This window comes from Somniosus microcephalus, chromosome 22 (assembly GCF_052327205.1).
Source record: "Somniosus microcephalus isolate GS21.2 chromosome 22, FLI_Smic_1.0, whole genome shotgun sequence".
Taxonomy (NCBI): domain Eukaryota; kingdom Metazoa; phylum Chordata; class Chondrichthyes; order Squaliformes; family Somniosidae; genus Somniosus; species Somniosus microcephalus.
Genome location: NC_141008.1, coordinates 62,229,922 through 62,518,279, shown reverse-complemented (window position 1 = coordinate 62,518,279; position 288,358 = coordinate 62,229,922). Strand labels below are relative to the sequence as shown.

The following is a 288,358-nucleotide window of genomic DNA, read 5'->3' as shown; positions in this document are numbered from 1 at the left end:
CCAGCATATCAATAACAAGCCCACTCGGAGTTTTGAAATAGGACAACCGGTGTTAGCCAGGGACTATAAAAACGAGAAATGGCAACCTGGAACAATTCGGGCCAGACAAGGACCCCTGATGTACACGGTAGATGTTGGTGAAAACGTAATGCGACGTCATGCTGACCAACTGGTGGGATCGAGAACAAGGGTCGAACCCATGGTTACGACAGAGACAACCGTGGAGGAAGTTAGTGAACCTGAAGCATCTACCTCAGAAGTGAATGTACCTGATGATGATGTCCAATCCATAAGAGATCAACTAGATGAGTCACCCCAGCAACGAGAATCAGAGACCCCTGAAAGGCGTTATCCAACTCGGATCAGGAGGCCTCCTCAGAGACTGAATCTTTGAACTGTTTTGCATGAAGTTGTATATATATATATATATGTTATTATGTTATGTTAAATGGGGATATACACTGTTAAGCTAAAAAGGGAGGATTGTGGTGTATGTAACCTGTTCCACCTTAAGAGAACTACCTTAAGAGATGTACTACTTTCTCTTGGCTGCTGTATACTGTAATACCGGTGGTGACCACACCGGTATATAAACGTTGTGTCGTGATTTGCTGGGCAGTTCAGCCCTGACCTCCGAATAGTAAAGACCTGTTAAAGTTATTCTTGTTGTCTGTGTCCAGTGATTTATAATAAGCATAACTGGGACACACAGACTCAACAATACCTCTATGAAATAACCTGTCAGACATCTTTTTTCCAGGATAAAAAAAACCCCAAGTTTCTCCAGTATTTCCTCATAACCAGGGTTGATGGCCATCTGGAAAATCTTAACTGAGAACCCTGTTAGTGGGGATCATTTTCTCTGCACTGCCTCCAACACTTGATGGCTCTCCTCTTTCTTGGCGACCTGAACTGGATGCAGTGTTCAAGTGTGGCCGGATGAGAGGTCTATAAGGTTTGATCATTGCCTCCTCTGGCTTACGTTCTACAGTTTTGGCTGTGTAGTTCAACATACTTTGGTGATTGCTGCTCTGAATTGGTTGGATATGTTTACATTGGAGACCCAAGGTCATTTGCAGCTTCATCCTAAGCCAATTCAGCACCATTCATGGAGTATGCGTGCCATCTTTTTTTTTCTTCCGACGTCTAGCACTTTACATTTGCCTGGGTTAAATTTCATCTGACATTGTTTTGCCCACTTTTCCAACTCATCCTGTAATTTTTAAGCTGGCCCTTCCAATTCCACGACTCCACTTAATTTGGTATCATCTACAAACTTGACCAATTTTCATTGAGTTTCTGAATCCAAGTCACTTATGTAAAATTGGAAACAATAGTGGTTCCAGCAATGAGCCCTGAGGCACCTCACTCAGTAGTTCCCCCGCCCCCCCACCCCCCCAACACTGGCAGCACTCCTCTAACAAGTACTTACGCCCCGATTCTAACCTAACCCACCTGGCAGGACACTGCTGGGATCAGAGCGCCGCCCATTTTACACCACACCCAATTTCATTTTCCACAACTTCAATGGAAAATCAGGCGGGGTGTAAAACAGGCGGCTGATCCAATCCCGTCGGTGTCTCGCTGGGCGGATTCGGTTAAAGTGATCCCCCTTATTGTTTCCTGCCCTTCGGTCAGCTTCTTATCCATTCCCAGGATTTACCCTGGATCCCCACAGCTTTGAGTTTTTTTTTTATTCGCTTATGGGATGTGGGCGTCGCTGGCAAGGCCAGCATTTATTGCCCATCCCTAATTGCCCTCGAGAAGGTGGTGGTGAGCAGCCTTCTTGAACCGCTGCAGTCCGTGTGAAGGTGAAGGTGCTCCCACAGTGCTGTTAGGGAGGGAGTTCCAGGATTTTCACCCAGCGACGATAAAGGATCAGCGATATACTTCCAAGTCAGGATGGTGTGTGACTTGGAGGTGTTCCCATGCACCTGCTGCACTTGTCCTTCTAGGTGGGAGATGCTGCCGAAGAAGCCTTGGCGAGTTGCTGCAGTGCATCTTGTGGACGGTACACACTGCAGCCACGGTATGCCGGTGGTGGAGGGAGTGAATGTTTAAGGTGGTGGATGGGGTGCCAATCAAACGGGCTGCTTTGTCCTGGATGGTGTCGAGCTTCTTGAGTGTTGTTGCAGCTGCACTCATCCAGGCAAGTGGAGAGTATTCCATCACACTCCGTACTTGTGCATTGTAGATGGTGGAAAGGCTTTGGGGAGTCAGGAGGTGAGACACTCGCCGCAGAATACCTAGCCTCTGACCTGCTCTTGTTGCCACAGTAGGTATGTGGCTGGTCCAGTTAAGTTTCTGGTTAATGGTAACTCCCCAGGATGTTGATGGTGGGGGATTCGAAGATGGTAATGCTGTTGAATGTCAAGGGGCGGTGGTTAGACTCTCACTTGTTGGAGATGGTCATTGCCTGGCACTTCTGTGGTGCGAATGTTACCTGCCACTTATCAGCCTAAGCTTGAACGTCGTCCAGGTCTTGTTGCATGCGGGCATAGACTGCTCCATTATCTGAGGAGTTGTGAATGGCACTGAACACTGTGCAGTCATTAGCAAACATCCCCATTTCTGACCTTGTGTTGGAGGGAAGCTGAAGATGGTTGGGCCTAGGACACTGCCCTGAGGAACTCCTGCAGTGACGTCCTGGTGCTGTGATGATTGACCTTCAATCACCACAACCATCTTCCTTTGTGCTAGTTATGACTCCAGCCAGTGGAGCATTTTCCCCGATTCCCATTGACTTCAGTTTTACTAGGGCTCCTTGATGCCACACTCGGTCAAATGCTGCCTTGAGGTCAAGGGCAGTCACTCTCACCTCACCTCTGGAATTCAGCTCCTTTGTCCATGTTTGGACCAAGGCTGTAATGAGGTCGGGAGCCGAGTGGTCTTGGCGGAACACAAACTGGACATCAGTGAGGAGGTTATTGGTGAGTAAGTGCCGCTTGATAACACTGTCGATGACACCTTCCGTCACTTTGCTGATGATTGAGAGTAGACTGATAGGGCGATAATTGGCCAGGTTGGATTTGTCCTGCCTTTTGTGGACAGGACATACCTGGGCAGTTTTCCACATTGTCGGATAGATGCCAGTGTTGTAGCTATACTGGAACAGCTTGGCTAGAGGCGCGGCTAGTTCTGGAGCACAAGTCTTCAGCACGATAGCCGGGATGTTGTCGGGACCCATAGCCTTTGCTGTATCCAGTGCGCTCAGCTGTTTCTTGATATCACGTGGAGTGAATCGAATTGGCTGAAGACTGGCTTCTGTGATGATGGCGATCTCGGGAGTAGGCCGCTATGGATCATCCACTCGGCACTTCTGGTTGAAGATGGTTGCAAAAGCTTCAGCCTTGTCTTTTGCACTCACGTGCTGGGTTCCACGATCATTGAGGATGGGGATATTCATGGTGCCTCCTCCTCCCGTTAGTTGTTTAATGGTCCACCACCATTCACGACTGGATGTGGCAGGACTGCAGAGCTTTGATCTAATCCATTGATTGTGGGATCGCTTAGCCCTGTCTATAGCATGCTGCTTCCGCTTTTTAGCATGCATGTAGTCCTGTGTTGCAGCTTCCCCAGGTTGGCACCTCATTTTTAGGTACGCCTCGTGCTGCTCCTGGCATGCTCTTCTACACTCCTTATTGAACCAGCGACGTCCTGGTGCTGTAATGATTGACCTTCAATCACCACAACCATCTTCCTTTGTGCTAGTTATGACTCCAGCCGGGCCATGAGGTTACAGATTGTGGTGGAATACAATTTTGCTGCTGCTGATGGCCCACAGCGCCACATAGATGCCCAGTTTTGAGCTGCTAGATCTGTTCTGAATCTATCCCATTTAGCATGGTGGTAGTGCCACACAACACGATGGAGGGTGTCCTCAGTGTGAAGACGGGACTTCATCTCCACAATGTGCGCTGGTCACTGCTACCAATGCTGTCATGGACAGATGCATCTGCGACAGGTAGATTGGTGAGGACGAGGTCAAGTAGGTTTTTCCCCTCGTGTTGGTTCTCTCACCACCTGTCGCAGGCCCAGATTGGCAGTTATGTCCTTCAGGACTCGGCCAGCTCGGTCAGTAGTGGCGCTACCGAGCTAATCTTGGTGATGGACATTGAAGTCCCCCACCCAGAGTACATTCTGTGCCCTTGCTACTCTCAGTGCTTCTTCCAAGTGCTGTTCAATGTGGAGGAGTACTGATGCTGAACTGGAGATGAACTAATAGCCTTCCGTGATCATTGATAATCACTAAGGGAGTGAAATTACACTGCGTGATATTAAGACGAGGGTAATAAATGTATTCGTATGAAATTCCTTTTTCTACTGTTTTAATTTTAAACTCCATTAAAATAGCAGATGGAGAGATTTCAAACCAGCACATTAAGACATTTTATTACTAACATTTTACAATTTTGAACCCGAGACTCCCAAAAATACTGGCAGTGAGTTTTGTACAATTTGTGCAGAAACGTCGTTAAAAATGGTCAGAAAACTATGATTTGGAAACCCTTCTTAAGAGCTTTTTCTGAATTCTACCCCATTAACAGTATTGCCAAGATGAGACCCTCAGGAACAGTGACATAGTCTGCAAACCAATCAAGATGAAAATGAAAGGTTCTCTCTAAGGTATGCTGGTAGGTTTGAACGTTCATGTGCTTCAATTATTAATGCTATTAATTTGTGCTTTATCTGAACAAGTGTTAAATATTACATTTACATTAATCTGTTGAACTCTTACAGTGTATACCATTTCAACAGTTTAATAAACGTACGAGAGCATAGGCCTTACACAAAACATCCGTAAGACAAAGGTCCTCTACCAACCTGCCCCCACCACATAGTACTGCCCCCCCGATTATCAAAATCCACAACAAGGCCTTGGACAACGTGGACCACTTTCCATACCTTGGGAGCCTACTGTCAACAAGGGCAGACATCGACGACGAAGTCCAACACCGCCTTCAGTGTGCCAGTGCAGCCTTCGGTCGCCTGAGGAAGAGAGTGTTTGAAGTCCAGGACCTCAAACCCGGCACCAAGCTCATGGTCTACAGAGCAGCAGTAATACCTGCCCTGCTGTATGCCTCAGAGACATGGACCATGTACAGCAGGCACCTCAAAGCACTGGAGAGGTACCACCAATGCTGCCTCCGCAAGATCCTGCAAATCCATTGGCAGGATAGGCGCACCAACGTCAGTGTTCTTGCTCAGGCCAACATCCCCAGCATCAAAGCTTTGACCACGCTCAATCAGCTCCAATGGACGGGTCACATTGTCCGCATGCCCGATACGAGACTCCCAAAACAAGCACTCTACTCGGAGCTCCGGCACAGCAAGAGAGCCCCAGGTGGGCAGAGGAAATGCTTCAAGGACACCCTCAAAGCCTCCTTGAAAAAGTGTAACATCCCTACCAACACCTGGGAATCCCTGGCCCAACACCACACAAAGTGGAGGAGAAGCATCCGGGAAGGCACCGAACACCGAGTCTCTTCGCCGGGAGCAGGCGGAAGCCAAGCGCAAACAGCGCAAGGAGCGCACGTCAACCCAAGCACCCCACCCTCCCGCCCCTTCAACCACCGTCTGCCCCATCTGTGACAGAGACTGTAGGTCCTGCAATGGACTCAGCAGTCACCCGAGAACTCATTTTTAGTGTGGAAGCAAGTCATCCTCGGTTTCGAGGGACTGCCTAAGAAGAAGAAATGTTTCTGCATTTCCTAAGATAAAATGCAAATTTTCTTTTCTCGACATCATTTGGAAAAGTAAATTGGGTCATTAAAACATTGAAATCTGCTATTAATTATGTCAGCAATGTTACAATTATAGCTGAAAAGGCAGAGCAGCCCATTTCAAACCATGATACAACAATCTTCCTCATTTGAGTCTTTATCAGAAAACCATCAGTGTCCAGTTAAAGGTTACAAAATGTGGGATTAGGTTCCATTTTTGGGTAGATTCTTTTCTGGACCTGGGCTGGAAATCAGCCCAGAAAGGTGAGATGAGAGTCTCTCCTCTCTGAAGCTTGTTGTGAATGAGTTTGGGAAATCTCATCCTGTTCCAAGTGGTAGCAAGAGCACAGCAAAAAAGAACTATGTCCCGAATCGGAATTAAATTGGCAATTTAATGGTTCAGCGAACTCGCAAGGATAGCTGGTATAAGAAGTGAAAAATCCACACGGGTGCAGTCTGAGGTGCTCCGCTGAGTGGAGATTAAAGCTAAGGAATTGCAGATGGAACGTTAACCAGTTTCCACCTGGCCAGATGCAACACATGGTAAAGCACTCCTCCAATATCATAAGAGTTAGAGAGAAAGTTCGAATTATAAAAGACAAAAGGGCCCGTGAGGATGCAGAAGGGAACGTAGTCAAATGCTAAATTAACATTTTGCAGAGGTACTCTATAGTAATCTGGGATGTTATGATTAAGGTTATCCACCAGGTGGTGCTGTAGCCAATGCTGCTACTAAGGTCAGAGGTTTGCTTCCTGTTAAGGTCACAGGTTTGCTTCCTGTATAGGTCAGCAAGGTGGAATGCCAAGATGCTGATGCAGGCTGTCTGTAAATGTGTTTCCCAGTTGTTAATAAAGTACTCGTGTTAATTCTACAACATCGCCTCTTTGAGTCCTTGTTCCACTTAATGGATTTATCACATACTCACTAAAAGAGAATGCGTGGACACGTTAAAGGAGCTGAAGACAAACAAATCTCCTGGGTTTGATAGCAGATATCCAGTGGAATTGAGGGAGACCAAGGACAAAACTTGAGTGGAATTGGTTAACACCACTCAACCGCTTCCTGTCGCAAAGCATTCCATGCTCCAACAACTTTCTGCATGATGAAATTTCACCTAACCTTTATTCTCACTCTTTTACTTTAGATTGATGTCTCCTCATCACCAACTCCCCCAACCAGAGGAAATAGCCTCTCCCTATTCACTCCAATAGGCGTACCACAAAAACCCAAAAGAGCCATTGGTATCAGTGGAACTCCACACATGCGCACAAGCAACTTTCAGGGCATTCTAGGGAAACTCAAACCAAAAGTGCTCATGGCTAAAACACACTGATTTATGAGGCGGATTTATGAGGCTTTCCACTGACAAGCCTTCCGAAATTTTAGCTCCCTTTGTATAACTTCATTGGTGAGTAATGATGGGGAAATGTACTTCTTTCCTGGCATCATTACGAGCATTGATAAATTATTATAATTCATTTCCAAAATGGAGGTTTCGTAAAATATTAATGACCTTAAAAGTCAAGCAACAACTGTGTTTTAATTGGACTTCTGCAAATAACAATCTGTTTCTTTAAACAGAGGGTTGATAACTCTGTGCTCGCAAGTGAGTTTCATGATGTTGGGGAGCGGCTGGGGAATCTATACGTACATACTGTATTGATTTCTATGTGGGTTCAATGACGACACATTGATGAAAGAGAATGTCTTTTTATCTAAAGTTTGTTCAACTAAGTTAACAGCATTACAGGAGATGCCATCTTAGAGATCCATCCAAAACGAAACTAAAACTAAACTCTCTCACATGCCCTCTGCTGGTAAGGCATAAATAATCAAACAGGCAAATATGCTGGTAAGGCATCATAATCAAACAGGCAAATACCATCACTATTTGCTGATATCATTACACATACTGTCTGAATTCATTTTGTGTCGGAAAAAAAGGCTTCTGTCACATCAACCTAAGCTAAGTTTGAACCCAGGTCTTGGAGTTGATAGGACAGAATTCCAATCCACCCAAAGATTTAATTTCTGTATCCAAACTCCACATGAATGTTGCGTTGACTCAGAGTACAGACAGACTTCATCTTGTTTAGCACAGAGTGTGCTGGCTTCCGATATATTACACATTCAGGACTAAAACAGAACATGTAACAATATTAGACCAAGAAGAATATTATTTAAGGTTGAGTTCAAAGGCTGTTTTTTTTTTGCATTCCTTCTCTTGGCACAGCAAAGAAAATACAATCAATTGGTTGAGTTGATGGTTCATTAAGCCCACGTATTACTTGGCTCTTGAGGAGGAGTTGGCACAAGGTGTCATTAATTTAACGTGAAAGCAAACCAATTTTTGGAACAATGCCAATGCTGTGTGGCACAACCCATAAATCTAACGTTTTATTCTCAGTTGAGGTTATATTTATTTTTTCAATATCACGCTTTACTGCACATACCAGACTTCTTAATATATTCCTCTGAAGGCAATACTTTTAAATGGATATTTCTACCTAAAGAGCCTTGAGCGTGACTCGGTCCAGGGGACATTTACTATCACAGTTTTTTTCCCTCGTAAATCCAAATTTTACATTAAAATGTCTGCCAATGAACTTTGCACACTGCATGAACCATTTTCTTGGTCAGCTATTGGAACACAGTCGACAGGTAGGCCAGCAACAATGCCCCCCCACCCAACCCCATCCAAACAATGCAGTTCTCAGTTGACCAACACAGTTGCAGTCCTGTACTACTCCCCTGAAAAAGGGGAAACCTGAAAGCTGGCTTGCAGAGCATATATCAGCCCAAACCCGTGACCTCTACCACCTAGAAGGACAAGGGCAGCAGGCGCATGGAAACACCACCACCTCCAAGTTCCCCTCCAAGTCACACACCATCCTGACGTTCCTTCATCATCACTGGGTCATAATTCTGGAACTCCCTACCTAACAGCACTGTGGGAGTACCTTCACCACACGGACTGCAGCAGTTCAAGAAAGGGGCTCACCACTAAGAGGGCGCAAATCAACTAGCACCTGGGCACGGCGCCACTAACGCCTCCCATGAAATTCAGCAGGAGGTTAGCGGCGGCGCTAACCGTTAGCACCACATGGCGCTGCGCCACCGGCGATGACGTCATCGCCGTGCGCAGTGCCCCGGCTGTAATATTGGGTGGCGCCCCCCGAATTACTGCCAGATGCTATGTCCGCTGGGGTCAGGGGGGCCTACCTGCGGCCGGGGCGGCACTAGTTAAAGGGGAGGTGGCGGGCGACCATTTTTGTTGCTGGCCGCCTGCCAGCACCTGCCCCCACTGCTGTTCCCGGCCCCCGTGAAGCCCCCCCCCGTGGAGAGCAGGCTGCTCTCTGTGAGCTCGGCACTCCTCTTGAGGGGAGGAAGGTCTGCAGTACCGTGTCACGGCACCGCGATATTGGCTCGCTGTGCCTCAAGAGGGACGCGGAGCGCTTCCAGTAGTGCCTCTCCTCCCTCTCGGGGTGCTACCTGGGAAAATCGGCCGCGGGGGCTCTAACTTTTTCGGGGCACTAAAATTAGTGACTGGCAAAGGTAGCGCCCCCTTCCAATTTTTACCCCCATTACTTTTATCACCCTCTGTGTGAAAAGAATTTCCTGATGTCAGTCTTAAATTTACCTTTTGCTAGTTTGAACCTATGTCCTGTGGTCCTCCTCTCACAAATTCATTTAAAAGTAGTCAACCTTTTCCTTATCATTTACATACCTCTATAATATCACCTCTTAGATGTTGCCTTTTCAGGCTGAAAAGTCCAAGTCTTTCCTCATAACTCAGTATCCCTAACACTAGGGATCAGCCACATGACACATCTCTGTATTGCCTTTAGCACTTGAATATCTTCCATGTGTCTCAGAGACCAGAGCTGGTCACAGTATTCAAGCTGTAGTTTGACCAAAGTGCTGTACAGTTTGATCACAACTTCCTGTGACTTATATTTCACTGCTTTGGCCAATATGTAGATACACATAGACGTTACAGCACGGAAAACAGGCCATTCCGCCCAACCAATCAGTGTCATTCACCCTCCACACAAGCAAATAGTCTTAATCACATTTACGTCCTCTGCTCCCATATCCCTTTATTCCCTTTTCCTTTATCCAGCTATCCAATCTAATCTTGAATGTTGACGTTGTTTCTGCCTCAACCAGTAACCTTGAAGGTGAATTCCACAGCCTCACAACTCTCTGTGTCAAGATGTTTCTCTTGTTCTCTGCTCCAAGTCCCTCACATTTAATCGTGTATCTGTGGCCCCTCTTTCTTGACCCCTCAACTACTGGAAACAGTCTGCTTCTGTCTGCTCTGTTCCATCCTTTCATACGCTGCTATCATATTGTTCCGTAGTCTTTCATTTGTCCGTCATCATCTTGCTGATCTCGCTATTGTTGTGGAGCTGTTCCCAGGTACTGTTGGCAGATAAATTGCAGCTGCTAAGTGTGTTAATAAAATTGAATCATTATTTTACGATGGAGAGTGAAACCACTCGATGTAGCAGCCAGCAGATGAGAATATTTTTGTAAATGTATTTTTAAATTTGCTTTTTAAAAACTTAGTTATATATGATATATAAAGTACACAAGCTGGGTAACAGATGGTGAATGATAAACAGCACACAGGTGATGGCAGGCCTACAACTCATTGGCAACCCTGGTCACTGTTACTCAATACTGTATTTGCCACACACCATCACTGCCCGGTGTGTATACTCTACAAGGTTCATGTACTGAATCTGTACATAAACACCCAAGACAATAAATTTCAAGCACTTAGAAAGAAACATTCAGTCAAAGTCATTGAGCGTGAGAGAAAAAATGAAATATTGCCTGTACAATGGGAAGTTAAGTGAGCCAGGATTCCACGGAAACTGGGGCACATCAGAAATTGTAACAGACTGGATTAGTTCTTCCCTTCTTCTCTTCCTGCCGTGTATCTATGGAGCTGTTTATTTCCAATGTACTCGCTCCTTTTATCCATACATTCAAGATTAATTCTGACTACTGTGTGCCAGCTTGGCTTAGTTGGAAGAACTCCTGCCTCTGCGATAAAAGGTTCAAGACACACTCCAGGTCCTGACCGTTTAACTTGGGCTGGCATTTCAGTGCAATACTGAGGGAGTGCTGCATTGTCGTAGATGCTGTCTTTCAGTTGAGGTGTGAAATCAAGGCCTTATGTTGCCAATTTAGTTGGATTCAGTAAAAGATCCCATGGCATTATTCAAAGAAGAGCAGGGGGTTCTCCCAATTTTCTGGCCAGCATTCCTCCCTCAACCAGTACCACCAAAAAAGGTTAACTTCATTCATATCAACTGCTTTTTGTGGGAATTTGATGTGCACAGATTAGCTGCTGGGTATGTCTACATCACAACAGTGACTTCAAAAGTAATTCATTGGCTATGAAGCCTTTGGGGCATCCTGGATTCCGCCAAGACCACTCGGCTCCCGACCTCATTACAGCCTTGGTCCAAACATGGACAAAGGAGCTGAATTCCAGAGGTGAGGTGAGAGTGACGGCCCTTTACATCAAGGCAGCATTTGACCGAGTCTGGCATCAAGGAGCCTTAGTAAAACTGAAGTCAATGGGAATCGGAGGGAAAATGCTCCAATGGCTGGAGTCATACCTAGCACAAAGGAAGATGGTTGTAGTAGTTGAAGGTCAATCATCACAGCTCCAGGACATCACTGCAGGAGTTCCTCAGGGCAGTGTCCTAGGCCCAACCATCTTCAGCTGCTTCACCAATGACCTTCCCTCCAACATAAGGTCAGAAATGGGGATGTTCGCTGATGACTGCACAGTGTTCAGTGCCATTCACAACTCCTCAGATAATGAAGCAGTCTATGCCCGTATGCAACAAGAACTGGATGATGTTCAAGCTTGGGCTGCTAAGTGGCAAGTAACATCGCGCCACACAAGGGCTAGGCAATGACTATCTCCAACAAGCGAGAGTCTAACCACCTCCCCTTGACATTCAACAGCATTACCATCACCGAATCCCCCACCATCAACATCCTGGGGTGGGGTCACCATTGACCAGAAACGTAACTGGACCAGCCACATAAATAATGTGGCAACAAGAGCAGGTCAGAGGCTAGAGCAAGTATTCTGCGACGAGTGTCTCACCTCCTGACTCCCCAAAGCGTTTCCACCATCTATAAGGCACAAGCAAGGAGTGTGATGGAACACTCTCCACTTGCCTGGATGAGTGCAGCTGCAACAACACTCAAGAAGCTCGACACCATCCAGGACAAAGCAGCCTGCTTGATTGGCACCCCATCCACCACCTTATTCATTCACTCCCTCCACCACTGGCGTACCATGGCTGCAGTGTGTACCATCTACAAGATGCACTGCAGCAACTTGCCAAGGCTTCTTCGACAGCACCTCCCAAACCCGCGACCTCTTCCACCTAGAAGGACAAGGGCAGCAGGCGCATGGGAACACCACCACCTCCACGTTCCCCTCCAAGTCACACACCATCCTGACTTAGAAGTATATCGCCAATCCTTCATAGTCGTTGGGTCAAAATCCTGGAACTCCTTACCTAACAGCACTGTGGGAGTACCTTCACCACACGGACTGCAGCAGATCAAGAAGGTGGCTCACCACCACCTTCTCAAGGGCAATTAGGGATGGGCAATAAATGCTGGCCTTGCCAGCGACGCCCACATCCCATAAATAAATTAAAAAATAAACAAATAAGGCGCTAAATAAATGCAGGTCGTTTCTTTTATCTTCCTTCCAAGACATCACACCTCCACATCTCCATGATCTCTTCCTGCATCTCTGCACGCACTCCTTGGGTACTCCAACCCTACCCTAGTGCTCATTCCCTGATCAATCAGTTGGTAGCACACTTGCCTCTGAGTCAGAAGGTTGTGGGTTCAAGTCCCACTCCAGGGACTTGAGGACATAAATCTAGGCCTGACACTCCAGTGCAATGCTGAGGGAGTGCTGCACTGTCGGAGGTGCCGTCCTTCGGATGAGACGTTAAGCCGAGGCCCAGTCTGCTCTCTCAGGTGGACGTAAAAGATCCCATGGCACTATTTCGAAGACGAGTAGGGCAGTTATCCTCAGTGTCTTGGCCAATATTTATCCCTCAATCAACATAACAAAAACAGATTATCTGGTCAATATCACACTGCTGTTTGTGGGAGCTTGCTGTGTGCAAATTGGCTGCTGCGTTTCCCACATTACAACAGTGACTACACTCCAAAAGTACTTCATTGGCTGTAAAGCGCTTTGAGACATCTGGTGGTTGTGAAAGGCGCTATAGAAATGTAAGTCTTTTCTTATCACTGATGGCCACTCCTTCAGCCATCTCACCCCTGTCCTCTGCAGCCCCCCTCCCCTCAGCATCTTCATTTGGTCATTTCCCTCCCTGCCTTCAGGAACCTCTGTGAAACCCTGCTTTTCAACCTTGCTTTTGTCCCGTCTGGACAGGTCCTCTTTTTGTGCCTCTCCCCCACTTGGTGTCTGCTTACGATCCATCACCCTGAGAACCCCTGTGGAGAGTCACCCCCCTTTGTATGCAGTAATCCCGACAGAAATGGAAGTTGTTACGCAGTCGTGCTGGTGCAGCACACCCACTGCATTTCCTCATAACAATCACTGCACTTCAAAACAAATTGAAGTTCTTTGAGATATTTCAGCGCGATAGGGTGGTATAAAAATTTAAGAGTTATATTTATCATTTATTTACCTTTGGCTTATCCAGACTCTCTCACATTTGCAGAATACTTAGGCAACAAACTCGAAACAACTCCTCACGGGGCCTGTCAAGTGACAGCTTGAAGACAAACAACCTTTCGGGCTTTTATGCAATTTGTTAATGAGATCATTTGTGCCCTCAGGGATCTGGAACTTTGAAGCAATAAACTGCTACTCAGGCACTATATCGTGAAGACAAAACCATTTTACAGCAGCTCAGAGATCTTTCATCTTTTATTGGTTGCCCTGAGGAGCGCTGATCAATGTCATTCAGACCGGCACGAACCTTAAAGATTTTCTTCTGTTTGTTAGAGATTCTCTGTACTGCTTTCACACTTCAAAAGGTTATAAGGCAGGCATCTATAGGACCTGATGTCTATTGTTAACAAGATGTCGACTCTAAATTCAGCCTATATAATTGCTACTTGTAAAATACAGATTAATTATCTTAGGAACTTCTCTGAGAATCATTATGTTCTTTAAATGTTGGACTGACTTCAAACAACTAAAGTCTCGTTATTTGAAACCCTTTTTGACAAATTATCTACTCCCCTACAATTAATCGTGGGCAAGGAAGAAATTTAGTATTCCCCTTGACTGGTTCCCCCTACTTAACCCAGGGGTGCCAAGACCAATTGCAGTGCTCCTATCGCTGCCCCATCTGAGATCAGTTAACTCATCACAGACCATAGATCAAGCTTGCACCTTTCTGATCTGTAGGCTTATCACTGAATAAATTCAGGGCAACCCTGACTGCTTTCAAAAGGCACCTGTAACAGCATTCAGCTTGCTGCGTCTCGGCAAGAATTTATTATGTATGATTGGCATTGTTCTTCATTAAAAAAAAATCTTGCCAACTGTTATCCTGCCCCAGTTCCCCTCCTGAAGGATTCCTTGCTCGGGTTGTGGTTGCTCAGGTAACAATCACCTCACTGTGTGTCTTCCAAGTGGCCATTATTTATGTGTAAGGCTGGGCAGTGAATGTTGGCAGACTATTCGGGGTGGAAATTCGGAAGCATCCATTTTTGGACACCTTACCCGCAGAGTACTAACAGCTCACGCTCAAATGTGGAGGTCCGAGGAGCCCCAGATTCTAGGCCTCGAATCCTTATTATTTATAACAACAGAAGACGTTATCATTTAGATGGCGCTGCGGTAAGAGCCCGCACAGGTTAGTGCACCGATTTTCAGGTAAGTGATTGGGGTTGGATTGCGGAGGGGGTCTGGTGAAGGAACAGCTGGGCCTCCGAGTCTGATCGGAGGGCTGTCGGGGGTCGAGTAGGTGGATCGCGGGGGTCTGGAGTTTTGTTGAGGGGTCAGGAGTACTATCGGGGCCAGGGCTGGTGGGGAGATTGGAGGAGCCTGGAGTCGGAGTCTGAGATCTTGGAACCGGGAGCGGCGGTGATTATGGTAAGTACTTACCTTTACTTTACTTACATGGTGCTTAGCGTTGGTTTTCCTGGGGGCAATCAGCACTGGCGCTGGCTGCCTCAGGCACAAACCAAAGTTGCAGCAGGGACCAGAAGCAGGATGTTAGGGCCCTTATTTGCATATGCAAATGAACAAACGGGGCGCTACGGAGCCGAATTTCTTGCCCACTGCAAAATATTCAGACTATTGGGCAGAGATTTTCTGTTCCTGCGCCTCAGGGTATTGGATCACCGGGGCACAATGGATACAGGAAAATCGGGCTGGGTGGAGGAAGGCACGCACACGAGGGGTCTCACCCTAATTTTCTGCCCAGTTAATAACTGGAAAATTGGGCCAGCCCTCTTACAGGCCTGGGTTCAACCCTTCCCAATTTTCCTGTGCTCGGGCATTCCAGTCTCCCCAGGCATGGGGACAGGAAGTTCTGACCCCATAACATCAGTTTAAAAGAGAATTGGTTAAGAATTTGAAGATAAAAGTATACCTAGGATACTTAGAAAGGCCAGGGAAGTGGGATTAGAGTAGATGCGGGCGATCTTCAATTGCGGTCCCCCCATTTCGCACATGAAAAGTGGGTGGGCAGAGGAGGCAAAATGGGGTGGGGGGAGGGAGTCGCGGCTTCCCATTGGACGCCCAAGGCCAATTTTCAAGTGGGCATGTAAATGGGTGCACAGCACACCCCCTCCTATTCAAGGCTGAAGGCTGTTTAAATATGCAAATCGGGGTCTTAGGGCATTGTAGGACTCTGATTGCAAGTTTGAAGCACAAATGGGCACGGCTTGCACCTCGCATGTTCCACCCATTTGTACTGGGCAGTCAGCGGCTTAACCAAGCATGCCTTGAAGGGGCCCGCTGGTGGCTGCTCCAGTGAAGGGCACTAAACCTCTTCTCCCTTTCACCTTTGTGGGGCCAGGAGGAGCAGGATTGACCTGTCAGTTCCCCAACCTCCCACAACCGGCGAGTTGGGAGCGGAGTGCCTGGTTGGCAGCTCACCAGCTCACCAGCTGCGTACAAATGAGGCCACACCCAGAAAATGGTTCAGGCCTCCTGTTGCCGGCTTTGCCCTCTCCGCCATCTTCACGCCAGTTTTGGGCGAAAGTTGAAAATTCCTCCTGCTCTTGCCAGTGTGGAGCTAACACCAGCAAAGGAATAATGGGCCGAATGGCCTCCTGCTGTCCTTTAGTTGCTGTGATTGATTGTGATTCATTCATTTTATTAAATTATAAAACAGCTTAATTTCCTACCTTAGAAATTAAGATGTTTTATAATTTAATAAAAATGAATTATTCATAATCAATCACAGCAACTACAGGACAGCTAGTTCAGTACATTAAGGCTGCAGTGAATATTTTTTTTTGAATGGGGAAATTGTCGTCCCACTGGGGAGATAAGCAAATCAAGTCTGTTGCTAACGGTGACCGAGCAAGCCAACACGGCGATGATGCGTCAACACAGGAATTTCCACAGGAAGGTTACAATGTTTAAATACAAATAAAGTTATTGACAACACTACTTGTAGAACTGTGACCAGCTTGTTCACGCCAGTGTGTTCTGGCTTGTAAAATAGAGCACAGAAGGAGGTCATTCGGCCCATCGTGTCTGTGCCGACTCCTTGAAGGAGCTATCCAATTAGAACCACTCCCCTACTGTTTTCCTATAGCCCTGCAAATGTTTTCCTTTTTCAGTATTTCTCCGATTCCCTTTTGAAAGTTACGACTGAATCTGCTTCCACCGCCCTCTTGGGCAGTGCCTTCCAGATCACAACAACTCGCTGCGTAACAAAAATTCTCATCTCCCCTCTCTTCCTTTTGCCGATTATCTTAAACCTGTGCCCCCTGGTAACCGACTTTCCTGCCGGTGGAAACATTCCCATTTGGCGATGCAAATTTAAACTGTAACTGATGATTGTGCAAAAAATAAGATCCCGCTGAGGGGGGGGATGGCATTTGGAGGATGGATCAGCGTTTAGTTCTCTGTCTCAGATAAATCTGTGGAACACACCGAGCTGCCAGGCATGGTTACGCTGTACGTTGGATACTACGTTGGGTTATCCTACATGTGTAGCTCAGTGTCAGATTATCCTGTGCTGTAGCAGTGTGTGGCACTTCTCCTGATGGTGTCCCTCAATCCCTTCCTATTGTATATAAATCGATTTATCCTTTGCTTTATCAAAACTTTCATAATCTACCATCCAGTGCCGTGCAGTGCAATGATCATTTACAGTACATTCCAAATTCCTTTGCACTATTATTATTGGCAATTCTTTTAACTCATTTTAAGGCCATGCCTGTATAATATTTTACGCGGGATATAGATATCATCAACTTTAACTTAAAACAATGAAGGCTGGGCAAATTGATCCATTTAAAGGGTCGTGGCCAAATGCATTCATAAGGAAAAAACAAAGGATCTTTTAACTTATTTTTCTCATATCAATCTGCTAGCCTTCATGTGCTTTCTCTTTTAATAGCCATGATGTGGAGATGCCGGTGTTGGACTGGGTGGATAAATGTGAGAAGTCGCACAACACCAGGTTATAGTCCAACAGCTTTATTTGAAATCACAAGCTTTCGGAGCGCTGCTCCTTCGTCACCTGACGAAGGAGCAGCGCTCCGAAAGCTTGTGATTTCAAATAAAGCTGTTGGACTATAACCTGGTGTTGTGCGACTTCTCACATTTCTCTTTTAAGATACTAATGAGGAACACAAGTTACTCTGAGGGAAGTTTTAGTGTTTCCCTGATAGTGAGGTTTCCCATCCCCCCCTTCTCCAACATTGCGAATGTATCTATCCCGTGTGCTACACAGATTATAAATGCTTGAGCTGAAGTCATAGCTTTCCATGGTTCCCTTGTATTCAAAGGTTGCTAAGGTTATCTGACTCTACAATGATCACAGTAACAGTCACTGTTAATAAAGATGTCTCAGTTCAGTCTGTGTACCTTCAAATACTGCAGAAGGCAGTCAACAATCAGCCCTTTTTTTATAGGCCGTCACTTTGTAAAACCTCGGAAGAGCGTGCGTGCAGCATTTTAATAATAAAGCACAGCGGGGCAAGATGGCGGCAGCCGGAATGGACATTTAAATTTTTGTAGCAATAAAATCATTTTTTGTAGTTTCAAAAATATGCTGTAGATTGAAAATAGTGTTACAGGCCGGAATTTTTCCTACCTGGGTGGGTCCGGTGCAGCCGGTGTCCGTGGCGGGTCGCGACCCCGCTGCTGGCTCCATCCCACTGTTGAAAATGAACTTACCTTAATGGGGCCTATTCAGCCCGTCCAGCGCGTTACCCGGCCCAATGAGATGGAGCGGGTCTGGTGACGTCATTCATGACGCGTTTTCAGCCAGGATCCTTAAAGGGACCATGGCCACATTACATTTGACGTTTAATCTAACATCGCGCTGTCAGTGCACTACAGCATTGGAGTGCTGCAAACACTGACAATGACTGCACAGAGGCAGAGGGCTGCACCCAGGTTCTCCCATGACTCCCTCCATATGCTTATGGAGGGAGTCAGAGCATGCAGGGAGGTCCTCTTCCCTTCCGATGGGCGGAAGAGACTTCCCCAGGAGACCAAGACAGCCTGGTTGCAGATTGCAGAGGAGGGCACAAGCAGGGATGTCATCAGGAGGACCTGGGTGCAGTGGCGCAAACCTTTCAATGATCTCATTAGATCAGGAAACGTTAGTACAAAGCCACACTCAACCTCATCCTACTATACCTCTTATCACATCCCCATCACTCTGCCTTCCCTACCCTACTCCTGCATATCCTTACTCACACCAATATACCTTGCACCTCCACCCATCCCTCTCTATCTACATTATCACCTCCCCATCTCACGAGCCACTCCTCATGCCCATCCTCATCTTAGTGCAATCATACCAACTAACAACATCCAATGTTTATGTAAAGTTTCTGTCAATGTAGTGTCAAACATAAAAATCTTTATTTTCAACACTTTGCGTTCTTGGACAGATTTGTGTGCACCTTTGGAAGCGGCTTACTGAGTTGCAGTGAATGGTGAGACATAACGGTACCCCCCACAATGGTGATGAGTGTGAAAGGAATGGCTTGGTCATTGTAGGGATGCTCTATGGTGTTGGTGTGGGGTGGTGCCAACCTGGCACAACATGTGGCAGCCAGGGTGTACAGTGTCAAGTGAAGTAAATCTGGCCATGGTGAGGCCATCCCTGGTGTCCCGGGCAGCAATGTGGTCGGGTGCTGATGATTTAGATAGACACTGGATAGAGAGTTTATTCCAAACACTTGCAACCTGCATAAAGCTCAATCTGTCCTGTGCAGCACCAGTTGATGGCGGAGAAGGTTGGTGTTGTTGTTGGTGCTGTTGGTGTGCCTGGTGCTGCTGGTGTTGAGGCTGGTCATGGTGGGATTCTGAGGACCAAGGTGAGATAGTTTCAAGGGCACCAATGCTGATGTAGTAAATGACAGGTGAACTTGAGATGACAGAAGCAATCTGTCAATGGTGAGAGAGGTTGTTCCAATAAGGTGACACTGGGTCGCCTGCCGCTGCCGGTCGGGTCGGCTCCACGATAACAGACGCGCCTGGGGGGAAAGGCGTGTGGGAGCGAAATGACAGTGGGTTCCCAACCCGCTGTAAAATATAACAACTTTCTCACCTGACCCGCCACAGAGTGCGCCCCCTACCACCCTGGAAAATTCTGGCCGCAGTCTATAACCGCCATTGGGGTGGTCATATGAGGAGAGGTTGAGTAGATTGGGACTCTACTCATTGGAGTTCAGAAGAATGAGAGGCGATCTTATTGAAACATATAAGATTGTGAAGGGGCTTGATCGGGTGGATGCGGTGAGGATGTTCCCAATGATGGGTGAAACTAGAACTAGGGGGCATAATCTTAAAATAAGGGGCTGCTCATTCAAAACTGAGATGAGGAGAAACTTCTTCACTCAGAGGGTGGTAGGTTTGTGGAATTTGCTGCCCCAGAAAGCTGTGGAAGCTACATCATTAAATATATTTAAAACAGAAATAGATAGTTTCCTAGAAGTAAAGGGAATTAAGGGTTACGGGGAGCGGGCAGGAAATTGGACATGAGTCTAGGTTCGGAATGGTCATGGCCCTGTGGGTAGTGGAGTGGGCCCAGGGGCTGTGTAGCCTTGTTCTGCTCCTACTGTGTTCTAATTCTGTGTTAGATTTCAGGAGATGGTTTTATTCCTGTTCCTGGCTGGGGTGGAGATCGCCTTTACAGAAGGTAAGTACTGTAGAAAATATAGGGACAGAGTGATCTCCTGGAAGAATTTCGATCGCCTAGATGGGTCGGAGAGGAATTTCCCAGATTTTTTTCTCCCAAATTGGCCATTGGGTCTTTATCTGGTTTTTCGCCTCTCCCGGGAGATCACATGGGTTCGGGTGGATGCAGAGTGATAGAAGATTTGAGGTTAGGATCAGATCAGCCATGATCTTATTGAATGGTGGAGCAGGCTCGAGGGGCCGATTGGCCTACTCCTGCTCCTATTTCTTATGTTCAGAAACTTCAACAGCCCCTCCAACTAATAACTGACTCCACCGCAGATTAAAAATTACCGAGGAAAGCGAGCCTAAAACAGTGTGAAATAAAGGTTCACAGAAGGAGCTTGTGTTTGATGGTGCTCTGTTTCATATTCCAGATTGAGATTTGTAAAACATTGCCCCTTTACTCCAAGCTTTCCTGTGCCCCCACACACAGGGATATTCTTTTCCTGTGTTGAATGATGTGGTTGATGCTAATGATTTTTCAGTATTAATCATTTCTGTACAACATTTATATTTAAGTTATTAACCAACAGCCTCAGACACCTAAAATTCAACAGGACCAAGACCGTAGTCAGTTTAAAAGTGCACTGCCTTTATGGAAAAATATATTGGCCCAGAATTTGCAGTCCTGATGATGGCGAACTGGCAGCGTTCGCTGTCATTTCACCTTTGAAGCTGATCGCAACTTCAGGATTTAATGCATGTGCAGCCTAACACGGAAATCCTGAAGTTTTTTTTATATACGCTCTGGAGTTTAGAAGAATGAGAGGTGATCTCATTGAAACATACAATATTCTGATGGTGTGTGACTTGGAGGGGAACTTGGAGGTGGCGGTGTTCCCATGCGCCTGCAGGTGGAAGAGGTCGCGGGTTTGGGAGGTGCTGCCGAAGAAGCCTTGGCGAGTTGCTGCAGTGCATCTTGTCGATGGTACACACTGCAGCCACAGTACGCCGGTGGTGGAGGGAGTGAATGTTTAAGGTGGTGGATGGGGTGCCAATCAAGTGGGCTGCTTTGTCCTGGATGGTGCTGCAGTCTGTCATTCACTGCTCCTCCACAGGCTGCGCTGTAACTCAACTGTATCCTGTACCACTGTATTTGCTGAGCAGCGGCACAGGAAATCTGGCAGTATATTAGACCCAATGTTCCCTCTAAGCTGCGCGGCCGGGCAGTGATGGGAAAGGGTCCGCGCAGGCCGCTCACCAGCTTTTCCACTGTATGTACCATGCATGCGCAGAAATGTAAAGGGACCGCGCAATAAAAGAAACAGGCCGCGCATGGGACAAGTTCCCTAGGGAGACGGTGGAAGCAGCTAGTGTTGACTCATTCAAATGCAAATTAAATAGATTTCTTTCAGAAAAGAATATTTTGGGGATATAGTTTTGGTCTCCTTATCTGAGGAAGGATATACTTGCCTTAGAAGCGATGCAGCAAAGGTTCACTAGATTGATTCCTGGGATGAGAGGGCTGTCCTATGAGGGGAGATTGTGTAGAATGGGCCGATACTCTCTGGAGTTTAGAAGAATGAGAGGTGATCTCATTGAAACATACAAGATTCTGAGGGGGATTGACAGGGTAGATGCTGAGAGGTTGTTTCCCATAGCTGGAGAGTCTAGAACAAGGGAGCACAGTCTCAGGATAAGGAGTCGGCCATTTAAGACTGAGATGAGGAGGAATTTCTTCACTCAGAGGGTTGTGAATCTTTGGAATTCTCTACCCCAGTGGGCTGTGGATGCTGAATCGTTGAGTATATTCAAGGCTGAGATAGATAGATGTTTGGACTCTGGGGGAATCAAGGGATATGGGGATCGGGCGGGAAAGTGGAGTTGAGATCGAAGATCAGCCATGATCTTATTGAATGGCGGAGCAGGCTCGAGGGGCATATGGCCTATTCTTGCTCCGAATTCATATGTTCTTATGGATACAGTATATAGTAATTTGAGACATGATATATGGTAAGCATGGCATGCTTGGGTGGAACTTTAGACCTATGGTTCCCAAAGCTTTCCACCACTGGAAGTTTCGCTCACCTCATGTCTGGGTCTGTTGCAGACTAGTTGATAGAATTTCATTGCCATAATTAGTCAACAACTCCATTATTGTTGTATCATGTGACTACCAGGATGGTAGAAGCCAAAATAGATGGACCGTGATCATTTTTCATCTAGTAATTCCCATGTTCCTATGTACCCAACATAAAGAAAGAAAGAATTTGCATTTATATAGCTCCTTTCAGGTCCACGGGATGTGCCAAAGTGCTTTACAGCCAATGAAATGCTTTTGAAGTGTAGTCACTGTTGTAAATAGGACGTCATGCTTAAATTCTACAGTGCTCTATGGGACCACACTGAGAGTTCTGTGTCCAGTCCTGGCTACTGAGACAAAAAGGAGACACCAGATGTGTCAACTCTCACCAATTTTCCATGAGCCGCACGAATTTGATGCCCATTTCACGCTCACTTAAATGTGGATTAAACTCTCAGAAAAGCTTGCGGGGCACCGTCGCACCAACACTACGATACACGCCTTGCACTGCGTAGTACGGCAGTATTTCACCGTAACACCTGCCATGATAGCGAGGGGCTGAGCCTTTGAGATGACTGACAGGCAGTCAGCCACTCAGAAGGTAAAGTGCAGTAAACTATTGTTTTCTAGACAAATTCGGCAGCCAATTTATGTAAAGCAACGTCCTACAAACAGCGATGAGATGAATGACCTGTTAATCTGTTTTTTTTTTAGTGGCGGAATAAAATTTGGCCAGGGCACCAGGAGAATTCCCCTGAATGCTGCACTTTTAAAATGGAATGAAAATTCTGCTTCCCCCTCGCCAATCTCTGATTGCTAGGCTATCAGCCTGCCCTGGCCTTTGCAATCATGTTGTTCAACTTGAGTGGGTGCAGAATTAGAGGACATGTGTGTAAAATTAACAAGCCTTGGGAAAGACGTGAGATTAGAAGCAATTTTGTTTTTTCTCTGCTCTGTAGCAGATATCTGGAGCAGGCTCCGAACTGAAGCATTTAATGCTGTGCTGATTAATGCCTTTAAAAGAACTGGATAATAATGAGATTGGCAATAATACTGGGGGTGGGGGGAGGTTTGTAAAGATTAGTAAAGATAGCGATGATTGAATATCATGACGGTTTCTGAGCTGTAGGGAGCATGAGCCAAGGAAGGCAGCTAGCCAAGGATGAATAACATAGGACGGAAGGTTGGGTAAATATTGTATTTGATTTGCAGAGACGAGGAGAAAGTTTGCAGAACTTTTCCGTTTTTGATAGAGTGGATTGTGCATGGCCTGTGGATGAATGAAGCCTGAGGCACCATTGATTGGCCTTTCCTTTTCCATGCTTTCTGATGATCTAAAAATTGCACTTCAAACTCGCTTTCAATCAATGAGGTAAGTGATTCTGTCGAAAGCCAAAAAGATACTTCTCTCACAGCCATCTGGGCAATCTGCACATGCCATTAACATTAAACCTTGCAGAAAGATGCTTTTAATCTCTTCTGAAAGTCTCTTTGTCTGAAACAGGAGCCGAGTCACCAAAGTGGCATTTACTTTGTTGCATCATCTTTCACATCACCACACACAGCTTCAGAAATCGTGTCCGCAGATGCTAATCTTTGACAGTTTGTTTTGTATCCCTGTGTCTTGTCTCGGTCGGTGTAAACGGGTGTGCAGAATTAAATATTGACTTTGGGCTCCATCCTTTGACTAAAAGTGGATACTGCAACTTGTGTTCAAAATTGCAAATTGTAAGCAGGACATTGTTATTGCTCTGTCAGAGGCCCTTAACAGTCCTGAACACTCCATCAAGGGTCACTGTTTAAAAATAAGGGGTCGCCCATTTAAGACAGAGATGAGGAGAAATTTTTTCTCACAGAGGGTCGTGAGTCTTTGGAACTCTCTTCCTCAGAGGGCGGTGGAAGCAGAGTCTTTGAATATTTTTAAGGCAGAGGTAGATAAGATTCTTGGTAAGCAAGGGGGTGAAAGGTTATTGGGGGTAGGCGGGATTGTGGAGTAATCAGATCAGCCATGATCTTATTGAATGGCGGAGCAGGCTCGAGGGGCTGAGTGGCCCACTCCTGCTCCTAATTCGTATTACTATTAATTCTTTCAATTACATGCCCAGCTTCGCTGCCCAGTGGAGCGCTAACAGTGAAACATAAAAATACACGTTTGTGAACTATTAGGTGATTGCTACCAGAGTGTTGCAGACTTAAAGGCCACCTGAGATTCTTAGGTAGTTATTTCCCATGGAATAAGTAAAATGGCTTAATTTTTTTTCCAGGTATAAGGGTATAAATATATGATGGTGTCTGAGGGAAAACCCATGGTACTATATATTTTTTGAAGTGTCTTTTTCTCTCCCACTTTCTTCCCACCCCCCTAGAGCGTTGGCTCCTCGTAGGTGTATGGTTCCAAAAGACAGGTTGTCCCCAAAATTCCACAGGGCCTTTTAAACTGGTGCTGTATCCCTGAGCTGAGATTCCTGCCAGGTTCCTTTTGCAGATGCTGTCCAGTACTGACCCCGCTGTAACTTCCAGGGCCGGCTCATTTCAATGTCCATTGGCGGTTCAGTAGTGCAAATCCCGTGCCATGTGGGAGTAGAGCACTGGCTTGGAAAATGAGAGTGAAATTTTTGTTTTAATCGCTGAAGAGTGCGGCGAGAGGCTGGGGGAGCAGTAGGTAAGTAGGAAAATGTGTTTTATACACCTTGGGGGGGTGGCCAGGAGGCAAGTTGCTGCCTCTCAGGGCTTTCAGGATCAGATCGCTGCCTAGACCAGCCAGACTGCTGGTCATCGGGGACACAGAACTGTGGTTGAAGGAATGACGATGATGCTGCACCGAACCTGATGAGGCTGCTGATTCTCAGGACAGCAGCACTCGCTGCCACACACTCCTTTCCTCCATCCTGCAATGCTCATCCTCCACCTCCAATAAAATTGCATTACCCCCATTGGGAATCCCATAGCTGGCAATCAGAACCTCTTGCCCCCTGTTTGGGACAAACCTTTCTCCAGAGTCTCAGACGCCCTCAGGCTGTCAGAGGCAAGTCCAAAGGCAGGTACCAGGCCAAAAAAAAAACATTGCTTCTGTAAATCTGGCAATCTCCCTTGAAAGTTTCTTCAGGCTCCAAAGTAAAGCACATCCACCAGTATCCACTGATACTGGCAACAGATATACTACCTTCATCGTCACCGGGTCAAAATCCTGGAACTCCCTCCCTAACAGCACTGTGGGAGTACCTTCACCACACGGACTGCCGCCATTCAAGAAGGCGGCTCACCGCCACCTTCTCAACGGAAATTACGGATGGGCAATAAATGCTGGCCTTGCCAGCGACGCTCACATCCCATAAGCCAAAAAAAACTACTTTATTTTGTTCTAAGTTTCCCACTAGCCAAAAAACCTGGGTGTCAGGAGTGTCCATGTTTTTGCCTTCGGGAACCACATAGGTGTGTTCCATTATAACAACAGAAGATGCTGGAAATACTCAGCAGGCCAGGCAGCATCCGTGGAGAGAGAAACAGAGTTAACGTTTCAGGTCTGGGGCCCTTCATCAGAACTGGAAAAAGCTGGAGATGTAACAGATATTAAGCAGGTGCAGAGACAGGGGGGGGGTGGTTAGGAGGGGAGGAAGGAATTGAAAGAACATACTGTGAAAATGTTGCACATGGGAATGGCAAAATAATACAGCATGAAAAATGGGGGCAGGGATTATTATCTGAAATTGTTGAACTCGATATTGAGTCCAGAAGGCTGTAAAGTGCCCAATCGAAAGATGAGGTGCTGTTCCTCGAGCTTACGTTGAGCTTCATTAGAACAATGTAATAGGCTGAGGACAGAGAGATCAGAGTGGGAGTGAAGCGGTGAATTAAAGTGACAGGCGACCGGAAGCTCAGGCTCACCCTTACGGACTGAACGGAGGTGTTCCGCAAAGCGGTCGCCCAATCTGCATTTGGTCTCCCAATGTAGAGGAGACCGCATCGTGAGCAGCAAATACAGTATATTAAATTGCAAGAAGTACAAGTAAATCGCTGTTTCACCTGGAAGGGGTGTTTGGGGCCCTGGACAGTGGGAAGGGAGGAGGTAAAAGGGCATGTGTTGCATCTCCTGCGCTTGCACGGGAAGGTGCCAGGTGAAGGAGAAGGGCTGGTGGGGGTGATTGAGGAGTGGACCAGGGTTTCACGGAGGGAGCGGTCCCTTCGGAATGCTGAAAGGGGAGGTGAGGGGAAGATGTGTTTGGTGGTGGGATCACGTTGGAGGTGGCGGAAATGGCGGAGGATGATCCGTTGAATGTGAAGGCTGGTGAGGTGAAAGGTGAGGACAAGGGGAACCCTGTCGTGGTTCTGGGAGGGAGGGGCAGGGGTGAGAGCAGAAGTGCAGGAGATAGAATGGACACGGTCAAGGGCCGTGTCAACCACAGTAGAGGGGAATCCTCGGTTGAGGAAAAAGGAAGATGTGTTCCATGTAGCTTTAGGGGCTATTAGTAAAGTTTAAATCCATTTTCTTAAGTCTTAAATTGCCCATATTAACTGACCTTGGTGTTCTAATTTAGGATTTATCTACCAATAAGGCAACATCAGTAAAAACAGCCCGTTCCAAACCTCCAGGCCTACAAAATTCAAACAAGACACACCACTGAGTAAGGGCCAGATTGCCAGGGTTCGGGGACCACCTGGGTTACAGGTTGGCTACCCCAGGCTTAAAATACTCTGAGGTTTTTGCCTCCATCATTCTATCTGCAATTCCATTCCCACTTGTGTAGCCAACCAGGAACTGTCCTGCTGGAACCTCCACATCTTCCAAAAGACAGGTAGGCGATGCTGAATTTGCTGAAAATTTACAATGTGTATCGTGCTGAACAGGAGCCAAGTCTCCCTTTTTTCATTTCAGTGCTCCAGTCTTCCATTTGCGACTGTAATGTCTAAGGACCAGGATTGTGAATTCTGTGGAAGAGAATGTGGCTTGTTGCATTGAACTATATTCTTGAAGGAAAATCAGGTCTGCATTTACCTGGGCAGCACGGTGGCATAGTGGTTAGCACTGTTGCCTCACAGCGCCAGAGACCCGGGTTCGAATCCGGCCTCGGGCGACTGTCTGTGTGGAGTTTGCACATTCTCCCCGTGTTTGCGTGGGTTTCCTCCGGGTGCTCCGGTTTCCTCCCACAGTCCAAAAATGTGCGAGTTAGGTTGATTGGCTATGATAAATTGACCCTTAGTGTTAGGGGGATTAAATACGTGGGGTTACGGGGATAGGGTGGGATATGTGTTGGTGTAGGGATTACGGGGATCGGGTGGGATATGTGTCGGTGCAGGCTCGATGGGCCGAAATGGCCTCTATCTGCACTGTGGGGTTTCTGTGATTCTTAACGTAATATAACTAGCCAATAAAGTAGCAGTGTACTGTAACCTAATCTAAATACTTAACAGTCAGGATAGAAAGAGAAGTGTCTAGGTCACAGACAAGTCTAAGCAAGGCTGTATGTTTTGAGTCAGGAAAAACGGGTTCATCAATTTTGAAGTGCTCACAAGCTGCAAGGTCTCCCCACAGGTGCAAGATGCAAACCCACAAACTAAGAGAAAATCCCAATAAAGGTAAATTCATGGTAACTTCCTGATGCAATTTGTTCCCAAGTCTCTTACGCTGTTAGTAATGGCACAGTCGGTCCTGTTATATGTACGTCTAAGTAATGTTGAAGTACTCAGGAGAAAACAATACTATTTTCTGGCACTGAAGTTGGCACCACACCTCAAGCCAGTTTCTGTTGATTCATTGCCGATGATGAGATGCAAAGTCCCAGCAAACAGAAAATCAGGTAAAGGTGTTTGATGCCACACCTTACAAGACCCACAGGCAGGTGATGCTGAAAATTTACACTGGGTATCGTGCTCGAATGCTGTGTTCTAATGTTGCTGAATTCAATCTCCCTTTATTGCTCCAAATTACACAGCTCCACCCAGACTGTTGACTTGCCAACATCACACCTTAGACCTTGGGATCCCTGCCACTAAACAGACTACACGGTCGTTGTTTGCCTCAGTTCAGAAACCTGTTAGAAATGTGCTTCTTTTGATGAATTTCAAATGCTTGTTCTTGGTTGATCCCCCACCCCTCCCCCTCCACCACACCAATTTTCTCAGCAGCTGTTTTTCAATTCTTTTAAGCTGCAACTTTGTGTCAGCTGTGGCTCAGTGGGTAGCACCCTCGCCTTGTTAACCCCTCGCTTCTGTGAGGAGGATCTACCCCTAACTTGGGAGATCAGGGGTCACTGCTTTAGGAGACTAAACACGCCGGTCAGTCTATCACTTTCTCAGTAATACACAAAGTCAGAAACTGTAAAAGAAGTAAAGTTTTATTACGGTACCTGGACTTCACTCTGAGAAACCCTTTGTGTCTACACACAAGTATGCCTCCCAAAGAGTGAGCCCCGAGACTCACGGGGCTACAATATTTATACATTTTCATAAATTGCAAGTCATGTGAAAACAGAAAACTAGGCGATCACGCGCTCCACGAGTCACTTGTTTTTTTACAGAGTTTTGCTTAAGTTTCACATTTAACTTTCAACAAATAGTGACCATGAGACTGCTACAGTTATCTTATGTCTCCTTGAGTGTGGTTAGGGAGTAGAACATGCTGCTCCTTCTGTTCCTTCTTATCTACTTCTACTGCATTCCCATAGTCCTGCATCAGTTTTTTTTACATTTAAACTTTTAACCCATGTCAACTAGTCCATCATGCCTTGCAAGGCATTTGTAAGGCAATATGTGATTTGCTTAGCTTATCAGCCTCTGAGTCAGAATGTTGTGGGTTCAAGTCCCACTCCAGAGACTTGAGCACAAAAAGCTAGGCTGACACTCCAGTGCAGTGCTGAGGGAGTGCTGCACTGTCGGAGGTGCTGTCTTTCGGATACTCTCTCAGGTGGACATAAAAGATCCCACGCCACTATTTTGAAGAAGAGCAGTGGAGTTATCCCCGGTGTCTTGGCCAATATTAATCCCTCAATCAACATCACTAAAACAGATTATCTGGTCATTATCAAATTGCAGTTTGTGGGAGCTTGCTGTGTGCAATTTGGCTGCTGTGTTTCCCACATTACAACAGTGACTACACTTTAAAAAGTACTTCATGGGCTGTAAAGCGCTTTGGGATATCCTGAGGTCATGAAAGGTGCTATATAAATGCAAGTCTTTTCTTTCAAAACACTGCACCTCATTATGCCTGGCGGAGTCTGCTCTTGCAACTGATTAATCACTTCTGTGATAGATCAACTTTTATTTTAATACTGATCCAATTATGCTAAAATGCGTTAGAATTAATTTAGCGGGAGCTGGACTGTTTCAGTACAACTCTTTGCCGCAGGTACAATTACAGTGGGCACGGATTCATTTTCATTCATGCTTTTTAACGTGGTCAGATTGCAGATGAAGTGCTAAAGCAATAAATGGTTAATCTATCACTGCCGTTGAATTACAATAGCAGACCCGGCCACAAATAAAGAGGAATACTTTAAAGGTGGTGATCTCTGAAGGCGCTTTAATATTTAAGGACGGTAGGCAATGAGAGATGCGTAGGTCTCCCACTGTCAGCTGCACTCCATAGTACCGATGTCTCAAGACCTGGGAAACCAAAAGCATCACATAGAAACATAGAAGATAGGAGCAGGAGTAGGCCATTCGGCCCCTCGAGCCTGTTCCACCATTTAATGAGATCATGGCTGATCATCCAAATTCAGTACCCTGTCCCTGCTTTCTCCCCATATCCCTTGATCCCTTTAGCCTTAAAAAATATATCTAACTCCTTCTTGAATATATTTAATAAGTTGGCCTCAACTGCCTTCTGTGGTAGAGAATTCCACAGGTTCACCACTCTCTGGGTGAAGAAATTCCTCCTCATCTCAGTCCTAAATGGCTTACCCCTTATCCTTAGACTGTGAGCCCTGGTTCTGGACTCCCCGCCATAAGGAACATCCTTCCTGCATCTAGTCTGTCTAGTCCTGTTAGAATTTTATAAGTTTCATTGAGATCCCTTCTCATTCTTCTAAACTCTAGCGAATATAAGCCTAATCACAGAATCACAGAAACCCCACAGTGCAGATAGAGGCCATTTCGGCCCATCGAGCCTGCACCGACACATATCCCACCCGATCCCCATAACCCCTACACCAACACATAGCCCACCCTATCCCCGTAACCCCACGTATTTAATCCCCCTAACACTAAGGTCAATTTATCATAGCCAATCAACCTAACCCGCACATCTTTGGACTGTGGGAGGAAACCGGAGCACCCGGAGAAAACCCACGCAAACACGGGGAGAATGTGCAAACTCCACACAGTCACCCGAGGCCGGATTCGAACCCGGGTCTCTGGCGCTGTGAGGCAACAGTGCTAACCACTATGCCACCGACCCAATCTCTCTTCATTTGTCATTCCTGCCATCCCAGGTATCAGTCTGGTGAATCTTCGCTGCACTCCCTCCATGGCAAGAACATCCTTCCTCAGATAAGGCGACCAAAACTGCACACAATACTCAAGGTGTGGTCTCACCAAGGCCCTGTACAACTGCAGCAAGACATCCTTGCTCCTGTACTCGAATCCTCGCTATGAAGGCTAACATAACATTTGCCTTCTTAACCGCCTGCTGCACCTGCACACTTACCTTCAGCGACTGGTGCACAAGGGCACCCAGGTCTCGTTGCACTTCCCCTTTTCCCAATCTACTGCCGATCCAGAAAATGTGAGTCCATGAATGGATCGTTGGACTAAGTGAGGCAGTTTTAGGAAAGTAAACATGGGGAGCCATTCCCCAACCCCCATATCTGGGTTGCTAGAGCTACTGGGGCCTTCATATTATACCACAGAGCCCAACACATCAGGCTTTTGAACTGTCATAGCAAAAAAGGGGCGCGTCACACATGACGATCATTCTTCCTAAAGAGGTATAGTAAAGAAACGCAATAGAAAAAAATCGCCTTGCAGTTGCTGAGGTATTACATTTACTGGGAACAATGTGGTGGTAGACGTCTGGCTCCAAGAAAGAGAGGCACCACCAGAACCAAGAAATAAAACCACTACTGGCTGCTCGTCAGATGCATATCACGTGAAACAAGGCACTGCTTGTTTAAATATAATAGTTGTATAGCCTTCCATAACAAGACAGAAGTACAAAGCTACAGTTTTCACATTCAATTCAGTTCAATCCATTTCAATTAGATTAAATTAGAGTTGTTAGGCATTTTTGGTAACTTTTGAGGCAATACAATTTAACCCACACTAAAGTAAGAAATGTTTATTTGTTTCTCTTCTCTCTAAAACTCTGTGCATGTCTTTTTTTAATGGATAACAGTTAATTGGAATCAGAGGTTTTTGAAAGCAAGGCTTGCATTTAGTGGCGCTTCATCACGTCTCTCAGAAACATCTCAAACCACTTCACTTACAATTATAGATTTTGAAGAGCGGTGACTGTTGTTGGCTCGGCAACAGTCACATTTATTGTCAGCGGTAAGCATGTCACATAAGTCGGTTGCGAGTAAAGGCAGACTCAAAAAAAAAAGAAAATAATTCATAATATTGCTCCTGAGCTTCAAGGTTTTGTTCAATAGAATTAGGTACGTGCACCCCTGAAAGCCGACACTGTATCATATAAAAGGGACTATGATCCGAACCCCACCCGTCCGATTATAAACTCATTTAAAAATGTTGAGTCACACGGTGAGGCAGATAACATCAACCTGAAAACAGAATGGCATTTTCTGATTTAAGATGATCAGTTCAAGGGACTGGCTGGCACAGTGGGTTACCACATACGCACACTATAGGCACTTTTACATTTAACGCTTCTATAGTTTACATAGAAACATAGAAACATAGAAGATAGGAGCAGGAGTAGGCCATTCGGCCCTTCGAGCCTGCTCCGCCATTCAATGAGATCATGGCTGATCATCCAAATTCAGTACCCTGTCCCTGCCTTCTCCCCATATCCCTCGATCCCTTTAGCCTCAAGAAATATATCCAACTCTTTCTTGAATATATTTGATGGACTGGCCTCCACCGCCCTCTGTGGCAGAGAATTCCACAGGTTCACCACTCTCTGGGTGAAGAAATTCCTCCTCATTTCAGTCCTAAATGGCTTACCCCTTATCCTTAGACTATGACCCCTGGTTCTGGACTCCCCGGCCCTCATAAACATCCTTCCTGCATCTAGTCTGTCCAGGCCTGACAGAATTTTATAGGTTTCGATGAGATCCCCTCTCAATCTTCTAAACTCCAGTGAGTATAATCCCAATCGACACAATCTCTCCTCATACGTCATTCCTGCCATCCCAGGTATCAGCCTGGTGAATCTTCGCTGCACTCCTTCCATGGCAAGAACGTCCTTCCTCAGGTAAGGCGACCAAAACTGCACACAATACTCAAGGTGCGGTCTCACCAAGGCCCTGTACAACTGTAACAAGACATCCTTGTTCCTGTACTCGAACCCTCTTGCTACGAAGGCCAACATACCATTTGCCTTCTTAACCGCCTGCTGCACCTGCATGCTTACCTTCAGCGACTGGTGCACAAGAACACCCAGGTCTCTTTGCACTTCCCCTTCTCCCAATCTATTGCCATTCAAATAATAATCTGCCTTCCTGTTTTTGCCACCAAAGTGGATAACCTCACATTTATCCACATTATAGTGCATTTGCCATGTTTCTGCCCAATCACCCAAACTGTCCAGATCGTACTGGAGTTTCACGACATCCTCCTCACAGCTTACCCTCCCACCCAGCTTTGTGTCGTCTGCAAATTTGGAGATATTACATCCAATTCCCTCGTCCAGATCATTAATATATATTGTGAACAGCTGGGGTCCTAGGACCGATCCTTGCGGTACCCCACTAGTCACTGCCTGCCACTCGGAAAACGATCCGTTTATTCCAACTCTTTGCTTTCTGTCCGCCAACCAGTTCTCTATCCAAGTCAATACCTTGCCCCCAATCCCATGTGCCTTAATTTTGCACGCTAATCTCTTGTGTGGGACCTTATCGAAAGCCTTCTGACCTGGACAGCCACTGTCAGCGCTGCTTGCCCTGGAAACGAGCTGCAGGTCAGCTTGCTGTGGCTCAACTCCATCACGTTCCTCCTGGTGCATTGTAGGCTTCGAATACGTTGTTCATTGGACAAGTCCAGGTAAGTCTACCTTTCCTTATACAGGAAACTCTTTGGTATCCGGCACCGACGGGACCGGGATGGTGCCAGTTGATTAAAAATTCCGGATGACGGAGAGGGTTATCTACCGAGGCTATTTTTAACAAACAAAAATAAAAAAATCAAGAAATGTGCAGTATACAGTAATTGGGTACTCACCTACAGAATGTTGTGTTAATTGGATGGTGGAAGATGCTTGATTAAGTACAGTACTGCCAGTTGAGGGTAATCCATAACTATTTAATTACTTAACAGTAAAACAACACTTATACATGTATACAGTACTGTAGTTGACTCTACACTTATTCCAAGTCCTTTTGCTTAGACCAACTTTTGGGAATTCCATAATGCAAGATGGGGGAGATAATTCACGATAAAGATGGAGAGACACACAGAAAAATGACAGATCAGAAGAGACTACCGGCAGCGCGGGAGACAGACAGAAAAATGGCGGATCGGAAGAGACTACCGGCAGCACGGGAGACAGACAGAAAAATGGCGGATTGGAAGAGACTACCGGCAGCGCGGGAGACAGACAGAAAAATGGCGATCGGAAGAGACTACCGGCAGCGCGGGAGACAGACAGAAAAATGGCGGATTGGAAGAGACTACCGGCAGCGCGGGAGACACACTGAAAAATGGCGGATCGGAAGAGACTACTGGCAGCGCGGGAGAGTCAGACTCCTGTTATTGAGGTGTTCGGACTTCCGACAGCGCCAAGAAGCCGAATAGTGGCAGTTTGGAGAACTACCCCCACTGACTAACTCGGTCACTGCGGGAGACTCGGACTCGGCAACATTTCTGGTTACTGAGGTGTTGTTTTCGGAGTATGAATTTTGCCGGTTAATAGAGAATTCCAGATATTTAGGTGCTGTTTAAACGAGAGTTTCCTGTATATGCAATTGGGAGGGTAACGGTGGGTGGGTACTGTCCTTCTATGATGTAACATGAAATGCCTGCTATTCCTGCACTGTGTCAGTCTTAGCTCAGTTGGGAGAACTCTTGCATCTGAGTCAGAAGGTCATGGGTTCAATCTTACGCCACAGACTTGAGCACGTAATCTTCGATGACACTCCAGTGCAGTATTGAGGGAGTGCTGCACTGTTGGAGATGCCGTCTTTTGGATGAGACGTTAAACCGAGGCCCCGTCTACTCTCGCAGGTGTACATAAAAGATCCCATGGCACTATTTCGCAGAAGAGCAGGGGACTTCAGTATGTGTCTTGTCCAATATTTATCCCTCAACCAACATCACTAAAAGAGATTATCTGGTCATTTATCTCATTGCTGTTTGGGGAACCTTCCTCTGTGCAAATTGGCTGCCGCGTTTCCTACATTACAACAGTGCTGTGACTACAATTCGAAAGTACTGTGACATCTTGGAATGTCCTAAGGTCATGAAAGGCGCTATATAAATGCAAGTTCTTTCTTTCTCTCTTCCTCCTTTTTCCAAATCACTGAGATAAATAGGGAACACCAACTGAGCCCAGGTGTAGCTCTTTAGCAAAAAACCAGCCCTCCAAAACCTCTTCAGCCATAGAGTTAGCCCAAAATAAAATGAAAAATAAAAAGACCAGCAAAATATCAGAAACCACAATTTGAAAGCTCACCTGAAACTTGCAGGCTGTCCCTTCAAATTACTTTGGGCTAAAAATTGAGCAGCGCCCCAATTGAGGCGCTAACTTCGCCGGGGCGCTAAACCTGGAAAAATTAGCGCCCCCGTGCCGGAAATTCAGCGGTTGCGCCCCAAGAGGGAGGTGGGGCGCTACTGGAAGCGCCCCGCCTCCCTCTTGGGGCGCTGCGAGTGAATATCGTGGCGCTACGTGCCGCAGCGCCATACGCTGTGGCATGTCGCGCCGCAGTATTGCAGGCCTTCCTCCCCTTCTTAAAGGGGAGGGGCCTTGTGCAGCGTGACCTGGGGCCCAGCTGGGCCCCCGGGGATCGAGAATGCAGGCAAAAGAGCCCGGCACCCAAGAGAAGTGCCGGGCTCTTGGAGCGCAGCCGGCACTCCGCGGGGGGGGGGGGGGGGCGGGTCAGGAGGCCGGGGACGGGATCGCAGGCAGGTGCTGGCAGGCGGCCAGCAACAAAAATGGCCGCCCCGCACCTCGCCTTTAAATTGCGCTTCCCCGGCCGCAGGTACACCCCCCTGACCCTGTCGGACATAGCGTCCGGCGGTAAATCAGGGGGGGCTCCCGAAGGGCGTGAGCAGGGCGCTGCGCACACCAATGACATCATCGCCAGCGGCGCAGCGCCGCAGGGCGCTACCGGTTAGCACCACCACTAACCTCCCGCTGAATTTTTGCGGGAGGCGTGTGCAGTGCTGCGCCCGGGCGCTGGTTGGTTTGTGCCACACTTAGCGCCCTCGTAAGGTGCTAATGGGTGGTGCAACCTACTGAATTTTTCCCTCTTAGTGTGTAAGGGCACAGTCGAGCAATCCTGGGCACCCAATCAATATGGGGGAAAGTAAGAACCTGTGTACTCCTAGCATTGCATCAGCACCTAAACAACATCACTTCAGTGTATTAATCATATTAAAACGAAGCTCCTGCCTACTTCTGGTGGGAGGTTCCTGCAACATTCACCTTGTCCACCAGAAGTTTGCATCAAGTGCAGTGTGAGTGGAGGCCCAGCGTAAAGCATGTCCACCCACACTTACACTCCACAACACTGCAATTGTGCACGTTGTGTGCATGTTATAGAAACTGAGTTAAACAAAATATTTTTGTTAAATTATCATAAATGTGCTAGCTTTACATAAGGCTGCACAATTAGTGTGAAGTATTAAGTACCAAATGTTGGCACTTTGAAATTTGAGATATCAGAATTTTGAAATCTTAGACATGCTTAAAATGTATAACCGAACCTCAATAAACTAAAAAAAAGGTTAAAAAAAAATAAACAATGGAAAATTTTACACTTGTGAAAAACAACACTATGGTTAATGCTCCACTGGGAGTCTGTGATTTACTCTCAGGAGGTTACATAGCAACTCCAATATAGGGTAAGCATTAAAACCTAGCAATGCTTTACTGTAAATGTGTAATAAAAATTAACAAGCTGGGTTTGTGCCAGCCTCTAGTAAAGTCCATCTCGGCTTCTCTCACTTTTTCTCTCTCAGTTCCTCAGCACTCTCTTTGCAGTTCCATCGGTGGCTCACTTGGGAAGTTTAATGCCTAGTGTGGAACTGGGCCTGAAAGACCGGGAAGATCCTGGTCTTGGTTGAGTTACTGAGCCAGAGTGGGGATATGGATGCTGCAGTTGGCCTCGATGCCCTGATCTATGGAGGCGACAAATCAACCAGAGTTTCCCCCCCCCGTGATACCAGTCCAGTAATTCCTGCTGGGATATGAGCGGCGTGTGTGCGGCGTGAACTCTGGGCGAGGACAGAATCGGGCTCGACTATGTTGCCTCCCCATGCTCAAATAGCTTAATGGTGCTCATTGTCTCACTGGTGACCTGGGCGAGGTACCAGAGGGTGCCCCGCTCCTGTGGAACTGTACCTCAGTGCACATTAGCTCCTTGAATAGAGAAGGGGAGCAAACTGAAAGGGAGAGGAAGTTCTCTCTTTCTCTTTTCATGGGACTACTATTCTGAATCTTTACCTCCTTGCAAATGTGACTTCAATCTTACCCCTTCACTGCTATCATATTATATGCCAAAAATGAAGCGTTGGTTTTACACAGAATGAACTGCAGTTGCTATTTTGACGTTGCATCGAAGGTTGGTGCCAACATTTCTGAAGTACCTTTTCCTCTTTGTAGAGAATTAGTGACTGAGAGCTGCCAAAATAAACCGCAGGCCTTTATTTGCATTGCCTCCATGGGAGGTGCAGTTAAGTTAATTATTTATTTAAAGTGGCACCTTCGCCGTGATCCTGCAAGGTGCTTTACTCTATATACCTGCACAGACACGTACAGTTACACAGGCAGAGATAGGATGGGAAAAGTGTATTTTTTAAATTCCATTTTTAAGATATTTTAGTTTTCCTTCCCCCTTTATGGTTTCCCTCTTTCAGTGGTGCCATGTTCATAGAATCACAGATTTTTACGGCACAGAAGGAGGCCATTTGGCCCATCGTGTCTGTGCCGGCTGAAAAAGAGCCATCCAGCCTAATCCCACGTTCCAGCTCTTGGTCCGTAGCCCTGTAGCTTCTTCGATACTGGCCCTGTTTATTTGTTTTTTTTTTAATTGCAGTTTGAATTTACAAAAATGTCCCTGCAGTTTAGCGGCTTTCTTCTCCTGAAAGCCCTGACTGGTGGTACAGTTTGACAGGTGTCAAGCCGCTCTGCGGTGCCTCAGCCAGGTGGAGGCGGCCTTGGCCGTGAGTGCAGCAGGTTCATTCAGGTACGGAGGCGGGGCACGGCAGCTGTGCCCCTTCTTTTCCTCACCTGGCACTCATGCCCATTCCCGCAGGGAATAGTGATCAGGAGTAGGATCCCACTTGACTTTCTCCTCCCTAACCTGGGGCACTTTGGCTAATTGCAATGCAGCCCCAACTGAGATCAGCTGCTCACCACACAAAAGAAATTGAACCTGGGACCTCTTTTAATCTGCTTTGCTCAACAACACACAAAGGAGTGCATTCATTCCCTAAACTATCGGGGAAGCAGTGACAACTTCCTTTTAAGTTCCTATTTACTCAAAATGATTACAGATACAGTAGAGCCAATATGTCCCTCGTGCATTATCCTTTAAAAAAAAATCGTTCCTGGGTTGTGGGCGTCGCTGGCAAGGCCAGCATTTATTGCCCATCGCTAATTGCCCTTGAGAAGGTGGTGGTGAGCTGCCTTCTTGAACCGCTGCAGTCCCTCTGTGGTGAAGGTGCTCCCAACAGTGCTGTTAGGGAAAATGTGGCTTATGTGAGACAGAGAACAGCAGATAGGACAGGCCTTTACAAAATCAAATTGCAAGGCCTTTTAACACAGGTTTTTGTGCATTTTGCTATCCCACACTTATGCAAATAAAGTTATAGTACTGCAGCAAAAGTGAAGCAAGAATACACATTGTAACATGGTCCTGTCTTTAAAATAATACTTCTTTATGATTTTATCTTCCTGTTCTCAAACCAAATATGGGCACGTAAGATTGCACAAGTGATCTGAATTCAAAACGGCTATTGTAACCACGAGCTGCAGAAAATCATGTGCTACTGAACAAACATCATCTTGATAACCCCCATAGCCACTGAATTCCACACTGAAGTAAAATGATCAATAAGGTGGTCCCTCCCAGGTGGCACAGTGGGCTCACATATTGGCCCTGAATTTGCGGTCTGAGGCTTCCCGCGGGGAAATACCTCCGATCCGCAAATAAAATCCGTGGTGGTCCGGGAGGTACGGAGACTCGCCGTCCTTGGGCTCTCCAGGTACCCACGGGAAGAGGCCCATATATCCCAAGGGGCGCAGGCAGTTCGCAAGCCCAACGAATGACAGACGGGAATCCCCATTCATGCTTATGGAGGTTCCCCCATATGTATGAATGGGAATACCCCATAAAATACCTCTACACTTCAAATAAATATTTTTTTATCACAGTTTTAAAATTAATTAAAATGGCATTTCAGTAAATATTTAAAACAAAAATTTAATTTTTTGAAAAATAAATTTACATGTTTTAAAGGGGCTAAAAATAAACTTAGCTTATTTCACAGGTTTTTAAATGTATAAATTATTGATAACATTTTATTTTTCTGTTTTTTAAAACTCTTACACTGGTAAAAGCAGGCCTGCTTTTACCAGGTGTAAGAATTTCAGGGGCATTCGCTGGGCAGAAGTTGGGCAAGTAGCGCAACTCTTCGCCCGCGGAGGCCCTTTTCCCGTGGATGCGGATCGTCTGTCAAGATTGACAGATCGCAAGTTCCGGGTTTTAGCGCATGCGCAGCGCATGCCTAAACCCAGAACTTGTGCGGCCCTCAAGGGCGTGTACACACCTCGTACGCACCCGCAGGGGCCGCAAATTACGGCCCATTATCCTTTCACCTCTGGGTTCTTGACTTGATTCCAGCCCATTTTTTAAAAATTAGTTCATGGGATGTGGGCATCGCTGGCAAGGCCAGCATTTATTGCCCATCCGTAATTGCCCTTGAGAAGGTGGTGGTGAGCCGCCTTCTTGAACCGCTGCAGTCCGTGTGGTGAAGGTACTCCCACAGTGCTGTTAGGGAGGGAGTTCCAGGATTTTGACCCAGCCACGATGAATCAACGGCGATATATTTCCAAGTCAGGGTGGTGTGTAACTTGGGTGGGAATTTGCAGGTGATGGTGTTCCTATGCGCCTGCTGCCCTTGTCCTTCTAGGTGGTAGAGGTCGCGGGTTTGGGAGGTGCTGCTGAAGAAGTCTTGGCGAGTTGCTGCAGTGCATCTTGTAGATGGTACACACTGCAGCCACGGTACGCCGGTGGTGGAGGGAGTGAATATTTAAGATGGTGGATGGGGAGCCAATCAAGCGGGCTGCTTTGTCCTGGATGGTGTCGAGCTTCTTGAGTGTTGGAGCATATTGATGGGGTGAGGTCTCCTCTCTAATGGATGTTTTTCACCATGATTCTTTCTGAGGTGCGGCTGCTTCTTCCACAAGGCTCAGCGGTTACTCTTCGCGTGGGAACTTAGGCAGTGAGTGCCTCAGTAGGCTATTGGACCAAGGAGCATCAGGGTCGAGCCCAATCCTGGCCTCATTCTGTGACCCTACATGGACACCTGAAGCTGGGTGATGATCAGGAACGGTGGCTCTAGCTGATTCTTGATCTCCCTGACCAAGGTTTACTGGGTCAATTTAGTTACATATAAACACAGATAGATGCTTCTACATGTAGCTCTTCGATCACATGGGGCGCATTCCTTCATTTTAGATGCCGTGGCACGAATAATAGAAATTTGGATTCACTCCCTTCACCACCGGCGTACCGTGGCTGCAGTGTGTACCATCTACAAGATGCACTGCAGCAACTCGCCAAGGCTTCTACCACAGAAGACAGTTGAGGCCAATTCATTAAATATATTCAAGAAGGAGTCAGATATATTTCTTAAGGCTAAAGGGATCCAGGGATATGGGAAGAAAGCAGGGACAGGCTACTGAATTTGGATGATCAGCCATGGTCACATTGAATGGCAGAGCAGGCTCGAGGGGCCGAATGGCCTACTCCTGCTCCTATCTTCTATGTTTCTATGTTTTTTAACGGCAGCCAGAGCAGCTTGTGTCTGTTGCTAGCCACTGAAATCCCCCCTCTGACGCTAATGATAGCAGCAAAATACCAAAGAATCAGCAGGGAGGCTGCCTTGCACCTCTTAAGTATCTTAACGGCCATTAATAATGTGTTTAAGATGCCCAAAGTAGCTGTAGCAGCTGTCAGGAGTGGAGGGTTTCAACATTCTAATGGGAGAAAAGTGTAGCAGGAAAGTAGTTCAGCCAACGGCCACTGCCACCTTGCACCACTGCCACCTTGCACCACTGCCACCTTGGACCACTGCCACCTTGCACCACTGCCACCTTGCACGCTGTCGCTGGGGTGTGCGTAGTGTACCTCCGTCCCGTGTGATCCAGTGGAATCGTTGTGTAGGTCACGGAAACACCTGCTTGATGAGCAGCCTGGTTTTTGGCATGGGGCTCGTTGCATCACCTCGCTGCCCTGTTGGTTGTCATGGCAACCGGGATCATTAAACAACGTCGAAGGGGGCAGCCAGAACACCCAAGGTAGAAATCCATCTCGCTTGGCATCGCCATGAAACAAGGGCTGAGATGTTCAACCAACGCAATTCTGTGGATACCTCAATTAACAAGGAGGATAGTCCCAGTGACGTTGCAGAGTATCTGCCCACTGAGTGGGTGATATCCTTTTTTCTATTTCTGTAGGGCCTGAAAGAGCCCAAATGGACGAGTCCGTGTAATTAACGATGCTCTGAAGTCTTGGGAATCTGGTCATTTAAAAAAAAAGCCTTGCTGCCTGGATATCCACTGCTGAGTCTCGGTGCCAAAGTACATGAACTAGAGCTCAGGACGTTCTGGATCGAGCACTGTACCAAAGAATGGTTCGATCTCCTGCTGAGTTCTGAGACACAAACATTTCAGGGTTGTGGCGACTTTAAAAACCGCAGGAAGAGCTGTGCTGCTCTTGGACTGAACCTTCCAGTTCAGCTCACACAAAATGGCACAGCTCAGTGAATATCTCCCTGGAAAGCTTGCAGGCAGTGTTTGCAGTCATAATCAGGCAGTTAGAACAACATAAGAAACAGGAGCAGGAGTAGGCCAATCGGCCCCTCTAGCCTGCTCCGCCATTCAATAAGATCATGGCTGATCCAATCATGGCCTCAACACCACTTTCCCGCTCTCTCCCCATACCCCTTGACCCCTTGTAGTTCAAATATCTGTCAATCTCCGCCTTGAATATATTCACTGACTCCGCCTCCACAGCTCTCTGGGGAAGAGAATTCCAAAGATTCACGACCCTCTGAGAAGAAATTCCTCCTCATCTCCGTCTTAAATGGGCGACCCCTTATTCTGAAATTAGCTTTACGTTGTTACCCACGTTCCTGTTGGTGCCTGATATGAAGTACGCACTTTCTTCCTGTACAGACACACCCCTCAGCTAATTCAGGAAAACTCGGGTGTAGATTAGCAATATGAGAGAATGAGTTACCTACTGTGAGTGTCTTAACTTGTAAATGGAGAGACATAATGTAGACAAGTATGTATTTTAGCTTCTGTGGGACAAATTGTGTGCTTGTATGTCATAGAACACTATTATTTTTGAATTTGAATTATTGCTAAGCATTTGTCTGGTGACCCATCCGCAAGTTTCAAAAGCAGTCTTTATATTAGGTGAAATTACTAAGAATCTATACCTTAGCAATAACTCAGTCAAGAAGCTGCATTCCTCAGTATAACGCGTTATTTTGTTACCTTGTCACATATTCCTTCCTTGTTACATTTAATTGCTGGTCCATCAAGTGAAACTGCTAACTATAAGTCTGTCGTTGATTCTATACACTCAGCATGGTTTGATCCACCCAACTTACAGAGACCTTAATTAAAAAGATAATATCTTACACAGATGTTCTGTCTTTGCAATTATCTAAGTGCTTACAGTTCTCTCAAGCTTGAAATCAACACACACTGACATGTTCCCAATTAACATATCCCATTAAGCAGATGATTACTTCAACTTGAAAACCTACTGGTGCTGTAGGGGTCAGCCTCACTTCAAACATTCAGTGGCCACCGTCTTAGAATTAACAACAGAAAACGCTGGAAAAACTCAGCAGGCCAGGGCAGCATCCGTGGAGAGAGAAACAGTCAACGTTTCAGGTCGATGACCTTTCTGACAGTTAAAAGTCAATGTTACTGCACTATTAAATCACTCCCAAGTCAATAGCAGATGTCCGAGAGCCACAACTCCGATCCCTTGCCCCTCTCTGGCCACAGTCTTCCCAATAGGTACGGTCCTGAATCCCAGCAGGTAACAGCAGCGGGTGGGGGATGGAAGCTGTAGCGTGGAACAGGTTACTTTAATCTTAGAGAGATTGAATGCGGAGCAGAGTCGTGGCAGTTAGCGCATACAGTGCAGTCCAGGAGTGCAGCGCCGTCCTGATGATAAGAGGAATCCAGGAATTCAAATGTGAGCAGTCCCGGCCATTGAAAAAGAGCACAGGGAAAAGGCAGGCAGGGGGAAGAACAATGTGCTTTGTACAGGTAGCTTGAACTTGTAGATTGAGTTAAAGTCCACCCACTATTATTGGGCTGTCCGGTGGTCGTGAAAGGCGCTGACATGAATCAGTCATTCATGAAAGAAAGACTTATGAAATAATACTGAACGGCCTGCGGGCGGCGCTGTCCAGGGAGAGTATAAATACTCGGGCACGGGCCCAGCTTGCACAGGAACTAGTGAAGGACACAACTAGACCTCCATGTTGTAAAACAGTTGATTAAAGCTTTGTTTAACACTTAGACCAAGTGCCTAGTAGTTTTCTTACGTCAGGCGCTATATAAATGCAAGTCTTTCTTCTTTCTTATTAGGAGTGGGGGGGCTTAAGCACTAAAGAATAGGAGACTAGGGAGGAAAAGAGAAAGACATGGCCATGTATGGACTTGCAAAGAAGAGGAACTGGGTCATGAGCTGCCAGCTTGGGAGCCATCTTCCAACAACAGCATGTGGCATGTGTGTGTGTTACCACTGAGGTCAAGTATAAGTTATGTTGCTCTGATACATCTCTTGCTAAGACAATGCTGAAGACTGCCAGTACTAAATTCTGCTAAAAAAAGTTAGCTTTTTGCATTATGAATGGTTATATTGTCAGAACCAGCATGTGACTAACAACATGACTGAAATTTACTACATCTGATGACATCCAACCTGCTCTTAGCATGGCATGATTGAATTTGAATTTCCCATATAATATCGGCATTCTAGTTGCGGACCTAACAATGTCTGAACATCATATACAGTCACAAGTCGTGATCTCTCACGGAGACTCTGAACCGAGGCAGGACTTGGCCAGGAATGCTTCATCATTTTTCCATTACTTACAATGAAATGTAGTAACAAATTTACAAATATCATGACTATGTACTGTGCTGATCAGATACCCTCAGTATCGTGCACTGCTTAACTGCACTGGAAATTAAAGCAAAATAAATGCTGGATATACACGGCTGGTCCATCAACGCCTGAACAGAGAAAGAAAATCTCCTCGATGCTGCCCGACCTGCTGAGTGTTTCCAGCATTTTCTGTTGTTTCAGATTTCCAGCATCCGCAGTATTTTGCTATTGTAAGAAAATAGGTTACCGTTTCAAGTAGAAATCTGTCATCAGAACTAATAAGGATCTCTACCCAAAATGTTATCCTATATTTTCCCTGTTCAGATGCTAATGGACCAGCTGCATGTGTATTTCCAGTAGGGACACCTATTTTTCAAATTTGGATCATTTACAATTCTTTTCCTTTTGAGTACCTTGCTACATGTTCCATGTCTGATGGGGTAGAAACTTTCATACCTCCTGTTGCTGCACATTTTAAAATTTCACCCTCGTGGTTTTTGAAAATGATTCACTTGTTCTATGAGTCAGTGTATCAGTATTTTAGCTGATGTTGAGCCACATGAACAGGGATACTCCCACAAATGGGAACATTGTGAAATATGTTCCATGGTGAACAGCCTGCCGACACTCACTATCAAGGCTCACACATAAAGTATAGCCTCTGACATTTGATTAATCTGATATCCAAATAACAATAAATGAGTTAAAAGCTTCAAGTTTTTATTTTTGTAGGTAATAAGTTATGATCGAGCACGTGAATTGACGCAGGGCCTCCCGGGTACATTGGGTTTCCCGCACTTTTACCCGAGCCAATCATAAAAAAGGCATTAAAGGTGCAGACAGGACATTGAAGAGATAGCCCAATATTTGCAGATTTCAGTTCCTTCAGCTCATCGGCATTATTAGTTCACGTGCATTCTGATTGACACCTCAGTTGTGAGCTGTAATGCATTTGACCTCACAGATAATGCATTTTGAGTAGCACAGACTTGCCATTGTGCTAAAAAAAACTAAAAATTAACTCTCATTTGACACACTCGGTGTGCTAAGAAGCAATTAACCTCACCATGCGATCTAAAATTCTGAACAGTAGCAATGTCACCGCCTAGTGGCGCATATTATGTATTACACCTAGCTAAAGAATCACAGAATCACAGAAACCCCACAGTGCAGATAGAGGCCATTTCGGCCCATCGAGCCTGCACCGACACATATCCCACCCGATCCCCGTAACCCCTACACCAACACATATCCCACCCTATCCCCGTAACCCCATGTATTTAATCCCCCTAACAATAAGGGTCAATTTATCATAGCCAATCAACCTAACCCGCACATCTTTGGACTGTGGGAGGAAACCGGAGCACCCGGAGGAAACCCACGCAAACACGGGGAGAATGTGCAAACTCCACACAGACAAGCGCCCGAGGCCGGATTCGAACCCGGGTCCCTGGCGCTGTGAGGCAACAGTTTTGAGGTTAGCCTATTTTTCTCTTTCAGATGCATACTGGATTTCTAGCATTTTTTTTTGCTTTTAACTCGTTTATTGTTATTTGGATATAAGATTAATCAAATGTCAGAGGCTATACTTTATGTGTGAGCCTTGATAGTGAGTGTCGGCAGGCTGTTCACCATGGAACATATTGCAAGCAAGCAGAACCCTGGCCTTAGCCAAGGTCCACGTGCATGTACTTCCAACAGGGGTCACTGGAACAGGAGCCTTGGGCGATTTCCCCCTAGATTGTAGTCTAGTGTCAGCCATGGCTCAGTGGGTAGCACTCTCACCTCTGAGTTAGGAGGTTGTGGGTTCATAGTCCTGAGACCTGAACACAAAAATCTAGGCTGACACTCCAGTGCAGAGGCAGTGCTGCACTTTTGGAGGTGCCGTCTTTTGGATGAGATGTTAAACCAAGGTCTTGTCTACTCTCTGAGGTAAAAGTAAAAGATCCACTATTTTGAAGAAGAGCAGGGGAGTTATCCCCAGTGTCCTGGCCAATATGTATCTCTCAATCAACATTACAAAAACAGATTATCTGGTCATGATCACATTGCTGTTTGTGGGAGCTTGCTGTGCGCAAATTGGCTGCCGCACTTCCTACATTACTACAGTGACTGCACTTCAAAAGTACTTCATTGGCTGTAAAGCGCTTTGTGATGTCGTGAAAGGCGCTATATAAATGTAAGTCATTCTTTCTAGCAGCCCTATTGTCATACTCACTGAGATCAACTAACTCAGCCATAACCAGGAATCGAACCTGCAGTGATTCTCCTGGTCTGTAAGGTTCAGCTACTCACGGGATACGCTGGCCCCTGCAAAGGTAGACATAGAGAGAAGACAACTGTGTAGGAGGGTGTGGTGGTAAGAGGCATTGGTGACCATTCAGCTACTGACAGGCACGCCCGCTGACTGCTGAGGACTCTGAGTTGGGACAAATCCCACCTCAAGATTTGAGTTGCGTCTGGGCTAATTTTGAAGTTTGCAAGGATTTGATTTTAAAGTGTATGTCAGGTTCAGCCATATTATCAGCCAAAGTCAATGTACATTTAAACACTAAATAAAAGCACCCCATCCCCCGTAGCTAAGAGACATTCACTGAGCCACAATGTAGTTCTGAGCCGTACAGATCAAAAGGTCCCAAATCCAATCCAGAGTCTGTGTTGAGTTAGCTAGTCTCAGCTAGAGTGGCAGTGGGAATATTACAATTGATCTCACTGGCCCTGGGTTGGGTTGGAGCACAGAGATAAATCATACAGGGCACATGCAGGGTAAGGACAGGATTGGGTAGTCGTGGCATCTCCACCCATCAATTAGCTGCCAAAATTCACTGTCTAGGCTCACATATGAAGAACTAGCTGGGGGGGCCCGGCGTTGCCAGAGCAGTTTAGAGGGCCGCGCGGTTGACGGCCGCCCGCTGCCGCTCCCCCACTCTGTGTCTCGGGCCGAGCGGTTGTGAGGCCCGGCCCGAGTGACCCCAACTCACCTCCTGCTCCGGCAGGCCGACGCAGCTGCCCCGCTCGCTGTTGAGGAAAAGCAGGGGGAAAAATGGCGGCGATGTTTCGGCAGGCTGCAGGATTAGGTCCCGCCCGTGACGCACCGATTGGTCAACCATCAGGTCACTGAACTGTAGGATTGGTCAACCATCACGTCACTCAATGCTAATGAGCGGTAGGATTGGTCAACCGCTAATGAGCGGATTTTTGAATGTTTTTTGTATACTGTCCGAACAATTTTTGTCTGACCAAAAAGTAAATACGCCTATGACACTCCCCTGATCATCAGCTTTCTTTTGATATAACATATGTGTAGGTACGCTCTATAACTTTTGAGTGTATAGCGGACAGACAGACATACAGACATATAAGACAGAGACATACAGACAGACATACAGACAAACCAACTGCTTTATTATATACTAGCTGAAGTGCCCGGCGGTGCCGAGGCTTTTTCGAGGGCATGTTGTTGTTGGAAGAGAGAGAGAGAGAGAGCGACTGGGGGAGGGAGGAGGTAGGGAGGAGGGAGGGGGGAGGGAGGGGAGGGAGGAGGGAGGAGGGAGGGAGGAGGGAGGGGGGAGGGTGGGGGGGCGGGAAGGGTGGGGGGAAGGGAAGGGAGGGCGGGGGGGAAGGGAAGGGAGGGCGGGGGGAAGGGAGGGAAGGGAAGGGGGGGAAGGGGAGGGTGAGGGGGGAAGGGAAGGGGGAAGGGGAGGGTGAGGGGGAGGAAGGGGGAGGGGGGAAGGGAAGGGGGAGAGGTGGGGGGGGAAGGGGGGGAGAGGTGGGGGGGAAGGGGGGGAGCGGGGGGAGGGAGGGGAGGGTGGGGGGGGAAGGGGGGGAGCGGGGGGGGAGGGAGGGGGGATGGAGGGGAGGGAGGGCGGCCCCCCCTGAGGGTCGCGCCCCCCCCGAGGGTCGCGGCCCCCCCCTGTGGGTCGCGCCCCCCCCCCGAGGGTCGCGGCCCCCGCAGAGGGTCGCGGCCCCCCCCCCGAGGTGAAGACCGCTGATTGCGGCTGTGCGAGACGGCCGGGGGGCCGGTTGCCAGGGTGACGCTTGGTGCCCCCCCCCCGAGGGTCGCGGCCCCCCCTTGGGTCGCGCCCCCCCCCTTGGGTCGCGGCCCCCGCAGAGGGTTGCTGCCCCCCCGAGGGTCGCCCCCCCCCCCCGAGGTGAAGACCGCCGATTGCGGCTGTACGAGACGGCCGGGGGGCCGGTTGCCAGGGTGACGCTTGACGTTCAGCAAGCCCCGCCCCCCGGCCGAGCCAGAGAGAGACGCCGCGTCTCAGCTCCTGCTGCGCGCACACCCTAGCGGCGCTGGGCTGAGGCTCGGCTCTCCAGCCTTCGAGTGGGGCCGGGAGGTGCCTAGCTCGGGCGTGGGTGCGAAGGAGAAGCCGAGGCTTCGAGGCCTACCTGGAAAAACGGGGAAAGGTTGGAATATTAATGAGATTAGATAAGTTAATTCGTTTCTAAATCATTTAAAAAAAAAACAATATGTGTTTTAAAAGCAGCGTTTTTTTTAAAGACGCAGAAAGCGGGAAAAAGAAAGGAAAAGTTTGGAATCAAGATGGCGGCGACTCACCTCGGTTCAGAACGATAAGGCCCACCCACACACGCACCGATTGGCCCGGCGGCACACACCAGCAACCCGGCGTACGATTGGTCGAGCTCGAGGTCACTCTGTCGCTAATGAGCGGATAATGAGATGCTAATGAGTGGAATGTTGAAGGTTTTTCGGATACCGCGGGCGCGATTTTAGCCCGGCCGAAACGTAAATACGCTTAAAACCGTCTCGGAAGCGTAAGCTTTCTTTGGAGGTAACGCGCGCGTAGGTACGCCCTGTAACTTTCGAGCGCATAGCCCGACAGACGCACAGGCGATGACAGACAGAATGACAGACAGAATGACAGACAGACAGACAGACAGATGTACCGATTTATATATATAGAAGATATATAATAGATAGAAGATAGATAGATGGTTACTTGGGTGAGTACTGGAAGGATGTAACTGTCTATGGAATTAAATCCCACTTAAAATCAGCATGCCACTCCCACTACTGCCATACTGAGGGAGTGCTGCACTGTCGGAGGTGCCATCTTTCGGGTGAGACGCTAAACCAAGGCCCCGTCTGCTCTCACAGGTGGATGTAAAAGATCCCATGACATTATTTCTAAGAAGTGCAGGGGAGTTATCCCCGGTGTCCTGGCCAATATTTATCCCTCAATCAACATCAATAAAACAGGTTATCCGGTCATTATCACATAGCTGTTTGTGGGAGCTTGCTGTGCGCAAACTGGCTGCCGCGTTACCCACATTACAACAGTGACTACACTTCAAAAAGTACTTCATTGGCTGTAAAGCGCTTTGGGACATCCGGTGGCCGTGAAAGGCGCTATATAAATGCAAGTCTTTCTTTCTTTATGGCACTCCCACTACATGGCACTCCCAATCTTCCAGCTCTTGACTTTAATGACTGTAAAATCAGGAGCAGCATGAATTGGGAATGCTGACTTCCATGACTGCTTTTCTGATCTGTGCTCCCGGTGGAGTGAGCTCCACGCTGGCAGCAGTCTCGCAATTTCCGGGCTATAGAATTTCAAACACAACATTTACTCTTGCGTTTAACGACATCAAAGGGACCCCCCTCAATGTGCGATTGACACAAGGGGTCCGCCGAAAGATCATCGACCTGAACTTCCTCTCGCCACAGCTACTGCCTGACCTGCTGGGTGTTTCCGGCGTGTTCTGTTTCGAGTTCAGAGTTCCAGTATCTGTAGTATTTTTGCTATTTACTCCCTCGATATAGTTGCTGTCTTGCAACACAACCCCTTGCCCGTGTGCTGTCGAATATCAAATTTCACTCATCTGGAGTGAGACCCACTTATTTGGTTTCAGAACATCACTACTTCAATTTAAAATCCAATACTTTTCTATGGGGTTTCCAACTGGTCCACGATCTCACGTTATCCTGTTTTATACAATTGTGTGTGTGTATAAAATATTAACAGTGATCAGCATTGGCTTCTCTGCGTTCAAGTTAGGAGTAAGCTAGTTTTGTGACATTTACCAAACACGCTATTAAATTTACTGCAATATAAACCTCAGTGCAGGGTTGGGTTGCAATAAAATAGGCTTTCAATAGCGGAACAATCTGCGGTGCTCCACCCCAAACCGCTAACCTGGCCGGACAGTGCTCCGCGGTGTGGCACTGTATGGAATACACATGGACGATTTCACCCACGCCGATTGAACGCGTTGCAAAATCGCTGCAGCAAATACCATTTGTGGGTTGGTCCTTTTCCACCAACAGGGGATCAGCCTTGCTTGCACGGAGAGAGAGGCGTTTCCAGCGCCACCGAATTGAAAGTGCTGCTGTTGCTTCTTTCCCCCACCCCCCCCCGCCCTCTCCGCGCACAAGCCCCAGCCATGATCGCCCAGAGCCACCCCGTCCTGACTATCCTGCTCTTCGCCTTGAGTTTCAAGGCGCTGCGAGTCTTCCTGCGGGCGCGGAGTTTCTCTCTCCCCCCGAAACATGTCGAGGAGAACAAGACCAAGTCTTGGAGATGGACCAACCTCAGCGTCTCTCTGGTGCACTCAGCCATCACAGGACCGTGGGCTTTGTTGTGGTACGTTGCACTGTGTACCTTCACTTACAGGCAGAAGCGTCGCCGACCAGCACCTGGTTCAGTATACTGGGTTGGGGGAAATCTAATCGCAGCGTTTTTCCAATACTTGGGTTGTCGGCACAACCCGAGTTTAAAATCGGAGTCACTTGATGATGTGTTACTAGTATCTGTAAGTAACCCTGTTAGATGCCTTTTTGATGAGAGCATTGTTCCCTATCCAGTGTTACATCCAAACTATACTTTTTTTTAACCAGTAATGGAGCTTTACTGATGATTTTATTTTGTCATTTGGTGGTTTAATGAATGCAGGAACTGGACAAACTGGTTTGAGAAGGTTGAGTTCCCCTGTGCAATATGGTAAACCCTACCTTAAAATGGAATCCTGATGAGCTGAAAGTTATTTTCATTGGGGTTACCTTGGTGTTATCAAAATATTGTTGTTTTAAGCAGGTTCAACCCTGTACTCTACAACGTAGGTTCGACCCCTGTACTCTACAACGTAGGTTCGACCCCTGTACTCTATAACGTAGGTTCGACTCCTGTACTCTACAACGTAGGTTCGACCCCTGTACTCTATCACGTAGGTTCGACCCCTGTACTCTACAACGTAGGTTCGACCCCTGTACTCTATAACGTAGGTTCGACTCCTGTACTCTACAACGTAGGTTCGACCCATGTACTCTATAACGTAGGTTCGACTCCTGTACTCTACAACGTAGGTTCGACCCCTGTACTCTATAACGTAGGTTCGACCCCTGTACTCTACAACGTAGGTTCGACCCCTGTACTCTATAACGTAGGTTCGACTCCTGTACTCTACAACGTAGGTTCGACCCCTGTACTCTATAACGTAGGTTCGACCCCTGTACTCTACAACGTAGGTTCGACCCCTGTACTCTACAATTTAGGTTCGACCTCTGTACTCTACAACGTAGGTTCAACCCTGTACTCTACAACGTAGGTTCGACCCCTGTACTCTACAACATAGGTTCGACCCTGTATTCTATAACATAGGTTCGACCCCTGTACTCTACAACGTAGGTTCGACCCCTGTACTCTACAACGTAGGTTCGACCCCTGTACTCTACAACGCAGGTTCAACCCTGTACTCTACAACGTAGGTTCGACCCCTGTACTCTACAACGTAGGTTCGACCCCTGTACTCTACAACGTAGGTTCGACCCCTGTACTCTATAACGTAGGTTCGACCCCTGTACTCTACAACGTAGGTTCGACCCCTGTACTCTACAACGTAGGTTTGACCCCTGCACTCTACAACGTAGGTTCGACCCCTGCACTCTACAACGTAGGTTCGACCCCTGTACTCTACAACGTAGGTTCGACTCCTGTACTCTACAACGCAGGTTCAACCCTGTACTCTACAACGCAGGTTCAACCCTGTATTCTACAACGTAGGTTCGACCCCTGTACTCTACAACGTAGGTTCGACTCCTGTACTCTACAACGTAGGTTCGACTCCTGTATGCTACAACATAGGTTCAACCCGGCACACTACAGCGTAGGTTTTCAAACTGGGGCCCACAGATCGTAAGGGGTCCGCAAGGCGCGCCGAGCAGTGTCAGTGGGGGAAGTAGATTTCTGTCGGGCTGTCGTCAGATTTCAGAATTATTGTTCTTTTTATTTTATCATTCTTTTGCACGAGATTATTAGCAAAACTGAAAGTGCAAGGAATTGGAGGCAACCTTGTGACATGTATTGGTAATTGGTTGAGATGTAGGAGACAGAAAATAGGAATCAAGGGAACGTTCTCTGATTGGCGGATGTGACAAGTGATGTTTCCCAGGGATCTGTAGTGGGCCTTCATTATATATATTGATGACTTGGATGAAAGAAGAGTCGTATATCCAAGTTTGCAGATGACACTAAGTGTGGAAGCACAGTAAGTTGTGTAATTGTAAACTCACCATCGACTTCCCAACCCCTTCATGCCCACTGCGATCATGGAGCTGCCCAGGAAATAGGCAGTCAGGGCTCCTGACGGAATCAGGCAAGACCCTCATTACTGTGTAAAAATCGAGGTCCGATGTTGTACAATAAGACCCTACAGCAATTTTAAAGTTAAACCGCGCAGCACGTCAGTCCCGCCCAACCACTGTGCGGAAAGCAGCCAAGCCATAAAGGGATCGCTGGAGGCTGCTTGGAAAACAGCTAGCATGCAGGTGAGTGGCGGTTTCTGGGGGTGGCAGGACCGTGAATGTTCTTCCCATGCCCCCGCAAAAATCCCCCTGACCGCTGCCGGACTTTCCACTAATCCCACTCCGCTCCACCCCCCCCCGCCCCCCCGCCCCGATCACTTTAAGTGTCCTTTGCCGACTTGGCTCCAGAAATGGGACGCTGGATTCCGCCCCCCCCCCCCCCCCCCGACCCCTGATCTATGAGTTGCCTATCGGCACTCGTTTAGTGCTGGCAGCTCACCGATTTTATTGTGAAGAGGCCCGGCAGTAAAAATGATTCGGACCTCCAGCGAGCTTCATCAGTCACCGCTCACTGCCTGCCCCGATCTGCGCTCCACACCAAAATCCACCCGGTGAAGTCATGTCATAATGTCTCAATGTCACTACAAACATAACGGGAGAGTTTGTGTATGGTGATGTCGTGACACAATTGCCAAAATGCATGCAGCAGTGCATTTACTGGCCCCAATGAAAAATGGGTGGTCTTCGCTCTGAGTTTACAAAATTCTGATGGATTTAACTTTGATATGTAGGAGAAAAGACCTGCATTTATATAGCGCCTTTCACGACCTTAGGATGTCCCAAAGCGCTTTACAAACAATTAAGGCCTTTTGAAGTGTAGTCACTGTTGTAATGTAGGAAATGCAGCAGCCAATTTGTGCACAGCAAGCTCCCACAAACAGCAATGTGATAATGACCAGGTGATCTGTTTTTTGTTATGTTGATTGAGGGATACATATTGGCCAGGACACTGGGGATAACTCCCCTGCTCTTCTTCGAAGTAGTGCCACGGGATCTTTTAAGTCCACCTGAGAGGGCAGACGGGGCCTCGGTTTAACATCTCATCCGAAAGACGGCACCTCCGACAGTGCAGCGCTCCCTCAGCACTGCACCGGAGTGTCAGCCTGGATTTTTGTGCTCAAGTCTCTGGAGTGGGACTTGAAGTGGAGGCTGCACTATGGGAGCCAGTGGTCAAAGAGCAGCATAAAAATACCTTGAGGATCTGCACAGCTTGAATCTGGCACAGAGTAAAGTGCCACCGGAACCTCAGCAAAGCACCCTGTACTATGCCAGTGACGTAAGAAAACTACTAGGCACTTGGTCTAAGCGTTAAACAAAGCTTTAATCAACTGTTTTACAACATGGAGGTCTAGTTGTGTCCTTCACTAGTTCCTGTTAAGAATGTCCTGCGCAAGCTGGGCCCGTGCCCAAGTATTTATACTCTCCCTGGACAGCGCCACCCGCAGGCCGCTCAGTTGATTCATGTCAGCCAGTGAGAATTTTTTCTGATTTTTAAATAATGTGTCATTTTGTGCTTTAACAACCATGCCCACTGGGAAAGGGACTGAAGTTGTCAAGCTTCATCTAGAAATCTTACATGGAACAACGAGAGGAGACTTTTCAACCTATCAGCTTAAACTTTGGATTTTAGATACTGATCTTACATTATTTATTTAAAGTATAATTTAAATAAAATAGTCGCACCAAATCTGAATGATCTTAGCTGTCAGTATTGGCTCAACGGTAGCATTCTCGCCTCTAAGTCAGAAAGTCATGGTTCAAGCCCCACTCCAGAATCTTGAGCACATAATCCAGACTGACACATTAGTGTAGTACCGAGGGAGTGCTGCGCTGTTAAATGCGGTCTTTCGAATGAGACATTAAACCAAGGGCCTCTCAGGTGGATGTGAAAGGCCCTGTGGCACTATTCGAAGAAGAGCAATGGAGTTCCCCTTGTGTCCTGGCCAATACTTATCCCTCAATCCACGCCACTGAAACAGATTATCTTGTCATTTATCTCACTGTTGCTTGTGGGATCTTGCTGTGTGCACATTGGCTGCCGTGTTTTCCTACATTACAACAGTAACTACATTTCTAAAGTACTTCATTGGCTGTGAAACACTTTGGGTCATCCTGAGGATGTGAAAGGTGCTTTCTTTACATAAACACAGTGAAGAGTCTTCCAAGGCATGTTACTATGGCAGCAACAGACCTAGTAATAACAGCTGAAAAAGAGTCAAAAGGGCCAGAACAAGCAGGACCAGTAAAATTAGGAGCCTCACAGTATGCAAAATATGCACTCAAATCCAACATTGTTTTTCCAGTTACTTTATATCAGTAATGTTGGAAAGCTCAGTGTTAGCCAGGGTGTCACTGGGCGTTGCAGGCATCAGTGTTGATCAAAAGAACCAAATGCCTTACATTACATTACATTGTTTTTTGAAAATCGCATCACATAAAGGAGCAATCTGAGTACAGGTAGACTATCCTTTATCCGAAAACCTCGGGACCAGCCGTGTTTCGGATTTCGGAAGGTGGGTCGACGGGGGTCCGCGGGGGTCGGCGGGGGGTCGGGGCCGGCGGGTCGGCGCGGGGGTCCGCGGGGGTCGTGCGCACGACTTACGCAGCGTAAGTCGGTCGGGGTCCGCGGGGGTCGGCGCCGGCGGGGGGGGTCGTGCGCACGACTTACGCTGATGCTCAGCGTAAGTCGGCGGGGGTCGGGGTCCGCGGGGGGGTTGGCGGGGGTCGGGGCCGGCGGGGGTCCGCGGGGGGTCGTGCGCACGACTTACGCTGAACGAAGAAACCTTTGGTTTTTAGAGGGTTTCGGTTTTCGGAAGTTCGGATAAAGGGTAGTCTACCTGTACCAGCAATGAGAATCCGTATATGCTTTCCTTTAGAACTAGGTGACGTAAGAAAACTACTAGGCACTTGGTCTAAGCGTTAAACAAAGCTTTAATCAACTGTTTTACAACATGGAGGTCTAGTTGTGTCCTTCACTAGTTCCTGTTAAGAATGTCCTGCGCAAGCTGGGCCCGTGCCCGAGTATTTATACTCTCCCTGGACAGCGCCACCGCAGGCTGCTCAGTATTATTTCATAAGTCTTTCTTTCATGAATGACTGATTCATGTCACTAGGCAAAAGCTTTATCCAGTTATGTGAACAGCAGGTGTCTGAATGAATATGTTCAGGCAGATGGCCAAAAGAGTCAGAATTGTAATTTTGAAAACAACAGTTATACAATGGCTAGAAATAATATATAAACTGTAGTTGCTGGTAAGTCTAAGAAGATTCTTTAGCATTTCATACCACAAACTCAAAGGACAATAAAATGCCACTCAGGGTCATACCACTATTTCCTTGTAAGGGCCCTCTGTCCCAAAAATAGAAACAATGAGAGTACCAGGACTTTTTCCCAACCCATTGTAATGAATACATTTACAATGTTGTTTTATTCAGTGAAAGAGCAATTCTTCCCCCAGATTGTCACCACTCACATCCTCGCAAGTTCTTGGAGTTCATTTTTAAAAAACTGTTTCCATCCATATAGTCTTTTAAAATTATCTTCTTGCGAGTGGTTAAGTGGAGCCAATTGATTTCAGGATAGATATAGAAAATGAAGGCCATTCAGTTAATCTTAGAACATAAGAAATAGGAGCAGGAGTAGGCCATTTGGCCCTTTGAGCCAGCTCGGCCACTCAATAAGATCATGGCTGATCTTCTACCTCAACTCCACCTTCCCGCACTAGCTCATCTATCTATGTTTCTATATTTTAGTTAAAGGTATCAAGGGATATGGAAGAAAGGCGGGTAAATGGAGTTGAGATACCATATCAGCAATGATCTAAGGGCATGGCAGAACAGGCTGACTGGCCTACTCCTGTTCCTAGAGCATTTCCTAAATGGTGAAAGATTGGGGAATGCAGATGCTCAAAGGGACCTGGGTGTCCTTGTACATGAGTCACTGAAAGTGAATGTGCAGGTGCAGCAAGCCATTAGGAAGGCAAATGGTATGCTGGCCTTCATTACAAGAGGATTTAAGTACAGGAGTAAAGAAGTCTTACTGCAATTATATAGGGCCTTGGTGAGACCACACCTGGAGTACTGTGTACAATTTTGGTCTCCTTACCCAAGGAAGGATATACTTGCCATAGAAGGAGTGCAACAAAGGTTCACGAGATTGATTCCTGGGATGGCGGGACTGTCGTATGAAAAGAGATTGAGTAAACTAGGCCTGTATTCTCTTGAATTCAGAAGAACAAGAGGGGATCTCATTGAAGCATACAAAATTATTACAGGGCTTGATAGGGCGGATGCTGGGAGAATGTTTCCCTTGGCTGGGGTGTCTAGAACCAGGGGGCCACAGCCTCAGGATAAAGGGTAGGCCATTCAGGACTGAGATGAGAAGAAATTTCTTCACAGAGGGTGGTGAATCTTTGGAATTCTCTACCCCAGAGGGCTGTGGAGGCTCAGTCATTGGGTATATTCAAAACAGAAGTCGATAGATTTCTGACTAGTAAGGGCATCAAAGGATATGGCAATAGGGCCGATGAATAGAGTTGCGGCAGAAGATCAACCATGATCTCATTGAATGGCAGAGCAGGCTCGAAGGGCCGAATGGCCTACTCCTGCTCCTATTTCTTATGTTCTATGTTCCTGAAAATCCACAGTCCCCCCACCACAGCACTGGACAGTTTCTTAAAACCAAGTCCGGGTTTTATCTCCACTATCCTACCCAGACGTCCAATCCACACGTTGATCATTCTTCGTGTGAAGAAGAATTTACTTGGAGCAGCCCTAATTTGCCTTGACTTGTTCTACTGTCACAGTTTAATTTGAAGTAGTGTTTGAGATTGACCTTTTCTATACCATTTACAATCTGAAATACCTCTACGAGGTCGCCTCTCAGTTGTCTCCTTTCAAGAATGAAAAACCAAAGTTTCTCCAGTCTTTTAACTCAGTCCTTCGGTGCTTGGAATCAGACTTCCAGGCTGGACTGTCTCAGAGATGTTAACCTTTAAGCAGCCTCTCCAAAATCTGCCTGGGGTTAGGTGACAACTGAGGGTCCCAGTATTGTCCAGGGTTACAGCCGCTGAATGGGTCCAGGGAGCAAAGCACCACCCCCCCCCCCCAATACACTCTTGAATTTTAAGCATTTTTGGAGGCAAAAGAATTGCATTCCTTACAAGATAATGCTGTTTTCTTTTGGATGTGGTAACGTTTATAGAAACTATTGCGAGTCAGTTTAAAGATCACAAAGTGTGAGGCAGATTGGAAATCCACTTAAACGTGTGAAGTTGTGTTTATTAGCAAGTGTCATGCAGCAGAATAGGTTACATTTTTAAAGCAAAATGAGTGAGCGTGGGTGAAATTTGAAAGGTCTGTAAATGGGATACAGGTAGACTATCCTTTATCCGAACTTCCGAAAACCTCTAAAAACCGAAAGTTTTTTCGTTCAGCGTAAGTCGTGCGCACGACATGACCAGAGTGGCGCACGACTTACGCTGAGCAGGGCAGAGGGTCACAGAGTTCCCTCTTGGGTAGGAGATTGCAGGCCGAGCCGGGCAGTATGAAGGAGGTACCGGGAGAGTGAACCCAACAATACAGCGGCCCGTCCGATATTCTTTTCTCCCCCCGACCCGACCCGAACCGCGGCCCGTCCGATATTCTTTTCTCCCCCCCCCTCCCGGCCCGAACCGCGGCCCGTCCGATATTCTTTTCTCCCACCCGACCCCCCCTGACACCCCCCGACCTGAACCGCGGCCCGTCCGATATTCTTTTCTCCCCCCCCCCACCCGACCCCCGACCTGATTTGCGGGCCAGCTTAGTAGGAGTCAGCCGATATCCGGCTTTCCAGAGAAGCAGGAAGGGGAATTAGACACGGAACAGTCGCAAGAGGTAGCCTGAACTTTTAAAATTTATATTAAATACAAATTTCCCAGTCTTATAATAATACCTTCTGAAATCCGAAAAATTCCGAAAACCGAAACTCAGCTGGTCCCAAGGCTTTCGGATAAGGGATAGTGTACCTGTAGTAAATTTTGCTCATAATGTCAACACTCCAGCAACAGCGTCATGATTTTAAGAAATACATAAAACATTTTTTTCCAATATATTCATGACATCACCGAGTGATTAACTCTTGATAAATTGGCACTTCACACATTTACCAAACACCAGACAAGCTCTTTTCAAAGCATTACTCAAAACATATGCAGGCCTGCTCCACTGTTCCAAGATTCTTATAAACCCTTGTCAGGTATAAAATGTTAATATTTCCGTACCTGAATCCCCAACACTAAACCCTTCACTTGGTCCAATGATGCCAACTCTTTCAACCCAGCTTCGGGCTGCCTGTGAGATTTTAATAAATGCCTCTCATGTTCATCTGATTCTCAACCAGAGAGATGTAAATCAATCAAACTTTACTTTAGACAGAAGCAAAGTACTGCGGAAGCTGGAAATCTGAACTAAAAACAGACAATGCTGGAAACACTCAGCAGGTCAGGCAGCATCTGTGGAGAGAGAAACAGAGTTAACGTTTCAGGTCGATGACCCTTTGTCAGAACTGGAAAAAGTTAGAGATGTAACAGATTTTAAGCAGGTGCCGGGGCAGGGAGAGGGAGGAGGGGAGGAAAGAACAAAAGGGAAGGTCTGCGATAGGGTGGAAGGCAGGAGAGATTAAATGACAAAAGGGATGACGGTGCTTGGCGAAAGGAGATGGTAATGGGACAACTAAAGAAACAAAAGATGGGTCTAGAGGAGGTGTAAATGGGAATAGCAGAATCATTGGCAACAGCTGCCGTCCGAAAGAATGGGGACAGAGGTTTACTTTATGAGTGGCTGACTGCCTATTAGTCATCTCAGTTATCATCTATCAGTTATACTGAAATACGAACACGGTGAGGCAAGCTGCCGTACTACGCAGTGCAAGATGGGTAACGCAGTGTTGATGCGGCGGCGCCCTGAAAGCTTTTCCATGAGTTTAAAGCACATTTAAGTGAAGCCGAGAGATGAACATCTAATCAGTGGGCCTCACGGAAAATTGGTGAGAATTGGCATGTCTGGTGTGTCCTTTGTGTGTTAGTAGCCAGGACTGGACACAGAACTCAAAGTGTAGACTCTTCAGAGCACTGCAGAATTTAAGCATAAGTTCCTCTGACTTTTATTCTATTGTTTGGGTTGTATAGCTCAGCGTCTTATTTGCATTGTTGATTGCTGCTCCACAGTGGTTGGACATGTTGAGTGTCCTGAAGAGAGCGACTCTTCCGACGCCCTCCACCACTTTAACAGTTTCCAGTTTCCTGGCCCCAACCATCTCGTTTTCATTATGGACGTCCAATCCTTCTACACCTCCATCCCCCACCAGGATGGCCTGAAGGCGCTCCACTTCTTCCTTGAACAGAGGCCCAACTAGTCCCCATCCACCACCACTCTCTTCCGCCTGGCTGAACTTGTTCTCACATTGAACAACTTCTCCTTTGACTCCACTCACTTCGTCCAAATTAAAGGTGTTGCTATGGGAACCCGCATGTGTCCTTGCTATGCCTGCCTTTTCGTGGGATATGTGGAACATTCTTTGTTCCAGTCCCACTCAGGTCCCCTCCCTCACCTCTTTTTCTGGTACATTGGTGACTGTATCAGTGCCGTTTCCTGCTCTCGCCCTGAACTAGAAAATTTCATTCACTTTTGCTTCCAATTACCACCCTTCCCTCACCTTCACATGGTCCATCTCCGACTCTTCCCTTTCCTTCCTCGACTTCTCTGTCTCCATCTCTGGGGATAGGCCATTGACAAACATTCACTACAAGTCCACTGACTCCCACAGTTGCCTGGACTACACTTCCTCCCACCCCGCTTCCTGTGAGGACTCTATTCCATTCTCCCAGTTTCTCCGTCTCTGCCGCATCTGCTCTGACGATGCCACCTTCCATACTAGTGCTTCCGACATGTCTTCCTTTTCCTCAACCGAGGATTCCCCTCTACGGTTGACATGGCCCTAGACCGTGTCCCTTCTATTCCCCGCACTTCGGCTCTCACCCCTTCCCCTCCCTCCCAGAACCACGATAGGGTTCCCCTTGTCCTCACCTTTCACCCCACCAGCCTCCACATTCACCGGATCATCCTCCGCCATTTTCACCACCTCCAGCGTGATCCCACCACCAAACGCATCTTCCCCTCACCTCCCCTTTCAGCATTCCGAAGGGACCGCTCCCTCCGCGACACCCTGGTCCACTCCTCTATCATTCCCAACACCCCTTCCCCTTCGCCTGGCACCTTCCCGTGCAAGCGCAGGAGATGCAACACATGCCATTTTACCTCCTCCCTTCCCACTGTCCAGGGCCCCAAACACTCCTTCCAGGTCAAACAGCGATTTACTTGTACTTCTTGCAATTTAGTATACTGTATTCGCTGCTCACGATGTGGTCTCCTCTACACTGGGGAGACCAAACGCAGATTGGGTGACCGCTTTGCGGAACACCTCCGTTCAGTCTGTAAGGGCGACCCCAAGCTTCCAGTCACCTGTCACTTTAATTCTCCGCTCCACTTCCACTCTGACCTTTCCGTCCTCGGCCTCCTGCACTGTTCCAATGAAGCTGAATGTAAGCTCGAGGAACAGCACCTCATCTTTCGATTAGGCACTTTACAGCCTTCTGCACTCAACATTGAGTTCAACAATTTCAGACCATAACCTCGGCCCATATCTTTTTTTCCCCATTTTTTTTCTCTCTCTCGCAGATGGCAGCTGTCGATCATTCTGCCATTGCCATTTACACTTCATCTAGAGTCATCTTTTGTTTCTTAACTTATCCCATTACCATCTCCGTTTGCTTTGCACCATCATCCCTTTAGTCTCTATCTCTCCGTCCTTCCACCCTATCACAGACCTTCCCTTTTGTTCTTTCCTCCCCTCCCCCCTTTCCCTGCCCCTACACTTGCTTAAAAACCTGTTCCATCTCCAACTTTTTCCAGTTCTGACGAAGGGTCATCAACCTGAAACGTTAACTCGGTTTCTGGCTCCACAGGTGCTGCCTGACCTGCTGAGTATTTCCAACATTTTCTATTTTTATTTATTATTAAAGAAACAAAAGATGAGTCTAGAGGAGGTGTAAATGGGAATAGCAGGATCATCAACAACAGCTGCCGACTGAAAAAATGGGGACAGAAGTTTACTTTATGAGTGGCTGACTGCCTATTAGTCATCTCAAAGGCTCAGCCCCTCTCAATCATGGCAGGTTATGCTGAAATACGAACACGTTGAGGCAAGCTGCCGTACTACACAGTGCAAGACGGGTAATGCAGTGTTGATGCGACGGTGCCCTGAAAGCTTTTCCATGAGTTTAAAGCACATTTAAGCGAAGCCAAGAGATGAACATCTAATCCGTGCGCCTCATGGAAAATTGGTGAGAGTTGGCATGTCTGGTGTGTCCTTTGTGTGTTAGTAGCCAGGACTGGACACAGAACTCAAAAGTGTAGACCCATCAGAACACTGCAAAATTTCAGCATTACTTCCTCTGACTTTTATTCTATTGTTTGGGTTGTATAGCTCAGTGTCTTATTAGCATTGTTGATTGCTGCTCCACAGTGGTTGGACATGTAGGGCTGGATTTTCATTGAGGAGTCGGGTAGGAGGCAGGACTACAACTTTTGGGGTTGTAGTCCCGCCTCCATTGAGTTGTGGCCAACCCACGTGATTTTGACTTGATTGACCTTGTTGAGCCCGCCCAGCGGGCTCAGCAGGCCAAATAAGGGCCACCCGGCAACAGGTGACGTCACAGATTGACATTTCATCTGTCAAGACCTTTTGACAGATGAAATATCAGCGTTTGACAGCTCTTTGAAGCTGTCAAATAGTGACAATCTATATTCTAAGTTAATTCCTTCCTCTCAGGATGATTTAGAGATCTCCCCGGAACAGAAAGCTGAATGCTGCAATTTTTGACAGTTCGCAGCCATTCTGCTTTCTGTGCCGATGAGATGAGGGACTCTCGAGACCTGAAGGAAGGAAGGCTGTAAAGGTAAGTAAAGGTATGTAAAACTTCTTTAAACACTTTACACACACCAAACACACTTACCTCTGCACTCATGCACCCATCACTCACCTGAACACCGGACATCGCGACCCCTCCAAGCCCTTCATCCCGACGGTCCGCCTCCTCTAACTTGGCGTGGTTTGGAGCCGTCGGGAATCCCACACTTCAATATTAAAAATAGGGATTAGGCTAAAAACTGCCTGTTAACTACCTGTTAACAGGCAGGTAATTGGCACTAATCCCCTTCCTGCCTCGGGGAGGCGGGTCCCAGTGCGGGGCGGGTACCCGCCTCCTTTGAAACTGGCATGGAGGCGGGTTGGGGGCGGGGTGGTTTCGTGTCCCCCGATTTTGGGATTTTAACCCTCCACACGCCTCCAATCCTGCCTCCACGGCCCGATGAAAATCCTGCCTGTTGAGTGTCAAGACAACTGATGTCCCTAGATCTCTGTCAACTTGACCCTTAGCTATTTTGACACCACTTATCGCTTACTTATGATGCTTACATTTCTATCTAGGTGCAATACTTTATATTTGTCCATATTAAGTTTCATCTGCTACTGTTCCACCCACTTACATATTTAATCTAATTCACTTTGTAGTTCCCTGGCTGCTTCCTCAGCTTTAACTCTACTCTCCCCAGTTTGGTGTCAACTGAAAATCTGAGCAGGATGAATTAAAATTCTGAACTAAGGGGTCCCAGCATTGATATATGGGGCATTCCGCTCAGCATTTCCCTCCTCACTGATATCACTCCACTAACAAGTACTGTACCTTCAATTTTCCTACCTTTCAGCCACTTACTTATCCATTCCCAGGTTTTACCTTGAAAAACCACCCCATTAGGCTTCAGTCCTTGCAATTGCTGTGGAACTTTGTCAAAGGTTTTTGAAAGTATTAATACACACAGCTACTTGGGATTATCACTTCCTCAAAAAGAATCCAGAAAATGATTAGGGAGAATCATCTTCTTCTGAATCTATTTTGACTGTTGTTTACTCCATTATTGTCCTCAAGTTTACTTCCAGTAATTGATTCCATTATTTTACAAAGTATAAAGTTACAAAGTATTTACAGCACAGAAACAGGCCTATGCTGGTGTTTATGCTCCACATGAGCCTCCTCCCACCCCTCTTCATCTAATCCCATTAACATATCCTATTCCTTTTTCCCTCATGGGTTTATCTAGCTTTCCCTTGAAGCCGCTATACTATTTGCCTCAACTACTCCCTGTGGTAGCGAGTTCCACATTTTAACCACTCTCTGGGTAAAGAAGATTCTCCTGAATTCCCTATTGGATTTATTAGTGACTATCTAATATTTATGGCCCCTAGTTCTGGTCTCACCCGCAAGTAGAAACATCTTCTGTACGTCTACCCTATCGAACCCTTTCATAATCTTGAAGATCTCTATCAGGTCACCCCTCAGATACTGTTCCCTCTAAGGTGTGCACCTGCGCACACGCTCCAGAGCTTGCGTGCACTTCAAATGAAAAGCCGCGCAGAGAACTGGACAGTAGCTGGAGCGGGAGAGGGGCCCAATACACAACGGCCCCGGGAATCCAGACAGACTCGTCTGTAAGTCTTGTGATCTCAGAGCCGATTGCAATTGCAGCACTTGAAGTGTGTGTTCCGATGGTCGATGGGTTGCTGTGTAACGCCGGAAGGGGTTTGGATTTTCTTCCTTGACCTTTCAGCTGGACAGTGGGAGAATCCCCCGCACTCTGATTCTTTGCCTTTCAGCCTTCAGCTCCGGCTCATGGGATACTGGGGCATGCGCAGTACCCAGTTGGGCCATGCTTTCATCGGTTCTGTGCAGAGGTCAGGGGATGTGTTGGTGGCAGGTGGGGGGGAACATCTAGGATCGGAGGGGGGAGAGAGAGAGACTGGGGGGGGAAGAGAGAGACGGGGGGGGGAAGAGAGAGACGGGGGGGGAAGAGAGAGACTGGGGGTGAGAGAGACTGGGGGTGAGAGAGACTGGGGGGAGAGAGAGACTTGGGGGGAGAGACGGGGGGGTGGGAGAGAGAGACGGGGGAGAGAGAGATGGGGGGGAGAGACTGGGGGGTGGGAGAGAGAGACTGGGGGGAGAGAGAGACGGGGGGAAGAGACTGGGGGGGTGGGAGGGAGAGACGGGGGGGTGGGAGAGAGAGACGGGGGAGAGAGAGACGGGGGGGAGAGACTGGGGGGTGGGAGAGAGAGACTGGGGGGAGAGAGAGACGGGGGGAGAGACTGGGGGGGTGGGAGAGAGAGACGGGGGGTGGGAGAGAGAGACTGGGGGGGTGGGAGAGAGAGACTGGGGGGGTGGGAGAGAGAGACTGGGGGGGTGGGAGAGAGAGACTGGGGGGGTGGGAGAGAGAGACTGGGGGGGTGGGAGAGAGAGACTGGGGGGGGTGGGAGAGAGAGACGGGGGGGTGGGAGAGAGAGACGGGGGGGTGGGAGAGAGAGACGGGGGGTGGGAGAGAGACTGGGGGGTGGGAGAGAGAGACTGGGGGTGGGAGAGAGAGACTGGGGGTGGGAGAGAGAGACTGGGGGTGGGAGAGAGAGACTGGGGGTGGGAGAGAGAGATGGGGAGAGAGAAATTGGAGAGAGAGAAATTGGAGAGAGAGATTGGAGGGAGAGAGAGAGAGAGAGACTGGGGAAGACAGAGAGAGACTGGGAGAGAGAGACTGGGTGGGAGAGAGAGAGAGACGGGGAGAGAGAGAGACGGGGGAGAGAGAGACGGGGGGAGAGAGAGACGGGGGGAGAGAGAGACGGGGGAGAGAGAGACGGGGGGAGAGAGAGACGGGGAGCAGAGATAGAGAGAGAGCGAGACGGGGGGAGAGAGAGCGAGACGGGGAGAGAGAGAGAGACGGGGGAGAGAGAGAGAGAGATGAGGAGAGAAAGGGGAATGGAGGGAGAGAGGGGGACGGAGGGAGAGAGAGGGAGATGGAAGGAACAACACAGGTGGAGGTGCAGCACATGTACAATGGCCGCTGGAAGGAGGCTAAAGCAAACTAGTTTTAGGCCCCCGGTGAAACAAAAATGATAATTTTTTTTTAAATTCAGAAAATTGTTTAAAGCCGGAAAAAAATATGGGAAAGTGATGTTGAATGTCCCGCAGTAAGTTCCAGTTAAATATTGCCAGGTGTTGTCCTGTTTTTGAAAGAGTCTATCAGGGTTATTTGCATCATGTTATGAGAGAGGGGAAAAAGTTTGTGCCCCTGTTTATACCTCAGAGTCTGTGAGAGACGAAGGGAACAGCAGCAGAAAAAAATGGAAACAACTTCTCCAAAACTGATCCCAATTCATTGCCAAGGCTGCGGATAGATAACCTCACCACCATCTTAGGAAGTTTAACCACTTTATTCACCTTCTTATTTGAGCTCCATTTGGAATTGATTATTTTTTGTTGTATGTTTAATGACAGTTGAAGAGGGAAAGATAAACTTAGAGCAACTTTTCTGTCAAAGCTGCAACAAAGTCCAAAGATGTGCGGGTTAGGTTGATTTGGCTATGATAAATTGACCCTTAGTGTTAGGGGATTAAATACGTGGGGTTACGGGGATAGGGTGGGATATGTGTCGGTGCAGGCTCGATGGGCCGAAATGGCCTCTATCTGCACTGTGGGGATTCTGTGTGATTCTGTGTGTGAAGACATGAAAGAATTTAAAGGTTTTTAATGAACTTTTCACACAAAATGAGTGTTAAAACACCCCCCCCCCCCCCCCCCCCAAGTTTCAAATATGATTTTGGAAGAAACAGAAACAGAAATCAATTTTCTCCTCATCTAAAAAGTTTCAACCAGGTCTTGAAGTCCAAATGCTTTTAAAGAGGTTCTGAAATGCTTAAAACATTTAAAAATTGAAATTTCTCGATATTTGATTTTGAATGATCGACTGAAGTTGTGTGTGTACCTTTAAGAGAATAACTGGTCTCAGACTGCAGTACCGGCAGTGACCACACCTGTATAAAAGGCGCTAGCAAGCCTCTGTAGTTTCAGTTTCCCAATTGACTCCATTCAGTAAAGATTTGTTTAAATCAACTCCTGCTGTCCGTGTCTCAATTATACACGGACATAATACTGGCGACGAGCAGATACGAACTTACCTACAGTCTGCACCACCTCCTGGGACCCATTCCTGAAGCGAAGTGAGCAGAGGTCGAGGCCAGAAGGAAGAAAGAAGCAGTAGAAACGGGCGTCGACCGTGGGCATCCGCCCCTGAGTTAGCGGAGTTGAAGATTGCTGGAGAAGCTGTCGAAAGCGGGGCCTGGTTCCTGTCGACGGTGCTTCAGCTAATCGGGCTGGTGGCAGGTAGTACACTGATCCTTCCTGGGCTGCGGCGGTCGCGAACTCGAGCGGGTGGCTTGCAACGGGGCCGAGCAGCGTTGTCGGGAAGAGGAGAGAGAGAGGGTGGAGCACACAGGGCGCGGCCGGTGCTACGAAGCCGGGCTGCGTACAGACCCGAGAAGAGGGAGGCAAGAGTCCCACAGGGTTGTTCCACGATGGGAAAATAATAAAAAAAAAGAAATATTAAACGCGCAGGAAACCGCGAGGAGCTGCAGGTTGCAACAGAAACCGCAGAAAGCAGCGCTAGCAACAGCGGGGAAAAAGGCAAAGCGCGGGAGGCGCCATCTTAATCAGCAGGGAAGAAGGAAAAGCGCGGGAGGCGCCATTTTGTTAAATCAGGGAAGAAGGCAAAGCGCGGGAGGCGCCATTTTAGATTTTCAAGATGCCGAAGACTGGCTGTATCACTGCCTTTGATAATACAATAGAGGACTGGACCACGTATGTGGAAAGAGTCGAGGTATATTGGGAGGCAAACGAAATAGCCGATGAGAAAAAGGCATCGGTATTGCTAAACTTAATGGGCGCTAGAATGTACGGCCTATTGCGGGACCTGATTACTCCAGCCAAACCGAAGGCGAAGAGTTTTAACGAAATTGTTGCTGTCCTACAAGAACACCTAAACCCTGCACCGCTGTTGATAGCAGAAAGATTTAAATTCCACAGGAGAACTCAGCATAAAGATGAGAGCAATGCTGAGTACCTTACGGAACTACGCAAGCTATCAAAGCACTGCCAGTTCGGAGCAGGACTGGCAGATACCCTACGGGACAAATTTGTCTGTGGACTCCTGAGTGAAGGAACACAGAAGAAGTTACTCTCAGAGAAAGAGCTGACGCTAGATAAGGCTTTCAGCGTGGCAGTATCGTACGAAGCAGCAGCCAGGGGAGCTGCGGAAATACAACAAAAGCCACAGGAATACGGCACCCACGAAATGACACGGGGATTTGCAAAATGTTATCGCTGCGGCAGAACTAACCATGACCAGAAGGACTGCTGGTCCAAGGACAAAATATGCAGGCAATGCGGAAAGATGGTACACATTGCACGAGTTTGCAGGTCTGGGAAGAAGACCAGCGACAACAAAAAGGCTACTAAGGAACCGTACAAGAAAGTACAAAAGATGACGGACAGTAGTTCCGAAGACCAGATGAGCGATAGTGAATCCGGGAACAAGAGACTAAGTTGTCTCAAACTTCACAACCTAATCGCAAAAGAGGATCACCGAACCATTTGGGTCACCCTCACGATAGCAGGGTCCCAAGTTAAAATGGAATTGGATACAGGATCAGCGCTAACCGTCATGAATCGATGAGACTACGAGCGGCTATTCTCACACATACCCTTGAGAGAGACATCCATCGTCTTGACGACGTATATGGGGCAAAAAGTATACCCCAGAGGAAAAATAAGGGTGCCTGTCGAATACAACGGCAAGAAAATACGGAAATTGTATCTCTACATACTGCAAAATGGTGGACCACCGTTATTGGGACGTGAATGGATCAGGAAGATAAGCTTAGATTGGCACTCCATTCATGCAATGACGGTGGATGGTAAAAAAGATGAAGACGTCACTCCTGGACGATTGTCAACAATCTTAGCTAACGCCAAAGAGGTATTTCAACAAGAACTGGGCACTCTTCAAGGCGTAACCGCCTTGATAAAAATAGAAGAGAATGCAATTCCCAAGTTTTTCAAAGCAAGACCGGTACCATATGCGATTCGCCCAGCCGTCGAGGCAGAGCTGGAGAATCTGGAGAAGGCAGGCGTGTTGTCTAAGGTCGACTGGAGCGAGTGGGCGACACCCATCGTTCCTGTCATGAAGAAAACGTTAAGCAATAAGTCTGAGGAGCCAAGGAAGGTTCGCATCTGTGGGGACTTCAAGGTGACGGTGAACCCAGTCCTTCACACAGTACAATATCCTCTTCCAAGGATAGAAGACATCTTCGCCTCACTATCTGGAGGGAAGCGTTTTACAAAAATTGACCTAGCACAAGCATATTTGCAGATGGAGGTTGAAGAATCCTCTAGGAAGTATCTCACGATAAACACTCACAAAGGTCTTTACCAGTATCATCAATTGGTATTCGGAGTAGCATCGGCTCCGGCGATATGGCAAAGAGCGATGGAACAAGTCCTGCAAGGGATTCCGGGGACACAGTGTTACTTGGACGACATCCTTGTGACAGGTGAAGATGACAGTGAACACCTTAACAACCTAGAACAGGTGCTCACTAGACTACGGGAACATGGGCTACGAGCCAACCACCCCAAGTGCGAGTTTTTTAAGAAACAGATATCGTATTGTGGCCACGTGATTGATGAAGAGGGGTTACATAAGTCCCCTGACAAAATTGAAGCGGTTGTTAAGGCCCCAGCGTCTGAAAATGTGTCGCAACTGAGGTCATTCCTCGGATTGGTGAATTACTACCATAAGTTTTTGCCGAATTTGTCCACAATTCTGCACCCACTGAACGCCCTACTACGAATGGGAGTAGCATGGAAATGGAGCAATGACTGTAAGCGGGCCTTTCAGAAGAGTAAGGACTTAATCACTTCAAGAGAAGTATTGGCTCACTACAACCCAGCACTGCCGATCAGACTGGCGTGTGATGCATCTCCCTACGGCATTGGGGCGGTACTGTCACATAAATTCCTTGATGGTTTAGAGAGGCCGATAGCTTTTGCGTTACGCTCGTTAACTTCTGCCGAGCGTAACTACGCCCAGATTGACAGAGAGGCCCTCAGCCTAGTGTGGGGGGTGAAGAAGTTCAATCACTACCTGCACGGTCAAAAATTTACTCTACTAACCGATCATCAACCTCTTGTCTCCATTTTCAACCCTCAGAAGGGCGTACCGATAATGACAGCGCAACGGCTGCAGAGGTGGTCCCTTTTCCTAGGGGCACACCAATATGACATCGAGTACAAAGGAACTAAACAGCATGGGAATGCTGATGGATTGTCGCGCCTACCGTTGCCGACGGTGGAAGAAGACCTTGCAGTGGATCCAATGGAGATATTCCACTCGACCATAGTCGAATGTCTCCCTGTGACGAATGCAAACATAGAAAAGGAAACACGAAATGACCCGACACTATCCCGGGTCTATGATTTAACGGTGAAGGGATGGCCAGCACATGGCGAACCACTGCTGCCAGCATTCTCGCCGAGAAGAGAACAGCTGTCAGTGTGCAGAGGAACCTTGATGTGTGGATCCAGAGTAATAATTCCACCTAAGTTGACGGATAGAGTGCTCAATGAGCTTCATGAGGGTCATCTGGGTGGGGTAAAAATGAAGAACTTAGCCAGAGCGTTTGTGTGGTGGCCGGGAATCGATAGAGAAATCGAAGAGATGACCAAGAGCTGTGCAGGATGCCAGAAGGTCAAAAACGCCCCACCACAAGCTCCTCTACATCCATGGGAGTGGCCCTCATCTCCATGGCAAAGGGTGCACATTGATTTTGCTGGTCCCTTCATGGACTCGATGTTTTTAATTGCGGAGGATGCACATTCAAAGTGGCCAGAGGTAATAAAAATGTCCTCAACCACCACGGAAAAAACTATCACAGTTTTACGAACCATATTCGCCAGGAATGGGCTGCCTGAACAGATTTGCTCTGACAATGGACCACAGTTTGTGTCTGAAGAGTTCCGGAGGTTCTTAAAGAACAATGGTGTTAAGCATTACACATCTGCCCCATATCATCCAGCCACTAATGGATTGGCCAAGAGGTTTGTTCAAACATTCAAGAAGGCTATCAAGGCAATGTGTAATGAAGATATACCCCTACAACACAAGGTGGACAACTTCTTGTTTGCCTACCGGAATGCAACACATGCGGTTACCAACCAAACTCCAGCCATGATGTTCTTCAATCGAAGACTACGATGCCGCTTGGATTTGGTTAAGCCAAACGTCCGAAGAGATGTGGAGAACAGGCAGTTTCAGAATATGAATGAAAGGCCGACCAGGAGTTTTAAGATAGGTCAACCAGTTTTGGCCCGGGACTACCGCACTGAGAAATGGCAGCCAGGAACGATTTGTACACGGCAAGGACCTCTCATGTATACCGTGGACGTTGGAGAGAGCATTGTAAGATGCCATGCTGACCAGATTCTAGAGTCACTGGAAAACGTCAGCTCCACACCACGATCTGATACACCTGGCAATGAAATCGATGTACCAGTTGCAGCTACTGCAGAATCGGTGATATTGGAAGCAGATGAACCAAACAACGACATTGATCCCGACTCAACCTTGCCAGAAGAACCTGATACCCCAAAGAGGCGTTATCCAGACAGAATCAGGAAGCCTCCTCAAAGACTGAACTTATAATTGCTTAAACTCAACCAATGTATCTAGCAACCGTAATCGTGATTGTAATTAGTTATCATTTAGTTGTTAAATGAATGTTATGTACTGTTCATCTAAAAGGGAAGGAATTGTTGTGTATGTACCTTTAAGAGAATAACTGGTCTCAGACTGCAGTACCGGCAGTGACCACCCCTGTATAAAAGGCGCTAGCAAGCCTCTGTGGTTTCAGTTTCCCGATTGACTCCATTCAGTAAAGACTTGTTTAAATCAACTCCTGCTGTCCGTGTCTCAATTATACACGGACATAATAGAAGTGAGTAACTTTACAAAAACATGCAACCATGCTGTTGAGGCGGGGGAGGGCAGAGAGGATTTGTAGGAGTTACATATTACTTTTTATTGACTTAAAAAAAATATTATTGAGGAAGAGAATCAAAAAAGGGGAAAAACACAAACCATTTTATTTTGTCTGTCGTTCTATAGTCCTAACAAGTCCCAGGAATAATGTAAATATAGATTTCCTCTTAAAAGTTTAGTGGAGTGTTAATAGAAACACGAGTTATGTAATGATGTGTAAAAATTGCAGGAAGCTACTTTAGAAGAATCTACTGTTTGTTAATTGAGAAAGACACAGAAAATACTTCGATTAAACTGACAATGTACAATTTTGATTTGGTATAAATCTTTGAAATAGGAGATTAAAAATTGAGAGTACAATGAAGTTTGTTTCCCACTATTTAATTAGGAAGTACCTAAAATAATTCAACCTTTTTCGTGATAAGAGCAGGGATTAATGTTGTGGAGAATGTTTGAGAGAAAACATTAGAAGCAAAATTCTTAAATTAACATATTTACATCAACATATTAGTAAACATTTCCAAGTCAGTCTGATTGGTCCTCCTGTCCAGGAAGAAAGATGAATGTTTATTTCTGTTAAATCGTAGCTTTTTCTGCTTTTTGTTTTTAATTCGGTGACAGAAATTGTATATGTGTTTTTCTGCACTTGTGAATAAGTGTTGCATATCTGACTTGTTACATGGGGGGTGTGCTGGTTCAGGAAGACCACGTTTATTAATGGAAGTGATTGAAGTTGGAAATACAGATAACTGTTTTTGTTCAATTCTTTTTAATACAGGTACTGTGAACTAAAGCACTTTATATTTGTTGGTTGTCTGGTTACATTGTGATTAATAATATTCTAATGACTGATGTGGACGTACAGCACGTCAGCGCCATAGGAAAGCCACTGCTCCTGCTGCTTGTGCAGCCACTGCTATAGTGACGTGAGGGATGGGCTAATATGTTGAAAATTTTAAAATTAATACAAATTGCACAAATAGATATGCCTCTTTCAGCTCACCTTGGGCTTTTGGATTGTTTGTCGATGCATAACCGTGTAACCGAGTGACGTTTCGGAAGTGTTAATATATTATGCAGTTTTTTCATATCCCAGTCATTTCTGACAAGTAATTTTTTACTAAATAGAGTTTGTACATGACAAACTAAAAGCTTTTAATTAATTCTACCGGGAACAAACTTGCAGAATGGGCATGTAAATGACAAATGAATTTCAATACCCTGTATAGACAAGTGTGAGGTGGTGCATTTTGGTAGGAGGAATAAGGAGACGACCTACTCCTTGGAAAATAAGAGTCTAAATAGGGTAGAGGTGCAAAGGGATCGAGGGGTATAGATTCACAAATCATTAAAAGTAGCAACGCAGGTTAAAAAAGCAATAAAAGTGCAAATAAAGCACTGGGGCTGATTTCTAGAGGAATAGAATTCAAAAGCAAAGAAGTTATGTTAAACTTGCACAGAACCTTGTCTGGTTGTTTCATGATTTGAGACAGTGGGGTGGCAATATGGCCTTACAGTATATATGTTTTTAAGTTGTTGCTGTTGTAAAAGTAGTTGTTGTTTTAAAATTTGCTCACGGACAGAAAGGTCGCGCTCAAAGGAGTTTGTGGCCCGCTCAGTACAAAAAAAATTAGAGGTAACATTCCCTCAGACTTCTGTTTCCTAGGGAAAAGGGCCCCAGCCTGTTCAGTCTTATAGGTATCATTCTAGTAAATCTTTTTTGTACCTTCTCCAGTGCCGCTATATCCTTTTTATAATATGGAGACCAGAACTGTTCACAGTACATCCAAGTGTGGTCTGACCAAGGTTCTGTACAAGTTTAACATAACTTCTCTGCTTTTCAATTCTAACCCTCTGGAAGTAAATCCCAGTGCTTTGTTTGCTTTGTTTATGGCCTTATTTTACCTGATACTGATGTGAAACTGATGCATTTGTAATTGCCCGTCTAATACAGGGCTCCGGGTATTTTAGATCATCTGTACTGTTCCTACTTCTCCACTTCCTCCTCCCCTCCCCTCCCCACCCCACCCACTGCCCTTGTGCTGATGTAAGGATTGGAGTCACAATGCTAACTAGCTTTCTCTTCTCATGGTATTTTTCCACAAAGTCCTGTAATACTTCCATGTTTGATACGGATAGAGAAAGCCTGAGTGTGTGAAAACACAAATATGCTGAAAAATCTTGCAATTCTCTGAATTTAGATAGAAATTTGGAACCTGACCTAATTTGGATTTGCAGGAACCCGATTCTTTAAATAAAATTGAGAATAAGTGTGTGTAGGTCACGGATAGTAAAATACATGTTGATCAACATTGCAGTGTGTTAGAGGCAGTTGTACATGGAGCCTCCACACAGTGCAGAGAACATCAAGAAACATGATGCAGAAAAAGAGAAGCGAATAAGCTTTTGGTGACATACGCTGGAAAATTACCCGTGAAAATGTGTACCCTAGTGACTATAGTAGTGGACTAGCTACTGAATGTTGCTCACAACCCAAAAACAAATAATAGAAAAGAGCTTGCAAATAATTCTTTGTAAAGCATGACCCTATAAAAAGAATGCTGTGATTACTTGCATGAACATCTTTTGAGGCCTTCTGCGCAAGCGTGCGGTATCCTGGAGCCGCGCGTGTGCACCCTATCCCCTTCTGCGCATGCACACTGTTTACCGAAGCTGCACGTGCGCAGTACCCAACAGTTGTGGCCTGCACTGTGAACGATGCTTTCCACAGCTCCGTAAGGAGAAGGTCACTGGATCCGTTGGTGCCGGGGTGGGGGGAACAGAGCGGGGAGAGAAAGGATGAGGGGGAGAGAGAGAGGAGGAGGGGGAGAGAGGAGGAGGGAGAGAGAGAGAGGAGGAGGGGAGAGAGAGACAGGAGGGGGAGAGAGTGAGGAGGGGGAGAGAGAGAGAGAGAGGAGGGGGAGAGAGGAGGAGGGGGAGAGAGGAGGAGGAGGAGACGGGAAATCGGAGGGGGGAGAGAGAGTGGATCGGAGGTGGAGAGAGGAGAGAGGATCGGAGGGGAGGGGAGAGGATGTCAAGAACTCGAGAGGGGGGTAAAGAGCACGGAGAGCACAGTGGGGATGGGGGAAGAATGTGATCCAGGTCTAAGGGGAGGGGGATGAGAGCGAGAACGTGATCCAGATAGTGAGACGGATCACATTCTTCCAACCTCATCCCCTTTACACGCGCACCACATTCTCCCTCTCCTCCTCCTAGACCTGGTTGATTTCTCAGAAAGCTCGGTGCGTGTGTGGCAAGTAACATCATTGGACTGGAAAAAATCCGGAAGTCATGACACTGTCATTATTTGCTTCATACCCAATAAACCAGTTAACAATCCGTAACCCACACACAATGCCCCAACTATGGGGGGGGCGGGGGGGGGGGGTGGTAGGGGAAGAAGTTCAGGAACTTGTTGGGGGGGGGGGGAAAGGTCAGGAACCCAGAGGGGGTGGGGAAGGAACTTGGGCAGGGGGAGAAGGCCAGGAACTTGGGTAGGGGGAGAAGGTCAGGAACTCGGGCAGGGGGAGAAGGTCAGGAACTCGGGCAGGGGGAGAAGGTCAGGAACTCGGGCAGGGGGAGAAGGTCAGGAACTCGGGCAGGGGGAGAAGGTCAGGAACTCGGGCAGAGGGAGAAGGTCAAGAACGCGGGGGAGAGGTCAGGAACTCGGGGTGGGGGGAGGTCAAGAACTCGGAGTGGGGGGAGGTCAGGAACTCGGAGTGGGGGGAGGTCAGGAACTCGGCATGGGGGGAGGTCAGGAACTCGGAGTGGGGGGAGGGCAGGAACTCGGGGTGGGGGGAGGTCAGGAACTTGGGGGGGGAGAAGCTCAGGAACTCGGGGGGGGGGGGAGAAGCTCAGGACTCTGGGGGGGTGGTGTGGGGGCGGTGGGAGGAAGTTTAGGAACTTGTTGGGGGACGGGAGCAGGTCTTAACCCACGAGCGTGAGCCCTGTCTATTCCAAATGAGCTCTGTTCTGTCTGGAGCCTGGCAGTCAGAATTGCTCGAATTACACTTTGCAAAGAGCTTGACTACTTAGGCAGGCAGGATCTAATTACACATTCCAGATAAACTGCTGGGTGTGTTTTGTCCTCCAAGGTGACCAATCAGAAATCTGGTGTTGGAAGTAAATGCGACCTAAAAGGAAGCTGTCTGCAGTAAATATCACTGCCTATTAATACAGGAGGTGTAGTTAATAAGCAAGCGCAGTCAGGTTAACTTAGCCAGCTCTGGAGCCCTGCACTGCACAGTGTGGTACAACTTGGTTTCTGTAAAACATAATTCAACAGTATAACATGTCTCTTTTCTTTCTCTTTTGCAGCGTATACAACTCCCCTGAAATGTTAACTGAAATTTTAACATTCCAAAGTTCGTTTTCGTACTTGCTCGTCTGTGTTTCCACAGGTGAGAATCTCAGTCATAAAGAATGTCATAGGCAGTATGAAAAATAATGGCTTTGTTCCACAGCTGGCTGCTCGTTCAAAGCTTGAGACTGTAACGTGCAGCACAGACAGTTCTCCCAGCTAGCAATGGATGGCCCCCTCTGTAATAGTTTTGTGATTTGTCAGTATTGTAGTAGCAATGGTCATAGTGATTTGCCGATAATATTAGTGTGGTAATTGTCAAATGTTTGCATTATTGTACAATGAAACAATTTTACTACAAAATTAAGAATTCATTACAATTGATGCTGCCCTGTTGCGATGGGGTCATAAAGTTAATTAAGCTTTCAATTTTATATTGGAAAATTATTGTTTTAAACTGGATATTAGTGGCGTTCTTCCTCTTGTCTTGCAGTTGTAACGCTGCTCTGGCCAGATTCCTTCATGAAAGTCACACTAAATTATAGGTTTGGCACCATGCAGCAAATACCAAACCTAACCACAGAAGAATAACAGAAACTCCTCCCTATGCACTGTTGCGGGTGTCTCTTTTTGTATTCAGTGTGACTCTTCGCGGAGCTTATTCGAATGGGTTTTAAATGGACAGTACGGTCCACAAAAGCAGGTTTCAATTTTAGCACTGTCCTAATTGGATTCAGGGAGAGGCTTCAGGTGTCTCCTCTCCTTTATCCATCCCCCTCATCCCAGCTCCAGACACGTAAACCCAGTTTTTCCATGTGTCTATAAGTCTGCTGCCAGGATAAGGTCAGTGGATTTCATAGTATAAATGCTGGAAGACAGTACATGGAGGCTGAACTGCCAGGGTCCAAACTAAAATAATGGCAGTATAAAAAAGGCTATTAAAAGAAATCTGCGTGATATGCTTTCTGGAGAGCACTTTGAAATGGAATAGAATTTGGGGATTGGGATAAAGTGTGTTTGGTATACTGTCCTTTTACACCTGTTGAATTAAAAAAATATATAAATTACCTGGAACAAACTGGGTAAGTAGACACTGGAGGTAAATGTGCGATCCTGCCCTCCCAGTGGGAAGTCGGGCTCATAGGTTTGCATTTTGGCGAATCGGGGGTACAACGTTCCTGCCTTAGCTCCAACCTTCACTCCTTGAAAGCACGGCTCCCTGCTGGTAACGTGGGACCCCAGAAGTTGCCTTACTATTCCAAGTACTTAACCCTGACCTAAAGGCCCTTTCAAAATCCTTATCATGCATGAAAGCGTCTCGTCTTTGTGCTTTCACAGAATCACAGAATCACAGAAACCTCACAGTGCAGAGAGGCCATTTCGGCCCATCGAGCCTGCACCGACACATATCCCACCCGATCCCTGTAACCCCTACACCAACACATATCCCACCCTATCCCTGTAACCCCACGTATTTAATCTCCCTAACACTAAGGGTCAATTTATCATAGCCAATCAACCTAACCCGCACATCTTTGGACTGTGGGAGGAAACCGGAGCACCCGGAGAAAACCCACGCAAACACGGGGAGAATGTGCAAACTCCACACAGACAGTCGCCCGAGTTCGGATTCGAACCCGGGTCTCTGGCGCTGTGAGGCAACAGTGCTAACCACTATGCCACCGTGCTGCTATTTTTGACCAGATTTTGTCTGGCTCGTACAGGGGTACTTTAAAACTGTTTTCTAATGTCTCTTGAATATTCTCCAAATGCATGAAGAACAATAGTTCTTAATACAACATTGCAGCATTTCAAGAAAAGGCCCACAACCACCTTTTCAAGGCAACTAGGAATGGATATAAATGCAGCTTGGCAGGGTCGCCCACATCCAGAGAATCAACACAAAAAACTATCCAGGATCGATCTAGTTTAAAACAAGAAACACTTTTTCGTATCCGCAAAGCCACTCAGAAGTGTAAACCAAGCTCAGTGATCTGCCTATGTACAAATGTATCCTTTTGTCATAACCACAAACAATGGTGAACATGTGAAAGCAGATAATGTAGAAACATTTAAGGGAGAATTAGATAGATACCAGGGGAAGCAGGTGTTTGAGGGGAGTTTGTTTTTGGGACTGGCCAGGTGGCCTGCAGTGTCCTTTAGATCCTGTACTTTCCTACGTTCTGATTAGTAGAAGGATTTTAAAACCATTCTTTTCACCCCCCAAGGGAGTTTGGGATCCAAATTAGGTATGGCTTATGTGCTGATATACAAATACAAATTTATCCAGGCATCACGAACAAAATTTACCTTTTAACTGCTGTTTTTGAAAATTATTTTATGAAAATGAATAGCCGGATGATACTATCAGATCTCATTTGCTGTTTAAAACTTGATGCTATGGAGGCTTCCTCTTTGAATTTGTGGGTAATGAGCTGTTACACCTCAACATCTTGTGACAGACTGGCTACACTATTATAAATTCAAGATGAACACATTTGAGGCAAGCACTAATACATCAGTAGCACATTTAAGTATAAAGTACTCCCCCACGCATCTGTGACAGATTTCGGTGTTAGACTGACCGTGTTACCAGAATCGTCTATTGAACAGCTGCTTTGCAGAGCCATTCATCGTAAGCCATCAGTTTCAGTGCAGCCTTAGCTTATGACATAGGGCACCACCATGCAGCTTATCCTCAAGCCATCAGTGGGTTTTGTGGCACTTTAAAAAAAAAAAAAAAAGTGGATTAGGATTTATTGTTTTATTTTTTTTTATCTGTTCCTAGAAGTTCACAGTATAACTCACAAGAGCAGGCTAAAAACACGAATTAAGTGGTGCCCGTTAAGATAGTGTGATATGCGCACTCCTAATGGCCGAGGGATGATGCTACTGCCCAATATATGACAAAAGCAGACAGACCAGAAGATCACAGGTTTAATCCCCAGTCTGTTAAGGTTAGCTGATCTCAGCCAGGGTAGAAGCTGGGTCAAAACACTTAGTCTTCACATCCCTGGCTAGATTGCGGGATGCCTGGCGATAATCACTGTCTAGGCCAGGGTGTACTCATTTACAGCTCCCACTAATTCCTGTTCCTACCCATTAGTGTGCCAGTTCCCATTGCTCCCTGTCCCTCCCCATCAGTGCACCTGTGCCTGTTGCTCTTTTTCCCCAGAATGCCATCCACACTACTTCCTCTCTATCACAGTGCCATCTCCCACTACATTCTCCCCATCACAGGGCCAGCTCCCACTACATTCTCTCTATCACAGTGCCATCTCCCACTACATTCTCTCCATCACAGGGCCATCTCCCACTACATTCTCCCCATCACAGGGCCATCTCCCACTACTTCCCCTCCATCACAGTGCCAGCTCCCACTACATTCTCTCCATTACAGTGCCACCCGCATTACTTCCTCTCTGTCACAGTGCCAACTCCCACTACATGATATAATTGGGATTATGGAGACATGGCTCCAGGGTGACCAAGGCTGGGAATTCAACATCCAGGGGTATTCAATATTCAGGAAAGACAGGCAAAAAGGAAAAGGTGGGGTAGCATTACTGGTTAAAGAGGAGATTTACACAATAGTAAGGAAGGATATTAGCTCTGATGATGTGGAATTTGTATGGGTACAGCTGAGAAATACCAAGGGGCAGAAAACGTTAGTGGGATTTATATACAGACCCCCAAACAGTAATGGGATGGCATTAAACGGGAAATTAGAGACGCGTGCAATAAGGGCACAGCAGTTATCATGGGTGACTTTAATCTACATATAGATTGGGCTAACCAAATTAGTAACTGTGGAGGAAGAATTCCTAGAGTGTATACGGGATGGTTTCCTGGACCAATATGCCGAGGAACCAACTAGAGATCAGGCCATCTTAGACAGGGTATTATGTAATGAGAAAGGATTAATTAGCAGTCTTGTTATGCAAGACCCCTTGGGGAGGAGCGATCATAATGTGATAGAATTCTTCATTAAGATGGAGATTGAAGTAGTTGACTCAGAGACTCGGGTCCTGAATTTAAATAAAGGAAACTACGATGGTCTGAGGCGCGAGTTGGGTAGGATTGATTGGGGAATGTCACTCAAAAGGTTGACAGTGAATAGGCAATGGCAAACATTCAAAGACTGCATGGATGAACTACAGAATTTGTTCATCCCTGTTTGGCATAAAAATAAAACAAAAAAGGTGACTCAACCATGGCTAACAAGGGAAATTAGGGACCGCATAAGATCCAAGGAGAGGACATATAAATTGGCCAGAAAAAGCAGCAAACCTGAGGATTGGGAGCAGTTTAGGATTCAGCAAAGGAGGACAAAGGGATTAATTAAGAGGGGGAAAATAGAGTATGAGAGTAAGCTTGCCGGGAACATAAAAACTGACTGTAAAAGCTTCTATAGATATGTGAAGAGAAAAAGATTGGTGAAGTCAAGCGTAGGTCCCTTGCAGTCAGAATCAGGAGAATTTATAATGGCGAACAAAGAAATGACAGACCAATTAAATACATACTTTGGTTCTGTCTTCACAAAGGATGACACAAATAACCTCCCAGAGATGTCGGAGAACATAGGGTCTAATGAGAGGGAGGAACTGAATGAAATCAGTATTTGTAGGGAAATGGTGTTAGGGAAATTGACAGGATTGAAGGCCGATAAATCCCCAGGGCCTGATAATCTACATCCTAGGGTACTTAAGGAAGTGGCCTGAGAAATAGTAGATGCATTGCTGGTTATCTTCCAAAATTCTATAGACTCTGGAACAGTCCCCATGGATTGGAGGGTAGCTAATGTAACCCCACTATTTAAAAAAGGTGGTAGAGAGAAAACGGGAAATTATAGACTGGTAAGCCTGACATCGGTAGTGGGGAAGATGCTAGAGTCCATTATAAAAGATGTGCTAGCAGAGCACTTGGAAAACAGTGACAGGATCAGACAAAGTCAACATGGATTTACAAAAGGTAAATCATGACTAATCTACTGGAATTTTTTGAGGATGTAACTGGTAGAATAGATAAAGGAGAACCAGTGGATGTGATGTATTTGCAATTTCAGAAGGGCTTTCGGTAAGGTCCCGTATAAGAGATTAGCGTACAAAGTTAAAGCACATGGGATTGGGGGTAAGGTACTGACTTGGATAGAGAACTGGTTGGCAGACAGGAAGCAAAGAGTTGGAATAAACAGGTCTTTTTCCGAGTGGCAGGCAGTGACTAGTGGGGTACTGCAGGGATCGGTGCTAGGACCCCAGTTATTCACAATATATATTAATGATCTAGACGAGGGAACTAGATGTAATATCTCCAAGTTTGCAGACGACACAAAGCTGGGTGGGCGTGTGTGCTGTGAGGACGATGCAGAGAAACTCCAGTATGATTTGGACAGGTTGGGTGATTATACTGCATCTGCCATGCATCTGCCCAATGTGGATAAATGCGAAGCTATCCACTTTGGTGGCAAAAACAGGAAGGCAGATTATTATCTGAATGGCAATAAATTGGGAAAAGGGGAAGTGCAACGAGACCTGGGTGTCCTTGTGCACCAGTCGCTGAAGGTAAGCATGAGGGTGCAGCAGGCGGTTAAGAAGGCAAATGGTATGTTGGCCTTCATAGCGAGAGGATTCGAGTACAGGAGCAAGGATGTCTTGCTGCAGTTGTACAGTGCCGTGGTGAGACCACACCTTGAGTATTGTGTGCAGTTTTGGTCACCTTATCTGAGGAAGAATGTTCTACCCATGGAGGGAGTGCAGCGAAGATTCACCAGACTGATACCTGGGATGGCAGGAATGATGTATGAAGAGAGATTGGGCTTGTATTCACTAGAGTTTAGAAGAATGAGAGGGGATCTCATTGAAACTTATAAAATTCTAACAGGACTAGACAGACTAGATGCAGGAAGGATGTTCCCAATGGCAGGGGAGTCCAGAACCAGGGGTCACAGTCTAAGGATAAGGGGTAAGCCATTTAGGACTGAGATGAGGAAGAATTTCTTCACCCAGAGAGTGGTGAACCTGTGGAATTCTCTACCACAGAAGGCAGTTGAGGCCAGTTCATTAAATATATTCAAGAAGGAGTTAGCTATATTTCTTAAGGCTAAAGGGATCAAGGGATATGGGGAGAAAGCAGGGACAGGGAACTGAATTTGGATGATCAGCCATGATCTCATCAAATGGCGGAACAGGCTCGAGGGTCCGAATGGCCTACTCCTGCTCCTATCTTCTATGTTTCTATTCTCTCCATCACAGTGCCATCTCCCACTACTTCCCCTCCATCATAGTGCCATCTTACCACCTACCGCCCTCCCTCAGCTGATGAATCAGCACTCCTCCATGTTGAACACCACTTGGAAGAAGCACTGAGAGTAGCAAGGGCACAGAATGTACTCTGGGTAGAGGACTTCAATGTCCATCACCAAGATTGGCTTGGTAGCACCACTGACCGAGCTGGCCGAGTCCTGAAGCACATAGCTGCCAGACTGGGCCTGCAGCAGGTGGTGAGAGAACCAACACAAGGGGAAAAACCTACTTGAGCTCGTCCTCACCAATCTACCTGTCGCAGATGCATCTGTCCATGACAGCATTGGTAGCAGTGACCGCCGCACAGTCATTGTGGAGACCAAGTCCCATCTTCACACTGAGGACACCCTCCATCATGTTGTGTGGCACTACCACCGTGCTAAATGGGATAGATTCAGAACAGATCTAGCAGCTCAAAACTGGGCATCCATGATGCACTGTGGGCCATCAGCAGCAGCAGAATTGTATTCCACCACAATCTGTAACCTCATGGCCCGGCATATTCCTCACTCTACCATTACCATCAAGCGAGGGAACCAACCCTGGTTCAATAAGGATTGTAGAAGAGCATGCCAGGAGCAGCACCAGGCGTACCTAAAAATGAGGTGCCAACCTGGGGAAGCTACAATACAGGACTACATGGATGCTAAACAGAGGAAACAGCGTGCTATAGACAGAGCTAAGTGATCCCACAATCAACAGATCAGATCAAAACTCTGCAGTCCTGCCACATCCAGTCATGAATGGTGGTGGACCATTAAACAACTAAAGGGAGGAGGAGGCTCCATGAATAGCCCCCTACTGCATGAATATCCCCCTACTCAATGTTCCAGTACAGCTACAACACTGGCATCTATCCGACAATGTGGAAAACTGACCAGATATGTCCTATCCACAAAGAGCAGGACAAATCCAATCCGTCCATTTATCGCCCCATCAGTCTACTCTCAATCATCAGCAAAGTGAAGGAAGGTGTCGTCGACAGTGCTATGAAGCGGCACTTACTCACCAATAACCTGCTCACCAATGTTCAGTTTGGATTCCGCCAGGACCACTCGGCTCCAGACCTCATTATAGCCTTGGTCCAAACACGGACAAAAGAGCTGAATTCCAGAGGCAAGGTGAGAGTGGCTGCCCTTGTCATCAAGACAGCATTTGACCGAGTGCGGCACCAACAAGCTCGAGTAAAACTGAAGTCAATGGGAATCGGGGGTAAACTCTCCACTGGCTGGAGTCATACCTAGCACAAAGGAAGATGGTTGTGGTTGTTGGAGGTCAATCATCACAGCCCAAGGACATCGCTGCAGGAGTTCCTCAGAGAAGTGTCCTGGGCCCAACCATCTTTAGCTGCTTCATCAATGACCTTCCCTCCATCATAAGATCAGAAGTGGGGATGTTCGCTGATGACTGCACAGTGTTCAGTGCCATTCGCAACTCCTCAGATAATGAAGCAGTCCATGCCCGCATGCAGCAAGACCTGGACGACATTCAGGCTTGGGCTGATAAGTGGCAAGTAACATTTGCGCCACACAAGTGCTAGGCAATGACTATCTCCAACAAGCGAGAGTCTAACCACCTCCCCTTGACATTCAATGGCATTACCATCGACGAATCCCCCAGCATCAACATCCTGGGGGTCACCATTGACCAGAAACTTAATTGGACCAGCCACATAAATACTGTGGCTACAAGAACAGGTCAGAGGATGGGTATTCTGCGTCGAGTGTATCACCTCCTCACTCCCCAAAGCCATTTCACATCTACAAAGCACAAGTCAGGAGTGTGATGGAATACTCTCCACTTGCCTGGATGAGTGCAGCTCCAACAACACTCAAGAAGCTCGACACTATCCAGGACACAGCAGCCCGCTTGATTGGCACCCCATCCACCACCTTAAACACTCATCCCTCCACCACCGGCGTACCGTGGCTGCAGTGTGTACCATCTACAAGATGTACTGCAGCAACTCGTCAAGACTTCTTCGAAAGCACCTCCCAAACCCATGACCTCTACCACCTAGAAGGACAAGGGCAGCAGGCGCATGGGAACATCATCACCTCCAAGTTCCCCTCCAAGTTACACACCATCCTGACTTGGAAGTATATCGCCAATCCTTCATCGTTGCTGGGTCAAAATCCTGGAACTCCCTCCGTAACAGCACTGTGGGAGTACCTTCACCACACGGACTGCAGCGGTTCAAGAAGGCGGCTCACCACCACCTTCTCAAGAGCAATTAGCGATGCGCAATAAATGCTGGCCTTGCCAGCGATGCCCACATCCCATGAACGAATAAAAAAAACTTCCTCTCTTATCACAGTGCCAGCTGCCACTACTTGCTCTCAGTTGGAGTGATGTCATCACTGCGGTCTACATCCCACCACACGCTAATGCCAAACTAGCACTGAAGGACCTCTACAGGGCCATCAGCGAACAACAAACTGCGCACCCAGACGGAGCTTTTATCGTCGCGGGGGACTTCAATCACACAAACCTAAAAACTGTACTACCGAAATTCCACCAGAATGTCTCCTGCCCCACAAGAGGGGAGAACACACTGGATCAAGTCTACACGAGCATTGTAGACGCTTACAAGGCCATTCCCTGCCCCCACCTTGGGAAGTCTGACCACCTCTCCCTGTTTCTAGCCCCGGCATACAAACCGCTCCTCAAAAGAGAGAGAACATCAATGAGAGCAGTGAAAGTATGGCCAGAGGGGGCAGTATCGGAGCTTCAGGATTGCTTCGAACGCACTGATTGGGGCATGTTTGCCCACAATGACATCGAGGAATACGCATCCACAGTGCTATTCTACATCAACAGCTGCGTCGAGGTCGTCACGACCCACAAAAATATCAGGTCATACCCCAACCAGAAACCCTGGATGAACGGAGAGGTCCGCTCACTGTTGAAAGCACGCGACGCAGCATTTAAATCTGGCGACGCGGCGGCTTACAGAGCAGCTAGGACCAACCTAAAAAAGGGTATCAGGACTGCCAAATGGAAACAGACACTGCGGATAGAGGATCACTTCCGCAACAACTCGGACCCCCGGCGCATGTGGCAAGGCATCCAGGCCATCACTGACTACAAGGGCAAAAACACCAGTCCCCCGGTCAGCGACGCCTCCCTTCCGGAGGAGCTTAACAACTTCTACGCTCGCTTCGACAGGGACAACAAGGAGCCGGCTACCAAAGCCTTGCCACCCCCGGAAGACCAGGTGCTCACTCTGTCGACCTCCGACGTAAGGGGCGCTTTACGCAGAGTGAACACACGAAAGGCTACTGGACCGGATAGCATCCCTGGACGGGTACTCAAGGAATGTGCTGATCAGCTGGCTGATGTCTTCACCGCCATCTTCAACCTGTCATTGGCCCAGGCAGTAGTCCCTACATGCTTCAAGACCGCCACCATCATTCCTGTGCCTAAACAAGCGGCTGTGACGTGTCTGAATGACTATCGACCTGTCGCACTCACACCCATCATAATGAAGTGTTTCGAGAGACTGGTCTTAGCCCACATCAAAGCCAGTGTTCCTGCCTCCCTTGACCAACACCAGTTTGCCTATCGGGCAAACAGATCAACGGAGGATGCAATCACTACTGCTCTACACTCAGCACTGAATCACCTAGATGGTAAGGAGACCTACATCAGAATGTTGTTTATAGACTACAGCTCAGCATTCAACACTATCGTCCCCAACAAACTGGCCACCAAACTCCAAACTCTTGGCCTGAACACTTCCCTCTGCAACTGGACCCTGGACTTCCTAACAAACAGACCCCAGTCTGTCAAATTAGGCAACCACACCTCCCCCCCCCCCTGACCCTGAACACGGGGGCCCCACATGGATGTGTGCTGAGCCCCCTCCTCTACTCCCTCTTCACCCACGACTGTGTGGCTGTGAATGGCTCCAACACCATCATCAAGTTTGCAGATGACACCACAGTAGTAGGCCAGATCACCAACAACGATGAGTCAGCCTACAGGGAGGAGGTCCAGCATCTCGTGAAGTGGTGCGCCGACAACAACCTGGCCCTTAACACCAAGAAAACAAAGGAAATAATCGTGGACTTCAGGAAGTCCAAAGGCGGAAGTCACATCCCCATCCACATCAATGGGGCGGAGGTGGAAAGGGTGGCCAGCTTTAAGTTCCTCGGAGTCCACATCACGGAAGACCTCTCCTGGTCCCTCAACACCTCCTCTCTGGTGAAGAAGGCCCAGCAGCGCCTATATTTCTTGAGGAGGCTGAAGGGATGTAATCTGTCACCCCCGATCCTCTCTAACTTCTACCGCTGCACTATAGAGAGCATCCTGACAAACTGTATCACGGTATGGTACGGCGGCTGTAGCTCCCATGACCGGAAAGCCCTGCAGCGGGTAGTCAAAACTGCCCAACGCATCACCGGCACCCGGCTACCGACCATAGAACATATATATCAGAAACGCTGCCTACGGAGGGCACGGACCATCATCAAAGACCCTACCCACCCCAGCCACAGTCTGTTCGCCCTCCTACCATCTGGAAGACGCTACAGATGCATTCGCACCCGTACGACCAGATTTAGGAACAGCTTCTTTCCCAGGGCTGTCATCCTACTGAACTCCACAAATAAACACTAAAGCCTGCACATCTGCCGATGCACTTTATTATGGTCATAATATATGCAAATGTATGTTGAAATGTTTAAGTGTCCTAATCCAAATTGTACACTCTCGGGAGCCGCAAGCCTACATTTCGTTGTACTGCACTTGTGCACTAACAATGACAATAAAAGTTGATTTGATTTGATTTAAATCTTAGGCAATCCTGCATAAATTCAAAAATGCTTTGTTGAAATAAAATTCTGTAGAAGTTGGTCAGAAGGGGAAATATGCAGAAATGGACTAGGAAAAATAGTGGAAGGAAAGATTGAGTAATTATATAAAACTATGCCTTTTCTCTGGAAGAAAGCAAAAACAAATTTTGATAAGAATGAGTGGAAAGAAAGCTAGTAACAAAAGGAAATGCAGCAGCACAAACAGCTTGCTTTCTGTGCTTTCAGACGAAAGTAAATAATTTACTTTATGCTTGAGCATAGAGTGCAACAAAATGGCATGACGACACAAATAAGAAATTTAACAAACAAATTATGAGAGTGATTAACTTGCTGTGATAATAATGCCCATTAGAGGCATAGACCAGGACACCTGAAAATAATGGCTATTATTTTACAGATGAGGTAATGAATACTCCTTCAAACTTAAATGTAACAATTTCACTTCCATTTGTTCTCCTTTCTTACTGTAGGAGTACATTTTATAATAATATCTATTGAATGTAGCTGCAATAATTATTTTTTTAAATGACATGTCCCTTTTGAGCAATATAATTGGCTAACTGTAATCATGTGCCCTTTTCAATTGTGTCGCTTTCTGGGAATTTCATTCGGCAATAGTGGTCATGTGACCTCGTGAATGCTGGTAATGTTTTAAAGCAATCTTATTGGCCCGTAGTAATCATGTGACTTCACTGTTTCATCACTTTCTGGCTATTTTATTGACTGCTGGTAAGCACCTAACCAATTGTTGCATGTTTGGTACAGAGATATGGAGCAATGCTGGTGAAGGCAGAATAAGTGGGGCAGAGATTTGGTGGGTTTCTGTTTAGACATCAATTGGTTTTGTGCTCTGTGATTGGTCAATAAGAATAATGTGTCACTGGTTTATGGTAATGGCCGCTCATTGAAATCAGGTAACCATGTGACCGGAGTGGGCCTTTGGCGTAGCGGTAGCATCCCCGTCGCTGGGCCAGAAGGCGTAGGGTTTCGAACTCCGCTCCAGACAGTCCCGGCAAGTGGAGTCGGAGCTCCGGCTCTAAATTCTGGGTTGACATCCAGCGGGATACTTGCGTCCGTGGGTGTGGGTGGCCCCCCCCCCTCGTGTGGGTTGTGGGAGCCCGTAAAACCCTCCCGCCATAGGACTAACCACCCTAATGGCTGGTACGAAGATGGTTACGGTCACGGAAGGAGCGTTAATCGCGGCCAGAAATCCTTCCACCACTTCATACAGTTCCCCAAAGGGAACAGTATGAAGACACGTACGACGACCATGTGACCATTACAATGAATGACCTCACAAAGACAAGTAACAGTGCCAACTCCCACTACTTTCTCTCCATCACAGTGCCATCTCCCACTAACATCATGGAACAGTTTCAGCTGATCTTTCTTGGTGTACATATAAAAATCCCTTCAAATTTTGTTACTAGGGTCATAGAATGGCAGGAAATATCTATAATGTATACAGTAAATATGCTTCAAAAAATCTTTTCGTGCAAGATCAACTGAATCAAATAGTGATGTTATGGATGAACTGGAGTTGCATTCCGTGGTGTTGGAAAATTTTCAGCCAGGCTTTATTTCTTGGAAATTGTCTGCTCTTCAGTTTCCTCAGTCTGTTGGCAATCGGAAACATTCATGCTGCAATAAACACTCGCCCAGGTTCCGCCAGCGGCATGGAACCTTGTTGCTGGCCTGGGCGGGACAGAATATGAGGCTTCCCACTTTACACGCCTGATTCACAACATGCCCGATTTTCAGATGCATGATTTTGAGCAGAGTCAGTGCTGCAGACAAGCACTTTGATACACAAATCGAACCTCACTCTGAATATCACTGCTGGTGCACACATCACATGTAAAGGTTCCCTTGGTACTATTTTAAAAAAAGAGCAAGGAGTTCTCGATGTCCTGGACAACATTCCTCCCTCAACTAACATCACCAAAAACAGATAATCTGGTCATTCAGCTATTGACCAGAAACATAACTGGACCAGCCGTGTAAATACTGTAGCTACAAGAGCAGGTCAGAGGCTGGGTATTCTGTGGTGAGTGTCTCACCTCCTCACTCCCCAAAGCCTTTCCACCATCTACAAGGACAAGTCAGGAGTGTGATGGAATACTCTCCACTTGCCTGGATGAGTACAGCTCCAACAACACTCAAGAAGCTCGACACCATCCAGGACAAAGCAGCCCACTTGTTTGGCACCCCATCCACCACCTTAAACATTCACTCCCTTCACCACCAGCGCACCGTGGCTGCAGTGTGTACAATCTACAAGGTGCACTGCAGCAACTCGCCAAGACTTCTTCAACAGCACTTCCCAAAACCATGACCTCTACCACCAGAGGGACAAGGGTGGCAGGCGCACAGGAACACCATCACCTCCAAGTTCTCCTTCAAATCACGCACCATGCTGACTTGGAGATATATCACTGTTCCTTCATCGTCGCTGGGTCAAAATCCTGGAACTCCCTCCCTAACAGCACTGTGGGAGTACCTTCACCACATGGACTGCAGCGATTCCAGAAGGCGGCTCACCACCACCATCTCAAGGGGCAACTAGGGATGGGCAATAAATGCTGGCCTTGCCAGCGACGTCCACATCCCAGGAAAGAACTTTTTAAAAATTGCTGTTTGTGGGACCTTGATGTCTGCAAATTGGCTGCTGTGTTTGCCTACAGAACAGCAGTGACTACACTTTAAAAAAAATCATCATTACTGAAAAACATTTGGACTTCCTGAGGACATAATAATAACATGCTACAGGTAGACTATCCTTTATCCGAACTTCCGAAAACCTCTAAAAACCGAAAGTTTTTTTGTTCAGCGTAAGTCGTGCGCACGACATGACCAGAGTGGCGCACGACTTACGCTGAGCAGGGCAGAGTGTCACAGAGTTCCCTCCTGGGTAGGAGATTGCAGGCCGAGCCGGGCAGTGTGAAGGAGGTAACGGGAGAGTGAACCCAACATTACAGCGGCCCGTCCGATATTCTTTTCTCCACCCCCCGCCGACCCCCACCCTGACCCCCCCGCCGACCCCGACAAATTTCCCAATACCTTCTGAAATCCGAAAAATTCCGAAAACCGAAACTCAGCTGGTCCCAAGGCTTTCGGATAAGGGATAGTGTACCTGTATACAAATGCAAGTTCTTTCTTTATAACAGTATTTGGATCCTGAATAGTAAAAATCAAGGAGCAGCCCTGAATCCCAAATGCACAAATAAAATACATTGGCTGCATCATTCAGCAAACTGGTGAGGATCAACTATTACTGTTACTGAAGTTTGATGGGGTTTTCCCCTCTGATTTGGGTCCTTCTCCCTCTTTTTCTAGAAGGCTGTGAATCATGCACAAATGGCGATTCCTCTTATACCCCCCCACCCCCGTACAGTGAGCATTGGCAGATTATTCAACCACAAGAGCCAAGGCAATCCTGTCTTCACAGACGTGGGCTCCCAGCGAAGTCACTGGGCAGCAATAAGGAACTTGTTTGCAACCCTGGCCATTTCCTGCACCCCCTTCCCCTCCTCAAGCAGCATTGAGGCCAGCTGTAGAAAACTGCGCTGGCACCCTGGCCGAGATCAGCTAACTCAGCACAGGTTCAAGCCTGGGGCTCCCTGGTCTTATGATCACACCAGGTGGTGAACGTACTCGCTGAACCAGCGGGTGGGAAACATGTTTTTTCCCCCCCCTATTTTCTTAAACGGTTCAGTTTGCACATGATCCAACTATTTGAATAAATATATTGCAGCTCTAGTCCTCTGTGGCTTTTAAATAATAGATTAATAGCTTTTTGAACTGTTCCTTCCAGGCTATTTCATCCAAGATGTGGCTGATATTATCATGAATGGCCAGTCTAGAGCATCATGGGAGTTCCTGTTGCACCATGTGTTGGTAATTATACCATGTAACTTATATACTACATAGCAATTCACATCAGCTTTTAAGTTAACATTTGTATGTTTTGAAGTAAATTATGTTGGAAGAGTAAATCAGTTCTGTGAAAGCTCTAATACTAGGTTTTAGTCTGCATTAACTACCTCTCTCTTGTGTACTCATGCTCAACATTGAGAAAGCATCAGTTGTTATAGCAACTGACAGGTTATCTACTAATGCAACACAGGGGCTAATTTTATGAGTCATACTGCCAATGGGGAGCCTTGCCTGCTAAAAGCACATATCCAAAATCCGGGAGTGCGTTGCACACAGTTTTTCAACCGTGCATTTTAGCGCCTCACCTCACAACATGGTTTCTGTCCCTTTATCTTCCTGCACCACCTCTCTCTGCTCGTGTGTCTCTTTCTCTCTCGGCCCCCCTCCCTGCTTTAATTGGATGTCTCCCTCCCCCTCAACAATTTCTCTGTTTGCACCATCCCAACAACAGAGCATTGGTCCCCTCTCTCTTCTTGAACCCCCCCCACTCAATATGGTCTTTCTCCTTTGTCCCTCCCTTTTTTAATCCTCTTTCTTGCTCTTCTGTTTTATCTTTCGATCATTTCTTTCTGAAACACGTTTACCTGCTATTTGCTGCAGTGTCTGCACTGCTGCTTGGGAAAGGGGGGCAACTGGTGGAGGAGGTGAGCGGACGGCAGTAGAAAAACAGGACAGAAAAATCAGGAGGGTGCAGTCCATGTAAAAAAAAAGCTCAGAGAAATTGGGAGGGAGCCTACCAATTTCCTACAGTTGCAGTTTTTTTTTCCTTTTTATTAAAATCATTGGGTGGGCGGGGGAATGCTCCTTGAAATTGTAGTCACAATCCAGCAGACTGACCCATGGGCATGCTCAGAGGACATGGGCGTGTGGTGGCTCCTCGGAGTTCCTGCCAAACCTGTCAGGGTGCATTGTGTTGCTCGTGGCGGGGTGGGGGGGGGGGGGGGGAGGGGCAGGGGGAGTGTACATTTTATGTGAATGTTTTATGTGCCTGTTACATGATAATTTTACTTTTAGGTTGTTTATATTGTTGCGCATGAGGAACTCTAGTAGATTTTTTTTGCTGAAACGTGATTGGGGACAAATTTGAAATCTGAAAGACTGGTTATGCGTACAGGAAACTTTGGTTTATCTGGAGAGTAACTGTCCGGAATGCTCGAGCCACCGGCAAAAATCAGGAGCCGTTTCGTTAGGTTTTTTTTCTTTTCGTTGCTTTTTTTTCACAAGTCAGGCTCTGCAAGGTCTCGCTGAAGCTGTTGCTAAGCTACAGAGACACTTGCAAGGTACGGCCGACTGTTTAGAAGCACAGGGTTTGTTGCCAGATACGGAGCTCAAAATCTCCGTATGTTTCAACATTAGCGCTGGTTTGTCCGGCAGTTTTGATGGGACGGCAACAGCTCGGTCCCGTCGGTGCCGGATAGCACAAAGTTTCCTGTATTATGATTGATGAATAATTACAGTAGGAAATAGAAAGGAAAAAAACACCAGACTTAAACGCTTAACTAATAAGCAGGAAAAAGAAATAAACCAATGGCTCAATGGTCATGACATAGAGAAAAGACTGGATATATACACATGGCAGACAGAAAGAAAATTATTATAAAAGATTAAAATATTGCAATTGAAAGAATCTTTCGTGCTCAAAAATTCAGTACTCTCCGTCATATGACTTACAAAACAGTATTATGAATGTTTGCTGCAATAAAAGGTTTGGATATGTGTCTGAAGTTTATTTTTAGGCTTTGGCTGGTTAAGTTGCTGACAATCTGTCATGTAAATTTTAACATTAGTATGTAGGTTAATCATAAGATCACTGCAGACTGGAATGTTGCAGACCAGTCAGGCTGCAGATAAATTTACATAATGGCAATCAGCCCTCAGCAAGACATTGAAGAAATCGCTAGAGAACAGTAAAACCATTTTGCTTCATGTACTGAAGATGAATGAAAAGGCTATTTAGTACATACGCCCTTGTGATATTAGTGGAATCGTGAACAATACTATTTCTGTTATCATCTAAAAGAGCAGGAGGCTAATCTAAATGCAGCAAGATATAATGACATTGAGGGCGAAATAAATAAACCGATGCCAACGTTTAGCCCTTGAAATGAAGCTGTGCAAATATTAGAGTCCAAATGCCTGGGATCATTGTTTTTCATTTTGTACACCTACTGGTGAGCCGTTCCCACTGAGCGCACACCTCAGGGATTCTGGCACGGGCTGTGCATGATTCTTCAACCATATTTTAAATGATCAGAAAATTGGGCGCGGCTTGCACTGGAATTTCGGACATGTGCTCTCAAAGGGCAAAGCTCCCCACCAGGAGCACAACGTTGGAAAAATCGCCCTTTAATGCATTAATACCGTACACTTTATTCTGCCCTTCCTGCTTTCAAAAAAAAATTAAATATCTGCCGATTCCTCCCTCCCACTCAGTGCCTATTTTTTTCCTCCTCTCCACTGTATTGTGCTCCGGGGGCATCTTTCTGACATAAGGAATGCTTCAGCCATGCAAGTTGTTGAACTTCTTTAAGCATTAATCTGTTTAAAATTAACAGGCTCGCAGCTCTGTTCAATTAGCAGATAAAGGAATTTAATACCAACGCATTGAGCTAATATTTACACTGCATTATTTCAAGGTCTTAGGGCAGAATTTTGCAGGGGTCAGCGGGCGCGATTAGTGGCAGGTCGGGACCCCACTGTCAACCCACCGCCACGCGCCTTTCCCAAATGTCGGGTCTGCCAGCGCTGAGCAGACCCGATATGCAGCAGTGGGGGAGGCAATTGAAATCATTAGTGGCTTGTTTACAGCCACTTAACAATGCTTTTTTTCCCAGCTTTTTGATTTTTGACAGGTTGCCCACCAGTTTCCCGCTGTGCCTAGACCTCGTCAGTGACACTGAGGCGGGAGGTCAGTGGCCATTGTTTCAGCTGATGAGTTGACAGCTTCAAATGTCAAGTCAAAGCTCCCAGCTGAATCAGCTATCTTCCCTTAGCCACTAGCTTCTCTAAACTGTATTTCCACTACAGATTCAGAATGCTGCAACTCTTTACACAAGTCTCCATATCATTACCTCTCCCATCATTGACAGATCGCTTCTGTCATCGCTATTTCACCTGCCATCTATTCCATCAGTGCTCTTGAAACTACCTCACCTTGGTCCTCAGAATCCCAGCACGATCAGCCCCAACACCAGCAGCACCAGGCACACCAGCAGCACCAACAACAACACCAACCTTCTCCACAATCAACTGATGCTTAACAGGACACAGGGTATTAGCACCCGACCACATTGCTGCCCGGGAGGCCAGGGATGGTCTCACCATGGCCAGATTTACTTCATTTGATGCTCTACGCTTGACACTGTACACCCTGGCTGCCGCATGATGCGCCAGGTTGGCACCACCCCACACCAACACCATAAAGCATCCCTACAATGTCCAAGCCATTCCTTTCGCTCTCATCAGCATTGCGGAGGGTACTGTTATGTCTCACCATTCACTGCAAATCATTAAGCCACTTCCAAAGGTATGATTGCACTAGGATGAGGGTGAGTGTGAGGGGTGGCTAGTGAGATGGGGAAGTGATAATGTAGACAGCGGGCTGGAGCCGGCAGCGAGTCCGGGACCCGCCACCGACATCGCCCACCAGGGGCCCGCCGAGGTTGGTAAAATCCAGCCCTTAGTTTTTTTTAAAGTGAAAAATATTAAAGCCCTTGCTATTTTTCCAATTATTATGGCAGATCATTGGAGAGGACTAGAAATTACATACAATTAAAAAGTGAGTTTACAAAGAGGAGTAATGCAACTAGCGACTGGTAGGATGGGTTCTTGTTCGGAAAGAGGTGCAATATCTCTAAAACGCAAATAACGTGCTCACATTGTTATTGTATTTTAATTATACGTTGCGGTTTCTGGTGGAGACATGCCTCCAGCTAGTTCAACAAAATGTGGGATGACGATCATCAAAGGGCCAGAGACATCTGTAGTTAATTTGTGCATTATACATCAATTAACCTTAGATGGCTCCGGGTCTTTGCTGACTGTTTTGTTTAATTATTGTGGTGATGTAATAAAACAAAACAGGTTTATTCTACGTGCTTGCCTGGCTGAGTGTAGTGTGATTTTAAAGCGCAATCGGTTTGCTCCATGTGTGTGCTTACTACGTGCAGCAAGCCTGGATGTAATTAAAATGCAATCATTTAGGATTATGCTTTGAGAAATAGAATTTGTAACATGCTGCAAACAGGAATAAAGATGTTAACGGTTGGTGTCCTTCACTGGTATCAAAACTGTCTTGTCATATTAAAAGTTCTTCTCTTCCACTCTTCATCCTAATTAACATCAAGTAGCAAGCCCTAATTAACATCAAGTAGCAAGCATAGCAATTAGCTGCTGATCTGGACTGATGAAGCCTGCTTGCTGAGGGTATTAAGGGAGCCAAGGCGGGTGGATGGAGTTAGGATACAGATCAGCCATGATCTCATTGAATGGCGGAACAGGCTCGAGGTGCTGAATGGCCCGCTCCTGTTCCTATGCTCCAATGTCCCAGTCTGAAATGGATTAACAGGGGCCATTTAAATGCCTTCTGTAGGGACAATTTTCCAAGTTTGCACTATTAACAGGCAGCCTCATCTGCTGGCTGCGCATGTTGGGAGATCGCATCTACGTCGAACCCAATCTTCAGTCCGCTCATTTAACTTAATTGAGTGACATTGTAGAGACACAAACGTTTGAAGGACCAAGACCATTATTTAATCATTCTTTAACCCAATTGGTGTAAAGTTCTTATTTGAACTTTTTTTAGGGTTCATTATATTCTGAGATTGAGTAAAAAAAAAGGAATATATCTTTATAAGGTTTAAAATTTCATATGTAGCTGCTCAGAGTTTCAATCCCTTCATGGCCAAGCCTCTGTCTATTGCCGAGACCTCTTCCAGCCCTACAACACCAGCCCCCCCCCCCACACCCCACCCATCTAATTCTAGTCGTCTGACTCTGGCCTCTTGTGCAGTACACCCCCCCCCCCCATGGTGGCCATGCCTTCAGACACCTTAGCCCCACATTCTGCAATGCTCTCCCTAAACCCCTACGTCTTGCCAGCTCCCTCTCCTTTTTTAAAACCTCCCTTAAAATGCACTTCTTTGACCATAAGCTTCTGGTCATCCTTCCTGTTATTTCCTCTTTAGCTAGGTGTCTGTTTAATTTATTACGCCTCTGTGAAAGGCCTTGGGACATTTTTCTATGTTAAAGCAGTGCTGTCCATTACGTTAGTCACTAGCCACATGTGGCTAACTGGAAGACCATATTGCATTTCACATTAGTAAATTAAAAATGAGTCATTGTCGTTGGGCATGTAATCTCAATACTCATATTCCCACTGTGTACACGTGTTCTTTCAACTTTTTGTGCATTTGTTGGTAAAATGGTAAGATTTACTCACAGAAATCAGGTTATGCGAGTGTTTTTGATAATTGTGAGCGTTTTACTTCCTTGGTTATGGGATGGTGGTAGATGTTTGTTACATAAATGTACACAAGTGAAGCACATTTACCTGTACTGTGTGGGTGTATGAAAAGCATTTATTAAAATTAGTGCAGCCGTACCTGGAGCTGTGGCTAATCAGCAATTTCTATTGGACAATACTATGTTAAAGGTGCTATATAAATGCAAGTTGTTGTTGCAGTCTAGATCTGACCAGTTGCTTAATTGTTATAGTGTCAGAATCAGATTGTTAAGGAAGCATCTTTAAATTACCAAACTCAGACAAAACTTTGGGGTATATTTTCCAAAAGCTACTGTACAAACAGGTATACACTTGCACTTAAATCTTATGAAGCCGTTGTATACTTCATTTTAAAGTCCATCAGTAATTCTGTATTGCTTGAAAGAGTAAGCGGGGGTGAAATTGTTCTTCAGCGGCAGAACAAAGTGGGCGATAGCAAATTGGCAGACTGTTTTAAACGCCGCTCAATTTTCTTTTCCATTAAAGTCAACCTAGATAATGAAAATAGATCCCACTGGCACCTTCGTGGGAAACAAACATGGTGAAATGGGATACTTTTGGCTCTCATAACACAAAAGCATCTGTTCCACTGTTTTATTGTTGTAACTGAGGATATCCAGACTCTTAAAGAGTAGATGGAGGATATGTAGAGTTCCACAGAGGATATACAGGCTCCACAGAGGAAATGTCAAATATATAAAGCTCTAAGAGATTGTACGGCTCCACAGCGTAAATGGAGGATATATACGATTCTACAGAGGATATACAGGCTCCAGAGAGCAACTGTAGGATATGTAAGTTTCCACGGATGACACACTGGTTCCATAGACTAAATGTAGGATATATTCGGTTCCACAGAAGATATGCAGCTTCACAGAGAAAATGGAGAATATACAGATTTCCACAGAGGATATACAGACGTCACAGAACAAATGAAGTATAAGAAGTTTCCATGATTGAGCCCCAAGCATGAACATTCAAAAAAATAATGTTAATGAGGTTAAAAAAAAGTTAATTGCATGCCTTTGGGTACTTCACACTATTTAATCGTAGAGTTGCTGCTTCCTTTAATTGACGTGTGCATGTCAAGACACGCTGTTAAAAACAAAAAGCCCATTTGGCAAAAAAAAGTATCTAAAAACGAACTCACAGATTACAAATCGTTAGTATTGCTAATACATATTTCTCGACAAAATTTGGATCAATCCATGGTATGAGCCATAATTATGTACATTAACAAGGACTGGTCCTAAACACGTACATAGTACAAATCGAAATACCTGACAATTTTGCTAATGAGAGTGCATTGAAGGAGGCAGCGTAAAAATAGAGAACATAAACAGCAGGGCACTTCAAATGCTACACAGCCTGCAGCGTTTAACTAAAGTGAATTGTGTTCCTGTGGAGCCCAGCTGCATGACTTAGCTGAGGCTGCACAGATGAATAGGACAGTGGTACAGAACTGTACTGTCTGTGGTACTATAGCTTTAAATTGTTGATGGTAGTGTCACACTGTCTCCATTGTTCAGCCTCGAGTGAACCCAAGTTACTCCATTGTCAGACCACCTCACTGCAGCAGACCCCCGCTACTAGACAGCGCTTTAATTGGCAAATTCATTTAAAAGGCAACTGTTTAGTTCCGATTTTTCCAATGTACTGTACAACTATAATCTGACTTTGTTAGCTAAAATTGCACGCTCTCCATCTTTTGTGGTGTTACAATTTGATTGATAATGTCTTGACAATGAGGGAAACAATGGATGCTAAATGAAAATACGTCACAAATGAAAATGGTAAAATGTGCAATAAAACTAAGAATGCACTGTGGGTCAGCATCTAAAAAAAAGATAATTTAGTCTTTGACTGGGCTTTACATCAGAAGTCATCTTACTAATGAAGGGCCGCACCCAAACTTTCAGATGCTGACTGATTTGCAACACATTTCCTTCACTTTTGGTGGAAAAGAGATGCCGAGACAGCAAGAGGATCAACGAGAAGGAGGATGGTAGATAGGGGAATCAAACCATAGTGATCTTGGACTCCTGTAAAGTTTAGATTACTTATAAGTCATTAAGGGAGTTTAAAAAAAAATGAAATATTACATGGTTCACTGCATTTCTCCCTGGCAATTATTTTAAAGCTTGATATTTCAAGGCTGGAAAAATAGTAAAGACATCCTTAATTCATTTTATTCATTAAAATAATCCTCAACAACTAATGGGACCACAGTTGTGTGCTACTGGACGAGCAGCCCAGGGGTCATGAGTTCAAATGACACCACAGAAAATTGTGAAATTGAATTAAATAATCTGGTCGTGACCATGAAAGCTGCTGGAATTTCATAATAACCCAACTGGTGTCCTTCAGGGAAGAGGACCTGCCACCAATGTTCCTTCTTCTAAGCTGCACAGTGGCGCAGCTCTCTGCTGGTCCCGCACAGCCCGGGATCGGCTTTTTCGATGTTAAAAAGCAGTGAATGGGCCGCACAGCGACTTAAAGGGGCCACGCATCCCCCCAAAATTAGGGGGAACACTGCCTGCCACCCCCTATCTGGTCAGGTCTACACGTGACCAATGTTCCCCCTAAGGTGAGCGGACGAGCGGCCACGCACCGATCGTGAGGTCCCGCGCAGACTGCTCACCTGCTGCTACCGCTGGAAGAGGTAGCACGCGTGCGCAGAAAGGGCCCGCACAGGGAAAAAATCATTAGAGGGAACATTGCACACGACTCCAGTCCCACACTATGTGGTTGAGTCTTAATGCCCTCAGGGCAATAAATGCTGCCTTGCCAGTGTCTCCCACATTCCAAGAACAAATTTTAAAAAACACAGCATCCTTTTAATACTAGATGTTTTTAAGTCCCCTAATTATAGACTGGGTTCAAATGCCTCCATCATGTGGGGATCTATCGGGAAGATAGCACATCTCTAACAAAGTGCACCAGGCTTTCTGTCCATTTAAATGAATAGATAGAAAATTGGGTGAGCTGCAATAGGATCATGTATTCCAGTGTGATTTCATTTATGGGCTCCACCCATGCGATGCTTTATGTCCAAGTGCTAAAGAGCAAAAATCGTCTCCAATATCTTAAGTATTTTTGCCTTTAAAATCTAAATTAAGTTTTTAAAAAGCCCCCAAATGACAAACAAACATTCAAACCCAGTCTATCATTAACCTCTCCCCCCACAAAAGCAGGGACCAGAACAATGTGAGAGCAGGTACAGTAGTGGAAATCCATGGGAGAATGGGAAGAGCAGCCAGAAGTCATGGGAAGAGCAGCCAGACTTTGTGGCATAGCCGGGTGAGCATCACGAAGCTGCTCAAGAGCAATAAGCAGCCACGGGAGAGCAAGGAGAGCCTTGAGCATCCAGGGGAGAACTGGAAATGCCGACCCATCACAAAGAGCTGGAGTCCCAGACTGCTGCACCGCTGGTTCTGAAAGAACAAAGGTGACGCGAAAGTCTTCCCTCCCCCCACCCCACTCTGCTGATGGCAAGATTCCCTAGGGGTGGCAAAACAGTTACTGCAGCATGAGCTGGCTTGGTGCACCCCAAGGGGAAAAAAAACAGTATATATTTGTGTACAGTGTGCCTACACCTGTGTTGCTTTCAGATTTCTGATTTTTTGTTTTAAAATCACTGTTCTTCACGTTTTCCCCTGAAGGCTTTGGCTTTTGCTAGGGTGTTGTTCCACACCAGCAGCTCGCTCAGTTTTGTTTGTGGGCCGAGTTGGTAGGCCATTTAATGTCGGGTGCAGCAGAGACAAGGCCAGTCTTGTTCCCGCGTGACTGCTCGACTGCCATCAAGTTGTGAATGAGTCAAAATTTCCTGCAACTGAACATTGGGCAAACTGAAGCCACCTTTTTTTTTTGACCACTGCCATAAACTCCACTCCTTTGCCACTAGCTCTACCCCTCTACTTATCCACATGCTCATGCTGAACTGGGCTTTGGGTTCTATTTGAACCAGCATTGAGCTTAAATCCCACATCTTACCCATCACCAGGACTGCTTACTTTCCCTTCCAAAATATGACCCGGATTTTGCGGTGGTAATGACGGTGAAACGGTCAGCGTTCGTCGTCATTACCCCTCTGAAACTGACCGTAACTTCAGGAGTTGGCGCGTGCGCAGAAATCCTGAAGTTGTGGTCAGTCATTCCCTGCTCCGCCACAGGCTGCGCTGTGGAACTCCTCATAGCCGGCAAACAGTGAAAGCACTTGAACTGGTGAAAACGTCCCCTTTTCCGCTCTAATATCGTTGTTAAACACACCATAAAAAGTTAAGCCTTACTAAAATAGGTGTAACTGGGGTTTTAACACGCCATAAAAAGTTAAGCCTTAATAAAATAGGTGTAACTGGGGTTTTAACTGCTGAACAACCGTTCTAGCCCTGAAAAATTAATTTTATATTTGTGGAATATCATATTTCCCCATTATGATAAAAATGACTAGATTTTTTAAATAATAAAACTTTTTTTAAAAAGTTTATTATTTCAGTTTCTACCCATGTGTATGTCCCAATCTTTATTTTGCTTTCTGTGAGTGATAATCAGTGCTTTTTATTTCCTGGTTTGCTGTCTGTGAGAATTCTTCAATCTGATTGACTGCTTAGATAGCTTGATGTCGCTGAGGATCCCCTTTTCACAGTGCTATAATCAAATTAAGGTCGAGAAACCTAACGCTTTCGCCACAGAGATCTTTGAGGTCAGCGGCGATCGCCGTCACTTCGCCGCTGACTGCAAATTCCGTGCCGTGATGTTACCATTCTGACCTCATGCCTGTCACCGCTGAAACCCTTATCCAGTCTCGATTTGATTTCTGCAATATCTTTCTTGTTGGCCTCCCAACCCTCCATAAACTTATTCAAAGCTATGTCCATATGCAGTTCCACACTCCGACTCGCTCATCAGCTTATTCCCCTTGCTGATGTACACTGGCTGCCCAACTCCAACGTATTGAATTTAAAATCCTTTTCCGCATTTTCAAATGCCTCCTAGGTTTTTCCACACTGTAGCTTATACCTTCAGACTTGTGTCTCCTCCTGTGCCTTCCACTTTAGCCTTCTATGCATCTCCCCCCCCCCCCCATTGTCTCACCTTCGCTAAACCCTTCTGTCTCTCTGTTTCTCTCTCCACCTTTTCAAAACTTTCCCAAAATCCATCTTTTCAACCAAGTTTCAATTCTCTCCCAACTTCCCCACTTCGGCTCAGCGTCCACTCCTTCATTTCTTTTGTCTATTCCAGAATTCTCACCCCCATCCCCGATAAAACACCCTACGATATTGGAAGTTGTTGATATCTGCACACTTGCATTTTGTAGCAGAGGTCAATGGATAATTCTGATCAGCGGGATCCCTAGCTGATCTTTCTCTTCCCTAACCCAGACACAGTAAGGGCAATTTGCAATGACCCAACTACCATCTCCCAGCCAAAAACAGCTAACTCAGCACAGATATGGAATGGAGCCTGGGATTTCCTGATTTGTATGATTTAGTGTTACAACGAGTGACCTCTTTAGTCAGCACGTGTTCACAGAAATCACAGAAACCCCACAGTGCAGATAGAGGCCATTTCAAGCCATCGAGCCTGCACCGACACATATCCCACCCGATCCCCGTAACCCCTACACCAACACATATCCCACCCTATCCCCGTAACCCCACGTATTTAATCCCCCTAACACTAAGGGTCAATTTATCATAGCCAATCATCCTAACCCGCACATCTTTGGACTGTGGGAGGAAACCGGAGCACCCGGAGGGAACCCACGCAAACACGGGGAGAATGTGCAAACTCCACACAGACAGTCACCCGAGGCCGAATTCGAACCCGGGTCCCTGGCGCTGTGAGGCAACAGTGCTAACCACTATGCCACCGTGCTACCGTGTTGGAACAGCCAGCACAGTTCTCTCAGAAAACACTGCTGGACAAAGCTTGCACTGCAGTTAATGTGTTACCTGTTGCACCACAAATATTTAGAATGTGACACTTGAGCATTTGCCTCATTTACCTGAAGGCACTGACTCTTGTTGGGGCTCATCTCTACAGGCACTGCTCATCCTCCAGTATCTCACCCAAGCAGCCAATATTCATATATGAACCTAGACAGTCAATGTTTGCAGGCTATTTGGTTGAGACATGCATCATAGCCAAGTCCACTGTCCTCACTCAATATCCACACATGGGCACTTTCAGTAGAGGTCTCTGGTTAATCTTCTTCCTTCTTAGGCAGTCCCTTGCTTCCACATTAAAAATGAGTTCTCAGGCGACTGATGAGTCCAGTACGGGACCTACAGTCTCTGTCACAGGTGGGGCAGACGGTGGTTGAAGGGGCGGGTGGGTGGGGTGCTTGGGTTGACGTGCGCTCCTTGCGCTGCTTCCGCTTGGCTTCCGCTTGCTCCCGGCGAAGAGGCTCGAGGTGTTCGGCGCCTTCCCAGATGCTTTTCCTCTACTTTGTGCGGTCTTGGACCAGGGATTCCCAGGTGTCGGTGGGGATGTTGCACTTCTTCAAGGAGGCTTCGAGGGTGTCCTTGAAGCGTTTCCTCTGCCCACCTGGGGCTCTCTTGCCGTGTCGGAGCTCCGAGTAGAGCGCTTGTTTTGGGAGTCTCGTATCGGGCATGCGGACGATGTGGCCCGTCCATCGGAGCTGATCGAGTGTGGTCAAAGCTTCGATGCTGGGGATGTTGGCCTGCGCGATTGATCAGATGCAGGAACCCTAACTGCTTTTTGCCATCCTAACCGTGGTTGGGGTGGGGGTGGGGGTGGGGGTGGGGGGGGGGCAATTGTAGCACCCCTGCTGCCGTTCTGGCTAAGATCAGCAAACTCATTGCCGATCTGAGATCAAACCTGGCACCTACATGGTGGAGCTATCTCAACCATTATACAAACAATGGTAAAAATAAAACTGGACGTAGCACCAGTTGCAATCTGCAAAGTGATTCCACTGTCTCCTTCGATGTAAACAAACCAATGAAGAGTCTTGCAGGAACCTCTGAAGACTTTTACGCTGAAGAAAAAGTGGAAGTGTTTGAATTTTTTCACATGTTACTACATACAAAGCACACCTAATGTTTCAGGTTAATTTCCAACACAGAATAATCAGCATAATAGGAGTCTCACCCACTCAGAGCACATACTGGGAAATATCGTGCGCCCTTAATGATTTTTCGTCCATTAATTTCCTAGGAGCGCAGAATCGTGGAATTTATCCTTGTGTGTGAAAATAACTTTGACTTCCAGTCCAGTGAAATTTTTTGCACGTACTTAATGGTTGTAAATTACATTTCAGTAAGGCATTATGGTGGATGGGTGAAATTTTCAGTGTCCACTTGAACTGTGAAAACAGCCAGTAGTACAATTAAAATTTATATATATGTAATGATTTTTCAAATTTGGGTTGCATCCAGACAGTCTACTCCTGATGACTCACTTTTTGTGCTAAAATGTTTAAATTATACATTAATCTGAATTAAATAATGCAAATAACACAACAAAGTGGCAATTTAGAGCTAAAAAAAATGGATTAGTCAGATAATTTGAATTAAGCAACTTTGAATTAAGAAGAGTAGAAACTATTTTGTTATATACACTACCGGAATAAATTCCTAATGTTGGTAATGATGAGGCTAATTTGAGGTGTTGAAGAAGCATATCAAAAACATTATTTGCTTAAGTCCAATTATCTCTATAGCTTATGTTATAATAACATAAATAACATCAACAACAACTTGCATTTATATAGCACCTTTAATGTGGTAAAATGTCCCAAGGCGCCTCACAGGAGGGTTATCAAACAAAATTTGACACCAAGCCACATAAGGAGATATTAGGGCAGACTTGGTCAACGAGGTAGGTTTTAAGGAGCGTCTTAGAGGAGAGAGAGAGGCGGAGAGGTTTAGGGAGGTAATATATAAGCAAGACTGTTAAGCGCACATTTTCCTCTAATGTACACCTGGATTTCAGGCAGTGCAAAATGGTGTTCCTCTATGTGAAAAGTTATCATAACCCATGATGTTATTATGAGTTTATAATTGTGGAGATATAGGGGGAAAAATTCAGTTGTTTTGCGCCTCCCGTTAAGAGGGTGCTAACGGGACGCAAAGCAACTACACTCGGGCACGGCACCGACTCCCGCGAAGTTCAGCGGGAGCTTAGCAGCAGCAATAGCCGTTAGCACTCTGCGGCGCTGCCCTCATCGCCGTGCGCAGCGCCCCGCTCAAGATCTTTGGTAGCGCCCCCTGCCGGACGCTATGTCCAACGGGGTCAGGGGGGGGTCCTACCTGCGGCCGGGGCGGCGCTAATTAAAGGCGAGGTGCCGGGCGGCCATTTTTGTTGCTGGCCGCCTGCCAGCACCTGCCCCCGTTGCCGTCCCCAGCCTCCTCTGCAGCCCCCCCACGGAGTGCCGGCTGCGCTCCGTGAGCCCAGCACTTCTCGAGTGCCGGGCTCTTTTGCCGGCACTCTGATCCCTGGTGGCCCAGCTGGGCCCCGGGTCGCGCTGTGCAAGGCCCTTCCCCTTTAAGAAGGGGAGGAAGGCCTGCAGTACCATGGCACATAGCGCCGCAATATTCCCTCGCAGCGCCCCAAGAGGGAGGCAGCGCCCCGCTTTCCTCTTAGGGTGCTACCGATGAATTTTGGCTGCTGAGGCGCTAATTCGGCGAAGTTAGCGGTGCGACTCAATTTTTCCCCCCATAATATTTTAATTAAAGCGACACAACAATTGACATAAAACTAGCCAGGATTGGTCTGAATGTATGGGATTAAAGCATCTCGCAATGAGAAGCCAACTGCTGTCATCTAACAAGATGCTCTTTCTCCCCAGGTAATTTCCACTTTCCTCTATATAGTGCTGACCCATCGTTATGTCGCTGGTGCTGCTGTTGCATTGTTTGTTGAGGTAAACAGTATTTTTCTCCATGCCCGACTGCTCCTAAAATTGGCGAATGCACAGACCTCTCAGCTGTACCACTACAACAAGTACATCAATATCTTCACCTACATTGTTTTTCGACTGTCTGCTCAGTTTTACCTCACTTGGTTCATGATGAAGAATTTAAATGTCCTCCCGCACGCAGGCTACATCAGTCTGTCCTTGAATGTGATGAACATCATGATCTTGATTTACTTCTATCGTCTGATCCGTGCGGATTTCCTCAGGAAGCCGAAGATGCACTGCTTACAGAATGGAAACAATAACACAAAGTTTGTGGATGATTAAAAGACTCGTGCATTTGAAACCAATGGTTTGAAACAAAAACAGAATCACTGAATTAATTTAAGGCTGGGCTAAATACTTGGAGCAGAATAACTTGCATTTTAACACTGCTGTCTGTCCAAGATTGCGTTTCTAATGTAATATATGTAATGGGATGACTCTTATGGCTACTACAGAAAGAAAGAAAAAAGTAACACAGCCAGTGTGACTACTCACAATCTATTATTCTTTATTAGCCAAAATGGCTAGATTGAGTAGGACAAGAATTGTAAACGAAATAATTAATTCAATTTGTAATTGTAGAGGTAAGAACTGTGTAAATGTTTTCTTATAACTTATGATAACACAGGAATTAAAAGAGTGTAATAATACAATTAAAGAGGCCGGATAGAGCTCCCCCGAAAGCTAAGCACATTTATCCTGTGAATGGATGAGCAATATAGATGAGGAAGGTTCATGCTTGGCATCCAGCCTGCACTAAATCAGCAGATCCCCGCTGTGATAGTGTTGGGGGAGCTACAGCGAAGTCAGCAGATCCCCGCTGTGACAGTGTTGGGGGAGCTACAGTTGGTCTCAGTGCCCCTGGGTTAGGCAGGTGAAAATGAACTTAGGTCCCTGCCTCTGATATACTATCCAGTAATCTCTGCTGGAAGTGCAGGTGTGTGGGTGTCAGGTGTAGGGCAGGATCTGGCTTAGCTGTGATGTCCCCTGTGGTGAATAATCTGCCTGTATTTTCTGCAGTTGTGGAGTTCTGGCATGCATGCCGTTGGCGAGGTAGAGGCCTGTCACGAGACCCTCACCAAATTTCCAGAGTCGGGCTATTCTGCATAATTTTGGTAGGCCTCTGCCAGGGAGTCTGCCTGGAGCAGATGTGGAGAAAGGGTGCAACAGGTCATGGAAGCCTGCCACAGTGTAGTGTTGTCGGCAGCCTCTGTGCTACCTTAAGAAGTTTTTAAAAATTTGTAAACTTAAAAACATCTTCGCCTATGCAACCAATTGAGCTGCTTTTGACTGCACAGACCTTCCAGCCATTTAACATTGAAACAGTCCCTCTGCCATCCACTGCAATGCCAGCTGCAGAGACAAATAGGCATCCCTTGATCCTAGGGTTGCTGACACTGCAACTGATGGGAAATCCATTGTATGATGTGTTCCTATCTATTTGCAGGTAATAATAATTACTATAGGCCTAAGGGGTCTTCTGGCAAAATATGCCAGAAGCAGCAGGGGCGAGTTGGCGGAGCAGCTCCTTAAGAGGTTTACGCCTCATTCTACTGCAGTTAGGCAAGATCCCAATGTAATTCCAGCAGAAACGTACATAAATTATTGCTACTTGGAGGCATCAGAGGGCTTTTGACATGTTCACATTATATAATGCCAAAAAATGAATCTTTTATTATGTTACAATAGTTGCTCTCCTTGTGCAGATGGCTTCATAGCATCATATTTGCATAACTGCATTCATACAATTAAAACTTACCGTTAAAATTGATGCAAAACTAATTTATGTACAGGAAACTTTCGATTAACCGGCCCCTAAATAACCGGAACACTCTATCCACCGGCAAAATTCAGGAGTCGGTTCAGGTAACTTTTTTTACTTTTATTACTTTTTTTTACTCCATTTGTTGCTGTGCAAGGGTGTAGCTGAAGCTGTTGCTAAGCTACAGAGACGCTTGCAACTTGTGCCAATTGTTTTGAAGCTGGGGTTTGTTGCTTTATACGGAGCTCTGAGCTCTGTATCTTTTACTATAGCGTTCGGTTATCCGGAATTGTTGATGAACCGGCACCACGTCGGTCCCGTCCGTGCCGGATACCAGAAAGTTTCCTATATCTACATTTTACTTACAGTATAAACAGAAATTGCAGTGGAGAGCAGTAGGATACTTAATGTATTTACAGTATATATTAATTTGACAACATCACAGCTCATATGTAAAAAGGTTACAATCCACTATCTACACAAAATGGAATCAGCAGTTATGTGTAACCCTCCATGCTGATGTCTTTAAAGGCATTTTCTGCTATCTTGCAAGGAGATTGAGGAGGTAGTGCACTATTTGTAATACGTTAGCATTACCTGTTAACATATCAACACCTCTGATTCAGTAAAGTGCAATATCATAGCAGAAATACAATTCCACTGAACTGTTTCAATATAACTATGTTTTGGAAGAAGTAAAACAGGCAGAAAGAATTTATATTTTGCACTTTTTAAGTTGTCCAATTATATTTATTCTAAGTTTCAGTGGGATTGCATTTCACCCGCCTGCTTTTGCTGCTCCAAAACTTGCTAAACAGGAAATTCTATCTTGCAAGCCAAACATTGCCTAAAGACATGTGGCCACCAATGAATGTCAGATGGGTAAAGCAAACACAAATGTAAGGCGAGGGATCAGCATTAACTCTCGCTGGTGTGATTTGTAGCACTCTTGGAATAACTCAAAGACAAAGTGGTAACCTGGGAGCTTTATCTTGGTCAAACAGCCACTCCACCACTATCTATCTATCATCTGGCTGTTTTAGTTCATGCATTCCAGAACTCTTGTGAATTACTCCCACTCGCATTTCTTTTTCTAACTTTTATCAATATTAACTGCGAGGCATTCTATCATCTGTCACTATAGCACGCTCTCCCAAATGTCAATGTGCAAGCTCTGCATAATTATGGGAACTGCGTCATTTTTAAATATTTCATAACCTCCCTAATTTTGTAAAATTAAATGAAACATTGCAGATTGCTGCATAATGTTATTTTACTAATAATACTTTTTCAGAACTGTCCAACCACAGCACAGTGTTCCTCTCCGATGAGGAATGAGATTTGAGTCTCCATAGTTTTCTATAGCTTAGCCAACAGGCGGCAATATCCCAAGGTTATAAGTGGACAGATTCAGTTCTCTTCTGTGGCGGTGTATCACACTGATTGACTTGTTAAAGGACTGATGCAACTCATTGCACGTGTCACAGGTTAGAATGACAAGGTGAGAGATCAATATTTATGAGATCTCAAAGTAACCTAGCTATTATAACAGTGTGCTTTGTTGCTTATGATTTCCTCATTAACATGAAGGTAAATCACGCAAAAACTTCTACTAATAACACTGCATTCACTACACTAAGCTTATTGTGTTCCCCAAAAAAAATTAAAGAATTGGTCCGGTATATTATAAAACCAAGTATGAATTAGATGAGTTACTCCATGGGTGACACTTGCTATCCTTAACAGGATATTGTATATCTGATGAGAATCTACTGTGTTACAGTTAAATCTAGTTTGCTAGTGTGGGGTAAATTTAACTATATATCCCTTTTAATCCAACTGGGATGATGGGAGATATTGGGGTATTAAGGATCTGCCTGTACCAGTGAAATGTATGTTTTCATTAAAGTCTTTGGTGCTGCTAATAGTATTTGTTGCCTTCTATAAACAGAGACAATAAAATGTAGAATTTTCTATGTTTTTCAGAATCTTTGACAAATAAAATTACATTCTGTAAACTTCAATGCGTTATGTTTTCACAAGAGACCATCTTAAAAATGAACAATGTTGGCTGGAACTGTAAATATTTTATTTTATGTATTTATCAGCATGAAATAACTCATTCCATATTAACGCTGTAGGCATTAGGAATATATGTGCTCACAGTTTATTGTTTTGTCCGAAATCCACTGTCTGAAGGATTTGCATTTACATCAGGATTACTACAGGAAACTTTCGATTAACCGGCCCCTAAATAACCGGAACGCTCTATCCACCGGCAAAATTCAGGAGTCGGTTCAGGTAACATTTTTTACTTTTATTACTTTTTTTACTCCATTTGTTGCTGTGCAAGGGTGTAGCTGAAGCTGTTGCTAAGCTACAGAGACGCTTGCAACTTGTGCCGATTGTTTTGAAGACAGGGTTTGTTGCTTTATACGGAGCTCTGAGCTCTGTATCTTTTACTATAGTGTTCGGTTATCCGGAATTGTTGATGAACCGGCACCACGTCGGTCCCGTCCGTGCCGAATACCAGAAAGTTTCCTGTATTATAAAAAAAGGTGTTCACCGGCCCTCCTTGTTTTAGAATCCTAAAGCAGCACATAACTCACTGGTCCAAAGTTTTATACTTAACTCAGAAATTCTGTATTAAAATGTGGTCCAATGGCATCCCAGTGCAGTATTTCGGGTTACTCCTGGACAGTAAGAGGATTTTTTACCAGTCTCAGCTTACTTGTAGGGACCACGGGTGGGTGATTCTCCAGTCAAACACACTTTCTAGTGCATCAGACAAGGGATGGTATTGAGAATATCCACAGATATTTCTGTAATCTACCCTCCTAGTAGTGGAGGACTGTGTGTTTGTGTGGCGCGCCACTCCTATCCTGAAAGAACTGAATCAAGCTAGGGTACAATTCCATGGGGTCAGATGCTCTCTGGTACCTTACTCACTCAGTCAGTCTTCATGTATGAGTCTAGATACTGATGCCTAGATTTTTCTGATCAGAGTTATTTTGATAACAATAGTAATCCCACAACCAGTGTCAAAATGATGCTGGTGAAAAATCTGGACTCAAGCGTTGGAAGACTACCTGACCATTTGGGGCACCATATTCCGACATCCCATGAACATCCTTTCTACTTGAGTATTGGATAGGGATTTGGGATGAGAAACCAGCTTGACTCTTGCCTTCCCTAGTTCAGGAGTACTGAGGTCAGTTGTAGTGCCCCAACCTCCATCCTGTCAGAGATCAGCTAACACAGCACAGACCTGGATCTAATCTAACGCCTTCCAGATACATTTTTTTGTAAAAGAAAACTTGTACAATTCTATGTTTTGCTAGATTTTGTGAACATTTGTGGAATTTGTGCAGGTGTCATACCTTGAACCGTGATAACAATGGAGCGTGGAGAAAATAGATCCAGTAAGTTCTTCTGTCAAGAACTCTTAGCATGCGTTCACAGTTTAAAGTTGAAGGAGTCAAAAGTAAATAAGAAACTTTGATTTTTATTAGTAAGAGGATGAGAAAAATTTGGTATAGATTACCAGCATGGGTGGTGGAACAGAAAACTGTGGCAGGTTTTTTAAAATGGACTGGATGAAGTTCTGGGCTGCATGAAATCCTGGACTGGATGAATTCAGGGCTATTCAGTAAATCCGTGTCATAAATTTCTATGATTGAAAGAGTCTAGAATCACAGTAAAGAGCCCAAGGAGAGGTTTGGAAGGATAAGATAGCTAGATGGACCATTGCTCTTCTCCCTGCCCACACTAAGTTATTTTCTTTATCCCAACAGTGACACAGTGGATGCATTTATTTGTAAAATAACACTGAAACTCCCCGGCTATAGATGAAACGGCACTGCTCTGGTTACCATTTTCTTTGGCACCTGATTTTAACAAACTGGGCCACAAGTATAAAACCTGAACTTAATGCAATTAAGAACCATGACTAAGGACCGCATATATTTTTTTAAAGCCCCCAAACCTATTGTATATGAACTTACTGCAACACATACACCACCTAGTGAAATTATTCAGTACAACACAGATACACTGCGCTGTCTACATTTTAGTCTTATTATTAGGATGTCAAAAATGCATACTGACCTGATAACTGAGTAGAATCACTTTATCGTGCTCTGTCTTACAACTCAATCTTTGATATAAATGCCATCTTTTGCTTTCTCAAAGTTCAGATATATCGATATACTGAATTTCTATTAACAGAAAAAAATGTAAGTTAAAAATGCCAAGTTTTTTTAGACATCAATTGTCATTCCTTGTTACTCTATAATGTTAGCTATAAATTCCTATCAAAGTCTTATTTCCCCAGATTACATTTGCACACGCTTATAGCTGATAATAAAAAAATAAACATCAGTATGTTGTAATATCTATCCCACTGCAACAAGTCTAAAGTGATAACAATGCTCAGCAGTTTACAGCCTGAATTTGTTTTCTTATGATTACTGATTTGAAAAATAATTATAATATTTTTTATTCTAATTGAACATTGGCCAAATTGTTATGAGCTGAGTGGGAGTTCCTAATCTCACAAAACTGTTGCATGTTTTCATTGGGTTTGCTGTGGCTCAGTTGGTAACACCCTTGCCTCTGAGTCAGTAGGTTGTGGGTTCATAGTCCCACTCCAGCCACTTGAGCATAAAAATCTAGGCTGACACGCCAGTGCAGTACTGAGGGAGTGCTGCACTGTCGGAGGTGCCGTCTTTTGGATGAGACGTTAAACCGAGGCCCCGTCTGCCCTCTCAGGTGGATGTAAAAGATCCCATTGGCACTATTTCGAAGAAGAGCAGGGGAGTTATCCCCGGTGTCCTGGCCAATATTTATTCCTCAATCAACATTAAAAAAAATATTATCTGGTCATTATCACATTGCTGTTTGTGGGAGCTTGCTGTGCTCAAATCGGCCGCTGCGTTTCATTTCCTACATTACAACCTCAAAAAAGAAAGGATGTGGAGATGCCAATGTTGGACTGGGGTGGACAAATGTGAGAAGTCACACAACACCAGGTTATAGTCCAGCAGCTTTATTTGAAATCACAAGCTTGTGTGACTTGTCAAAAAAGTCACCTTTACGCGACCACCGGATGTCCCAAAGCGCTTCTTCATTGGCTGTAAAGCGCTTTGGGACGTCCGGTGGTCGCGTAAAGGCGCTGTGCATATGCAAGTTCTTTCTTTTAAGATCTGAAAATACTGCTGCATTTCTCCTTTTTCACCGGCCTGAACCAAGGCCCGTGGGCGCAAGGTGAGGCGGCGCCTTCCTCCTCCCGGCCAGCGGGGGTGCTGCGGGCGGTAGCCTGAAGCGAGCACGTGACCCGACCGGTTGCGGACGCATGCGGCGGATTCGAAGACACGCGCCTCTGATCGCGGGCCTGAGGCCTGAGATTCCTGGGCCGCCTAACTCGTTTAATCTCCACACAAACAGGCTACAATCTTAAAACCAAAACCCCGTCTGCGTGGAGAATAGATCTCTCTACTTCTCCCCTCCCTCTTAAATCGCCTCTTTTTTTACTGTTTTACTCAGCCCTTTCTCGCCTGGGGTTGCCATGGCGACTCTCACCTGGGCCCGGCTCTTGGCCCTTCTGATCTTTACCCGTTGTTGCATTGGGGCCAAACTGAACGTCCCCAAGGTACTGCTGCCTTACTCGGCAACCGTGAAGGTGAATTTTACCCTGGAGGCCGACGAAGGATGTTACGCATGGTGGGTGAGCTTTACTTCCATACCTCGAATTGGTTCCAGAATTGCTTTTTTCAGAGGGGGATGTTACCTTCGTGCAAGCTCTTTATGGTTTGAGCTGGAGTACAGGAGGGGGGGAGGGGGCGACCTGGTGCACTCGGCGTCATTGTGCAAACATTCCTAAACGCTTCTTTGTGCAGGCATAGTTCTTTTAAGCAAAGCCTTCTGTACAGGAATCAATGGAAATTCGGGTATTTTGCATCCATTTTGATTATAAAACATTTGAAATTCTCCTGACTACAAAAGGACGAACATGCTATTAGTTTGGCATAGCCCCTTGCAACTCAGCATTTGCGGGTGTTGTCCAATATTTTCAAAGACACTGCTTAGAAACATTTTTTTGGAGGTTAGGTTTTTGCAAGCACAACTGTTCGAGGTTGTGGAGATGCATTAGAACTTTGATTGATTGTTTTCAAAGAGTTGAGATATTGAAATAAATTACAGACTGACCAAAATAAGTATCTCACAGGTGGCACGGGCCTGGTGTTGAACTTGGACAGTTTGTAAGTGTGATTACTTGATTCTAACACAGAAACTTACAAATCTTATATCATTATTTTCAAATTGTATTTTTAAACACATTTCTACCAGGAGTAAAAAGAGGAAATGGTAGAAATGCACAAGTTCATCAACATCTGTAGAGAGAAGTATATAGGGTTAAATGCAATTCTAGTAAAGACACCCAAAACATCAACCTGTCTTTTCTCATCCCAGGTACTGACTTTGTTTTTTATTTTAGTTTCCAGCATTTGCAGGGAGCCTCACCTTGCTCCAGACTTGGGTTGGCTCCAGAGTTTGCATTTACATTATAATTTTACAGTTGCTGCAAATGCAAAACTACTTTGCATGCACATTAAACTTTAAGTGTAAATGTTGTCTTAAGACAAAAAAATTACAATTCCTTCTCTGCTTTGTGTACTAAAATTGGAAAGGGACATAAAGAAATAGTACAATTGGTCTCTTAAAATAATCAAATGTTTTTCTGACAGATTACACATGTTTAATTTGTTTGTCTTGTTTGGGACCAATTTTCCATAGAAAGCTGTTGTGCTCCCATCACTGCATCTACGTGCCTCTTGAATGATTTTTGAGCTTTTGCCTCGTAAAAGACTATTCTCGGTATTAATCACCCTAGGTGAAGAAGTGCTTCCTGACATCAGATCTGAGCTTGCCTTTTATCAATGTAATACCTTGTCCTGCAGTCATGGTTTAACTTGAAACATTGCTACAGTTTAACCTTTTTCTGCTCAATTTATTATAAGAATCATTATAAAGTTAGTTTTTATCACCATTTTAAAATCTTAGGTTTTTTCCATTTTTTAGTGTTTAAAACCAGTGGGGGAAAAGCCAGGTAAGTTCAGAGAAAATCAGTTTTAGAAGGAGTGTTTATTTTGAATATTGCTAAAATACAAGAAAACCAGCAAGGGCTTAAAACTAAATGATCATCTGCAATTACTTAATTGGACAACGCCTTTATGGGACTCACCATCAAGCTCTCACTTAACACTCAGATGAATCTATTGTTGTGGCTGCAGCCACTTACCTGCCACAATGATGATATACAATTTGTGAGTGATTATGCACAGGGCAAGAGTTGGGTTCTTGTTTTTAGCAAACAGTGTGTTGGTGTGGGATCTGAGTCAGTCTTTGATTGATGATCTGTCATTAGGAGAGTATCAGTGTGGTAATTGTATCAGTGCACTGTTTTTCTTGATCCATAGGAATGAAAGACTACAGTATAAAGAATATAGTCCTCACAGCAATAATGAAAGATGGTCCAGGTCTATCGCAGCTATATTATTTTTAAAAATCCAAATTGCACAGCCTTCATTTTTTTTTCCCCTGCAGAAAACTAGATCCACAGATTTGTGCTCATTGCATCCATGATGCTAGCACAGCATATACAGCACACAATGTAGATGGGATGCACACGCATCTTTGGATTACATTTTTGGTAAGAAAACAATGAGAAATTTTAGGTCTTTTCCCTCAAATTTGGGAACAAATTGGTATTTATCAACTCATCCAAAAAAAGGGGAACTTATCAGTGGAAATCAGTAAAACCTGACTTTAATGATCCCTATCCATGTACAGGAAACTCTTTGGTATCCGGCACCGACGGGACTGGCGTGTTGCCGATCAAAAATTCCGGATGACGGAGAGGGTTATCTACTGAGGCTATTTTTAACAAAGAAAAATAAAAAAATCAAGAAATGTGCAGTGTACAGTAATTGGGTGCTCACCTACAGAATGTTGTGTTAAATGGATGGTGGAAGATGCTCGATTAAGTACAGTACTGCCAGTTGAGGGTAATGCAATGCAATGACTACCAGCAGCGTGGGAGACACACAGTACCCCTGTAAAATGGCGGATCAGAAGAGACTACCGGCAGCGCGGGAGAGTCAGACTCCTGTTACAGGGGGATTGAGGTGTTCCGACTTCCGACAGCGCCAAGAAGCTGAGTAGTGGCAGTTGGGAGAACTACCCCCCACTGACTAACTCGGCCACCACGGGAGACTCGGACTCGGCAACATTGCCGGTTATTGAGGTGTTGTTTTCGGAGTGAGAATTTTGCCGGTTAATAGAGAATTCCGGATATTTAGGTGCTGTTTAAACAAGAGTTTCCTGTAGCATTTTATATGCCTCTATTATGTCCCCTTTCATTCAGCTATTTTCAAAGCTGAAGATCCTAGTTTTCTATCTAGCCCCTAACATCCAGAACCTTTTACTTTGGGTGTCGCTGGCAAGGCTGTTATTTATTGCCCATCCCTAGTTGCCCTGAACTGAACGGCTTGCCAGGCCAATTCATAGTGCAGTTAGGAGTCAACCACATTGGTATGGGACTGGAGTCATGTGTAGGTCAGACCAGGTAGGAGTGGCAGGTTTCCTTCCCTAAAGAACATTACTGGGTTTTTATGACAATGGGATAGCTTCATTGTCACTTTTACTGGTATCAGCTTTTTCTTTCCAGCTTGTTTTAAACTGAATTCAAATTCTTAAACTGCCATGGTGGGACTTGAACTCTCCTTCTCTGGATTATTAGTCCAGGCCTCTGGTGTACTAGTTCAGTAAAATAACTATTACACTATTGTGCCCATGAGTAAGATAAGAAACTCAGTGGTTTGCAATCTCAATGCGATGTTTGTGATACTGAGTATATGTATATGATGAAACCATGCCACCATTTTACACAGCCTGCAGTTATAGCTCCATCACCACTTACAAGAAAAATGTCACATTTTGTAGCCATTTTATGTTAATTTGTAATCTATAGTTTTATATCTTAGTCTTAGCGATTAAGTTGTGTGTGCTCCTCAATTTTGGGGTTGTTAACAAGATCCAAACAAAATTTTCTAAGTCAGTAAATTATACATATTTTAATGCTTTGAAGCACTTTTTTGTTTTAGATTGAGAGTATTACATACCTGAAAGTGATTGGGGCAGAATTTGCGGTTAATATGACGGCATACTCTCAGAGCTATATCCTGAACTTGTGATCTGTCAAGTTCCAACTTGACAGATCATACGATCCTACAATTAAATCCTAATTGTTGGCGCAGAGTTTGGCTAATTGCCCGTCAACTAACTGTCCAGCAATTACGCATGAAAATTTTACAGCTTGTGCGAACAGGCGCAGCAGCAGCCTGTTTGCACAGCATAAGGAGACACCCATCAATAAAAACTTTCATCTGATGCTTTTTTTCTTTAAATATATAAAAAGAATTTAAATCCAGACTGGGTAGAGAGAGAGAGACTTCAGGGAATTGACAGTTTTGCAAATTAAAAAAAAATCAACCTTACACTTCCCTCACTGTACCTTCAGGTCACCTTTCATAGTACAAAATGCATAAAAACTTTTATCAACATTAGCTGCTATATTCTCCCTAGAAAAATATCACAGTATCTAGTGGGGGAGAATGAGAGACCTTCTGTTTCCTGACTGGAGCACCACCCCACGTGATCCCCGGTACGCTTACGCACACGGTGTGCCCCTGGGATCTGTGGGCCACTACGCTCCGCTCAACTCCGCAGCGTCTGACAACACCCTTTCATTTGGGGCTTCGCAACAGGTAAGTGCGCATTCGGTTCGGATGCCAGCGGCGTAACCTTAATGACGCTGCCGACTGCAAAATCTGGACCGTAATATTTTTTTTGGCTAATACATGAGCTGGAAAGAACATATTATGTATAGGCTGAATTATATTACATATATGAGGGGTATAGACCTAACAGTGAGTGGCTGCAAAAAACATAGGGAAGGCTGTTTGGGGAAAAAAGAAAAAAGTCAGCTTGGGAAGAAGCAGGAAAGCCTGAGCTATGTGGAAAGTGAAGGGTACTAATATTTGCCCATGGGCAGAACCTAAGAAGAGTTATTGAGCAACACTGAGCCTGGGAAATAACAGTAAGAATGGTTACTTGAGGCAGTTCGAGAAGTGTGCCATACACTTTTAAAGTATGATGCCCTACATATGCTTTTGATTTTATGCCCTATTGATCAATGCATGCTTTTAATTATGTCGTTCGATATGGTTAAATCCTCAGTATAGAATCATAGGACGTTACAGCACAGAAGGAGGCCATGTCGAGCCCTTGCCGGCTCTCTGCAAGAGCACTTCAGCTAGTCCCACTCCCCCACACTTTCCCCGTAGCCCTGCAATTTTTTTTTCTTCAGGTACTTATCCATTTCCCTTTTGAAAGCCACGATTGAATCTGCCTCTACCACCCTTTCAGGCAGTACATTCCAGATCATAACCACTTGCTGCAGAAAAAAGTTTGTCCTCCTGTCACCTTCAGTTCTTCTGACAATTTGCAACAAACATATATTCCTCTCTGGCATAAAAACCCAAAAGGAAAAGTGATCCAACCATGGCTAACAAAAGAAATTAATACTAGTATTAAGTCAAAAGAGGAAGCTTATACAGTTGCCAGAAAAAGCAGTCAGCCAGAGGATTGGGATCTTTTTAGAAATCAGCAAAGGGGGAACCAAGAAATTGATAAAGAAATGGAAAATGGAATATGAGCACAAACTGGCGAAAAATATAGAAACGGATTGTAAAAGCTTCTATAGGTATGTGAAAAGGAAAAGACTGGCAAAGGTAAATGTAGGGCCTTTACAGTCCGAGATGGGAGAATTTATAATAGGGAATGAGGAAATGGCAGAGAAATTAAATAAATACTTTGTTTCTGTCTTCATGGAGGAAGACACAAAAAACCTCCCAGAAATACGAGAAAACCAAGGGTGTGTTGAGAATGAAGAACTTAAAGAAATTATTATTAGTAAAAAAAACAGTACTAGTGAAATTAATGGGACTAAAAGTCGATAAATCCCAAGGACCGGATGACCTACATCCAAAGCTTTTGAAAGAGGTGGCCATTGGGATAGTGGACGCATTGGTTGTCATCTTCCAAAATTCTATAGATTCTGGAATGGTTCCTGCAGATTGGAGGATAACAAATGTAATCCTGCTATTTAAGAAAGGAGGGAGAGAGAAAACGGGGAACTACAGACCTGTTAGCCTCACATCAGTAGTTGGGAAAATGCTGGAATCTATTATAAGGGATGCAATAACTGGGCACTTAGAAACTAACAGTAAGATTGGGCAGAGTCAACATGGATTTATGAAAGGGAAATCCTGTTTAACAAACCTGTTGGAGTTCTTTGAGGATGTAACTAGTGGAGTAGACAAAGGGGAACCGGTAGATGTGGTGTATCTGGATTTTCAGAAGGCCTTCGATAAGGTCCCATACAAGAGGTTGGTGAACAAAATTAGAGCACATGGAATTGGGGGTAATATACTAGCATGGATGAAGAATTGGTTAACGGACAGAAAACAAAGAGTAGGGATAAATGGGTCTTTTTCAGGATGGCAGGCTGTGACTAGTGGGGTACTACAAGGATCGGTGCTTGGGCCCCAGCTATTCACAATCTATATCAATGATTTGGATGAGGGGACTAAGTGTAACATTTCCAAATTTGCTGATGATACAAAGCTAGGTGGCAGTGTCAGTTGCGAAGAGGATGTGAAGAGGCTTCAAGGGGATCTCGACAGGCTCAGTGAGTGGGCAAGAACATGGCAGATGGAATATAATGTGGATAAATGTGAAGTTATCCACTTTGGTAGAAAAAAACAGAGGCAGAGTATTTCCTAAATTGTGAAAGATTGGGGAATGCAGATGCTCAAAGGAACCTGGGTGTCCTTGTACATGAGTCACTGAAAGTGAATGTGCAGGAGCAGTAAGCCATTAGGAGGGCAAATGGTATGCTGGCCTTCTTTACTCCTGTACTCAAATCCTCTTGTAATGAAGTCTTACTGCAATTATATAGGGCCTTGGTGAGACCACACCTGGAGTACTGTGTACAATTTTGGTCTCCTTACCTAAGGAAAGATATACTTGCCATGGAGGGAGTGCAACAGAGGTTCACGAGATTGATTCCTGGTATGGCGGGACTGTCATATGAGAAGAGATTAAGTAAACTAGGCCTGTATTCTCTTGAAGCATACAAAATTATTACAGGGTTTGATAGGGTGGATGCTGGGAGAATGTTTCCCTTGGCTGGGGAGTCTAGAACCAGGGGCCACAGCCTCAGGATAAAGGGTAGGCCATTCAGGACTGAGATGAGAAGACATTTCTTCACACAGAGGGTGGTGAATCTTTGGAATTCTCTACCCCAGAGGGCTGTGGAGGCTCAGTCATTGGGTATATTCAAAACAGAAGTCGATAGATTTCTGACTAGTAAGGGCATCAAGGGATATGGCGATAGGGCCGGTGAATGGAGTTGAGGCAGAAGATCAGCCATGATCTCACTGAATGGCGGAGCAGGCTCGAAGGGCCGAATGGCCTACTCCTGCTCCTATTTCTTATGTTCTTATAATCACCTTAAATCTGAGTTCTCTGGAACTTGACAGATCACAAGTTCGGTATTTAGCGGTATGACAGTGTCCTATGGACATACTTTTTAGATACGGAGGGGTTTAAACTTAGGCCAAATGCAGCTATGCGTAATTAACAGGTTCGAGGTTCTTACTCCCTGTGGGGACAGGAGCAGGGACTGCAGGGAGGATGAGCAACCTGGCCACAGCACCGTGGAACAGGGGGCCATTCAAGAGGGGGGAGTAAATAGAAATGTTGTAGTGGTAGGGGATAGTATTATTAGGGGGATAGATAGAGTTCTCTGCAGCCGAGAGCGAGAGTCCCGAAGGCTGTGTTGCCAACCCGGTGCCAGGGTTAAGGACATCTCCTCTGGGCTGGAAAGAAACTTGCAGTGGGAGGGGGTGGATCCAGTTGTCGTGGTTCATGTTGGTACAAACGATGTAGATAGGACTAGGAAGCCGGTTCTGTTAAAGGAGTATGAGCAGCTAGGGGTCAAATTAAAAAACAGAACCTCAAGGGTAATAATCTCTGGATTATTACCTGAGCCACGAGCGAATTTGGCTAGGACAAATAAAATTAGAGAGTTAAATGCGTGGCTCAAAGACTGGCGTGGGAGAAATGGGTTTTGCTTCCTGGGACACTGGCACCAGTACTGGGGCAGGAGGGAGCTGCTCCATTGGGACGGGCTTCACTTGGCCAGTGTTGGGACTAGAGTCCTGGCGGATCATATAACTAGGGCTGTAGAGAGGGCTTTAAGGGGGAGGTGCCTAGAGAGCAAATAATAAAAATGACAACAGAGAAGGTCATAGACTTAGGTAGCAGTGGGGAAATTAAAAACCAGAGTGTGTCAGGAAGGGGCAGAAGGTATAGAGTAAAAGGTAAAGTAATAAAAAGGGCAAAAGCAGGAACTAAGTGTCACAAAACATATTTGAAAGTTCTCTATCTGAATGCATGTAGCATTCGTAACAAAATAGACGAGTTAATGGCACAAATAACTACATATGGGTATGATCTTGTGGCCATTACAGAAACATGGCTGCAGGGTGACAATGCCTGGGAATTAAACATACCAGGTTATTTAACGATCAGGAAGGACAGGCAGGAAGGAAGGGGAGGTGGGGTGGCTATGTTAATAAAGGAAGGAATCACTGTAATACAGAGAAATGATATTGGGTCAAAAGATCAGGATAATGAAACAGTTTGGGTGGAGGTAAGGAATAATAAGGGGGAAAAAACTCCAGTGGGCGTAGTCTATAGGCCTCCGAACAGTTGCAACTCTGTTGGACGGAGTATCAATCAGGAAATAGTTGAGGCTTGTAATAAGGGAACATCTATAATTATGGGGGATTTTAACTATCATATTAATTGGACAAATCAAATTGGGCAGGGCTGCCTTGAGGATGAGTTCATTGAGTGTATTAGGGATGGGTTTCTTGAGCAGTATGTAACTGAACCGACCAGGGGGCAAGCAACCTTAGATCTGGTCCTGTGTAATGAGACAGGATTAATTAAAAATGTCCTAGTAAAGGATCCCCTTGGAATGAGTGACCATAACATGGTTGAATTCCATATTCAATTAGAGGGTGAGAAGGTTGGATCTCAAGCAAGAGTGCTAAGCTTGAATAAAGGAGACTATGAAGGTATGAGAGTGGAATTGAGTAGAGTGGATTGGGAAAATAGATTAAAGGGTAAGACGATACATGATCAGTGGTGTACATTTAAGGAGTTATTTTACAACTTCCAAAAAATATATATTCCACTGAGAAGAAAAGGGTGTAAAAGAAAAGACAGCCATCCGTGGCTAAGTAAAGAAATTAAGGATAGTATTCGACTAAAAACAAGGGCATATAAGGTAGCCAAATCTAGTGGGAGGATAGAGGATTGGGAAAACTTTAAAAGACAGCAAAAAATAACAAAAAGATTGATTAAGAAAGGGAAGATAGATTATGAAAGTAAATTAGCAAAAAATATAAAAACAGATAGTAAGAGTTTTTATAGTTATATAAAAAGAAAAAGGGTGGCTAAAGTAAATGTTGGTCCCTTAGAGGATGAGACCGGGAAATTAATGGTGGGAAATATGGAGATGGCAAAAACACTGAATGAATATTTTGTATCAGTCTTTACAGTAGAGGACACTAAGAATATCCCAACACTGGACAAACAGGGGGCTATAGGGGGGGGAGGAGCTAAACACGATCAAAATCACTAAGGAAGTGGTACTCGGTAAAATAATGGGACTCAAGGCGGATAAATCACCTGGACCTGATGGCTTACATCCTAGGGTCTTGAGGGAAGTGGCGGTAGGGATTGTGGATGCATTGGTAATAATTTTCCAAAACTCCCTGGACTCAGCAAAGGTCCCGGCAGACTGGAAAACTGCTAATGTAACACCCTTATTTAAAAAGGGCAGTAGACAGAAGGCTGGAAACTATAGAGCCTAACATCTGTGGTAGGTAAAATTTTGGAGTCCATTATTAAGGAGACAGTAACAGGACATTTGGATAATCATAATTTAATAGGACAAAGCCAGCATGGTTTTATGAAGGGGAAGTCATGTTTGACAAATTTGCTGGAGTTCTTTGAGGAAGTAACATATATGGTGGATAAAGGGGAACCAGTGGACGTAGTGTATTTAGACTTCCAAAAGGCATTTGACAAGGTGCCACACAAAAGATTATTGCTTAAGATAAAAAATCGTGGGATTGGGGGTAACATTCTGGCATGGATAGAGGATTGGCTATCTAATAGAAGGCAGAGAGTTGGGATAAATGCTTCATTCTCAGACTGGCAATCCGTAACTAGTGGTGTTCCGCAGGGATCAGTGCTGGGTCCCCAACTCTTTACAATCTATATTAACGATTTGGAGGAGGGGACCGAGTGTAACATATTAAAGTTTGCAGATGATACCAAGATGGGAGGGAAAGTAGTGAGTGAGGAGGACATAAAAAACCTGCAAGGGAACATAGACAGGCTAAGTAAGTGGGCAGAGATTTGGCAAATGGAATACAATACTGGAAAGTGTGAGGTTATGCACTTTGGCAGGAAAAATCGTAGAGCAAGTTATTATCTTAATGGCAAGAAACTGGAAAGTACTGAAGTACACTGGTGCACGAAACTCAAAAGGTTAGTATGCAGGTGCAGCAAGTGATTAAGAAGGCCAATGGAATGTTGGCTTTCATTGCTAGGGGGATAGAATATAAAAATAGGGAGGTATTGCTTCAGTTGTACAAGGTATTGGTGAGACCGCACCTGGAATACTGCATACAGTTTTGGTGTCCATACTTAAGAAAAGACATACTTGCTCTCGAGTCAGTACAAAGAAGGTTCACTCGGTTAATCCCGGGGATGAGGGGATGGACATATGAGGAGAGGTTGAGTAGATTGGGACTCTACTCATTGGAGTTCAGAAGAATGAGAGGCGATCTTACTGAAACATATAAGATTGTGAAGGGGTTGGATCGGGTGGATGCGGGGAGGATGTTCCCGATGATGGGTGAAACTAGAACTAGGGGGCATAATCTTAGAATAAGGGGCTGCTCTTTCAAAACTGAGATGAGGAGGAACTACTTCACTCAGGGTGGTAGGTCCATGGAATATGCTGCCCCAAAAAGCTGTAGAAGCTACATCATTACATAAATTTAAAACAGAAAGACAGTTTCCTAGAAGTAAAGGGAATTAAGGGTTACGGGGAGCGGGCAGGAATTTGGACATGAGTCTAGGTTCGGATCGGACATGGCCCTGTGGGTAGCGGAGCAGGCCCAGGGGCCGTGTAGCCTGATCCTGCTGCTATTTCGTGTGTTTAATTCTGTTAGATTCAGGAGATGGTTCTGTGATAGTAGATTGGCGGTTAGGATCAGATCAGCCATGATCTTATTGAATGGCGGAGCAGGCGCGAGGGGCCGATTGGCCTACTCCTGCTCCTATTTCTTATGTTCTAAAATTAGGAGAATAAACTGTTAAAATTAAAATAACAAAAATGTTAAAGTCTTACAACAGAATTAACTTAAAATCGTTGCACTTTTATCTAAGAGATACGTTCCCCGTAACCCTTAATTCCCTTTACTTCTAGGAAACTGTCTCTCTGTTTTAAATTTATGTAATGATGTAGCTTCTACAGCTTTTTGGGGCAGCATAATCCATGGACCTACCACCCTCTGAGTGAAGTAGTTCCTCCTCATCTCAGTTTTGAAAGAGCAGCCCCTTATTCTAAGACTATTGACTAGAAAAGTAGGTCCAGATAACTACTGTCTTGGTGTTAAAGTACTGTCGGGGTGCTTATTAAAAGATTAAATTCTTGTCATTAAAATTTAAAGTGTAGCATTTGCTCTAATTTAAATGATATGATAAATTCTGAATTTGGGCTAAAGTTCACATTGTCTGATTTAAAAACTGCAACTCAATCATCAGGCCTTGCACTTGACACATTTGGTATAATGACTGCAGCTAAGTAATTATAATGTAGTAGTAGTAGTGATAGACCTACATAGTTCTTTTCCATGCTACAGGTTTTCAACACGACCAGATGTAGCAACTATTGAACCTGTATATCAGAATGATACCGAATGTTCCAATACAGCGCTGATATCTGTTCGCTCAACTCAGCCTACTCGTCTCACCAGCATAATTATAGCTGAGGAAACAGGTACATATAATATGATTTATTTCGATTCATTTATAGGACTGGCATGAATTTGAAAATACAACTGGGAAGACTGTAATGCAGTGTTTAGTATTTGAAGGAATGGGCTTTTGAAATCCCCCAAGTCATATATCTGAATACCAGCAGATGTTTCAATATAGTTGGTGAAATACCAGTTGTCTGCTCTGTGTACGCTATTGGCTATTTTTAAGCCTTTGATTTAACAGGTACTATATGTATTGGAGAAGATGAGAAATGACACTAACAAATAATGGGATTCCTGGCAGTGATCGTGCAAACCTTTCCCTTTTTCTTTGGCTTTTAAAGTAGATAGATATTGGTTCACAGAATCACAGACTCTGTGAGTGCTTATTATTTTAGGGAGTAGAGTCAAACTCAGACAACTTTATGTTCTCAAAAAAGTGTTTTTGGTGCTAAACAGTACCTGAATTTTTTTGTGCCTCTGAAATTGTGACTGGTATTTCTGAATGAAACTAGGCATGCATTTCATAGTCTGTCGGTACATGTTAGAGCGTCAATACAATGCCACAGGTTTTCACCTGCAATTTCCCACTAAGGGCCATATTTGAAAAGGAGCTTTTCATAGATTTTTATGAGCTTTCTGTGTGCAAATTGGCTGCTGCGTTTCCTACATTACAGCAGTGACTACACTTCAAAATTACTTAATTGGCTGTAAATCACTTTGGGACTTCCTGAGGTTGTGAAAGGCGCTATATAAAAGCAAGTCTTTTTTTCTTTTACATTGCCAGTAAAATTTGAAGCTCAATTTAAACCATGCTCTCCAGCAATGTTCCCGCTAATTTTTTTGGGTGCGCGGCCCCTTTTGCTATTAGAAAGCTATTGAGCAGCCTGCGCGGGGCCTGCAGATCGCTGCGCAGTTTAACGGGAACATTGCTCTCCTTGTGGACCGAGAGGAGCAGGAGTGCTTCCTCTGCCTCCCCAAATTCCCCCACTATCAGCCTGCCCCTCCCTGGTCTTGGGACACAATTCTGCGCCCCACCCCCCAGTGGATCGCGACTCAGCCCTGGGGTTGGAGATCCGACCTCCCCAGGGTCGTGACTCAGCCCCGGGGTCGGGGACTGGAACGCCGCCACCCCCCACGGCTTGGAAACCACCCGCACCCCGCCTCACCATCCTGCCTGTGGTGTCCTGGTCCACGTTCCCCCGCACGACTGAAAGCCAGCCTGTCAATCGGGCTGACTTCCAGGCGGGAAACCCGCCCTTTATGTTAAAACTCCCACAGCGTGCCAGGAAACCCGAACTTGCGGGTGGAGATGGAGAAAGTGATCAACTGGTACAGTAACCAGCTGGTTACAATTTTTTCCTTGCGGCAATGCTCCATCTCACCCTCCGCAAGCTCCCCACTGGAGTGGAGCTGATTTACAGAACAAACGGGAAACTGTTCAACCTCCATCGCCTCCAGTCCAGATCCAAGGTCGTCCCATCCTCTGTCGTCGAATTACAGTATGCAGACGATGCTTGCGTCTGCGCTCACTCGGAGGTCGAACTCTAAACCATCGTTAACACCTTCACCGAAGCATACTAGAGCGTAGGCCTTGCACTAAACATCCGTAAGACAAAGGTCCTCTACCAACCTGCCCCTGCCACACCGTACTGCCCCCCGATTATCAAAATCCACAAGGCCTTGGACAACGTGGACCACTTTCCATACTTCGGGAGCCTACTGTCAACAAGGGCAAATGTTGATGACGAAGTCCAACACCGCCTTCAGTGTGCCAGTGCAGCCTTCAGTCGCCTGAGGAAGAGTGTTTGAAGACCAGGACCTCAAACCCGGCACCAAGCTCATGGTCTACAGAGCAGCAGTGATACCCGCCCTCCTGTATGCCTCAGACATGGACCATGTACAGCAGGCACCTCAAAGCACTGGAGAGATGCCACCAATGCTGCCTCCACAAGATCCTGCAAATCCATTGGCAGGATAGGTGCACCAGTGTCGGTGTTCTCGCTCAGTCCAACATCCCCAGCATCAAAGCTTTGACCACGCTCAATCCGCTCCGATGGACGGGCCACATCATCCGCATACCCGATATGAGACTCACAAAACAAGCGCTCTACTCGGAGCTCCGACACGGCAAGAGAGCCCCAGGTGGGCAGAGGAAATGCTTCAAGGACACCCTCAAAGCCTCCTTGAAAAGTGCAACATCCCCACCGATACCTGGGAATCCCTGGCCCAAGACCGTACAAAGTGGAGGAGAAGCATCCAGGAAGGCGCCGAACACCTCAAGTCTCTTCGCCGGGAGCAAGCGGAAGCCAAGCGCAAACAGTGGAAGGAGCGTACATTAACCCAAGCACCCCACCCACCCGTCCCTTCAACCACCGTCTGCCCCACCTGTGACCGAGACTGTAGGTCCCACATTGGACTCATCAGTCACCTGAGAACTCACTTTTAATGTGGAAGCAAGTCATCCTCGGTTCTGAGGGACTGCCTAAGAAGAGAAGAAGACAATGTGCTCTGCTCATAGCCACTGTTTAAAATTAAACTCTGAATTCAAGTGACAGTGAACAATGCGCATGTTGGCTACTGTGCTAACTGGTAGTTTCTTTCATTTTCGGGCAACCAGGAAAGGCAGAGCACTAGCATTTTAAACAGGATCCTGAAGTGCTGATGAAATGAAAGAAAACAGCTGAAGATTAAGGGGGTAATTTTGAACTTCACTGCTTGAGCAGTAATCTGTCCGAGTGGACCGTCTGCCTGTTGTGGAACCTGCCCAATTTTCAGATCAATGGAACGAAAATTGAGCAGTTTCTATAAAGGGTGGCGATTCACTCTGCCAGGTTACTGCCCCTATAACGTCCAGCACAGTAATGTGTGGGACTTGGGATTAGTACTTAAACATGGAAAAAAAATCTTCTGCATAACCAAGGACTGTTTTCTAAATATTTCCAGTTTTGCTGTATTCCCAGTACATGAGCATTTCAGTTATAAATCTAGAATTTTGAGAATAACAAACTGCTACATTTTCTTTTTGTAATAAACTTGACTATAAGAAGTGCATTTTTTTTAAACAAGCAGTATGTTCCTATAGGACAGGAGAAATGCCAAGTGATTTTTTTGCTTCTGCGGTTTGTAATCTGTAAATGGACTATAGTGTGTAGCCCAAATCAACTAGATATCCTAAAAGACCAATACAAAGTGTCAACTTTTGTAAAATAGTTGTACTGTACAGTATTGTTGATTTAACCTTTATGGTCTATTTCTGAAAGCTGGGTGATACTGTACTTTGAAATCCTCCTGGTTCATTAAACTCACTAATGCTAGGGCAAACCTGGAGCTCTGTACTGGCCTTATTTTTTAGCCTTTACCTGTGTAATTTTCTGCATGTTTTCATGACTGACTTTTTTTCTCAAGGCTTTAAAAATCTGATTTCCATGAACATATTTTCAGATGGCAGCACTGTTTAGAATACTGGTGCTAATAAATAGTCCATTACCAATTTCTACCACTGTCTCACCCCTGCTTATACATGTCTGCTGTTTTGTAAAACTAACACCCAGAGGAACATATGGGCCTAAGTGAAATACAGATCACAGCTGCGACATTGTTGGGCTGGTGCTTGCCACAATGGGGGAAGGTCACATTATTGGGGACAGTCATTGTGGGTCATTCTCGCATGTCCCATAGTCAGTAGTCACAGAGCAGCCTTGGTGGAGCAGCAAGTCTTTGTACCATCTTGGTCCCAGCTGGTGTGTGATGATGCTAGGAGGCAAAGGGAAGTGAAGAATAATATTTCTTTTCACATATAGATTAAAATTATGGAACACATACAGTTGGATTTTGATATGGAATGATTTTTTTAAATAGTGAAAGTCACTGTATTTTTTCAATGTAATGCTTAAAGAATTATCTTGGGGAATGATTGAAAATGGTCTGCAAAGCAATAATGCATTTTCTTTTTGTTTCAGTGACCGGGCAAGTGTTGCGCTGTGATGTAATGGTTGATATTATAAATCAAATTGAAATTGTATCGACAACACGGGAGCTGTATGTGGATGACTCTCTCTTAAAATTAACAGTCAGAGCCTTGGATGAAGAAGGTATGAACTGTACTTCGTAATACTCCGTAGATATGCATGTGTCACATCTGCAAGTAGGTACTTTTTTTTGTTTTATTTTAAATTCCCACATCTGATTGATGTGGAGAGCATGAAATGGACTTTCTGCTGACTTTGGACTGTAATTCTTACTAGTTCTTGTTGAGTTTTTCCTCTCTTTGAACTAATTTTCTCTCCTCCTCCTCTACCGAGGAGGATTCCACCCTGGGGTATAGTTTGACCTATGCCAAGTACCCTCCAGTATTTTCCCAAAGTGGCAATTCTTCATGTGTGAGTCAAGAAGTTGAACGTTGGCTGACTACACTAGACATCACAACAAATCTCAATCCCATTTTCACCTGCTATTCACACACCCGCATTTCCAGCAGAAGTCGCTGAATCACAAGTAGGAGTGAGAAATCTGGTCGATTTATTTATTTTCCCCCTTCTGTAATCTAGGGAGGCTGAGGCCAGTTGTAGTGCTCCTACTGCCACCCTGGCTAAGACCAGCTAATTTAGAAGAGGCTCAGGATTGAACCAAGTACTTTCCTGGTCTATGGCTCATGGAGCCTACAGCACAGAAACAAACCATGGAGCCTACAGCACAGAAACAAACCATGGAGCCTACAGCACAGAAACAAACCATGGAGCCTACAGCACAGAAACAAACCATGGAGCCTACAGCACAGAACCAAACCATGGAGCCTACAGCACAGAACCAAACCATGGAGCCTACAGCACAGAAACAAACCATGGAGCCTACAGCACAGAACCAAACCATGGAGCCTACAGCACAGAAACAAACCATGGAGCCTACAGCACAGAAACAAACCATGGAGCCTACAGCACAGAACCAAACCATGGAGCCTACAGCACAGAACCAAACCATGGAGCCTACAGCACAGAAACAAACCATGGAGCCTACAGCACAGAAACAAACCATGGAGCCTACAGCACAGAACCAAACCATTCGGCCCAACTGGTCTATGCCGGCGTTTATGTTGCACACGAGCCTTCTCCCACCCCTCTTCATCTAACCCTATCAGCATATTCTTCTATTTCTTTCTCCCTCATATGCTTACCCAGCTTCCCCTTATTTTCTTTTGAGCATCTCTGCTAACTATAGTGGCACTAAACCTAGCAGTTTTTTACGAGCAAATATTGCGATAGTGTTTACTATGTAATGAGGTTTCACTGCACTTTTTTTTGCAGGCATTGCTTTGATTTCTGCTGCCTGTGAATTTTGTGATCACTATCACTTCTGTAGTAATTGTACCTTTATTCTCCAGTGATAGTAATGTAATGGAGTTATCCTGCCTTTTTTTAAGGCAATACTTTTAGCAGCTTGGAAGGATTTATTTTCAAATGGAGCATTGTGAAAAATGAAGACATGGATAATAACGCAGAGTCGTCATGTAAAATTAGGTAGGCACCAGCTGGACTATTACTTTAAAATCTGAAAGAACACTAATTAGTAATTTCACATTGATTGACGATAATGGGACTAACTTTTGGAAAACATAAATGACAGGTTGGTGCAGTAAATACATTATTTGTCGGTATAATTAGATGATAAGTGAAATAAATTAACATTCCTAGCACTTTTATGCCATAACCATATAATTTTATGTACATGAAATGTTTTTTTGTGTAGTGATGGCTATTGTTTTTACTTGTTTGTTTTTGGAAAATATTTTCTCCTAGTTCTGTAATTTTCTCTGGTGCCGTGTATCCTTCCCAAATGAAAAAGGCTGCAAGTATTGTGTAAACCGGGGAGGGGGGATTTTGCCGGCGCTCAGGGGACGGGTTTGGAGGCAGGACCGGTGCCAAAATGGTAAAAAATGGGAGCGGGTCTCGAACCTGGTCCCAACCCGCCTCCAAACGATCTTCCCGGGAGGCGGGTCCCCAATTCGCGCAAGGACCCGTCTCCTAGCAGCAGGAAGGGGATTCGAGCCAATTAATTGCCTGTTAACAGGCAGTGAAGAGGCTTTTTCCCATTTTGCGCCTACTGCTGCGGGCTTCCTGACGTCTGGAAACCCCGTCAGGGTAAGTGAGGCGAGCTGTGGGTCTGTTGTACTGTAACTAGAAATTACAGCTGCAGAGGTAGTGTGAAGGCTGCAATGGGACACTGGTAAGTATGACCGGTGAGAGAATGTTGGGGAATTTTTTTATTTTTTTTACTGTGGTTTGATGCTTCTGCAGGTGACAAGCTGTGATGTGTTTGTGTAGTCTCATCTCATCGGGAAAAGTGACAGATGGCTTCTACAATCTCACATGCAGCTGCCATCTGTTTCATCCTAAGGAGAGAGTCATTGGAGAGCCTGGGTGCAAGGACTCACCTTTGGACAGTGATTGTCAGTGTTTGACAGCACCTCAATGCTGTCAAACACTGACTATTCATCTGTCAAAAAATTATGGTGCCTGTCACTTTAACAAAACCGGCAGATGAAGCGTCATGCACTGACGTCATCTGACACCGGCTTTCCCTTAATTGGCCGGCAATCCCGCAGGGCAAGCTTAACGAGGCCAATCAAGGGAAAACCAGCAGTCCCGCCTCAACCTCCGGATCTAAGGTAAAATCCAGCCCTAGGTCTTTATCAGTTGTGCTGTTGATGCAATAACTGGGATACGTCTGGCAATGACATGGGATGACTCCCATTTCCAGGTTTCTCTGTGTTCCTTGAAAATACCTGTTTGAGATTAGAAACTCCACCTATATGGAATTGTAGGGATGACCCCCCACATCCTAGCACTCCACAGTACACCATGTTGATGTGCCAACATGCAGTGCATTGGACTGCTGTGATGAGATTTTTAATGGCACTTATCTTAATCATCAATTGAAAATGGGTTTTCCAGTTTTACTAACATGCATGTCTAGTAGGTTTGAGAGGATCACATTAGTCCAGGTAATTGTTTTACATATAGCAGACTGAACTATCTGCTTTCAAACTAGTCAGTCATTCTGCTAGACACACCGTTCCTACCAGCATCTACATATAATTTTGTGTCTTTTCATGTATTTTATCAGAATACTAAAGTTTTCAGAATCCACCTATTTACCACCTACATATATAGCAACAATGGAAACAGAAGGAAAGCAGGGAGACATCATTCTTGTATCTGGGTTAATGACTGGTACTGCTAACCTGAAAACGCGACTGCAGGAAGCTATATATAAGGTACTGGTCATGCTGCAACCTTTCATTTAGTAAGAAACCAATTTTTTTTAAATTACTTGGCTATTCTCAATTACCATCAGTCAGTCAAAAGGAGCGTGCATATTATTTTGATGACTGTGAAGGTATAATTTCCATTGGCGTGCACTGCAATGTGTGTAATGCACCCTCTATGCATTGCAATATCGCTGTGCAGTTTCCTGAAGGCATACACATACACGGATGTAATTAAAAAACATATATGGAGGATAAAATATTTTGCTGGAACTGGCATAATTCAAGACAGCCTCACTACAAATATGGTCATGTGAGCAGGATGTGGCAGAAATGTTCCCTTGTCTCCTGTTGCAGATTCTCCCGCATGTTCACAGTGCTTCAGAGAAGATGCTATGGAAGATCTAGGAAATTCAGTATCGCCCTGTTTGGGGCGCAATTATCGGCCGGGCGCAAAGTTTAGTGCCTGCCGCTAATTATCGCCTCCGACTGCAAACTTGGCTTTTATTGCCCCTGGAGGTGATTGGAGCGCTAAATCAGGCGCTTCACACCTGTCTTAAGGCGCAAAGGCCGAGGAGCGAGGCACTGGCGAAGCTCATGTGATGTCAGTCAGCAATGGAACACCGACACACTGGCGCCGGCCAATTCTTAAAGGGGAGGGTCGACCTTGCTCTCCATCCACACCCTGCTCATTGCAGCCTTGAATCTCGGCCTGGAGAGACCTGTACATCAAATCTGTTGGAAAGAACAATGGAGAGGCCCAGGGAAAGAGCTCAGAGTGCAGCCCCCATAGCCTCTTCTAAATTGATGCAAGGAAGATCAAATCAGAAAGAACTTGCAAAGTACTGCTCAGTACCCAAAATTCCTCAACACAGCTTTGAATATCTCCTACAGTCTCTCTCTCTCTCTCTCTCTCTCTCTCAGAATGCATGGTGCAAAAATTTCGCCGACAAAAAAAGGCAGGAAGCGGTCGCCTTTAAATCGCGCTCCCCCAGTCCCTTCCCGACTGCAAAATGCTCCTCTCAACCTGTCATTGCTAGTGGTAGGCGGTAAGACAGGGGGCGTCACTCAATATCCGGTCCGGGGCGCTGCACGCTTGACTGACATCACGATTTGCGGGCGCAGGAGATTGTGGCAATAGTGTTTAGCGCCGCCGCAAAATGTCTAGTCAATTTCGTGAGCGGCGCAAACGTCACCCCGCACAGGCACTAGTTGCTTTGCGCCCCATTAGCACCCTCGGGAGGCGCAAACCAACCGAATTTTTCCCCCCTAGTCACAGATGACGGGTCTTTCTGCTGTTCAACACCACACTGGATTCCTTTTTCTGGATGGCAAGTGTTCGGTAGCTGCTGATAATTCAGCTTTCAGTGTCTTGTCGCTTTCCTCAGCGATGATTACAGCTGACCTAAATGAAAACAATATATCCGTGGGTAAAAGAAAACATGTCATTTGAGACTGCTACAATTTATAACCTGAGACTGCTCATGCAATGGAAATTGAGAAAACTGCTACAGATGCCAGTTAAAGAATAATATTGCCAGAACTTCGGGTCCCCACGGGTGAGTACGCACTGGGTATTCACCCGTAGGCCCAACGAAAGTGCCGGTTTCGTGCATGCGCGGGAAACCGGAACTTCCGTTCCCTTAAAGGAAGGGGGGTTCACAGGTCGAACGCGTGCGCCGGAGAGGCAGCGCGTACGCCTGGAACTTCCGTTTTTTTTTTACAGGTTTCCCCGGGAGGGTAAGTCTCCAGGAGCTATGCTTTTAAAAAGCAGTCGCAAGGCCTGCTTTTAACAAGGTAAGTGGTGAATTAAGTAAAATTAAACCATTTTTTCCACAGGTTTATTATTTTTAAAATACTTTAAAGAAAGGTAAGTTTATTTTTAGCCCCGTTAGAAACTGATAAATTTTTTCAAAAATTTAAATTATTGTTTAAAATAGTTATTTTATGTAATTTATAGTTATTTTAAAAATGTGATTTAAAAAAAAAATTATTTGAAGTTTTAGTTATGTTTTGGGGCTGAACTGTATTCATAGATTTGACAGGTCTTCCTGTCAAATCTATGAATAGAGATTCCCTGCTACGATTGGCTCTCCATGGCCCACGTGATCCCAGGGGATGCTTCGAACTAACTGCACCCCTGGGATACGCAAGCACTGCGCGCCGGCAGCTGGAGGAGGCCCAGGATCGGAATCCCACGCGGGCCCACAGCACAACGGCCGCGTGAAGCCTCCGACCTGAATTTCTGGGCCAATATTTGCAGGGCAAGTGCAGTTGTGCAATATTTACAACCAAGTACAATTTGCATTTATATAGCACCTTTAACATAGTAAAACATCCAAAGGCGCTTCACAGGAGCGTAATCAGACAAAATTTGACACCAAGCCAAAGAAGGAGACATTGAGGGCAATGTTAACCCTACTCGTTCAGCAGGAACCTGACGGGTGGGCAGTTCAATTCGCCCTGGCTCTTACCTGTCCGAAAGCCGCCATGATCGCAACATCTCCAATTTTAGCCTGCTCTCCTGAGCAGGCAACAAGGACACGTGTCCGGAGCCAACAGGGTCCTTCTTTATATATGCATATATTGCAGCCCAATGACATAATTGAGACCCAACTGTAATTTTAACTCCGGCCTAAGCGGAGAATCCACCTGGTGTTAAAATCGGGGCCAATATGAAATGTGCTATAAACATCTGTGTCAGAATGTCACTTAATGAGGTAGCAGCAAATAAGGAAATGTTCACAAAATGTAATTCTACATAACTAAGTCATGAACTGTATCCAGCTTGAGCATCTTTGTTTTTTGGTCATGGCTTTTATTTTGGCTACTGTATTTGTTTAGGTGACCTTTTAAGTATTGTAAATTATTTTCTTTCAACATGTACCTTTTCAAAGAGACCTAGGCTGATACTATTATAGGAAGCTAATAATACTTACCCCTTTCTCAAGTAATTTAAATCTGCTTCAGGTTGAGATGTTGTTCTAGCTTATTTACATGTAGCCATTGCTATTGGGCTAATTTTGTGTTTATAAATCAATTGGCACTTGCCATTATATTGTGGTTCATCATCAAACAGAACTAATCTAGGAACTTTGTGACATCCATTGTGTACATGTATCTGGAAAACCTAGTGACTGGTGTACACTGATGTCTATGCTGTTGGTTAATTCATTAACTAATTTCTGTGATTCATTAACGTCGTGTGAACATAAGCAAACATATTCTGTTGCCAAATTTTCAGCCACGGCCTTTTAGAACTTGCGAACAAATTTCCCATTCTTGGTGACAACAGTAAAGTGTCCACACTGTCTTTGTGTTGCAGTAGCCATTGAATTAGTAGTAAGACATCATGGTAGATTAACAAACTAGCCAAAAATCAAACTTATTGTTCTGCAATCATTTTGTGTAAGTGGGGTTGTATTTTTTTTAATTCATTTGAGCAACCTGTTTGATCATCAGTGTGCTGCACCATTGTGTTGGGGGGGATACAGGTTTGATCCCTAGTGCTACAGGGTTGCCAGTTTCAGCCTTGCTGCTGTGGGAGGGCACTGCACAGAATTCAAACGTTCCTCCACAGCAGGAATTGAACTTCCTTAATAGGTTCATAGTTCATGCGCCTCCTAGCAGCTGGATTAGGAATATAATAATGGCCTGAAAAGTGATGGCATATTGGCTGCAGGTGGTTGGGGACATTGAGGTAAACATAGAAACATAGACGATAGGAGCAGGAGTAGGCCATTCGGCCCCTCGAGCCTGCTCTGCCATTCAATGAGATCATGGCTGATCATCCAAATTCACTACCCTGTCCCTGCCTTCTCCCCATATCCCTTGATCCCTTTAGCCTTAAGAAATATATCCAACTCCTTCTTGAATATATTTAATGAATTGGCCTCTACTGCCTTCTTTGGCAGAGAATTCCACAGGTTCACCACTCTCTGGGTGAAGAAATTCCTCCTCATCTCTGTCCTAAATGGCTTACCCCTTATCCTTAGACTGTGACCCCTGGTTCTGGACTCCCCCGCCATCGGGAACATCCTTCCAGCATCTAGTCTGTCTAGTCCTGTTAGAATTTTAGAAGTTTCGATGAGATCCCCTCTCATTCTTCTAAACTCCAGCGAGTATAAGCCCAATCTCTCCTCATACGTCATTCCTGCCATCCCAGGTATCGGTCTGGTACAAGGGAATATTAGAGTAACTTGCTTTTACTCGTGTGTGTGTGTGTGTGTTTTCTGTTCATTCTAACTTGTGACTCTTGTTTCTTCTAGAACGTTCCTGCTGCAACAATACGCCTTATTATTCTGGAAAACATTATTTTGAGTCCAGCCCATGATATTTACCTGTTGGTGGGAGCGTTTATTCGCTACAGAGTTGCCAAAATAGTAAATGGGAAAATGACAGGTAAATTTCAACGAAAAACCAAATCGGAATCTGTGCCAGAATAGGGAATTGTTGAATCTGTTCTGCTTCAAAGCTCAATAGAATTACAAATAACAGAATCCTGACAGGTTGTTTTGTCTTTAATGCAATATTTTCTTTTGGAGTCAACATGAAAATAAAATATGACTGTAAAACAAAGGATTTCTTCAGTGTCCTGAAATTAACTCTTGCGAGCCTATTTTTGGATTGTTGGGCATAAATGCACTTTAGACTGTTTCTGGCATTAAATACGTATATCTACGGCTGAGCTGTTAAAGCAACATATTCTGATTCAATGCATCTTAACTTACTGTTGGCAATGAATTGAGACATTTAACCAGATGTTAGTTGAATTTATTCAAATTTACTGCTCGAACAAATGGAAGTGAGCCATTTGACCTGTGTGATGAATGTGGTGTATCGTGATGCCTATAAAGCGCAGAAAATGGCAATGAAAGAGAAGTCACCCGGCAGACCAGATTTTAGTGAAATTAGTAAAATCATCAGTCGTACATAAAACAGCAAGAACAAAAGGCAGTCGAAAAGGTCTGGGCCATTCATGTAGTTGTCACAGTGCAAGAAATGCAGAAGACTGCAGAAAACATATTTAAAATGGCACACAATTAAAATCAATTCCATAGAACCAAACAAAGTCTGAAGAGAATTTTCAGTTGGGCAGTGAAAATGCTAGCGAAATACTTCAGTCTCCAGAATAAGGCAGGCAGCACATCTTTAGAGTCTACCATTTCTGGTAAGTGCTGTATATCATTTTTTAAAACAGATTCACAAATAAGATAATATGACTCTGAAATGTACATAAAGCCTTCTATGATATGCTGTTTAAAGTTTTGCAAATTGTACAGGCAGATTTTCTCCGTGCACAATATGTAACAAAATTGTAAACAGCTTTACAAATTCATTACACATAACACAGGAAATCTTCTCCCACAATTATGTAGATTTCCTCTGTCCTTATTCATTGTTTTTGATACACATAAACTAATATTTGTCTTCTAGAAAAGTCTTGTTGTAAAAATGTCTGCAGTTGCTGCATCATCCAAAGTCAGCAACTGAAAAGTATCCTTTTTTTATGTCCTCAGATTCAGAAACATTCCAGATTTAGTTCTTTAGAGTGGAAGTTATCACCATCTTGGAGGAAAGTGAGGATGATGTTCACAAGTATGACGAGGGAGATAAACCATCATAACCCCTGAAGACGCAGAACCTAGGTCCACATTATGCAATGTTCTGCTGACTGGCAGAAGGGTTGCACACTTTGGAGCAGGATCTCCACAAGGCCATCTGGTTTGTACCATACAAACCAGCAAATGACATGTCTTGTACATCAGTCACAGTTCATAAATATTGGCCCTCTGATAAATGCATGACACACCAGAGCACAATAGAGGAGGGCATTTAACTGCTTCATCAGGTCATTCAAAATGATCTGTAACACTGCAGTGATGTAACCCTGAGAAACGGAATGACAGTATTGCATAGTAAGATGCATTCTGACTCTGAGGAGTTGTCAAAGCAGCTTGGCTCTCCATCCGCTTGTCTGGTGAGAAACCAGCAGCCATCCTCTTTACAGCTCAGGGATGCACCACTCCGAAATCTCTCAAGTCTTCTAAAATCCAACATGTGGGGTTGCGGAGCCTGTATCCAAATCTTCTGTGGCTAGTGTGCCACCAAAACCAGAATGTGAGCCTGTGGAGGGTTCTTTCATGCCAAAGCACATATTTTGCATTACAAGATGTTTAATCACCACTCTTTTTCCTGCAGTAGTCTTATCGGCAAGTGTAATTTTCTCTTGGAGCAAGCAAAGTTCTTGGGATGAAAATATTTGAAAGTCATGCCCTGTGATGCTGTGTTTTTTGTTGTTGTAGATTTTAGTTCTATTATCTGCTGTGAAATATGCCAAGAACATTAATGATTGTCTTTGAAAGTTTTTTCTTCTTTATACTATCGGTCTTCCTGTCATTAAATAGTCATGTATTGGGTGTCTTGGCTTATACCATTTGAAGTAAATGATTCATACTGCAAACCTTTGCCTGAATGTCCACCCAAACAATGCATTTATATAATGTGACACACAACCTTTTACTATTTTCTGTATTGACACACTCCCCTGCAGATAGTGACACCCTCCCAGGGACCCTGTCCTAACTTCCAAAAGACAACATCAGCAACATAAAGGAAAGCAATGCTATCATTGCAGAGAAAGTGTTTATATTAGTATAAAGCAACATAAATAAATATGATAGCAAGTCAACAAATAGAGCAAGGGGCATAAATCTGATGGTGGAGAGACCTCTGGGATTCCTTTACTAGGGGAACCCAGTTTGAAAATCTAAGCAGGAATATTGGAGAAATCATTAATGTTGTTTCAGGATGTCTCCTCGTATATCAGTATGGGTTAACACTTAGTTAACAGAATTTAAAATGTGGAATATTAATAGCCGGTGGTACTAAATACTAATGACACCATTCAGGATAAAGCAGCCTGCTTGATTGGCACTCCATCCACCACCTTCAACATTCACTCCCTCCACCACCGGCGCACTGTGGCTGCAGTGTGTACCATCAAAAGATGCGCTGCAGCAACTCGCCAAAGCTCCTTCAACAGCACCTTCCAAACCCGCGACCTCTACCACTTAGAAGGACAAGGGCAGCAGACACATGGGAACATCACCACCTACAAGTTCCCCTCCAAGCCACACACCATCCTGACTTGGACCTGTATCGCCGTTCCTTCACTGTCGCTGGGCCAAAATCCTGGAACTCCCTTCCTAACAGCATTGTGGGTGTACCTACACCATATGGACTGCAGCAGTTCAAGAAGGCGGCTCACCACCATCTTCTCGAGGGCAATTAGGGATGGGCACTAAATGCAGGCCTAGCCAGCGACGCCCACATCCCATCAATGAATTTTTTAAAAAGGACCAATTTTCTGAAAGCGCTGCCAGTGGAGAGCCTCACCCGGAGACCACACATATCTAGAAGTAGTGGGTTAGTACACATTCAAAATATTTGCCCATTCATGGTAGAATGATATACGCAATTTTAGAGAAAAATCAGAAAATGCAGAAGTGTTTTCTGTGGGGTGGGTAATACGATAGGTGCCCTCCCCTTGGTCCATCAACACACTCGGTGCAGCACAACGTGTACTGCCAGCGTGAAGGATGCTGGGAGCCTATGAACAGACTGTGTACAAGGCTTATTGGAGCCATGAAAAATATTTAAATTAAGGATCTGCCCCACAATGCAGTTGGAGCACTTGACCAGCACTCCAGTTGCATAGTGGCCATTTGGAATGGCTACTGAAAGGGAGGCTGTAATCACAATATAATATGTCTTTCCTTGCCGGCCCTTCTGCCCTTTCATTTTTTTCCCCCATTTCCTTTCTTCCTCCTCTGTACCTCTCCCTATTTTCTGCCACCTTCCCTCTTGAGGATAACATGCCGGCGATCTACGGGCAGTCAGCAACACATCACTGTTTGCTGGCATGCCACATTCTAACTATGCTTATGATGCTCTTGAGTGGGGAGTGGGCAATGTACTAGGCGCACCAGAAAAATACTGAATCATATCACACATTTACATTGAACCATGTTATCGGCTCCTTTGTAAATGTTGTGTTCAATGACAGAAAGGAAATTTAAGGCCGCCGACATAAGTTGAAATATTTTGTTCCTTTTTCCCTTTCCATTTCTTTTTTATTAGTATCATTTTAATAAACAAATAATAGTGAGTTAGAGAAGGGGTGAGGTAAAATGTGACGCAGTAATATCCTATTGCTAAAAGTAAGATAGTGGCTAATGGTGCTTCTTGTGCATTAACTGTCAGGTTGACTTCTCATCTATTATCCTGCAGGGAGTTGGGACTGTCCATTCCACAGACATCTGCCAGTGTTGTTCTGTAATGGACAAACAGACATATTTGTCGGAGTGCAAGAAGCACCTGCCAGTTTTTCCATGGCCTTGCTGATTTCTGACATGCATTAGAAGAATGTCTTGTAGATTTCACCAGCGGATAGCCTTGTCAGGGGAGGGATAGAGTGCAAACATGCATCCTCAGAATTGTAAAAACTGCAAGTGGTTTGTCATATGGCCCAACTGGACATACGGTGTGAGACTTCGCTATTGTTCTCTCCTCTTCGCAACTTGCTTCTGTTGTTTTGTTTTCTCCAGTTCTTCACGTACACTGTCCCACCTTCAGCGATGGTCTCTCGCACAGTCTTTGCCCAGCTGGGACCCATTCTATCACCTACTTTCAGTCATGCCCTACCTATCACACAATCTTCTTGCTATAACACACTGTAACTATAAACCGACTTCCCGTCATTACTTCCATGTTGATTGCTCTGTGCTCTCAGTTGATAATCAACATCCTTCTAAAACAGAATGTTCCCGTAGCATCCACTCTCTGCTTCTGTGCCTTTTCAAAGTAGTTGATGCTTCCGACCATATCAAATGCTAATTGAGTTATTACTCTTGAACTGTAATCACAGTGCAGCTACATATAGCGCAATGATTAGAAATGATGTAATACACAAAGGATATATGGTGAGCAGCTGTGCCATGTAGAAAGTCTGTCTAATGATGGGGTGACAAGCCTAATCTCGCCCGCGAGTGACAAAGTGCTCTATTTATATCCCTTGAAAATGTTGTGAAACAGGAATACTTCGCAAAATTTGTTGTGGGTTAAAGAAATTTTGTTTTGTTGAGCAGAAACATCTGAGGAGGCAAAGCACTAGCCAACAGCCCTGAGTAATGTGGTCAGGCATATTCCGCAAATGACTCTCAGTAGGACAGGCACCTTTACTGTTGCTGTGTCGCTACTACATAAACTATCAAGCATTCATGGAATAATTTATTTTTATGGGTATGGTAGTGTCGTGGTTATAGTACTGGACTAACAACCCAAAGGTTGAGTTCAAATCCCATCATGGCAAGTTATGAAATTTAAATCAATAAATGGTTATTTGTGGGCTGGCATCAGAAAGTGATCGTGGAAGCTGCTAGACTGTCATTAAAAACCCAACAGGTTCATTACTATCTGTCAGTGAAGGGAACCTGTCACACCTACCTGGTCTGGCCACCATTTGACTCTTGCACAATATGTGGTTGACTCTTAATGCCCTTTAAAGTGGCTTCTGATCGACAAACAGTCGCTATATCAAGAAGGCAGCCCACCACTATTTTCTTGGGGAACTAGGGATAGGTAATAGATGCAGACTTGTCAGCATCGCCCACATCCTGAGAATAAATAATAGAAAAGTTATTGGAATTTTAAATATTAATTTAATATAAATAATTTGGTGGAAATAACTCAATGAACATTTAGTTCAGTTGGAAATGTTAATGAAGTCACTGCAATGAGGCATTCCTTGTACAACTTCCAGCAGTTATACAAACAGTACACATCTACTCATTTCAGCTAATTTATCTTGCCGGTGAGTAATGTTTGAAATGTTCCACATGCTTTCTTATTACTCTGTTGCAGAAGTTGAGATGCCATCAGAACAGTACCGATTGGAATTACAGGATCGTTCTGAAGAAGTGGGCCAAACAGTCGCACAGCTGGATTCTGACTCCTGCATTGTTACAGCGCTCCAGACGGGGCAGACTAGCTTAGTTCTTATCTATAAGAGTATCCTTTTTCCATAAACCTACTTTCCATCGTAGTATTGTCCAGGTCAACTTATTTCCAACTATGAAGTGAAGATATAGCACTTTTTAGAAAACCGCTGAAATGAAAAGGATCCATTTCTCTTGCCGCTCATCAAAAAAGCTTTGGCCCAGTATTACAAAATATATGCTGTTGGTGTGGCTTTTTGTTGAGTGGTTGATTTTTTAATATTCCAAATTGTGAGGGAGAAAAGTGATATTTTATGTTTGTTATTGATTCATCAATGAAAAGGTCTCTGCTAAAATGATGCCTGAGAAATAAGTTGTTGAATGGTCGCCAAAATTTGACCGAGATGAGCATGATCTATCTAATGGATTTTCTGATGGAATATTAAAGTCTTAGAAGAAAACAATCTATTTTTCACAAATATTAATGATTTGACAAGCTAACAAAAAGTCCTGTCCTTCAATTCTGTAGTGAAAGTATAACTTTTTAATAGCTAATTTCAAATAAAAAGGATCTGTGAGCTCACAAAAGAAAACAAATATCATTTGGAAAACTTTGCTGTAATTTTAGGATTAGAAGTTATTTTTCTGGATTACGAGTCCAGAATCCATATGCATAGAAAATTAGTGGCTATTTTCATAATCACTTGCGCAGGTACAGCTAACGTAGTACCATTATTCAAGAAGGGTACTAGGGATAAACTAGGGAATTATAGGCCATTGAGTCTAACATCAGTGGTAGGGAAATTATTGGAAAAAATTCTGAGCGACAGAATTAGTCTCCACTTGGAGATGCAAGGATTAATCAAGGATAGTCAGCATGGCTTTGTCAGGGGGAGATCATGTCTGACCAATTTGATTGAATTTTTCGAGGGGGTGACTAGGTGTGTGGATGAGGGTAGTGCAGTTGATGTCGTCTACATGGACTTCAGTAAGGCTTTTCACAAAGTCCCGCATGGGAGACTGGTCAAGAAGGTAAGAGCCCATGGGATCCAGGGCAATTTGGCACATTGGATCCAAAATTGGCTTAGTGGCAGGAAGCAGAAGGTGATGGTCGAAGGTTGTTTTTGTGACTGGAAGCCTGTGTCCAGTGGTGTACTGCTGGGTCCTTTGCTGTTTGTATTGAACATTAATGATTTAGATATGAATGTAGGAGATATGATCAGTAAGTTCACAGATGACACGAAAATTGGTGGAGTGGTAAATAGCGAGGAGGGAAGCCTCAGCCTACAGGACGATATAGATGGGTTGGTCAGATGGGCAGAACAGTGGCAAATGGAATTTAACCCTGAAACGTGTGAGGTGATGCATTTTGGGAGGACTAACAAGGCAAGGGAATACACAATGAATGGTAGGACCCTAGGAAGGACAGAGGATCAGAGGGACCTTGGTGTGCATGTACATAGATCCCCGAAGGCAGCAGGACAGGTAGATAAGGTGGATAAAAAGGCATATGGGATACTTGCCTTCATTAGCCGAGGCATAGAATATAAGAGCAGGGAGGTTATGATGGAGCTGTACAAAACACTAGTTAGGCCACAGCTGGAATACTGTGTGCAGTTCTGGTCGCCACACTATAGGAAGGATGTGATTACATTGGAAAGGGTGCAGAGGAGATTCACCAGGATGTTACCTGGGCTGGAGCGTTTCAGCTATGAAGAGAGACTGGACAGGCTGGGGTTGTTTTCCTTGGAGCAGAGAAGGCTGAGGGGGGACCTGATTGAGGTGTACAAAATTATGAGGGGCATAGATAGGGTAGATAGAAAGGAACTTTTCCCCTTAGTAGAGGGGTCAATAACCAGGGGGAATAGTTTCAAGGTAAGGGGCAGGAGGTTTAGAGGGGATTTGAGGAAAAAAATTTCACCCAGAGGGTGGTTGGAATCTGGAACTCACTGCCTGAAAGGCAGGTAGAGGCAGGAACCCTCACAACATGCAAGAAGCATTTAGATGAGCACTTGAAACACCATAGCATACAAGGCTACGGACCAAGTGCTGGAAAATGGGATGAGAATAGATAGGGCTTGATGGCCAGCGCAGATACGATTGGCTGAAGGGCCTCTTTCTGTGCTGTATAACGCTATAGGGGAAAAATTCAGTTGGTTTGCGCCTCCCGTTAGCGCCTTAAGAGGGCGCTAATGGGGTGCAAAGCAACTAGTGCCCGTGCACGGCGATGTTTGCGCCGCTCACGAAATTAACTAGACATTTTGCGGCGGCGCTAAACACTACCGCCATGATCTCCTGCGCCGGCAGATCGTGACGTCAGTCGAGTGTGCAACGCCCCGGTAGTGCCCCGCCGGACTGAATATTGAGTGGCGCCCCGTCTTACCGCCTGCCACTAGCAACGACAGGTTGAGGGGAGCTTCGCCAGCGCTCTGAGGTAGCGCCTCGCTCCTCGGCCTTTGCGCCTTAAGACAGGTGTGTAGCGCCTGATTTAGCGCTCCAATCACTTCCAGGGGTGATAAAAGCCAGGTTTGTAGTCGGAGGCGATAATTAGCGCCAGGCGCTAATCTTTGCGCCCGGCCGATAATTGCGGCCCAAATGGGACGATACTGAATTTCTCCCCCTATGACTCTAATAATCCTAAAAATATGTTGACTTAGAATAATGTTTTTTTTAATCAATTTTCCTAGCTTTTTTTTGTTGTCTCATTTTAATTTTTTTTTTCACATTTCTATTTCATTAGATCAGTTAAATCAATGAAAGAAGATAGGAATTTGCTCTGTACCTGCTTTAAAAAAATGCTGGTATTTATTATACCAGTCAAGTTAGAAGTAACTTCTCTTTAGTACAACTTTGATCATACAGTAGCTTGACAATATGGGTAAAAGAGAAAAAACATTTATATAGTGCCTTAACATGTCCTGGAGACATGTTTCAAGGCACTTCAAACAAATTACTCTTGAAGTGTAGTCACAGTTGCTTTGTAGGCAAATTCGGCAGCCAATTTGAGCACACCAATATCCCACAAAAAGCAATGAGATATATAACCAGTTATTCTGTTTTTGGTTGCGTTGATTGATGGAAGTATGTTGACCAGGTAAATGTGGGAACTTCCTCCTCCTCTTCGAATAATGCCATGGGATCTTTAATGTCCCTCTGAACAGGTAGTCTCACATGAAGACAGCTGACAATGCAGAATTCCTCAGCACTACACTGCAATATTAGCTTTAATAATGTGTGGCAGTCCTGGAGTAGGATTTTAACTCAAACCAGAAAGAAGTACTAACTAGTGTATATGTGTGTGTGTTAGAAGGCAGTAATTGATTATTGAAGTTCTAACAATGTTGCAAACAGTTTAAACTTCAATCTTCTAGTTTAAGGCAATATCAAACACCCCATTCAATTGCTGCCTTGCACTCCACTGATGGCCATCTATTGTTTTATTTATATATAAAAATTCTAGGAAAAATATGCAATGGTGGTGTGGAGTGGGAAACAAGCACATTGGGCACCCGCCCGCAATATGCCTGCGGCGCTGGTCAGCACAAAGGGAGCCTGCGCATAATCAAAGTATTGAAACAAAATTGAAATTAGGGTGCCTCACCACAATGTGACTGGAATGCCTGCGTAGCACTGCAGCCACATAAGCATCTATTTGGAATGGGGCCTTGGGCGGAGGCAATCTCCTGTCTGGCACCTACCTAACCCTATACCACTTCTCCCAGACTGGTTACAGGCACCCAAAATTCTGCTCCCCGACCCTCTTAGCTGTGAGCACGTTAAGATTATGTTAATGAACTAACCTCGCATTAGAGGGTGAAGTCAGCTTACCCAGGGGTAAGCACACCTGGTGCTGCGCAGTAATGTATCCGGCACTGCATAGTTGGGGTTGTATAATCAATCCATCATGTTGTGTATTAGATTATTGGTTGGCAAGCTATTAATAAAATTTCCATTACTGTAATGCCATCATGTGTTGTATAACATAAAACTTATGGGTCCTATGGTAATTTCCTAAGAAACTACAGCAACTACCAATTATTTATATATCTGCGATCAATAGTACTGAAAGAAGTTATGGTCTCTTTAACTAAATTATAGACATTCACATGCAGGCGGTTTCTCATCTGCCCAACTGTACAATATATGTTGTAGAAGCTGGTTTTCTAGGTTAGTATTGTACAGATTTCCTTTGTAGAATATTCAATGAACCAAAATAAGAAAAATGTTAAGTAGCAAAATTCAAATGGAGATGTACTTTTGTTCTGTGCTGGTGGAGCCGGGGAGCTCAGAAAACTTGGAGAAATGTGTCCTGAAAGTGTGTCAGGCGAGCATTGCCCAATATTTAGCTTTGCTGCACTGGTGTCTGAATCCTGCAGTAGCAGCCATTTCCTGCCTCCCCCATCTCCAAGTGGCAAGTTTCCAAGCACAGGTAGTAATCACGCTCGGAACCCACCAAAACATTGATAAAGGCAGGCCCAGAAACTTCACCAAGATCACCTCGGGCAGGTGCAAGTCAAACCCTGATACAGTTCCTGGCTGCAACCCTTTTTAAGAGCTGCTGCCTCACTGGATTTTCTGCTCTGCAGCTACAGATCCAGCTTTCCTGTACCAGTAACCTAGAAAAGTTAGAGGGAGGGTCTACAGCTTACCTTCTGAGCTGTTGGTGCAGGATAGCCTGTGCCATAGGCCAGCTGAAACCCATTTTTGCCATTACTAGATAATATAAAGTTGTCTAGTCCTTCTTCACTCTACAGTAAACTTTACGCCATTAACTGAAATTATTTTGCGCAACTATTAGCACACTTAAATATTTTTAATCATGGGCAAAATAGTTTAATATGCAAATATTTGAAGTTTCGGGCAGTGTAATTTCGTTGCCTTAGTCTGCCTGTAGGCCCTAGTTATCGACCATTTAATAAGCTCTGAAAATCTAAGAATAAGTACAAGATTTATTTTTAAAAAACATTAATTTAGTTTATGGATTCCTAAATTGCACACCTCACATAATAACAATCTCACATCATAGATAAAAAAACAAGTAATGAAATCTTTGGATTTTCAAGTATTGGTCTTGCGCAGGACAAAGAATGTCCCATTGATGTATTATTACAAACTCTTAACATTTTATATTTTGAGGTTCAGCTGTTTTGGAGGTTTTTTATATTTTGTGAAGCTTTTCAAATTCATGGTGCTAGGTGTGTGAAGATTGTTCTAAAATTTGTCCTGTTGGTCCATTCAGGGTTTTCTGTCTTGCCCGGGGACAGATGGGTGTTGGAAGTAGGAAGAAAGTATGAATTTACAGTGGAGGTTTACGACAAAAGCAGTAATAAAGTTTATTTATCTGATGTAAGTTATTAGGTCACCCAGTTTTTCTCTTTGGTGGCCTTGTTCCTGTTTGTATGCTCTTGAGAATAGAAACCAAACTATCAACTATTTATCGTACTTCAATTTTTGGGTGATATTAATGCTTTTCTTGTAGCAGTTATTTATTTACAGCTTAATTTTAGCTTGTACATGTACACTAAGCTATTTTGCCATAGAACATTTACAACATAGAGGAGGCCATGTGGCCTGTCATGTCTTTGTAGGCTCTTTGTTTGAGCAATCCAAAATTAATCCAACTTCCATGGTCTCTCTCAATAGGCCGGCATCATCATCTGCTGCAAATATTGATCCATTTTTTCCCTAAAAGATGCAATGGTCTTTACCTCAACTACTCCCTGTGGTAAAACATTCCTATTCCCTGTGGTAAAACATTCCACGCACCAGGAACTCAAGTGTTATGGAGGGAAAATCTTGACACCAAATTGGGGGGGGGGGGGTGGAGGGGGAATAGTCAATACTAAGGAGGACATTAATAAACTGGCAGAATGGGCATATAATTGGCAAATGAAGTTCAACACAGATAAATGTAAGGTATTACATTTTGGTAGAAAGAATAGGGAGGTCATAACTTAAGATCCTTCTTCCCATGACAAATTTTGGTTATAGTTATTATCATCATGAGATTCGTTACATAGGATATACGGCACAGAAACAGGCCATTCGGCCCAACCAGTCCATGCCGGCGTTAATGCTCCACTTGAGCCTCCTCCTGTCTTTCCTCATCTAAATCTATCAGCATAGACCTCTATTCCCTTCTCCCTCATATACTTGTCTAGCCTCCCCTTAAATGCATCTATACTTTTTGCTTCAACCACTCCCTGTGGTAGCAAGTTCCACATTCTCACCACTCTTTGGGTAAAGAAGTTTCTTCTGAATTCCCTATTGGATTTCTTGGTGACTATCTTATATTGATGGCCTCTAGTTATGCTCTTCCCCACAAGTGGGAACATTCTCCTGTATCCACTCTATCAAAACATTTCATAATTTTAAAGACCTCTATTAGGTCACCCTTCAGCCTTCTTTTGTCAAGAGAAAAGAGACCCAGCCTGTTCATCCTTTCCTGATATGTATACCCTTGCATTTCTGGTATCATCTTCACAAGTCTTCTCGGCACCCTCTCCAGTACCTCTATATCCTTTTTATAATATGACAACCAGAACTGTACGCAGTGTGGTCTAACCAAGGTTCAATACAGGTTTAGCATAACTTCCCTACTTTTCAATTCTATCCCTCTAGAAATAAACCCTAGTGCTTGGTTTGCTTATTTTTATGGCCTTGCTAACCTATGGCGCAACTTTTAGTGATTTGTGTATTTGTACTCCGAGATCCCTTTGTTCCTCTACCCCACCTCGACTCCCACCCTCCAAGTAATAAGTGACCTCCCTATTCTTCCTACCAAAATGTAATACCTCACATTTATCTGTGTTGAACTTCATTTACCAATTATATGCCCATTCTGCCAGTTTATTAATGTCCTCCTGTTTGTTGCCGTCCTCCTCAGTATTGACGATTTCCCCCCCCGCCCCCAAATTTGGTGTCATCCACAAATTTAGAAATTGTGTTTTTGATTCCACAGTCTAAATTGTTAATATAAATTGTGAACAGCAGTGGTCCCAGCACTGATCCTTGTGGAACACCACTACCCTCCTTCTGCCACTGTGAATAGCTACCTTTTACCCCTACTCTCTGCTTTCTGTCTTGAAGCCAGCTAGGGGCCATTCTGCTACTTGTCCCCTGACTCCGCATTCTCTGACCTTGTTCATCAGTCTATTATGGGGTACTTTATCGAAGGCCTTTTGAAAATCTAGATAAATTACATCTACTGCATTACCATTGTCTACTCTCTCTGTTACCTCTTCAAAAAATTCAGTAAGGTTGGTCAAGCAAGACTTTCCCTTTTGAAATCATTACTATGTTTTTGGTTAAATAAGAAACAAGTAGAATGTTTAAAAAAAAAAAAATGTATTTTAGTTATAATCTTCTATTATTTAGCTTGTAAGGAATAGTAGAACACACATCATAGGTTAATGGAAAGTCAGAAAGCAGTTAAAGAAGTGTCTAGAATATAAGCAGTTTATAGTTAATACACAGATTAGCCCATCAACATTTTATTCCAAGCACAATCCTTTTTATAATTTTAACTACATTGGAGGAAGCAATTCTATGGAATGGTTATGCTGACCGGGATCTCCTCTCTGCATGTTGTGGAGATTTTAATGTTAACAGCTGCTAAACTAGAAAATTATGATAATGCTTTATGGAAACTTTTACCTTTGGGGTCTTGATATGAATTCAAACTAGAATGATAGTGCTCTTACAACTGACAGAAAAATGAGACTAAGTGAAGTGACACTGGTAACCTAAATCCATTTTCTGTAGAAAGAACACAGCTGACCATGTTTCTGCACAATTTGGAGTCTGACTCTTGTGGTCTTGCATGCAACGTGCAACATCAGAAAACTGCAGCTGCATTGCCTGGGATTTTTCATCCGTTAATTTCAATGGATGGAAAATTGCAGGCGGTGCATCCACAATTTTCCAAATAGCTGTCCACTGCATGCAAACCGTTACTAGTGCTGTGGGGTTTTGGAAAATTTCACTCAGTCTGCAGATAGTAGGTGAGAAAACTGCAAATGTCGTGCTGGTGCAGTAATGGCTGCCTTTCTTTGGCTTATAGTCGAGGCACAATGTTTGGTCAGAATTGAGGAACTCAACAAGGTTGATGCTGTACTTCACTTGACTGTACTTAGTTCTGTCACTGAAAGTAAAAAGTGGAAAGTGTTCCATTCTAAAGCACTGACATCCATCAATTTAACGAGAACAAAATAATTCAACCAATTTTTTAAAAATTGCTTTCTTTAGTGGACTAAGAATAAAAATAATACTCCTTTCAGGAAGCACAGCTAGAAGGTACTAAATACAAAGGACGTGACTCATAATTGTGTTAAAGTGCTGTGTTCTTTGAGCAGTGGCATTCTCTAGCTGATCATTAGTAGTGTTAATGTGTACACTTATGTTGGATTGGGAAGCTTGTTTTTGTAAATATTTTTGCCATATTTAATCAGAATTGGATATCATTTACATGGCATCTTAAGCTATTGAATTTTCTGGAATGAAAACCATGATGAAAACTAGCACAAAAGTGAAATTTTAAAATCAGACTCTTTGATCCAAAATATGGGCAACTCTGTGTGCCATACAAAGTAACAATGCAGTTTAGAGTAAAGTTCTGTAGCTTTAAGTAATAGTATTGCTGCAGTGAAGGACTTGGTTGCCAACTTACCACACTTACAATCTATTCCAGCCTTAGCACTACTGTATTTGAAAAAGGATATTGCTGTGAGGCAAAATTAATTTGTGAAAGGAAACGTGCTCTTGGAAAATAATCACTTACGCTCAATCTTCTGTTTTCTTCCAGAATTTAAACATTGTCGCTACCCTTCCAACATTATACTTCACAACCCTGATAACATCTAATAACGGATCTTACCATTATGTTAACGTTTTGTGGTCTGGGCAAGAAGTAATTAAAGCTACACTATTAGGAGTAGTTGAACAGGTAGGGATAAAATGTATAATTTAACAAATATCATGCACAAAATATTACAAGACACATTGCTGTTAAAACTGTTTGGAGCAGTTCATCAATGGCATCAGAAGCCGATAGTGTAATCCTTCAAACATGCTCCATCCAGTGTGTTTTATTCCATATAATGTATAGGTGGAGTTGTTTTAAATAGTTTTGTTTTCTTTTTGGCGAGGAGCTTTTTGTTAGTGGCAGGCATCATGATTCACATTAACGAATGATGGACACCGGAAGAAGCATTGATGAGTCAGACTTCCCTGAAACAGGATTTTTAGCTCGCCTATTTTCATGTTGTTTATGCAGCTCCACGACCGACATTTATCCAAAACGAGTGAATTTTATTTCTTTTGTAACTTTCTGTCCATCACAACAACAACAACAACTTGTATTTATATAGCGCCTTTAATGTAGTAAAATGTCCCAAGGCACTTCACAGGAGTATTATAAGTCAAAAAATTTGACACGAGCCACATGAGAAATTAGAGCAGGCTTGGTCAAAGAGGTAGGTTTTAAGGAGCGTCTTAAAGGAGGAAAGAGAAGCGGAGAGATACAGGGAGGGAATTCCAGAGCTTAGGGCTGAGGCAACAGAAGGCACGGCCACCAATGGTTGAGCGATTATAATCAGGGATGCTCAAGAGGGCAGAATTAGAGGAGTGCAGATATCTTGGGGTGGGGGGAGGTGGTTGTGGGACTGGAGGAGATTACAGAGATAGGGGTGAGGCCATGGAGGGATTTGAAAACCAGCATGAGATTTTTAAAATCAACACGTTGCTTAACCAGAAGCTAATGTAGGTCTGCGAGCACTGGGGTGATGGGTGAACAGGACTTGGTACGAGTTCAGAAACGGGCAGCTGAGTTTTGGATGACTTCAAGTTTACGTAGGGTAGAACGTATGTGGCCAGCCAGGAGTGCACTGGAATAGTCAAGTCTGGAGGTAACAAAGGCATGGATGAGGGTTCCAGCAGCAGATGAGCTGAGGCAAGGGCGGAGACGGGTGATGTTACGGAGGTGGAAATAGGCGGTATTAGTTACGCTGCGGATATGTGGTCGGAAGCTCATTTCAGGGTCAAATATGACACCAAGGTTGCGAACAGTGTGGTTCAGCCTCAGACAGATGTTAGGGAGAGGGATGGAGTCAGTGGCTAGGGAATGGAATTTCTGGTGGTGACCGAAATCAGTGGCTTCAGTCTTCCCAATATTTAATTGGAGAAAATTTCTGCTCATCCAAAACTGGATGTCGGACAAGCAGTAACAATTTAGAGACCGTGGAGGGGTCGAGAGGAGTGGTGGTGAGGTAGAGCTGGGTGTCGTCGGCGTACATGTGGGAACTGACGCTGTGTTTTCGGATGATGTCACCAAGGAGCAGCATGCAGATGAGAAATAGGGGGTCAAGGATAGATCCTTGGGGGACACCAGAGGTAGCGATGCGGAAGCGGGAAGAGAAGCCGTTGCAGGTGATTCTCTGGTGACGATTAAATATAAGAATGGAACCAGGCGCGTGCAGTCCCACCCAGCTGGGCTGCGTTGGCGATGGATGGAGTGGTTAACCATGTCAAAGGCTGCAGACAAGTCACGAAGGGCGAGGCGGGATAGTTTACCTAGGGATAACATTAGTGTGAAGGGTATAGACGGTGCGGAATTCCTAAAATGCATCCAGGAGAACTTTTTTAGCCAGTATGTAGCAAGCCCAACAAGGGAGGGGGTGGTTCTGGACTTAGTTTTAGGGGATGAAGCTGGGCAGGTAGAAGGCGTATCAGTGGGGGAGCATTTTGGTGCCAGTGACCATAATTCTGTTAGATTTAAGGTAGTTATGGAAAAGGACAAGGATAGTCCAGGAATAAAAATTCTAAATTGGGGAAAAGCAAATTTTGCTAAGCTTAGAGGGGATTTAGCCATAGTGGACTGGAAACAGCTAATTGAAGGTAAATCAGTGTCAGAGCAGTAGGAAGCATTCAAGGAGGAGATCCGGAGGGTTCAGACCAAACGTGCCCTTAAGGAAAAAAGGTGGGACTAACAAATCTAGAGCCCCCTGGATGTCTAGAGACATACAGGGAAGGATAAAGAAAAAAAGAGAGGTGTATGACCGATGCCGAGGGCGAAATACTCCAGAATCTTTAGAGGAGTACAGAAAGTGCAGGGGTGCAATTAAAAATGATATTAGGAAAGCAAAGAGAGAGCATGAAAAATTCTTGGCAAGTAAAATCAAGGAAAACCCAAAGATGTTTTATAAATATATTAAGAGTGAGAGGATAACTAAAGAAAGGGTAGGGCCTATTAGAGATCATGAGGGTAATCTGTGTGTGGAGATGGGAGACGTCTGTAGGGTTCTTAATGAATGCTTTGCGTCTGTTTTCACAAAGGAGAGGAGCGAAGCAGACGTTGCTATCGGGGGGGGGGGGAGGAGTGTGAAATATTAGATGAAATATACATAGTGAGAGAGGAAGTATTAAGGGGTTTAGCAGCTTTAAAAGTGGATGAATCCCAGGCCCGGATGAAATGTATCTCAGGCTGCTAAGCGAAGCAAAAGAGGAAATAGCAGAGGCCCTGAACATCATTTTTCAATCCTCCCTGGCTTCAGGTGTGGTGCTGGTGGACTGCTAATGTGGTACCATTGTTTAAAAAGGGAGAAAAGGATAGACCGAGTAATTACAGGCCAGTCAGCCTAACCTCGGTGGTGGGAAAATTATTGGAAAGAATTCTGAAGGACAGGATAAATCTTCATTTAGAAAGACACTGATTAATCAAGGATAGTCAGCACGGATTTGTTAAGGGACGGTCGTATCTGACAAACATGATTGAATTTTTTAAGGAGATAACGAGGGTAGATGAGGGTAGTGCGTATGATGTAGTGTATATGGACTTTATTAAGGCTTTTGATAAGGTTCCACATGGCAGACTGGTCACGAAGTTAAAAGCCCATGGGATCCAGGGCAAAGTGTCAAGTTGGATTCAAAACTGGCTCGGAGACAGGAAGCAGAGGGTAATGGTTGATGGGTGTTTTTGTGACTGGAAGGCCGTTTCCAGTGGGGTTCCGTAGGGCTCAGTACTAGGTCCCTTGCTTTTTGTGGTATATATCAACGATCTTGACTTGAATATAGGGTGTATGATTAAGAAGTTTGCAGATGATACTAACATCGGCTGTGTGGTTGATACTGAAGAAGGAAGCTGTAGACTGCAGGAAGATATCAATAAATTGGTAGATAAGGTGATTAAGAAGGCATACGGAATGCTTGCCTTTATTAGCCGTGGCATAGAATACAAGAGCCGGGGGGTTATGCTTCAACTGTATAAAGCACTAGTTAGGCCTCGGCTAGAGTACTGCGTGCAGTTCTGGTCACAACATTACAGGAAAGATGTGATTGCACTAGAGAGCGTACAGAGGAGATTTACAAGGATGTTGCCAGGAGTAGAGAATCTTAGCTATGAGGAAAGAATGGATAGGCTGGGTCTGTTTTCCTTGGAATAGAGGAGGCTGAGGGGAGACCTTATTGAGGTGTATAAAATTATGAGGGGCATAGATAAAGTGGATAGAAAGGACCTATTTCCCTTAGCAGAGGGGTCAAAAACAGGGGGCACAGATTTAAAGTAATTGGGGGAAGGTTTAGAGGGGATTTGAGGGGAAATTTCTTCGCCCAGAGGGTTGTGGGGGTCTGGAACTCACTGCCTGAAAGGGTGGTAGAGGCAGGAACCCTAACCACATTTTAAAAAGCACTTGGGTGTGCACTTGGGATGCTCTAACCTGCAGGGCTACGGACCAAGAGCTGGGAAGTGGGATTAGGCTGGAGAGCTCTTTGTTGGCCGGCGCGGACACGATGGGCCGAAATGGCCTCCTTCCGTGCTGTAACTTTCTATGATTATCATAAAATCATTATTCTGCACATTGGAGCATTCAAAAACATCAGACGTTTTAAAAATGTCACATTTGCTGTATTTTGGTAAAATTGTGTGGTTGTGATGTTAATCTGTATCAGAAAATAAAGTTCAGTTATAGATGTTTTAGAAAATATTTGGTCAGTAATTAATTATTTCCAAATATTAATAGTGGTTTTTGAAAGCTTAAGAGTAGGTTGTCCATCTGAATGCTCAGTCAGTGACATTATAGGCCAAAGAGAAGGGAAAAATATCTTTTAAAAAGAGTCTGACTCTTAACAAAATACACCACGGTTTTGGTTAACAGAAACAAAGTGCAACTCTCAAACTATTTATTACACACCTATTGAATTTTATAAAGATAAAAGATAAATCCTATTCTGTGTCTTTTTATTGAGTAAAACCGTTTTAAATCCAATTCGACACCTGTGACCTATAACACACACGTTTTGTTGGCAGTCTTCAAGCTCATGGAAAACACGAAGCTATTTGAGGCACACTAAAGTTGCTGGTTACTTTGCACTTGTATTTTACACAGATATAATTTTTAAAAAATCTCTTTAAGCAGTTGTGTTGTTTTGACAGTTTTTGGTCAAGTAAGTAACAATTTTATATCGTGCCAAATTGCTGTGGGACATTTGTCAGTGAGAATTTTAAACTGCTCAAAAATGATATTTAATTTGTCAAAGGAATTGCTAGACCTAAACGTAAAACTGTTGATACAAAGATCAAAATGACAGCACTTTTAAGTATAAATTTGGCTGGCTTAAAAATGTGATTTGTTTTCCTTTTTTAATTTTTGTTTTATCTTGTTATAGCACCTGGTTGTTCCCATTTCCAACCACCAAGAAGTAATTATTTATAAACCTATAGTCCTGGAGCCAAGTATCCTTGTGTTCCCTTGGCATCCCAAACCTCGAAGTTATCGGCATGTTATTAAGGTACTACACTCTGAGACTCAGTTAAGACGTGAATTGCACTTTGATTTACAAAAGCTTGTATAATGTACAGAAATAGAAGCCAGATGTGCATCACATCAGAAGTGAGCTGTCAAGTCACTTTGTAACTGATTCAAAGTACGATGGGGGGAAGAGAGTGAAATAATTAACAATAGATCAAAATTTATTTTGTTACACTCTATCCTAATTAAAAGGCTCCCAGTCACAACTAGCTTGTACATGGTAATTTACAACAGGGCCCTATTGTATTTAACATACATATTGACAGAAACATGAAAGATATATGCTTGTTTTCCCTTGGTATCGCAGTGTTGATGCCAATGGCACATAATTAAATTTGTCAATTATGGGACTCCATTATGATGTGAATTGCACCATGATTCATAGAAGCATGTGTACAGAATACAAATACGAAACAATTACTAATATAACTGGTGGTATTGGGCATGGATAGAACTTAGTAAGCAGGGTACACGAAGTTCTGAGGTCACTCAGCAGTGGACCAGCTCTTTGGCTGTGCTTACCTTGGGTTGTACAAAGCTTATTACAGGAAACTCTGATTTAAACGGCACCTAAATATCCAGAATTCTCTATTAACCGGCAAAATTCTCACTCCGAAAACAACACCTCAATAACCGGCAATGTTGCCGAGTCCGAGTCTCCCTCGGTTGGCAGGGTTAGTCAGTGGGGGTAGTTCTCCAAACTGTCACTACTCGGCTTCTTGGCGCTGTCAGAAGTCGGAACACCTCAATCCCCCCGTAACAGGAGTCTGACTCTCCCACGCTGCCGGTAGTCTCTTCTGATCTGCCATTTTACAGGGGTACTGTGTATATCCCACGCTGCTGGTAGTCATTGCATTGCATTACCCTCAACTGGCAGTACTGTACTTAATCAAGTATCTTCCACCATCCATTTAACACAACATTCTGTAGGTGAGTACCCAATTACTGGATACTGCACATTTCTTGATTTTTAAATTTTTCTTGTTAAAAATAGCCTCGGTAGATAACCCTCTCCGTCATCCGGAATTTTTGATCAACTGGCAACACGCCGGTCCCGTTGGTGCCGGATACCAAAGAGTTTCCTGTAGTATAACTTCGGGCATTGGATTTGGTAGAAACCTGTTACAGCACTTCCATAACACATAACTGTTTACAAGATGCATGGAAAATAGGAAGACAGATGTCAATTGCATTATAAATCAGATTTCAGATCAGGTTTTAGCATTACTTTTTCACTTCAGTTAGACAAGCTTCATGAATCTTAGAGAAAATTCCACGTAAAAGTATAATCAATATGTACTTACCCTTGTATTAGTCTTTTTGTTTCTGATTTGTTGTATGTCCATAAAAGTGGTGTAACTGTGCTGTAATGCAGCAGATCCTATTGTAAGGTTTGGTTTACTGATTTACTGCAGCCAATTTTCAGGATGTTTCTTTATTTTAAATTACCATTAACCCTTTTGAGTAATTGTTAGGATTTAGCAAAGACAGATGTATTTACTGCTACTTTAAAGTTACTTTTTAGGTATAGCTAGGCTACCTTTGTGTAGAAGCAAGGGATGGGACACGGACCATTGAATGACATTGATGATTTGAGGAGGTCCATGACTTAACATCTATCCTGCCAAACACCTGGGAGATGTTTGTAGGCAAGCATCCTGCAGGAAGAAAACACCTTTTATAATGAATTACAAAGTAATAAAGTTTTAATAACCAATAAACACCGAAGGATACTCTCAGAATTGGCGAAATGGGCAGGCACATGGCAGATTAAAATTAATGCATAGAAGTGTGAAGTGATGCATTTTGGAAGGAAAAATGAAGAAAAATAAATCAAATGGTACAATTTTAAAGGAGTTGCAGGAGACTTGGGGGATTCACATACACAAATCTTTTGACGGTCGTAGGACAAGTTGATAAAGCATAAGAAATCCTTGGCTTTATAAATAGAAGCATAGAGTACAAAAGTAATGAAGCTGTGGTAAACCTTTATAGATCACTGGTTAGGCCTCAGCTAGAGTATTGTGTTCAATTCCAGGCCCCACAGGATGTCAAGGCCTTGGAGAGGATGCAGAGGAGATTTACCAGAATGGTACCAGGGATGAAGGAATTTAGTTATGTGGAGAGACTAGAGAAGCTAGGATTGTTCTCCGAGCAGAGAAGGTGTCCAAAATTAGAGGGATTTTGATAGAGTAGATGGGGAGAAACTGTCTCCACTGGCAGGAGGGTCAGTAACCAGAGGACACAGATTTAAGATAATTGCCAAAAAATCCAGGCAGGAAATGAGAATTTTTTTTGCACGGCGATCTGGAATGCACTGCCTGAAAGGGTGGTGGAAGCAGATTCAGTCGTAACTTTCAAAAGGGAATTGGATATCTACTTGAAAAGGAGAAATTTGCTGGGCTATGGGCAAAGTGCAGGCGAGTGGGACTAATTGGAAAGCTGTTTCAAAGAGCCAGCACAGCCATGATGGGCCGAATGGCCTCCTTTTGTGCCATATGATTCTATGAAGTATTTTGCTTAAACTCTGTTTCTGTTCCTTTAAAGCCAGCAGAAAATTGACATTTAGTTAAGTTTTATTTTGCATCTGAGAGCACCCTGGACTGCTCAGAAACAAATACTGCTCCGTAAATGCTTGTATTACAAGGCTAGCTTTCTGATCTAATGCTCCCAACGGGGAACCTTGCTTGCCACGAATGCTTGCTAGAAATTTCAGAGTGTGTGCGCATGATTTTCTGACCAGTCAGAAAATAGTGCACAACGTGCCAGAACTTCCAGTATGCACTCTTAACAGATGAGGTTCTCGGCATCTGGAGCACAAGGTCAGAAGGTTACCCCTTGTTTTTCAAGCAGTTTTTTTTATGTATGGACTGTTTTATAAAATGTCTTAAACTTACATTTGTATTCTACAGGTTACAGGTGGAAGTGGGAACTTTACATGGTCATCAGGTAATGAAACTGTTGCTCTGGTGACAGTAAAAGGCTTGATAGCAACTGGTGATAACCGAGGCTTCAGCATTATACAGGCGAGGGATGTGGAAAATCCAATTCACTTTGGCGAAATGCAAGTAAGTCATAAATGATGGTTTCCTCAGATATTTAATATTCAAGCCCAGATTTTCGAATCTGTTATTTAAATGCTAATATTAACCCATTTAAAATAAATGAGTTAGCATCGGTGTTAAATAATGCCGATCGCAAGATCTAGACTCTTGTTCTCTTTGAAGTTCACACACAATTTTTTAGTTTTTATTTATTTTCCATTTTTTTCCTGTCCTCTCTTAAAGACTTTTAACTTGCGGCTAACATGGGCACAACACTCACCCAAAGCCATCAGCGCGAGGCACAAACACTTTTCAGGTTTGTGCCTCATTTAAATTTGATGTAGGAGCTGTCAGCATGAATCATGCTGGTATTTGAACATCTTGCCCATGGTGGGGGGGTCAGGGGAGGATTTTGGATGGGCTGATATCCATGCTTTGTGGCCTGCATCTCTTGGGAGGTGCAATGTGCATTGTAGGGATTAACCAAAGGCTGCCTGTGTAATGGAAGGCGTAAAATTTCAACTAAGATAGCGCTAAGATTCTACAATAGTGCCCTGGAGGCTTTAACGAAGGAAGTAACGAGAAGGAAGAATACCCTATTTACATCAGATGGGAGAGGAGCGTCCTGCCACACTGCCAGGGAAAGAGGTGGTCATTTCCAGATGTTTAGCCCCACAGACCTGGAAGCATTGCAGAAAGAATTCAATGACCTGACCCAGGCTGCTAAGGTAAGACTCCCATTCACAGTCTTGCTGTCATTGTCAGCACAGGCCTGCATCACTTTACACCAATAAAAATGTTGATCTCACCTACTTCACATTCCTCTCAACCAGTCATTGCAACACCCTTCAGTGGCCCTCCTCCTGCTGCTATTTCTAAACGCTGCCACTGCTCTCCCAATTAATGTCCTTTCTTGTACGTAACCTGATGCTTCATACATCAGACAAACTATTCTACCCTCACACACAGATGCTCAGAACTCTTCAGCACTCACTAACGCAGTCCTGTTCCTCTTGCAGGACAAGCTAGTGCACAATGCCAGAGACCGGACCTGCACAGGAGGAGGGACTAATTTGTTTCTCATGCTATCATCTGCTGAAGAGATTGCTTTGGATATCCTGGCAGAAGGAGAGCCAGGGCTGTTGCAGAGTGCGAGTCCAGCTAGTAACAATTTACTCTATTCCCTCTTTCCAGGACCAGATGAAGTCCCGGGTCCATTGGCAGTAGAGGAGGAGGAGGAAGAATCTGCAACTGAAGATGCACCATCACTCACTCTTAAACTTGCTAGCACCAGCTCAGAAACTGACCCCCCCTGACCTTTAGATAATGACTTGGAGGAGTCAGCACTGGGTGATGCACCAGAGAGCGAGCATACATCCTAGCCCTGCTGTAGAGGGCAAAGTTGATAATTTCCAGGGTACAGCTTTCAAAAGACGAGTAGTAGCTGCGTACCAGGAAATGTCAGGTGCAGTGGACTGCCTATCATGGTGAGGTGGGGATGACTACACAACATGGCGGAAAGTGTGGAAGCGTCTACTCGTAACTTGTGTATGACATTCGCGCATAACATCGTCACTGCAGTCTTCCATATAGCGTATGGTGATCTCTCTTCAGACTTCATTTGAGCCCCCTTTCCAGGAATTTCTGGTACTAGTGGTAGCATCTCTCAGGGCTTCACATACTAAGGCAATGTAGACTGTGGGTGCCACCATTTCCTGCAGCTTTCTAAGCTTGAAGAACAGGATTGATGGGGGGCTTTCAAGCTGTCAAAGCACTCCTACTGTCTGCTGTTCCACAAATCAGTGGGGGGTGCTGAGGTGCTGTACAATACAATTGGCATTGGTACCATGGGAGAAGTGCATGCTGCCTCTTAGGATTATAGCATGCCTGCTCTCCCGGCACCCCCTCATCCAATGCCAGTCCTGGTGTCGCAAAGCCAGTTTGGCCAGACTGCCCTGGCAGCAGACAAAGTGCCACTGGCTGCTGCCAGGCCTTCTCAGGCCTGAGCTCTTCGAAGTCGCCGGCCACAGCTATATTATGTTCCCTCATTGGAGGCCCAGCAAGCTGAAGCCACTTGGGGGGGCATCTCATAGGAGCAGTAGAATAGGTAGAAGAACACATAAGACAGGCACTAGGAGGTTGCACCAGGGTGAAGAGTAGTTAATGGCAGTGTAAAGAGCATTCTTTATTGAACCCTCTTGTACAGAGTTTGTTTACTGAGTAATTGAGGACCACACAGTGTATTTTATCTGAAAACCCCATTCTTGTGTTTGGGTTCACTGCAGTCATAAGGATGATGGAAGGACTGAGACTGATGTTGGGAGGGACAGTTGGAGCAGGGGAATAGTAAGTTTTCAGCCGACGAGCTCCTGAATGAGCTGCTACCAGGATAAGCGGGCCTTGCTTTTCCTCATCATCCTCGGTGTCTTCCTGTCGTGCATGCAACTCCGCCTCCACGTCTTCCTCTGCAGCTGGTTCAGTGGCTTGGCCCTTCTAGATGGCAAAGTTGTGCAGCATGGAGCACACATTGATGATCCTGGAGACTCTTTGGGGGCTATACTGCAGGACATCGCCACGCCTATCTTGGCAGTGGAAGCATTGTTTCATGATGCCTATGGTCTGTTCTATCATTGCTGGAGTGGAGGCATGGCACTGATTGTACCGCATCTGTACTCTACTTCCTGAGAGGTATCACTAGCCAGATTTGGAGAGAATAACCGTTGTCCCCAAGCAGCCACCCTCTAACCTGATGGTCAGGGTGAAAGAGAGGAGGGATTAAAGGCTGGTACACAATGAAGGCTTCCGGGCAGCTACCAGGAAACCTGGCACCGACCTGCACGATGCGATGCATGTTGTCGCACACTAACGGGACATTCAGTAAGTGAAACCCCTTCCTATTTATGTGCACTCCAGACCAGTGTTTGAGGTTGCAGTATATTTGATCAATGGAATAAAACTGGCACTCCATTTTCTGCAAGAGACAGAGAAGTGTGATAAATTTTCCCAAAAGTACCACATTGAAAAATCAGAACTAAAAAGTTTCATCATGAAATCCAAAACAAAGGTGCTTTGATTAAAAAAAAAAGTAAGTGAAATGGTAGATAGTGCACCACTATTTTGTTACCCAACGTAACTTTATAGGGGAGATTTTTCTGGGTTTGTGACCAGGTGCACTGGATTGCCTGGGCACAGCAAATACTGGAATATGGGGCACGTGGACATGTGCCTGTAAAGAAACCTGCCTAATTTTCCTTCCATTTAAATTAATAGTGTGCCTGGGCACAGACCCAGGAAAATCTCCCCTTACGGGTCATATGTATGTATTAGCCTGAAATTGTATGTACTGCAGTTTATGTTATAGATTTAAAAATTCAATCAGTATTTTGGATGATCCTTAGGTCAACGTGCTGAGGCCAGTCAGTATAGAGTTTGTCCAATCCCGAGTAGAAATTGAGGTTGGTCAGACCCTTGACCTACCTATCATGGTTTATGGACTCATGGATACAGATGCCATGGAAACAGTTCCAGTGAATGACTGCACATTAATGAACTTGGCAGTGGAGATGGACAAGCAAGGGGTATTCAATGTCATTCAAGGTACAAAAGAAAGCATGATTTAAATTTATCTTTAGTAGTTGAAAAAATATTTGTGTTTATTAGTATTATACAAACAGTTTGCCCTAATTATCCAAGGCTCTGCTAATTGCATGAAGCCTCATTGGTGGCAGGCACAGGTTTGAAAATCATGGCATTTTGCCATGTATTATTTGGGGGGTGGTGCGGAATGAAATCTAGCTACAGTCATGTGTGAGTCTTATTAGCTTCAAATATTTTAGTCCCATGCTGAATTTCATGTCTTCAAATGACGTTTTGTCCATAGCACACACAAATGGGCAAGTCAGGAGTCCTGGGTAAAAACCAGGCTGGGTAAAAAGAGCTTCTTAAAGGTAAATTGTTATTTGAACTCCTGTTAAAATTGCTTATTTTTTGTGTTCTAAAACACATTCGGGTGCATGCATTTGGTTTTCCTAGATACCATTTTTGTACTATTTGCATTTTCTTTATCCTGTGCTTTGCTTTATTATTCTTCATTTGCTGTTGCTATTTAAATAGCACCATACAGTGGTGAGGGTTGGAATTACTTAGCTGTTTCTCATAGCACGCGACAGTTTGGATGCTTGAGACAAATTCATGAGGGGCCAATAAATGCAGGTGCACTGGCACTTGAGGCTCTGTCTGTGCACAATCCTGGCACTTCTGTTTATTGATCTGTCTATGCATACCTAGACATGTCAAATAGAGGTTGTCTTCTCAGCCTCTGCTTCATGATGTAAGCTGTCAAAAGTTGTACATCAGTTGCACAATGACCTGCAGACAACATCTAAAATAGGGACGACTCTTGGTGTAGAACTGAAAGTTACCACAGCATTACAGTTTTGTTCTGCTTGATCCTTCCAGCTCACCTCAGGGAACATCTGTCACATCAGGTGGTGTCACACATATATTAATCAAATACTATATATGTAAGGGGCAACATTGTCATCACTTTCCCTGTGGAAAGAAAACATCAGTTAGACAGGGTGCAGTGCTTTCACTGGGTGGTTTCCTCAAATGCAAGATGGTGAAAGTGGCACCCATGTAGCTGTATGGGCACCTTGTAGGAACATAGGACCAGGAGTAGGCCATTCAGCCCCTTGAGTCTGTTCCACCATTCAGTTAGATCATGGCTGATTTGTATCGTAACTCCATTTACCTGCCTTGGTTCCATATCCCTTAATATCCTTACCTAACAAAAATCTATCGATCTCAGTTTTGAAATTTTAGTTGACCTAGCCTCAACAGCTTTTTAGGGGAGAGTGTTCCAGATTTCTACTGCCCTTTCTGTGAAGAAGTGCTTCCTGACATTACCCCTAAATGACCTAGCTCTAATTTTAATGTTCTGCCCCCTTGCTCTGGACTCTCCCCACCAGAGGAAGTAATTTTTCTCTATCTACCCTGTCAAATCCTTTAATCATCTTAAACACCTCAATTATATCACCCCTTAATCGTCTATACTCAGGAATACAAGACTAGTCTATGCAACCTGTCCTCAGAATTTAATTATTTTAGCTCCGGTTTCATTCTGGTGAATCCGCACTATACCCCCTCCAAGGCCAGTTTATCCTTCCTGAGGGGCGGTGCCCAGAACTGAACACTACTCCAGATGCTGTCTAACCAGAGCTTTATACAACTGCAGCATAACTTCCAGCCCCCGAGAGATGAAGGCCAACATTCCATTAGTCTTTTTAATTATTTTTTGTAGTTGTCAACTAACTTTAGTGATTTCTGTACATGGACCCCGAAATCTCTCTGCTCACTCCAAGTTCCTAGCTTCTCACCATTTAGAAAATACCTTGATCTATCTTTCTTGGGTCCAAAGTCGATGACCGCGCACTTTCCCACATTGAACTCTACCTGCCACAGTTTTGCCCACTCATTTAATGTTTCAATGTCCCCTTTGCAACTTTCTGTTCCCATTTACACTACTTACTGTGCCACCTAACCGTGTTGTCAGCAAACTTGGATACATAGCTGTCTATTCCTTCATCCAAGTCATTTCTAAATATAGTGAAAAGCTGAGGCCCCAGTATAGAACCCTGGGAGACACCACTAGTCACATCCAGCCAATTGGAGTACATACCCATTATACCTACTCTCCGTCTCCCAACCCATGTCAAAAGATTGCCTTCAATTCCATGCGCTTCCATTTTTCCCAACAGCCTCTTGTGTGGAACCTTATCAAATGCCTTCTGAAAGTCCATATAAATAAAATCCATAGACATTACCTTAACTGCCAAAGTAACCTCAAAAAATTCTTCTAGGTTAGTTGGATGCGACTTACCCATTACAAATCCATGTTGGCTCATCCTTTTAAAAAAGGGTGCACTGTTGACAAATTATATAGAAACATAGAAGATAGGAGCAGGAGTAGGCCATTCGGCCCCTCGAGCCTGCTCCACCATTCAATGTGATCATGGCTGATCATCCAAATTCAGTACCTGGTCCCTGCTTTTGCCCCATACCCCTTGATCCCTTTAGCCTTAAGAAATATATCCAACTCCCTCTTGAATATATTTAATGAATTGGCCTCTACTGCTTTCTGTGGTAGAGAATTCCACAGGTTCACCACTCTCTGGGTGACGAAATTCCTCCTCATTTCTGTCCTAAATGGCATATCCTTAGACTGTGACCCCTGGTTCTGGACTCCCTGATCATCGGGAACATCCTGCATCTAGTCTGTCTAGTCCTGTCAGAATTTTATAAGTTTCAATGAGATCCCCTCTCATTCTTCTAAACTCCAGCGAGTAGAAGCCCAATCGACCCAACCTCTCCTCATACGTCATTCCTGCCATCCCAGGTATCAGCCTGGTGAATCTTCGCTGAACTCCTTCCATTGCAAGAACATCCTTCCTCAGAGAAGGCGACCAAAACTGCACACAATACTCAAGGTGTGGTCTCACCAAGGCCCTGTACAACTGCAGCAAGACATCCTTGTTCCTGTACTCAAACCCTCTCGCTACGAAGGCCAACATACCATTTGCCTTCTTAACCGCCTGCTGCACCTGCATGCTTACCTTCAGCGACTGGTGCACAAGGACACCCAGGTCTCGTTGCACTTCCCCTTCGCCCAATCTATTGCCATTCAGATAATCTGCCTTCCTGTTTTTGCCACCAAAGTGGATAACCTCACACTTATCCACGTTATATTGCATCTGCCATGCTTCTGCCCAATCACCCAACCTGTCCAAATCATCCTGGAGTTTCTCGGCATCCTCCTCACAGCGCACACGCCCACCTAGCTTTGTGACGTCTGCAAATTTGGAGATATTACATCTAGTTCCCTCGTCTAGATCATTAATATATATTGTGAATGGCTGGGGTCCAAGGACCGATCCCTGCGGTACCCCACTAGTCACTGCCTGCCACTCGGAAAAAGACCCATTTATTCCAACTCTTTGCTTTCTGTCTGCCAACCAGTTTTCTATCCCACGTGCCATAATGCCTGTTATAGCAATGATTTTTTTAAAAAGATTAATTATGGGCTTACTCAGTACCTATGCTGTTGTCTTTCAGCTGGGTAACCTTGAAGGACCCACTAATAATTTCTGTGGTGCTTAGTCTGAGTGTGCTGTGAAGAACGGGCATAAGTGGGCATGTTTACACACAACCAAGTTTTATGTCAACTATAAAGAATAATGAAATCAAAAAATACTGAAGGCAGTTAACCTTTATTTTGGTGCCATAACGAGCAAGCATTTACACCAGAATAGTTTGATACAGTGATGTTTAAAGCAATATTTTCACTGCTTAATGTTCAATAACAAAAACATTTCAAATAAATTAATATTGTGCAGTAGTGTCATAATTGTACTCTTTCTTGCTTGGTCATATCTTTAGTAAACCAAAGTCTTATCACTAATTGATAACTTTGTCAATTTTTTTTTTTTACCAGGGAGATTAGAGCCAGATATTGCGCACTGTACTGGGATATGTGTTCAAGCAGAGACACCAGGCCATACGCTACTAACGGCTAGTGCTGGATTTCTGGAGGTCCATTTTAGCAGCAGCGTCACCATTGCTTCTTACCATCGACTTAGAGTAAGCATCTATGACACAGTACCCCAGCCATGATAGAATTTGCCACCAAAACAATAATATTGCAGTCAACATTGATACAATAAGGGTTAATTATATCAAGGCAATTTTTAATTGGGTATGCTGGCTAGAGATGGTTGTCTTTACGATTGAAAATAATTAGCTGGTGGCAGTACATATTTCTTTTGTTATTCTCTACATACTTTGGATAGGTTACCTGTCCAACCAGAAAAGTCCTTTTCCATTAAGAGTCTTTCAGACAGAACCATTTGATCTTTTCCTTTTTGTATTATGTGAAAATATTTAACTTAAGTTTTTCTCCTAGTGCACATGCCGATTGTATGTACTCTCATTTAAGAATGTATGGCACTTTTTTGCTGCTTAGACTTAAATTTCTCATTTTTCCTCAGCACCTCACAGATGCTGAGAAGTTAAGTAGCCTGTTAAATTTTACATTCTGCATTTAATGCAGAAGATTGTTCTCCATATTACTGATCTTCTCCTTGAACATGACCTCATCTTTTGCGTTGTCTCGATTTGGTTGTGAGAAGAAACATAAAGGAAAAATTGGGTATAGCCCATTTTGGGGCACTAGCCTCGCCCGCCCCTGCCCTGTAAACTCAATCGTAGTGCCCCAAGAAGGAGGTGGAGCGCTACTGGAAGTGATCCACTTCCTTCTTGGGGTGCTACAACTCAATTTCGTGGCGCTACGTGCAGCAGCACCATGCGCGGTGGAACGTAACGCCACGTCATTGCAGGCCTCCCCCCCCCCCCCCTGATTAAAGGGGAGGGACCTAGCGCTGCACACACCAGGACCCTGCCGGACCCCCGGGGAGCGGGGTGCCGTGGAAACATCCCAGCACTCGGAGAGCTGGGCTGAACGATCGCAGCCTGCACCCCGCATACAAATGTGAAAGGGGGGGCAAGTGCTGGCAGTCGGCCAAAATAAAAATAGCCAGCCAACACCACCTGCTACTGCCGCTGCAAAACCGCCCCCTGATCCAGTCGCACATATCGCCCGGTCAGGGGGCGCAAGGGAAGTTTGCAGCCGGGGCGCTGAGCACGGCGATGAAGCTATCACTACCGCTGCCACTAACCTCCCGCTGAATTTTGCAGGAGGCATTAGTAGCACCACGCCCGGGCGCTAGGGCATTTGCGCCCCCAGGGGCGCTAACGAGAGGTGCAAAGCAACCCAATTTCTAGCCCTTTAAAAGGTTTCAGCTGTTGTCAGACTGGATTCGGCCACCGGTGGCTGAAACCCAGGCAAAGAACTCATTGCAGAAAGCCAAGAAAATCAATTTGGTTGAATTTTAGGGTCAGAAATTCCTGTTTAACCAAAAAATGGAAATATTCTTGTTTTTCTTTACGCTTAATGACCCAAAAAGAAGTCGCAGCTTTGAAATGTCCAATTTCTGAGTGTGCAGTTTTACTAGCACCTTGTTAAATTACATTCTCCGGTTTACATCTCAAGAGGAATTACATTACCTTTATCCTTCAGATTTAATGGAATAAAAACACTCACCTTGAGGACCCACCCCTACGCTATGCAGTTTTTGTCTAGCTCTCATAAGCTGAAGAAAGCATGGTTAGCCAAGTCCAGCCTTGTGCTCCAGAAATGGACTGGTGTCTCGGTGCTCAGCAGAGTTACAAGGATAAAAGCTCTAGAGCTTTAAATAGAGTATGGCATTCTGGCCTCTTCTGGCATATCTGATGTGCTGGATCCTCACCTTGCCCCAAGAATACGCAAACATCGAGTCCATGATCAAGGGGAACCAGTGGATGTAGTATATTTGGATTTCCAAAAGGCATTCGATAAAGTGCCACATAAAAGGTTATTGCACAAGATAAGGGCTCACGGCATGGACAGAACACACAGAGTAGGGATAAATGGGTCTTTTTCAGGTTGGCAGGCTGTAACTAGTGGGGTGCCGCAAGGATCAGTGCTAGGACCTCGGCTACTTATAATCTCTATATTAATGACCAAGATGAAGGGAGCGAGTGTAATGTATCCAAGTTTGCTGATGATAAAGCTAGGTGGGACAGTAAGCTGTGAGGAGAACACAAAGGGTTCGATTTTGCCAAGCACGAGGAGGTGGATTTGGAGGCGTGTGAGGTGGTAAAATCGCAAAAAATGGCGGGCCCAATCCCACCTCCGAGCAATTTTCCCAAATGCGTGTTTTCTGACCCCCTTTCCATCCCGCCTCCAAGAGGCGGGAAAGGCCCTTAACCACTTAATTGCCTCTATTAATTCCATTTTGAGGCCTTTCCAATTTTTAGACATTTCCCCCATCCTACACGCCTCCTCTGGAACACGCCAGTTAATCCTGGCGGCCTCACAATTGGATTGCTTACTAACAGCTGCAGCTCCACCATTGCAAAGGAATTTTCACCGATGATCATTTGCAGGTGTCAGAACTTTGTTGTCTTAGGTCTGGCCGAACTTTTAGCAGGCCTTCTCATTGTTGTGGAAGTTTGGAGCCTGACACCCATCTCCAGTGTGACCTCCTGGGAAACCCCGCGTCCCACCTTCATCGAGTGCTTCCTCAACTGAGGCATATACCAGAAGCATGGCGACCATTTCATTCCTTTCCTCCTGGACATCTGATTCGGACGAAGACCAGCCACGGCAGCAGCAGAACCATGAACAACAGCAGGAGCATCAACATGACAAGCTGCTAGTCACCCACCTGAAGCTGCACAGGCCAGAAGGCACCAGCGCGCGACAACATTGCTGCCCGGGATGCAAAGGACGCACTCATCTTGGCCAGATTTGGTGAGCCTGCACAATCGAACACTTTTGTCTCGCACCTTCTTACCAGGGCATCCACAATGGACAAGAACCTGTGGATTCCTATCACTCTGACCACCATACTGACAATTGCAAGGCACCCTAAGCCCTCAATGTGAAAGTCCCATTTGCGAAATGACACAGGCCACAACTTAAACAGTTTGCCATCAAATCTGTTTATAATACAATGACAATGATGGCTGGTCCAAATACAAAACATCACAGCACCCAAGTGACTACCCTTGTGACTACTTGTACTTTATCTTCCTCTTACGCGTGCTCCTATGTGGTGCTTCCCCTGTGGCTTCAGCAGATGTGGAGGCCCCTTGCTCACTTTCTTGCTGCTCCTGTCTCGACGCCTTTGGCGGCCGTCCTCTGGGGTGGTGAAACTGTGCGGGCTCGCCAACAGTTTGCTGCTCCTGCGGCTGTGCAGGGGCTGAGACGCCCACCTCAGTTGGGTGAGGACTCTGGTGGGGCTATGACTGAGGGCTCTGCAGTGGCATGGTCGTGTGAGCGCTTGAAGAGGAGCCCTCCCTTCCTTGTTCTTTGCCACCAACATCCCTCTCATGGGTAATCCCCACTTCAGAGTTAGCAAGTGGCTTGACAGCACCTTGCTGCACCTCGGAGGCCATGAGGACCCGTTTCTGCACTGGAAGTCCTACTCCAAAGGACGTCCATGAAGGTCTGGTTTGTATCCTCAATAGCTGACCATCTCTCAAGAGATGTCATTCTATTCTGAACAATTACCATGTTTTCCATACCCTGGCGACTAAGCTCTATGGCCGTAGCCATCCTCTCCATTGCTGACCCTGTCTCCACCATCTGCTGATGCTCACTTGTGAGCTGTGATACACCAGGTGCCAACACTACTCTATCTCGTGAAGGTCCCACCAAGGTGCAAGTGTCTGCGCTGGTGCTGGGTGCGCTGAATTCTGCTGATGCTGCACCCTCCGAGGTTGCAGCTTCCGCTGAGGAGTCTGGCTGCTCAGGCTCTTCCTCCTGGACAGTGGGGACGGGGCTTTCGATGGTCCCGTGGGGCAGTAAAGGAGAGTTAGAGATGTGAGGTCAAGGTTACATGCTCATTGAATAGTGCAGATCATCATAAGTCAATCTGTTAGAGCATCAGATTCATTATCAGTGACTCAATGCAATGTCAGTGAGAGAGATGCCAAACTATTTTTGTCACCAGCTTGCTGTGATGTGCCCGTCTGTCCGTCCCCCCACTTGGGTATCGTCCTCGATCCCAGCGATTTCCAGGGCTGCCTCCTCCCGGGGGTGAGCTGGGCTACTGAGGGTGGCCCTCCTCCTGACATGGCTCTTTCCCTCTTATTGTGGGCTCTCTTTTCCTGCAATGAGGGACACAAGTGGAGTTTGAGTGAGAATGAAGGAGTGAGTGTAGAGAATCCATAGCATAGATGCTTAGAAGGAGACAAAGTTGTTGTCATTGCATCACAGTGATCGGGAGTGTGAGGGCTGCATGGTCGAATAGTTAAGTGAATGTGACCGTAGCGAGAGGGAATGGTTAAGGGTGCAGGGATGGCAGTGTCAAGTGGGATGTGGAGGAAGAGGTTGGCAAAGCAGAGTGCTGGTGAGGAGAGGCGATGGGGATCAGATTGAGGGTGATGGGAAAGTCATACTCACTTTTCCTGTGCGGAGAAGGTCGTGAAACCTCTTCCTGCATTGCAGCCAGGTTCTGCGGCTCATTGAAATGGAGTTCGCCTCCTTGGCCACTTGCAGCCACACAGCTTTTGTCTGCTGGGGTGGCTTTTTTCTCTCTGAGGAAGGGAACAGCACCTTCTTATTACAGCTGGCTCCGTGCACCAGAGCTTGGAGGGAGGGCTCATCAAACCGAGGAGTACACTTTTGCTTGATTGTGGACATTGTCGGGAAATCAACTCCTTCATACAATTTGCAACGTGTTTGCAGTCTCCAGAAGAAGCAAGGCTGCTTGCAGGCCTTAAATCCAAATCCAAATCAATTGTCCAATTAGGGGAAAATCCCACTTTTTCAACACGTCACTTAGGAGTCGGGGTCCTGACACGATTTCCACCTGACACGCCCCAGCCCGCCCACACTGGCAAAATCCAGCCCATTAAGTCTGCAAAGGGATATAGATAGACTAAGTGAGTGGGCAGTAAGGTGGCAAATGGAGTATAATGTAGGGAAATGTGAGGTTATTCACTTTTTGGTAGGAAAAATAAAAAACAATATTTTTTAAATGGTGAGAAACTTTCAAATGTTGGTGTTGAGAGAGATTTGGGTGTCCTCATGCAAGAAACACAGAACGCTAGCGTGCAGGTACAGCAAGCAATAAGCAAGGCAAATGGCATGTTGGCCTTTATTGCAAGGGGGTTGGAGCATAAGAGTAAGGAAGTCTTGCTACAATTGTACAGGGCCTTGGTGAGACCACACCTGGAGTACTGTGCACAGTTTTGGTCTCCTTATCTAAGGAAGGATATACTTGCCTTGGAGGCGGTGCAACAAAGGTTCACTAGATTGCTTCCTGGGATGAGAGGGCTGTCCTATGATGAGAGATTGTGTAGAATGGGCCTATACTCTCTGGCGTTTAGAAGAATGAGAAGTGATCTCATTGAAACATACAAGATTCTGAAGGAGACTGACAGGGTAGATGCTGAGAGTTTGTTTCCCCTGGCTGGAGAGTCTAGAACTAGGGGGCATAGTCTCAGGATACGGGGTAGGCCATTTAAGACCTAGATGAGGAGGAATTTCTTCACTCACAGGGTTGTGAATCTTTGGAATTCTCTACCCCAGAGGGCTGTGAATGCTGAGTCTTTGAGTATATTCAAGGCTGAGATAGATAGATTTTTGGACTCTAGGGGAATCAAGGATACGGAGTTTGGGCGGGAAAGTGAAGTTGAGGTCAATGATCAGCCATGATCTTATTGAATGGCGGAGCAGGCTCGAGGGGCCGTATGGCCTACTCCTGCTCTTATTTCTTATGCTCTTAAATGGTCATTTACCATGCCACGTTATCAAACAAGGATCCATTGGGAAAATATTCTGTTTCTTGTTCTTGTTGACAACCTGATGGATGTCATCAAAAGTACAGTAATTTTTTTTTGCTGATAACACCAATCTCTACAGAGTGGTTACATCCCCATCTAAAGGACACATTTCAACTAAATTCTTGCATGTAGATATTGGACAGGGAGTTGTCAAAATATGGTAGTTTTTTCCAAATCGTTGCCAGCAACAGGCATAAATCGGAAAATCATAGGCCCACTGCCTTCAATTTTCTGTTGACATCGTGCGCAGTGTGGCTCGGAAAAACTATCCTAATATGTTATCTTTAATCCTAAGAAAACCAAGTCAATAATTTTGACTGGAAGACTGAAGTCCAATTCTTTTATACGGTGATTATTTCTGCTTTCACACCCTTGTACGTGGAAAATTCCAAATCATGCAAAGCATTTGGAAAATTTGACCATTCTTTACATCTATCATTCCAGCATAGCCTAAGTCAGCTTTTGCTTCAGTTTAAGCCCTATTGCTACCATAGATCTCAAGAGCTAACTTGGAAGACAGTGTTACTGTTAGCTCTTCCAAATCAGTGAATCGTATTGGTCAAGACAAGAAATAACACTGAAATACAGATAAACACACCAGAAAGCTAATGATACATTCAGATATGCACTTTTATGACCAGAGTATGGGGAATATAATGAATGAAGAACTGTAAATTAATGGTGTGTGTGTAGTTGCCTTGGAGGGACTAGCGCCAGTGTTATGGCCAGTTTAAAACATCCCTGGGGCCCTAAATCGGCGTTGCACCGGTAGCGCTGCGCCGGCACCGATGACATCATCGGTGTGCGCAGCATCCCGGTTGCCATGGTAGCCCGCCCGAACTCCAAAATTGAGTTGCGGCCGCCTCGCCCGTGGCAGCCGCAAGCAACGTTCTGTCAGAGGTGCCTTACTCCAGTTTGCGCCGGCGCATTAAAGGCCCCACGGCGGCCGGCCACTTTCCTGCCGGCAACTCCCCCCCCCCCCCCCCCCCCCCCCCCCCCCGAACAGATGCAAGCCCGGCACTTGTCCGAGGTGCCGGGCTCATTTTTAAGCTGATTTGCGCGGGCCGCGGCCGGGTGCAGGCAGCTCCTCCTTAACGGGAGGAGGAGGCCTGCACGTCCCCAGCCTGCCGCACTGCATCGGGTGCCACAGCGCCGCAATGGGGCAGTTAGCACCCATTGGGAGGCGCTGAAACCCTCCAGTAGCGCCGGCAGCCGTTTGGGCGCGGCGCTACTGAATTTTTGGCGCGCGCAGGGGGACTTAGCGCCGGCACTAACTTCCGGCGCTAAAGCCCTGGCTAAGCCAAAACCCAATTTCTAGGCCATTATGTTTTATACATAATTTTGTATCTCGTTCTCAGATTTTTTGAAAACCTAATACAGGAAACGTTGTGCTATCCGGCACCGACGGGACCGAGCTGTTGACGTTCCCTCAAAACTGCCGGACACTCCAGCGCTAATGTTGAAAGATACGAAAGCTTCTGAGCTCCGTATCTGTCAACAAACCCTGTTGCTTCTAAACAGTCCAAGCGTCTCTGTAGCTTAGCAACAGCTTCAGCAGACCTTGCAGAGCTTGACTGTTGAGGAAAAAAGCAACGAGAAGAAAAGGAAAAAAGCAACGAGAAGAAAACAAACCTAACGAAAACGGCACCTGATTTTTGCCGGTGGCTCGAGCATTCCAGACAGTTAGCCTCCGGATAACAAAGTTTCCTGTATTGGAGCAGGTTCTTAAAACAGTAAACATTTGTGCAAGTAAAATTGTTTATTATTAATATCCATGCTATAAATTCCATTGTAGTGTTGGAGGAAAGCATATTTATTATCCTCCCATCTATGGTAAGAGAAAGGGTCTGTTTTAGTCTCACCATTAAACCCTGTGTCAAAATACCTCTCTGTCTTAGTCATGAAAACATGACGTAGCTCTCTCGTGGTTCAGCTAATTGGCAATGATTAGTGAACCGTACAGACCAGGAGGGTCCCAGAATTGATACCTACTCAATGCTGTTACCTGTTCTCAACCAAGGTGACATAAGAGATATTGCAGTGAGGGAAAACCATCAGGGGCTCCCCTTTGGTCCAGTAGTCTGCCAATCTAACTGGGGTTATAAAGAATGGCCACGTAGGCAAGGTACCAAAGGGTGCCTGGTGCATATAAAACTGTATCCCAGCAAGAAACCATTGGCATCAGTAGAGGATGATACGATTTCACAAATTATTTTGATGATACAAAGATTCTATTAACCAGGACAGTGAGTCTGTTTTTGTTAGTACTTTAGATTTCATCCAAAGCGAATAGTTTAATGATGTTTACTATTCTGCTCCTAATGTCAGGCTATTGATCCAGTTGCTGTTGCTATAGTCACACTGACCTCTTCAAAAGAAATGCTGTTCGAAGGAGGTCCCAGACCTTGGGTATTGGAGCCATCAGGATTCTTCACAGAATTGAGTGGTGAAAAAAAGGAAATGATAATCATCAAACAACAACGAGCTCCACTGGTGAAAAAGAAAAATCACCATGGGTTTAGAGTCTCTTGTGTAGCCTTGGGAGAACAGGTAGGAAACGTTTTGCAGGAGTGGGGCAAAATCCTGTTTTCCAGAATTATTAAATGAATCGTACCAACACAAGACTTTGTATTGTCCAGATAAAAATGAAACCTCAATTTTACAAACAAAGCAGTTGATCATACTGTTTTCTAAATTTGACAAATTAATATTTTATGAATTTGTACAGGTTGATCACATTGTACTTGTGGGAGATTAATTGTACATTATGTTTGTTGCCATAGTGTACAATGTACATTTATGGTTTACGACAATTTATTTGTTTATAGACTATGGGGTTCAGTTGGAGATCTTGACGAGTTGAGATTGCTGGGTTGAACGAGTGACCTTTCCTGGCTTCTGGGAGATTTTCCATCCTTCGTTGATATGTGTAGAGGTGGTTCTGATGTTGTTTTGCACAGGCTTCCATGAAAAGGTTCCAGATTACCCATTATTCCCCAATCCTAAACACAACGTGGATTAATATAATGCTCTTCACAAATAACATGAGTGTTCAGAAAGGCGATGAGGTAGAAACCAAATAGGAGAAATTCAGTGGGGAGACATTGAGTTGAGGAAAATTGAGTCATGCCGAATTTAGTGTAGAACAAGCAGTCGGAAAGTATTGGAACAGCCCTGAAGTCAGTGGGCCTGGCAGAGTTGAATTGAATGTCATCAGCATCCATGTGGAAGCTGACACTCTGCTTGCAGAAGATGTTGCTGAGCAGCAGCGTGTAAATGATGAATAGGATGGAACCAAGTATGGAGGACTAGGGCACAGTGCAGATGACATACCAAGGCAGATGATGTCTAGTGGCTTTATTGGGACAGGTAGAACCAAGAAAGTAGAGATGGACCACAGAAAATAAGCAATTGATGAGAACAGAATGATCAGTATCTAAGGCAGCAGAAAGAACATGGAGGCAACAAGGGACACTGAATCACAGTCATGGCCTCACAGGGTGTTGTTGGTGACCTTGACTTTGGCAGCACGGTGTTGTGAGTAAAGTGAAAACAGTATTGGAGGGAATCGCACAGCTAGTGATGAAAGAGGTGAACATGTTGTTGCCACACAACTGCATGTTTAAGGATTGTGGAGAGGAAAACAAATTTGGAGATGGGTGGTGATTAGAGAAATTAGACTGGTTATGGGTGGGCTTTATAGCAAGAAGGTTATGGTATGGTTTTGAACTGGGTGAAGATAATGGCATAGGATAGGAAAGGATTGACAAAATCAGCGAGCTTGGGGCAAAGAAGTGCAAGTTGGGTAATCACAAGTTGGGAGGGGATGAGGTTGAGGGAGCAGATGGAGGGCTTGAGGGAGGGCTTCAGGGAGAAGGTTAACATTTTGGTTTGAAACCCTGTAACAGAGTTAGTTCTTGTTCTGAGGAAGGATCTCAACCCAAAAAGTAAACCTGTCTTTTGCCTTTCAGATACTGTCGGACCTTCAGTATATTTCCAGTATTCTCTATTGTGAAGCCAATTATGATCCTTGTGGCCTCCTGGTCCACTGTTCAGAATGGTTGATGCAGAGGCATGATTGGCATGCATGCAGAAGCTTGCCTGACCATAATCCCACCAACAGTTATCTGGCAGGGCGGGGTCGCATTTTATGGTTTATGTGGAGTACAGTACTCTCTTTTTATTTGATCTTGTATTTTCCCTTGCTCCTTTTGCTGCATGCAATGGTTGAGATTTCTATTTCCATATCTCTCGTCCTTCATTCTTCCTTACTATGTGTGAATGCAGCTGTTCAAGGTTTTGTTTGAATAAAGTTGGAGCTGTACTTCAATACACTTTGCAGCTTTGAGCTTTTTATAGACCATAGACTGAGGGCAATATAAGATAAAGTTCACCTGTTGGGAATGAAGCTAACCTCTTTGTTTTCTAGACCATTTTTGCTGGATAAAGTGAATACGTTTTGAGTGTAAACTATTTTTTCTGTATTAAAAATAAATCTCTCTAGTCTCTGAATATGGTCTTTTCAATCTTTCCTCCTTAGTTTTTGACATTTAAAGTTGGTAATCAGCCAAGCTTACTGAACCCCTATCCAGCCATTGAGCCTATTAAAGTAAAGTTTGTCTGTGCTGTGCCTACCAGTGTCACTTTGGCTCCTGTTTACAAGTCACGTGAACTCAGTCTTCCATGCCCTCTGTTGCAGCACAACAAACAGTTGGTAAGATTCTACAGAATTTTGTTTGTTAGGCTTTAAAGTGGCATAATTCGAATATATTTGCTGGTGAAAAACAGTGATCTAAAATAAAACAGAAGTAAAGACTATATAATCAACACTACTGAAAGGAAAAGTTCCAGGCAAACAATATAAATTTAAATCTATTATTGTATTACATAGAATTTACAGCACAGAAACCGGCCATTCGGCCCAACTGGTCTATATATCCTAATATTTTAAGAATTATTTTGGATTATCGTATAAACTTATTTCTGAAAAGTTAAATTTTTAGTTCGTTTTTGATTGTTTACGGCCTGAATTTATAATAGGAAAATGGGAATGCTTTAAGCAAAATGTTGGACAGAATATGACTAGGCTTTACTATTTAACTGAAACTCCAAAAATTTTGATTCAATGTTCTCATTTTCATGTCAGCAGTACGCCCCTTACTGGTTTAATCTCCATTCACTGTAGTAGGAATTCAAAGAGATTGAAGCATCAGTGCTCAAAACTGTTATTACACTGTATCGCCAAAAATCCAGTAGTTTTAATTTAGCAGCCGTTTTTTTTTATTTAACACCATGCAATGCTGTCGCAACTATATCATTTACATAGAGACATTTTACGTATTATACTTTAATTGGTCAAATTATGAAATAACTTTGTGATTCAGTCAAAAAGCTATCCAACTAGATTCACAGAAATCAAGAATCTTTGGTTTATATAATTTTAAAAGACTCGAGAGGTTTTCAGCTGTTTGATATTTAGCTTTACAATTTCCTACAATTGTAAGTGTATTTTTCTAACTCTTGTATCGACATTCTAGATAATCAACTTCATACTGTTCATTTAAAAAATACATTAAAAGACTGCAACTTTGTTTCTTAGGTGAGTTCTTTATATTTATTTTTTGCTTTTTTTTTGTTTGAGTAGGTACCCGTTTCTTTCTGCAGGAACACCATTTTGGAGCTGACAGCGTATGATCAATATGGACGGAAATTTGATAACATTACCTCACTGCTGATTAACTGGAAATCATCCAACAGTTCTCTGGCCAGTTTTCATCCAGCGATACCAATGGAAATGATCTTAAGAGATGATGGAAGTGGACAGAAGAGGCTACATGGTGATGTATTGTATACCGAGTTTAAACATGCTAAAATATGATGATATGAAGGGTTGTAGTGGGATATCAAAGTGTCTGTTGACACCACTGTGTCAGCCAATGAGTGGGCAGAACATACAGTAGGACTCACAGCAAACAGTGTATTTTACAGCAAATGGTGTCTATTTACTGAGCAGAGTCTGTTTAAACCATGCATTACAGAAAACAGTCTACAGAGTCTATTTAAAAGGAGTCTACGAAATACAGCAAACAGAACTCGTGACCTAAACTGCAGCAACGTCTCCTGATAAAAGCAGGGTGATTTCTCCAGCAAAATGCAATGAATGGAGGATAGTAACATGTAAACGTAATCTTATAATCTCTTTGGTGAAGCACACTCTTTTCATACAGACCTTGTCTGAAATCTTCATGAGACCTGCATGGACTGTAAATTATTTTTGCGGGAGGTATATTCTTGTGCGGATCTTCCTTAACTCTCCTTTCCTACACTCCGTATAGCTCCTACTCTGTTAAAATAGAGAACAAGAGAATGCCCATTGGAAATCCCATAGCTTTAACTCTGAGCCTTTTTGGGTGGAGAGAAAACATTTCCAGTGGTCTCAGGCTCTCGGGCTGTCAGAGGGAAGGTCAACTCTGTTGAGGCACAAAGCAAAAAAATGCCTAAAAAGCTCTCTTCTAACTCCAGAAATCGCATTTTAAAGCTTCAGTTTGCAGGCTCCAAAATAAAGCACTCCCGCCAGTATCAGCTAATGCTGGCAACTGGCTTGTCTCTTATTTTGTCATGAATTACCCTTAGAGCATTGGGACTGCAAATCACAGGTTTTGGGAACTCTTCATTTTAATATAATGTAATGCGCTCTCGGCAGCATCAGCGCACACTGACAGAAGGCCTCCGACCCAATCAGAAATGGCAATTCGGCTATAATAGGACTGAAGCAGAATCCGTGCCCATTTACAGACGTCATTGAGTACAAACACCATTCCAGCACCAAAGAACTGCTAGAGGCGGTGAGCAAATCCAAGGCTGCCCTAAAAGAAAATTAAAAAGTGGGAGGTATAAGATGAACATTTTTCCTAAGATTCACAGCCAAAAATGAGTGTGCATATTGTACTCAAAAGATTTACCATAGTACTGTATATTCTTTTTGACCAACAGGTCATCGGATGGTTATAGTTTACAGGAGGAAAGGAACAGTGTCCATTTCAGTATATTTGGTCGGTTATCAAAAGACTGGTGCTGACCAAAACCAAAGCCATGGTGTAAGTTAATGATCAAGTGGATTTCAACTCTGCTAATCCATTGGTGCATTTAAATGTCTGAATAATATACATTTTAAAAAATTATTTCCACTCAAATGGGAGGGGAGACCCAGTAGTTTTTTTTTGCCAATCCTGTAATGGGTATATTTGAAGTATTTGAAAAGAACTTTCTCTACTTTTGTGGTATCTGCTGGTACTAATTGTACTTTCACAATGAATTCCATCATATTCAACCACCGTCTGCCCCACCTGTGACAGAGACTGTAGGTCCCGAATTGGACTCATCAGTCACCTGAGAACTCATTTTTAATGTGGAAGCAAGTCATCCTCGGCTCCGAGGGACTGCCTAAGAAGAAGATCCCTATTTGACTTTTCTTTGAAAATTTTTAGTGTATTTCTTGACAAAACTTGACCATTCTTTTAACATTATATTACCTGATTAATGTAGGATTCCCCACTCCTATTCTCTATTCAGCAACCCCTGCTGGACGTGTACATCAGATCAGGAGGGAATCAGGTTTGGTTGTGATGCCCCTTGCAGTCAAATAATCTACTTATTGTCACAGTTCACACATGACTAATGCCTACTTGAGCAAAGTACCAGAGGGCAACTGGTGACCACATAACTACTCCAGCAAAGAGTCAACGTCTTCAGGATAATGGGGGGGAGAGAGGAAAATCATTAAGAAACAGAAAACAACATGAAGGAAAGGGCTACTTTAGCCCCAATTTTTTAACTCCCTGGTCGGAATTGTGCGGGTGGGGGCGAAGGCAGATGTCAAACCATCTAGCCTTCCGCAGCATGAGGCCCAGGAGATTTTAACTCTTCTGCCTCATCAGTTAGTCTCCCTCCCAAACACAACAAGAAGCACTAGCTGGCAAGAACAGGATTTCTGGCGTCAGATGGCCTCGGCCAGGAACTCGAAGGGACGGCCCCTGGCACTCGGCTATGTGTTTACGAGGGGGGTGTAGGGATGGCATTGCAGTTGGGGAAGGGGCTGGGGGGAAGACATGCCCAGGGCAGGGGAGGTCCATGGTTGTGAGGCCCAGAGAAGCACTTCTGCTCTCTTAGCCCACAAAGAGACCAACAACAAAAAAATTAACCTACCTTTCTGGACCTCCACTGGCCCGACTCCCCTTGGTGTCAGGTTGACCTGGCAAGGAAGCCACGATAGCTCCCTCGCATTGACCTTGGGTTAAAATTGCAGTCAGGCCCCGGTGACAATATGCCCGATCTGCATATTTAACGAAGGACCTCATTACTTTTCGGTGGGTGTGTCTCTCACCTGCTGAAAAGAGCAGGTAAAAATTAGAGCCTGCAGGGAAGGCGGTGAGATTGGAGGGGGAAATTGCGGCCATTTTAAATCCCACCCGCCCGGTTTCTGCCCTTTTGTTCGTGAGTGGCGCATGGGTACTTTGGTCAGGCAGCAGTAAAGTTTTTATTTGCTAAGAATTAAACCTTTTTTAAAAATAAATTATCAGACGAACATTTATTGTAGAAAGAGCAAAAGAAAAACATGATTGCACCTTTGGTTTACAATAAGAATGTGTGTTATGCTTAGAGTAACAACTGAGATAGATCTATAAGTTCTTGGTTTAAATTTCCTCACGGTGCTGTAACATGCATCCTTAATTCTTGTAAAGTAAATGTGTTCTAGCAGTGTATTTTTGATTTAAGTACATACTGAATCCATTTCACCCGGAAAAGCATGTCACACTGTGTCTTGTTTTGTACTGCAGGCTGTTTTGTTTTTGCCAATAACGGCCACTGTTGATTTGTTGCTGGTGGATGATGTGTCTTTGGTACCCAAAAACCTCACTGTGTACAATCATCCTGATATTGTGGTAAGATGTACATTAAATATCAAAGAACATGTAATCAAATTGTAGATTAGCCAGGGTTAATTAAAATGCTATTCAGTATTACTGTTCATTTATATTTTTGTGAAATCCAGTAAGTTAAATATATGATAGTTAATTTTGAATCCTGGCTTTGTGATAATTGGCCACTGCATATGCCTGTGTAACAATGGTGACTACGCTTCAGAGGAAGTACTTTGGGACATCTTGAGAACGTGATCAAGCGCTATATAAATTAAGTTTGTTCCTTTTGTGAGAAAGTTATAGATTAAATGTGTATATCTGTAAACTAAACAATGCCAGTAACTTGTGTTTTATTTTTCTTTAGCAAATAATTTATTTAACTGAGGGCTCGGGATATTTTTTCATTAATACGACTGACATTGAGATTTTGACTAGCACATATCTGGAGGCAAAAAACTATGTACAAGTTAGTATCAAGTTCTCAAAACCTTTTTCTGTGTATTTTTGTTTGCTTGCTTTGACACTGCTACCCTTGTTGCTGCAGATAAGGCCACTGCAACCTGGAGTTGTGACAATGAAAGCATATGACTTGTGCCTGACATGTAAAGGTCCAGCCAGAGCAGAGATCCATGTATCAGATATATTAGATTTTGAGCTAGACCTTATTCACAAGGTAAGTACATTGAAGATATGCAAGTACAGTAAAAAGTCTAATACTAAGCTATTACTACCTCTGAGCAGTTTAAATTATTTTCTGACTTAATAAAGTTCATATTCCTATACCTGTAACATTAGGGAAATTAAAGCTACATGCAATTTGTTCCTGTTAACTTTCTTGGGGTCACATTGTAGTAATCTAGTGCTAAACTAGTACTTCTGGTACATGTATTTAGATCATTAGCACTTTGTTGGGTACATCAAGGAAAATTCTCTCAGCCAGGGAATGGAAAATTAGGAGGAGAGTGTAAATAAATAAGAGTTATTTCATCACCTGATCCTTCCTCCAGATTGAAATTGGAAAGTATGTTGCTGTCAATGTCAGAATCCTGGATTTCTTCAAGCAACCCTTCTTGAACAGATACTTTCATTATATGAATATTAGCCTACAGGCAGCTTCCCCAATTGTCACCTTAGAGTAAGTACAACACAAGATTTAGAAGGTGTAATTGTTTGAGAAATACAGATGCATTTTAGATACAGCAACTAAAAATATCAGAACTGAAATGCATATTTCTTTCAAAGGCTATAGTAATCTGTTTTATGTGGCATGAAAACATTCATTTACAGCACAAGCAGATGTATATTTTGATATAAGCTTTCACTAACTGCTACTGCAGTGGTTCTCAAACTTTTGGGCATAAGATTTGTTCTATCACAGTACCTCTCATCCAACTCCTGGTCTGCCTCATGTCTTCTCGTACCTGATTTTTCCAATACACTAACTCCTGCCTAATTCTCTGACCTGCCACTGTCGAAGAAAGCTTGGTAATGATCCAAGGTGACCGGGTCTACCTCATTTCAGGTAAGAAAGAGAAGGACTAAAGTGAAAAGTGAGAGCGGAAAGAAGTAAAGGAACATACAGGGGCAAAAACAGGAGAAACGTAAGTGAAAAGTGAGAGAAAGAAGCAAGTGAAGGGGAGCAGGAGAGGAAAACTGAAGTGAAAAAGGGTGTGATTGAGAAATGGAAGTGAAAGAAGAGAAACGGAAATAAAGAATAAGGCTGAGAAAGTGAAGCAGATCTAAAGGATAAGAATTATAACGATATTGGGGTAATTTTCTGAATTCATACTGCCAGTGGGGAGCCTTACCTATCGGCTGTGCATATTGAGAGATTGTGGGCGTCCTGCTCTCAATTCCAATATGTGAGGTTGATGGACATTTTTTCTGCAAAGCTTTATAGGGTGCAATGTAATGAGTATTTTTTGGTGGGGTCCAACCTGAAAAAGTTTGCAAACTACTGCGCTACTTTATAAATGTTGAAAATTTACATGGAATTTTAGGAAGCACAATAGCTGTGCACATGCCTCTCGACTTGCAATCTGTGGAAAGGGTGGAATTCATATTGGCACATGAAGGGATAAGCATGGTTTTCTGTAGAACCAGTAAATCAACTGGTTTTCTTTAGGTTGGGAATCTTGTGTGCCATTGACACAATTTAATGTCCGTTGCACTGACGGTAGTTGTGGAGAGATCCATACGCTCAGATTGTCCAAGCTGAAGAAGGATGTTTGGTGGTGAACATCCTGCTGGAAGAAATTATGGGGAGGTGGTGGAAAAGTTGTAAATCACAGCATCTTCATAAACTTTATAATTTTCAGAGCAAGTTCTGACTTGGATAAACGTGCTGCAAGTTACATAATGAGAGCTGTGGCTTTGGGGCAAACCACTGTTGTAGCAACTGTCAGGGACAAAAATGGCCGAAAGCTGAGCTCTGCTCCACGTCAGATAGAAGTGAGTGTGCCTTTTTTTGTTCTCATGGATACGAGTTAGCTAGCATTGGCATTGGCATCACTGTATATGTCTAGTTTAACCACAGTGCAAACAGTAATGGATTTGATCACCCTGAGAGTGTTTTGTACAGTTTCAGCAGAATGACACTTTCCCTCAGCAGCAAAGTAGCAGAGCCTATGTCTAAGGTGATGCTTGTGGTACTGTAGCAAACCTTACTTCTGAAGAGAAAGCCATAGATTTTCCTCCACTATGCCGCCCCAAGTTGGGTGGAATAGCAGTGGAAATAGTGGGAAAATGGGGCTAGGAGGCCTACCACCCCACTTAAATTTTCCCTCTGCTGGGACGAAAACTGCCGACTGCTCCTTCACTGCCCAATGTTGTGTAAATTATGGTGGGAAGTGGGACCCAACACTCCACCCAATGTCACTGCCAGGAGGGATATTGGCCGTATCCCCTTGGACAGCAGTGGTAATCTTGCTGAGTAGCATGTTTAGTAGTGGGCTCCTCGCCCTCTCAAGGCCGCCTTCCCCCTTTTCAGATATCCCATGGTTAATAGGGAGCATTGGCCAGAATTTAAAAATTAATCTTTGCGGTTTTCCTGCCCCTTTAATAGCAGCTCTTGTCTCCTAGTGCTGGAAGAGGTGTTTGGTTGCAGCACTGGCCACATTTACCTCTTTTTACAGCGGTGGGTTCCCTCTTGGCAGAATTTTGCTGCCTTGCATAAACAAACAGGCCCCCAGGGAGGAAACTGGGCTGGGGTCACAGCAGGCAGAAGTCCCACCCCAACCCTCTGAGCAGTTTGAGGGGAATCAGCCCAAAGTATATCTGAAGAGGAACCAGTTTTGGAGCTAATGAGAATATTCTGGTTGCCTGAAGAAAATTGCATTTGTCACACAAGCAGCATACTATTATTGAAAAAATAAAATATTTTTCCCAAATGTTGATTAAAATAGTACATGGAAAAGGACAACTGCTAAGATTTTTTAAATAGTTAATTCTGAGACAGGACAGGATAGGCTTTTGCTGTACTATTGATTTTGTGACAGTTTCATGCCACATTCAGCTTTGTGACATCAATTATTTGACAATTGTCCCTTTGTTCTTAGAACCATAGAGCCATGTTGCTTCCTAAATCAGTGACACAATAATGATGCGTTTGTACATATTGTGCATTTTTTTTGTGTAAAAATTAGATGATGAACAAGGCTTTGTAATAGATTGCTCATGTGATACTAACCTGCAATTTGCATTGGCTTCAGGTATTCCCACCTTTTAGACTAATCCCACGGAAAGTGACGTTGATCATTGGTGGTATGATGCAGGTTAGCAGACACAAGTAAATTCATACACACTTATTGCATGAATACAGGATTTATGAACACCCTTCTGTTACGTGGAGCTAAACATTTTCTGAATTATAGCATAAGATATAACGTGCAAAGGATCAGGAGCCAATTTAAGTTTATAATAGATACAATGTTAGAATTGAGAGCCTTATGGTGAGGGTGGGGTGTACTTTGGAAATTACATAAAATGTTAAAAATATGCTCTGGAAAATCTGTGTAGCATTATGTGTTGGCTTTCCAACACACACTACTGGCCCTATTTTTTGTGTTGTTAACTAGGAAAACTGATGTTAATGGGTTAAGAATTGTGCTTTATATTTGCTTGGACTCACAAGGACAGTAGTTTTAGCTGACCTCCATTTGGCCATTGAGTAAATTACAGATAATAATTGAGATAGCTGGAATGGGCTGGCAGGGAAAGAAAGGAAGAACTTGCATTTATATCTGTGCAAGTGTCTCAGGATGGCCCAAAGTGCTTCAAGATGACCTTTGTGCCTCCCATGCATTCTTTTGGTTATTGAACTAGTGAACTGAAACTTACCATTCACTACATAACTTCTTCATTAGCACTAAATGCTTTTTCTTGTGTGGTAGTTCAAATTAGAACTCTGCTAAGACCCAGAAAAACTCATTACTAGTGTCGGCAAGTTCTGGGACCAAACATACAACTGTGAAGTAAGCATGTTAACTACTGGGGTGGCTATAGGTAATATTTTTCACAGCTGTGGAAAATTTCTACAAATTTGTTTTTCTAACAATCATGAGCAAAATCTTGACTCATTTGTTGATTGCTAATTGTATACAACGCTATTGTTGTCTGTGCTATAAACTGATGTCCTGTTGTAGAACAACATCCATTATTTAGATTAGTAAAGTACAAGTTATCATACTAAGAGTAGAATTATATTTCCAGATTTGCTCAGAAGGGAAGAACATTTAATTTTCATATATTTGTATATGGAAAAAGTATCGGCATTTATTAAAGAGTTTCTGATATGTGTACGGAACATCCAAGTGGGGAAAGGTATTTTTTGTTTCACCCAGTGTACTGTACTATTTTAATAAAACAAAAAATGGCAGTGATCCAAGGAGCAACAGAACCTGGATTCATGCCCACGTCGCCATATATTTCTAATCTTGTGCCATCAGGGAGCAACACTAACTGGAAGCTCGTCACTTACACAGAGGGAAGGGAAATCAGAGTGAAAAGCCAGAATGTCAGAGGTCTGGCAGCAATTCTGCTGCCTCCAAATGGGCTGGAAATAGTTGTGTTGTCAACAAGATTTAAAGATGGGTAGGAAAATAAATACATGAAGAGCAAAAAGAAAAATTGAGAATTTGGCTCCTGTATTCTTTAAACTCTAATGTTCTTTACATGTGCACCTCCCAGAGTCCATTGCATATATGAGAAAACAGTAAGCTAATGCTGTTGGTGTTAAATCTGTGAATGTTGATGTATGGTGTCCTTCAATAAATCGACAAGAGACTGCAGAGGAACAATCATCCAGTAAACACCTGTTGAAGGTGACTCTAAAACTAAAGTACAGATCCCTACTCAGGGTTTATATACGTGTGGTCACTGCCGGTACTACAGTATACAGGAGCTGTAAAAAGTAGTTCTCCCCTTAAAGGTACATACACTACAATTCCTCCCCTTTTAGATTAACAGTACCATAACATTCATTTAACAATTAACACTTTTAACATGCAACATTAACTGCAAATAGTCCATTTACAAATTCAGTCTTTGGGGCGGCTTCCTGATCCTTTCTGGATAGCGCCTTTCCTGAGTGTCTTGCTCTTGGTGTGGAGGCGATTCTGGCCCCCTGTCGTCGGTTGGTTCATCAGCTTCCGATGCTACTGTTTCTGGGGTAGATGCTACCTGTATGTCGGGTTCATCACCAGGTACGCGAGACCTGGGGTTGACTCGTTCCTGTGACTCTAGGATCTGGTCGACATGGCGTCTCACAATGTTCTCCCCAACATCCACTGTGTACATTAGTGGCCCCTGCCGTGTGCATATCGTTCCTGGTTGCCATTTCTCTGTTCGGTAGTCGCGGGCCAAGACTGGTTGCCCTACATTGAAGCTCCTTGTCGGCTTCTCATTGATGTGTTGGAATTGCTTATTCTCAACATCTCTTCGTACATTTGGTCTGAGCAAATCCAGACGAGATCTCAACCTTCGGTTAAAGAACATCATGGCCGGGGTCTGGTTGGTGACTGCATGTGTCGCATTTCTGTAGGCTAACAGGAAATTGTCCACCTTATGCTGCAGTGGAATGTCGTCATCGCACATGGCCCTTACTGCTTTTTTAAAGGTTTGTACGAACCTCTCAGCCAATCCATTTGTGGCTGGATGATACGGGGCAGATGTGTAATGCCTTACCCCATTCATTTTCATAAATCTTCGAAACTCTTCGGACACAAACTGTGGTCCGTTATCAGAGCAAATCTGCTCTGGCAAGCCGTTCCTGGCAAATATGGTCCGTAGGACTGCAGTAGTTTTCTCCGTGGTGGTGGAGGACATTTTGATCACCTCAGGCCATTTCGAGTGCGCATCCACGGCTATTAAAAACATTTGAGTCCATGAATGGACCAGCAAAATCAATATGCACCCGTTGCCATGGAGATGAGGGCCACTCCCATGGGTGTAGAGGGGCATGTGGTGGTGCATTTTGGACCTTCTGGCATCCTGAGCAGCTCTTTGTCAGGTCCTCGATTTGCTGATCGATCCCCGGCCACCACACATAAGCCCTAGCAAGGCTTTTCATTTTCACCCCTCCCAGATGGCCTTCGTGAAGCTCATTGAGCACTCTGCCCCTTAACTTGGGTGGAATTACCACTCGGGATCCACACATCAAGGTCCCCTGGCATACTGACGGCTGTTCTCTTCTGGATGAGAATGCTGGCAACAGTGAGTCGCCATGTGCTGGCCATCCCTTCACCGTCAAATCATATACCCGAGACAGTGTCGGGTCATTTCGGGTCTCCTTCTCTATACCAGTGTTAGTTACTGGCAAGCATTCAATTATAGTCGAATGAAATATTTCGACAGGATCCACTGCTGGTGCTTCCTCCGCAGTAGGTAGTGGCAGGCGTGATAGCCCATCAGCGTTTCCATGCTGTTTCGTGCCCTTATACTCTATCATATTGGTGCGCCCCAAGAAAAAGGGACCACCTTTGTAGCCGTTGCGCAGTCATCACCGGAACACCCTTCTTTGGATTAAAGATGGAGACAAGTGGTTGGTGGTCAGTCAGCAAGGTGAACTTCTGCCCGTGCAGATAGTGGTTGAACTTTTTCACTCGCCACACTAGGCTGAGGGCCTCCCTGTCAATCTGGGCGTAGTTACACTCGGCTGAGGTTAGTGACCGAGACGGAAAGGCTACTGGCCTCTCCGAGCCGTCCGGGAATTTGTGCGACAGCACCACTCCAATGCCATAGGGTGATGCATCACACGCCAACCGAATTGGTAGTGCTGGGTTGATATGAGCCAACACCTCTTTTGATGTGATCAATTCTTTGCACTTCTGGAAAGCTCGTTTACATTCGTTATTCCACTTCCATGGTACCCCCGTTTGCAGTAGGGTGTTCAGTGGGTGTAGTACTATAGACAAATTCGGCAAGAACTTATGGTAGTAATTCACCAACCCGAGGAACGACCTCAGTTGTGACACATTTTCCGGTGCTGGAGCCTTGACTACTGCCTCAATCTTTTCAGGGGACTTATGTAACCCCTCTTCATCAATAACGTGGCCACAATACGAGATCTGCTTCTGGAAAAACTCGCATTTGTGGCGATTAGCTCGGAGCCCATAATCCTTCGATCTAGTGAGCACCTGCTCCAGGTTGGCGAGGTGATCACTGTCATTTTCGCCCGTGACCAGGATGTCGTCCAAATAACACTGGGTCCCTGGAATCCCTTGCAGGACTTGATCCATTGCCCTTTGCCAAATAGCCGGAGCTGATGCTACCCCGAACACCAGCCGGTTGTATTGGTAGAGACCTTTGAGTGTTGATCGTGAAGTACTGTTTCGAGGCTTCTTCTACCTCCATTTGCAGGTACGCCTGGGCCAGATCAATCTTAGTGAAGCGTTTCCCTCCAGATAGCGAGGGGAAAATATCTTCAATCCGCGGAAGCGGATATTGTACAGGACTGGGTTCACTGTCACCTTAAAGTCCCCACAGATGCGAACCACCTTTGGTTCCCCAGGCGTATTACTCAACGACCTCTTCATTACAGGAACGATGGGTGTAGCCCACTCGCTCCAGTCCACTTTGGATAGTACTCCTGAACGTTCCAAACCTTCCAGCTCTGCTTCGACGGCTGGGCGGATCGCATAAGGTACCGGTCTGGCCTTAAAAAAACAAAACAAAAAAAAACAACAACTTTGGGCTTGCATTTTCCTCTATTTTGATCGTCGCTGTTATGCCTTTTAGTGTTCCGAGGCCCTCCTGGAACACTTCTTGTGCGTCAGTTAGCATTTTTGACAGTCGTCCAGGCATGACGTCGTCATCCTTTTTGGCATCTACAGTCAGTGCTTGTATGGAATGCCAATCTAGATGTATCTTCCGGATCCATTCACATCCTAGTAGTGGTGGTCCTCCATCTGGCAATACATATAGGTCCATTTTTGGTGTTTCCTTGCCGTTGTATATCACGTTCACCCTTATTTTTCCTTTGGGGTAGACTTTTTACCCCGTGTATGTCTTCAAGACAATCTCTGTATCTCTCAAGGGTATATGTGAGAATAGCCGCTTGTAGTCCCTTCGGTTTATGACAGTTAGGGCTGATCCTGTGTCCAATTCCATTTTCACTTGGACTCCATCTATCTTGAGCGTGACCCAGATAGTTTGGTGATCCTCCATTTTGATTACATTATGTAGTTTCAGACAACCCAGCTCCTTGCTTCCGGAGTCTGTATCACTTTTCTGTTTGTCTGAACTACTCTCCGTCACCTTATGTACCTTTTTGTACTTCTCCTGTGGAGATTTCTTGCTGCTGGTTTTCTTTCCCGACCTGCAGACACTTGCTATGTGTCCTACTTTTCCACACTGTCTGCACACTTGGTCCTTGAACCAACAGTCCTTATGGTCGTGTGTTCTGCCGCAGCGATAACACTTCACTGCTCCATATGACATTTCATTTGTGCCATATTCTTGCGGTCTCCGTTGTATCTCTGCAGCGCCCCGTGCGGCTGCTTCGTGTGATACTGCCATGCTGAAAGCCTTGTCCAGCGTAAGATCCTTTTCTGATAAAAGCCGTTTCTGGGTTCCTTCACTTTGAAGCCCACACACAAACTTGTCCCTTAAAGTATCTGCTGGTCCCGTTCCAAACTGGCAGTGTTTCGATAGTTTGCGCAGTTCCATTAAATACTCAGCATTACTTTCGTCTTTATGCTGGTTCCTTTTGTGAAACTTAAATCTTTCTGCTATCGGCAGCGGTGTGGGGTTTAAGTGGTCCTGTAGGATTGCCACTATGCTTTCAAAATCCTTTTCCACTGGCTTCTCTGGGGTTACTAGGTTTCGCAGTAAGCCGTATGTTTTTGCACCCATGGAATTCAACAATACCAGTGCTTTCCTGGCATCTGGCACTTCATTCGCCTTGCCGTACACTTCTACGCGTTCTATATATGTTGCCCAATCTTCGACTTCATTGTCGAACGCTGTGACACTGCCACTCTTCGGCATCCCTGGGTGTGGTTAGACTGGCTAAAAATGGCGTCTCCCGCGCTCTCCCTTCTTCTCCGCTGGCTCAAAATGGCGTCTCCCGCACTTCCTTCCCCCGCGGACGCTGCTCAGCCCTTGAAACCCTGGCCGTGCTCTGCGCGTTTTACCCTCTCTCTTACCCCATCGACGCTGCTCGGCCTTTTTCTGTGCCGTCGGTCGGCTCCAGCCGCCGCCGTCCGGGAAGGGTCTGCGCCGTATCTGCTGCCAGCCCGCTGCGCTGGATCGTCGCGACTGGGGAACCAAGCCCAGCTCTCCACAGCCTCCTCTGCGATGTTCAAGTCCTCTCCGGATGGTTGACGCCCGCACTGGTGGAATCGGCCTCCTTCTACAGAGTTGCAGGTAGGTTCGAATCGACTCGTCGCCAATGTTAAATCCGTGAATTTTGATGTATGGTGTCCTTCAATAAATCGACAGAGACTGCAGAGGAACAATCAACAGGTGTTTACTGGATGAAGGTGACTCTCAAACTGAAGTACAGATCCCTACTCAGGGTTTATATACAGGTGTGGTCACTGCCGGTGCTACAGTATACAGGAGCTGTAAAAAGTAGTTCTCCCCTTAAAGGTACATACACTACAGTTGGGAAGATACCTGGGAAAAAGTATTAAAGTAAAAGTTTTATTTTGACGCTTTGTTGATTACAAGCTTTGTCCTATAGAGAAACTGAGCATTTTCTAATCTATCCGTTGCAATTGATTGTAGGTGATGTCTGAAGGTGGTCCACAACCACAGTCAAATATTTATTTCTCTATTAATAATCGCACTATTGCTAAGGTAAATGAATTAGGACAACTGACTGCCTTGGTGGTGGGAACAGCAAAAGTGACTGGTATTGTCCAGGCTGTCGACGATGACACAGGAAGAGTGGTTGTTTTCTCTCAGGTAATGCTACTTCTTTGCCATTGAGTTTGCTATAAATTACATTTCTACCCAAAGAACCAGCTTTTAATTTGGCTCCTGAATGGGTAATGAGGATTATCTGTTTGTTTTATGCATCAGAGGCTTGTTGTAATTTTTCCCAATCAAAAGCAAATGGGTCGCGTTTATTTTTACCTGTCACTGGAAGATCTGTGTTTGATTTTGTACAGCACTGTCAAGAAAATCAGTAGTTGTAGAAAGATTATCTAATTTGTGACTCTTGAAATATTGTTCAGTGTTTCTGTGCATACGACATCTTTCAGGTTATAGCAAGAATAAGTACAGTTTGTTTAAATAATTAATTTTTATTATTTCTTCAAGTGAAAATTATACTTTTTGTATTTGCCTCTCTTAATAAAATGGTCTGCTATTATTTTAGTCTTCCCTTCAGTGATTGCAAGAATGTCACTGATGCATCTCAAAAAAGGGGGAAAAGGAGGTCAGTGGTTTGGAGCAATCCTTCTGGCAAACTTGGTAGAGAGAGGTTGCCTAAATCCGAATTGGAAACGTGCTCAACCTTCACAACCACTAATGTATTTCAGCTGTCTTGATAAGTCAGATACTCCACTTTGGTGTGAGACCTTTTGTACAGTACTTTCAAATGAATAGGATATTATTAATAAATGTGTGAATCTCATTCATTGCAGATTTAGTAGATCCACATTATAAACCCAACATCTAATTTGTAGCACAGGTCTGCTGTAAAAGGAGAGAACACCTAAAAAATGAGCTCCTTTAAATCTTTTAAGTTTTCATCTAGCAAAATTTATTGTGGCATATGGGAGGTTGGTTTATACATTCATCCTTCTCCCATATCTTCTATGTTTCAATGTATTACATAAGTATGAGACCTAAGGCTGGGTTTTGTCAATGGGGACGCGTTGGGGGCGGGACTGCTGGTTGTCGGGTTTCAGTCCCGCCCCCAACGACATCCGGCCAACCCATGCTATTTTCCCTTGATTGACCTTGTTAAGCCCGCCCTGCGGGCTTAGCCGGCCAATTAAGGGAAAGCCGGTGACAGAGGACATCAGCGTATGACGTTTCATGACAGATGAATTGTCAGCATTTGACAGCTTTGAGAAGCTGTCAAACACTGACGATCTCTGTTCTAAGGTGAGCCCTTGCACAAAGACTCACCAAACCTCTTTCCTCAGCAGAAATCAGATGGCTGCTACATCTGAGAATGCAGCAGCCATTCTGTCATCTCTGCCGTTGAGATGAGGCACCTCCGGATCCCCAAGGGTTGAAGCCTGCAGAAAGAAACAAAGGTAAGTAAACTTTTTCTAACACTTTACACTCACCTCTCACTTACCTCTCCACACTTGCACCCGTCACCACTGCTCGCCTCGCAGCCATCGGGAAGCCCGCACTTGCAGGGGTAAAATGGGGATAAACCTCTTAACTGCCAGTTAACTACCTGTTAACAGGCAGTTAATTGGCTGTCATCCCCTTCCGGCCTCGAGGAGACGGGTCCCTGTGCGACTCGGGGACCCGCCTCCCGGGAAGATGACACGGAGGTGGGTTGGGAGCGGGTTCGGTACCTGCTCTCAGTTTCTGCCATTTTTCCGGCAGTCCCGCCTCCATACCCACCTCCCCAGGGCTGGCAAAATTCCCTCCCTAATGTTTTCTGCTCTGAATTAATGTTTTAGGAACAGAGTTTATTCAGATCCAATTGCTTTTCCTGTAGTTTTTGTGTTTCATAGTTTCTTTGAAAACTCAGAAACTGCTCTCTTTAAATTTTGTAAATTTCTAAAGACAACCTAAATAATGACATCAGTGAAGATGACCAGCTCCAAAGAGTGCTGTAGTCGTTCTGTGGCAATTTGATGTACTGGCTTGTTTGTTTTTTAAATAGTGTACAAGCATTATTTTAAGAAGGCTGAGATGTATGCCTACTGGAAAGCTGCATAGATTAATCAGCAGTTTCCAAAGGGCTACATAAATGTGAGATTGACTCTTCTGAGTAATTAGAGTTTTATCTTTTGACAAAAGGATGAAGTGACTGTAGAAGTGATTCAGCTAAAAGGGATAAAAATCCATGCTCCAGTAACTAGATTGAGGACAGGAACTCAGGTATAGTGTGTAATCTTTTTGTATATTTACATGTGGATCAGGATCGGTGTTGTAAATGATATGGCATTTTAAGTAACATGCAGTTTTATAACAGTGACTCGAGCAGAAGTGATTTGTACTTTGTACCCCTATTTATTAAACTTAGGATCCTATATGCTTTTTATCGCTTTATCAATTTGCCTTCCCACATTTAAAGATTTGTGTACCTGAAACTCCCAGACTCCCTGATCATCACCTCCTTTTAAGGTTTTAACCTTTTACTGTGTATTTCATCTCCTTATTCTTTCCCCCCAAAACCTCACATTTCTCTGCATTAAGATGGATCTGACATCTAGCTGCTCAAACTACTGACCTGTCTGTGTCATTCTGAAGTTGTTTACAGTAATCTTCACAGTTAACCCACTCGTTATTTTTATGTTGTCTGCAAATTTTCGTATTGTGCCCCCTATACCTGAGTCCAGATCATTTGCATATAAATATTAAGAGCAATGGTTCTAACAATGACCCCTGGAAGATACCACTGTTTACATCTCTCCAATCCAAAAAAAATCCATTAACCACTACTCTGATTCTGTCCTTTAGCCAACTTCTTTGCCATGCTCCAATATTCCCTTTAATAACGTACCCCTTAATTGTACTAACAAATTTCCTATGTGGTATCTTATTAAATGCCTTTTAAAAATCTATATACACAACATCCAATGCAATTCCTTTATCAATACACTCCACTATTTACTCAAAGAGCTCTATTAAATTTGTCAGCCGCAACTTGTGTTTTACAAATATGTGCCAGCTGTCCTCAGTTAGCCCATGTCTTTGTAAGTAACTTAATTTTATCCCATATTACAACCTTTAGAAGTTGACCCACTAGGCTGACTGATCAATAGTTTGCTGTTTTTACCCTTGCTACCTTCTTGAACAGAGGTGTTACATTGGCAATCCTCCAATCCTGTGATACAGCATCCATACCTAAGGATGTTTAAAAGATTGTGCTTAGAGCCTCTGCTATTTACTTTCTGACTTCTCTCAGGATTCCAGGAGACATGCCCTCAGACCTGGATCCTTTTCCATTTTGAGTTTCACCATTTATCTATTGATTAATTTTCAAGGATAATGGGGAGACACATTTGATTAACAACACAGTTCCTTAATCTCTGGCACATGGATTTGAATCCAGTCCAGACAAATGAGATCTTTTGAGTTGTGAACTCTGCATCAAGCTGGTTGTTATGTTTTGGGATTTTTTATGTTTTTTTCATGGAAAGGATTATGGGATTGAATTAATGGTCAAGGGTTGTGTTTTGTAACTAAATAGATTTACACAGGTTTAAGAAGAAGGGCTGCAGGCAGTGGGCGTGTGTATTGAATCCAGATAGGCCAGTTTGTGGAATTCACAAAAGATGCCTTCTCTCGGATCCATTAACTAGGATGGCGCCCATTCATTTTTAGAACAGTAAGAGATATCCTCTTTTAAAAACTCACACCCCAACTGGGAAGGAGAGGTAGCTGGATTTATTGACGTCCCCATAGGACAAACCATAGTTGAAATTTGTGAACTGTATTGGGGGTGAGGAGAACAAAATGTGTGGGTCACCAGTGATTCCCTCACTCTCGCAGTTTATAATAGACCTCCGTAAATTTCCACACAAAAATTGCAGTTCAATTGAGCAAGTGCTGAGTTAAAGTTCTCCAGGCTAAGAGCTCTTTAAAACAAGCATGTCCCACAATGCATAATTTAACAGGAGTACACTGAATAAGCATAAAGCTATTCTGTGTTTCGGTCAACAATGTCTTAAAAACAGATAAGACTTCTGAATTATATTTTGATAAAAAATATTGTGATAAGATGTATTTGTCCTTTAAATTTTAAACACTTGACTTCACATTTATTGCAAAATCAGTTCTTTGTTCAGTAGCATAAGGGATAAATAGCTAACTGGGTGAATGTCTGAATCCTTATTCTTAACATGGTTTGATACATAGGTTGTAAAATGTGGCACATTTGAACGTTTCAGATACCAGTGTATGCGATAGGGGTCACAAGTAGCCAGACTCCATTTTCCTTCGGTAATGCAATACCAGGTCTGACATTTCACTGGACAACCACAAAGCGGGAGGTCATTGAGCTTGTCACCAGACACTCGGAGGTAATTGGCATTTCCTCACTTAAAAAACAAAGGTTCTGGCTCAAATGATCAATCAAGTGCATACTGTTATTTAGTATTTATAACAAATCATAAAATCCAATATTCTGGTGCCTCAAATAGCAACTCTACTTAGTTCTAAAATATTTGAGATTGTTTTTTGCTGACATAAGATACCTGGATATTTAATTATCCTTAATATGGAAGCTAACAGCATTAGAAAGAGAGAGAGAACATTTGTAACGCTCATCTGTAATAGAACTGGGCATCTTAATAATGTAGCCTTATCCTCTGTCCCTGGTGACAGTTTTTTCTTATCTTTCCCTCATTTATAAATGTATTTAATTTTCTCCCACTCAAGACTTTATTGGGCCAAACACTATTTCCCAGACTGGAGAGACAAGTGACCTGCATGAAGACCTTTGCTAATGAACTAGATACTTGGGCATGCAGAAGAGCAGTCTGGGTGACTCTTTCTCCAAAGTTCCCTCCCGTTGGGGAAATCCCTGCACTTTGGTCCTTTTTTGATTAGAAACTCGTCACACAGGAAATTGGAATGATGAGTCGTGCATTGGATCACTAATGTGGTGCATCACTCTGCTGCCGCAAGTGGGGTTTTTTACTGTTTAAACCTATACTTCTCAGTACTGATCACAATGAATTGGGATAATAATGTTTGGTTCTACTAATAGGCAAAAGTTAGAAGTTCTCTTAACCTACTATTGCCTTCAAGTGAGACATTTTTCATCCCTGGCTTGTATTTAAAAAATGATCCTAAAGTATTGTCTTAAAATTGTTGTTTGCCTACATTACAACAGTAACTACGGTTCATAAGCACTTCATTGACTATGAAGAACTTTAGCATGTCCTGAGGATATGAAAGGTGCTATATAAATGCAAGTTCTTCCTTTTTTTTTTAAAAAGTGCCATTTTCTGCAATACTATTCTGTAAATAAAATTGAGCACATTTTCAAACACTGCAGTAACATTTGAATAACTGTACTGCTTGTTTTATAGATTTCCTTACAGCTTTCCGCAGAACATAATTTTGCCATGCTACTGTACAGCAGAGCGCAAGGGAAAACAGGTTTGAAAGTCACGATAAAGGCACGGCATCCATCTGCTGGACAGTTTGAAGGATTTATTGACAGATTTTCTGATGAAATTCAGATTATGGTAATTCTATATGTTGTGTTTTCATTTTCATTTACATTGCAATTTAATAACAATTGGGGTCCACTTAGGATCAACTCTCAAGTGGTGCAATACATTAGTTGTTTCTAATGCTGAACCACAAGAGTTTGGATGTGTGGTTGTGCTTGCAGTTTGCCACATGAGTTTCTGATCTCGGATTGGCCATTAGGATCCCAGAGAAAGGGAAAATCAGAAAGCATATCAAGTGCCAGGCAATGATTATCTCCAAAAAGAGAGAGCCTAACCACCTCCCCTTGACATTCAACGGCATTACCGTCGCCGAATTCCCCACCATCAACATCCTGGGGGTTACCATTAACCAGAAACTTAACTGAACCAGCCACATAAATACTGTGGCAACAAGAGCGGGTCAGAGGCTGGGTATTCTGCGGCGAGTGTGTCTCCTCCTGACTCCCCAAAGCCTTTCCACCATCTACAAGGCATGAGTCAGGAGTGTGCTGGAATACTCTCCACTTGCCTGGATGAGTGCAGCTCCAACAACACTCAAGAAGCTCTACACCATCCAGGACAAAGCGGCACGCTTGATTGGCACCCCATCCACCACCCTAAACATACACTCCCTGCAGCACTGGCGCACCGTGGCTGCAGTGTATACCATCTACAAGATGCACTGCAGCAACTCGCCAAGGCTTCTTCGACAGCACCTCCCAAACCCGCGACCTCTTCCACCTAGAAGGCCAAGGGCAGCAGGCACATGGGAACATCAAAACCTCCAAGTTCCCCTCCAAGTCACACACCATCCTGACTTGGTTCCTTCATCACTCGGTCAAAATCCTAGAACTCCCTCCCTAACAGCACTGTGGGAGTACCCTCACCACACGGACTGCAGCGGTTCAAGAAGGCGGCTCACCACCACTTTCTCGAGGGCAATTAGCGATCGGCAATAAATGCTGGCCTTGCCAGCGACTCCCACATCCTATGAACGAATATTTAAAAAAACTCAGCTGCTTTTGTACTAATTCCATAGTGCAATGAAAAATGGCCTAGTGACATGATTTTTATGTTTTACACAGTTTTATGTCTTATTTGTATATATTTGATATAAATATTATCAAAAATGTATGCAAAGTCCATTCTCCAACACTGCTTTAAAGTATATTGTGATAAAAATATTTAATATAGTCTGGCATACTTTTACACGTAACATTTTTTCAAGATCCATGTATTTTCTTCAGTAAAAGCTATGTGTAGCTGAGATAAATTATTAATTATGGAACATAATTTAAATCACTTTTACTGGAGTTAATCCGGTTAGTTATTTAATGCTAATATATTTTATTAGAAATGATTCTTACAAAAGCTCAAATAGTTGCAATTGTTATTTTGCATTTTTTTTCCTTCAGAACTGACCACGTCTCTCTTATAACCTGAAATGTGGTTTATTTTGCCACAGCAGTGTGCGATACAAAAACACAAGTGCATGTTGTTTGGATTAATGAGGATACTTTGACGATAACATATTTCCCCTTACTGCAGGTGTTTGGAATACTGCAACTTTTGCCGCTCTCTCTACCAGCAGAGGAAGTACTGATGTCACCAAACTCCCATCTAAAGTTACAGACCTCTAGGTGTGTTTATTTATTTATTGGAATTATTATAACCAAGTCTGAATATTATCCAAACCATGATATTAACAATTTATCTTCAGGGAAGCATCCTCAACCCTACCATCTTCGGCTGCTTCATCAATGACCTCCCCTCCAGTATAAGATCAGGAGTGGGGCTGTTCACTAACAGTTCCAGTTTTCAGCTCCATTCACGTGAAGCAGCACGTGCCAGCCTGCAGCAGGACCTGGATAACCTAGTCATTAACGGGCACTTATGTGGCGTGCTTGCAACCTGCCGCTTGTCAGACTTGAACTAACAAGTGACCAGTTACACTTGCACCACATAAGTGCCAGTAAATGACCATCTTGAACAAGAGAAAGTCCAGCCATCTCCCCTTGATCTTCAACGGCATCACCATTGCTGAATCACCCACCATCAACATCCTGGGTGTCACCAACTGACCAGAAGCTGAAGTGGACCAGCGATATCAACACCATGGCTACAAGGCCTAGACAGAGATTGGGTACTCTGCAACGAGTGGCTCAACTCCTGACCCCTCAAAGACTTGCCACCATCTGAAAGGTTCAAGTCATGAGTGTGATGGAATGCTCATCACTCACCTGGATGGGTACAACTGCAGCAACACTCAGCAGTTTGGCGCCATACAGGACAGTTCGCTTGATTAGTGCCCCTGCCAGCCTATGTATTAGCGACGCACTGGGGGGAATTTTAACCCCAAAAAACGGGCAGCTTTGGATCAGGTGAGAGGTTAAAGTGTTAAAAATCTGAATCCCAACCCAACCCGCCCACTTCCGGTTTTAACGGAGGCGGGCAACCAACCCACTGCCAGGAGCTGGGTTGACAATTTAAATATTATAATGAGGCTCCATGCCTCATGGTGATCCACTATTTCAAATTTAATTCTGGCCGACCAGGTTTCCCGGGCCTTGAGAAACCCGGTGGCTAAAGGAAGGCGAGGACTACTGGATCCAGGAGGTAAGTGCCTTTCCAGCATACCTGCTTCACCAACACCTTGTGCCATGGGATATTAAAATGTATTGTGACCCATGCGTAGGATTGTGTGTCCAATTGACCACAAGGAGAAGTTGTTGCAAAATTGCACCAAGCAATGACTAGCTACTTCCACACAGTGAGGGAAAGCCAATATAGGTTATTCCTTTTTATTTTCTGGTGGTTGGCTACAGATTGGTATCGACAGAGAAATGGATAGCCTTGATGGAGTAGTATTGCTAGGCTAACGAGGGGAAGTGGAGAAAAAAAATAATCACAGGGGAGAGGAAAGCTGCATTTAATTGTAGTCATCTGCAGCCAGAATTGGTGAATGATAATTTCTCCATTGAGTTATAGTGAACATTAACATAAGAAATAGGAGCAGGAGTAGGCCATGCTGTCCCTCGAGCTTGCTCTGCCATTCAGTAAAATCATGGCTGAACTTTTACATCAACTCCACTTTCCCGCCCTGTCCCCTTATCCCTTGATTCCCTTAGTACCCAAAAATCTATCGATCTCTGTCTTGTATATACTCATCGACTAACCATTCACAGCCCTCTGTGAAGATAATTCCAAAGATTCAAAACCCCCTAAGTGAAGAAATTTCTCCTCATCTCTGTCCTAAATGGCTGAATCTTTATCCTGAGACTATGACCCCTAGTTCTAGACTCTCCAGCCACGGGAAACAGCTGTCTGGACTCTGTTGTATCCTTTGTATATCATATTTTAAAATATTTTTTTAATTGGTATGGTTGGAAAGGTGCTAAGAGTTTTTCTATAACTGACCACTAGGGAGTGCATAACACTTCACTGAAGCCTCTCAACCTTGCATTTGGCACCACCACCCGTCAGTCCCAGATAGGCCCCAGTCATCCATTTCTCCCTTTACTACGACGATAGCAAAATACTGCAGATGCTGGAAATCCGAAATAACAACAGACAATGCTGGAAAAACTCAGCAGGCCAGGCAACATCCGTGGAGAGAAATTAGAGTGACGTTTCGGGTCTAACCCTTTTTCAAACGGGAAAGGAAATGAAATAGATCAAAGGCAGGGCTGGGAGAGAACAAAAGAAGTAAAAGAGACATTAAGAGGTATTCAAAACCAGACGAGATGGTAATAGGACAGTGGAGACAAAAGACGGCAAGATTAGGTGTGAAGTGTACTGGCAGGATGGGAGACAGCTGCCGTGTGGGAGAGAGAAAAAAAAGGAAAGGGGGGGGAGGGAAGATCCCTTTACTGTTGCTTTTTGTCACTGAAGAAGGTCCTAGCTTGCCCTGCTCAATCCTCCCAACCCTGGCATCCTCATTTGCTCCCTTCCACTTCCCCACTTATTCCTTTCTAACACTTGCTCACTCCCTTCCCTTCCAGGCCCCAGGAACACCACCATCTGGGGAAGCCCTGGAATACAGCCCAACAAAAGTCTCAACAATTCTGCATAATATTGCAATGAATAAAGGCTTTTGCTGCTTCTGGAAGCAGAATGATGAACAGGGGGGTAGAAGGATTTCCCTCCCTTGAAGGAAAAGACGTGGGACAGGGCAGCCAGTAAATGTAGGACACAACTGATAGTACAGTGGTTTCAAACCTACCCTGAATAGTAAATGAGGGTCCTGGGAGGAAATTGTAGTGGGTTAGTGGCAGATTCACATTGGTGTTCTCACTACTGTAGCAAAATACTGTGCATGCAGATGACTACAATTAAATGCAGCTTTCCAGTTCTGACGAAGAGTCCCCGACTCGAAACGTTGACTCTCTCTCTCCTCGATGCTGCCTGACCTGCTGAGTGCTTCCAGCATTTTCTGTTGTTATTTCTCACTGTACTAATCTGCAAAAGGGAGGGAAATGTAAGCCCTAGTGATTTTTTTTAACCTTTGTGCTCAGCAAGGTAAGGGATGTTAATCCTGGAGAATAGAATACTTACCATTTCAGGCACCCAGTGCCAACATTAAGCATTTCCAGGTCAAGCTAGATGTGAAGTTTTCTCTATTAAGTCTGAACAATGTGCCTTAACCATAACCTCAGGAGAGCATTCTGTTGAGCCAGTATGGCATTTTCTCTGTTCCCCCTTAGGTTGTCCAAGTTACTTTGCCAATTAATGCTGAATTAATCACAATAGGCCTATGCCAAATAGGAACTAGACTGCCCAAACTCATTTAAGATAGGAACCTTACAGTCAGCAGACAGAGGAAGCTTTCATCTCATCAGTCTGGACTGGATTTGAACACAGCTCCCAGAATTGAAAGCCAGTCTCCAACCTGCTGTACCATCCAGTTCCCAGGAAAACAATAATATTTAATGTATAAGTATCTGGGAATAATGGAAATTACTGTTTCTTTGTCGCTTGACAAATCAATTGAAATGACACCAGCTTTTTTCCAGATACGATTTAACATATAACACAGAAGCAGGGACTTTTAAAGTTCTCTTTCTGGAATCAACAGGGATGGTAAAGCCTTTGTTACCTATGAAGTGCGCAAATGTCCTAATAATAAGTCTGTGATTATGGAGGATGGACATGGTGTCTTGACATCTGGACCCAGAACTGGTTCTTCTGCACTCACAGTAACATCACTCGAATACTTTGGATTGAACCAAACCATTGTAACTGGAGTGAGGGTAAGCACTTTCCTATTTTGTTATGTAGTGAATTATAATGCGAAGTGTGAAAGGTCATTTTAAACCAGTATCATGACAGATTATTAATTCTTGCATTGAAATTAGACATGGATTTACCAAGAGGTAGTTTGTTGGAGCCCAAAAACGCAAAGTGATAATGTGCACAGTATGATCCTGATCTCGACTGTGCTGTAATGTGGATGCACAAAGTGGAGATCAGATGCCTCCTAACACGGAGGAGTAGAAGAATCAGAGAAAGAGTTAACCCTGAGGTTGTCACCTTAGCATCAAAATTCAAGACAATTGAGTACTTAGAATACTGATGATGTTTTACATACCAGTTCCTCTACTTCTGCAAACTTCTATTGTTGAACTAGTTGTGTGATTCTCTACATGTACTCTACATTCCTAGTGACTTATTACAAAGAAACATTGCTGGAAGCCTAGGAGCAAGATACTTGTATTTACTCTTGGGGACATGTAGAAGACCTGCTCCCATGGGGAGAAAATAATAGATAGCTTACATGAAAATAAACATGTATACATATTCAAAATTCATTAAAAATTGAAGAAAATGTTACAAGGATCTGCTCCCAGCACAGAACCTTGAGTAACTAGAATGCAGATCAGAGATAGGACTTTATTACTATAGAGCTAATTCAGCAAGCCTTGGTACCTATTGGGCTCTGTTCTGGGAGTACAGCCACAAATCTTACCATCAAAATTCAAGACAGTTGCGTATTTAGAACACAGATGATGTTTTACTTATCAGTCCTTCTACTTCTGCAAACCTCTAGTGTTGAACCAGTAGTGTGATTTTCTACATGTACACTAAATAATGAATAAAAACCTATAACATTATTATAGGCATAGCTGTCACATTTGAGGCATAGTATGGCTGAATTCTACTTCCTGCACACAGCCATCTTGCTTTCCTCCAAAATTCAAGGTTTGCAAATATTGCATATGCAGGCATATTTGTATAACGTCATGAACAATTAGCATGTCTGCCTAGCAATAAACAGCAGGGCTCCAGATTTCAGAGAAAAGCAGAATGTCCATTATGTGTGGCCCATTTCAGCTGACATGTTTGGTGTACTTTATTGGTGTGAATCTATCTAAGCCAAGGAATTCTGAACTCGAGGTTTCAGTGCATCTCACAACATATTGTGGGCATTGTATTGTCTCATCTGTCAAGACTGGAGTTATTTATACTCTGTAGATCTCAAAGGACACAGAGCAGCCAAATCAAAATGTGATTCATCTGCTCGGGGTTTGCAAACTTTTTGCTCCTCTTTTCCACAATTTCCTCTCACCAATTTTCTCCCTTTGCCTTCTCTTGTAAACACGTCAATACCTCTCGGGAGTACAGTCCATGGGTGGCACTCACCTTCCAATATCTTGTCTATTTAGTAATTGTTTGTGTGAGAGTGAGATGGACAGTTAGGTCTGGATTTTCTCAGCCCCGAGGAGGCGGGCACGGCGGTGGGACTGCGATAAAGTAGCAGAAAGTGGGGGCGGATGGCAAACTCGCCCCCATCCCGCCTCTGTGCCTTTTTGCCAGGAGGCGGGAAGATGTTGTGAGCCTGTGATTCAGGCACTATGATTCCCTTCTTTGAGAAGGAAATATCCTTATTGACTTCTCATAATCGGCTCTTGACTAATCTAGCTAGTTCTTATTGCTCTCTCAACTTGGGCGTTAGCTAGTAGGGCGTCAGCTAGTAGGGCGTCTTGAAGATTTCTCCCTTCCTTACAGTCCATTCCTTTTGAGGGGAAGGAACAACCTCTGACCCCTCACTCAAATTCAGTTCACTGTTCCGGTGTTCCAATTCTGCCCCGCCTGGGGTCCTCTGTTTCTTCTATCATTCCTGATGTTACCCCGCCTGGGGTCTCCTCTACATTGCTTCGGATCTTCTCTTTCGGTGTGCTCAATTAATTTGTTAGTGCTGGTTAGTTGTAGGCATGAGTATACAATTGCCTTATGCATCAAAGTCTTTCTCCACACGTTACATATATCAAATACACTATCTTTACAAGTTGGATAACTACCAGAGCGTGTGAAATAATACGAACGTACGGGTGTGCTGATGTATTAAGCCCAATAGCCTACCGGTGTGAGTTGTCCCCTATACTGTCAATTTCAATATCTATTCTCGAGTTGTCTTGCTCCAAAACATAAAAATGCTTTAGCGAGGAGTTCAGTCGCATCACGAGCTCACTGAAGCCCTCAGACAACAGGGGAATGTCGTATCCAAATTGTGCCACATAATTGTGCAGCTCGTACATAAGTATCTCATTTACTGTCAGTTTCACTTGAGCATAGGTTTCGATATTATGTAAAACGTGTTGATTGATGGGACAGGTCCTGTTAGACCTGTAAAGCATAGTAGTTGCAGTAGTAGTGACACAGGAGGCACCACCAAAACCACCTCATACTGGATTCGTACTGGTTTTTCCCACGCTCTGTTACCTACAAAACACAATTATTACAGTCACAGTTAAATTCAGTCTTACAATCATTTCAAGCAACATTACAGTTTAATATCTAATCAACAAATCATGGACTTAAAAGATTCTCCAGATTTCTCTTTTACTCATATCCATCTTGTGGATAATTCTTACTAAACATAATTTCTCCTTAGCCCTCAATTGTCCCAATCCAGATTCCATGTAACTCTCCACTTCAACTTCAATTTCAATCTCTCTAACAGGTACCAGTGTGTTTAACTCTATTCTGATTGTTTCATTAATTAGATAGTTTCTCGATGGAGTGTGTGTCAATGCTTTAAAGGTTGTCTCGCTCTCCTGAGTTACATTAACCATTTCATGTCTTGCTGTTGTCAAGTAACTGAGCAGACTGAGACCCGTTCTTCAGTACAAATTCACCACGCATTTCCGGATGGTAATTGCTTCATACGTAACAAAACACATTTGCACACTCATATCGGCATCTCAATATCGTGCCACATGTGCCATCTGATACAAGCCTTTCTCGAGCTTTCAGGTGATCTTATCAAAAGATTGTCTGGAGGTCTTTGTTCATCTTCCACCGCATGGTTCTAGTGTCTTGGGTAGTGGCCAGGCTATCAAATTCAGTTTTCTTTAAAAGTTCATTAGAGGCAGGGACATGAATGTCTCCAAGAGAAAGCTATCAATTTACTATTCTTAACTACACTTTCCTGACTTTCACTAAAAAGTTTGGAAAATTCTCAATTGGTGGTGTAATTCTCCTGTTTCTATCTCACACCCTCAATCACTTCCTCTCTCCATTTTACACATCCTATTAATTACCATTCATATCTCATTCATGAGCCCTGGAGGAACTTTACTGTCCAGTACAATATTTAAGATTGAAAACATAGATCAAACATTCTCACTTGGTCCAAGTTATTAACACTTTTTTATTATCATTATTTTAGAGGATCTTTTATTTTCCCAAAAGTAACCCAATATATAGTGCCTGAGTCCATTTTGTTATTACAAAATTATCCCAAAATCCAAACAGCAGTACTGTTGAACTGACGGGTTTTGTCAATGTTCAATTTCATTTCTATCAATTTATCCCCCATTTTCAATTTCAGAAACAAGTGATTCCCAGGCTAGGTGGCTTACACAGTGTTTTAACATTAGGGACAGAAGTGCTGTAATTAGTTTACAAGGTAACTTCCATATAACAAAAGAAAGAAGAGACTCCATTTGGACTCTACTTGGAGCCCAAGGGGTTAATTTATCAAATCATAATTTTTCTTCTGTCACTGTGGGGAAATATTAACTTAAAATTAAGAAACTTATATTTAATAATGTCCAATATCTTTAAATTTCATACTAAAGTTGTTGCCTGGTGAACTTAAACAGCTGTCAGTGGAAAGGGTTAACTCCTTTGCAGGGTTTTAAGAAGGTGGAGCAAAACATTGTCAGGCGCACGCAATTGCGTCACTTCACGTAAATTTTTTAAAAACTTTCCCGATCGAAAAAGACAGTGGTATTTTCACACTTTAACTAAACACGAACAGAACAGATAAAACAATACAAAATAGTACATGCTTGCAGAAAACAGTAAATTACGTATTATTTCTAATTGTCCTTTCTTCAGATGCCTTTCCAAAATACTGTAAAAACTGGAGAAAAATTAGTTTTTCACATTTAAACAAATCAAATCAAACTGTTTTGGAAAATTTCACCATAGCAACCGCGACGCCAAGGTTAAACCTTAGACTGAAACTTAATCTTTTGTTAAACAAACTTTTTGTTCTTCTTAGTTTTTACACACCAGCTTAACTTAAATTGTAATCGTTTTTTTTTCCAATTCTGGGGGCACAATCTAATTCGCACATTCTTAAGTTCCAAAATCCAAGACGAGACAAAAGTTTTAAACACTTTTAACAGAAGTGGGTGGAGCTAAAACATACATAACAGAATCTTTCTTTTAAAGACAGACTTTTCAGACAAGAAATACTGTAACTTCTTAAACATTCATAATCAGGAAAACTTGACACACACTTTCATACAAACTGAAATTCCAGCATTTTTAAGGTTCATTTCACTCAGCAAATCTTGTGTTTTATTTGTCTCGGCACAGACGTTAATAACTTCCATGTTGGTAAAGCTTTAAATTTCTCTTTTGTTTCTCTTTTTAAATCGGTGTCTCAGCAGCTTTTCCTGGCTTTCCAAATCCCTGTTTTTTCCCTTTGCTGAGTTTTCAGATTGGTTAGCCTGCAAATTAGATCTTTTTCCTTCTTTATCTCTCCCTCGCTCTCCTGCACTTTATGCTTTATCTCCTTTGGGCTATCTATCAACTGTTCCCGGTGATATGCCAACGCCATTGTATTTCTGGTTTTACCTTTCAACAAGCTCTTTACTGCTCCCTTCTTTCAGAGAGAATAAAACACTATACTCAGTCTAAGCAACGATCACGTGCGTTTGACCGGTCCCTCCGGTCACCCCGACCGGAACCTTACAACTCCTAACTTTGTGATCCCACTTCTGACACCACTGTAAGATTAGGATCACAGGTTCACACAGATTACCCAACAGGGCTTTAGAAGTTGTAAGGCTTTTATTAAAGAGCTACAGTTTTAAAGCATAATCAGATATTACATATTGTTTAAGCTGAGTATAATAGACATACAACCCGTGACAGTAGAGAGTGATCTACGACTCCCGAATTGGAATGCCACGACCGGACGGACGGGAAGGCAGTACAATGGTCTCGAATCGGGTGGATTCCTGCAGTCTGCTGCAGCGGTCACTTCCGTTGGGTCATCTCTCAAGCTGTTGGAGGTGTTAGGCCGTCAGCCACCTCAGAGGCTAAACTTGACCAAGGTGTTAGGCCGTAGCCACCTCGGGGAAGCCTTCGCCCCTGACTGCCTGATTTCCCCTCTCGGTCGTCTATATTTATAGTGATTTCGGTGGGCTGGTAATCACCTGGTGTCAATCATTTGATCCCCATCCTATTGTCCAATTGTGAAGCGGGAAGGCATCCCTCGCCGTCCCTTTCTGCATGACTGACGAGGCCTCCCTCATCTTTCTGAGGAATGTTTTGTTATGTTTCTTTAAGGACATTTTATGACTTTTCGGCTCCATTTTTGTCTATTAACCCCCACCCTGTGTTCTGCATTTTACGATTCCCTTATCACTTCTACTTGTCTTTTAATGCTTGATATTCGACCTTGCTGGCATTTCTGCTCTCTGTTCCCGGCTGCCTGTTGTCAGTCTCTGTTCTAAGAATTAAAACCCATCTTTGAATCTAACAGCTATTTCTTACAATGTGCTGCTTCAGGTCCCGTCCCCTGGAGGCGGGAAAGGGATTAAATCCTTTTAACTGTCTGTTAACAGGTAGTTAACAGGCAGAAAAAAGGATTAGTGCCATTTTACCTTCACAGGTGAAGGCTTCTCAACCTCCGAGAACCCCGCCGGGTTGGAGGAGACGTGAAGGAGGTCTTCGGGGGTTGGAGGCAAGATGTAGAGGTGAGTGATGGGTGCGTGTGGCGTGGTAAGTATGTAAGATGAGTGATAAGTGTTAAAAAATGTTCACTTACCTTGTTTTCTTCCTACAACCTTCATCCACCCTGGATCAGGAGACCCGACATCCTCCTTGTCGATTTCCGACCCAACAGCCATCTGAAATCGACAAAGTTGAAAGATTTGATGAGTCCTGAACACAAGGACTCATCAAACTACAGAGAATGTCAGTGTTTGACAGCTTCACAGATCTGTCAAATGCTGACATTTCTTCTTTCAAGAAGTCTTGGCAGATAGCACGTCAGACGTTGACGTGTTCCGTCAGTGACTTCCTCCCTAATTGGCCTGCTGAGCCCGCAGGGCGGGCTTAACAAGGTCAATCAGGAAAATCCCTCTGGTTGGTCAGACGATGATGGAGGTGGGACATGGACACGACAAGCAGCAGTCCCGCCTCCAACTCATCTCCATTGAGAAAATCCAGCCCTTAGTGTCAGTAGGTTATTTGAATGTTGGGGTATCACAACCAAGTGATCCCGCCATCATCAGATGCCTATACTTCTAGTAGGAGTTTTTTTTGTCATTCATTCACAGGATGTGGGCGTCGCTGGCAAGGCCAGCATTTATTGCCCATCCCTAATTGCCCTTGAGAAGGTGGTGGTGAGCCGCTGCCTTGAACTACTACGGTCCTTGTGGTGAAGGTACTCCCGCAGTGCTGTTAGATAGGGAGTTCCAGGAGTCTGACCCAGCGACGATGAAGGAACGGCGATATATTTCCAAGTCAGGCTGGTGTGTGACTTGGAGGTGGTGGTACTCCCATGCGCCTGCTGCCCTTGTCCTTCTGGGTGGTAGAGGTCCTAGATTTGGGAGGTGCTGTCAAAGAAGCCTTGGCAAGTTGCTGCAGTGCATCTTGTAGATGGTACGCACTGCAGCCATGGTGCACCAGTGGTGGAGGGAGTGTAGGTTTTAGGTGGTGGATGGGGTGCCAATCAAGTGGGCTGTTTTGTCCTGGATGGTGTCGAGCTTCTTGAGTGTTGTTGGAGCTGCACTCATCCAGGCAAGTGGAGAGTATTCCATCACACTCCCGACTTGTGCCTTGTAGATGGTGGAAAGGCTTTGGGAAGTCAGGGGGTGAGTCACTCGCCGCAGAATACCCAGCCTCTGACCTGCTCTTGTAGCCACAGTATTTATGTGGCTGGTTCAGTTAAGTTTCTGGTTAATGTTGACCCCCAGGATGGTTGGGGATTCGACGATGGTAATGCCATTGAATGTCAAGGGGAGGTGGTTAGGCTCTCTCTTGTTGGAGATGGTCATTGCCTGGCACTTGTTTGGTGCGAATGTTATTTGCCACTTATCAGCCCAAGCCTGGATTTTGTCCAGGGCATGGACTGCTTTATTATCTGAGGAGTTGCGAATGGAACTGAATACTGTGCAATCATCAGCGAACATCCCCACTTCTGACCTGTACCAGATAGCAATTGGAAGCAGGAAATCTGGCCAATTTCCCATCCTTTCATTCAGATTGAGAACAGCTAATCCAGCACTGACTGGGGATCAGACTTGGGACTTTCTGCTCTTTTTGATTTAGCTACTTAATGGGAACCAGCTGAGCCATTGGGGGGCCCCTCACACTTGGATTTTGAATCTGACTTTATGCAACTCCATGCATAAATTTATTGAAAAAATTCATCGTATAACAAGCATTAATGATTTATTGCCAAATCTAGTATCTCTGAATAGCTGAAAGATTATTGCAGGAGTAGACAGATCCTCCAGCAAAAGCAGGAAGAATTGGCAATGGTAATTGTTTATGGGTCTTCTACAATTGTTAATGAAAATTGTTAATGTATCATAACAAATAAACTATCCTTTAACTCTTCTGGTATTCTCTACACGCCTATCAAAAATACGCAGCTTGAAAGTGGTGAAAATTTGCTGTACTTGTTTTTAATGGTCATTAATCTAGGCTAACAGTAGTCTTAAGTTCTTACTAACATGCAGTCAACATAGATATTAATTGCTGTATTGATATTAGGTGGCTCCTGTGGCATACCTTGGTATTGTCACCAGTCCGATGTTATATATAGCCAAGAATGAAGAACTGGCTGCCCTTCCTCTTGGAATGACATTGACTTTTACGGTTAACTTTTATGACCTCAGTGGAAACCAGTTCCATGCACACAACACAGAATTGTACTTAGCTCTTAACAGGTGAGTAATTCATTTGAATATATGCACTGATAATATTATCTGGAAGGAAAGGTGATACAAAATTGCTTTAAAGCTTTATCTAAGCACATAATGTATTCTTGTTACATTAGGGAAATCTGGTGCCAGTTAGAGGGTGGTCATATTGTTAAAGACCTTTCAAGAATGAGTAATTAACATTCTTCTTCGTTCCACATTCTCCATACATCTCCTGAAGAACATGTGCTCAACATACAGAAAAAACTCCACATCATCTGTGCCAGTGTCAATTTATATGGGCTTGTGCCCAAAGGAAATGACACCATGATAATGCAAGGTTTAGATCATTTAAGTATTCTATTGGCATGCCTGGAGCTCAGCACATGATGCACAGGGAGCCCCATAGTCGGGTGGGATGCTGTAATGTTGAGCACAGCAGCAATGGAAGAGTAGCTTTCCATTTATACGTGTCAGTGCATTGGGCAGCAAGCATTGCATTATTGGCTCCATAACCTGCCGTTCCCTCTCCTTTATAAAGGCAGTTGTGATTCCATAACATAACTTGGTACTTTCCCATTTTGAAATGATACAGATGTGCAGTTTCAATTTTTTTTTCATGAAAAACTATTTATTGTTGACCTTGATTTCAACTTGCAGAATCAGTGAGTTGTGAATCAATCTTATTTTGTTTGGAATTCTGACTCTATGTTCCTTGGGACTCAACTAGAATTGCTCCCTAGCATTGCATTCATCATTATTGTCTCATCAATCAGAATCGGAATATTGGTTTCATTGTATACATGCTTGTAGAGCTCTGGATCATTATGTAAAACATATAGGCCTAGAAATTGGGTTGGTAGCGCCGGCGCTGAGCGCCTAAAGAGACCTAGAATTGGGGCAAAGCCCTATGTTGGGGCGGACGCTATGAGGATAGCGCCAACTCAGATATTCACACACAATCACACAGAAACCCCACAGTGCAGATCGAGGCCATTTCAGCCCATCGAGCCTGCACCGACACATATCCCACCCGATCCCTGTAAGCCCTACACCAACACATATCCCACCCTATCCCCGTAACCCCACGTATTTAATCCCCCTAACACTAAGGGTCAATTTATCATAGCCAATCAACCTAACTCACACATCTTTGGACTGTGGGAGGAAACCGGAGCACCCGGAGGAAACCCACGCAAACACGGGGAGAATGTGCAAACTCCACACAGACAGTCGCCCGAGGCCGGATTCGAACCCGGGTCCCTGGCACTGTGAGGCAACAGTGCTAACCACTATGCCACCGTGCTGCCCTGTATATTGACTATACATTTAGCGTCTGCGCTAAGTGTTTGCGCGTGCCCGCGAGCGCAAGCAGCTCATGACATCATTTCAGTGTGCAACGCCTTTTAGGAGTGCCTGAGCGCATATTGGGTGGCGCCCGGAGCCTTAGCGCCCAGCGCTATTAGTGACAGTTCGATGGAGGGCTAACAGGCCCTTCTCGGAGTAGGGCGGCGCTATTTAAAGGGGACAGCTCTAGTGCAGAATCTTCTGCCACTTGGCCTGCTCATTGCGATCGCTGCTAGAGAGAGTTGGCGAGCTAATGTGGAGCGGAGTTCTGGGATTTGAGCTTCACAGTACTTGGGACCCTCAACCGTGTCCGAAGCACTTGCAGCACTACACTAAAAGCCTTTTGACCAACTGGCATCGGAATGGGAGCTTGTTCGGAGGGCGACGGCCTCATCGCCCAACACTGTGAAGGGGCAGAGAGACGGCAGGAGAGAGGGCAGGGATTGGCCAGAAGGAGGAGGGGCAATCGAGGTCGGCCAATCCGACGGGATGCTGCGAGGGTCTTTAGGCAGCAAGGTGACAAGCCTTGACATTTCGGAGGAGCAGTGTTAGCGAAAGCTCCGAATCTGGAGGGAAATTGTTACTGATCTGTGCCACCTGCTTGGTCAGGATCTGCAGCCGCGTGAACGCTGCAGAACCTCTCTGTCCGTCATGGCTACACTGACTGATGGCCTCCATTTTTATGCCAACGGATCCTTGCAGTCAGCCATTGGGGACAATGTGACTGACGCTCAGGCTGCAGTCCGCTGTTGCATCCGGCAAGTGACAGATGCCCTTTATAGGCGAACGCGTCCATTCATTACCTTCCCTCGGACCCCGCTCAAGCAGGCGGAGGAGGAGGAGGAGGAAGAGCAGGAGGAGGAGGAAGATGGAAGGGCTGCTGAAAGTGGAAGGTCCATACATCAGAGGCTCCTCTGAACTCGTCTTGACACCCCTGTGGCGGAATGATGAGAGTCTTACCTCATGCGCACTTTGGATGTTTGAGGGCCTCTGCATGCCAGCATCACTGAAAGTAGTCACATGCACCAAGCAACATTGAAACTTCTGTTTATTGACACAAAAGTCTTTCATTACAGCTAAACAACGTAAAGTGAGCAGAAACCATGACTTCCAAAATAAATGTGACCTGTTCGGCCAAGCCGCAGAACTCAACAAAAATCTGCAACTATAACAGCAGCTGAGGGTGTCCTTGAATTTGGACAAACAAACATCTCAGCACCTCCCTCTACAACTGGCCCCTTGAGGGAGAACGACTTCTCTTTTGCGCCCGGCCCCTTCCCTCCCTGCTGCTCCTACGTAATTGCACCCCAGTGGCGGGCTCAAGGCTGGGGGACGCTTGCTGACTGTCTGGACGTGCAGAAGCCCGAGGTACGGCCTGGCCGACCTCTGGGCTTGGAGGGTGCGGACGCAGGATGCTTGCTTTGAGCATGGCTGGAAGCAGTGTGGGCTGCAGGTGGTGGCAACTGCAATGCAGGCGTCCCAGCGCTGGCATGTGCAATGGTCTCCTGACGAGAGAGGACACCTGCACCATGGTCGGACGACACACTGGCTATCTGAGGGGTGCGGCTCGGCTCATCCGCCACAATCGCAGGCTCCACGGATTCCTGGCATTGTACGGGAGTGGAAGGGCCCGGGGTGATCTTATCTGATGCAGAGAGGGCGGCTGCAGTGAGACATCGCATTGAGTCAATCTGGCTGTGGAGGAGCCCAGCAAGTGACTGCATGGCAACAGTGAGGACCTGTGTGCCAGGTGCCAGTGCTTCGGAGAAGGCCTGGACAGTTCTTCCCATGGCTTCGGACAAGGCAGGAGCCGACCGCTCCACTGCCTCGGACAAGCCCTGCACAGACCTTTCCAGGGATTGTCCAAAGCCCTGAACAGTCCTTTCCATTGCCGACTCAAAGCCGTGGACAGTCCTCTCCATTGTTGGGCCAAAGCCCTGGATAGTCCTGTCCATTGTGGCCCCGAAGCCCTGGATAGACCTGTCCATTGTTTCCCCGAACACCTGGAGAGACCTCTCCATTGTTGCGCCAAAGCCCTGCAGAGTCCTCTCCATTGTTGCCCCGAAGTCCAGCATACTCCTAGCCAATGAATCTATTGACTCAGGCATCTTCTCCACTGCAGCCATCAGCTCCGTGTGTCTGACCCGGGCCTGTTTGCTCATCTCTGCCAGGCGACGGACCTCATCTGCACTCTATGCAGCAGTCATGACGACCTGCCTTGCCCTGCGGGGAGACGGTGGCCGAACTTGCCTATCCCCCCTGCGTTGCTGCATGCCGCTTGGTCCGGCAACTGGTTCATCCTCAGAGCCAGCCCCCCCCCTCCCCTCCAGGGGACTACTATCCCCAGTCTGCAGATGTCTCCGCTCCCCGGATTCTGCAACGGCTGGTCCGGATTCCTCCTGGTCCTCGCCTCCGGTGGCACTGGCACTGGCAGCTTCAGCGCGTTGAGCCCGAGTTGGTGCTGCTTCATCTGAAAGTGGGAGGTGGAAGAGTGGCTTTAGCAGGAGGACAGGTTTGCTGACAGGCATGCCAGATTGCGGCATGGCTCTGACATGGCTGCACGCTGAGGATGCATGCTGGCGGGGGGACCAAGTGGAAGGCAACAGGTGGAAAAGGTGAGAGTCTTACCCTCGCTGTCGGTAATGGGGTCGGCAGATGCAGTGGTGACTGGACCAGACAGACGTCCTCCAAGTATCTGCTGCACTCTCTCCTCCAGATCCGTGAGAGTGACCACTTGTGCAGGTCCACCACCGGTTCGACGCTGCTCCTTTCGAATCTGCGCCATCTTGGACTGCAGGGGAAAGAAGGGGAGGTTCTGTTACATGAGGCCTTGAGACATCCTCGCATGCCCCCCATGGTGCAAGAGCCCTTACATGAGGCCTTCAGACCTCCTCGCATGCCCCCCATGGTGCAAGAGCCCTTACATGAGGCCTTCAGACATCCTCGCATGCCCCCCATGGTGCAAGAGCCCTTACATGAGGCCTTGAGACATCTGTCCATGTGTGTGGCCAGAAAGGGCCATGGGTGCATACTGACAGATGGCCATTGGCGCATCATTGCAGCAGGGTGCCCGAAGTCAGCTGCAGATGGAGGGAAGCACAAGTTTGGTAAACCATCACTCACCCTAACGATCCGTGTGAGGTCGTTGAATTTCTTCCTGCACTGAACAGGGGTCCTGGTCGCCATGCTGCTGGAGTTCACCCTCGCAGCAACCTCCCTCCAAGATCGTCGATCAGCCTTCTGATTTGGCCTCTTGCCATTATCCGGGTACAGGACCTCCCGACGGTGTTCAACTGCAGCCACCAAGTGGTCCAGAGCCTCAGTGCTGAAGCGCTCTGCTCTCTGCCTAACCTTCTCCATGCTGATCAACTTTGTACCGCCAGACAAGGGCGAGCACCGAATCTGAGGCCTACAGGGCGTTGGGTGTTGAAGCTCAGGCTGACTGACCCACCCCTTTAAGAGCCGGCCGGCGCCTGGAGGTCTCGTGGTTTCCCGTAATTGAGATCACCTGCGCTGCGCCCGTCCGCGTCGATATTGAGTAGCGCCTGAACTTTTGCGCCTTAAGAGCACCGTGCAACGGCTGAATTAGCGCCTCAAGACCCTTTGGGGGCGATGCAACCCAATATCTCGCCAGGCAGCGATAACTTTCGTCTGGCTATAAACTTAGCGCTTCGCCAGTTCTAACGCCTCAAGCGAGGCTATACCCAATTTCTAGGCCATAGAACATAATTGCAAGTCCTAAGGGCTATTTGTTTCCTATGGTACAAAAGTTTTAGATAAACCTGTAAGGAAAGTGTTAATCAGACTAGCAACAGAGTTTTGCAAACTGATTTGAAGTGATCTGATGAAGTGTGCTAATGTAATATCGCTATTAATTTACCTTTATATTGTAGTAATAACTTTTAGCTTTTGTTTGTTAGGTAGGGAAGTGTGATTCTTCACAGCTACACAGAAATTCTAAGATGCTGACCACTGAACCTTTGAACTAAGACTGACCCTTACAGGACTCTTTAATATGAAGTCACCACCTGCATAATGGGATAAGTTAATTGGAGACGTGCAATCGCATACTGGTTCCTAAGCTTCAGGGAGTTGTAATCACTGATAGGGCGACAGTTAGTCCTGCAAAAGGAAACTGAATGATATAGAATCAAAAACAGACTTATAATTACAAATTTCACTGGTAAAGTAGCAATTATGTGTAACAGGAGAGAAATTTGTGATAAGATAATGAAATAGGGAGTTATACTGATTTCATCAGCTCAAGGGCAAAATAGTTTGTTAGTGAGGAACTTCGCTTATTACCTAATTATTCATGAGGCATAGGCCCTTATTACTTTATCTTTATATGGCGTTATCTTTATATGGAGTTATGATGTATCGTGTTAAAGTCCAGTTAAACAACCCAGTGATGTGGGGACGCATGGCATGTTCTTTGTTTTATATTGTTACGCAAAAATAAGTTGTACTGATGGACTTAAGTGAGTCCAGTCACAGCTACTGTTCTTTATTGCACCTTATTGTGCAAAAGACACAAATATCTTATTCACGTCATAAGATGTTATGACTGTCACAAGCCTGGATCACACTATTGTACAAGTAGATATAGGGCATGCAAGTCAACTCCCATAAAAGTTAAATGCTCAGACCAATTACGGGATCGGCTGATGCAACTAAACCCAAGAAGGACCTGAATATGTAACGGCTTCACCTGAGAGTCCTTGATGCCGACACTTGGAGGACAAAAATCTCATGGTAAATAATCCTAATCTCATGGACAATGCCTACCGGAAACCTCTACTGCTGACTCTGGCACACTTTCTGGGGTCAGGGGAGATTACTTAATTTGCATTTGAATAGCGGGTTCTTGCACCACTGGGGCACATCTTGGGCGCCCATCATACTGGGTAGACTGGAATGTCCAGCTGAAGACCACCAGGTGGAGGATGCCGAGCCCCCCTTGGAAACATTATGCTGCTCCTGTTGCCATCTTTGTAAGGGGACTGGCTAAAAATTTCTTACTTGAAAATAAAAATGGGCCTTCCTCTCCACTTCACTGGCCTGATGTGATATATCTGCGCTCCAGCCTAATTTGCAGCCCTTCCACTGGAGTTATGGCAGCAGTGCACTGGAAGAGCCGTGGATTTTCGGCCCATCGGTGCCAGAAGTAGATGATGCTCAAATTCCCCAAACCTAAAATTTCTTTCCTTGATCATTTCTTTTTAAATTTGGTACTTTTTAAATGGGGTGTTGATGTCACATTTGTGTTGTTCTGAGTGTAAACGTAAGAGGCAAATTCTATGAGAATGAAGATATGAACTTAGTGCCAGTTTGTGACAAAATGTGATTCCTTTTGTGAGATGAAGTCATATCAACTGTTTTAATTAATTTTACAAAGGGCCCTTCCAGCTGGCAGAACGGATTATGATTCAACAAAATAATATATTGCTGAGCTCAAAGCCCCCAATGCGCCCAGTTTTTATTAGTACCAAATTGTTTTCCATAGGTAACAATGTCATACCTAGTTCTATAGTTACTATTACTATGTACAGCTTTCATTACATTTTAGGAATGATTACTGCAAAAATAATGTGACAGGAACACAATTTTTAGAGTAACACAAGAAAAGTCTATTGTAGTTTCATTGCGTAAAAAGTTAATGGATTTTTAAAAACCAATTTAGGGATGATCTGCTGCTGATTGGACCTGGTACCAGGAATAACACTTATGTGGCTCAGGCTGCCAATATAGGATTGACCCTACTAGCAGTTTGGGATAACAAGCATCCAGGCATTGCAGACTATATCCCAATACCTATCCAATATGCGATATGGCCTAACATATCAGAACAAGTGACGCTGAGTGATGTAATATGTTTCACCAGCGTGCTGGTGAACCAAGAAGGTTAGTTATATGACAAAAAATAAGCCACAGTTTACCTTCATCAGCTTTAAAGGCTTAAAATAGCACAGCTGCATGGTTTGCTAGAAACATTACATTAACGAGAAAGTATTTTTCTGCTCCAGTTGATTTTAGTCACAGCTGGCTAACTGATGGCCCTAGAGTCATATGCCCCAGCGCTTCACCCGCCACATGCTGAGCTCGCACAGCACAACATGGTGCTACCGCCAGGACGGCCCCCATACTTCACTAAATGTGGAGCTAAGAGGAGCAGGAGTTCTCTTCCCAACCCCACATTAAAAGAATGTGGGTCACGAACCTCCATTGATTACTGATTTCCCCTTGCTCCCGCGAGGCCCGACCTCTCCTGAGAGGGCAGATAGGGCCTTGGTTTAATGTCTCATGCAAAAGACGGCACCTCTGACCGTGCAGCACTCCCTCAGTACTGCACTGGAATATCAGCCTAGATTATGTGCTCAAGTCACTGGAGGGGCGCTTGAACCCACAACTTCCTCAGAAGCAAGGGCACTACCGCTGAGCCGAAGCTGATGCCTAAATAAAATAAGTGGGATAGAGTCCACAATAGCACTACTTGCATTTGGGCTATAAGCAGAAGTGGGTTTGGTAGTGTGAATCTCATCTGTGTCCGCATATTATGAAGAGGACTGCTCAATTATTTTTGAATTATCTTACAATCATAGGAATTTCAGCAAAGACAGAGGCCATTTGGTCCATCATGCTTGTACCTCAGTTACTCCATATATGAGCTGACTACTCTAATGCCATTTTTCTGCTCTTTGAATAGTTGTATGGTGGGAGCGGCATTGAAATTGCTTAAACTCAATTTATTTATGATCCTTATAGTTGTCAGAGAAAGAAAACTTTCATCCCAGGTGGTCCAAGAGGTAGTGTCTTAGCCCACCATATCACCCAGTCCCATTTATCATGTTACCATATATTGCAGTTGTAAAATGTTACTTTTTTTTTCAAATCTTTCCTGTTTCACACTGAGGAATTTTAATTTCAAAAGAAACATTTTCCTTTAAATTTCTCTTGGTTATAATTATATTTAACAAATGCTGAATATTACATACACATGAAATTGCTTTTATATCTGATATGTTCTGAAGAAGTGCTCCAGTGGTCTTTCAAAATGTTAAGCGAGCCTCTTATTTTATTTTGCTGAATCTTTGTAAAGTTAATTTATATAGAAATGAAAACTGAAGCATTCGTTTAGGTGAGCCTGGGAACTGGTATTTGTTATCAAGTGAAGTTCTACAGATCGATTCTGCCACAGGATTGGGAGTTACCAGGGGCACAGGGTCAACCACTGTCTATTATGAAATTCCAGGAATTGTGAGAACCTATAGAGAGGTAAGACTTACATAATCATGGTTGATACAATATATATGATTTCTTAGTACAAATAAGTTATGGAAAAAAGATTATTTCCATTGAGTGAGTTTACCCAAAAAATAAACAAAGAGGCATTATTGCAGGGAGATCTTTCCTTCTCCTGCCACAGCTAGGTTGTTTGTCCAGTTTCACTTTATAAATGATGTAGGAGCAATTATAAATGTAAAATTCTCATTACATGGAAGTTTGCCTTACATTTCCAGTTGTCAATGTAGTATAATGACCATTATAACAAAAACTCACAAGAATTTACGTGCACTGAAACCTTAGTTATTTTGACCATATACTACAGGCAATATTTCCACAGCAGCCTTTGAGATTTATGCTTTGGATATGTTGCAATAGGCAATAATTCTCCTATTTCCATTTCAGATCACAGTTACTGGTGTAGGAAAAGCCACCGTTTCCTTTCATGGTTTCACACACATAATCGGTCTTCCTAGTTTTAATGTGTACAGATTTCTTGTGACTACTATGAACAAAGATTGCAGTCTGAGGGGTGAGTACTCATTGTTTCTAAATACAGATGGGAAACTACAGTTGTCAGGAGAGACTTAAGATACCGGGGCTACTTTCAGTAGAGCTGTAATTACACGTTCCCATCTGCATTTCCTCCAGTGACAGAAGAGTGTCATTACAGTGTGACTTTATCTAAGATGTTTCCATTATAAATGTGGACATAGGAATTTATATTAGAAAAAATAAAATTACAGAATACATGACTTTAAAATGGGAACTGAATTGCGCCTGCGTACCCTGGTCCATTTATTCCCCACCCTCGAACCCTGTTTGGCCAGAAGACTGCACTGGATCTTGACTCCTGTGGGGAAATACCATGGGAGATTGACTAGTACATCATTTGTTTTTGTGCTTGTCTAGTGAGCAAAATATCTGTTGTGGAATTGTAGAGTATATAAGATTGTAATTAGTACGGAAAAGGTTCATCCGGAATAAATTAAACAGTGGGAGTAGAACAAAGGACATAGGTTCAAACTAGTAAAAGATAACTTTAGGACTGATATCAGGAGGCTTTTCTTCACACAGAGGGTGATCAACACTTGGAATAGGCTTCTGGACAGGGTAGCGGAGGTGAAAACCATGGAATCATTTAAGAAACCATTTGATGTAGCAATGGGAGAAGTGTATTGTTTTTCTGGATGGATGAATTAGGATGGGCTGAATTACCTCAACCATGAGAGTATGTTGTTCTCTGAATTTTCTTATTCCATCACTGGTTAAGTGTGTAGCCCTGTGTTCCTCTGCTTTCTAATTATTTCCACGTTTTTGTTATGTCACAAGTCATATTACACAAAGCTTTTCTTCCTCTCTCAAAGTTTCAACTTGATCATATTGTAGCAAAAAAAATTCTGCCCAATAGAAACTGGCATTTATATAGCTCAGTTCAAGTAAATGTATGTCTGAGTACTTTACAAGAGGAGCCATGGACGGCAGGCAGGAAGAAAAGGAATTGGAGGAGAGAAGACCAAAGACATGGCTGAATTGAGATAATTTTAGGAGTTTTTTAAATGCAGGAATGAGGTAGCAAACCCAATCACATTGCAGCAGGAAAAAAATCACTGAGATACAGCCAAGAGGACAATTCTTACCAACCTCATAACATACCCATAAAAATAAACGCATAAAAAAAAAATGAATCAATTCAGAAAAATATCATAAAGTTAACTAACCATCCTATTTCCAGTCACTTTAACAACTCTTCTCTCCCACACACACATCCCAACACATCATGTTAGGCCTTATAAACATCCCCAGTTTTGGGTATACCCTCCTCTAATACCTCACAACCCTGCCCCATCTGTCGAGCTGAACCCCAGCTTAAGTAAAGCATACAAGAAAGTGCATTCTCACAAAGACCTCAATGTTTTCTCAATTGGCTGGCTATATTTTGTCTGTTCGAGTAAGTAACAAGCATACCCAGTGCTTCCGTCAAGGTAAGGTAAAAATTTATTCGATTTTAAAAGAAAATTGATAAACATTCACGACAGATATTGTGGTCACAAGATTCAGTACAGATACAAAACATTTTATTTATAGTTAATTATTGATACAACCCAAATTCCTCCGTTCATATGAGCTGCATTTTTGTGCATTAAAACTCTGCCGTTTTCTGTGACTTGTTTATAAATGACTGAATTTTAAAGACAGCATTATTTTTTTTTGGGCTTATTTTCCTTCTCCATGAAAGCCCGTCAGTTCATGTCTGTAGACTTAGCAGGGAATTCTTCCGCTAACTCACCATGAGTGAGCAATTCTAAAGGAAACCATGCTAATCAGCATGTATTCCCATCGGGAATGTCTGACTTTAGTACTAATCAAACACTTCAGTGAGTTATACAAATACTTAGTTGCCATATGTGTAGCAGAGAGCCTATGTTCTATTTTTATTCATTCTTGGGATGTGGGCGTTGCTGGCAAGGTCAGCATTTATTGCCCATCCCTAATTGCCCTTGAGAAGGTGGTGGTGAGCCGCCGACTTAAACTGCTGCAGTCCATGTGGTGAAGGTGCTCCCATAGTGCTGCTAGGTAGGGAGTTCCAGAATTTTGACCCAACGACGATGAAGGAACAGCAATATATTTCCAAGTCAGGATGGTGTGTGACTTGGTGGGGAACTTGGAGGTGATGGTGTTCCCATGTGCCTGCCGCCCTTGTCCTTCTAGATGGTAGAGGTCGCGGGTTTTGGAGGTGCTGTTGAAAAAATTTTGGCGAGTTGCTACAGTGCATCTTGTAGATGGTACACACTGCAGCCACGGTACGCCGGTGGTGGAGGGAGTGAAGGTTTAAGGTTGTGGATGGGGTGCCAATCAAGCGTGTTGCTATGTCCTGGATGGTGTTGAGCTTCTTGAGTGTTGTTGGAGCTGTGCTCATCTAGGCAAGTGGAGAGTATTCCATCACACTCCTGACTTGTGCCTTGTAGATGGTGGAAAGGCTTTGAGGAGTCAGGAGGTGAGTCACTCGTCGCAGAATACCCAGTCTCTGACCTGCTCTTGTAGCCACAGTATTTATGTTGACTTCAGTTCGAGTCTATCTCCCTCATCCCTCCCTCTCTTTTCACCCCCCCCCCCCCCCCCCCCTCAGTTGTAAAAGTCAGATAGCCAGGCGGTGAAGGATAGACTATTTACAGAGACACACATTACATACCATGCACCCCCAAGATCAATTTCTCCCACTTCCCGATCCTGCTGTCATATATATGAACACGAGAGTCCCCAATTAATACCCACCACTTGAATACAATTAACAACACTGATATCAGTTGATATCAGGCACTCATGTGTTGAATCACAGGCAGCAACATGCGTCCTGCAGTTCTGGGCTGCAGCACGCTATTACGACAATGCTATCAGTCTACCTATGTTTGTATTTATTTAATCAGTGTATATAATTGATCAATGAATGGGTCGATGAAGTCTACTGTATATGCACTGTATGACATCAGTTTATTTTGTATTCATCCAGGAGACTGCAGTTTTGCTCAAATGAAAGCTATGTCAAAGCTAAACCCTGAATCAAACCTTGCCTGTTCTGTGCGGTTTAGTAATATTGTATTACAAGTCCTAGCTGTCTCCGTTTTCTCTGTGGAACCTGAATTCATTGCAGATACAGGTAAATTAGTAACATAGCTCTTCTAGAGTGATGTGATCTCTCTTGCTGGCTCCTGCAGGCTATGTCTCAAAATATTAATATATGTCTAATTATTGCCTTCCATGATAGCAATAAACTAACTCACTTATTTATGTCCCAGTTAGTATCTGTTCACCATATGAAAGAGCTGGTTACACAACTTCAGTATATTCTTACACAGCTAAGGATCCTGGAATTGTTGGTGCGAAGCCATGTTGTATATTGGATCTAGGCCAATGGACCCAATATTAATCCTTTATTGTTACCAGAACATGTCGAAGGATATATAATACAAAACTTAATAACTTTGTACCAATTCTGGTCATAGGGTCAATTCAATAAAATACAGCAAGGACAGTGTCATAGCAAATGTCTTAATAAGGGATAAGGTTCACTCCACTAATAACAGCTCCTGTACCAGAGATAGGAGTTACCTGGAAATGAACCTTCTGGACATAGGCAACAGAAGCTTATAGGATTTCTGCTTAAGTTATGGGGACCACAGAACAGTAGCTATGAGTAGCCTTTTTCTCCCCAATCCCAAGAGAATCCCACTAAAGGCGGTAGGAAGCTGGTCAGATTTGTAAGTGAGATGGTTTTTATTACTGACAGGACATGTGCAGAATAGTTTGGAACAAGGTGGTGGAATGTCTCTGCAATGGAGTAGCATACATATCTCCAAATGGGAGTCTTGATAGTTGTGCCGGAGAGCTACATGTCAGCCAGAAACTGAGTTGAGTTTGTTGTCAAAAGGATATTGTGATGGCAGGACTCATTTGACAGTAGCCTCAGATCTTAGTCAGCTTGAAAATCTTGTGAGTTGTGCCCACAGCTGCCTGGCAGCTGGCACAACTCAGTTATTACTTCTCGAGGGAGGCACCGCTTTCTAAAGTATTGCTGAGGGTTATGGTGAAGTAGGCCACCTGTGTTTGCATAGTGGGAGGCCGGAGTACCAGTGGGCAAAGGCTGGCGGCCATCTTGTCAGTTTGGCATACCTGTGATGGGCCGCCTGATCCTTCTCTTTAAAGCAGAGTAACGTGGGCCATCCAGGGTCCATTAGGTTCCTGAAGCCCAATCCACAACTCAGTCCAAAATTTAAAAATATGTAAAATACTTCAAAAATAATTTTAAGATCCTGACAGATACTGTAAAAAATAAAGTTAAAGTTTTCACAGCCTTAAGGAAAATTTAATTTTTTTAAAAAATAATTAAAATCCAGTATGTTTAAAAAAAAAAAAAAAAAAAAAATCAGCTATAGACTTTGAATAAAAATGTACCACAGTTAAAATCTGCAACCGTAGATTTCTATAGCAAGTGTCCTTTACTTCTTCATCAGACTTACAAAGTAACCTTTTCAAATTTGCAGGTCAATACAGCTGTACCATCACTATAAAAGAACTACCAGACTCCGTGCACAGGGAGTTAAGTACAGGCGGAGACACCTATGTGTCTGTAAAGGCTTCTGTTCTGGGAGGACATTATGCAGGACAGGTTGGAAGAACAGAGATCCCTTTCATCCCTGGATTTTATATGAACCAATCAGCTGTGACTCTTAGTAACAAAGAGCCAACAACTAACATCACCATTTTTGGCATAGATAAAGTGTTGAATGAACTGGAGGTAAGCAATCAGAGGACTGTTAATGAGGCACAGTTAAGTTGAAATCTTTGACTGCAAAAAGTTTCCTGAACAAAGCCTTGGGTTTTGCGCATTGTAAACTTTCAGGTGCAATTCCACAGATAGCACATTTATAAACCACCATGACCAGGAATTTGCTCAGAGCTGCTCCCGCTCCACCACCGCAACTTGGCCGAAAGCATGAGGGAGACCCCATTTACACGCATACTAGGGTTTCCGCCATACTTCTAGTGAAGTTATGGCAGCGGAGTGGGAACAGATCCAAGTAAATCCTCAGCCCATGAGCTGTGTGTTAATTTGCATGCAAATATTTTTTTCCATATTAAAGGTAATTGCTAGTTAGATAACTGTTTCAAAGTATACTTTGGGCTATTATTAGGAATTTTACCGATCTTCCAGAATCTTTGTGCATTGAGAACAATTTGTAACTGTGGAGGAGCACTGACCAAGTTTGGAATACACTTGCCTATCGTTAAACATGTTTATCTAAATTAGTGATACATCAATGTGCTTTATTTAAATAAAGTATTTCCCCCCCCCTTGTCTTTTCTCACCAGCTTTCTCCTCTTGCCTTCTTTCACAAAAACATTTACTCCTTGCTGGGGTATAGTTTCACTAGCACTGGTCGCCCTCCGATACCTAACATAAGTGGACATTATTCATGTGTCAGCTGTTGGCAGGCTTGATCCTGCCTTCATCTGATGTCCACACCCACGCACTATTAGCAAGAATCACTGTATAGTGATCAGAAGCAGGAACTCTGCCTAGTTTTACTGTCCCTAACGTGTTAGACTGAGGCCAATTGTATTGCCTCTCCTGTCATGAGATCAGCTAACTTTGCGCAGATAGAGCATCAATGAAACCTAACTAGATAATCATAGAGTCATAACAACACAGAAGGAGGCCATTCAGCCCATTGAGTCTGTGCCGGCTCTCTGTAGAGCAGTCCAGTCAGCCCCATTCCCCCGCTCTACCCCGTAGCCCTGCAAGTTTATTTCCCTCAAGTTCCTATCCTGTCTCCCCTTGAAAACATTCAGTGTCTCCGCTTCCACCACTTCCATTGGCAGAGAATTCCAGGTCCTCACCACTCGCTGTGTAAAAAAGGTTTTCCTCACGTTCCCCCTGTATCTCTTGCCCAAAACCTTAAATCTGTGTCCCCCAGTCCTTGTACCATCAACTAGTGGGAACAGCCTTTCCCCGTCTAGCCTATCCAAACCCGTCATAATCTTGTACACCTCTATCAAATCACCCTGCAGCCTCCTTTGCCCTAATGAAAATAAATCCAGCTTCTCCAACTTGTCCTTGTAGCTAAGATCCCCCATCCCCGGAACCATTCTGGTAAATCTCCTCTGCACCCTCGCAGGTGCCTTCACATCCTTCCTAAAGTGTGGTGACCAGAACTGGACGCAATACGCCAGTTGTGGCCTAACCAGCGCTTTATAAAGGTTCAGCATAACTTCTCTACTCTTGTACTCAATACCTCTATATTTATGAAGCTAACCACACTCTCAATATGTCCTGCCACCTTCAGGGACCTATGCACATTAACTCCCAGGTCCCTCTGTCCCTGCACACTCTTTAAAACTGTGCCATTAAGTGTATATTGCCTCTTCCTGTTCCTTCTGCCAAAATGCATCACCTCACACTTCTCTGTATTAAATTCCATCTGCCACTTGTCTGCCCATTCTACTAGCCTTCTATGTCCTGTTGCAGTCGATTGGTATCATCATCACTGTTTGCCACACCCCCAAGTTTGGTGTCATCAGCAAATTTAGAAATTCTACTCTATTCCAATATTCAGGTCATTTATTTAAGAAATAGGAGCAAGACTAGGCCATTTGGCCCGACAAGCCATTCAATGAGATCATGGCTGATCTTCTGCCTCAACTCCATTCACCGGCCCTATTGCCATATCCCTTGATGCCCTTACTAGTCAGAAATCTATCGACTTCTGTTTTGAATATACCCAATGACTGAGCCTCCGCAGCCCTCTGGGGTAGAGAATTCCAACGATTCACCACCCTCTGTGTGAAGAAATTTCTTCTCATCTCAGCCCTGAATGGCATACCCTTTATCTTGAGGCTGTGGCCCCTGGTTCTAGACTCCCTAGCCAAGGGAAACATTCTCCCAGCATCCATCCTATCAAGCCCTGTTATAATTTTGTATACTTCAATGAGATCCCCTCTCATTCTTCTGAATTCAAGAGAATACAGGCCTAGTTTACTCAATCTCTTCTCATACGACAGTCCCGCCATCCCAGGAATCAATCTCGTGACCCTTCGTTGCACTCCCTCTATGGCAAGTATATCCTTCCTTAGGGTAAGGAGACCAAAATTGTACACAGTACTCCAGGTGTGGTCTCACCAAGGCCCTATATAATTGGAGTAAGACTTCTTTACTCCTGTAGTCAAATCCTCTTGCAATGAAGGCCAGCATACCATTTGCCTTCCTAATGGCTTACTGCACCTGCATATTCACTTTCAGTGACTCATGTACAAGGATACCCAGGTCCCTTTGAGCATCTGCATCCCCCAATCTTTCACCATTTAGGAAATACTATGGGCTGGATTTTATCAATGGAGGCGAGTAGGAGGCGGGACTCCCACTTTTGGGGTTGTAGTCCCGGCTCCATCGAGTTGTGGCCAACCCACTCGATTTTCCCTTGTTGAGCCTGCCCAGCGGGCTCAGCAGGCCAATTAAGGGCCACCCGGCAACAGGTGACTTCACAGATTGAGATTTCATCTGAAGGACTTGGAGGGTTCGAGATGTCCGGTGTTCAGGTGAGTGACGGGTGCATGAGTGCAGAGGTAAGTGTGTTTGGTGTGTGTAAAGTGTTTAAATAAGTTTTACTTACCTTTTCTTACTAATGCAGCTGTCAAGAGCTTTTGACAGATGAAATATCAGCATTTGACAGCTCTTTGAAGCTGTCAAACACTGACAATCTGTACTCTAAATCAACCTGAGAGGAAGGAATTAACTTAGAGATCTCTCCAGAACAGAAAGCAGAGGCTGCAGATTTTGACAGCTCGCGGCCATTCTGCTTTCTGTGCCGGTGAGATGAGGGACTCCCGAGACCTGAAGGAAGGAAGGCTGCATTAGTAAGAAAAGGTAAGTAAAACTTATTTAAACACTTTACACACACCAAACACACTTACCTCTGCACTCATGCACCCGTCACTCACCTGAACACTGGACATCTCGAACCCTCCAAGTCCTTCAGCCCAACGGTCCGCCTCGCTAACTTGGCGTGGTTTGGAGCCGTCGGGAAGCCCACACTTCAAGGATAAAAATAGGGATTAGGCTAAAAACTGCCTGTTAACAGGCAGTTAATTGACGCTAATCCCCTTCCCGCCTCAGGGAGGCGGCTCCCAGCACAGGTCGGGTACCCGCCTCCTGGGAAACAGGCATGGGGGCGGGATGGGTTCGTGCCCCCCGATTTCGCGATTTTAACCCTCCACATGCCTCCAATCCCGCCTCAACGGCCCGATGAAATTCAAGCCCTTTGTCTTTTTGTTTTTTCTACCAAAGTGGATAACTTCACATTTATCCTCATTATATTCCATCTGCCATGTTCTCGCCCACTCACTGAGCCTGTCGAGATCCCCTTGAAGCCTCTTCACTTCCTCTTCGCAACTGACACTGCCACCTAGCTTTGTACCATCAACAAATTTGGAAATGTTACATTTAGTCCCCTCATCCAAATCATTGATATAGATTGTGAATAACTGGGGCTCAAGCACTGATCCTTGCGGTACCCCACTAGTCACAGCCTGCCATCCTGAAAAAGACCCGTTTATCCCTACTCTTTGTTTTCTGCCTGTTAACCAATTCTCAATCCATGCTAGTATATTACCCTCAATTCCATGTGCCCTAATTTTGTTCACCAACCTCTTGTGTGGGACCTTATCGAAGGCCTTCTGAAAATCCAGATGCACCACATTTACCGGTTCCCCTTTGAGGATGTAACTAGTGGAGTAGACAAAGAACTCCAATAGGTTTGTCAAACAGGATTTCCCTTTCATATATAATATCAAAAAAAGCAGTGGCCCCATCACTGACCTTTGGGGAACACCACTGTTTACCATCCTCCAGTCTGAAAAACAGCCATTTACCACAACTTGCTCTTTTCTGTCCTTAAGCCAATCCCTTATCCAAGCTGCCACTAACCTACCTATTCCATGAGCCTCAATTGTGTTAACCAGCCTTCTATGTGGTACTTTGTCAAATGCCTTCCAAAAATCCATGTAGACAACATCCATTGCATTCCCTTCATCAATCCTCCCTGTTACTTCATCAAAAAATTCAATTAAATTAGTCAAACACGATCTGCCTTTTACAAATCCATGTTGGTTCTCCTTAATTAGCTTAAACCTCTCCAAGTGCCCGTTAATTTTTTCCTTGATTATTGTTTCTAAAACTTTACCCACCACTGATGTTAAACTGACTGGCCTGTAGTTACTAGGATTGTCCTTGCACCCTTTCTTGAACAATGGTGTCACATTTGCCTTTCTTTCCAATCCCCAGGTACCTCCCCCGCATCTAGGGAAGATTGGAAAACTATGGCAAGCCTTTCTGCTATTTCCTCCCCCATTTCCCTTAGCAACCTGGGATGCAAGCCATCTGGACCAGGCAACATATCCACTCTTAAACATACCCAGCCTTTCTAGTACATCCTGTCTATCAATTTTCACCCCTTCCATTGCTTCTACCTTTTCCACTTCTACCGATATTTTGTCAGCATCCACCTCCTTATTAAACACCGATACAAAGTACTCATTGAGTATTCTAGCCTTGCCCTGCGCCTCTAAGCATATATCACCTTCTTTGTCCCTAATAGGCCCCACCCCGCCTCTTACTACCTGCTTACTGTTTACATGCCGGTAGATTTTTGGATTCCCTTTTATGTTAACCACCATTCTACTCTCATTCTCTCTTTGCCAATCTTATTTTCATCTTCACTTCCCCTCTCAACTTAATGTATTTGATCTGGTTCTCCCTTGAATAATTCACCTGACATTCATCATGCACCCTCTTTTTTGTTTCATGTTACATAAGACCTCCTGGTGAGCTTTTGTTTTGTTTGAAATTGTGATTTTTTTTTAAGTGTATAAAAGCATTTATATTACCTTATTTAATTCAATTCTTAGGTGCAATCTCAATCACCTGCCATTGTGGTGAGTCAGCCTATCAAATTATATTCAGGGCCCAACATTGTTTACTCACTAAGTACTGCCAATCTTAGCCTCCTTCAGCAGGGATTATCATGCACCAATATCAGTGTATCCAGCTCATTGACAAAACAGGTGATGCATGTGGCAGTCACAATTCTGCGGAGTGGAGCCGACGGTGGTACAAGAGGCAAGATTTAGCACTAATAGTGCAATATTATCTTTTCCTTCAACAGTATTTATTGAGGTTTTTTTAAGTGCAACTTTCCTTTAATGAATGTATTCAATTCATACTTTCTCTCAATCTTGGAACTGAAGTTCTTGAGACACATTTGAGTGATCCTTAATAGAAACTGTGGTTTCTTGTGATTCTCTGTAGCATCAAAACCATCTCTCTCAATACTGAAAATTAGATCAATGGATGAAGACTAGGTGGTGCATCATAAAAATGTTAGGGTAGATTTTCCTCTGCTCTATGCCTGAGGATTTCATGTTCCCCAGGTGCAGGGAAGAGCAAAATGGGCAGAGGCTGTTTGTCAGGTTTCTGCGCGCCTGCCCATTGCACTTCCCCGGGATTTCCTGGGGCTTTGCCTTGCTGGGTAACTGGGCCTGCGTGCACCATCGGAAGGGTGCCTGCTGAAAGTTGGCACTAGGGTCTAATCCTGAACAACCAAGGACCGGAGAACCCGCGCAGGTTCCTGGGGATAAGGTGAATGCAATCGAGGCAGGCAAAAAAAAATTTAAGACCCCGTCCCCCCAACCGAGAAAAATGAGAAGCTTTCCAGTAGAGCCAGAAGACCCTGATCTCGGTGATCCAGAGGCCAGCTGACCACCTAAGAGGCTTGAAACTATCGGAATTTCATACTTGATTTTTAGGGATAAGCCTCTGCCTGGAGCTCCCCCAGGGCATGCAAATGGCAGCAGGAGAATAAAAACAGGGTGGCTGTCTCCTCCCAGGTGCGGTGCCTGAGAGAAAAATCTACCCGATGACTTTTAATTTTAGCATTTATTTCATTTTTTTTTTTACTTTTTTGTGTGTTCTTATTTAAACTGTGAGTCATGATGATTTCATATTAGGGTGGTCAGGAGGAGGGTTGGTTTGGATATTGTGCAGGAAAGATGAAATAACATAATTGGATACCAGTGTTTCAGCATCAGCTGTATATATGCTAATTTCATTCTTCCATACATCTTGAGCTCAGGAACTCCTCCAAAGCCTCCTCCAATGTTTTCATCAGCATTTATGGTTTAAACAAGTATCAAAATTCTTCTTAACTGCTTGAATTTGAAAAGTGGTCTGGATAGTGAAACTCAAACATTTTGCTATAAATGGGACGTAAAGTACTTTCCCAGATGACCCAGGTTTAAAACGAGTATAGATTTGAATGTCATTTAATGTGTGTGTAATTTTTGATTTATTACATGCAGTCAGACAACTTGCATTTTGCCCAACTTCATTCTTATATAGGTTTAAAAACTCCCTTGAAACTTATCTTTGTCAAATTTATCTAATTTCCATCAAAATAAAGTTATTTACAATTATCGGTAGATCACTTTAACAAGCTCAGCCTAATTGCAATGCGAAACTCTTTCAAAATATATATTTTTATATATGACAGGAGATTTACCTTTTGAGGAATCGACTTTCTTTGACCAGCTAGTGGAATCCTACCAGGTGCTGATGTTCACCTTGTTTGCAGTCCTGGCTACAACTGCCATTATCTTTATTGGTAAATACCTAATAATTAGTAGCCTTTGTTATTTTCTTGAACTATGTCACATGCGAAGAGTGGACCTTCTCGCCCCTCCAGCAGTGTTGCTGTATAGCTGGACATTAGAATATAAGAGTGACAGGTTTCCACAGTGTCTGGGGTAGTGCAAAGCCTTCCAGCATTTGATCTTTGCACATTGTTTTAACAAACTGAAAAAGGGCCGCTTGCAATTGTTGCAAATAACATAATGTAACATTGTGCTTTTTAATCTTGCATATTGCCATTAGTCACTGATACCACAATCAAAATGGCAGCTGCAGTATTGTGATCACTCCTGACATTTATATCAGTGCACTGTACAAAATTCTGCCACAGTTCACAAAAGTACAGTCAGAAGAGCCTGGATTGATGAAACATTCCCCAGATGACAGATCTGCATCATCATAGAATTTAAAAAATTCAGTTGTTAGCGCCAGCCGTTATCGCCTTGAGGGCGATAAGTGGGGCGCGAAGCAGCTAGTGCCCGGGCGCGGCGAGACCTGCGCCTCGCGAAATTGAGCGGACATTTAGCGGCGGCGCAAAACCGCAACGCCCGCTCAGCTGCGCGTGCAGATCCTTACGTCATTTCATGGTGCAACGCCCTTGGTGCGCCCCGAACTGGAACTTCAGTGGCGCCCCCCTTTCCGCCTGGCGCTCCCAGCGACTGGTTGACTGGAATGGTTCCTAGTCGCTGTGGGGTTAGGGGGGCGCTATTTAAAGGGGGCTCTTCCTGGCTTCTTAGTGGTAGCCATTTTGGACCACGCCTTCTGTGTGAGAGAGAGATTTGCAGAGACAAAGGGAGAGAGCTTTCTGCATTGAGTCAGCGCTCGCACAGGTACTTCTGGCTTCAGCCCAGAACTTTGCAGTTGGATTGATTTTTCAGTGCCATAGCCTTGAGTGGCCACATATTATAGGGGCTGCAATGGGTGGAAACGTTGGGTTTCTCCATTGCATTGAGAGGGCTCCGAGACGCCGAGAGAGAGTGCCAATCCTGGCCAGACGGAGGAGGGCCAACAGGCATCGGCACAGGAGACCTTACCCTCCCAGGGTATACCGCCGGCAGTTCTCCTACCTCAACATGGCTGAGGAGCAGTGTATTCGGAGGCTTCGATTCAGCAAGGAGGTGGTCACTGAGCTCTGCCACCTGCTTCAGACAGATCTGCAGCCTCAGCTGAGGAGCAGGACGTCTCTGTCGGTGGCCGTGAAGCTGACAGTGGCTCTCAACTTCTATGCCACTGGCTCCTTCCAATCCACTACTGGGGACATTGCCAATGTCTCCCAGTTTGCGGTGCATTGCTGCATCCGCCAAGTCACGAATGCCCTCTTCAAAAGGAGACGTCAGTACATTTCCTTCCCCATGACCCTGGACAAGCAGCAAGAGCGCGCAATGGGATTTGCAAGAATAGCGGCCTTCCCCGTGGTCCAGGGCGCCATTGACTGCACGCATGTGGCTTTGCGGGCGCCTCGAGAATGCCGAAGATTACCGCAACGGGAAGGGGTTCCATTCGTTGAACGTGCAGTTGGTGTGTTACCACAGACAGCTGATACTAGCTGTCAATGCCCGCTTTCCAGGTAGCAGCCACGACGCCTTCATCCTGCGCCAGACTTCTGTGGCAGACCTTTTCGAAGCCCCGGCTCACCCAGGAGGCTGGCTTCTCGGGGACAAGGGCTATCCTTTGTGCACCTGGCTGATGACCCCGCTCCGTGCGCCCAGCACCCCTGCTGAAGAACGATACAATGACAGCCATCAAGCGACCAGGAACATCATTGAGCACACAATCGGCGTGCTAAAGCAACGGTTCCGCTGTCTGGACCATTCCGGGGGAGCCCTTCAGTACTCGCCTGAGCGAGTCTCCCATTTCGTTGTAGTGTGCTGCATGCTGCATAACCTGGCTATCCTCAGGACTCAGCCACTGCCAGCAGACATTGGAGCACCAGCAGAGGAGGAGGAGCACCAAGACTGGAGGGAGGCACAAAGTGCAAGGGCCGTCCGTCAGCGGCTTATTGCAGGTCGATTCTAGGCCCCCTCTGAGGGAATGGATTGTGCCATTGAAAGAACATGAATGGAACGGTTCCGCAAACCCTGAGCCGGTCAAGGCAACAAATAGTTCAAAGAGCAAACATGCACAATCTGAATAAAGACAATTATTTATTTAACAAACTGTGTGCCCTTCCCGCATGACAAAGTAATACAGAGAAACCCCAAAAAAAACAGTCAGACGCATAACTGGCTCTCACAACCTGGAGATGATGAACAAAAGAGTTAACCAAAAATGACCATGATCCTCGGCCTTCACTAAAAAAAATTAACAGCATTTTGCCAGACCTCCTACTTTTTGGCCTGCGAGTGTGATCTGCTTCGCTTGCGAGATTGGCCCCTTCCCACCCTGCAGCTCCTCCGCAATGGGACCCCAGTGGCTGCAGCAAGGCTGGGGGAAGGCTGCTGAGTGTCAGAAACTGAGTCGGCAGATGCCCTTGAGGGACGGCCTGGACCAGCTCTGGGCCTGGAGGGCCCGGCTGCTGACTGCTCCAACTCTGCATGGGCGGCAGCAGTCTGTCCTACGGGTGGTGGCAGCTGCAGTGGAGGAGTGACAGTGTTGGCAGCAGGAATGCTGCCATCCTGACAGAGCACAGGCACTCCCTGGTCAGGCGACACACTGGCACTCCCACGGGGCAGCACTGCAGCATGCAGAGCAATCTGCTGAAGCACAGACTGCTGGCCTTCTGCAGCGCGGTGAGGGCCCCGGCGATTCGTGCCCGTAGCAGCGAGGGTGGCAGCAGTGAGTGCTCGTGTGGCTTCAGTCTGCGTCTGCATCAGACCAGCCACTGACTGCATGGCACCACTAAGCACTTGCGTGGAAGCTGCCTGTGCTGCACCGAAGTCCTGCAGACTCCTTGCCTGTGCTGCACCGAAGTCCTGCAGACTCCTTGCCAGTGCTGCACCGAAGTCCTGCAGACTCCTTGCCTGTGCTGCCCCGAAGTCCTGGACACTCCTTGCCAGTGACTCAATGGATTCGGGCATCCTTGCCACTGCAGCCATGAGCTCAGTGTGCCTCTGCTCCGCCTGGGCGCCCATTTCAGCGAGGAGCCGCACCTCTTCTGCGCTCACTGTAGCAGGACTGGAGGCCAGACTCTCCCTCCGGGGAGAAGGCCGCCGAGCTTCCCTAACCCCCCCCCCCCCCCCCCCCCCGCGTTGCTGCAGCCCGCTGGGCCCCGGAGCTTCACCCTCCTCAGACCCTTCCCCCCCCCCCCCCCCCCCGCTCCCCTCCAGGGAAGACGTGTCCCCATTATGGTCATGGGCTGCCTCGGCTGAGGGTGGCACTGATGGTCCGGCTTCCTCCTCCTCGCCTTCAGAATCACTCTGTGGCAGCTTGAGGGGCCCGCCTCCTCACCTGGCGATTCACCATCTGAAAGCAGGGAGGTACAAGAGTTGCTTTAGCATGAGGACAGGGAGGCATGAGTGCTGCAATGCACTGTATTGGTTCGATAGTGGCAAACTATGCTGGTGTGAGGCATAAGTGGAAGGAGAGAGGTCAAAAAGGTGATGACCTTACCATTGCTGTCCAGAACGGTGTCGGCATCGCCAGTGGCAACGGGGCCAATCAGCCGGCCTGCCATAATGCGCTGGACTCGCTGCTTCAGATCGCTGAGGTCTTTAAGGTGAGGCCGGCCTCCCCCGGTTCGTTGCTGCTGCCTCCTATTGTGTGCCAGCTTGCCCTGCAAGAGAAAGGATGGGCTCTGAGTACAGTGTGAAGCCCTGATCTTGGCTGCACTGCCTCCCATGGTCGAATAGCCCTTACAGCGTGAAGCCCTGATCTTGGCTGCACTGCCTCCCATGGTCGAATAGCCCTTGCAGTGTGAAGCCCTGATCTTGGCTGCACTGTCTCCCATGGTCGAATAGCCCTTACAGCGTGAAGCCCTGATCTTGGCTGCACTGCCTCCCATGGTCGAATAGCCCTTAGTGTGTAAAGTGGTGAATGTGCATGTGAGTTTCATGAAAGGCCCATAGGTGTTGGATGAGGGCTGGCCATTGGGGCTTTCAGGACCCTTTGCCCTTAAAGTGAGGTCCACATGCAGGGATGAAGAGGATACTGAAAAGGGTACTCACCCTGACAACCTGAGTGAGGTCGTTGAACTTCTTCCTGCATTGCACAGGGATCCTAGGCACCATGCTGCTGGAGGTCACTCTGTGAGCCACCTCCCTCCAAGCTTTGCAGTAGTCGGTGGGCAGCGGCCTCCTGCCACTGTCCGGAAACAGGATAGATCGCCTGCGCTCCACTGCGCCAACCAGAATCTGCAGGGCCCCCTCACTGAACTGCTGCGCTCGCTCCCTGGCCCCCTCCATGGTCCTAGGCATTAGAATGTGGCAGCAGGTCTGTCCAGGCCGAGAATCAAGGCTCCAATGTGCAGGGCATGGCTGCAATCCAAATTGACCCTCCCCCTTTAAGAGCTGACCGGCGCCAGCGTGTCTGCCTGCAATCGCTAACTGGCCACACCTGCGCTGCGCCCGCCCTCGGTGGTAGCGCCTCGCTTCTCCGGCTTAGCACCTTAGGACAGTCGTGCAGCGCCTGCATTAGCGCTCCAAGCACCTCTTGGGGCGAAGCAGGTCAATTTCGCGATAATTTGCGCCGGGTGCTAAATTTAGCGCCCGCTCGACTATAACGCCCCAAATATGGCGATACTGAATTTCTAGGCCTATGTCTTTATTGCAGTTGCATTACTTGATGTTCTGAAGAAGTTGCTTCATTTGGAAGGTTCCGAATAATTGCTGCAACTGTCAGATGTAATGTGGGTTAGATGGATAGTAAAGATCCCTCTGTTCTGCTCCAACTCCTATCCTCAAAGGCATTCGCTCCCCCGATACACCAGTGCCAATTTTTTCACTTCCCATACCACCCATCCTTATGACCTCTGGTTGAGATTACTGATATAGGATTAGTTTTATGTTGTGGCCCTCTGCCACTGAGAACTGGGCTGGGCTTGGCCAAAACCACATTGCATTGGACCCTTCTAGCTGGCAGACGTTTTCATCCTATCAATCTGACCTAGATTTAGATGTCGGGAATAAAAAGTCAGTAGACTACCAAATCCAACTACTGCTGCTTTTGAGCCAGACAGTAGAAGATACCCTTGAGTGGTTTGAGCAGACTCATATTCTAGTTTTCTGATACTCCCTTTAGGGAAAGAACATGGGTGTAGTCCAGCGTAAACAGTGCATGCGTTCATGCACACTCTTAACTGTTTTGAAGTGTGAAAATTAGATCCACTCCCCTCTCTGTCCCTCACTGCCATTCCAGTTGTTGAAATACTGCGGTGAGTGGCAATTCTCAGGATTGTTTTGCGAGATCAGGAATTTCTAATCACACAAAAATACAGCAAGAACTCTTGCCCACAGTAGTGTTTCATCCCTGGAGCAGTGGGAGTGGCTTTGAGAGTGGAGAGGAAGGGGAGCTACAGCAATGATGGGAAGGGGTAAAAGCTGCTAGTATGAACTGAGGAAGGTCAGGGTGCACAGTCCCAGCATGAACTGAGGGAGGTGAGGAGTGAAAGGTCACTGTGAACTGAGAGGGGCATTGAAAAGTGCCAACATGAACTGAAAGGGAAAAGTGCCAACATGAGATGGCAGGGAAGGAGAATCCTGGTGCAAACTGAGCAAGGAGAGTGCCAAATTGAACCGGGGAGGAGATTAGAGGGACAGCGCCGCTAAATTGGAGAAAGATAAAAGGAGGGAGTTCCCTATAAATTGGGGAAAGATATTTAGAGAGAGGAGAATATATGTTTTAATGCGGGGGGGTGGGGAGACTGACTGTTTAATGGGGAAGTAGACTAGTTGGATGTGCTGTATATTCTATGTAATTCTATGATGAGCTGGTTGGTCCCTTGAATATTGAAAAACCCAAATGTCTGTGTTCAATTTTTTTCAGATTATGTATTCATTGTGAAATAAAAAATGTGTTTAAAACAAACCATAATGCAGCATTTTTAATGTAAAAATTCAACATTTTCCAGGTTAGTGTGTCTCCAGAACCCCCCCCCTAGAAATTGTGTGCAGACAGGGCCAATGTTATGAGTGCGTGCTGGCAGTGGGGAGGCGTGTGCGCACGCCAGCTGCGCAGATTAGGAAATTGTAGGTCTGCTGCCTGATATTTCCTGATATTTGTGGCCGGCATGTGAGGCTCCCGACCAGCAGCAAGTACCCAAGTACATAATCATAGAATCATAGAAAGTTACAGCACGGAAGGAGGCCATTTCGGCCCATCGTGCCCGCGCCGGCCAACAAAGAGCTATCCAGCCTAATCCCACTTCCCAGCTCTTGGTCCGTAGCCCTGCAGGTTACAGCATCCCAAGTGCACATCCAAGTACTTTTTAAATGTGGTTAGGGTTCCTGCCTCTACCTCCCTTTCAGGCAGTGAGTTCCAGACCCCCACAACCCTCTGGGTGAAGAAATTTCCCCTCAAATCCCCTCTAAACCTTCCCCCAATTACTTTAAATCTGTGCCCCCTGTTTTTTGACCCCTCTGCTAAGGGATATAGGTCGTTTCTATCCACTTTATCTATGCCCCTCATAATTTTATACACTGCCCCTCATAATACTATACTTATCTATATTGAAAGATATCTGCCAGATGGCTAGCCCATTCCATCATCACATCTAGATCTGCCTGCAATCTATTTTTCTCATCTAAGATCCTTACATCCACGCATATCTTCGCATCATCCACAAACTTGCAGACAGTTCCTTTGATGCATTCAACCAAATCATTAATAAAGATGAACAACAGCAGTCCTAACACCGATCCTTGCTGGACTCCACTTAATGACCGGTAGCCACGCAAAGCCACAACCGTTAATAACTACCTTCTGCCTATGAGAGTGTAACCAGTTCCCTATCCAAGGTAAAATCTGCCCAATAATCCTGCAGGACTCTAGCTTATTTAGTAACCTTTTGGGCAGCACCTTGTCATATGCTTTTTGAAAATCAAGATACACAGTGTCAATGGGGGCTACCGATATCTACCAAATTAGTAACTTTCTCCAAAAAAAAAATTCGACCAAGTTGGTGAGACAGAACCTTCTTTTCCAGAAGCCGTGTAGAAATTCCCGAATAACCCCTTCTCCGTCAAGGTGTATGAGGTTATAGGGTGGGGGATAATTGTATCAGGGCTGAGCGACAGTTGCCGTGCTGGAGCCCAGAGGGGTTAGAGTGGGGTGAAGGAAAGAGGGAAAGATAGACCAGGATTACAGTTGGATGGGGGGGGGGGGTGGAGATAGAGGAGGGTTAGAAGTCAGGAGGGACAAAGGAGAAAGTAGAGCATTGGTAGAGGTGGTTTGCAAAAAGGAATGTAGAGCAAAGTTACAAGCATGGGGAGGAAGTAGAGGAGGGGTATGTAGATCGGGTTAGACGCAGTGGAGGCCAAAGGGAGGAGAGAGCATGCACCAAACCAGCAGCGATTATCTCCTGGTGAGTTCCAGATCTTGGCCATGAGCAAGTGGTGCCAAGTGTAAGTCAACTGCTTCCCATAGAAAGGAAAAGTCAAATGGATGCATCTCCCGGGCGACTCTTCCACACTTCCTGTGAAATGTATCAAGAGCAGCATTACCAAGGGCCTGGGAGAAGGCTATATGTACATCCTGTCATTGGCTGAATGATGCATAGTATGGGAAGGCTTAAAATGAGAAAAGAAGAAACAGTTCAATCCTGCAGATCCTAGAGTGCCTGAGCAGCCAACTTGTAAAGTTCTAAACCAAAATCCCCACCTATGTGGGATCTTATAATTCTCTTAGCACCCCTTAAATTCCATGTGTTGATATTGAGAACTCCTCAGAATGAGAACCAAACAATTAGTTATACTGTATTATTATGGGTTTCAATGATTTTTATCCAAAGGTACAGAATTTTACAAAATAACGTTTTTCAATTGCTGGAATATAAAACATAAAAAATGGGGATAACAAGAAGAAACTAATAGCCTGGAGTTGCTGAAAAAAAAGTGATGACTACAACTTATTTTTCTCTTGTAGCTTATAATGCCTTCTTGACGAGGATACAGACTATCCCTGTAATTTATGTTTCTTCAGCACCGCAGACAGGTAAATGTCGAACGTTTCAGCAATAGCCACAGTGATGCTGTTTATTCCATAATCTTTGATCATAATAATCAAATGCAGTTACATTCTCTGGAGCTTGTTGAACAAGAGGGTAGATGTTAACCTGTTGTGGTGCTTGTTCCATGCATAGTGTACGACTGCAGTTTTATTGCTTGCTTTGGTGGGGTGCAGTGTAGAGCAATACCAAGACCACCTGTGAATAGTATGCAGGTACAATTAGTGCTATCCTATACCACAGCTGCCACTGTTATACCCCAATTACTTTACCGGATTGCATCCAACAGAGGCCCACTTGTACAGACCAGCAATGCGGTTTTCCCATTACTGTATAGAACTTCCTCTGATATCGGAGAAAATCCCAGACACAATTTTGCACTAACTGTGATTTCAGATGAAGGTTATCTATCTAGAGATGAATCATCCAGACATTTTTTGTGGGGGGTTTTACTGTGTGGGTGTCTTGGGTTCGTCAGTTGTGCCTCTGACTACCCCTTTTGAGCGGTTCGAATCGCTCGCCCCTTTTGAGTTCTGACCACCGGACTTATTTGCAGGTAGCGATTATAGAAAACGAGCAGACCAGTGGTTTGGTGCAAAGAAAAACCAAGATTTTATTACCAGAGAACGATTCTATACAAAGGATAATATAGATGCAGCACACTTACACTTAACAGGGATGGGAAATAAACGGCACATCGAGGGAAAATGACTAAAATGACAATTTTAGCAATCCCCTTAACTCCCACCCTCTAAACCTCGCTAGGCTATCTTATGAGGGGTCAGAATTCCATGCTCACCAGTCTGAGTCGTTTAAACAGACGAGAATCTTGCTTCTTTGCCCTGCTGCCTTTCGATGCCACGTGGTTTCAATGCTGCACAGGGTACCGTCCAGGTGAAAATACCCCAGTAATAAAACAGTCTCTCGGGACGGGCTCTTCTTCGTAGGTCCTCTTCCTGGGGTGGTGGCAAGCAGGGCGCGGGGGGAGAGAGAGAGAGAGCATGGCTTCCTGAGGGGCTATATTTATACTCCTCTCGGTAGCCCTTATCTGCTCGGCAAATCAGTTCAGTCCTTTGTATGATTTGGGTGAGCTCGTTTAAATGTTTAAAAACGTTTATAAAAATGACCTGTAGAGTGATAGTCGTTATGTCTAAAGTAGCCTCGAAACCCTGGCTGTTGTTAAAGACAAGTTGTGAATTGCTCCCATTCAGGCTTAATGTCTCTGGTGAGCGGTTCCCGATTTAAAATGCAGAGAGCCTAATGGCTTGATGGAGCCCATTCCCACTTGAGGACTGGAATGTTCGTCTTTTGTCCATTTCATCAGTCTTTACAAAATCCTTGATTAGTTTAAAACTTGAACTCCTTGACCTGCTTACTTTGCAAAACCTTTGTTTTAAAATCGCATTCGGCCTGGTCACGAGGTTTACCGCAGCCATTTTGGGTGCCCTGGTTTTAAAATCAGCCAACCAGGGTCTCTTTTAATTAAATAATCTTCGGGGGGGGAACTGCCTGAATTTTGCAAAACTTACACATTCTTGTTTTAAATAAGTTGAAGCATGAAAACAACTGTATGTTTTAAAGAGAAGGCAATATATTTCAGTGCAATACCATTCATTAAATCAAATGGTTCTGTCATATGTACCACAGCATCATTCTGATGGAGACTGTGCCAGCGAAGTGTAATCAATAGCTGCAGACTGAGCATGAGCCTGCATGAAATGGATAGGACAGAAAAAATTGATTGGTTCCACTTTGAGTATTCACTTCTGTCTTGCTATATTGATACTTTAGAATCATACTGCTCACTAACAGCAGGTCTGATCTGGCGTTCAATACTCACTCTTTGATTATCTTCCCACCTCCACCACATAATCTGGATAGCGCCTCCCAAACCCACGACCGCTACCACCTAGAAGTACAAGGGCGGCAGGCACATGGGAACACCACCACCTCCAAGTTCTCCACCAAGTCACACACCATCCTGACTTGGAAATATGTCGCTGTTCCTTCATTGTTGCTGGGTCAAAATCCTGGAACTCCCTCCCTAACAGCACTGTGGGAGTACCTTCACCACACGGACTGCAGCGGTGTTCAAAAAGGCGGCTCACCACCACCTTCTCAAGGGCAGTTGCCAGCGCCGCCCACATCCTGTGAATGAATTATTTTAAATGTTCATGATGATTAGCCTTTAACGATATCTTAACAAGGAAAAAGCAGTTTGTTTTACATTTCTCCTGCAACCAACACCACCAAGAACAGATTAACTGATCAGTCATCTCATTTTCCGTTTGTGGTACTTTGCAGTGTGCAAATTGGTTGTCACGTTTGGCTACAATGACTGAACTTAAGTATTTAATTGGTTGTGAAGAGATTTGGCATGTCCTGAGGATGAGGCAAGGTGCTATATCAAATTCATGTTCTTTTTCTACTTTTCACTATCTTTCACCCATTTTTGAGTTGGAATAATCCTCATAGCAGCACTAAAAACAGCTTTCCATCACTCCATTGGTTATGAAGGCTCACCTATTTGCTAAAATTAGCAAACAGTGGAAAATATTCTTTTTAAAAACATGCAGATAAACTGAGTGCTAAAATTGAAAATGGATTAGGAGGATAAGGCAACATTACTTTAATAATGAATAGTGTAACATTGATGTCTTCACATAAATGGCTGTGAATGAGTCCAGTAATAAGAGCTGAAAAAATTGGATGGTTTTATTATATATTTTAGAGAGATTAATGGCTAGCTGAGTGATTTCAATGATAATGTGACCAACAATAAACATGTACCATTAATTTTTATGTAGGGGTTTCATTTAGTTTTTGGACAGATTTCTGTCAGAAGTAGGGTCAAATGAGAATTCTATCAAACAAGGCACTCCATGTTCTTTGCACATCATCTGCACAAGGTGATCAGATTGGGACATCATTACAGCAGATTTATTGAGAAGTATGTCAGTTAATTACTGAAAAATTCTATCTCCTGTATACAGAAAGAACTTAGATTTTTATTGTGTCTTATCACATCATTGGGACCTCCCAAAGTGTTTCACGCCCAGTAACTTACTTTGAAGCGTAGTCACTATTATATGGACAAATGCAGCAGCCAATTTTTGCACAGCAAGATCACAAACACCAATGAAATGAATGACCAGTTGCTCTAGTGGTGTTGGTTGAGGGAGAAATATTAGCGAGGACACCAGGAGAACTCCCTGCTATTCATGGGATCTGATCAGGCGGAATGGACCTTGGTTTAATGTTTTACATTAAAAAAACAGCACCTTGCCAATGCAACGTTCCCTCAGTAGTGCACTGAAGTATCAACTTAGTGAATTTGAACCTACAATCTTCTGAGACAGGGAAGTATTTCCAACTGAGCTAAACTGGCCCTTAGTATAATGAAGATATAACTAGTCGACAGAAGATGCTGGAAATACTCAGCAGGCCAGGCAGCATCCGTGGAGAGAGAAACAGAGTTAACGTTTCGGGTCTGGGACCCTTCATCAGAACTGGAAAAGGCTGGAAATGTAACATATTAAGCAGGTGCAGAGACGGGGGGGGGGGGGAGGAATTGAAAGAACATGCTGTAAAAATGTTGCAAATGGGAATGGCAAAATCATACTGCATGAAAAATGGGGGCAGGGATTATTACCTGAAATTGTTGAACACTATGTTGAGTCCGGCAGGCTGTAAAGTGCCTAATCGAAAGATGAGGTGCTGTTCCTCGAGCTTACGTTGAACTTCATTAGAACAATGTAATAGGCCGAGGACAGATAGATCAGAGTGGGAGTGAAGTGGAGAATTAAAGTGACAGGCGACCGGAAGCTCAGGGTCACCCTTATGGACTGAATGGAGGTGTTCCGCAAAGCGGTCGCCCAATCTGCGTTTGGTCTCCCCAATGTAGAGGAGACCGCATCGTGAGCAGCGAATACAGTATATACCCTGTTTCTCTCTCCACGGATGCTGCCTGGCCTGCTGAGTATTTCCAGCATTTTCTGTTGTTATTTCAGATTTCCAGCATCCGCAGTATTTTGCTATTATATAACTAGTCGATCTCCATAGCATTGTACATGGGGAGCCAAGACCAAGTGTAGTCTTTAGGTGAAGTGGGTTTGGAGGCCAGGAATGCTTGCTGCATTCAATGTTCTCAGACCTAAAACAGCCAAATCAGTGGTCCTTAAAAGTAATCCTCTTGCGTATCAGTTTCAGTATGGTAGTCAATGCCGCCGCTAGGTTCGGCCATGAACCAATTTCTACCCCAGTGTGACGAGTTTACATAGGCAGTTTACATTACAAAAATGGACCTAGGAGTTTAGAATGGAAAAAGTTAACAGGAAGTGGAAGTAGATGTAAGATTTTTAATATATTAAAATATATAGAACTAGATTAGTTAAAGGGAGAAGTTCAGTAGACAGGAAGAATATAAAGATAAATGCAGAACATGAATGAGCTGATCAAAATTAAATTCAAGTAGTATTGTAATCTTGATAATCAGTTATAAATTAAAACCCATTCTGACAAAAGAATATGTGGTGCAGTTATATTTCATATAGACTAAAGCAGGTATCTATTGCTTAATTAAACCTCTCTTTGTTGTATAGGTTACAATCCAACGTCTCAGTGTAATAGTCCCCGAAGGCGATATCTACAGTCCTGGCTGTGGAGTGTACGCTAACAAACACTCATGGGAAGGCAGTGCAGTCAGTATTCGGCAGTAAGAATTACTTGTGTAAAATGTGACTGCATTTTTGTCAGTTGTGTTTAAGATTCTAGCAACATGGAGCAACAAATTCAATCTTGTCCTCATTAAATAGTTCTTTTTTAGCAGCAGACATCTGAATTATGACACTTGACTGCATTTAAGACAGTTATGTTAAAGATTTTAACTTCAGGGTATGATGGCACACACCATCAGTTTCTCTTGTAACTCGTGGGAATTATCCCAGCAATATGGTCTTCATCACCAGTCAAAGCTTGATTTATAATCAACCTTGGGAGGGAAAGTGTACTTTGTCAATATTAAGTGGCATAAATTAGCATGATTACTATGGATTTCAGGAGTGTAATTGGTAGGTGCTGTGGAGAATGTCATTTGCATTTTTATAAAAATCAGCAAAACAAATATTACACAGCACTGGCCATTTTTTTTGTAAAATCAAACTTTTAGGTGATCACACTACATGAGTGGCCAATGAACAATCACCGTACCCTGTAGCAAAACAGAATAATATCCGCATATTGCAAATTGTGGTTCACTGTTGCATTTTATAATTTGAGAGCAATACATTTTTGACAAAAAACTGGTTTAGTCTTGTTCTCTGTTGATTGTAGTCCTGAATCTATTTTGGTGAATGGAAGCTGCATGATATACATATTTCTGCCATGCTATCCTTGTTTTCATACATTAACGTTCTAAGATTTAGTCCTGTAGAACAGAGTGCATTGAATTTTGATTGTTATAAAAGTCATGCATGTTTATATTGTTGTACATAGTTTAAGGTTGCATGTATTTGCTTTAAGTGTAATAAAATTTAGAAGGAAGTTTACAATGTGTGTCTCTACATTTAGAATTTATAGTATGGTACTTGAAATGTTTGATTTCTGAGTTCAGTACACCTGACCTCTATCATACAATAGTTGTAAATAGTTTATTTTTATTTCTAATGCTTATTGTTCTAACTTACAACGTGGGAGATTCATGGGGCCAAATAACACTTATTTCCATGTCCCCCACATATCACTAAGAATAAGCCCAGCTCACCCAAAGGGAGATTTGCAAGAGTGACACTCCTTTAAGATGTTTTTGACATTGGGATATCACTCATGTGACTCTCCCCTCTTGTTCTTGTATATCTATTTAAAAAGGGTACCTCTCCTGGGCATCGTCATTCTCTTTCTCTCTGGCACAGCTGCAGCAGTTTGTTTTCATATAGAAATACTATGTTAGCCCTCGGAAGAATTAAACACGTACATTGCTTATGCTCATTTCCATATTTGTATGTTGAATATGTTGCACCAACAAAAAGACACACAAATTGCAATATCCACAGAATTTTCTTTCCTCTTTACCATTTTTTTCTCTCCTTTTCACTTCAAATTGTTGATCTCTGGTAGGGTAGGATTCCATAAGCCACCATCCAAGACCTCATCCAAGTGGTCACTTTTCATTTCTGAACTTTGACAGTGAGTGCTGATGAGCTGCTTTATTGCAGGTGATTTGAGGAAGCGCTCACAAGCAAAGGACAAGTTATACTCTGACAGCAAAGGTACTAAAGCCAGCTCCTCTTCAACAACTCTTGTTGCAGATCTGCGCCCAAGCAATCAGATCCTACAGCTCGAGTGAGAGTCGTACTTATACCTTATACCTACATAGTTTCCATGATTCTTGTAGCAAATCCAGATCAGCCTGAACACTTTGATTCTGACTGCGCTGAAATACATCCTGAAATGCAGTGTGCCTCCTGTCTTTCACTTGCCCTCTTCCTTCCAACAAGTTAATATACTCTTGAAGGTGATTCTGGTGAATTATTGCTACCATAAACCAGCTGTTCCACAGGGTATTGATGGGCACTGGGGGCAAACGTGGTGGTTTCCCATTTTCTTCCAGAAAGTTACAGAATTGTGCCTTCTTTGCAAGGCAAAGCAATGAAACATTTGGCATTGGTATGAATAATTTGTTCACTTGCTTGAATATCTTTCTTGGGATAATCCCCAGAAGGTTAAGCAGATGAACTGTTGAGTGAATCGAGCCCTTGAAAAGCAGTTGTATTGCCTTTTATGTAACAAATGCTGTTAATTTGTCTGTCCAATTCTTCCCTTGGCGGCATTGCTGTCTAGCAGGATGAGTTTCAGCCATGATGTCTCATAGAAACAGAAGATAGGAGTAGGAGTAGGCCATTCGGCCCCTCGATCCTGTTCCGCCATTCAATGAGATCATGGCTGATCATCTAAATTCAGTACCCTGTCCCTGCTTTCTCCCCATATCCCTTGATCCCTTTAGCCTTAACAAATATATCTAACTCCTTCTTGAATATATTTAATAAGTTGGCCTCAACTCCCTTCTGTGGTAGAGAATTCCACAGGTTCACCACTCTCTGGGTGAAGAAATTCCTCCTCATCTCAGTCCTAAATGGCTTACCCTTATCCTTAGACTGTGACCTCTGGTTCTGGACTCCACCGCCATCGGGAACATCCTGCATCTAGTCCAGTTAGAATTTTATAAGTTTCAATGAGATCCCCTCTCCTTCATCTAAACTCTAGCAAATATAAGCCTAATCGACCCAATCTCTTCTCATACATCATTCCTGCCATCCCAGGTATCAGTCCGGTGAATCTTCGCTGCACTCCCTCCATGGCAAGAACAGCCTTCCTCAGATAAGGCGACCAAAACTGCACACAATACTCAAGGTGTGGTCTCACCAAGGCCCTGTACAACTGCAGCAAGACATCCTTGCTCCTGTACTCGAATCCTCTCGCTATGAAGGCCAACATACCATTTGCCATCTTAACCGCCTGCTGCACCTGCATGCTTACCTTCAGCGACTGGTGCACAAGGACACCCAGGTCTCGTTGCACTTCCCCTTTTCCCAATCTATTGCCGTTCAGATAATCTGTCTTCCTGTTTTTGCCACCAAAGTGGATAACCTCGCATTTATCCACATTATACTGCATCTGCCCAATCACCCAACCTGTCCAAATCATACTGGAGTTTCTCTGCATCCTCCTCACAGCACACACACCCTCCCAGCTTTGTGTCGTCTGCAAACTTGGAAATATTACATCTAGTTCCCTCGTCTAGATCATTAATACATATTGTGAATAGCTGGGGTCCAAGGACCGATCCCTGCGGTACCCCACTAGGCACTGCCTGCCACTTGGAAAAATACCCGTTTATTCCAACTCTTTGCTTCCTGTCTGCCAACCAGTTCTCTACCCAAATCAGTACCTTACCCCCAATTCCATGTGCTTTAACTTTGCACGCTAGTCTCTTATGCGGGACCTTAACGAAAGCCTTCTGAAAGTCCAAATACACCACATCCACTGGTTCTCCCTTATCTATTTACATCCTCAAAAAAATTCCAGTAGATTAGTCGAGCATGATTTACCTTTTGTAAATCCATGTTGAATTTGTCCGATCCTGTCACTGTTTTCCAAGTGCTCTGCTATTACATCTTTTATAATGGACTCTAGCATTTTCCCCACTACCGATGTCAGGCTTACCGGTCTATAATTCCCTGTTTTCTCTCTACCACCTTTTTTAAATAGTCTCAGATGCAAACACTCAAAGCAAGAAAATTCAAAACCTACTTGCCCTCCATATCTGTCTAATGGTTAGTGCAGTATCCCAGATTTCACCCTTTGGGACTTCAAAGGCACTATTTTCTCAGGCGGTGACTTCCAAGGATCAGTCCATATTCTTTAGATTGCCCACAAAGGAATTCTTCACGGCTGGATGATCCAAGGCATGAAGAGGAATATTTCCTGAGTCACTACTAAACTCAACAGCTGAGTCGTGACATGTTACTGTTGAACTATGGATTGAACTGACAACAAAGCCTACACCGTCCATTATCTATTCACAGCCCTCTCTAGTTCACAATTGTGTACAGAGATATCCAGGTGTTTGTCACAGCTACCTTATCTAGAATGGTTTTCAGGAAAGTTGCAGGGGGAGCATTCTGCTTCAGTCAACTTGGCAACGGTGTTTTGTATTAGATGTGTTAGGTTAAATCTGAACAAGCCCACATCTAAAATAAGAAAAAAAAACTTAAAAGGCCAAAGCAAAATATTACAACATGCAAACCCTTTCACAGTTTTATTTTTAATTACGATATTATTTAAATATAACGTTTAAAATAGAGTCCGATTTAAACGGTACAGCATAGTAAAAAGTACGTGGTACTGCAGCCTTGAAATTAATGGGGTAATTTCTGACTTTGTGCTCCCAGTGCAGACCTTCACTGGGAACGTGTTTCAAAAATTCTGGCAGGTGTTGCTCACAATTTTTGGATCATTTAGTTTGAAGATCCGAAAATCATACACGGTGCACTCTTGGAAAATGAATTCTTAAATTCGAAAAGCAGCAAGAAGATTTGCAAAACTTCTGATAGCCAGGAGATGGCAGCATACTCCCAGCAAAAGACAATGAACAGCAGGGTCCTCAAAACTTACTGTTGATCTTTTGTATATTTCCAACATGTTCTGTTTAATTTCAGATTGTCACTTTTTAAAGTTTTTTTTATCATCGTAATTATTAAGGATGTTAGTACCTATTACGCTTGTTGAGAGGCTCCGAGATCTCGCCCTGGATGTTTCATTTTTAGCCTGGTTTACTTCAGAATGGCTATTCGTGGGTTTTGGACAGACTCAAATGGAAGTGTGCAATTTGCACCCAATTTTCTGAGCTCATTCTCATGACCTTCAAGTGCAGTATCGAACTGGTGTAGGGATCATATTCGTGAGAGCAGAGGATTACGTGTAACTGAAATTTAAAAGGATGGGGACAATTAAAAGTGAGTGTCACAATCAAGTGACAAAAATTCTGAAAGCCTCGAGAGCCTCAAAAGGCATTTCAACATTTTTTTTGCACTGTGGAGGCAGGCCAAAATGATGGGATGGGAAGAGAAAGGAAAGCTATGAGGTTGCAGACAAATGGGGGGTAGTACTGCATGAGGTGGTTGCAAGAACGATGGCCCTTGGTACCACTCCACAGCATCACCCCATAGGTTAGTGCAGTAGCATCCATGAAGGAGAAAGAGCCATGTTTCAGACCCCAGCTGACCATTACTGTCACTGGCTGTGCCAGCTTGGAAGATGTAGGTGCCTTTGATACAGATGGCACAGCTCTGCACCTGCTCCTCTATCTACCCAGTTCCTGAGAAGAGTTTCCCACAACCATTGCAGGACAGGTTTGACAAGCTAGGCCTACTGAAATGACTAGTGGCAAGGAAGCATACAAAAGTGCAGCTAGTCAGGCATTCACCTATCTTGGTGGTATCATGTCTGCTGTCTCAACTTCCGTTCGAAAGAGGAGCCTCCACTTGCAATAATCACCTGGCAAAGCAAGGTATGTTTATTTCTGTTCGTAGATGCTGGTGTGTGAATACTAGCCGGTGGCACAGAACATCTCTCTTGCAGCCTGACCTCTTTCACATCAGCTAGGGGATTTCCATTGGGAAACCCATTGATGCCTGTAATGATCCTTGGGACAACAAAAATGCAACTATTAGCACAAAGTCTCAAGGGAATGTAAGTACCAGCAGGAAAATAAACAAAAACAGTTAAGACGTGGTCCTTTCTATGACCTCCCTATACTTAACTCCAGGATGCCCATGTCACATCCTGCACACCAGAATGGCAGAAAAGGGCATGCAGGACTGACGCACCCCAAATTGATTTTTAAATAAAGCTCCCGCTGGTTTGAGGGAGGCACAAAGTGGGCAGGATGCCAGCAGGGCAGCAGCTCCATCCATTTTTGCTCCCATCCGCTTGAATCTCCCCAAAACTGGCCAGACTGCGCTGCAGCTGCCAAGCAATGTTGACGTAAGTCAGTTGACCCATGCAATCATTGGAAGATGCCAGTTGCAGGTAAGAGAATGACGGGTACAGCTCTGCTACTGGCTCAGCTGTGGCGTACAGAGCTTTAAATCAATACATGCTGTAAATTCAAGTAACCTTAAGAGCAGCCCTGAAAACAAGGGAAATAAACTCAATACAATAGTACAAAATGTTTTTTGACGTAGATTTGAAGCAATAAAGAAAAATAGCTAAGGGTTTCTGGTAGCGCAGACCAGGACTGTCGCAGGGTTACTGAATTCTGTCTGATTCTTGCAAAATTTGCAAAATCACAAATGACCCTGTGTTCGACAACAAATGTTCAGCCAGCAAACTGAATATTTGTTGTCTGTGTATTAAAGTTAGAAAGAAAAAACTGCACGATATGATTTTTATAGCTTTATTTCATTTACAAACCAAAGCATCGTAAATCACATATATTTGATAGCTGGGTGCATATGAAACAATGTTGTATTAACATCCAATTAACATCAATTTGCCTCCTTGAATTTTTTTTTCCTTGGGCTTAGTTGTATTTGCAGTGTGTTAAATACAACAGATGCACAAGTACCTGATCAATTTGCACACTGGTTACAAACACACGTAGACTCATTTACAGCAGCTGGCAACAACAGTGACTAATACAGACCACATGAAAATTATTTTGATTGTGATTAGCATAATGGGAGGTTCTTCCATTACAAATGTGCTACTTGATATTTTCTTCATCTCTCTATTTCCACTGCTTCTCCATGTTGAACCATCCAGTTCTCTCCTCCTGACTGACAGGCAGAGACAGCCTGCTGAGTGGCAACCCGAAAAGTAGGGACTTCCTCATTAAGGTAATCCGTAGCATTTGCTGGGTGGGGAAAGGGGGAATGTTGGCAATCTTGCCCTTCTACACGCAAAGGGTGGTAGAAGTTTGGAACTCTCTTCCGCAAATGGCAATTGGTGCTAGGTCAATTGTTAATTTTAAATCTGAGATTGATAGCTTTTTGTTAACCAAAGCTATTAAGGGATTGGGGGCAAAGACGGGTATATGGAGTTGGGCCACAGATCAGCCATGATCTCACTGAATGGCGGAACAAGCTCGAGAGGCTAATTTGCCTACGCCTGTTCCTATGAAAACAAGCAGGAGGATAAAGCCCTTCTGTTACCTCAGGAATGACCTAAGGTTCCATCTTTGGCCACTTCCTATTCATCTGCATGTTTTCCTTCAGTAATATCAGCAGATGTTTCAGTTTTTTGGCACAAAGGTGCAATCACATATAGCTAGGGGTGGGTTAACATTCAGGATAATTCTGGGATTTGGAATAGGGATACTAGGTGATGTTACCAGTGCAAAAAGGGACAAGAAAAGGTTCCCCTCCCCTACCCCCAATGGCTGTACCTACACTGTGGCGTTGTAATGGGTTTCCATAAACCAAATGACCAAAAGAACTATGTTTTCAACATAACAAACATTTAAGAATAAAACATACTTTGCAACATAGTATTTGTAGCATAGTATGTCTATCTTGTCTCACTGGTAGCACTCTTGCCTCTTACTCCCACAGTCTTGGTTGACACTGTTTGAAGTACTGTCTTTTGGATGAGAAACTGAGGATCTGCCTTCATTCTCAGATGAACATAAAAGATCCCATGGCACTGGTTGAAGAGGAGGAGAAAAGTTGTCCTAGCCAACATTTATCCCTCTACCAGCTTCACTAATTATCTGGTCATTTATTTCATTGCTGTTTGTGGGACCTTGCTCTTCTCCCCAATTCTGCAACAGTACTTAACTGGCTGTGAAGGACTTTATGAAAGATGCTATATAAATGCAAAATCTTTCTAGTATCCACTGATACCTCAGTTGTCGCTGACTTTGCAGTTCACACATACCTAAGCATGTGAGTGCACATTTATCTGAGGAAGGATGTTCTTGCCATGGAGTGCAGTGAAGATTCACCAGACTGATACCTGGGATGGCAGGAATGATGTATGAGGAGAGATTGGTTCGATTAGGCTTATATTCGCCAGAGTTTAGAAGAATGAGAGGGGATCTCATTGAAACTTATAAAATTCTAACAGGACTAGACAGACTAGATGCAGGAAGGATGTTCCCGATGGCGGGGGAGTCCAGAACCAGAGGTCACAGTCTAAGGATAAGGGGTAAGCCATTTAGGACTGAGATGAGGAGGAATCTCGAGCGGCAGAGCGGGGCTATAAAAGCCCCAGAGACCAGGTAAGGCCTCAGTGCGTAGGCGGGAATCTCGAGCGGCAGAACGGGGCTATAAAAGCCCCAGAGACCAGGTAAGGCCTCAGTGCGTCGGCGGGAATCTCGAGCGGCAGAGCGGGGCTATAAAAGCCCCAGAGACCAGGTAAGGCCTCAGTGCATCGGCGGGAATCTCGAGCGGCAGAGCGGGGCTATAAAAGCCCCAGAGACCAGGTAAGGCCTACCAATCTCCAGTCTGGGAACTCGGAGGGAAGGAGAGAGGTAAAAAGTAACCCAAGTGTGACGTCACCAGAAAGCGGGTAAGTGATTGGTTGATAGGTATTTCTCCCTTTTTAAGCTTAAATCTCTTTGGTTTATAGTTTCTCAGGTGCGATATTCACCATCTAGAATCGGGGCAGAGGGTATTTAAGAATAATATTAATAAATTTAATTAATTACATAGAATGGGAGATCAGGTGATGTGTTGCTGCAATATGTGGGAGCTGGTGGACACCATTGATGCTCACGGTGATCACATTTGCAGTAAGTGTTGGCTGCTCGAGGAATTCCGGCTCCGTGTTGAAGAGCTGGAGTCCGAGCTTCAAACACTGAGACACATCAGGGAGGGGGAGAGTTACCTGGACTCTGTGTATCACGAGGTATTCACACCAATTAGATTAATTCAGATGTAGTCCGTGGCCAGGGTCAGGATGGTGTGACTAGAAGTGAGGCAGGTACGGGGATCCAGGAGGTAGTGTTGGAGGAGCCGCAGCCCTTGCACTTGTCCAACAGGTTCGAGGCTCTTACTCCCTGTGAGGATGGGAACAGGGACTGCGGGGAGGATGAGCAACCTGGCCACAGCACCGTGGAGCAGGGGGCCATTCAAGTGGGGGGAGTTAAAAGAAATGTAGTGGTAGGGGATAGTATCGTTAGGGGGATAGATAGAGTTCTTTGCAGCCGAGAGCGAGAGTCCCGAAGGCTGTGTTGCCTGCCCGGTGCCAGGGTTAAGGACATCTCCTCTGGACTGGAGAGAAACTTGGAGTGGGAGGGGGAGGATCCAGTTGTCGTGGTCCATGTTGGTACCAACGACATAGATAGGACAAGGAAGGAGGTTCTGCTCAGGGAGTTTGAGCAGCTAGGGCCAAATTAAAAAGCAGAACCACAAGGGTAATAATTATTACCTGAGCCACGAGCGAATTTGGCTAGGACAAATAAAATTAGAGAGTTAAATGCGTGGCTCAAAGACTGGTGTGGGAGAAATGGGTTTTGCTTCCTGGGACACTGGCACCAGTGCTGGGGCAGGAGGGAGCTGTTCCGTTGGGACGGGCTTCACTTGGCCAGTGCTGGGACGAGAGTCCTGGCGGATCATATAACTAGGGCTGTAGAGAGGGCTTTAAACTAACTAGTGGGAGGGAGGTTCCTAGAGAGCAAATAATAAAAATGACAACCATAGACTTAGGTAGCAGTGGGGAAATTAAAAACCAGAGCGTGTCAGGAAGGGGCAGAAGGTATGGAGTAAAAGGTAAAGTAATAAAAAGGGCAAAAGCAAGAACTAAGTGTCACAAAACATCTTTGAAAGTTCTGTATCTGAATGCACGTAGCATTCGTAACAAAATAGACGAGTTAATGGCACAAATAACTACATATGGGTATGATCTTGTGGCCATTACAGAAACATGGCTGTAGGGTGACAATGCCTGGGAATTAAACATACCAGGTTATTTAACGATCCGGAAGGACAGGCAGGAAGGAAGGGGAGGTGGGGTGGCTATGTTAATAAAGGAAGGAATCACTGTAATACAGAGAAATGATATTGGGTCAAAAGATCAGGATAATGAAACAGTTTGGGTGGAGGTAAGGAATAATAAGGGGGAAAAAAACACTAGTGGGCGTAGTCTATAGGCCTCTGAACAGTGGCAACTCTATTGGACGGAGTATCAATCAGGAAATAGTTGAGGCTTGTAATAAGGGAACATCTATAATTATGGAGGATTTTAACTATCATATTAATTGGACAAATCAAATTGGGCAGGGCTGCCTTGAGGATGAGTTCATTGAGTGTATTAGGGATGGGTTTCTTGAGCAGTATGTAACTGAACCGACCAGGGAGGCGAGCAACCTTAGATCTGGTCCTGTGTAACGAGACAGGATTAATTAAAAATGTCCTAGTAAAGGATCCCCTTGGAATGAGTGACCATAACATGATTGAATTCCATATTCAATTAGAGGGTGAGAAGGTTGGATCTCAAACAAGCGTGCTAAGCTTGAATAAAGGAGACTATGAAGGTATGAGAGCGGAATTGAGTAGAGTGGATTGGGAAAATAGATTAAAGGGTAAGACGATACATGATCAGTGGTGTACATTTAAGGAGTTATTTTACAACTTCCAAAAAATATATATTCCACTAAGAAAAGGGTGTAAAAGAAAAGACATCCGTGGCTAAGTAAAGAAATTAAGGATAGTATTCGATTAAAAACAAGGGCATATAAGGTAGCCAAATCTAGTGGGAGGATAGAGGATTGGGAAAACTTTAAAAGACAGCAAAAAATAACAAAAGATTGATTAAGAAAGGGAAGATAGATTATGAAAGTAAATTAGCAAAAAATATAAAAACAGATAGTAAGAGTTTTTATAGTTATATAAAAAGAAAAAGGGTGGCTAAAGTAAATGTTGGTCCCTTAGAGGATGAGACCGGGAAATTAATGGTGGGAAATATGGAGATGGCAAAAACACTGAATGAATATTTTATATCAGTCTTTACAGTAGAAGACACTAAGAATATCCCAACACTGGACAAACAGGGGGCTAAAGGGGGGGAGGAGCTAAACACGATCAAAATCACTAAGGAAGTGGTACTCGGTAAAATAATGGGACTCAAGGCGGATAAATCACCTGGACCTGATGGCTTACATCCTAGGGTCTTGAGGGAAGTGGCGGTAGGGATTGTGGATGCATTGGTAATAATTTTCCAAAACTCCCTGGACTCGGCAAAGGTCCCGGCAGACTGGAAAACTGCTAATGTAACACCCTTATTTAAAAAGGGCAGTAGACAGAAGGCTGGAAACTATAGACCGGTTAGCCTAACATCTGTGGTAGGTAACATTTTGGAGTCCATTATTAAGGAGACTGTAACAGGACATTTGGATAATCATAATTTAATAGGACAAAGTCAGCATGGTTTTATGAAGGGGAAGTCATGTTTGACAAATTTGCTGGAGTTCTTTGAGGAAGTAACATATAGGGTGGATAAAGGGGAACCAGTGGACGTAGTGTATTTAGACTTCCAAAAGGCATTTGACAAGGTGCCACACAAAAGATTATTGCTTAAGATAAAAAATCACGGGATTGGGGGTAATATTCTGGCATGGATAGAGGATTGGCTATCTAACAGAAGGCAGAGAGTTGGGATAAATGGTTCATTCTCAGACTGGCAATCAGTAACTAGTGGTGTTCCGCAGGGGTCAGTGCTGGGTCCCCAACTCTTTACAATCTATATTAACGATTTGGAGGAGGGGACCGAGTGTAACATATCAAAGTTTGCAGATGATACTAAGATGGGAGGGAAAGTGGTGAGTGAGGAGGACATAAAAAACCTGCAAGGGGACATAGACAGGCTAAGTAAGTGGGCAGAGATTTGGCAGATGGAATACAATACTGGAAAGTGTGAGGTTATGCACTTTGGCAGGAAAAATCGTAGAGCAAGTTATTATCTTATTGGCAAGAAACTGGAAAGTACTGAAGTACAAAGGGATCTGGGGGTCCTGGTGCATGAAACTCAAAAGGTTAGTATACAGGTGCAGCAAGTGATTAAGAAGGCCAATGGAATGTTGGCTTTCATTGCTAGGGGGATAGAATATAAAAATAGGGAGGTATTGCTTCAGTTGTACAAGGTATTGGTGAGACCGCACCTGGAATACTGCGTACAATTTTGGTGTCCATACTTAAGAAAAGACATACTTGCTCTCGAGTCAGTACAAAGAAGGTTCACTCGGTTAATCCCGGGGATGAGGGGATGGACATATGAGGAGAGGTTGAGTAGATTGGGACTCTACTCATTGGAGTTCAGAAGAATGAGAGGCGATCTTATTGAAACATATAAAATTGTGAAGGGGTTGGATCGGGTGGATGCGGGGAGGATGTTCCCGATGATGGGTGAAACTAGAACTAGGGGGCATAGTCTTAGAATAAGGGGCTGCTCTTTCAAAACTGAGATGAGGAGGAACTACTTCACTCAGAGGGTGGTAGGTCCATGGAATATGCTGCCCCAAAAAGCTGTAGAAGCTACATCATTACATAAATTTAAAATAGAAATAGACAGTTTCCTAGAAGTAAAGGGAATTAAGGGTTACGGGGAGCGGGCAGGAATTTGGACATGAGACTAGGTTCGGATCAGTCATGGCCCTGTGGGTAGCGGAGCGGGCCCAGGGGCCGTGTAGCCTGATCCTGCTCCTATTTCGTGTGTCTAATTCTGTTAGATTCAGGAGATGGTTCTGTGATAGTGGATTGGCGGTTAGGATCAGATCAGCCATGATCTTATTGAATGGCGGAGCAGGCTCGAGGGGCCGATTGGCCTACTCCTGCTCCTATTTCTTATGTTCTTATGAATTTCTTTACCCAGAGAGTGGTGAACCTGTGGAATTCTCTACCACAAAAGGCAGTTGAGGCCAATTCATTAAATATATTCAAGAAGGAGTTAGATATATTTCTTAAGGCTAAAGGGATATGTGGAGAAAGCAGGGACAGAGTACTGAATTTGGATGATCAGCCATGATCTCATTTGGAGCAGGCTCAAGGGGCCGAATGGCCTACTGCTTCTATCTTCTATGTTTCTATGAAAGAATCTGTACTGCTTGTACCATGTGTTCTTTTTTCAGACATGTGCAATCAGCAGTTATGGGTGAAAGGGAGCTCAGATCACCTGTAAATATTTTTAATTTTCACTCATGCCCAATTTAACCTGATAGGGATTTGGTTTCAGATTTCTCACACTTGCGTGGTTTTTTGTTGTTTCCAATGGGCTGTGCTGAAGCGTGCTCCGGCGTAGAGGGGGGGGGGCCTTACGGTGGAATCCTGGTCTTTGATTGGCTGACCTGCTTGCCAATCATCCTGAGTGACGTGGGGGCGCCATCTTGCAGGCGGGCCGTTGAAGCTCGTGTGTTGTGTGGGGGAGAAAATAATTTTAAAATGGCGGCGAAAGGAGGACAGTGGCTCGGCAAATCGGGAGCAGCGCCGACTTTATGAAAAAAAAACACCACCAACCCGCATACATACACACACACGGCGACGATCCTTGTTTGTGTGTGTGTTTTGTTTTATTTGATTCCTGCTGCGTGGGCGCCGATTTGTGAGACATGGACCGGCTGGCGCCGTTTGGCAGTGAGTAGCTCCCCTCACCATCGGCGGCGGGGGGAGGCCGGAGAGCATCGACCTCCCTCCTCGGTCACACTGAGCCGGCAATCGAACTGAATTGCACCCAGTTAGTTCGGGGTGGGGGCCGTTTTTGCTTCCCGATAAAGTATCCCTCTTTTTTTAAAATCCAACGGTCTTGGCAGAAAACGCAAATTAATCTGCAGAAACCAATCGCAGCAAACCAGTAAGAGTAATGGAGCAAAAACGATACCATTTTTTCAATACCATTTTTTGTTTTTCATACAGACCCCAGCATCTGCAACATTTGACCCCCTGTGATCCCACCTCATTGTTCTTTGATGTAATGTTTTCCTGACTGACCTGTTTGGACACCATTCACACCTTTGATTGCTGTGATTATCTCTCTGCCGAGGTGTGATAAAGGGCAGTTAGAAAGATTACCTGTAATCATCTGGCAGTATTCTCTGACTGCATATGCTGTGCCTATATGCATCTCTTCACTTCACCTGACGAAGGAGCAGCGCTCCGAAAGCTTGTGATTTCAAATAAAGCTGTTGGACTATAACCTGGTGTTGTGTGACTTCTTACATTTGTCCACCCCAGTCCAACACCGGCATCTCCACATCATTTTTTCAATAGTTAAAGAGTCCCTGAGGCGTCTTTTCCTGCACTAGAGGGTCGGTGCTCACGTTACCTCTGGTTAGCGGCAGGCTGATGACCGCCCCCACCCAATCCCGACCTTTTCAGACTGAATTTAATCATTTCTGCTTTTCCATTTCCTAGCCACCGACTGCTGAAATGTTTCACAAACTGGAGCTCTGCTCATGTGTTCAGTTAGAGAGACCGTGCCACATGTGTCATGTACTTGCTCTCCTTCCTCTGATGGTGGTCCAGGGAAGTGCAGGCAAAGCTGTGTGTGTGGCTGAGCTGTAACAGACCAGGGAAGATTGGTCCAGATTCATTCAACCCGCTGGTTCATCATGCCAACTGCGGCAGCAGTAAACCTCGAATCATTGGCCTCCCTAGCCAGGAAGCCATGAAGAATCAGCCAATAATAATAATAAAAAACAGAAAATTGCTGGAAATACTCAGCAGGTCAGGGCAGCATCTGTAGAGAGAGAGAAACAAGAGTTAACATTTCAGGTTGATGACCCTTCGTCAGAGCTAGAAAAAAGTTAGAGCCTGACCTCGAGTATTTCCAGCATTTTCTGTTTCTATTTCAGATTTCCAACATCCGCAGTATTTTGCTTAAGAATCAGCCAATGTTTCTGCTGCAAAAAAACCCAGTTATCTGGTCATTATCACATCTGCTATTTGTGGGAGCTTGCTGTGCGTTTCCTACATTACTACAGTGACTACGCTTCAAGAGTACTTCATTGGCTGTAAATCACTTCAGGATGTCCTGAGGTCGTAATAGACGCTATATGAATGCAAGTCTTTCCTTTGCTGATCCTCTGTCGGTTTTGCGCTTGCTTATGATGCTCATAATAGTTCAATAGCAACCAAAAGAAAAAAAAACACAACTGCAAATACTGGAAATCTGAAACAAAAACAGAGAATGCTGGAAACACTCAGCAGGTCAGTCTGCATCTGTAATGAGAAAAGAAAGACTTGCATTTATATAGCACCTTTCACTACCTCAGGATGTCCCAAAGCACTTTACAGCCAATTCAGTACCTTTGACGTGTAGTCACTGTTGTAATGTAGGAAACGCAGCAGCCAGTTTGCGCACAGCAAGCTCCCACGAACAGCAATGTGATAATGAGCAGATAATCTGAACAGACAAGTTATTTTTTTCAGGCGCAGACCCTTCAAAAGTGAAAAATAAGAGACGGACAGGCATATAAATAGAATCAAAAAAGGGGATGGGAAAATATAAATAGTTAAGTAGCACTTTCTAACTAGGTTCACATAATGCTGCAGGGCTGCCAGTATTGTCGAACTGCACTCTTAACTTGAGTTGTATCTTTCAGGAGACAAAGGGAGAAATGTAGGATGGGAGAATTTGAATAGTCATTTTAAGTTTTTTATTTCACAAACTGATCAGATTTTTCTCCCCTATAAATTGACATTGTTTTTACATAGAATTACTTCGAATCTACACACAGAAACAGGCCTTTTGGCCCAACTGGTCTATGCCTGTGTTTATATGCCACATGACCCCCTTCCACTCTACTACTTCTTCCCACCCTGCTCCCATATCTTTCTCTTTCCTTCTCCTTTATGTATGCAAGCCTTACCCCATGTATGCAAGCCTTATTGTGAAATAAATTTAATAAAATACAGAAATAAAAACAGAAAACCTGCAAATACAGTAGGTCAGTTAGTATCTGTGGGGAGGATATTTGTGGTTTTACATAGAAACATAGAAGATAGGAGCAGGAGTAGGCCCTTCGAGCCAGCTCCGCCATTCAACGCGATCATGGCTGATCACCCAAGCCCTATCCCCGTAACCCCACGTATTTAATCCCCCCTAACACTAAGGGCCAATTTTTATCATGGCCAATCAAACTAACCCGCACATCTTTGGACTGTTTTGATTGTTTTTGTTTCCTATTTCCAGCATCTGCAGTATTTTACTTCCATGAGATAATGAATTATTGCTAGGGTGGCTGCATGAACCTTTATCAATCCACTGTTACACTTTTAGTGAAAGCTGAGTGGCGACACTAATACGTAATGTGTGTACATGCAATGTATTACAGTTTTGTTACAATACTCGGAGCTGGAAACCACTGAATCATCTTGATCTGATTTTATTTCAGGTGATCCTTTTGATCAACCACCATGTCGTGGTTGCTCTTCTTACCTGATGGAACCCTACATAAAATGTGCAGACTGTGGACCTCCTCCGCTGCTTATATGCTTACAGGTATGCTTAACGGAGAGTGTGACTAACTGGATTGCTCTTCGAAATTGCTGGCGCGTTCTCGATGTGCCGGATGGCCTCCTGTGCTGTACTATTATATGATTTTAGGTACACATACGATAAACTGAGTTTATACGAGACTGCAGGATACATGTTTTCTCTTCCTTACTTATATTTCACATCCTGCAGTTGCAGTGTTTTATTATAGATGTCAGCAATAGCCCCATCCAGGAACATTTGTAGTCCAAAATAATGAAAAATATAGAAAAATTAATTGAATGATACTGGGAAACACATCCCACAATATGAAAAGTGGTTGGGCTACGTGTTCGTATGAGTTGTCTTTTTTCCCCACTGTTCTCGTATTGGTGATTAATTCTGTATATTAATGCATATTTGTATGGTACAGTAATAAAAACAGTGAAGGGTCGGGGTCACAACCCATCCCCAATCATTTTGAGGTCGGCCAACGCAGCTTTGGAGGACCGCCTTCGTTTTCCTCCCAGAAACCTCTATCACACGTGGGGCCTGCAAGTTTGTGTGGTTCCCAGCTCGGCCTTCAGAATAGCATGTCGGCTTTTCCCAGTTCTTAGTTCAGTCCCCTTCCTGCCAAGTTGGCCAAATCTCAATTTTGACACCCTTTCTCCCTTTTCCCCCCCCCCCCCCCCCCCCCAAACAAACCCCTACCCCCTCTCGGTTGGCTGACCCTGGCTCCGCCACTGAATAAAAGTAGTAATTTTGCAGTAATAAATGATGGTAGAAAAGACCTAAAGGAGTCTCACATTCTGAGAGTCTCCTTCAAGTTGAAGATGATCTAGAAGTGGTCATGTCACTCATAGTAAAAGCAATGTAAAAAAAATCCCAGAAAGCACGTGAATAGCAATTTTTGAACTTGTTCAATGATTTGTGATTCTGCTGTAGTTTGACACCTGAGCTTGAAAACTAAGCTTTGTTTTGGTGTCAGATTTTATGCTTGAAGTTTTCTGAAGTACTAGCTGACAACCTCAGGTTTGAGTGACACGATGACATAGCATAAAGCCTTAAAACTCATGACTGCTTTGTATTGAAAAGCATTGTAAAAGGATGGGGAATTAGGAATCAATTCGGAAGATTGGTTGCAAATGGCACTGTTGGGAGATAAAAGAAAAAAGTGGACAATTAATTTTCTAAAGAAATATCCAACTAAACTTCGGTCTTACTAATTGATGATCTCACTGTATAGAACATTTTAGGAGGTTTAATGGGAAGAATAGCTTTTTAAAAATTCATTGTTCTGTTTTGTAGTGCTTTACTAGAGGGTTTGAGTACAAGAAGCATCAAAGTGACCATAGTTACGAAATAATGGTGAGTACATAGATTTTAAAAATTCCCCTATACATAGATATTGGGAGCTGAATACAGAATTTCTTTTGTAAGTGAGGAAGTTCTGATCGTCCCTTGATGATGTTTCTTGTAGAGAAATAAATTCTGTGTGTGGTGTGCATATATACATCATTTTAACTATAGTTTGCAATTTTGTTTATGTATCTAATGTTGAAGGCAGGCATAACAATATTGGACAGCCATATAGGGTTAGGGAGATCTCTTCAGTTGTCACACCTAGTTAACAGGCCAAGGTCCATTGTGCAAGTGCACCAACTAGGTTGACAAAAGTAGGGGAGAAGATAAGTAGTGATTAGGATACATCAATCTTGAGCTTTAAAAGGCATGCTTTTAGGAATTGAATACTGAGTAAACTATATTATGTCAAGATGTTTTATACTTTCCACGCACTCTCAAAATGAGCTATGCTGAGTTTATTGAACAACATACAGTATGTGGAGGAAATTTTAGTTCAGAGACTGAAAATGGCTACATTTACCTGCCTCTTCAGTTCTTCTAGTCAGACATAGCTCAACTGTGACAGTGCTAGAGTTTCACAAGTTTAAAAAAGAAATGCAATTCCTCTACTTAAAGCATTGGAACTAATAAGACTAATGGTGATGGCTGTAAATAGCTTTTTCTTTCCATTACCTACATGCAGACATCTGATTTTCCCATTTTGGATCCAAACTGGACAGCTCAGGAGGAGATGGCATTGCTCGAGGCTGTGATGGACTGTGGTTTTGGAAACTGGTAATATAACGTATTGTTTACTCGCAATACCAATATTAACTCACTTTTTCCAACGAACTTTGACAAAGGTGTATTCTCTGCCAAGGTTTGCCTTCAGTTCACAATGGCCCTTTACAAGGAGCTCATGGACTTTTTTTGTTAACAATGATAGAAGCTGTTCACTCCTCCCATTTCCATGCCCAACAAGCGAAATATCCTCCCCCACCTTGGCACTGAACCCTGTTTCTCTTTTGTTCATCTCGCATCTCCCCCCTCCCCTCCCCAACCCATGCCCTCTCCCAGCTCACCTCAGTCCACGAGATCCACCTCCTGCTCCATTGACGCCCGCTCCCATTAAATTTCTGGCCCCGTGCTAGCTTATAATTGTAATTAACCAACCTCGGATGCTGAACTCCTTTCTAGCAAAGCTGCCGATATCACTCGCTTCTCAAAAAACCCACCCTTGCCGCCTCTGTCCTTGCAATCTACCGCCTCGTCTCCACTTTCCCTTTTCTCTCAAGAACTGAGTTTCACCTCTCGCATACACGCTCATCCCTCCCATAACTTCATTGGAATCCCTTCAATCAGGTTTCCGACCCTCTCGCAGCAGTGAAACAGCAAAGTCACGGACAACATTCTTCGTGCTACTGATTGTGGTGCATTATCCTTCCTCGACCTCTGTAGCCTTTGACTCGGTTGACCACAACATCTCCTCCGTTGTCCCACTCAGTGCCCTAGGTTGGTGACCTCCTGAGTTCAAAGCCCAGTCTTGCCTATTCTTCACACACTGACCCGTCCAAGAAAATAGGCTTCTGAATTCTCTGCCAAGATATTTTGGAAAAGATTACTGACAAATTGCCAGTATATTCCTATAGCACTCAATTGGGATATTGCGCCCAAAATGCACTTGAAATTTCGCTGGTTAGGTTACTTTACAAATTTTGGTTAAAATTCATTTGCATAATTACAAACTTAAAATCTTCCATGAATCAGCGCAATTGGGCCGTGTAATGGAACATAATTGTTTCCTTTTTTCTTTCCATTAAAAAGTATTCCTTGATGTTTGTATTTAAGAGTGGTAACCTTAATACAGCTGAATTTATCAGCAAAAAGAAACATTTTTAATAAGTGTCCAGTCCTCCACCTGTGAGTAACCTGATTTAAAATCACTGAAAATTACTTTTTAAAAGAAAAACTATACTGAACCATTTCATTGGTGTACACTAGTCAGTTTCTTAGTAAATTAAATAATTTTTGATATGAAAAAACTTTTAAAATGTGGCTATTGGTGCGCATGCCTGAGCACAATTTGAAGAGCCTTCCCAAACCAGCGCAATTGGTGGAATCTTGCAATTTTGACCTGGGGGTGTGTCCACTTGTGACTGGGGTCTGATCCGGGCGAATTGAATCTTGAATATATACCCCTCATCGCCGCTCCCTTAACTCCAAGGGACGCAGACTTTAATGTCTATGGCGGACAACTGGCTTAACCATCCATCGCCAGATCCGGTTGGACGACATAAAGCACTATCACGTACTGCTCTCCTTTGCTAAAACTGTTCTCTATTCAATGATTAACCTGGAATGCACAGAAAACTCCGGCTTCTCTTCACCACAAACCACCCTCCCAATAGTAAGTGCAAGCAGCTCATGGACTTTTTATTTGTCACAAAGATCGAGACCATCCGTTCAGCTGCCTCTGCCCCTTCCCCTAACCCACCGGGCCAAACTTCCCCATATGTTCCCCGCTGCCTTAGCCCTGAATTCAATCTTTCTCTGGATTCTATCAGACCGTGGTGTTTCCAAGCTCATGTTGTCCATGAGACCCACATCCTGCTCCCTCGACCCTATTCTCCCCAAACTGTTGACCGCCCAACTTCCCTTCCTGACCCCCATGTTAGCTGATGTTGTTAATGGTTCCCTCTCCTCAGCTACTGTTCCCCTTCCCTTCAAATCTGCCGTCATCACCACTCTCAGAAAAAACCCACCCTTGACCCCTCTGTCCATGCAAACGACTGCCCCATCTCCAACACCCTTTCCTCTCCAAAATCCTTGAACTTGTTGCCTCCCAAATCCGTGTCCACCTTTCCCGCAATTCCATGTTTGATTCCCTCCAATCAGGTTTCCACCCACGCCACAGTACTGAAACGGCCCTTATCAAAGTTAAAAATGACATTCTATGTGACTCTGACCGTGGTAAACTATCCTTCTCGACCTATCTACAGCCTTTGACACAGTTGACTACACCATCCTCCTCCAACGCATCTCCGTCATCCAGCTGGGTGGAACTGCCTTGCCTGGTTCCATTCTTATCTATCAAATCCTAGCCAGACAATCACCTGCAGCAAGCTCGGCTTCTCTTCCTACTCCCGCATCGTTACCTCTGGAGTCCCCCAACGATTTATCCTTGGCCCCCTTCTATTTCTCATCCACATGCTGCCCCTTGGTGACATAATCCGAAAACACAATGTCGGGTTCCACATGCACGCTGACGACACTCCGCTTTATCTCACCACCACCTCTCTTAACCCCTCCGCTGTCTCTGATTTGTGACACTGCTTGACCGACATCCAGTATTGGATGAGCAGAAATTTCCTCCAACTAAATATTGGGAAGACTGAAGCCATTGTCTTTGGTCCCCACCACAAACTCTGTTCCCTGGCCGCTATTTCCATCCCTCTCCCTGACAACTGCCTGAAGCTGAGCCTCAATTTTAACATTCTCATCCTTGTTTTCAAATCCCTCCATGGCCTCGCCCCTTCCTATCTCTGTAACCTCCTCCAGCCCTACAAGTCTTTGAGATCTCTGCGCCTTTCCAATTCTGGCATCTTGTACATCTCCAATTTTAATCGCTCAACCATTGGTGGCCATGCTCCTTTAAAATCTACCTCTTTGACCAAGCTTTTGGTCAGCTATCTTGCTAGCTCCTGTGGTTCGGTGTCAAATTTTGATTGATAGCACTCTTGTGAAGCACCTTGGGATGTTTTGCTACAGTAAAGGCATAATATAAATGCAAGTTGTTGTTTTGTTGTTGAACCAGCGTAAAAGATCGCAGAAAACACAAACTTAAGTGGTTTTGGGTGTAATTCACTCACATTTAAAATTCCCTGATCTTTTGTGCTGGTTCGGAAAAATTGTGCTGGATTCTGGGTGGAAACTCTAACCCACTTGTGTTTTTTTATGGCTGTGTTGAACTATGCAGCACCTTTACCCAGTAACTCACTGTTTATTACGTTGTTATACACTAGAGAAATGTACAATACACCGGTTAACCACCGTTTTTTTTAAATTCTCTTTTTTGAAGGCAAGATGTAGCCAACCAGATACGTACAAAATCCAAGGAAGATTGCGAGAAGCACTACATGAAACATTTTGTTAACAATCCGCTGTTTTCTTCCACTTTACTGAGTTTGAAGCAGTCTGAAGAAACCAAAGACCTTGATACAGCAATCACATTTAGATGTGAGTATTAGTTAGATTTGAAATTCTAGAAGGAGTGTCGGACAAAAAACCTAACTGGAAGATGGCTTCCCCAGCGACTGAATTGTGGCAGGCCTCTGAAAAGGCCTATGAAGACCCCCCTGATGACTCATTAAGCTTATCCAATGAGTAGTTGAGCTATACAGACCAGAAAGATCCCAGGTTTGATCCTCGGTCTCTGCTGAGTTGCTGATATCTTGCCGGAGCTAATAGGATTGCTACAGTTGGCTTTGGTGTTCCTGGGTCACAGAAAGGAAAATTTTCCAGGCTGCTTGTTCCTGCGGGGATGTCGGGTGCCGACTTGATCAGGCTCGACTGTGATGCCCATCCAGTTGAATAGCTTGTTGCTACTCGCTGTTCACCTGAGAATGTCATGCATTGAAGCACTGGTCTTCAAAGAAGTAATAGCTACCGGAGGCTAGTGCATGTTTCTTATAACTGTCCAAGTCCTCTTAATCTTGTACAGGTACAACCCCGGTAATCCGGCACCCTCGGGACCAGGCCAGTGCCGGACCATTGAAAATTCCGAACCACTGAAGGGTTCCTTGTACTGAAACCAAAATTCGAGGGGGAAGTGCAACGAGGACTTTCTGGAGGCCGAGCTGGTTGCAGTACTGGAAGTGCTTACAAGTGGAATAGACTCTTCGCCATGCAGTCACAGAGCATAATTAAACCCAATGGCCTAGAAATTGTCTATAGCCACGTTTGGGGCGCCAGCCTCGCCAGGGCACTAAAAGTAGCGCCCCGGAAGCATTCGCGGCCGCCCGCCGGAAAGGGGAGGGGCCTTGTTCAGCGGGATCTGGGGCCCAGCTGGGCCCCCGAGGATCGCGAGTGCCGGCAAAAGAGCCCGGCACCTTGGAACGCAGCCGGCACTCCGCCGGTTTCAATTCGTGCCGGACCACTGAAGGTGCCGGACCGTCGGGTGCCGGATTACCGGTGTTGTACCTGTACCAACACAGGTCCTGTCAACTTAGCCAAACTTCTGATGGAGCTTTTTTTAAATAAAAAAAAAGAAAATTATGCAAATCTAAAGTAAAAGACAGAAAATGCTGAGTGTACAGCAGGTCAATCAACATCTGAAAGAGAAAACTATGTTAATGGTTCAGCTGTGAACCTGTCATCAAAACACGCTGCTTGTGATTCTGGGGTGGGTGAGGGGGGGGATGAAGAGAATCTTATGGCCCATCTTCTCGCGTTGAGATTTAATTTTTGGTCTTCGATTTGAAATTAAACTCCATTACTTATAAAATAAATCGTGCCGTTGTTTCCCCCATTAACCACAGCTTGTGATGACCCGCCCAGACCAGCGTTTGATTCTGCAGTGTCGAGGGACATGGCAGGATATATGCCAGCACGAGCAGACTTTGTTGAGGTAAGTTGTATGTCTTACTTGGATTGTAGAACAAATTCAAGAATCAACATTAAAAGAATCGAACAAGTGTAACCATTTGCAAATAATAATAAAAAGGACTAAAATGTCTGTTTAACCCAGAGACCGGTTCGAATGTGGAACGTGCTACCACCTGGAGTAGTTGAGGCGAAAAGCAAAGATTTATTTAATGGGAAGCTATATAAGTACGTGAGCGAGAAAGGAATAGAAGGATATGCTGATCGGGTTAGACAAAGTAGGGTGGGAGGAGGCGCGTGTGGAGCATAAACACTGGCATAGACCAGTTGGGCCGAGTGGCCTGTTTCTGTGCAGTAAATTCTATGTAAAATCATTGTACAAATTGCTTATTCTGCACAATCTTTTAAAACACTAAATATTGACTCTAGTTCTTTAAGTAAAAAGGCTTTCAGTGGTGTTAACAATTGGAATGAGTACCCGTGCAGTCCTAATACAGGAAACGTTGTGCTATCCGGCACCGACGGCACCGAGCTGTTGCCGTTCCCTCAAAACTGCCGGACAAACCAGCGTTAATGTTGAAGCATCAGCTCCGTATCGGGCAACAAACACTGTTGCTTAGCAACAGCTTCTAAACAGTCGGCCCGTACCTTGGAAGCGTCTCTGTCGCTTAGCAACAGCTTCAGAGAGACTTTGCAGAGCCTGACTGTTGGAAAAAAAAAGCCACGAGAAGAAAAAAAACTAACAAAACGGCTCCTGATTTTTGCCGGTGGCTCGAGCTTGCCGGACATTTAGCCTCCGGATAACACAAAGTTTCCTGTAATGTACGTTTTAGGGTAGCTGAAAGTTAATTAGAGAGGCCTTGTTTAATTGAAGTTAACTAGTTGGCTGCTTTATTTGTATATTACATAGTTATTTTATTTTATTTGGGATTCTGTTTTCCCCAAGCTGGTCATGTTATGCTTTTCCCCCCCACCCCCCCATTGAAGTGCACTTGGATGCAGTGCAGTATATTGTCACATGGTGGTGCCAAATTTTAATATTTGCACTGGTGCCAAAGTGTGCCAATATCTTTGGTTTTGGCGTAGATATTAGGGTAAATTAGTCACCCCCATGCTCCAAGTGGGGAGACATGCTCAAAGGGGAGCAAGTATTGGAGAATCAAGGCACAAGTCCTTGTAGAGCATGGATATGTGAATTTACCTTGTCATTTGATACTTACTCTTCAACAGGTTATCCCGGCTGACCAGCTGCCTTCTAATGAATGTTGCAGCAGTGCTTCTCTACTTTTCACATGGCATTTTTGTTTGGAAAGATCTGAGAAAAAATATTTGAACAATACTGAAACTGATGCATCTATTTCTCGTACAGGAATTTGACAATTATGCAGAATGGGACTTGAGGGATATTGATTTTGTAGAGGATGACTCTGATATTTTGCATGGTGAGTTTTTTGATTGACAGCATACCTTTTGTTAGCCTAGTAAACCCCATCAAAATGTAACTGGATCCTTGATGCTTCTTCCTTCATGCAAATAGAGCCTTCTAATTCTCCTCTTTACAAAATGATCTGTCAGTTGCAGTCTGTTGAAATATGCCAATGTAAATTGGTCATTATAGTGTAAATTATTCCAGAAATCCTTCACGTTACTGTTGCGTTTAACTCTCAAATTGGTATATATTACAAGCAAAATGTTTGTGGATACAGAGGAATTACAAAGTGGCAACATTTCTTCGCATCAGAGCCATTTGCCCGTCACTCAGTATAATATTTTCCCCTCATTGTAATGCCATGCAATATACCAAGAGCCTTTCACTTTTCGTTCATTCTCACTATCTGTTTATCTTGAAATTCAATGTTTTATTTTTTTATATAGTGATTAGATGCAACTATTTACTCAAGTAATCCCCTTCATCATTTTTATATTTTTTCACTTTGTTTGAATAGCTTTGAAGCTCGCGGTGGTAGATATCTATCACTCCAGATTAAAAGAGAGACAACGAAGAAAAAAGTAAGTCCCTACTGATTTTATTTGACCTTTTGTACACTGGGGTTTTTTTTTAGCTTTTATTCTTCCAAAAATCATTTCTAAATCCCCCAAAAAATCAAAATGAATCCCTTTTCCTGTTGGTTTGCTTTTACCCCTGAAAACAAGTTGCTGTTTCACATTCCTCAGTTTACACAGTGGTGATCTTATGCTTGTCATTTTTTGTGTGCCATTGCAAGGTGGGTTTGTTGTGCTGTGTACTGGCCCATGAGGTTACACAGGTCTGTAGTGCCGCCTTAATGATGTCGCTGTGTATTGAGGGTGGAGATATTGCAGTACGACACAAAATAGACATAGAAAGTCTCGCTGGGTGTGATTTATCAGTAATGTTGTAACCAGGACTGACAGTGTATCGAGAGTTTGCTACAACTGTAGTGGTAGCAGTGACCTTTACTATCCATCAATACCACTGCAAACGCATCCATAAAGGAAGCAAAAAAGGGGTCCTCTGACTTAGGTTTAAACATTCTAGGCAGAAAAATAACAAACTGTAAAACTGATTCTTGTCCATGACAGCAAGGTTAGACTTTATAGTGCTGGCAACCAGAAATTGGTTTCACAGCTTCTCCTTTTGCTGTTTGCAGTATTTAAATTTAAGTTGATTTTTTTTTTAAACTTAGTGTTGTGCAAGCTGGTGTCAGCCCTTTTTATCAGAATGGAAAAAACACATTGTGTTGCAGCTAACTAACTCTATATTTCTACCCCCACCCTGTAAATTCCAATTCCATTATTCATGCCTTTTCCCAGCCATAGAGTAGCTGAGGGTAAACTGCCTTCTGATTTTTTTTTTGTCTTTCTCCTTTTGTGAGGAGCAGCCTAGCCTTACGCCTGCATCTCGGCACCCACCAGTTACCAAGATCAAGAGCTTAGCTTTAGCAACCACCGACTGCTCAACATCCTTCTTTACTTCTGAAGCGTCTTAGGATATTTGCAATGTTGAAGATGTTATATAAATGCAAGTTGTTACCAACAGTGGGCCATTTAGAAAGAAAGAACAGACTTGCATTTATATCGTGCCTTTCTGACTGCAGGATATCCCAAACTGCTGCACAACAAATGAAATACTTCGGAAGTGTTGCAATGTAGGGAAATGTTTGATGGAATGCCCCAGCATTGTACTGTACAAATTTGATGCAGTGTACCAATGTATTGTTCCATCTATGAGCGTATCAAGCTTTTTACTACCACTTGCACAATGAGAAATCGGTGTACTAGAATTCCTGAACTGTTGCTCCAATCTGCTCAGAAACTGACACTTTCACTGCCTCCAGAGATTGTTGTGCAAAATGATGCTTCCCAAGCAGCAAATGGTGCTATATATAAAATTTGTGGGATTCAGTTTGGAGTGTTGCACCAGATGACTTTCCCTGGTAGCTGTGGAATAGGTTATCCAGTTTAGATTCGGACTGCCCCTTTTCCCAGACACCGCAGTAAAGCAAGTGATCTCTGCACAGCACCACCTTCCTGTGGTACAGCTGCGAGAATCTGTGCCCTTTCACACTATGGTTCGCCAACACAGCTGCAGACTCTTTTATCTCTGTAAAGGCCAATTTTCTGATAAAGTTGGAGGCGGTGTAGTGGCGTGTGTTTGAACACCAGGGTGCACTATGAAACGGTGAGGCATGCGTCACATCTATATTTTCCCGCACTTGGCCTTTATTGCAAGGAGGTTGGAGTACAAGTCTTGCTACAATTGTACAAGGCTTTGGTAAGACCACACCCTGGAGTACTGTGCACAGTTTGGTCTCCTTCTCTGAGGAAGGATATATTTGCCTTAGAGGCGGTACAAAGGTTCACTAGATTGATTCCTGGGATGAGAGAGTTGTCCTATGAGGAGAGATTGAGTAGATTGGGCCTATACTCTCTGGAGTTTAGAAGAATGAGAGGTGATCTCATTGAAACATACAAGATTCTGAGGGGGATTGATGGGGTAGAATCTGAGAGGTTGTTTCTCCTGGCTGGAGAGTCTAGAACTAGGGGGCACAGTCTCAGAATAAGGGGTCAAGGGTGGCCATTTAGGACTGAGATGAGGAGGAATTTCTTCACGCTGAGGGTTGTGAATCTTTAGAATTCTCTACCCCAAAGGGCTGTGGATGCTGAATCGTTGAGTATATTCAAAGCTGAGATAGATTTTTGGACTCTAGGGGAATCGAGGGATATGGGGATCGGGCGGGAAAGTGGAGTTGAGATTGAAGATCAGCCATGATCTTATTGAATGGTGGAGCAGGCTCGAGGGGCCGTATGGCCTACTCCTGCTCCTAATTCTTGCGTTCTTTGTGTATGCCATATTACTGTGGGGAATATATTGAGCTTATTTATAAATGTTATGGAGCAGGACACTTCTATCTATTGGTAAAACCAATGACATCATGTAACTGAGAGTTAATCTAGAAGTGATTTGATTCTACCAGTAATTTAGAAATGAATTTGTGACCAGAGAATTTTACTCTCTCCGCAGAATTTTGAGAGACCATGGCCTGATCAACCTCAGAAAATTTCAGAGTAAGTATAATCAGTGTCCAGTATATCTAAGAAAGACGAGTTTATATTGTAACGGGTCTGAATGGGGAGCGGTCATGTGTCATACAGAACTGTACCTTTTCCATGGTTTCTTCAGAGAAGTATAAATAGTATTAACTGCAGATGTCTACACTGTTAGTGAAGGAGCACATCAATAACAGTGATTCACTTGCTGCTGCTGCCAAGTGTTTTTTGTTTGCCTGTAGTAGGTTGTGATGCACCTTCAGTAATTAATCAGTTTTTGAGCCCAAATTGTGAATGAAGTAAATGCAATTTCTACAGAGCATACTTTGTATTGTGTTGCTTTATTAATTCTATTTAAACTGATGACTCAAGTATTTTGTGCAGGAAATTGGTGTACAAATTGGGTCTGTAATAAAGTTCTCAAATTTATTGCAGTCTAATCCTTTTATGCATACTTCTGCTAATCCTTTTAATCGGATAATTCCCTCAGTCATTTAGCTGTAGACAGTTGCTGTCGAAGGCCATTCACGTGATGTTGAATTAAGCTAAGACTGCTAAACATTTCCTTTATATAATCAAGATAAAACAAAAGTTAAAGCTATCCAAATTCTCAAATTGCAATACCCTTTCTATCAGCTTTTGCCCCGAGTTGGTGTCTTTTGCATACTTTACTTTACATCAGTCTGAAGAAGTGATAGTGATGGCAATTTACTGAAAATTGAAATCTTCAAAACATCAACAAATACCAGTTGCTAATCTGTGCCTCTCCCTCAGCAATCTAGATGTTACAGCAGGTGCTTATAGCTGCTACCAGTGCACTGTATGTGTGGAACTGAGATTATTGTGTCTAAAAGAAGGCATTAATTACTTTAACCAACGTCAGTGAGTTGCACCACCCAACGGATAAAATTAGCAGCAATTACTTCACCATTCAAAATACAAATTGATGTTGTACAAAATTGCTTACTTGTCTGAAATATTTCTTTTAGAAGGATCGGACTGTAATTTTACCTGTGACTACCCAATGAATTTACAAAAAGACTCTCCAAGGCAAACCTCCATCTACAAACCAGTGGGTTTGCATTTTGGAGTATGTTAGTACTTGTTTTTAAATCCTTGCAGTGGTAGTTCGGAAGACCCCCCTACTTCTACCTCCGTAACCTCGTCTGCTTCCTCTCCTGCCTTAGCCCCTCCGCTGCTGAAACTCTCACCGACGCCTTTGTCACCTCCGGACTTGACTATCCCAATGCTCTCCTGGTCAACCTTCTATCCTCTGCACTCTGAACTTCAGTTCATCCAAATCTCTGCTGCCCATATCCTATCCTGCATCAAGACCCAATCAGCCATCACTCCTGCCCTTGCAGACCCATATTGGCCCCCGGTCCCCAATGCTTCCAGTTTAAAATTCGCATCCTTTTGTTCAAATTCCTCTGTGGCTTACCCCACCCTATCTCTGTAGCCCCCTTGCCCCACAACTGTCAGCCATGGCTTCAGCCATTTAGGCCCCACACTCTGGAATTCCCTCCCTCCCTAGTCCGCTCCGCCTCTCTACCTTCCTCTCCTCCTTTTGAGGCTCTCCTTAAAACCCACCTCTTTGGTCAAGCTTTTGGTCACCCTTTTAATATCTCCTCCTTTGGCTCGGCATCTATTTTGGTCTGATTATGCCTTTGAAGTGCCTTGGGACATTTTTCTACATTAAAGGTGCTAGATAAATGCAAATTGTTGAACATCTGCCAGTCAAGAATCCATTTCCCCACTCTCTCCAAATTCAGTTGCATTCTATTTCACTCTTCTACATTATTAACTCTGCCACAGAATCAGGGGGAGCTGAATTTTTACAGGGCAGACAGCAGATTTTAATGGTACTAATGTCACTAGTATTGGGGGAGGAGTACCAGTATTTGATAATCTGTTGAAGGGGGATTTTTTTTTGAAAGCCAGTGATAGTGGATGAGCTTCATGTAAATCATTCTGTTGTTCTGAAACTGAGTCACTGAGCTAAAAATGGTTCAGAAGCTATAGTCAAACAAATAAGTAGTACACTACAAATTGGATATCAGTTTTCCTTTCACATTCCATTGCCATGCTTTTGATGTGTTTAGCCATTTGTATAATAAAAATATATAAAAACAGAAAATGCTGGAAATACACAGCAGGGGCAGCAACTGTAAAGAAAATAGACAAGTTCTGACATTTTGGGTGTATACCCTTCATTAGAATGTCATAGCCTGTCTTTCTCTGTACAGATGTTGACTGACCAATTAATAATTAATTTAATTTATACCTCACTAAGGTTCCTACTTGGTTTTAGCTCATTCAGTAACAGCAGTAAGCGTAGTAACTGAGATCAGATTAAATTAAAAGCAACAAACGGATATGTTACTGTTTCTCATTGCAATAAGCTGAGTGTTGAAGTGCAGCTCCATGTAAAACCCAGATCACTTTCAGTATTCAGCATAACTACAGCACTGAAGATGAGTTGCAGGATCCTGTCTACATCATAGTCTAAGGATAAGGGGTAAGCCATTTAGGACAGAGATGAGGAAGAATTTCTTCACCCAGAGAGTGGTGAACCTGTGGAATTCTCTACCACAGAAGGCGGTTGAGGCCAAGTCTTTAAATATATTCAAGAAGGAGTTAGATATATTTCTTAGAGCTAAAGGTATCAAGGGATATGGGGAGAAGGCAGGTACGGGGTACGGAATTTGGATGATCAGCTATGATCTCATCGAATGGCGGAGCAGGCTCGAGGGGCCGAATGGCCTACTCCTGCTCCTATCTTCTATGTTTCTATAACACGTACTAGCAAAATATCCTTAAACAGAAAAAAATTACAATTAAAAAAAAAAAAAAAAAAATTCTTCCCTAGAAGAGTTAGAAAATTATTTTATACTTTTCAGTAAACAGCCCTCTTTATCTGTTGAATATCTTCATTTGCCAATTAAAAAAAAAAACCTAAATTACTTTTAAAGTTTTTATTTTCTCTCCTCCTTTTCCCACATTCCACAAGATGCCTCTGCTGCGTTTCTATTAATGCACCTGCTAGGACTTGTACTTTAGTACCCAACTCCCATGGGCAAGTGCCTGGTCTCTGCTCGGTGCTAGCTTCTGACAACATGCTATAATCAGGAATGGTGAGTGCCAAGTGGAGAGTCACCGATGCCCAGGCTCTGCACAACAATGTTTGAGCTCGGCCTCTCTGCTCTGCCCAAACTGGCACCTCTCTGCCAGGCTAAATATTGCCCTCCACACAGCCCTGCCTCTGTCTGCAGAGGAGCTGAATGCCCTGACCACTCCTCTCTTTCCCCCACCCCACACACACACCTCAATTCTGAGGAAAAGGATGATTTATTCATTTAAAGAAATTAGTGGTTTATTAAATTTCAATATCACCTAATAGATTCAGCATTTACAGTTTTAATGAAGCTTAATGGTTGCAAATATGAGTATATTCATGGTTTATATGAAGAAACTCATTTTCATTTTATTGTTGAGAGGGACCCTCCAGATTGGGGTGAGAGAGATCCCATTGAAAGGAGGGGGGATGAGATCCAGTTAAAGTCAGGGGAGGGAAAGAGAGAGAGATGCTGTTGACGGGAGGGAAGAGATAAATGTTGTTGACGGGGTGAAATAGTGGTGTTGAAGGGGAGGAGGGAGAGATGGTCCCTGTGGGTGAATTGCAGCAGCTCCCAAATGGCCTTTGTCTCCCAGTGCCTGACATCTGTACCTACCTTTGTCCATTAAGTGCTGGCTGCCATCTTGCTGCCTGCCCTAGCCTTTTAGTAAAAGATGAAATTGAGTAAATCAGTAAAGGAACCTGTGTGACGAGCATATTGAGAGTGGAAGATATGTATGATTAGAAGTTATTGAGAAAGAAAAAGTAAAAATAGAGTTTAAGACAGATATAGCGATAGCAAAGTCTCTGAAGTGTACAGCAAGAGAAAAAATGAAAGAAAAGCAGAGAGAAAGTTGTAGGAGGAGAGATGACTTTTTTTTTAATTGTCTTTGACAAGTCACGATGCTAGTTTTGGGGAAAAAATATTATTTCACTCCGTAGTGATTCACTCACCAACAACGCATTTTCTTTTTATAAATAACTGATGGTTCACTGAACACACTCATTAAAACACATTGACTGTTCATGAATGCCATGTGTGTCTACCCAGGGAGGGCACCGTTGGACTGTCTGGAAATAGTTAATACATGGCAGCATGCAAAAGCTTTGGGCATTGTAATGAAGTTTATCCTGGGATATTCACAGTTGCACCCCATTGCAGTTGGGAAAATACATTCAAAAATGTCCACTTTTATAATTGCAGTTCTTGAAAGACGATACCCTAAAGAAGTTCAGGACCTCTATGAAGCTATGAGACACTTTGCAAGACTACTGGGGCCTACAGAGCATGACAAATTTATTGAAAGCCATACATGTACGTAGCATTTCTTCTATTTTTTTTCCTTTTATGCAGTAGTTGCAGCCTTTTAAAGTTGACATAAAAGTGTGTTCTGTTGCACATCACAGGCTAAAATACAGATCATTTCATTCCTTAAAAATAATGACTTTTTTTAAACAAATTTATATTTTTGTTGACCATGATCAGAATATTTTTTTTTTTAATTACTGATCTCTGTGGCTTTTAAATGCCTTAAGATATAATATGTTATTTAAGGTTCAAAATTTGAGAATTTTATCAACTTCTTTAGAATTATATTGAGATCCAGAAAAATCCCAAATATCATGTGTCTGGGTGGGAGGGGGGTTTACACATTCAATTAAAAGTGACCTTTCTGACTGATGTCACCCTTTTCTCATAGTGGATTTTGAACTTCGGAAGGAGATCAAACGGTTGCAAGAATACAGACGGGCAGGAATCTTCACATTCCGTGGTGCGTTATTTGGGCAGCTATTCATTAAGTATTATTTCTCATAAGCTTGTAAATGTCAGTGCGACAGGCCAAACAAATGTATTGAGGAGAGAGGGATACTGTATTATAAAGCATCGGATCCAATTAATATACCATGAAATAATGTTGGTGTGTATGTGCACTTTGTGTGTTTAGACCTAATATATATGCACTTTAAAGTTATGCAGTGAATTTCAGTTCTGGGTAGCAGCATTTTCAAAATCAATTTGTAAATTTAGAAAAGGAAAACAAAGTCATATACATGTAAATCTGATTCCTGCAGACTATTATCGAGACTCCGTACGTTCTGATTGTTGCTGATGTAGCCATTCCTGTTTTAACCAAGAGTTGTTATAAGCAACTTTTTTGATCCGATATCCAGTTCCATCCAACAGGACTGCAATATCTTGCCTACTTTATTTGGAGAGGTATGGGGAAGAAAATACTGAAATGTATTTTGTGCTGCTGTTAGTTCATCTGTCCACCAATATGATCTTAGCACCTCATTAACCTCCTCCTTGAACTTTTATCTCACAGCACTTCCTCTATGAAACAGTTTTTGGGCATCAGAAGCCCTACTGAACCCTAAAGACTTCCTCTCATCTGGTGCTTATTGTGTTCTGAGCAGAGGCAGTGTGCATCCCATTCATGCATCTAAGCCAGTGGATTGCATCACCTTTAACAGATTTTCATTTCAGAAAATGATATTGTCTAATCTATTTTGTGCATTAATTGTCTAGCTGGTAACAAAGTAAAATATACCCTTGGTTCTAGTTTTGTTTTACGTTGTAACTTTCTGGAGTGCCTTAATTCAAGCAACTGTACTAAATGAGCATTTGGTGCATTTATTGTTAATTAGCCATGGCATGTGGTTTAATGGTAAAACAATTGGATAAATTGTTTACTAAATTGATTTTACTACCTTTTTTTTGGATGGTGCATTATTTCTAACTGTACTTGTATCCCATACTTCACACCTTGGTCAGCAACTGAAAGAGTAAACTGGCAAATACCATCCTCACCACATTCTCAATTATTGGCACTGGCGTACTAGAATGGGGTGAAGTGTAACTCAAATGGCCTTATCCCTTCTTATTGCTGTGCTTGATGACCAATTAACATTGGCATTTTCTGCTTTATCGGCAAAGATTGAGTGTCAGTCTTTAGGGAATGCCAGAGGAAGTCCACAACTTGACTCTCAAAAGGCACAATTTTTTTTTGGCTGACTGCAGTGCAAATCGCAAACCATCACTTTTTATAATTTTTTTTGTGTGCTTAATGACTAACAATATCAATTCTGGACATGTACAGCCAAGTACTAAAATATGCAGGTATCTGTCCAGGACACCTAATTTGTGGTCTGCTCAATGGTGCTTTATTACATGTGCATCAAACTGGTTCTGATCCATCTGTCACATAAAACAGTACCAGATAAAGATCCCAAACTATTGTAAATTAACTTTTAATAAAAGTGTGGTGCAACAGTCTAGAATAATGCAGAGCACAGAATTCAAATACTTCAGTCCCTTTTGTAAAAGAGTTGCAATTGAAGTGTAACCTTTTAGCCAATTAAATTTATTTCAGAAGCATCTTGGCAAATTAGTGTTTTTATAAATATCTCACAAATTGAATTGATCTTGATTCTCACTCCTGCAATAGTCATAGGTTTACAGTTCAGACACAGTCCAAGATTCTTCACCAGACACTATTTTATCTTGCTGTTTGGTCATTATTTGAGTCCTCTATATCTATATACAGGAAACTCTTTTTATCCGGCATCAACGGGACCGGCGTGGTGCCGGTTTATCAAAAAGTCCGGATTACAGAGAGGTATAGTAAAAGGTACGAGAGCTCCATATACAGCAACAAAGCCAGGCTTCCCTGTTGCTTAGCAACAGGTGCAGGAACCCGGCCACAAGATCCAAGCGTCCCTGTTGCTTAGCAACAGGTGCCGGAACCCGGCCACAGATCCAGGAACGGCCACTAATAATGAAGTAAAACTTACCTGAACCTACTCCTGAATTTTGCCGGTTAACAGATATTTCCGGTTATTTAGGTGCCGGTAAATCGAGAGTTTCCTGTAATCTGAAAATGAGTCCGTGAAAATTACTATAAAATTGCTGAAATGTATATGTGGAGCAACTTTCATGATTTGAATTTGAATCAAAATTATTAGATTTTTTTTTAGTATAATGTGCTGCAAAAATATAGTTTCTATTTTCTGAAACTACCTTTTCAGATTGTCCTACAAATTGGATTTATTAACAGTTGTCTCTAACTGTATCTGCTGCTAGGTCATGTTCGAGCCATGAAAAGAAGTATCACTGGAAAAGTTGCTAGAATATTTTTGTTTCTTGAATGGTCCCAGTTGTCTGTATAAGTTTTAACTTTCACATGCTGCTCTTCGATCATGTCTTCTTGTATAGGTGCCAAAGTATATGACTGTTTGAAGGTGCATCGTGAGGAGGAACGTCTAAAACGCAGCATGCTCACAGATGTTCTCCAGTGCCTCCAGGACTCCAACGCCTGCCAGCAGTGGTTGCACAAACAAGCAGCAATGTGAGTTCTCCTGGACTGACAGAGGCCAGAATTTTGTTCGCCCATGTGATTAAATTATTTATTACAATTTCACAGTTTGATCCTTTCTCTCATGGCGGGAGAGCTGAAGATGCTGGTATTGTGAGACGTAATGAATTCAACGGAGATCACTTTGAGGGTGGTTGCAAGATTCTGACTTTCAATGCGTTCATACTATGACGCAAGAGACTCTGAGATGGTTCTTTTTGCACATTATTTTTGCATGGGATCCTCTCTTGTGCATGGAAAACCTAATAGGAAATGGGATGCATTCACCTAGGTTTTTGTCATTCATTTTAGAACATCTGGTGGTATCACAAGATCATCATATCAATCTCAATCCTTTTAAACCAAATTCAGCATATGAATTGCAATTCACAAGCTGAACTACTTCAAATTACTTTTTAATTTTTTTAATTTATTAGTATTATTGTCGAGGTGAAGACTGATGCTTATGAATTTGATGATTCCTTCCCTCACTGCTTTGCAGTTACTGATTATCATCAAACGCTTAAGGCTCCAATTCTGATCACATCTCCAATGAAAAAGGTGGTGCCTGTCATCGAATCTGGCACTACATAAATTTTCTGCACTTTCCAAGTGATTTCAATTTGCATCCTGTGCAGTTACACCCTGGAGAAAAAAAAATCATCCTTGGCACAGATGCTACACTTTGAATGGAATTAGGCCAGGGCAGCATATGGAACACAACAGTAACCTGTCATGAAATCACTCATACCTGAATTAATAAACATGGAAAAAATACATACCATGTTCTGATGTATGAAATTTCTTCCCACTCTACTGTCTTTGTCACAGTGACCTCCTTCCTTCACCCCATAAGATTTTATTAAATTATCTGCGTTGAGGATCAAGGATGTATTCATGCAACAGCACCTAGAAGGCTGTGGCTTTTTGAAGAATGTAAACAGAACTTCAGCGATGAGTTACATGTATTAATACAGAATCCGAGCTGCAAATGTCACAAAGAAGATTTTAACTGAGGTACTACAGAGATCCTGTAGCGCAAATATCACACAAACTATCTTGATAGACATGGGGGGGACCATTCTGAGCCCAACGAACCAGCAAGCAACCCATGGCACATACAAACCAATTCCGTCAGCTATGACAGGTAAAGTTCATTATATTTATCTCCTTTTGTAAAGAATCTATTCACTCTGTCTAAGCTGTAATAGATATTAGATCAACCACGGGCAGAGGAAAAGAGAGGGAGAGTGACCTTTCAACTTCTTGCGCTTTCGAAACCTTACATACCCTACATGCTGTTTGTTGATTTCAGGGGAATTTGTGTGCAGAATCTTATAAAATACTAGAAGAATGTTATTTATGACTATACTTATGATTGATATGCTGGTCATAAATTATATGCCATTGTGTATACATATACATTTGAGCCAAAGTATTAATCAAAATCTGATGTTTCAACATATTTATTTGTTAATGTTTGTGTGCATCCTGTTGTGTATAGTTGTATTTTGAAGTTTCTCTGCATTCAATACATCACATTTTTAATTAAAATCCTTTACATATTAAGAAATGGACAAAAACAAAATTCCCATTAAGTCACTGGCCACGTAATACAGGAAACTTTGTTATATCCGGCACCGACGGGACCGGCGTGTTGCCGATCTATCAAAACTGCCGGACATACAAAGTTAATGTTGAAGCATACGGAGGTTTTCATCTCCGTATCTGACAACAAACACTGTTGTTTAGCAACAGCTTGTAAACAGTCAGCCCGTACCTTGGAAGCGTCTCTGTAGCTTAGCAACAGCTTCAGAGAGACTTTCCAGAGCCCGACTGTTGAAAACAAAGCCACGAGAAGAAAACAAAGCCACGAGAAGAAAAAAAACCTAACAAAACAGCTCCTGATTTCTGCCAGTAGATCGAGGTTTCCGGACATACAACCTCCGGATAAACCAAAGTTTCCTGTATTTGTCTCTTGTTCATGCACTACCCAACTCTCACTTGCATGTGCTCAATCACCCTCGCACACAGAGCAGGGTGCTTTCTAAATACAGGAAACTCTCTTTTTACCAGCACCTAAATAACCGGAAATCTCTCTTAACCAGCAAAATTCAGGAGTAGGTTCAGGTAAGTTTTACTTCATATTAGTGGCCGTGTAACCGGGGTTCCTGAATCTGTGGCTGTGTAACTGGGGTTCCTGCACCTCTTGCCATGCAACAGGGACGCCTGGATCTGTGGCCGTGTAACCGGGGTTCCTGAATCTGTGGCCGTGTAACCAGGGTTCCTGCACCTGTTGCCATGCAACAGGGACGCCTGGATCTGTGGCCGTGTACGGGGCTCTCGTACCTTAGTAAGTATACCTCTCTGTAATCCGGACTTTTTTATCAACCGGCAGCACAGTGCCGGATAAAAAAGTTTCCTGTAATGCTTACTGCTGAGAAAATACCTTTCAATTTTGAGGGTGGTGAATAATCCAGGCAAAAAGCATGGGTTTCTTCTGCAGTCCTAAATTTTCAAATTTTACAGTGCATCATCCACATTAAAAGGACACCTTCCTGATTTTCTAGAGGGAAGTGGTTTCCAAGTTCTAAAAATGTACTAATTTCATTATTTTGTATTTCACTTTTACATTTCAGTGATTCAGGACTAAACCCAGTGGCACCAGTCATTCCTACTGCAGGTGAGTAGCTGCTGATCCTGGCTGAGAAGCGCAGAAGGTTCTCCTTAACTTGGTCATGCACTGCAAAGTTTGAGCAACCCAATATATTAACGGCAGCAAAATACTGCGGATGCTGGAAATCTGAAATAAAAACAGAAAATGCTGGAAATACTCAGCAGGTCAGGCAGCATCTGTGGAGCGAGAAGCAGTTACCATTTCAGGTCGATGACCTTTTTGAAAATATTAACAATTTGCTTTTTTGCAGTGGAAAGAGGTTAGACCTTCAGAACCAGTTAGTTCTTTTTTCCCCTCTGGCTTATACATAGTTGCAGTTGTACGTTCTACTTGCACAGCATCAGATGGAGGTTACATTGATCCAATGAAATTATTGGCACAGTTACGTATAGTAGTTTTACACCTTCTGTACAAAAACAAAATGGCACACTATTAATTTATTCAGAAAATATTATGAATAAAGACTTAATTTATTTCATTCATTCTGCTTTTATTCTATTATGGATTTTAAATTTACAGTACAGTAATTCAATATTTGTAGTGGTTATATAATAGAAATCATATTACTCTAAAATCTGATGTGTAAATTGCATCTTCATGTGTTTCTGTGCCCTCTAAATAGAGAAATATTGTGCATTCCTGTACAACTTGTAGAATTTTTAATAAAATTGCAACTGTAAAACAGTAACTTGTACATCGATATGACTTGTAGTCTGGATATTAACATATTTACTATAGAAATTGGAAAAGTCCATTATAAAACCGACAATGGACTTTGAAACAGTGCACTCTTAATTGTCTAGATCACTTTTCCCCTCTATCCCCAGTAAAAACTTTCCATTTTGTGGTGCAGGCTTGTAGTAAGCACAGCATCTTCTACTCTTTTAAACTGTTCAAATAAGTCTTTGCTTTTGTTGCTTACTTTGTCTTAATTTGAGTTAGAGCAGAACTTTCCTGTGATAGAACATTTATTGCCAGTGCTTAGGTTGCATCTTTATATAAGAAAAGGTTAATCGGCTTATCAAAACATCCCTGTAGTGTCCCAACTCTCTTCTCTTGTAGCGTCCAGCTTCATTGTGAATATCCCTTAAGTTTTTAAGCCTCTACTGGAAAAAAAAAAGTCACCCTCTAAATAAATGTTTAAAACTATCTCTCATTCATTTAAATTTGTACTCCACTGACTGAATTTAAAGTAATGGCACACTATTTTAATTTATTCAGAAAATATTTATGCATAAAGACTTAATTTATTTCATTCATTCTGCTTTTATTCTATTAATGGATTTTGAATTTACGGTAATTCAATATTTGTAGTGGTTATATAATAGAAAAACATATTACTCTAAAATCTGATGTGTAAATTGCATCTTCATGTGTTTCTGTGCCCTCTAAATAGAGGAATATCGTGCATTCCTGTACAACTTGTAGAATTTTTAATAAAATTGCAACTGTAAATTGTGAAATTGCGGTGACTGCGACAGCGTATTCTTTGAGTACGCCATCGTATTCCCTTTGAAATACCCCACAAGTTCCAGATTTCTGCTTCCACATGCGCGAAATCTGGAACTTGCAATCTGTCGAGGTACGCCTTGACAGATCATCTGAGCCGCCTGAAAACTGAGTGTTACTGGCGCAGAGTTGAGCTATTTGCCCAGCAATTGCCCACGTAAGTCTTACGGTTGATACGAGTAGGCTTGCATCGGCATAAGGGGATATCTAAGCCTTAAATTAAACATTTTACATCCTAAATTCTGCACATACACTTTATTAAATGAGTTTATGCAAATATAGGCCCGGATTACAGTCTTAATGATGTTTAAAATTATTATTAAAAAATTAAATTTTTATTGAGGTTAGTGCAATGAAGGAACTTATGAATAAAGTTGCAGTTCTGTACATTGTATAATTTTTACATTTCGGGATTCCATTGCATATCATATGGGGATTCCTTTTGTAAATGAGTGCAGTGGAATTCTCCTTTGTCATTGGAGGACCGGTCCCACGTGATTCCAGGTACGCTTCCGAACCGCCTGCATCCCTGGGATCCGTGGGCCATTACGCTGCCCTCCACCTCGAGGCCTGAGACCGCAACTCTTCGCAGCCTGGGCACCAGGAGGTACTTTCGGAATTGTTTCGCAGGTCGGAGGCGTACTCGGAGGTGCGCCTCCGACTGCAATTTCTAGGCCATTATTCTGTATATATCTTCCCTTTCCCTCCTTTTCTAGACTCCAGAGTTTACGGTTAATCTTTCCTCCTAACTCATTCCCGTTACACCTAGGAATTGCTCTTCTCTGCATCATCTCCAATGTGTGTGTATTGAACACTATACTACCAAGTGGGGTTTGACAACTGCATTGTAGATCCTCAGAATAACCCCCTATACATTAGTGTTCCAGTTATATAATCCCAGCATTTTTTTAAAATACCTTCAGCTTGTTGAACAGCCATTGAAAGTGATAAATCAACCACCCAGGTTCTTTTCTAAATCTCTTATCAGTTGACCCCCATTTATTTTAAACTTATGAGGGTAAGTTCAGCAATCTCCCTATCCCAGTAGGGAACCATGCTTGAAGGGAGCATGAGTCAGAGAATTAGTGTTACAATGTAGTAGTCCTATCTTCAACGTAGCTTCCCAGTGGGAGCACTGAATTTCCCAATGATGCACACTCTTTCGACTAATATGTAATGTTTCACATTTGAGTGTTGACCTTCATTTGCCAATTGTCTGACTAATTGCATTTGCTATCTAAACTAATTCTTTTGCTCCATTCTTTCCCTACTGTTCTCCACAATTTTAATATCAGCAAATTTGCAATGAGTTTCTCTATCTGGGTCACTTATTAGAGTAGAGATAACAGGGGTCCAAGTGCCTATCCTTTGTAGGATCCCACTCAGCCCTCGCCTCATTCCCCACCACACCCCATTCTGAATTCACTTCTCGCAAGAACTCCCTGCTTTCTGTTTATTAACCAACTCCTCATCCGGTCCCAACTACCCTGGATTCCTGTGGCTTTAAGTTTAATTAGATGTCTTAGAGGAACATGGGTAAAGGGAGACTAGAGTAGTAGGTATGTAAGTCACACCCTGGTTTGAAGGACATGAACAACTTGCGTAAAAGTGTGACCTATAGGAAAAATGAGTTTATTGAAATGGATGAGTCCACCAGTATTGTACAATGTCTATTTTGTAATGTTCTGTAATAATGTTGCCTACATAACAACGATGATTAGTTCAAAGTAATTCATTGTCTGAATTGAGATAGCGATTACTTTAAGTAGATGGGAGCTTGTGCGCAGCGCACACCACAATTTCCAGTATGCTTTTCCAGCAGGTGAGGCTTCCCACCAGAAGAGCAAAGTAAGAAATTGCCCTTTTGATGCACTGATGTTTACTGATTTTTGTTTTCCTTTTTTTGTTATGGATGGAGCAGGTAGGAGAAATGCACCTCCACTGAACCTCACAGGCCTTCCCGGAACAGAGAAACTCAACGAAAAAGAAAAAGAGGTACATGCGATGGTCTCTATACTGCTAACTTTCTTGAGATTCTCAAATCCTAATTATAGTTTCATCCTTAATTTTATGGGTGGGAATCAAATTAGGCTTCAGTCACTTCTGATTTTCCCTGGCGCCCTCTAGTTCCAATCAAAATGTTGCCAGTTAACCTTCCATTTTTCTGTATCTTTTGCAATGTCCTTTGAATTTTAGGGGCAGCAGTGGAAAAACAAACCTCAACAACGCTTATTAAAATAGAAAATGCTGGAACTACAGCATTTAAGAGAAAGATAGGTGGGACGTTTCATCGTAATAGTGTGGCATGACCTTCATATAATCACAGGAAGTATATGTAAAACTTTTAATGTATTATAAATATGTTTGAGTAATGTTCATGGATTCTTTCTTTCCCCCCGCCCCCCAACCGCCACCTATCTCATAGCTGTGCCAGATGGTGCGATTGGTCCCCGGAGCATATTTGGAATACAAGTCGGCATTAATGAACGAGAGCAGCAGGTTAGGTGGCCTGAAGCTAGCCCAGGCAAGGACTCTCATTAAAATAGATGTGAACAAAACAAGAAAGATCTACGATTTCCTGATACGAGAAGGATATATTACTAAAGCTTAAAAAGGCGGCCCAAGGCTGACGTTCAGGAGTGCTGTCACTAAGCAACCTTGGCAAATAGCAGACTGTCACCTGGCAACCTCCCATTTCTTTTGTCAGTGATGTACAGAATGAAAAAAATAACATCATGTATTTTTATTTATTCTCTTTTTGTAAAAGATTGGAATTTGTTCACTGTCTGATTCTGGATCTTTTATGTTTTGGCGACTGTAATGTGAATTCAGTATAATGAAACATGCTTTTTGTAATTGTTTATGTAAAGATGTATATTTAAACTTTTTTATTACGAAATCTGATTAAATTTCCTTGACAGCATTTACAACTTTTTATAGATCAGTTTTTGTATTGATGAAGTCATCTCACGTCGGCAACAACACATGATTCAGGAAGTTAAATAAATTTGATATAAAATAAATCCACTCCCTGAGCAATAATAGTGACTGAGAATAAATTTACAAAATGGAAGTCAATAAGGAGGTGCAGTGATTCAAAACACTGATTAGAGTATGCATCTTTCACACAAGTTTATATTTGGCACAAAATCAAAGGTGTAAATTGGGGCAGTGCTGTGTTTGAATGCTGCATTCAGTGCCACAGAGTGGGTAGTCATTGCTTTGATGGCAGCCAACTATATGGGACATTGGTCTGGGAGCACACTGTCCACATCTCTCCCCAGCATTGTTGTAAAGACCAGGCAAACATGAAGAGCCGAGGGTGACCTACTATGCAAAATTAAATGAATGGTTTAAAAACAATTATCTTTCCGAGACTCTGGGGTCGATTTTCATTGACCCGTGGAGTCGGGATTGGAGGCGTGTGGGGGGTTAAAGTCCCGAGTTCGGGGGTCCCAACACCATCCTGCCCCCAACCCGCTTCCATGTAAGTTTCAAAGGAGGCGGGTACCCGCCCTGCACTGGGACCCGCCTACCCCAGGCAGGAAGGGATTAGTGCCAATTAACTGCCTGTTAACAGGTAGTTAACAGGCAGTTTTTAGCCTAATCCCTATTTTAAAGCTTGAAGTGTGGGATTCCTGACGGTTCCAAACCACGCCAAGTTAGAGGCGTCGGGTTGAAGGACTTGGAGGGGGTCAAGATGTCAGTGTTCAGGTGAGTGATGTGTGCATGAGTGCAAAGGTAAGTGTGTTTGGTGTGTCTAAAGAAGTTTAAATTACCTGTACTTACCTTTACAGCCTTCCTCTAGATTTCAGGAGTCCATCATCTAACCGGCACAGAAAGCAGAATGGCTGCGATCTGTCAAAAGTGACAGCCTGCAGTTTTCTGTGCCGGTGAGATTTCTAACTGAGTGTGTAGAAGGACTCCTGTTAGAAGTAAGACTGTCAGTGTTTGACAGCTTCAAACAGCTGTGAAACGCTGATATTTCATCTGTCGAAAGGTCTTGGCAGATGAAATTTCAGTCTGTGATGTCACCTGTTGCCGGGTGGCCCTTAATTGGCCTGCTGAGCCCGCTGGGCGGGCTCAACAAGGTCAATCAAGTTAAAATCGCGTGGATTGGCTGCATCTTGATGGAGGCGGGACTACAACCCTGAAAGTTGTTGTCCCGACTCCTGAATGAAAATCATCCCCTCTATTTCAGTGTATATAAAAAAAACTCAACCTGTGATCAAGAAGAACCTGACTGAAAGGAAATGTAATGTTGTTAGTTATTAATCTCCCATCCTGTGAGAAGCAGACTCCTAGATTATGTTTGACCATAAACGCCAGTTTCCCACCTACAGCTCAAACTTCTAATTCTTTTCTTCAAATGTCCTCCCTTCTCCTTCCCACCCAACCCTACCTGAGATGATATGCAGAGGCTTTAGAATGCTTCAGTGTCCTGTACTGCAGAACAGCTCCACTTTGCCATTTGTTTTGCTTTCCAGCATACCAATCAATGTCTGGCATCCTAGGTGTCTCTTTTATGTCGGCTGCACTGACAAAAAAATGTAGAGTGTGTTACCTTACCCTTGGCCGGGAAATAGTGTGCAATGTGAACTTAATGTGGCACAAGGAGAACAGGTGGTGAAGGATGATTTATTTTTTAAATGCTGACTGACCTAGGATCAATGTTCACAGCCTTTTCAATAACAAAATAACCCTGATTTTTCACCCAATGTCAGTGGTTTATGCACCGCCGCATATTCTGTTATATACAGCGGTGGTCAGGCCCTTGCATGCTTTATTTAAGATTTCTGCAGGTTAAATATAGCAAGTTTGTAACCCTGAACCATAGCGCGTTTAATCATTCAGAAATTCATTTTAAACAAAAACAGCAAACGTTCCACAAAAAACATTCTCTGCAAACTTCTAACAACTTGCTCCTTCCTCTTAAGTAGCATTTAGTGGTTCGTGGACTAGCTTTCTGAGAATGGAATAGGGCTGTATGTGTGTGTGCCTTTAATGTTTGGATCAGGACATTTACATTCAAGCAGTAAGTGGAAAGTGGTTTGCGTACATTGGAGCAGTGCTTGGATGAAGTAGGCATGTATCTGGAGTCTGTTGTATATTTCTAATCCCACATTCATGTGCTGTAATAGTTTAGAATTCTGATGCTTTGTTACTGATTTCTGAAACCCACTTGACACAAATGTTGTAGAAAATTTCAAGCAAGGTTAGAGATTAGTGGGGGAAAAATGCTTTTCCCACTGTGGATATTTGCAACAGACGCCTAGAGAAAGTAGTTGATTTGAAGTCAATTGGCACCTTCTAAAAGCATCAATATCTTGAAAGAGGAATTGAAGC

General features: G+C 44.2%; 3 protein-coding genes across 8 annotated transcripts; all 3 read left to right on the top strand.

Moving 5' to 3' along the window:
• Positions 1 to 50,218: 50,218 nt before the first annotated feature.
• Positions 50,219 to 109,044, top strand: tlcd1 (TLC domain containing 1). The gene is made up of 4 exons (XM_085964936.1): positions 50,219 to 50,472; positions 75,795 to 75,877; positions 90,711 to 90,793; positions 105,151 to 109,044. The coding sequence occupies exons 1-4, from the start codon at positions 50,273 to 50,275 to the stop codon at positions 105,544 to 105,546; spliced, it is 762 nt and encodes a 253-aa protein (XP_085821062.1). The 5' UTR covers positions 50,219 to 50,272; the 3' UTR covers positions 105,547 to 109,044.
• Positions 109,045 to 112,277: 3,233 nt separating this feature from the next.
• On the top strand, positions 112,278 to 244,466 carry LOC147102459 (nuclear pore membrane glycoprotein 210-like). Its single transcript, XM_085964935.1, has 39 exons — positions 112,278 to 112,747; positions 124,162 to 124,298; positions 128,241 to 128,372; positions 129,698 to 129,794; positions 131,401 to 131,551; positions 135,811 to 135,943; positions 141,467 to 141,613; positions 145,639 to 145,707; positions 146,780 to 146,886; positions 150,344 to 150,484; positions 155,200 to 155,322; positions 158,255 to 158,410; positions 161,785 to 161,983; positions 165,879 to 166,024; positions 174,164 to 174,385; positions 176,376 to 176,549; positions 177,480 to 177,672; positions 178,829 to 178,932; positions 180,673 to 180,777; positions 181,121 to 181,429; positions 181,764 to 181,891; positions 183,075 to 183,207; positions 184,467 to 184,529; positions 190,984 to 191,163; positions 193,192 to 193,272; positions 195,288 to 195,419; positions 196,434 to 196,592; positions 198,108 to 198,199; positions 201,634 to 201,808; positions 209,802 to 209,977; positions 216,981 to 217,201; positions 218,436 to 218,572; positions 218,987 to 219,113; positions 222,093 to 222,239; positions 223,624 to 223,877; positions 229,043 to 229,253; positions 230,683 to 230,793; positions 238,836 to 238,904; positions 243,519 to 244,466. Exons 1-39 carry the CDS (start codon positions 112,593 to 112,595, stop codon positions 243,590 to 243,592), a joined length of 5,670 nt encoding a protein of 1,889 aa, XP_085821061.1. The 5' UTR covers positions 112,278 to 112,592; the 3' UTR covers positions 243,593 to 244,466.
• A 12,357-nt stretch (positions 244,467 to 256,823) lies between these two features.
• On the top strand, positions 256,824 to 285,935 carry tada2a (transcriptional adaptor 2A). Of its 6 annotated transcripts, none has more exons than XR_015073261.1 (15): positions 256,824 to 257,042; positions 259,802 to 259,908; positions 261,190 to 261,249; positions 261,929 to 262,020; positions 265,304 to 265,461; positions 266,763 to 266,851; positions 268,196 to 268,268; positions 268,773 to 268,836; positions 271,331 to 271,374; positions 275,676 to 275,786; positions 276,172 to 276,243; positions 278,688 to 278,820; positions 281,466 to 281,509; positions 281,754 to 281,884; positions 284,934 to 284,991. XR_015073261.1 is itself a non-coding variant. In XM_085964933.1 (15 exons), exons 1-15 carry the CDS (start codon positions 257,018 to 257,020, stop codon positions 285,621 to 285,623), a joined length of 1,332 nt encoding a protein of 443 aa, XP_085821059.1. In that variant the 5' UTR covers positions 256,826 to 257,017; the 3' UTR covers positions 285,624 to 285,935. The 6 variants fall into 6 exon arrangements, 2 of the variants coding, with proteins under 2 accessions (XP_085821060.1, XP_085821059.1); XR_015073264.1 differs by lacking the exon at positions 281,754 to 281,884 and adding an exon at positions 279,658 to 279,973; XR_015073263.1 differs by adding an exon at positions 279,658 to 279,973 and having other exon boundaries at positions 281,754 to 284,991.
• The last annotated feature ends 2,423 nt before the right edge of the window (positions 285,936 to 288,358 follow it).

Coding starts and splice junctions, on each gene's coding strand:
- tlcd1 (XM_085964936.1), top strand. CDS start 50,273: ATGATCGCCCAGAGCCACCCCGTCCTGACTATCCTGCTCTTCGCCTTG. Junction 50,473..75,794: donor GGACCGTGGGCTTTGTTGTG/GTACGTTGCACT, acceptor TCTCTTTTGCAG/CGTATACAACTCCCCTGAAA. Junction 90,794..105,150: donor TCCTGTTGCACCATGTGTTG/GTAATTATACCA, acceptor CTTTCTCCCCAG/GTAATTTCCACTTTCCTCTA.
- LOC147102459 (XM_085964935.1), top strand. CDS start 112,593: ATGGCGACTCTCACCTGGGCCCGGCTCTTGGCCCTTCTGATCTTTACC. Junction 128,373..129,697: donor CAGAGCCTTGGATGAAGAAG/GTATGAACTGTA, acceptor CCTTTTTTTAAG/GCAATACTTTTAGCAGCTTG. Junction 193,273..195,287: donor GATTGAGGACAGGAACTCAG/GTATAGTGTGTA, acceptor TGAACGTTTCAG/ATACCAGTGTATGCGATAGG.
- tada2a (XM_085964933.1), top strand. CDS start 257,018: ATGGACCGGCTGGCGCCGTTTGGCA. Junction 265,462..266,762: donor TACAGCAATCACATTTAGAT/GTGAGTATTAGT, acceptor CATTAACCACAG/CTTGTGATGACCCGCCCAGA. Junction 276,244..278,687: donor AGGAATCTTCACATTCCGTG/GTGCGTTATTTG, acceptor CTTCTTGTATAG/GTGCCAAAGTATATGACTGT.